Here is a 234,994-nt window from a genome sequence, read left to right on the forward strand (position 1 = left end):
AAGGGCCGTTATGAATTTGAGGAACCCATTAGATTAGATGTTTCATTTACTCCTGCATGATTGATGATTTTCAAGGTGTTTTGGATGTGTTCAATGAGTATTGTTCTGATTTGCTCAGAGAACAAAACGAGAGCAAAGAACAAAGTAAGCAACATCCCAAGAAGAATCCGTCCGTGCCTTTCAAAATTGCCCCCATTTGGTCCTTCCTGGGATCTGGTTCACGTCCCTGTTCCCAAGGTATTTCCCCGACCTCCAGGCAGAGTGGAAGGTAGATCAAAAGTTGCGTCGTGCCGAGTCAGTGTTTGGTCATCTCCGTTGTCCAGCGTTTGGCCACGTTGTCATTTCACACGTCCTTTGTGTGTGACAGCCGGCTCCCCTTCCATCTCCGGGCACCTGAAACCTCGATGTCTCCAAGCAAACACTACCTCTTTTTTCTCTCTATTACAAGCAAAGCAATATTTATAGTGATTAAGCTTACTATTTGAATGTTTAACTTGAGCAATGTTTAATATGGATAAATAAATGTATGTATTTCCTTCAGCTTCTAACATCCATGCCATTATTTTTGAAAGCTTCATCTTGTCATCCTCAGCACGATGCTTAACGTTCCGGAACCATCCGTGGCTAGCCTTGAAATCATCAATGGATGACGAACTTCCAGGTTGCCTCTTGATGAAATTGCTGTGCTTTCTCGGTAAAAATACTCTCACTTTTCATTCATCCAAATTAAGACAAGTTTTTCAACCTCTTGGAGTCCGTTGACATTAAAAAAAAAAACGTAAACATTTTTTTTTTATTTAAACAGGCGTTTGACTCACTGCTACGTTTTCTACTTGCATCATTTTCCACTTGCACTTTTTTGTGTATTGTTTTACATTTTGTGAAGCGCTTTATGAAAAGTGCTAATAAAGAAAGTTTATTTACTTACTCTTCTATTGCCTGAGACCGTTGCTTGAACAACACGGAAACACCCTTAGCAACACACGCACCTTTAATAGCTTCCTTGTTCTGAAGGATGGTAGCAATGGTAGACTTAGCATACTGGTAGCGGGACACTAAGTCACACAAACGCACACCTCATTCGTGCTTCTCGATGATCTCCTTGTTCCGCTCGACCGTAATTTTGTTTTGTGTCCTCTTTGGCTGAACACTAGCCTGTGTGACTTAGCGTGGGTCTTTTTCGGATCCATAATAGCAAATGTATCCTTGATTACAAACCATGTATGCACTCAGAGAAAGGGGGTGTGGAAAAGTAGTCCGGCACCCACAGTGGCGCTGTTCGGCCATGTGGTTTAGTGTTCGTCCGCTGAAAACTAGTCCGCCAGCCATTGTGGCGCTCCGTGTGCTTCCCGAAAACTACTTTGTATGCCAAGATTATATTATCGCCAATTTAATGTTCGTAAGGCGAAAAGTTTGTTAGCTAAAGTGTTCATAAGGCGAAAAGTTTGTTAGCTAAAGTGTTCATAAGGCGAGGTATCACTACATGAACAGAGAATGAAAAAAAATGTACCCAGCAGTGACTGAACTTGTGACCTCTGAATGGTACTTTTTTGTAAACAAAAATACAAACAGGGGGTGCTTCAACACCACTAAGAAAGGATGCCATAGATTCTAGGGCATACAACATCAAATATTATTTTAACTCTTATGTTGCTAAAGTTGATCAAAACTCAAGCAACATGAATGTTAAAACCTTGCGGAATATATTATGCACACCAATTTAACAGTCGGTGTTCATTTTTGGTGCTTTTTTTCCATTTTAAAAATATAACAGTGTTTGAAATAGTGTCTGGCCGGTGGCCCGGGGCGTACAACTTTTATGTCGGGCGTACAACTTTCAAAATGTCTCGGGCTGGATAGCCGACAACTTCAAGGAAAAAAAAGTTTTTTTTTTTTTTTTTTTTTTCAAATCAAAGGTTTGTTTTACTCAATAAAGCAAAAGCCACAAACAAAACGCTACGAGCCACCTGGACTCCACTTTGTCAGCGCGTTTCAAAACTCTGAAGTACGTACACTATTCAGTCAGGGTGTAGTCCGAAGCAGGCTTCTGATTGGCTGGCGGTGCCGAGTATGCAAATTACCAAACGAACTTCGTTTGGCAATTTGCGAGAGGATTTAACAAACATTACGTGTCATAATTTTTTGCGTCTTCGAACGTTCGTTTGGCAATTTGCATATGCGGCGCCTGCAGCCAATCAGAATCCTGCTTCGGACTACACGCTGACTGTAAAGTGTACTTGAGAGTTTTGAAAGTCGCTGAGAAAGTGGAGTCCAACGGCTACAAGCAGACAACGCAACGCAAACGTTGCATTGTACACCATGACGATAAGCGACAGCTGCAGCAAAATCTTCAGCAATGTATATTTACCATCAATTAGGCAAGGACGCATTTGTGGTTGGTACTTCGTTAATTTAAAAAAAAAAAACTTTCCGTTTTTTGGGGCGATGAGATGTCTTTATGTGTTTTAAGTTGTGAAAAATCGGGCAGGCAACTTGATGGCCGGGCCGGCAACTTTTCAGAGTCGTCTGCCCGGGTGTCCACTAACATTTTGTCATGAGTTTCAGACACTGAATATAACCACGGAAACATGACAAAATAATTTCAATGAATGTAAAACAAGTTTGCCTCTCAATTGTATGAAGCGAGTCATACAACATTATGAACAAGTTCACGATTCGAGAGGTTAGTTGTTGATGTTTGCAATTTGTAATTCAAAAGATGTTCGAATCACGTGATGAGTGTAAAACGCATTGCAAATGGAGGCGATCTGAAAATACTAAAATCTCCAAAACAAAAATAAACACGAGTCAGGGTTGGAAGCATGCTGTCATTAATCACAACAAAACTGTGATAGCACATCACAAATTAAAAATAGACTTGATCAAGTCACTAGAAAAATATATTCTCGAAAGATAGCCTATTCTGTATTTTGCAACTAATTGCCAACCTAAAAATCAGTTTAGCCCAAAAGGTACAAATCAAGTCACACAAGGTTTACACGAAACAAGATTTCACACACACTTCACTTTACAATCACATTCATGAGTTATAATATACATGGACAGAAATGATTGTTTTGTCCAAAAATAAAAAAGCAAGTACAGCACTGCTAATTGCATCACAGATGCGTGGTGACATTTGACAGATTGCACTGAGATGGTACTAAATGATGAAAATAATAATAATAATAATAATCACGGTGGTGGAGATTCATGCGCGCAGAACTGCCATGTAATTTATTCACCCAAAAGAATGTACAACCAATTAAAACCAGCTAAAGGAAAGGCAAACCAAGGAATTATACATTTTCTCAAACTTCCTCCATCCAAATGATATGACATGTCTTAAAAGGGAACCAATACCCTAAACAAAAACTAATTCATTGAAGATTCGTTGTGTACTAGCTGCCATTGATTAAGGCTTTCCTATGTCAAGGAAACGTATACATTTCTTTCACAGTTTAAAACAGTTTGCAGTGCGTCACAATCTGTGTTGACACGCTTTTGTCAAAAACGTTCTCTTTTACCAAACCCGGCTGACTTTTTTTCATCTATTTTTTTAATTGACGATCATAAATTCGGAACCCATTCTCATTTGCAATTCCAAACTAGACGCCGACAGCAGAGCATTAAAACAAAGTAAATCCTAAAATTCAATTGACAAGAATGTCCCTTGTGAGCAGGCTTGAGTGGTATTCAAACGTGAAAATGTCCTCACGACTAACAACGCGTCCAGTTTGTGAGACATTCAAATCAGATTCCTTTTTTTTTTTTTTTTTTTGTCGGATAAAATCTGGCACTGAGGTGCAAAAACATCCCAAAAATTGCATTGCAATAAGCGGTTGTTTTTGAGTCGCTGGTCATCCCCCACAATTTGTGGCACTCCTTCAACTTCTGTCTTCAAAATCAGCGAGAAATCTGCTGAACCGGCACGCTTAGCACATGCTGCTCCACAGAATCTCGGAGTTCATCAGTCACGCGAGTGAGTGGTTGTGAAAGCCGATTGTTTTCTTGTGATCGGAGGCGTCGACAATCTAAAGAGAGTGAAAAGTCAAAGCACTTAACGAGAAGGTTTCTTCAGCCGTCATCTGTACTTCTTTCAAGGTGTCGGACGTTTCGCTTCCTGCTCTCAGCTTGGGGGGAGCAGAGGACTACACCTATTACTTCTATTGTCCTGACTACGACTGGCCTTCAGCCGCTCTGCCCCCAAACTCTGGAACTCACTTCCTCTCTCTCTTCCCGCCTTCAAATCCCATCTCAAGAGCCACCTGTTCCTATTTATAATTGTATGCTATGCTTGTCTGTGACTGTAAAGTGTCCTTGAGAGCTTTGAAAGGCGCTTGAAAATAAAATGTAATAGTATTATGATTATTATTGTGACTTTTTTTGAGTTTGTTGAAAATGAATTGAAGGGCAAGGTTCGATTCCTAATGGTTAAGCATAAGATGATGAATAGAACAGACCTCGGCAATATGTTTTCGTTTTATATTAGTAGTACTTTAAAAAAGCCGTATTACTAATTTTTTGAACTGTTCAAAACAAGAATAAATGTTACATGAACAAAAATGTAACAATCATACCTTTTCACGGATGGGCACATGCATGAATTAGCAAAAAAAAAAAATATATATATATATATATATACAGTAAAGTCTCGTTATATGGCTATGGGTTATATCGATAGTACTGCTTATTCCGATACTATTTCTATGAACGCAAGGAGAAAATGTACATGCCGCAGGATCGAATAATCGATAGTCCGCTTATATGGATATTTTTTGCGACTCCCGAGAATATCGATATAACGAGACTTTACTGTATCTATATTGTGGAGTATTTGTTGTTCCTGACAGATTTCTGGCCCACACTTTCACCCATTCATTATGAAAATAATTGTGGAAATGTGAGTATGCCTGTCCATTTGGTTTGTGTGTGAGCGCACCACTAAATGTATTACCTGTACTTGTAACTCTAAAAACTCCAGTGAGGTGACAATGTGCTCATCAAAACAACAGTTACTGTGGACTGCTGCGGTAGTGCTACCTGAGGGCCTGTACTCTTGTAGGGAAGGGAAGTCGGCAATGTGTTACATACCTAAAGATGATCACCTTCCAGTGACTTTTGAATCTCCTGCAGCACTTCTGTATGGAAGGAAAAAAATCAAAACAATGATAATTGTGAAAGGTGCGCATTTCTCCCCATCCAAAACAGTAGAGACGGACGACCGCTAATTGTCTCTGAGAAGCAACCACCTGGGAATGGCTAATTGCCACTGGTTGGCGTCTGATTGGCCAGAAGCTCAGGTCAACCACCTTTCAAACCGGACTGAGGAGGAAGAAGAGGGAGAAAGGACAGCCCGGGGAGCAGTGTTACTGCGCTCTGCCGAAAAGCGACATCCGTTGCGACTTCAAAGAAAGAAAACTCCAAATATCCTTCCTGGATCTGGCTGAGTGACTAAGGGTATTTACGTGTTGTCTAAGCAATGGTCTCAAGCAATAGACGAGATTGAAAAACCTCTGTTAATTTGGATTACCGAAAAGCAGCTAGCAGAGGACAGTGTGAGTAAGGGTATTATCGCAGAGAAAGCACGGCAACTTCACTCAGATAACGTCAAGAGGCAACTGCATCAATGACCATCACAAAGGTCAATAAAAATACTTTATTATACAGTACAGTTTATGTCTTTAATTACAACACAGTAGCACATTTATCATACATAAAATGGTGTATATTTGGTGTAGTTTTAAGGCTTATTTAGTAGACAATTGTGTTTTATGGGGACCTGGGAATGGATTATTCTCATTTGAATGGTTTCTTATGGGAAATAAATGTTTGGCAGACAAACTTTTCACCTTACAACCAATTAAGTTTGTAAGCTGAGGTGTGTATATATATATATATATATATATATATATATATATATATAGACAGACCGATAGATGCACACACACTGTATGAGCAGACATTGACTCACTTTCGTCATTCAGCAATGCATGCTCCATCACACGTCTGGCAGAAATATCTGGAAACACACAAGTAGCAGTGAAGTGAACACAATGAGCAGCAAGAGTGAGACAGCAAAATTAGTCAAACAAAAGTTATTTCCTGAAAAACAACACACGCACGTGAAGCATGCTGCTGCATTGCAAGCACAAGTCTTTGTTTTACCTGAATCCTCAACTTCTTGGCTGGTTTCTCTAGAGTAATGTTGAGAGAGAGAAAACAAAAACCAAATCAACATTTGAATTCATTGGTGAACTCCTCAATGAAATGATCAAGCCAACCTGTGGGCCGACAAAAATCCACCCGGCTTTGGCGAGTTTTGAATGGAGGCATGTGAGCAAAGTGGAACGTCCACAAGACAGCACGCCTCCACGAGGAAGCGACTGGACAGCGAGAAGCGCTCAAACTCAGACGGCGAGATGAGGTAGAAACCTGGGGAGAGTTGATGGAAAATGATGAGGCTTCACACAAGTACTTTTCCTTTCATATGGTGCAAAATAGAGCCAGACAAATTCAACCGTTAATACAGACTGAAAACTAAGATTTATTGAGTCCTTGGTTGATAACTACAACTGTCTTAAAAATCTTAGCGTGTTTTATGGAGAGTAAACCTGAGAGTTAACATTCACGGCGTCAGTGCAGTCAAGTCGTTTTGATCCCATGTTGCGAGGTGACGTATGGAAGCAGTGTAGTGCTGACAACATGGATGAATACAGGTGGAGAAAAATCCTTGAGCAAAATTAGCCATATGCGAAGAGCAACTTTTGTGGAGGAGGAGGAAGACGATGACGGCTCTGAGTTACTTGCTGTTTTTGTAAGCAGCCCTATTAGTGAATGCTAACGTGCTTCTTTTGTGTCTCAGTGACTTGGTATGTTTTTGTACACTTGAGCGAGTGCTCACGTCTTGCTGCTGTTACTGCCGTGTGTCTCTGCCACTTTCCTGTTCGGGCTGTGTTGCTACCGTAATGATTGTTGTGTTGTTGCCGCGTAAGAGGCACTGTTTTGAAACTAACGTTAAGGTACACTATTCAAACTTTTCCGGTGTACCGTCTTTCTTTCTAAACATCTCATGCCTCAATTTGGGCACATGCGGTTTGTGTCTGTACAAAATGATTTTCTCCTTTGAAAATGTACTGGGTGGGGTGAGGCTAATAATCAGGTGCGCTCTCCAGTCCGGAAATACGGTACATATGTCGTGCCTTATAAAATAATTCATACTTCCGAGAACATTTTGCCACCTGAGGCTTGGTACACAAAGTAGGATTGTTCAAATCTAAAAAAAACAGCTTTTGGGCAGACCTCATACATAAAGCTTGCTTCATTTCAGTTTATTGTGGCAAATTTCCTCATTGGAGTTTGCCCAAAAACACGCATTAAAAAGTGAGGAATACGAAGTATAGCAAACGTGCTTCGGAATATTCTGTATCGTGCCAGTGACATTTTCTTTCTTCGCGATTGACAATGTAAATACTTTTACCTTGGCCGTGTCTTGTGAAGACGCATGAAGCAATGCCACTGACGTCTTCTTTGCGGATGCAGGGGAAACGCACTTGCGGCTTCAACCCTGGTAATGATATCACGTGTAGGTCGCCTTGATTTGTCAAAACCACCAGGGCACTCTCGCTATAGTCCTCTGATTGGCTGCTGCCAAACCATGCCACGGCAAGCCGTCGGACTCGAGAGCCATCCATCGCCGTTAGCTTCAGCTTCATCTTGGCACTCACTTTAGGAAGGGTGAATACCTGCACAAAAGACAGCCTAAGTTGAGCGCGATTCGTTTGTCAAGTCATTTCACTTGTCAAATGTTTCAGCTTTATTCACCAGTGGAATTGTCAGTATTGCAAGACAAAGATAATACAATTCAAGACAATACCATTGGAAGAAATGTTCATGCTGAATAATTTCATTGGCTTCGAAGGAAGGCTTATCAATCAAGAAATGCAGATTTTTTTTAACAATATGTATAATATTGATCATAAATAAAATGTCATCCGGCATTTCTATTAGTTTTATAGATAAAACAATCGCTGAAGAGTTTATACATCAGTATACAAACATAGGAAACCCTTTTTATGGCTATTTAGTCAGAAACAACAGAAATTGCATGTAAAACCGAGCAAAATAATTTGCACTCACTTGGCTGAAAAATGCCACATGTCGCTAAATATCGGAAGAATGGGGCCGACAGAAAATTTGGGAAGATACTTTATTTTCTATTTATGGCGGTACTCATTTGTAGCGACAGTATCAAAAGGGTTAATAAGCGAATTGCCTTTTGCTTCAAGAGAGAGGCCAAAAGGGTCGTGTGCAATGTGAGCTGGGCGGCAGCCAAAGGTGCTCCTTGCGGTCTGATCCTTGAGACGTGGAATGTCACCTCTCTTGCAGGGAAGGATCCCGAGCAGGTTTCCAAGGCAGAAAAGTTCAGACTAGATTGAGCGGACTTTCCTCCACATACAGCCATGGCTCTCGAGAGGGGTTGGACTCTCTTCCACTCTGGAGTTGCCCACGGTGAGAGGCGTAGAGCAGGTATAGGCATACTCATTGGCCCCCGGCGCACCGCTTTTACGCTGGGATTCACTCTGGCAGATAACAGGGTTGCTTCCCCCCGCCTTCGGATGGGGGATGTGTCCTGACTGTTGTTTGTGCTGTGTTTTCATCAAACGGCCGTTCAGTCCCTTCCTTGTTGGAATCCTTAGGTTTGCTGGAGAATACTCCTGCGGGGGACTCCCTTGTTCTGCTGGGTGATTTCAATGCGCATGTGGTAAATGACAGTGAGACTTGGAGGGGCGTGATTGGGAGGAACGGCCCCCAATCAGAACCCGAGTGGTGTTTTGTTATTGGACTTCTGTGCTCGACACCGATTGTCTATAATGAACAACTTGTTCAAACATAAGGGTGTCCATATGTGTACTTGGCACCAGGACACCCCTGGTCGCAGTTTGATGATTGACTTTGTGGTTGTATCACCGTTTTTGTGGCCGCATGTTTTGGACACTCGGAGAGTGAGAGAGAGGGACAGAGCTGTCAACTGATCACCACCTGGTGGTGAGTCGGCTATGATGGTGGGGGATGATGCCAGTGCGACCTGGCACACCCAAACGAATTGTGAGGGTTTGCTCGGAGCATCCAGCAGAATCCCTTGAGAGAATCCTATCTCCTGTCGGAGATAGGACTTTGCCCATGTCCCATGGGAGGTGGGGGACATTGAGTCCAAATGGACCATGTTCCGTACCTCTCTTGTTGAGGCGGCCAATTGGAGTTGTGGCCGTAAGGTGGTTGATGACTGTCGTAGTGGAAACCCCCATACTCCCTGGGGGACAAGAGCAGTAAGAGATGCCGTCAAGCGGTAGAAGGCGTCCTATCGGGCCCTTATGGCCTGCGGGACCCCGCAGACAGCTGACAAGTATTGATGAGCCAAGCGGAATGCGGCTTCGGTGGTCGCCGTGGAAAGAAGTCGGGCATGGGAAAAGTTCGGAGAGGCCATGGAAGCCGACTTCCGGACGGGTTCGAGGAAATTCTGGACCACCATCCGGTGTCTCAGGACGGGAACACTGTGTATAGTGAGGATGGGGCCTTGCTGACTTCGACTCAGGACGTTGTGAGCCGGTGGGCAGAGTACTTCGAAGACCTCCTCAACTCCACCAACACGCCTTCCCTGGAGGAAGCAGAGTCTGGGTACGATGAGATGGACTCTCAGATCTCTGTGGTTGAAGTCACCGATTTGGTTAAAAAGCTCCTCAATGGCAAGGCCCAAGGGGTGGATGAGATCTTCCCGGAGTTCTATAAGGTTCTGGATGTTGTGGGGCTCTCTTAGTTTCCACGGTTCTGCAACATCGCATTGTCATCGGTGTCTCTGGATTGGCAGACCGGGGTGGTGGTCCCCCTTTTTAAAAAGGAGGACTGGAGGGTATGCTCCAACTACAGAGGGATCACATTCCTCAGTTGGCCCGGTACGGTCCATTCAGGGGTTCTGGAGGGGAAGGTCCATCAGGAAGTCGAGCCCCAGATTGAGGAGTAGCATTGTGGTTTTCGTTGCGGCCGTGGAGCAGTGGACCAGCTCGACACCATGAGAAGGGTCCACTAGGATTTCTGCCCAACCACTCTACATGTGCTCTGTGGACTTGGAGAAGGCGTTTGACCGTGTCCTTCAAGGAGTTCTGTGGAGTTCTAGCATGACAGAAATTCTACCATGATAGAGGAACACAGAATCTACCGAATTTACACACTGGTGACCCAGTAAGTTACAAAGACAAAACAGACACATGGTCATGGAAAGGGACTAATCTGTGCCAGGTCCAACCAAGGTCATACAAGCTTCAGACAGAGGAAGTTGCTGTTCTAAGGAGAAACCACAGAGATCTGCTCAAAGAACCAGCCATAGCAAGTCAACAAACAGACTGTTGAATGACTTTACAAAGCTGAGAGTCCATCCACTGAGACACCTCCAATTCCAGGACACGCTATCCGAAAATCGTCGAGGAAAGTGAAACCACCTGAGAGATAATTGAAACCATTTTACGTGTTTTCCTAAATGTTTATGTGGTAAAAAGGTGATGTGAACGTTTTGCTTGTTGTTGTAAAATATGGAAAGACTTAATTCAAGTCCAATTTTTTAAATTACTGAGCAGAAAAATACTGCGCGTGTAAGTTCATTAAAACAACAGGTTGATCGATGAATGCTCTTGCTTAAAATCAGGGTGCCAAAATTAAATTCATTAAATTTGTTAAAAGTTAAGTATTAAATTAAGAAAGGGAGATTTAATGAGATGAGCAAATCGTATTTGCTTGTTCGGCTAGCGACGCCTAGCCATAGCGCCAGAACACAAACAGAGCATGCACAGCAGCCAATCAGTCCTAAGAGAGTCCACGAGATGCACACATTTGCAACGATGCGACTGCCTTCTCCCTCTGACAAAAACCGCGGTCAGAATAAAGAACCTTGATTCTGCCTAAAAGTTGTATTATTTACCGAACCTACTGGGACAAAGCAGCACATGGTGTAAGAATTGCTCTGGGAGACAAGAAGACGTTAAAAGGACTTGGAAGGGAAAATTCCACGGAGGAAGAGGAAAGCAAGGAATACGAAATTGCCCGGCAGAAAGCACAACACAATTAATTAATTGTAATTAACGCGATCATTTGACACCTCGATGTTGGATCTCACCTTAAACTGTTCTTCAGATATAACAACAAGGTGATGGGACCCCTGCATATCAGGGGAACGAGCAAGGTCATGGGCGACCTCCAGTGGCTCAGGTAGAGGAGTCCCGTGACCATCCAAGACCACGAGGCCAACGATAGGGGCACGATGCATGAGTTGGATTTCTTTTGCTACAGAAGAGGAAGAATACAGAAAATACAAATTAGACCGTACATGAATTTGTGATATTGTGATTACATCTAATTAACGACTTTAGAGGGATGAGGATTGGACCCGGCATCTGCCACAAGATATTTATTTTAATAATGAGGGGATGTCAATTTGCAGATTCCTCTGGTTCCCTCCCATGCATGGCAGGCTGATTGAACACTCTGAATCGTCCCTGGGTGTGAATGTGAGAGTGACTGGTTGTTTGTCTCTGTGTGTCGTGCGATTGTGGCTGGCAACCAATTCAGGGTGTCCCCTGGCTCGTGCCCAAAGATGGGCAAGGATAGGCTCCGGCACCCCCGCGACCCTAATGAGGATTAAGCGATCTGGAAAATGGATGGATGGATGGATGGATATATTGAAATGTCAGTCTAGCCATTTATTTTCTGATTCCCTTTCCATTGCGGCGCAGCACTTCTACGCGCCCATGCCCGCAGTGATGACTGAAGTGAAGCAGAGTAGACTTGCAACTATGAATGCATTCTTTACAATACAACACAATACATGTTGATTTATATAGCACTGAAGCTGTAACAAAGCTCTTAACATGGACAGCCATCATATACAGGAAAAAAAGCAGTCAAAAAGATACATCTGTGTAAGCTCTCAGTCGTACAGGAGTGGTCCATCGATGAAAAGGTTTCTTCAGCCGTCATCTGCACTTTTTTTGAAGGTGTCGGATGTTTCGCCTCCTATCCAAGAGGCTTCTTCAGCGAACTAAAGTCTGACTGGTCGTATCGGCCCTATTTATATATCTCTAATGTCTAGACATAGTGGCGCCGGACACTGCTATGATAGGTTCCTACTCTCAGGTTGGGGGGAGCAGAGGACCACTCCCTGCGGCCCCACCGATTCTTCCTACATTCCTGACTAACGACTGATCTATTTGCCCCACTCACTCCGGTATCACCTCATCAGCATTACGAATGTTGCCTAACCTATGTTGCCTAAGCAGGCTATTGTATGAACGATCCAAATTGAACCTCACTCCATCAGACCGGTTTAATGAAGGATTTTGTTGTTTTATAAGAATCGCTTCTTTTACCCCCCTTTCAAACCATCTATGTTCTTTCGCTAAGATTTTAACCTCATTGTCGTCAAATGAGTGGTTGCTAGCTTTTAGGTGCATATGTACTGCCGATTGAGGCCCACTTGTATTATCCCTGCGATGTTGATAAAGTCTTTTTTTTAGAATTTGTTGAGTCTCCCCAATGTACTGCACTTTACAATGTTCATTCTTACAATGTATTGAATAAACTACATGACTTTGTTTTTCATTTGGCAGCCTATCTTTTGGATGTACTATTTTTTGCCTTAAAGTGTTTATCGGTTTGAAATAAGTAGCACTTTTGTGTTGCCAAAGGACTCTTTGTAGTTTTTCAGAAACTCCTGCTATGTAAGGTACTGCTACTGCTGTTTCATAAAACAACAAAATCCTTCATTAAACCGGTTTGGTGGGGCGAGGTTCAATTTGGATCGTTCATACAATAGCCTGCTTAGGCAACACATGTTAGGCAACATTCGTAATGCTGATGAGGGGATACCGCAGGGAGTGGGGCAATCAGGCCAGTCGTTAGTCAGGAATGTAGGAACAATCAGTGGGGCCACAGGGAGTGGTCCTCTGCTCCCCCCAACCTGAGAGTAGGGACCTATCATAGCAGTGTCCGGCGCCGCCATGTCTGGACATTAGGGATATATATATATATATATATATATATATATATATATATATATATATATATATATATATATATATATATATATATATATATATAGGGCCGATACTACCAGTAAGACTTTAGTTCGCTGAAGAAGCATCTTGGATAAGAAGCGAAACAACCGACACCTTCAAAAAAAAGTACAGATGACAGCTGAAGAAACCTTTTCATCCAAGTCACAAAGATAGTAGAAAGCAGCAGGGAGTGAAAGCAAGATATATAATGCCTCACCAGGGTGTGCAGTGATGGGCTCATCTGTCCGATGCTCGACAGAAGGAAGCCGTAGTATGAATACATATACACAACCCCCATTGGTCCCCGCCCAAAGCGAAGGTGCATTGTGTGAACCTACAAGAAAAGAAGTGGGTATCAGAAGAGAACATTTTGTGTCTTCAAATCATATGTTGAATTTGGTAACTCACTGTCCGAGAGGAAGGTGTCTGCAAAGTAAAGTATCCGCACCAGACCGGTAAAAGAGTCATCTGACGAACGAGCCTCAATCTTCCTTTGAACAGGAGCTAGCTCCATCTCGGCTAGTTCCGCCTCCAAACGAGCATTTGCTTCCTGGAGCTTTTTTTTTGTGTTGATGATAACGATCCATAAAGACAAAAAGATACAGAATAGCAAAAGAGATGAGGAGTGGGAAACTTGAGTCATATGACTTGAACGAGTCAAATTATGTCAAGAATTGAATTCCTTGCAACTTGGTGGGAAAAAAGACTCGACTTTGATTTGACATTCATCAGACTCGACAAGACTTACTTAAATTCATGACTTAACACGTGCTTCTGTTTACATTGTATTTTTTGTATGTTGTCTGCTTTTTTGATTTATTTACAGTAAAGTCTCGTTATATCGATATTCAAGGGAGTCCGAAAAAATATCGATATAACCGGGACTATCGATATATCCGACCGACCCTGTTTGCATGTAATTTTATCCGTGCGTGCATAGAAATAGTATCGATATAATCGGGACTATCGATATATCCAATATCGATATAACGAGACTTTACTGTATTTTAAAAAAAATATTGCGACAATTTAGTAACTGCAGCAAGGGTGCGTCTGTGTAAGCTCTCAGTCGTACAGGAGTGGTCCATCGATTAGCAGGTTTCTTCAGTCGTCATCTGTACAAATTTGAAGGTTTTGCACGTTTCGCCTCCTATCCAATTCGTCAGCGAGCTAAAGTCTGACTGGTCAAAACAGGTTAGGCAACATTCGTAATGCTGATGAGGTGATACCGGTGGGAGTGGGGCAAATAGGCCAGTCGTTAGTCAGGAATGTAGGAACAATCAGTGGGGCCACAGGGTGTGGTCCTCTGCTCCCCCCAACCTGAGAGTAGGGACCTATCATAGCTCTGTCCGGCGCCGCCATGTCCGGACATTAGGGATATATAAATAGGGCCGATACGACCAGTCAAACTTTAGTTTGCTGACGAAGCCTCTTGGATAGGAGGCGAAACGTCCGAAACCTTCAAATGTGTACAGATGACGGCTGAAGAATGCCACCCTGCTCATCGATGCAGCAAGGGTGGCTACCATTATGTCCAAAGCCACAGACAAGGGCCAAGGCCAACTTGGTTAGCAAGGGAGACCCGGTGGATTCAAGAATGATCATTTTGATGAACTTGTGGAAACAAAGCAACATGCAAGATTTTACGCTCGATGACGTGACACATCTACAACCTTTGATCTGCAGATGCAATGCATTCAAAGTATGAAATCAAGCTAGATATGCTAGCTCAACAGTTTAGCTAACCAAAAGCCGCTCAAAATATGTACTCAACATGATATCAGCTCAACATTTAATTGAAAGGAAAATAGAGACAGATTACAGACCGTGATGAGTGTTACGCTGATGCGACAGCATTTAAAAAATGACATCTATTTATATTGGACAGTATGCAGGTGGATGGATGCATGGCTTGAGGTGCCCGCGATGAGAAGAAAAGAGCGTCAGCGCAGAGCACCGATGCATTTGTGGAACTGTTGTGGCTCGGAATTGAAGCGTATTTACGTGGGGCAGGAGATGCGAGACAATTTCTTTTCGTCAGCGGATGCTACAGCTTCGTGTTTGCTTTCAACATTTAGCTTGTAGCAGACGTGCACATTCCATCGTGACATATTTGATCCACTGGTGAAAATGAGGCTTTGATCCTCTCCTCTTTCATCGAGAACTTCTTTATGCAACAAAGAGGGTGCAGAGAGTGCTTAAGATTGAACGTTTGTCTGTGTCTTTCGTGTTTCGTCACATTATTTGTTTCGTTTTTTTTACTTCAAGATGGCACCACGAGGCTGGCTGGCTGCCGATACAACAGCTCCTGTATTTGTTTTTTTACTTTTGCCTTTCCTTTCCTCTTGCTTGGTTCTTGGTTTCACTCCTGGTGCTTTCTACTAACGTTGTGACTGACTGCTTTATTTCCTGTATATGATACCTGTCCATGTTAAGCGCTTTGTTGCAGCTCCAGCTGTTGTTCAACCACTATATCAATCAATATGTATTGTATTGAATTGTATTACTTTCATAACTCTGCTGCTGTGAAATGTAAATTTCTCCATTGCGAGACTAATAATCGTTAGCAGGGCTCCTGCAAACTATGCACATCAACTTGCTCGAACTTCATTAACTTACTGTGTTCACAAAGTTAATGCCTCTCATTCATCCTTTTACAGAAAATAATAGATATGGGAGACTGCTCCCTTCAAACCCCCGCGCAAAAAAAAAAAACAATGTTTGGATGTTTTCTATTTGATGATTGGACATGTTTACGTCAATGTAGAGCACATCTCAAAATGCAACACAAAAATCATCACGTAACAGTGGGAGACATAAAATAAAATGGACTCCTAAATAATTTAAAGGATATGTTAATTGCACGTGTTTAATTTTTTGTAGAAAATGTACATTTTTTGTGTAATATATTTTAGAGATCCAATATGTGAAATTATTATTTTGACCTTTAAAAAACCCAAATCGATCAGCACTTTGGATGGGGCTTTGTTGGAAAAAAATCATATTCAAATAAACATTCTTTTCTTTCATTATCTAACATATTTACAAATATGTAAAATGAACCATAACAAGATGCATTGTAGTATATGTCAATTACTCTTATCAACATAAGAATATTGAAGCAAAAAAAACAAAACCTTTTCAATAGGTGTACTTGTTATTTACACTACCTTGGCAGCATTGTTCATGTGATGCTTCCGTAGTGAGACTCTGCTGTGTCTGATTCGTCTGAAGGACTGGCGCAGTGATTTTTTAATACTTTTCACCCTAGACAGAGGACCTTCCATGGCCAACTGGTCACTAGGGTTGAGAGTGCATCTAGAGAAAAAGCATTTTGCCCACATTTAATAGAAACGGACAGATTAAGAGACAAATGCTATTCTGTAAAGGTAAACAATTGATACTTGGATTTTTATTCTCAGCACCCATCATTTTTATGAGATTGGCTTTATAAAGCAACATGTTTGAGTTCCCAAAGTGTCTCCTTACTTGATAAAGACATTACTTTTCTGTAGATAATCAAATAATCCAAATCCATGGCTCGTGCCGTAAGCAATCAGCTTCCAGTCTGAGTGAAGACAAAGAGCGGTGACCACAGCAGGAGGCTGACACTGCACAACAGTGAAGGGCTGGAAACCTGCCTCAAAATGGACTGGCTCCTCTCGAACATCTAAACGTGCGTGCCCCTAAAAACAACAACAACAACATTATGTGTGTGACGTCGGTTGTCCTTTAAATTCTTTCATATACACTGCCAGCACGCTGCGTTATCCAGACCGCTCCAAATCTCAGAGCATTGCTCAAACGACATAGTCTAAAAAAAGCAGTTGCTGTCAATGTAGAACTCAAGGTCATGACATGGCTGCAACAAGTGGCATCCCAATTTGCCACTTCCAGATACCTCTGGATCATTTGGATCAGGACATTTTTTGGGATCCCAAATAATTTGAAAAATAGCAGACCACAACAAGGAAAAAGTCTACTTGAAATAGACAGTAAATAGGAATCAATATTTTCGATGTCTGCCAGCTATCTTATAAAAGGGTCAAGAAGCGACGAGGAAAATAAGGGATTGGGTCTTTGTCTGCTCACTGGCCAGTTGCAGCTGCATGGAAATTGATGGATTTTATTTTGTCTTTAAAGAGAATTAAGATACAACCCTCTATTGTTATGATGTAAATTAAAAATGTCTGAGCAATTTAAGATGTCTAGCATCTGTATGTACTGGTCAAACAGGTATAGGTCCAGTTTTGCCTGTTGTTACCATATTGTTGATTACCTTCCAGCGGAAACCTTCTTGGCCTTGCAGCAAATCCACAACTTTTGCTTCTACGGTATGTTCTGCTGCCTCATCATTGAGCTCGAGCACAAGAATCTGCAAAGAGAATGACCACATATAACAACAGTTTATTGGATAGCAATGGAGATGTTTCTAAATTCAAAGAACTTGGTAGAAAGCAGCCGACATTTCACCTGATACCTATTTTGCCCCCTTCGGGTAATTGGAGCTGATTGGTTAGCTACTGAGCTAACCAACCTCATCCGGCCCTTTAGCCGAAGTTTGCCCACTATTGAGTGGACAACCTTCGGCTAAAGGGCCGGATGAGGCCCATTGGTTCCGGCCCGCTAAAGGTTGGTACGCGGTCGAGGTTCGATGTGAATAATTGCTTTCATTTGGACTTGTAATCACGGGCATTTTAACGCCAAGTGCCGCAGTTACTTCAAATTGCAGAGCACAGTGATGGATTAGATTAGATTAGCCTTTATTAGTCATATTCATCTCATGATAGGATAGAAAAAAACAAGATATTCTAAGCATGGTAAAAATGTCAGTAGACTGAGATGTACAGTGAGACCTTGGATTACGAACTTAATTGGTTCCCAGACAGAGTGGGGAAAAAATGTTCCCATAGGAAACCATTAAAATGAGAATAATCCGTTCCCATGTCTCCATAAAATATAATTTTCAACTAAATAAGCCTTAAAACTACACACAACATGCCTTATTCTATGTGTAACAAATGTGCTATTGTATTGTAAAGAAAGAAATACACTGCACAGTATAATAAAGTCACTTTATTTACATATGTGATGGTCGTTGATGGCTCTTAATTGACACCTGTTGCTTTCTGACTTGCAAAGTCTTACAAAACTGAGGCATCGCATTATCATTCATCATGTTGATGGGCCCACCACCCATGGGAGGGACCAGAGGGGTCGGGTGCATTGTGAGCTGGGCAGCAGCCAAAGGCGGGGACCCTGGCGGTCCGACCCTCGACTGCAGAAGCTAGCTCTTGGGACGTGGAATGTCAACTCTCTTACAGGGAAGGAGCCCGAGCTGGTGCACGAGGTTGAAAAGTTCCGACTAGACATAGTTGGGCTTGCCTCCACACACAGCCTGGGTTCCGGTACCAGCCCTCTCGAAAGGGGTTGGACTCTCTTCCACTCTGGAGTTGCCCACGGTGAGAGGCGTAGAGCAGGTGTCGGCATACTTATTACCCCCCGACTCGCTGGAGAGCGCTCCCCCTGGGGACTCCCTTGTTCTTCTGGGCGATTTCAATGCTCATGTGGGCAATGACAGTGTGACCTGGAGGGGCGTGATTGGGAGGAACGGCCCCCCCGATCAGAACAGGAGTGGTGTTTTGTTATCGGACTTCTGTGGTCGACACGGATTGTCATTAACAAACACTTTATTCAAACATAAGGGTGTCCATATGTGCATGTGGCACCAGGACACCCTTGGCCGCAGTTCGCTGATTGACTTTATAGTTGTGTCATCGGATTTGCGGCCTCATGTTTTGGAGACGAGAGTGAAGAGAGGGGCGGAGCTGTCAACTGATCACCACCTGGTGGTGAGTAGGCCCCGTTGGTGGGGGAAGATGCCAGTCCGACCTGGAAGACCCAAACGTGTTGTGAGGGTTTGTTGGGAACGTCTGGCAGAATCCCCTGTAAGAAGGAGTTTCGCCTCCCACCTCCGGCAGGACTATACACATGTCCCGCGGGAGGTGGGGGACATTGAGTCCGAATGGACCATGTTCCGTACCTCCCTTGCTGAGGCGGCAAATCAGAGTTGTGGCCGTAAGGTGGTTGGTGCCTGTCGTGGCGGCAACCCCCGTACTCGCTGGTGGACTCCAGTAGTAAGGGATGCCGTAAAGCTGAAGAAGGAGTCCTATCGGGCCTATATAACCTGTGGGACTCCTGAGACAGCTGACAGGTATCGATTAGCCAAGCGGAATGCAGCCTCGGTGGTCGCCGGGCAAGGGAAGAGTTCGGTGAGGCCACGGAAGCCGACTTCCGGACCGCTTCGAGGAAATTCTGGTCCACCATCCGGCGTCTCGGGAGAGGAAAGCAGTGCACCACTAACACTGTGTACAGTGAGAGTGGGGCGCTGCTCACCTCGACTCGAGACGTCGTGAACCGGTGGTCAGGGTACTTCGAAGACCTCCTCAACTCCACCAACACGCCTTCCTTGGAGGAAGCAGTGTCTGGGGACTCCGAGGTGGGCTCTCCGATCCTTGTGACTGAAGTCACCGAGGTGGTTAAAAAGCTCCTCGGTGGAAAGGCCCCGGGGGTGGATGAGATCCGACCGGAGTTCCTAAAGGCTCTGGATGTTGTGGGGCTGTCCTGGCTGACACGCCTCTGCAACATTGCGTGGTCATCGGGGAGAGTGCCTCTGGATTGGCAGACCGGGGTGGTGGTCCCCTTTTTTAAAAAGGGGGACTGGAGGGTGTGTTCCAACTACAGAGGGGTCACACTCCTCAGCCTCCCTGGAAAGGTCTATTCAGGGGTTCTAGAGGGGCGGGTCCGTCGGAAAGTCAAGCCTCAGATTGAGGAGGAACAGTGTGGTTTTCGTCCCGGCCGCGGAACAGTGGACCAGCTCTACACCCTTAGCAGGGTCCTCGAGGGTGCATGGGAATTCGCCCAACGAGTCTATATGTGCTTTGTGGATTTGGAGAAAGCGTTTGACCGTGTCCCTCGTCGAGTTCTGTGGGGGGTGCTTCGGGAAAATGGGGTACAGGAGCGCCTGATACAGGCCGTTCGGTCCCTATACGACCGATGTCAGAGTCTGGTTCGCATTGCCGACAGTAAGTCGGAATGGTTTCCAGTGAGGGTTGGGCTCCGCCAAGGTTGCCCTTTGTCACCGATTCTGTTCATAAACTTTATGGACAGAATTTCTAGGCGTAGCCGAAGCGTTGAAGGTTTCCGTTTTGGTGGCCTCAGTATAGCATCTCTGCTTTTTGCAGATGATGTTGTACTGTTGGGGCCTTCAAGTGGAGCTCTCCAACTCTCGCTGGAGCGTTTCGCAGCCGAATGTGAAGCGGCTGGGATGAGAATCAGCACCTCCAAATCTGAGACAATGGTTCTCAGTCAGAAAAGGGTGGAGTGCCCTCTCCGGGTCGGGGAGGAGATTTTGCCTCAAGTGGAGGAGTTTAAGTATCTGGGTGTCTTGTTCACGAATGAGGGTGAAAGGGAGCGAGAGGTCGACAGGCGGATCGGTGCGGCGTCTGCTGTGATGCGGACTTTGTACCGATCTGTCGTGGTGAAGAAGGAGCTGAGCCACAAAGCAAAGCTCTCAATCTACCGGTCGATCTACGTCCCAACCCTCATCTATGGTCACGAGCTATGGGTTGTGTCCAAAAGAACGAGATCCCGGATGCAAGCGGCCGAAATGAGCTTTGTCCGTCGGGTGTCCGGGCTCTCTCTTCGAGATAAGGTGAGAAGCTCGGTCATCCGGGAGGGGCTCAAAGTCGAGCCGCTTCTCCTCCACATCGAGAGGAGCCAGATGAGGTGGCTCTGGCATCTGATTAGGATGCCCCCGGGACGCCTCCCTCGTGAGGTGTTCCGAGCATGCCCCACTGGCAGGAGATCCCGGGGACGACCCAGAACACGCTGGAGAGACTATGTCAGTGGCTGGGGAGAGGGAAGTCTGGGCTTTCATACTGAAGCTGCTGCCCCCGCGACCCGACCCCGGATAAGCGGCAGAAGATGGATGGATGTTGGTGATTCTCATAGCCTTTTCTGGGTGGAACTGTTCAATAAAAGCCTGTACATCAACTCTTGAATGGCCTGCTTCTGCTTGTCTTCTTGAAGGCAAATCAAATCATCTGTGTTGAGGACCTCATTATGGTCAGCAACAAGCTCCTCGATGTCATCTGCATCCACTTCGAGTCCATTAGGTGCTGGCAGAGATTTTAGTACAACAAAAGGCGCGAGTCCGATGATTCCACGGACCCGGAATAAAACGCGTCAAAAGAAGGCGGGCGGGAGCGATCCGTCCAGCCTGTCAAGCTAGGCAAAATAAAATGGCACACTCGCGATCCCGGAAAGCAACAAACTTACGCGATCGTGGCAAACAATCACCTCGGGCAAAGCAAACTCTTGGACTTGCCAGCACAAGACACAGCGAGGCGTCGTAATCATGTCACTGTTGAGGTGACAGCGACTCGTTGAAATGTCCCAGTATTGGTGATTAGGGGATAAACACGCACACCTCGTTCGTGTTTCTCAATGATCTCCTTCTTCTCCTCTACTGTAATTTTGTTTTGTGTCTTCTTTTTGTGTCTCCCCAGCTGTTGTCAACTCGCACGTGACAATTTCAGTGTCATTAGTCACATGAAAGCATCGACTAAATAACGCCTTTGTGTCAAGCTTTTTGCGAAGGATGGTAGCAAGTGGGGACAGAAAGTTACTCTCAGGGAAGTGACACACAGCGTGGGAGATGTGTCAGGCTGAGATTCACATGACAGCCGCGGTGCGCACACGTGACGCCACAAACGCACACCTCGTTCATGTTTCTCAATGATCTCCTTCTTCTCCTCGACTGTAATTTTGTTTTGTTTCTTCTTCGGCTGAACACGAGCCTGTGGTGTGATCTTTTTCGGTCCCATAACGGCAAAAGTATCGTTGAAGATGATCGAAGTGCGCACTCATAGAAAGGGGGTGTGGAAAGGTCCGCCGGCTGGGACGCTGTTCGGTCGTGTGATTTTGTGTTCTTCCGCCGAAGATTACTCCGCCAGCCGTGGTGGGGGTGTGTATCGTGAAAAGTAGTGCTTAATCCGAGGTTTAATTTTCATAAATGTAACGTTCGTAAACCAAAAAGTTCGTAAGGCAAGGTGTTTGTTAACCGAGGCTCCACTGTATACTGTAAATGTGCAAACCCGTTTAATAAAAAAACTATACATAGTGCACGTATCAAGAAAGGTATATTGATATATGTAGCTGTCATCTTGGATTTCCAAGAAGCGGGAGACGAAAAAAGGCAGAGAGTAATGAAAACTTTTTCAAAGTCTATGAGACTTTGAAAAACTAGGAAGCAATTCTTGCTCGGTCCAATTCTGGCAAATTCCAATGCTCAGAGTGAATAGCTTACTTTGTTGCTTTTGTCGTCACACATGTATTGTTAACATACAGTGATACCTTGGCTTACGAACTTAATTGGTTCCCTGACAGAGTGGGTAAGGAGGAGCCTGATTGATGGGACATTTTAACCTTGCAGTCTACACTGCCTTTGAACTATCAAAGTTGGAACGAGTCCAAATTTTATTGTTTTCTCTCCATTTTCTCACTGTCGTCTGCCTGTCTCTTTAATGTTTAACCCCCCCAACTGCTGCGTTCTTGACCAATCACGTTGCTTTAACCGAAGACTGGGGGCGGGGAATAGAGGATTAAAAACAAGTCGGCTGCCATTTTCTTGTTCGGAGAACGGGCTCGTTCGCGAACGACATGTTACTCATTGTGGCCTTCCGTGTGTATCCCGAAAAAGAGATACATTTTCACAAATTTAACATTCGTCAACCGAAAAGTTCGTAAGCCAAGGAGCTTGTAAACCGAGGTATCACTGTACTTGTTAACATACTGTAGTTGTTTCACCGTTCTCGTTTAAAAAAAAAAGTGTGTTAATATTTTCGGGACATTGTTCTGTCGGTGTTTGGTATGGACTGTAAATATATGCAGTTTTTGTGCTTGTGCTGACTGCCTGCCAAATTTTAGAAATCAATATGCCCCCGCCCCGAGCCCACCTCTGGGTGCGCTCCTCCACATCAAAGTGCAGAAAATAAATTAATATTATATAGAACGACAGCCCACAATCAATAAAAGCCACAGACCAATGGAGCTAAAAAATAAATAAAATAAATAAATAAGCATTTTCATTTTTGTCAGTGTATCTCCAAAGATCACTGCAGCACTTGAATTCCTCTTACCATGTCGTGATTTACAGAGTTTACCAATCCAAGCTTACCTGTCCAGCTGTTCCTGCCACAGCAAGATAACCACTGTATTTACAAAGGTGGATCTTTTGGATGCCAAGCCTTGGATCATCACTGTAGGGGTCAAAGCAGCCGACCTTGACAGCAAAAATGTAACAATTTAGACATCGGTATGAACGTGACTATGCTATTGGAGATTAAGTACAGTCTGTCTGTTTTTATTTAGATTTGTTGTTTATATTGAAAGATGATGATGCTTTTATTCACATTTATATTGTATTCATTTTGAAGTATTATAATTTATTTCACTTATATTTCATTCATTTACTCACATTTAATCAAGCTTCAATTTGTGCATTCATCAGTGTCCAAGCTTTAAATCATTGGAGTCAGATAGTTTCATACTAGTCGACTGGAAATGTCCACTGTTTGTTTGACCCTCATCACACAACGGTGAGCCTTATGCTTTCTCAACAGCTGCATGAAATTAATCTTGTTGAACACAGTGAAAAATGGCAGCTGATAAAAACCCTGGAAAGAGTGAAAAACAACCACTGATAGGAAGATTATGACTTACGGAGAAACAAAACCTTGCTCTTTGCCGCGAAAGACAACTCCTGATGAGAAAATTCTCACAAACGCGGGAAAGGACGGACTTTACTTTGATGATGTGCATTGTATTCATTAATATTCATGATTGTTCGTCTTGAATACTGGGGGTTGATGTCTTCTCATGGTGCCTCGTTGAAACAATAGATTGTCGCCATAAGGACCCGAGAGACCCAAATGCATCTGTGTTAGATTTAATCTTAGGGAAATAAAACTGAGTGAATTGCAAGTACGGCATCCCGGTCATCTCATCTGAATACTGGTATATTTAATATTTGATAGAGTAGATCTTGCTACCTCTTAAAGCTGTTTTATCTCTCCTCCGTATTTCAGTCTGAACATGAAGTATTTGGGTAAGTGTGATCTTCGGGGAGAATTGAAATATAACTAATAAAAGATTTTTTATCTTTTAAAAAAATACCCAAATCACTTCAAGATTCGGGTACAATGAATGGAATGAAGTCATGCCTTTCGACACGTACCTTTCTAAAAGGGGGCCAATCTCCTTCAGCACTTTGATGCAAGTTGTCATTGGGGTCAGTGTCTGTGTGAAAGACTCCAGCCGTGCTCAATTTGTACATGGGATACAGACAGACTCCTGAGGCATTCCATAAGCGCACGGTTCCATCCTCATGCCTAAACATAAAAGGCGTTAAGAATTCAAGTGGATTTTGTTTTCAGAATTAAATATGGTTCACAAAAAAAAAAAAAAAGTAGTGAGAGGTGACCTGACCCTGTGAGCAAAAGATCTCTCTGTGGCGGATCAGGGGCAAAGTTCTTTCCTCCGGTTATTGGCCATGGCTGAATGGAAATAACGTAGTGCTTTAGAGTCACTTAATATATTTCAAATCATGTAATTGCTAATCATTATTTATGTTTAAATATCCTATTCATGCATAATCAGACAGTTTCTTTTTGTTGGTGGTACGCTTTGCCCATGTTGTCGTTTATCTTTATTTGTACAGACGCTCCGAATCATGGTACATACAAACATTTTTACAGGTACAGTATGTCAAATAATGTTCAGACAGACTAAGTTAGATTTTGGATTGCGTGCCTTTTTCCGTCCGAGCTCGTTTGCGATTGGCTGCATACTGTGCTTCGCGCACACTCACGCAATCACACACGTTGGAGGTTTACACAACGGACATCAAGGCTGACCAATCAGCTCCCGGCTATGCTGAAGCGTTGCCAACAATTTCAGGCCCCGATCCACAGAGCACACTTACGATTGGCTGCGTAAAGTATGTGGGCGGGGAGAAAATCCCTTTTCCCAGTTGACGAGCCAGGAGAATGCGATGCACAACAAACAGTAATGGCTGCTGGCATGTAATTCAGACATTCTCCACTTCATGTTCACATTTTTGACCACCCTTTATTCTCCTCTGGCCATGGTATGTATTCAATCAACCTCATTAGTCCTACTTTGTGAAGCTCCACGAAAGTGGAGCTTCGCCCGACTCATCAGATAGCAGTCCACAATCCGCAGATATTTGAGTGTACACTGTTGTTAAGCTATGGCCAAAAGTTACTGTACCCTCCTGTGGTTTTCGGGTCCCGAGATTGCCCCAAAAACACCAAAAATTATTTATTTTATGACTTTTTCTAGATTACTATCGAAAAGCGGCAATTTCGTTTTTATTCCAATTTCCAATGAAACTGTAAAAAAGGTACAAAGATGGTCTTCAGGTCAAAATGACCAGTGAGGCAAATCGAGTTGAAATTAAGGTCATAAAGTTTTTTACACACCACAGAATGTTTCAATACAATTAGTTCGTCTGTGTAAGCTCTCAGTCGTACAGGAGTGGTCCATCGATGAGAAGGTTTCTTCAGCCGTCATCTGTACAAATTTGAAGGTTTCGGACGTTTCGCGAACTGAACTGAACCGTTCGCTGACGAAGTCTCTTGGATAGGAGGTGAAACGTCCGAAACCTTCAAATTTGTACAGATGACGGCTGAAGAAACCTTCTCATCAATACAATTAGTTGTACACATGAACAAGAGTAGTAGACATAAACCAGACAAGATTGGTGTCAGAGCTCCATGTGAAAGGAGCCCTAATTCTCTGTGTGCTGATGCCGTGGTTGTATATTATGACATTGAAGAGGCGATAGAACTGATTTTTTTCTGATATCCAGCAAGTGATGACTGATTCAGGAGAGGAAGAGTACAATGTATCAGAAGAAAATGAGGAGGAATACAACCCCGAGTATAATCAATCATCTTCAGGACCCTCACTCTACCTACATTCTACTTGTTTGTCACACCAACAATAGAAACATAATCCTGAGATGACAAATCAGAAAGGTTTTCTCAAATATGGAGAAAGCTGGAAAAAGGGGGATGAGACCGACCTGCAGGCCGACTTAGGGCTATGAGTCTGAGCAGGTGATCCGGAGATAGATCAATCCGATCTGATACATGAGAAGACCAAGAGGAGGGTGTTACTGGAAAAGCTAGGAAAGACAGTTGTAACTCCACTCATTGAAAGAAGGAAGCATGCCCTCCACACAGAAGCCTGAGTAGCAGAAGAGAAAGCTATTCATCGTGTAGGAGCTCCTCAGAAAACTGAGGATCCAGTTCTGCCCTCAAAAGAAGGACTGTAAAACACATACTGCATGTGTAAGAAATATATACACAAAGGCTATGCACTTACATACATCGCTACATCTGCAATTATTTGAATGGGTGAACGTTTTTCATATTTTGGTCTTGTAATAATGTATAGTTGTGTATTGTTCTAAATTGTTCATTGGAGGGGGAAAAGTAATCATCCAAAAAACCCTTTTGCACAAATGTTTCCTTTTCTTAAGCTATACAAATACAAGTGAGGAGGGAGAAGTACAGTATATCGCATATTGTGGTGATGGACGAGTTGTTTCTTTGAGAAAAATTACAGTTTGTGTTGAAAGAAAATCAATGGAGCTGCTTATGTAGGACGTTTACTAAATACGGGTGTGTGCAGAAAATGAGGACAACAGGAGGGTTAATATGACTCCATCAGTTCAGCGTGCACTCCGCCAGATACCCTAAAACAGCTGGGATAGACTGCGAGCCACCAACTCTCAAACACATTGGAATTTGACATACCAAGTGTCTCAGAAATCGCATTCGACCTGAATGTTCAGCAGCTGCCAAGAACTGTCAAACATGTTTGACAACATACTGCTTTCTAAAAAAAAAGCTACTCGCGTCTTCTAAATATGTTATGTCAGCTTGCTGCTCTTCTCAGCAAGAAAAGTTGATCAATTGCGTTGAGAGACCTGCTAAAAACACTATCCGCCCATGGGCAAACATTTGAAAAGGTAGGGAACAGTGCATTCTCATAACAGTTGCAAACGTTCTCTAGATGTTAATCAGACATTCAGGTATTGTTTTATGTAAAAAAAAATCCTTGCAACAATAAGACAAAATAAAAGTTGGCAAATGCCAAAGCTGACATTGGTGCCAAACAGTAATGGCCTGCTGGACGGAAAGGAACAGTATCAGTGTGAAACGGACTACCTTTTTCGAGTAATTCATCTTTTGTAGTTCTCCGGCAGCGATAATTCTCTCCCACAGTTTGAGCGGGATGGCGGAGACATGATGTGAGCAGGTGATTGCTGAACTGTGTAGTGGAACCAGGTAAGGTGTCTGAATGACTGGCCACCCCTCTGACTTGAGGTCAATCACCACCAACTCCTCTTCAACCAAGACCACTAATGCGCAGGGATCCCCTGGCGAAGACAAGTGATAATGGGAAATTTATGCAATTAATTTGACTGCAAAAAAAAAATATGTTTCAATACATTACACCGTTCAAAACCCTCATTTTAAAAGTATTAAATTATTGTTTTTCAGTGATAAGTCTTCTACAGCTCGGACTCTTGTTTCAAATGCCACATTTGACCCCTCCCAAGTATTGATACATCGGACTTGGACATTATCAACATTCTCATCCACACCTTTCCGACACCTCAGCTTTGTGGACCAGAGATTATTAGAAGTACAGTAGCAAGTTCTAAGCGGAGGCTCAGAGGGGATAGAGCCTTTTTTGTTCCCGACTTTTTGGTCTCTCCTTCTGCAATGACCTCCAACTGAACATTCGGCAAGTCCCCTCGCTGCCCATATTTAAAACTCACCTTAAAACCAAGTTGTATTCTTTGGCATTTGTCTCAGCATGATTAAGACTTGATCTTAATTTTATTGTTTGGTGCTTTCTACCATTTTTGAAAACAAGTACTAGCTAAATACAGTTGAGTTGATTCAACGCTCAGGAGCAAAACAGTCTCCGTCCTGATCATGCACAGTACAGTGGGACCTTGGCTTACAAACTTAATTCGTTCCCAGACAGAGTGTGTAAGGCGAAAAGTGTGTATCCCAAAAATTCATTTCCTATACGAAACCATTAAAATGAGAATAATCCATTTCCCAGGTCCCCATAAAACATAATGTTCTACTTTATAATTTTCTAAGCCTTAAAAGTACACAAAATATACCTTATTTTATGTATAATAAATGTGCTATAGTGTTATGATGTCTGTGTAAGCTCTCAGTCGTACAGGAGTGGTCCATCGATGAGAAGGTTTCTTCAGCCTTCATCTGTACTTTTTGAAGGTGTCGGACGTTCCCTGTGGGGCCACAGGGGGTGGCCCTCTGCTCCCCCCTACCTGAGAGTAGGGACCTATCATAGCTGTGTCCGGCCGGACATTAGGGATATATAAATAGGACCGATACGACCAGTCAGACTTTAGTTCGCTGACGAAGCGCCTCTTGGATAGGAGGCCAAACGTCCGACACCTTCAAAAAGTACTGATGACGGCTGAAGAAACCTTCTCATCGATATAGTGTTATGATTAAAGAAATAAACTGTACAGTACAATAAAGTCATTTTATTTACCTTTGTGATGGCTTGATGGAATGGAGTGTTCGGTTTCCTCAGCATTAAACACTTGATGAGGAACGTAGCCTTCTTCTTTCACCATCTTGAGGAATGATCCCTTGTAGGTGCTTTCTCTGTGATAATTGCATCTAGTTCTTTATCAATTGTGATCTGTTTAGCTGGGTTGATAGCTTTTTTTCATCATGTGTACGGATGGCTTCTGCGGGTTATTTGTGGAGGCTGATTGATGCGATATTTTAACCTTCCAGTCTACACTCTGCTTTAGAGCTATCAAAGTTGAAATGGGTCCAAATTTCACTGTTTTCTATCCATTTTCTCACTATTTCACTTTTCTTTGTTTTCTGTCATCTACCTTTCGTGTGTGCGTTTTCTCACTCTCACTCTGTCTGCCTGTCTCTTTAGTGTTTAATCCCCCGCCCCACTGCTGGGTTCTTGACCAATCACGTGGCTTTAACCGAAGACACCCTTTTGTTTTTGGGAGAACGGCCTCAATCTCTCTCCGTCTGTCACCCCATCCCGCACTGCTGCTTTCTTGACCAATCAGGTGGCTTTAACCGAAGACTGGGGGCGGGGAATATAGGACAAAAACAGTGGCCACCATTTTCTTGTTAGGAGAACGGGCTCGTTTGCGAACGACACAACACTCATTGTGGCGCTCCGTGTGTATCCCGATAAATAGTTTGTATGCCAAGGCAAAATTTTCAAAAATGTCATGTTCGTAAACCGAAAAGTTTGTAAGCCAAGGGGTTCGTAAACCGAGGTTTCGCTGTATGTCAATGTTCAAAATAGTGGAAATTATGAAATTGAGTGTTTCAACACTCCTACTGACCAGTGTGAAGCGGTCCCTCTTTGATGAGAAAGAAGTCAATGATCCTTGAAGTGAAGTCCAAAGCAACGTGAGTTTTATTGTGGATGATAGTAATGCAGTGCCGGTCCCCAAAGCTTGCCCTGGGCATGCCGCCACTGAAGAAGAGGAATGGCGCCCTATAAAAACCAACAGTTGTCAAGAATAATTACACAGATTGATAAGAATAACTTTCACCGTGAACACATTTGCCTTGTCCTTGTCCTTATGATGGACCGACTGGCCAACTTTATGGGATGATGAACACATTTTAACATGCTAATTTTTTTCAAACATAAACATACAAACACACGTGTAAAATGCATGAGCAAATTAAAACCCAAAATAAAATACCCTTTCTTTGTAGGCAGCTGAATTATTTTAGAAATGGCTTTGCAAGGGAAATGTCCTAAAGAGAGAAAAGAATGGAAGTTATTCATCCCCATCCAGTTGGATGGTTTTCTCATCCATCAGTATCGGAAAAGGGGCTTGCAGAATGCTTACCATAAGGAATGTCTAACTTCTCCACCTCATTTCCATCTCCCTCACCAAACAGCCAACGACAATAGCTACCATCACTGTGGGAACTAAGAATGTATCCTCTATCTTCTGTCCAACACAGACTCTCCAGTTGCTGTGGTGCGTGGACAAAAAAACACATCACATTTATGTAGTGAACGAATAAATCATTGAGCATTCTGTCCATTTGTATGTTTACCTGAGCAGCCGGAAAGTGCTGGATTGCGCACCGTTTCTGAAGATCCCAAATGACAATAAGACCTCGTCCATAACCAAGAGCGACATGATTGGGGTCAGCTGGGTTCTCCACTAACGCTTCAACATGTCCTAAACTTCTTTGCGCTATGCAATCATCCGGCACGCTAAAAGAGATGAAGGCACGTTTCAAGTAGGGCAATAACATCACAATCTAACTTCCACCATTCTAGATAAAGGGATATTATTATTTTTGCTTCGCATTGTCCAAAATGTGTTCATTTCAGAAAGTATAGTTTATAGGGGCCAAGCACCTCACCTGACATCACTTTCAGCATGTTATTTGGTGCACATCTATCTAGTTGTTACAATATAGTGGAACCTCTACTTATGAACGTGTCAATAACACTTTTAAGTTACAAAACACCTCAACATTAAAATATTAATTTCTGTGAAAAGTATAGATCGGGCATGGACAACTTCTCGGAGTTTTGAGTTTCCCGAACGCAACATACCAACGCTGACGCGTCTGGCTGCCGCTGCTCACTCGCAGGACTAGCGGACGTGTACATTTTGAGAATGACATCTCTCATCCACTGGTGTACAGACATTTTGATACTTTCACCTAGAAGTGCTTCAAACAACAAAGTGTTTGCCACAAAAGTGGTTACGATTGCTTGCCTGTTCGAAAAGCACTTAAGTTACAGCTGGAGCTGTTGTGAATGTGCTAAAAAAAGATACATTAGTGTCCAGAACATGGACACAATGTTGACACTATTTGGCGGTTTTCGACCATTACATGCAAGGCACTATTTATTGCATATGACAGTGTTTGAAATAACGTCTGCCCGGATGCCCGAGGCGTGTAACTTTTACGCCGGGCGTACAACTTCCAGAATCTCTCTGCCCGGATGGCAGACAACTTTTTCCAGGAAAAAAATAAAAATAAAAAATAATCAAAAGTTTGCTTTGTTCCAATGTAGAAATATTGGTTCGGTTTGACATTTCAGAATTTCAGCTCGTTGGACAATTTTTAATTTCGGTTCATTTGGCAATTGGCATACTCGGCAGCCAATCAGAAGCCTGCATCGAATGACTTTGTGCTTCCGGGTGCATTTGCATATCTTTTATTTCAAAAATAGACGCACAGAGAAGACAAGAAAAATGGATAAATGGTTAGGAATCAAGCCAAAACCTCAGCACCAGAAGAGAGACTCAAAAGAAGCTAACAAAATTGATGACGCTCCAAAACGTAAACGTACATTGAGAGCATCATGGAAAGAGGAGTTTACGTGGCTTGCAGCTGACGACGCAACGCAAATATTGCACTGTGCAACCTGCCGGGAAGTGTATGGACAAACGACAACTGGAGCAAAATCAGCAGCAAAGGATATTGACGACAAATTCAGAATCAGAATCAGAATACCTTTATTCGTCCCACAATGGGGAAATTTGCAGTCCACAGCAGCAATTGAAAAGGGAGCATTTGCGGTAGGTACATCAATGACTTAATTTTAAAGTGTTGTTCTGTTATATATTGTGATTATCAATCCTTAATACTTTGCAACAATGTTTTGTTTTGTTTTTGCGATTAGTCATCTTATTGTGTTTCAAGTTGTGAAAAATGGGGCAGGCAACTTTATGGCCGGGCAGGCAACTTTTCAGAGTTGTCTGCCCTGGTGTGCGCTACCTTTTTGTCGTGAGTTTCAGACACTGCATATGAGCAAACCCTGAACTTCGAACATGATTATTTTTGTCAAGAAAGAACTTTGTAGCTCTATATTTTCTCACCTGTTGGTAACTTCTGCAAGACTGATGTTCCTCTCTTCAAGTTCTCTGAAGCCAGGCACCTGAACTATAAAGACATGCCCCCCCTCAGTTCCCAAGAGCAACAGCTCTCCAGAAGAGTGGGCCAAAACCGCGGTCACCCTGGTCACACTCGGCGGGGCGCTAAATAGGAGAGATTAAAGACAGTTCACACTAAATGATGTCACATTATGATGCAAATTGTCTCAAAGTGCACTAAATGTGTCATTCATTTCAAACAAGTAGTCTTTCTGCCTTCCACATTAATTAAACATAAAATGCCGATCATAACAACACTCAATTTAAAAAAAAACTTCATGATAATTTACCTCAACAAGTAATTGAACCGTTTTGTACAAATTACCTGAAAACATTGCAAAAGTAGAAATATAGTAAATAACTTTGTTATAAGAGAACATTACCTTGTAGGATATTATTTCAGTAAAAGCTTTAAATGTGTGGAGTTTGCATGTTCTCCCCGGGTTATTTTTGGTTCTGTAATGCCATTTGTATTTCTATGTTTCCAATCAATTTTTGTGACTAATTCCCATGGCTTGGTTACAGCTCCAGCGGTTGTGAAGACTTTATAAATATAAAGCAGTACTGTATTGCATTGTATTCCCTTCAGCAGAGCTCCATCTAGCCGATGCAGAGCGCAACCGCAGCCATCATTGTAGATATTTTATGCATCTTATAATGCTTTTTCTATGAAACGTGAACCGTTTTATATAGACTCTTCATTAAGGGTGCGCTTTATAAACCAAACCTCCTCATAGTGCAGAAAATCAAATCAGTCATCAACAAATTGTACGCTGTGGACGTGTATTTTTTATTTTACCCAGGTGGACCAGTGAGACTGAAGCGTCCTATCTCTAGAAGCTCTGAAAGTCCTGTGTGGGCTCTCAAAGACCACATGTGCAAGCTGTTGTCGTCTAGCAGAGTCACCAGTTCAATCTAAACAAAATGCAGTGCATCACATACATCCCACTATAAAATCACGATTTGACCATTTCATGTACAACAAACAATATTGCAAACAATAAACAGTTATAATCTTTTATATCCTAAAAAACGGTGATAGCGTGATAAAACTTGGAGAATGTGTTTGAGATATGTGTACCTGGTGGGGGAGAAAATGCACTTGGGTGACAGCAGCATTTTCATCATGTAGACCCATGAACTCCACACCTGGAGCTCCATACCTGATCTTAGGTTATGGAAACACGAGACCACAATCAAATCAAATAATCACGACGGCAAGTGTCAAAATGACCACAACCTATGAATACAACCACCATTTTGATCATTTTCCTTTTGTAAGACAAGGAACTGCAATGTGTTTTTGTTATACGGTACATTTATGGGATTGGGAACAGATCCTGATGCGAGAAATGTATCTCAAATGTATTTAGTCATGCTGCACATTTCCTCATTGTCAAACTAACAAAAGTTTTCAACTGACAACTTAGAAGCACGAAAGCAATCCAGAGACATTGCTGACACGATTACATTTTCAGGAGAAAGGGTATTTAAAACAAAGGATGCAATTTGATGGCTCCTGAACGGGTACCGATGGCCAGTAGCTGCAGAGAAGGACTGTAGCCCAGAGCACTGGGCTGGTGAGGGAAGCCATGCTCCACAGTCTAGAGACAAGAGAAAAGCAATTGTCAAAATCTGACAATAAAATAGCAGTTGAAGTCAGTTTTCAGAGTTCAAGGAGGTGTTGCGTCACACGCGTGTATGATTTTGAAGTGCGCCTTTCAACCCTTTCATGTCTTTCAATTCCTTGATCTCCTTGATATGCCTCTCACCCTGACGCATAGCACACGCTTGAAAATTGTATAAAAGGAGCTGTCGCGGGACAGAGAGATTGGGGCGAACCACGGGGCAGAATCATTTCAGACTCATCTCAGACTCACGCCCGGCTCTTCGTAGGTGCCACTTTGGGGTTGTTGTTTAGCACAATGCAAGTAGCTCGTACCTACTGGTCAATTTGTGGGAGCGCATTGTCACTTGCCTTGTTGAACTGGAAGAGTTCCTGTTTGAGTCTCTCTCTCTGCGACTCCTGGCCATGTCGTCTGAACCTTTTCATCCTGAATATAGTATGGAGCCCTCAGCCCCACCTATACACTGTTAAAAGGAGAAAAAGAAGAATATTCCCGTTATTTTGTCCTTCACATTCTATACATACATAGAAGCATGCAATCAGATGACAGGTACATTTCTTAAAATTGAGATTATTTTGCACAATGACATTTTCAACGCAGACAGAGGCCATGTTTGTTCATTGAGTTTGTTCATGTCGTGTTCAAGTTTTCAATAGGATGAAGGTCTGCAGATTAAGATGGCTATGGCTGGAACTTAATGATGTTTCTGGTCGATGTACACCTTGGTTCTTACATAAGCAGCGGGGTACTAGATCAGCGGATGTGGGACTCCCTGTCCCGTAGCAACATAGCACAGTGGTTGAGAAAACGCCTGGCATCCAAAACCTTCTAATTATGGGCTTAGACAATCAGCTGTCACTGCCCTGTGGCAAAAGCGCACTGACGCTCAGCCCTTTCCGGCACTATCTTGCAAGCAAACCATTTACATAGCAGCAGAGTCAAACCAGCGAAACAACTCAAATGTTCAGGAACAGGTTTTCAAACAGGATGTGGTCATAAAACTGCTTTAACCTAATAGTAATAATAATCATCACTGAAACTCAGATGGTATCAGGCAAAAAAAAAAAAAAACACATGCTCAGTTTGAAAAATTCGGGATAACTAGAGTCGACTTGATGTTTAAAGGTAAAATCACAAGTTCTGTCATTTCTATTATTTACGGATAACAAAAGTGCAACTAATCCACTGTGGAATTCACATGAGTAAAGAGCCAGTGTAAATTGGCATAATAAAAACTAAAATAATCAGTCCACTGTACAAAATAAAAGTAGTATTTTTTGGACTGTAGTCTGGGAGGTCATGGCAATCATATCTCCCAATGCAATTACCCATTTCCTGTAATCTGTCTCTGGGAGAGTTGGATGGAAAAAAAGTGAAAATAATTACGCCCGTGATTGCTAACTTTGACTTAGAGACAGACAAATAAAGGTGAATGTCTTCTAAAATTAGACATTTATTTTTCCAAGTTACAATTACTTTTACTTAATCACCTTGCAAGCGCAAAGGCCCATTTGTCATTGCTGTAACTTGTCCTTCCCAGGGTTTGCAAATGTGACCAAATAGTATATATCTCTTGTATATATCTCATAGTTAGCCGCAAGAGGTGGTGTTTGCGAGAGGTCGGGAAACTATGGCTCTCAAGCCATATATGGCTCTTTTGATGATTGCATCTGGCTCGCAGATAAAACTAAATATCCTCGCTTTTTCGCTGTTCATTTCCTGTTTGGGCTGCAGTTGGGTGAAAGGGCAATTTTGATTGGATGATACTGACCTAGGTGGCCGTTTATGTCGAAACAGGTAAACACCCGCTTTTGAATAAGCCTGACGAGTAAAAAAGATGACGAGTATTGTACACTTCTGGGTGAATGGACCTAAGGATTCGCCTTTCTGGAGGGAAGAGGTTCTGCCGTGATTCTAATTTGCAATGAAACAATATCACCAATGAAACAGTCGAACGTCAGTGACAAGCCCCATGCTACGTTCGCATCAATATACTTTGGCGAGAGACAGCAAAAAGTAAGCGTTCAAGCTAATGAACAGTGTGTGGGCTAGCTAGCAGTATCTTCCCATTCTGGACCGGGCAAGTTGACTCTCATTCCGATAGTTTGGCAGGATTATTACCAATAATGAGGAATGGAAAACCATTCATATCAATGGTGAGTATTATCACAGAATTATTTTGTTAAAATCACACACACACCCACGCTCGCATACACACATAAAAAAATATACAGGTAACATCCGACTTACGACCGGATTCAATTCCGACCAAACGGTCGTAAGTCGGAATCCATTCAAAATGTTGAATAGAGACTCGCTGCTGATGACTGCTGAAATGACTTACAAACGATCCGATTCGGACAACACGGGGGCAGGCGGACGTGAGTCTGGGTCACCGGTGTTCGACCTGTTGCCCTCTCCTCAGCCTTACCATGAGCTCCGCGCCAACCCACGGCCCAACCCTGCGGCGCTGACGCGCCTGACCCGCCACTTCGCCACGACGCAGAACGAATTGTCTCAAGGAAGTGGCGGTGCCCGGCGCGATCCCACCGCCGGCGCAATCCCACCGCCGCTGCGATCCCACCGCCGCCACAATCCCACCGCCGCCACAATCCCACAGCCACGATGTAACCGACAAGATGCCGCCGATGCCCGAACCGCCTCAGCGTTGAGGGACCCTCCCTCTGTTGTTGTCGCGGCGGTCCCGCGCGCCCGAGCGACGACACCCAACCGCCTCGGCTCTAGTCCTGACCGGTGGACATTCCCCCCCTCCGGTGCCATCACACGGCCAATTGCTGTGCGGGACTGAGATGCTGGCTGGCCAAAGTTGTCGTACGCGTTGCCAGGCTGCTCGCGCGTTGCAGTGCCAGCGGTAGAATTAAAATTTAAAAAATGGGGTCTGGCGGTCGTAAGTATGGGTGGTCGTAAGTCGCGCCGGTGGCAAGTCAGATGTTACCTGTGTGTGTGTGTGTGTGTGTGTGTGTGTGTGTGTGTGTGTGTGTGTGTGTGTGTGTGTGTGTGTGTGTGTGTGTGTGTGTGTGTGCGTGGGTGTGTGTGTGTGTATAGTAAAGTCTCGTTACAGTAAAGTCTCGTTATATCGATATTCTCGGGAGTTAGAAAAAATGTCGATATAACCGTACCGTCGATATATCCGTCCTGCGCCGAACTGCATTACCAAAAGCCGCCAAAAGAGGGCAGCCAAGCGCCATATAAGAAACGGAGCTGGCCATGACCTCGCCATTTTGTGCCTCTTTTTTTCGGGTGAGAGATGTTCCCCCAATGTTGCCTCAAAATGGCACATATAATTCTCTAATCGATTGCAAACATGCTTTCGATCGATTGTATGCTTTCCTCTTCAGTGCTTTCTTCTACAGTGTATTTGAATCATATTCATAACTAGATGTGTAACAAGAAAGCATATTATCCGAATCTGAAACCATTGTTTGGATTCACAAGCAATGCGAGACGTCTTGGCGTGAAGTCATTTTTATTTGCATTTGACTAAAAAGTGACATCGGTTGTCCTTTAATACACAGTATGGAATGTTAATAATTTTCAAAATCATCGCGCTTCAGCAGACAAAACAAGAAACATTGTTGCAAAAAACGATTGCATTCATATACAGTACAGTGGGCATGTACATAACACAGCAGGGAAACTGCAACGCTTACATCTTACTGTATTATGTATGCAATTTAAAAAAAGTCACCAATCTTCTTCTGCTTCCCATTTTTACCTTTTAACAGAAACACTTCAATCTCGTCTGCTACACACGAGCTAGCGTCTGAAAATGAAAATGGCTCTGCGACATGGGAGCTGGTCACGTAACAAGCTCACGTGACCAAGTCGACCAAGGCGCGACCGATGGCGTGTATCGATATAAACATAGCAAAATGGCCGGCGGGAGATGAAAAAGAGCACCGTCGTAACCGGATTATCGTAAAAACCACGAATCGTACTAAATGGAACTAATTATACATAAAAAGACTACAAATGTGCACGGGAAATGAAAATAGTGTCGTAATAAACAGTATTATCAATATAAACGATATTGATATAACGAGACTTTACTGTATATATATATATATATATATATATACATATAGAGAGAGAGAGAGGGAGAGGGAGAGAGAGAGAGAGAGAGAGAGAGAGAGAGAGAGAGAGAGAGAGAGAGAGAGAGAGAGAGAGAGAGAGAGAGTTAGATAGATAGATATATAGATAGATAGATAGATAGATAGATAGATAGATAGATAGATAGATAGATAGATAGATAGATAGATAGATAGATAGATAGATAGATAGATAGATAGATAGATAGATAGATATTTTTTCATGTTGTGTCGTTCACTTGATGACAAGTTGCACTTCTAATAAGACAGTGTGCTCCCTTTGCGATGCTCCATCCCCCAACATAATAGATCATTTAGTTGGAAATGTGTTTCTAGTTGCTACTGCACTGTGCACTGAAAGAATCTGTCAATTTTTTAACAGAAGAAAAGGAAGTGGAAATGTGTCCAGAACAATGGAAGTGTGTAAAAGATAGTAAGAGGGGTTCGATTGCACATGTGTCAAACTAATGTACCGAAAAATGTCATGGTAAAAATGTCAAACTGTCATATGTAATAAATGATATTGAGATTTTGCAATAATGTTGGTACTCTTAAATGCAAATACACATTTTTTGTGCTTTCATTCTCATTTCGTGCGAGGACAGAAATCATTCAAAAAATGACAAAACGAATTTGACACCTCTGTTTTATTAATACGAATTGCAGACAGGGGAATTAGGATACTTTGTGCTTTGTAAAAGGCTTGAGAAAATTATGTTTATTCAATCCATAATCATCCAATCCAATAATGGATGATTATTGAGGCCACTTTGCTTCACAAGGGTTGCTAGCATGCTGGAACTTATCCCAGCTGTCTTTGGGAAGGTTTTCACCCAATCACAGGGCACACAAAGACAATCAACAATATGCGCTTACAATAACACCTAGGGACAATATAGCGCAGGGGATGGGGATGTCCAACCTTTTTTTTGTCACGTCCGCTCGAGGAGTGGTGACAATACTCGAGAGACTACGGAAGGTAGTAAGGATCGGATCCGAAATACACGGTGGAGACAGTGATTCCAATAAAAAGTCTTTACTGAGACACATCAAACATAACAGAAAGTCAAGAACAAGGAAGGAGGGCAACAGCAAACAGACCTGCGTGCGGAAGGGCGACGGGGGACTTCCAGGAATACACCGACAACGACAGAACGGTAAGTGAGGCTTTTATAGCCAGAAGGCACAATCAAGGAAATGGGGAACAGGTGCGTGAGTCAGGTGAGCCGGGAGGGGAAGGGCACGCTCCTGGCGACGACGAGGATGTGACAGTGCCCCCCCTCAATGGACGCCTCTTGGCGGCCCACCCGGTTTGGAAGGGTGAGCCATATGGAATGCACGGGTGAGAGATGGGTCGAGGATCCAGGAACGGGGGACCCACTGACGTTCTTCGGGCCCATAGCCCTCCCAATCGACCAGGTACTGTACTCCCCTGCGCCTCGAGTCCAGTATCTCCCGCACGGTGTAGACAGGGCCATTGTCCAACATCCGGGGGTGGGGGGGCGACTCGGGACTGTGAAGGCGCACACACACCGGAGGGTCGCCTCCAGGTCCTGGTTCTTTCTCCCCGTCTGGCCGTTGGTCTGGGGATGGTAGCCAGACGACAGGCTCGCCGAAGCCCCGCAAGAAGAGGAGAGAGTGGCCTATCATTGATCATAAAACGGGGGTCCGAGAAGATAAAACGATGTGTAAGAAAATAAAACAATGTTTAAAATATGGTCGTATCGAGAATTGTCTTAAGAGTCCTTTTCACTCAAATTGCAGGATCCACAGAATATTGAGTTTTTCGGGACTACATAAACATTCAATACAGCGTTAGAAACCTTACACCAGGGGTGCTCAATACGTCGATCGCGATCGACCAATCGATCTCCAAGGTACGATTGGTAGATCGCAGGACATTTGTCATGAACTGACGCTATACAAATAAAGTTGAGTTGTTTTGGGGGGAAAAACTCGACGTTAGCCAATCAACCATCCCTTCACTTGATGGACACATGTTGATGCTGCAGGATGCATGGATTTGAAACTCTGTCCTGAGTTTCGCTAAAATCACATTGGTTTTCCCGTAACTATATGCATCATGTCATCTGTGACATCACCAGTCGCGACATCGCCTTTCCAGCATAAACCACATATCAGACTGACAGCCTGGATGGAAACACCTGACAAAACGGCGCAAAGTTCAGGTGTCATGGACGCATTATAGCAACCGTTTGCAGGAGAAAACCATGACTGGAATCCGTTGTTATCAAACACGTGGCATCGTTATGCTACACTACACTTTTGTATGCTCTTATATGCCTCATTCTGTGACACAACGACGCGTGCATTCAAAAGTATTCGGAGATAAAATGGCTAGAGCGGCATATATGTTAATATCTTTGCATAGACCTGATCAACATTTTCCGGTTCTTCGCAATGCATCGAGAGGAGAGATTGTTCCAAGTTTAGATACCATTTTGGAAACAACAATCCGCTCTCGGTCAGGTTATGACCGAGAGCGGATTGCGATTACCAGTATGCGTTGCAATGTACAGTACGGGTCAAAATTTGGGTTTTATAGATGAGGATAGATGTTTATATGTGCTACCGTTAAACACTAATGTCACTGTTTTGCCCGTATCTTCACATCTTTGGTGGTTATACGGTTGGAAAGTATATTCTTTTATTCCTCTGCGAGCCTACGGTTTGTGCGCACCTGTTACGGTAACTGACAATACTTTCATCGTTACCAGTCGTCCGGTGCACCATCATGTGAAAAGAAGAGTATCGTTTAATCCCCATGATTCGATCTGGGGAACAGATGTTCCAGAAGAATTCAAACACCATAGTACGGGTAGTAAGGTAATGTTAGCTCTTTTTCCACAAATTGGAGTGGCTAAACACTGTGCTATGGTGGGTGACACTTGTTGTACGTACATACCCGAAGAAGTGAATTCCATTAACATGACTAATGCTTTGTCTGTTATCAAGGATCTCAGAGATGCTATGGCCAGAGATCGGCGGCCTGATCACCCGTGGACCTTTGACATTCTTTTCGGGGGCCCTTGGTACACAACTTTGCTTAGACTGTTTGTGCCTATCGCGATCGTGATTGTACTTATTTTCTTCGTCATTGGTTGTATTATTCCATGCTTAAGAGCAACGCTAATGAATATGATAACTAATTCTCAGGTGAACTACGCAAATGTTTTGTATCGACAAATGCGTGAAGGGGACCCTGTGTTGTAGCTTGGAATTGTACACCATGGCCAGAGTGTGGTTGCTCCAACCAAAAAACGGAGAGCCGCGAAGGAATTTTCCTCGTCAAAATTTTGATTGAATTGGATTTACCTTTAAGACACTCGCAAATGGAGAGGTTGCATATCACAGCAGTCAAGTTATGACAGAGGTCTTTCGCCTTCTCCGTGGTAAAGAATGGTACCCCGTGCAGTGAGTTATGACGTGCATGCATGAAAACCGTTTTGGAAATGTATGTACTGATGTTTAAATGTGCAACAGGGGGGAATAATAGAGTGTTTTTATCCGTAAACATCATGGTTAGTTTATTACATACTATGTTATTTCATGTTTAGTTTAGTCTATATGGATGTATGTAGCTTATTAGTTGACTAGTTGCGTATGTAGAGTGTAACAAGTATCAAATTTCAGTCTAATCTTCTCCCAACACTTGTCCGTAGCTGATAGGCTCAGTCGAGACGATGTTATCAACTGCTGTGTGTTTAAACTAGTTTGAGGAGGCTGGCTTGGTGCTCTTGGCTTCCCGCTTCGACGAGAGATGTTCTTTCTATTGTTTTACTAGAATAAAGTAGTCTTTTCTGTTCACCATCTATCGTCCCCGCCGGTATTTCATCATAAAACTCCGTTGAACTCCGAACCAGAAGAGAAACAGGAATTAGACTCCAACATAAGGCATTTTCACAAAACAGCTGCCAATCTATTACTGTGCCAGTGTAGACCGCTCGTAATTGTGAATAAAACGCTTCACTATGATCGCCGCCCTCTCCTCCATTCAAACACTGAAAAGACGGCCTGCTTCTCCCCGTGTTCTTCAACATTGCCTACAGTTCTGAAATTCACACAAAAAATAGACCGGGACTTGATGTTCACCCTGCTCCACGTCACACTTTTCAATTTGCGAATAAATTTGTGAATGGCAGCTAATGAGTTACAAAGCTGCGGAACGACTGCCTAAGAAGAAGAATTGGTATGTACAGTGGTACCTCTACTTGGGAAATTGAATTGGTTCTGGAAGAAATTTCGTAAAGTTGAAGATGATGCGAATAAATAAGGCAGAGCCTTCAAACAACTGCAAAGCGCCTGTGAAACATGGTGTCAAAGTGTAATGTACAAAGATGGAGAGCTCAAAAAGACCAAATAAAAATGCTGACAGTCAGAGAAAAGCTTGCCGTGGTCCTCAGAGCGGTCGCTTTGAAGAACTTGTTAGACTTCACTTTGATGGTTCATGCAGTTATTGCAATTTTGTTGTTTTATCACAGTAGATTGGGTTATTTACATTTCAAAAATCAGAAGCCATTTATGTCACGTTTCGGTTTGTGGCCAACGGGTGGCCCCTTAGGGCCCACCTCAGCTCCCCGGGTGTTGGTCGTTTTAATCAGTGGCAGTTAAAACAGTGATCCCAGCCAAGGGAAATTAAAATAGAGGAAAAGGAAATATTTACACAACTATACAAATACCATGTATGATGTTTATAGAGGTTTTTCACCAACTTTGGTCATCCCCCTTCAGGTCTTATTCAAATTTGTTAGTTCAGTATTGTAAACTATAATTAAAATCATAGTATACTACACGTAAACAGTAATAAACATGCGCTAATTAGAATAATAACTTGTGAATTTGAATGACTCACCAGGTAGTTTGTAATTCTGCTTTCTCAATCTTTTTTTTCTCTACATGTTTGCTTCCCTCACAATGCTGTTTGAGTGACAGCCAACCTTTGCCACCACAGTTGATCACTTTTCCATCGCAATGACTGCAAAGGGCTTTTCCCTGATTTTTATGTTTGAATATGAAATCTGAAAGCGGGCATCCGCTGACTTGTTTTTCTAACCATGCCTAATTCCACTAATGCGCTCTCCCTCCATCCAGAGATGTCACCGTTCCACTGTCACTCTTGTGTAGGATATCTCTCTTCCACATCTTTACAATGTCTTCATCTTTACAGTCGTGTGCTGTCCCGAGCGAGCAATCATACAGAACACGTGCACCTAAGCTTTATATCAAAACAAAATCTATATATCTAACCTACACTGTCCATACTCCTAACACATTAAACATATAAGTACCAAAAATGCGATCCCGATTGTCAATGGAAGCAACTGACGTCGACCAAAACACACGAAAGCATGCCGAAGTAAAGCACTACACATTCTGATCATCTTATCACCCTTCAAAACAAATGTGTGGTTGTATACTGAAATAAAAGAACTTTTATATGAAAATAGAAAATATCACTTCAGCGGAAAAAAATAGCAGAATTCAGCTAAATAGCAGACGTCTGGGATCCCTGTTAAAAGGACTTGCGGCATGACTCTTCAGTGTCGGGTCAGATTGTTTCCCCCTGTCAGGTTTGTTTCGTCTCATCATGTTTTATTCGTGATTTTGTTTGCTACTTTGGACCTTTCTGTTCTGATGACTTTGAGATTTTGTTCCTGCCAACTTTAATACAATTTGTCAATTACACCCTGCTCCTCCATCCTGTCTACTTTTTTGGGGGTCCACCACCACCTTGCAAATCGTGATAATTCATTTATGAATGTGATTACACTTGCGTATACATACATCATGTGATTACACTCTATTCATGTTAATCAGAGATGAAGATTTGAATGAGGCAAAATAACCTGCTTTTTCTCTCAAATATATTGTTATAATCATTTGTTTCAGGTGTACAGTTATTATTGTCTGTATAAAAATGAATTTGGTGTTAAAAATGTATTTTTTCCAAACTTGAGTAACACCACATGAAGAACCACTAAAAAGAGTCTTATAATCAGGGCCGTCGGAGACTTGAGCCAATACGGTAAATGTCCTATTCCATTTTAAGTCCCCCCCAAAAGTTTTTTCTAAAGCAGAATGATGACAAGTACACGACAGGAATAAAGTACAGTCACAGTATTTCTTAAGCCATTGTTACAATACTGTTCCCATTATTGATAAAATAATGTTCTGTGTGTGGTGGAGCATGACACTGCAGTGTCAAGCGTTCCGTATTTTCTGCATTTAATGAACCATTGAAGACTTATAACATGGTTAGTTGTGTAACCCCTCATACATGGCTTCATCAAGTGGAATTCATACATGTCCAAAATCTTGCCCGACACATTTAAAGGGGAGGTGGAAACAAACCTAAAACCCCTATCTCACTGAATGGCAAACATATGCAAGTGTTGGTTCTCAAGGGTTTGTTCAAGGTCACAAAGGTATGCCGAACGCTCTGCAGATTCTGCCTTTACTTTTCTTGTCACAAGAGACTTTTGAACACGTTTGATTTTTTCTTGAGAAGAAAAAAAACATAAAAGCCGCTGGCAAACTTTTGCCTAACCTTTGCAACCTTGAACAACAACTGACGGAAATGCGCAACCCAGTAAGTGAATTAGTACAGTACCTCAGTGACTTTTTGGAAGATGTCATTTGTCACGAAACCATCAAATTAAACTACTGCAACACAATACACAAGCAAGTTTTTTCAATGACTAACATTTTTAAACAGCCATTTGGGTGACTTTTATGAAATGAGCACAAATCAGAAGCAGGAATTCTGGACAGGTGGGCTACACACACATACACACACGATCTCGCTCTCTCTCTCTCACACTCACACTCACACTCACACACACACACACACACACACACACACACACACACACACACACACACACACACACACACACACACACACACACACACACACACACACACACACACACACACACACACACACACACACACACACACACACACACACACACACACACACACACACACACACACACACACACACACACACACACACCCATCCATCCATTTCCTGATCCGCGAGGGGTTGCTGTAGCCTCTCCCAGCTGTCATCAGGCAGTAAGCAGGGGACATCCTGAACTGCTTGCCAGCCAATGGCAGGGCACACAGTGAGGAACAACCATCCGCACAAACAATCACACTAATGGACAATTTTGACTGTTCAATTAAGCCTGCCATGCATGATTTTTGGAATGTGAGAGGAAACCAGAGTACATTGTTTGGTCTGCCATTTTGTTTCACGTCTCAAGTACTAATAGCTATCTATTCGCTGGCTAGTGGCCATCTATTCGCTGGCTATAGCGATCTATTCGCTGGCGAATGGCTATCTATTTGATAGCTAGCTATTAGCTAGCTATTTTCTATCTATTTGAGGTACTTGGGGTTAAGTGAAAGCTGGCACGCAACTCACAAAATGTTTGAGATATTTAGCTCTGTAACTCATGTGCCCTTGACCAACAGATGAGCGTTGACAACGGTGTAACATGCAATGATCACAAGTCGACTTATTGTCTGCAGAGGCATGTTGTCCCACTTCTTACAGAGCAGCCCTCAGGTTTTTGAGGTTCAAGGGGGCAGGATTTGGAGCTTCAAGACAGTGACTCTGCCGATCCCACATGTTTCTAAGACGATTCAGGTCTGAAGAAAGTACAGGCCAGACACACCTGCCCACACTGTAACACCTGCACAATCACCATCTGGTGCCAACAGTGCATCGCACTCTCCTTGACGTCCCCAACATTGTTGGTGTTCATCATTTCTTCTCAACGTAAATCCATTTTCATCAACGTGGTCCTGTGAAATGTACATTTATCCACCGTGAGACTAATAAAGGTAAATCCAATCCAATCAAAGGACAACCTTGAGGCCCACTAGACCCTTATCCAGTGTAAATGCTCCCTTGCCTCTCACCTCCCTTGAATGTGCCTGCAGTCGAGTGGTATGAATCATCAAGTTTCTCATGGCATTGTTCACAATGTAGCGGTCATCAGCATGGGATATGGCCAAAGGACGTCCACTTCTTCATCATACTGTGACTCTTCTAATCGCTCAGCATCTTATTTATACAATAGCATATTTATGACACTCAGTGGCATTCCAAGCTCCACTACATCTGAGAGCATCCAGTTTGAAGCATTACAATGGCATGCTCCTGTTGGTACGTGTCTCATGATGTCAAAATGTGAACAGCATGATGAGGACGACTGTTTCACCACTTCAAATTGAACCAGTACATGTATTCGTTGGTTTAAGCATCAAACACATTTTGTGAATTTTGCCTTTAAAGTCCTCGTGAGAGAACAGTAACGTGTGAAATGCACTGTAATACCTAACAGTAGGACATGTGCATTTAAAGTAAGTTTAGAAAAGGTCACAATAAATTCATCTGTAAAGGTGTAAATGCATTTTAGACTCACCCTAAAATTTCACCTGAAAGCCAAATATCCCACTTTTTGTTGGTAATGTATATACAGTACAATACATACATACATACACACACAACACACACCGCACACAACAAAACCGTTAACAACCATATCATCCAAAATATCAGGCCGATTGTTTTGATATTTTTAAACGTTTAAGTGGGCATAGGTAAATATGTGCATCTGAATTTTGAGAACGATTGCTGCCAGTTTTCTACTTACAGGTTTTTTTTTTATTTTAGCCTGTTGCATTTTTCCTATGACCTCACAATAAATAATAATAATAATAATAATAATAATAATACATTGCATTTGTAAGCGCCTTTCAAAACTCTCAAGGTCACTTTACAATCACTGGATCAGTTTTTCTATGGGTGCGCAACGGCATTATGTCATCATAATTTGATGATAATTTGGGAATTTACAAAGGAAAAACATGTACTTTTTACACAACTGGCCTCAATTTGAATTTCCAATATTTAAATCAGAATAAACGAGTAGTATTACACAGCACAATGTTGAGGCTGAAGTTGACATTTTCTGTGCATTTCCAGCAAAACACACACACACACACACACACACACACACACACACACACACACACACACACACACACACACACACTTTACTGATTATCCAAAGATGGCGTATCTGGAGAGTCTTCGAATTGTTTGTGGAAACGCCACCACCACCACCACCACCACACACACACAATAACGCAGTAACCCGAAACTACACTGTTGTCCCAAAGGACGAAGCAGCATACCTGCTGGGGAGACACACCTTACCTGAATACGTTTCCGTCATTATGCAACATTTACCACAACTACTCAACGCCCTCTTGGAAAGTTACTACGGTCGCTGAGCAGAGTATTGTCAATCCCAACGCTTTTTATCGTGATTAAAAAAAACAAGTGTTTCAAGTCGCCGTAATGGTGCGTACAGGTTAACTGTCAGAAAGAATAACGACGATACTCAAAGCCCGTGAGTGGCAAGTACCTGACGAAGTATGCTATTCAATTTGTGGAAATAATGATAATAATTATCATTATTATTATTGTTGTGTCTAAAGAAAATCACGCCAAATGATATGACCATCGCACAGGTGAAAGTTGCTTCTGTTTCAAAGTTTTACGAGAAGGCTAGCTCGTTAGCAATGTTGGGTACCGACCGATGAACTTGCACGGGTTCCGTGTGCAAGAGAAACAGGTGGCTCTGTTGAATACTATGCAGTTTGACTAGTCGGTAAACCAACAACTGTGCGTCTCTCGAAAGAAGTCGCGCGAGCCTGAGCGGAACGACTGGTCGAAGAACGATGATAGCAATACTGTGCCCACCTGAATCCAAACGGCCGTTGCCGAGTTGATCTTTAAATCGGCAGAAGAACTTGTTTTAGGTGTCAATGTCTGGCGTTTGAGTTGGATCTCCTCGTCGTCTCGAGTGGATGGGAATGGACGTAACGTTCGCGCAGGATCCACAATAAAAGTCCGCATGGGAAGAAAACAACGACAAGGAAAGTAGTCTCGGATTGGCAAAGTATCCCCGGGTTCAAAACAGTAGCTTCTGCAAGACAAGCAGCATTCAAACTGACTCCACCTCCCACCTCTCGGGTTCAATAGAACCTCAAGAACTTCGCTACAAAGTGACGCCTACTTCCGCATCCGTATTGCCGGTTTCTTTTCGGAACAATGGGCGATATGCAGCGATATGAATTTCAGTTTTGAAACATTACAATACTACAATGCCTGGAGTTTTAAACGGAAGTCTACTAATTCATTTGACACTCACTTTTACGTTTTACTTTACTTTCGGTTTTAATTAACATGAAACTAAAAGCGTTTTATGAAGGACTTTTTTCTGTTTAACATTTGACCACAGAGGCGAACATTAGGCATTTCTGACGATTATTATTATTATTATACATCCATTTTCTGTACCGCTTATTCCTCAATGCAGGGTTGCTGGAGCCTATCCCAGCTGTCTTCGGACACAAGGCGGGGACACCCTGAATTGGTTGCCAGCCAATCGCAGGGCACAGAATTATTATTATTATTATTATTATTATTATTATTATTATTGTTGTTGGAGCCGCTCCCAGCTGTCCTCAAGCGGTAGAGGGTGGGGGACAACCCGAACCGGTTGCCATACAATCGCAGAGCATACAGAATCAAACAACCATTCGGACTCACAGTCACACCTGGGGAACATTTAGGGTGTTCAATAAGCCTGCTATTCATGTTTTGGAATGTGGGCGGAAACCAGAGGACCCGGAGAAAACCTAACATGTAAACTCCACGCAAAGAATTGAACGGGTTCACTCGACTACCAGGCCACCTCAAAATTACCGTATTATTATTATTAAGATAGTCTTATTATTATTATTTGTTATTGTTAATTAATTAGGCGGTATGGTGTTATTTTAGACGGGGGAGGGGGTTGAAGACATTGTAAAGCAGGGGTCTCAAACTCAATTTACCTGGCGGCCACTGCAGGAAGAGTCTGGGGGAGGCGGACCCGCATCAGGATTTCCACAAGAAAAGCGCTGATAGATCATTCCAATGCTCTCAAATATCTTTATTTTTAACAGAAATAAATAAATGTAATAATGAACGTCTGCTTTAACAGTTTTCTAACCTTTAACTTTATTGAGACGAATGCAACATTAAACATGAATGGTGTGATGATTCATGTTTGAATAGGCAAGAGAAACATGGTTTCTCTCGCCTACTTCTGTCACGGTTTGCAAGGTGGTGATGGCAGTTGTGGATCCCAAAAAAGCAGTCAGGAGGGAGCAGCAGGTTGTATTTGAGAAATTGTATTAAAATAAAGTCAACAAAATCTAAAACGTTAAAATCATTTGAACAGAAAAATACAAAGTATCAAAGGAAAAACAAAGAGTAAAAGTCTGCCAAGATGAAACAAACACATGCACAGCATACAATACATACACAATGCATACAATTGCATCCATGACCCGACGCCGAATGGTAGTGCCGGGAGTCCTTTTAACTGCCACTGATTGGAACGACCGGCACCTGCGAGGCTGCAGGCAGGGCTGACAGCGCTACCCGTTGGTCGTCAATCCGAACGTGGCAGTCTGCCACTGATCGGGACGACCAGCACCTGTACGGGTGCAGGCGGGGCCGACAGCGCCACCCGTTGGTCGCCAACCAGATCATGACAACTTCTTCCTGCCAGAGACCTGGTAGCGCTTCCTCTCACATAGCGGAGCCACTTTTGGCTTGAGGGAGGAAGCAGTGGAGACCCTGAGTAGGGCTGAAAGGTGCTCAAGTCTGGACGTGTACTTGGACTTATTTCGTCTGTGTAAGCTCTCAGTCATACAGGAGTGGTCCATCGATAAGAAGGTTTCTTCAGCCGTCTTCTGTACTTTTTTGAAGGTGTTGGACATTTCGCCTCCTATCCAAGAGGCTTCGTCAGCGGACTAAAGTCTTACTGGTCGTATCGGCCCTATTTATATATCCCTAGTGTCCAGACATGGCGGCGCCGGACACAGCAATGATAGGTCCCTACTCTCAGGTTGGGGGGAGCAGAGCACCACGCCCTGTGGCCCCACTGATTGTTCCTACATTCCTGACTAACGACTGGCCTGTTTGCCCCACTCCCTCCGGTATCACCTCATCAGTATTACGAATGTTGTCTAACCTGTTTTGCCTATGCAGGCTATTGTATGTATCTTGAGAATTTTTGGTTTCATTCCCTATTCTTTCTTTCTGACATTTGTTGAATGACCAATGAGGGTACCCACAGTTAGTGAGTGCTCTCCGGAGTCAAAACATATCATGAGAGCACTCACTAAGTGTGGGTACCCTCAGTGGTCATTCAACAAATGTCAGAAAGAAAGAATCGGGAATGAAACCAAAAATTCTCAAGATACAAAAAGGAGAGGAGTAGCAGTACCTTACATTGCAGGAGTTTCTGAAAAACTACAAAGAGTCCTTTGGCAACATTAAATTCCTACTTATTTCAAACAGATAAACACGTTAAGGCAAGAGATAGGCTGTTCAATACATTGTAAGAATGAAAATTGTAAAGAGCAGTACATTGCTCAACAAACTCAACAAATTCTCAAAAAAAGACTATCAACATCGCAGGGATAATACGAGTGGGCCTCAATCGGCAGTACATTTGCACTTAAAAGCTAGCAACCACTCATTTGACGACAATGATGTTAAAATCTGAGCGAAACAGGTTAGACAACATTCGTAATGCTGATGAGGTGATACCGGAAAGAGTGGGGGAAACAGGCCAGTCGTTAGTCAGGAATGTAGGAACAATCAGTGGGGCCACAGGGAGTGGTCCTCTGCTCCCCCCAACCTGAGAGTAGGGACCTATCATAGCTGTGTCCGGCGCCGCCATGTCTGGACATTAGGGATATATAAATAGGGCTGATACGACCAGTAAGACTTTAGTTCGCTGACAAAGCCTCTTGGATAGAAGGCGAAATGTCCGACACCTTCAAATAAGTACAGATGATGGCTGAGAAACCTTCTCATCTACTTGGACTTATTGAAATTCAAGGAGAAGAAGTGCTTTTCACACATGTGCTGCCCAAAAGGCACATGGTCTACCTGAACATTCTGCAAAGTTCAGGGAATCTGGGGGTCAACTCTCTCAAAAATTGCCCAAGTGTGTCTGCTTCTCCACTCACATCTCCAGCTGTCAAATTCATAAAGTTCGCAGACGACACCACGGTCATCGGTCTCATCAAAGACGGCGACGAGTCTGCGTACCGGCAACAAGTGGAGCAGCTGGAGCTCTGGTGCAGCCGTCACAACCTGGAGCTGAACACGCTCAAGACAGTTGAGATGATCGTGGACTTCAGGAAACATCCATCACCACAGCTACCCCTCACACTATCCAACTGCCTTGTGTCAACCGTTGAGACCTTCAAGTTCCTGGGAATCACAGTCTCCCAGGACATGAAGTGGGAGGGAAGTCAACACCAACTCTATCCTGAAAAAGGCCCAACAGAGAATGTACTTCCTGAGGCTGCTAAAGAAGCATGGCCTGCCACAGGAGGTGCTGCAACATTTCTACACGGCTGTCATCGAATCCATCCTGTGTTCTTCCATCAGCGTTTGGTTCGGGGCCGCCACAAAAATGGACAAAATCCGACTTCAACGGACAGTTATGACGGCGGAAAAAATCATTGGCACCGCCCTACCCACTCTCGAGGACTTGCACACTGCAACAATCCGAACAAGGGCGCGGAAAATCCTACTGGACCCTCCGCACCCTGCCCACCACCTTTTCCAGCTACTCCCCTCAGGCAGGCGCTACCGATCCATGCGCACCAAATCCACCAGACATTTAAACAGCTTCTTCCCCCAAGCCATTAACTCTTTGAACTCTTCAACAGTAGCCAAAATGGAACGGTATAGTGCCACTTAGCAGTTTTTTTGACGACGATACTAGTGCAGCGTGTTCTACCGGAAACAAATTCCTTGTGTGTTCTACATACTTGGCAATAAAGATGATTCTGATTCCTGAACTTAACTTTGAGTACAAAGTTGCGCTGCAGGTCAATGAGCTGCATTTGAAGCACAGGAGAGACATCTTGCACGTCAAAGGAGAAGGGGTCCACAAAAGAATTGAAATGTGGCTCTGTGCGTCTTGAAGTCTGCAAACATATGATCAAATTCCTCCTGTAGCTTCGAAGGAGCACCCGAAGGAGCTCAACAGCTACAGACTGGTGCCGCTGACGTCTCACCTGATGAAGACGCTGGAAAGACTCGTCCTCGCCCACCTGCGACCGCTGGCAAGCTCAACACTGGACCCGTTTCCGTTTGCTTACCAGCCCAGCATCATGTGGAGAACGCCATCATCTACCTCCTCCACTCAGCGCTGCTGCACCTGGAAAATGCTGGGAGCGCAGTGAGAATCACGTTCTTCGATTTCTCCAGTTCCTTCACCACAATCCAGCCCAATCTACTGGAAGACAAGCTGCGGCATGTTGGAGTGGACCACCACCTCACATTTTGGATTACAGATTACCTCACAAACAGGCCAAAGTATGTGAGGGTAAATAACTGTGAGTCAAACAAGCTTCTCTGCAACACTGGAGCGCTGCAGGGGAGAGTCCTGGCTCCATTCCTGTTCACCCTCTACACCTCGGACTTCGATTACAACACCCCAACCTGCCACCTTCAGAAGTTCTCTGACGACTCAGCTATTGTCGGCCTCATTGCAGAGGGAGACGATCGGGAGTACAGGGGACTGACAAAGGACTTTGTGGACTGGTGCCTGCAGAATTACCTCCAGATCAACACTGGGAAAACCAAGGAGCTGGTGGTGGATTTCTGCAGGAAACAATCCTCATGTTTTGCACATTTACAGTATATATCTCAGTCTGCTGACATTTTTTACTTCTTTTCCTTTCAAGGGGTCGCCTCAGCAAATCAGTGTCCTCCATCTTTAGAGGTTTGATCCGCATGTTTGTTTTGGCTGACATTTTTTTACAATGCTTAGTATATCTTGTTTTTCTATCCTTTCGCCCCCCACCCCATCCCCTTTCAAGTTGTTGCTGTGGACTGCAAATTTCCCCATTGTGGGACGATTAGGTTTTCTGTTTCTGATAAGTGAGGAGAGCGTGGGCGTGAGTTGTGGCTACCAACAACTCCTGTATGTATGTGCTAACTGCTACCTTTGTTTAATAACATCCTGACCAGCTATGCAAGCGACTGTGTGCATCCTTTACCACACTGAGTGGCATTACAGTCTAAAAAGAATGGCGTTGAAACTACTTCATGCATCAAGATGAGTCCAAGATGACGCCCAAGTAGGCAGCTGTCAGCAAGTGCTCTCATGAGCCTTGCTTTTGTTGTTGTTGTTGTCTTGTTTTTGTCACTTTGTGCTGTTGTGCGTCGTGTGGAACGGATACAGATTGTTTTTCAGTATTTTTGGCCACAACATTGAGTGGTTACGCCTTTTCGGCAGCAAAAATATGCCAGTACTGTTTTTGAATGGGAGGAATGTCGGTGCCATTTGACTATCGTTGCTGGACAGCTCTGGGACCATTGTGCTTTTTTGCGCCTGTAATTGGCAGCATCTTCACAGCCCCACTTTGTTCAGCGGAAAGGTCGGTGCTGTTGGACAGTCTGCGGCTGGATGGATGCATGGCTTGAGGAGCCCGCGATAAGAAGGAGCGTCAGCGCAGAGCGCCGATGTGTATGTGGAACTGTCGCGGCTTGGAATTGAAGCGGATTTATGTGAGACAATCTCTTCATCAATGGATGCTAGAGCTGCGCGTTTGCTTTCAACATTTAGCTTGTGTCACGTCCACTCGAGGCGTAGTGACAAGACTCGAGGGACAACGGAAGGAGGTAAGGGTTGGATCCAAAATACACGGTGAGACAGAGTTCCAATAAAGAGTCTTTCACTGAGACACGCAAAAATCAACAAACAAAGAGGTGACAATGAGGGCACCAAATGATCAGACCTGGTGGCGTGGTAGTAGCGGGGAACTTCCTAGAATACTCCGACAACGACCGTACGGAAGGTGTGGCTTTTATAGCCAGAAGGCACAATTAAGGGAGTGGGGAACAGGTGCTGGTTTGCACTGGCTTGAGGAGGGAGACATGGAAAACCGGATAGATCCGCATCGTGGGTGGCAGCCGAAGCCTCACCGAGACCGGGATGAGGATGGCCTCGATGGGGAAGGGACCTGCGAAGCGGGGGCCCAGTTTGGCCAAAGTCCCGGCCAGCCGGAGGTCCCTCGTGGATAGCCACACCTCCTGCCCGACCTGGTAGTTGGGTGCCTGTCGGCGACGACGGTGCGCGACTTGCTGGTTCCGGGCTGCCGTGCGCGACAGGGCAGCCCTGGTCTCCTTCCATACTCGGTGGGCCCGTCTCAGGTGGTGTTCAATGGACGGGACCTCCACCTGGCCCTCCTAGGACGGGAACAGAGGTAGCCGATAGCCACAGGTGGGGACCGACCTGTGGCTGTGGAGACCAGGGTGTTGTGGGAGTACTACACCCATGGTAAGTGGAAGGCCCACGACGCAGGACTGTGCAGGCACACGCACCGGAGGGCCGCCTCCAGGTCCTGGTTCTTCCTCTCCGTCTGGCCGTTGGTCTGGGGATGGTATCCAGACGACAGGCTCGCCGACGCCCCTAGGGACTGACAGAAGCGTTTCCGTACCTTGGACACGAACTGCGGTCCCCGGTCCGACACGATGTCCGTCGGAATCCCGTGGAGACGGACGACGTGGTTAACCAGGAGTTGAGCCGTCTCGATGGCTGACGGCAACCTGGTTAACGGGACGAAGTGGGCCGACTTGGAGAAGCGGTCCACCACGGTAAGGACGACCGTCTTGCCACGGGAGGGGGGGAGACCTGTAACAAAGTCGACGGAGATGTGGGACCAGGGTCGGGAGGGGACAGGTAGTGGCTGGCACCCACCAAACCCCTGCCGGGGGTTGGTGGGAGCCGGGGCCGGCCGGGACTCCCGGACGGCCAACACCCAGGTCTCAGCCTGGCCCGTGAGCAGACTGTTGATGAAGGCTACCTTAGCCTCATCGCTAACATAGGCGTATGGTTGTTGCTCGAACACGAGCGCGCACTGCATTAAAAACTGAGCGCAGCGTCCGGTTCCGCCTGTGTAGCGTGAGGGATGAGGTAGCTGTGGCTCGCGCCTACCCAAGGGCGGGGAGGAAGGGGCCGTGAGGGTGGCGAGGCGTGTTTCTACCTCTTTTAAACGTTGAGCCAGCGTGGATCTAATATGGCGGACTTCCGCGATAGCTTGGGCCAGCTGGCTCGAACGCTCCACCTCTTGGGCAAGGGCGGCGATGAATCTGTCTCCACCGGCGGGATCCATAGGTGGTCGGAGTATTATGTCACGTCCACTCGAGGCGTAGTGACAAGACTCGAGGGATGACGGAAGGAGGTAAGGGTTGGATCCAAAATACACGGTGAGACAGAGTTCCAATAAAGAGTCTTTACTGAGACACGCACAAAAATAACAAACATAGAGGTAACAATGAGGGCGATAACTGAACAGACCTGGTGGTGTGGTCGTAGCGGGGAACTTCCTAGAATACTCTGACAACGAAGGTACGGAAGGTGTGGCTTTTATAGCCAGAAGGCACAATTAAGGGAATGGGGAACAGGTGCGTGAGCCGGGTGAGTCAGGAAGGGAGGGGCCGTCTGAGGGGAGCAGCGGAGGAAGAGACAGGAGGGGAGGGGTGCGCTACTGACGGCGACGAAGATGTGACAGCTTGTAGTCGACGTGCACATTCCACCATGATGTCCCTGATCCACTGGTGAAGAGACGCTTTGATCCTCTCCTCTTTCATCTGGGACAGCTTCGTGTAACAAAGAGGGTACAGAAAAGTGCTTAAGATTGAATGACTCTCTGTGTCTTTGTGTTGTCTTGTTATTTGTTATTTTCTTTTGTTGTTCTTTTGACTTCAAGAAAGCACCACGAGAGTGGCTGCCTTTCCAGCAGTTCCTGTATTTTGCTTTTCTACTTTCATTTCTTTCATCACTTTGCTGCTGTGAAATGTAAATTTCTCCACTGTGAGACTAATAAAGGCAAATCCAATCCAAGATTAAAGAATTGCAAGTTAAAAGAAAATATTGACATCCAAGTCCAGTCAAGCATTTTCTTTTCACATGTGCTGTGTGCTCTGTTGCTCAAAACATGGTTTTCTTATTCATATTGTGTTCATGGAAAAATAACTAACACGTAGACCACACCCTCAAATAGTGCACTTGACTTCTTCTTTTCCTTTCGGCTTTTCCCTTCGCACAAGGGGTCGCCACAGCGAATCAGAACACTGATACACATGTTTGTTTTGGCCAAGCTTTTACGTCGGATGCCCTTACTGACACAACCCTCTGTATTTATCTGGGCTTGGGACCGGCACAATAAGACACTGGATTGTGTCCCCTTGCGCACTTGACTAAAAGGACAAAAGCATCGGAGGGTAATATTTTGCACTCCCACTTTTTATATTGCCAAAACTTTATTTCAGCAAAGTATCCAGAAAAAAATATAGAAATAATTGCCAACTTCAGCAAATGCGCTTGACACCAATGAGGAAAGAAATAATATAAAAGCCAAATGAATTAAAATAAATAAATAAATACCTAAAAAAAGTTTCAACGGACGATTTCCTGCTTACGTGACGTCAATGCCTCGCGCGAATCAGGTTGGTTGTGTTTTCAGAACACAACTAAAGCCTCGGCATCATCACTGTCCGCATTCCGGTGCCAGCTCGTTACTTTTATATTGTACAAAATGGCAACTCCGATCCCAAGCTTGTGCCAGCTTGTTTCGGAGGCTACTTCTTTGTTCAAACACATTTTTGACGACGAAGCTCCTCAGTTAGCGGCGTGCGCTCCCGGAAGGGTCAACTTGATCGGGGAGCACACAGACTACAACGAGGGATACGTCCTTCCAATGGTAAACTATTTTGTTGCTACGACCCGAGCGACCAAGACGGATATTGTTGTGTGACCAAAATTGCTTTTGTAAACCAGGCATTACCCTTGGTCACCGTGGTGGTTGGAAGTGCTTCCTCAGATCCGCAAGCGACCGTTGTCACTGCGAGCGAAGACGCCGATGAACCGAGGAGAGTAAACATTAGACTGCCAAAAGGAACATCGCCGTTCTCTCCGGGGCTGCCAAATGAGGGATTCCCACTATCTCCAGGACTCCCACATTGGGCCAACTATATTCGAGGCGTTATACATCACTACAGAGGTAAAATGCACACATATTATTTATTAAAAAGGCAAATTCACTGTCCAAGTTCTCACAACACACGTTAACATACTGGGCTATTTCAAGTCACTTAGATTCGGAAATTCACTCTGACGCCCACAAAAGTGGGAGTGTTCGGACGGTGGGGAACGTCCAGTGGAGTGTAACTCCAACCATTAATAAACCGAGGTAACATTTGCCTTTGAAATAAATGGGAATCCAACTAATTACGGTGCTGTTGGACAGTCTGCGGCTGGATGAATGCGTGGCTCGAGGAGCCCGCGATAAGAAGAAAGGAGCGTCAGCGCAGAGCGCCGATGCGTATGCGGAACTGTCGCGGCTTGGAATTGAAGTGGATTTACGTGTGGACAGGAGATGTGAGACAATCTCTTTTCGTCAATGGATGCCACAGCTGCGTGCTTGCTTTCAACATTTAGCTTGTAGTAGATGTGCACATTCCACCATGACGTCCTTGATCCACTGCTGAAAAGGATGCTTTGATCCTCTCCTCTTTCATCTAGAACAGACAGGGTACAGCAAGTGCTGAAGAATGTTTTGTCATATTTTAGTTTTTTGGTTCTTTTAACTTAAAGACGGTGCCGCGAGAATGGCTGCCTTTCCAGCAGCTCCTGTATTTTGTTTTCTATTTCTTTCTTTCATAACTTTGCTGCTGTGAAATGTAAATTTATCCACTGCAAGACAAATAAAGGTACATCCAATCCAAATCCATTCCAGCCCCAAATGTAACTTACATTTACCTTTTTTTATCCAGTGTATGGTCTTCTTCTTTTCCTTTGTTTGGGCTTTTCCCATCAAGGGGTCGCTGCAGCAAATCAGGGTCCTCCATCTTCAGAGGTTTGATCCGCATGTTTGTTTTGGCCAAGCTTTTACGTCGGATGCCCTTCCTGACACAACCCTCTGTATTTATCCGGGCTTGGGACCGGCACAAGAAGACTCATGTCCCTTTGTGGCATATGGTAAAAATTAAATATACAGTATAGAAACAAATGAAAGCACAGCATTGTCAAAAAAAACACAAGGAAATAATTACTGCTCATTAAACAGAGGGGAAAACGGGAAATGGCATGCCGTCTTCCTCCATAATAAAAACAAAATATTATTCAAGTGGTTCTTTTTATGTTGCTTTTACCACATCAATTCTATAGACCCCGATTTATATTGCTTTACAAAATAAAATACACACACGACAACCTAAAAACATGGACAGAGCTGTTCTGCAATCTTACATTCTTTGCCCTCAAACACTTGGCAGCAGTAAGATGGAAGAGGAGAAGATCAATGCATCCTTCCACCAGTGGATCAGAGACGTCATGCTCAAAATGTGCATACATCAACTACAATATTATAATACATTTCATTGATAAGCGCCTTTCAAAACTCTCAAGGACACTTTACACTCACATATTTTTTTCTGTGCGTGAGCAGCAGCAGCCACACGCGCGAACGTTCACTCACATGCAGGTAACATCAAAGTTACGACCGGGTTCAGTTCCGACGGTCGCAACTCAAATGGTCGTAAATCGAAGGCCATTCAAAGTGGCCGACGTGACATTTACACGACAGCATAGTATATGATATCAATCTGTTGTTTTTAAGCCCGGATAAATACAGAGGGTTGTGTCAGGAAGGGCATCCGATGTAAAAGCTTGGCCAAAACAATCATGCGGACCAAACCGCTAAAGATGGAGGACACTGATTTGCTGCGGCGACCCTTTGAAGGGAAAAGCCCAAAGGAAAAGTAGTTTTTAAGCAACGTTTTCTATTGAATACAACAAACTGTGTACAGTTAATTTATACATTTTACACTTACCTTTTACTGTCGTTTTTATCATTTTATATTTAATACTATTGATTTGTATAACTGTACCTGTCATGTATACAAAACTGTTTACTGTACAGTTCATTTATAAATGTTATACTTCCCCTGCTCACGGCCAATAGCACGCATGTCGTAGCTGAGGCCAACTTTTTGGCTCAGGGGCCCCATTCATTTCTAAAATTCAACAGGCCGGTAAGACAACGGTGGTACAGTCTGTGTCCTGTATGAACGTCCATGCATCTTAACAGCATTCATGTTGCAACACAAGCAACACAAGTGCTATATTGGCCAAAAGCAGTACAGGTGTCTAAATAATTTCAAAAATATCAAGTATATAAAAGAGTTCGGACTATTTGCTACGAAACGAGATGAGTAAGAGATTGAGTGGTTTTCTTTGGACGCCCAACTTTAGATCCCCACGATCACCGCACATGACAGCATTGCTCGGCTGATGTCGCGCACCAAGTTTTGAAGCCAGCCACGGAACGCTTCAAAGTTTTCAATGCTCACAGTTAGCGCCGTAGAGCTCGCCTCCTTCCTCTCTGATTAGCGCTATCGCGTTCCGCCGGCGACGGTGGCAGCTGACGAGTTGGAACGTCGTAATTGCGGTGGATCGATATGCAAGCGACAGAGGCGGTGGCGCTGGCAGATGATTTATTAACAAAAAGCGCGGGTCCGATACAACGCGGACCCGGAACAAAACGTGTTGGACAAACAGCAAAGCGAGTGGGCGAGCGGGAACAATCCGCCCAACCTCACGAGCGAGAAGGAAAATAAAAAGGCACACGAGGGTGCAAAACAGCATACGATACGGGGCGTACAAACCGACACGATCGTAGCTAATCAATACCTCGGGCGAAGCAACTCACGTACTGTATACTCATTCAAGGTACAGGCAAGGCGCAAGGCGTAGTATCTTCCGACGCTGGGTGAGAGCCAGCGTCGGGTTTCAATGTCCAACTGTCAGTGATGAGGGAATTGACAGCAGCTGGTGGAGCTCGGGAGCGGAGGCCCCGAACTACATTTTAAAGTCAACCATTAGCTGAGGGACGACGAAAGGTGGTTAAGGTCGGATCCAAAATACACGGTGGAGACAGTAATTCCAAAAGAGTCTTTACTGAGACACATTTGGCACGAACAGACACATTAAGGCAAGGTAGCGGGCAACGACAGAAACAGACCTGGGTGACGGGCAACTTCCTGGAATACACCGACAACAACTGAACGGTAAGGGTGGCTTTTATAGCCAGAAGGCACAATTAAGGAAATGCCGAACAGGTGCGTGAGTCAGGAGAGCCAGGAAGGGAGGGAGCAGCGGAGGAAGAGACGGGAGGGGAGGGGCACGCTCCTGGCCTCGACGAGGATCTGACAGTTTTGGTCCTCTATTCCCCGCCCCCAGTCGTTGGTGAAAGCCACGTGATTGGTCAAGAACGCAGCAGTGAGGGGGTGGTTTACGGACGGAGAGAGTGAAGACTTTCTCCCAAAAAGAAAAGGGCTGCAGACATTTATTTTGTGCTCTATTCCCCACCCCCAGTCTTGAGTTAAAGCCACGTGATTGGTCAAGAACGCAGCAGAGAGGGGAGGTGGTTTAAATATTGACATTTGGACGCGTTTCAACTTTGATAATTCAAAGGCAAAGTGTAGACTGCAAGGTTAAAATTCCCATCAATCAGGCTGCACAAATAACCCGCACTCGCCATCAGTTCAATTTGAAATGAAAAGACAAGCAAGGGAAGCAGCTATTAATCAGAAATCAGAAATCAGAAATCAGAATACCTTTATTCGTCCCGCAATGGGGAAATTTGCAGTCCACAGCAGCAATTGAAGAGGGATGGGGTTGGGGTGGGAGTGAAAGGATAGAAAACAAGATATTCTAAGCATAACAAAATAAAAATGTCAACTGTATACTGTGCAAATGTAGAGGTGCAAAAACCGTTCTATAAACAAGACTGTACATAGTGCAGAATCAAGAGATGCATTTAGATATATTGCAACAACCCATATTTACAAGTGTCCAGTTTTTTTTTTGTTTTTTGTTTTTTTTTTTTTTCACATGTGATCATTGGGAATTGTGAAGCCTGACAGCAGTCGGTAGGAACGAGCGGCGGTACCTCTCCTTCTTGCAGCGCGGGTGTAATAGTCTCTGGCTAAAGGAGCTACCCAGAGCTGTCAGGATGGGCAGGAGGGGGTGGGAGGGGCTGTCCGTCATAGCTTTTAGTTTAGCTAGCGTCCGTCTGTTGCCCACCTCCTCTAGAGAGTCCAGCGAGCAGCCCACGACAGAACTGGCCCGCTTGACAAAGCGCTCCAGTCTTTTTCTGTCCCGGGTGGTGATGCTGCCTGACCAGCAGACAATGCCATAGTGGATGGCTGATGCCACCACAGAGTCATAGAAAGTCTTTAGGAGTGACCCCTGAACTCCAAAAGACCTCAGTTTCCTGAGGAGGAAGAGGCGACTCTGTCCCTTTTTGATTAGGGCATCCGTGTTTGTTGTCCAGTCCAGTTTATTGTTGAGAGTAACACCCAGGTACTTGTAGGAGGTCACCCTCTCAATGTACGAACCCTGGATGTTCAATGGTGCAGGTGACGATTGTTTCCTGCAGAAATCCACCACCAGCTCCTTGGTTTTGCCGGTGTTGATCTGGAGGTGATTCTGCTGGCACCAGTCCACAAAGTCCTTTGTCAGTCCCCTGTACTCCCTATCGTCTCCCTCTGTGATGAGGCCGACAATAGCTGAGTCGTCAGAGAACTTCTGAAGGTGGCAGGTTGGGGTGTTGTAGTTGAAGTCCGAGGTGTAGAGGGTGAAGAGGAATGGAGCCAGGACTGTTCCCTGCGGTGCTCCGGTGCTGCAGAGAAGCCTGTCCGACTCACAGTTCTTTACCCTCACGTACTGTGGCCTGTTTGTGAGGTAGTCTGTAATCCAGGATGTGAGGTGATGGTCGACTCCGGCATGCTGCAGCTTTTCCCCCAGTAGACTTGGCTGGATGGTGTTGAAGGCACTGGAGAAATCGAAGAATGTGATCCTCACCGTGCTCCCAGCATTCTCCAGGTGCAGCAACGCCGTATGGAGGAGGTAGATGATGGCATCCTCCACACCGATACTGGGCTGGTAGGCAAACTGCAGCGGGTCCAGCGATGAGCTTGCCAGCGGTCGCAGGTGGGCGAGGACGAGTCTCTCCAGCGCCTTCATCAGGTGAGACGTCAGCGCCACCGGTCTGTAGCTGTTGAGCTCTTTGGGGTTGGCAATCTTGGGCACTGGGACCAGGCATGACGTTTTCCACAGCTGTGGAACTCTGCCCAGCTTCAGGCTCAGGTTGAACAAGTGCTGGACAATGTCACACAGCTGGTCGGAGCAGGTCTTGAGGAGTCGGGAACTGATGTCATCCGGACCTGCTGCCTTCCTCACCTGCATCCTCCTCAGTTGGTTCCTCACCTGCGCAGTTGTGACAGACAGGCAGGAACCAGGAGGCAGAGTGGCGGCTGAGGGTGTGGCAACGGTTGGGAGGGCAGATGTTTCGAGTGTGTCTGCTTGCATCTGTTGCAATATCACAACTTCCAAGATGTACAACCCAGAGCTCCTTGATCACAAATGTAAATAAAAAGACTTTATTATACAGTACACTTTATTGATCTAATTGTAATACCATAGCACATTTATTATACATAAAATAAGATATATTTTGTGTAGTTTTAAGGCTTAGAAAATTAGAAAGTAGAAAATTATGTTTTATGGGGACCTGGGAACGGATTATTCTCATTTTAATGGTTTCCTATGGGAAGTAATTTTTGGGGAGACACACCTTTCGCTTTACACTGTATGGGAACTAATTAAGTTTGTAAGCCAAGGTATCACTGTACAGGGAAGATTGTTTTTTTCTCTTTTTTTGTCATTTAAAAGTGGAATTTACTACAAACGTCGATCTGTAATTAGAAAGTTGAAAGTAAGTGAGCCTTGATGAAGATGAGAGATGGATGGAACCTGTGTCTATGGATTGGATTGGATTGGATATGCCTTTATTAGTCTCACAGTGGAGAAATTTACACCGAAGTCCGCCATCATGTACTTTGTCTTTGAACAAGGGTGTCAAACTCTTTTTTTTTTTTTTTTGCCACTGGCCACGTTGTAGTTACGGTTTGTTCTCGGGTGCCGTTATGAATTTGGGGAAACTATTGGAATGCTTAACCCCCTCCACAAATTACTTACAGAACACCCAACAAATTAACTCATCTCTCATCTCATCTCATTTTCCGTACCGCTTATTCCTCATTAGGGTCGCACAAATTAACTCATTTATGTTTAAAAATGTGTCCACTACAGTACCAGGGTTTTTATCATTTTCCCTCAAATTGCAGGACCCACAGAACATCGAGTTCTTGGACTACGTAAACATTCAGTTCAGCGTAAGAAACTTTAGACTCTCTTCTTTCATCAGAAAAAAAAATAGTTTCTAACTTATTTGATTCTGGAGTTATCTGAGCTTGAAATGGGGGCGGCTGTAGAAAATACAATACATACATATTGATTTATATCTCCCTGTAACAACAGCTGAAGCTTTAACAAAGCACTAACATGGACAAAAGGCAAATGCTACCCCTTCGTGGAAGGGAAAAACATTTCCTGAGGTCTGACCAGCGCTTTATCGCCCCCCCCCCCCTGCAAGAAAAAACTAAACCATAAGCCCTGCCAACTTAGCCATCTATTACCAATGTCGTTGACAAATCTAAAATGGATGCTGCCAGATATGAGATTGAGTGAGCAGTTGTACTTAATAATCACTTCCTCTGGTTAGTAAAATGTAAATTTGATTGATAGATTTTTGAAATACGTACTCCGTTTATGTGACTATCTTCTGTTTTTCAGCTCACCCGCTTCCAGGTTTCAAAGCTGTGGTGATCTCCAATGTGGCAATGGGAGCAGGTCTCTCCAGCTCGGCTTCTTTGGAAGTGGCCTTTTACACATTTCTGCAGCAACTCAAAGCAGGTCAGAGGTCAACAGTTACACTTTATTAAAAACTATGAAGAGTGCTCTTTTTGTTCACTTTTCCACCAAGTTTATTTTTAAATTAAAATCCACATTTATACTATGGATATAAATGGTTTTATTGAACAAAAATGTATGTTCCGCATTTTTTTGCTTCAAGTAGCTGTCATGATCTGGTTGGCGACCAACGGGTGGCGCTGTCGGCCCCGCCTGCACCTGCACTGGTCGTTACAATCAGTGACACTTAAAAGGACCCCCGGCACGACCATTCGGCGTCGGGTAATTGTTGAACGCATTGTATGCATTGTGTGCGGTGCACGTGTTTGTTTAACCTTGGCGGACTTTTAATCTTGGTTTTCTTTTGATACTTTTTGATACTTTGCACTTTGCATTGTTTCAGATTTTGTTCCTGCTGACTTTATTTTAATACAATGTGTCAAACACAACCTCCTGTTCCCTCCTGCCTGCTTGTTGGGATCCGCAGCCGCCATCACCACCTTGCATAACGTGACAGTAGCAGTCACAAACGCAAATATTGTCGTCACTGAAAAAAAACTCAAGCAGGTTGTCAGCGTGATTGGAGGGTAATGTCATCACGTGACACTTTAGTTTATTTGTCTTCATGTTCTCTGATGACACAGCACACCGGCCGTTCCTCGTCTCCCACCTTACTCACAGTTTCAGGATGCCCTTGCTCCATGTACACATTTTAACAGCCACCGGTGCAAGTCTATTACGTTTAGCGCATCTTGCTACATGATCTGCGCCACATATGACGTACATCTGTTACAATAGCAGAAGAAACAAATTTAGTTGAACAGCAAAATGTTGTGTTTTCCTTCAGAGGTTTTAACTTTCGTCATCTGCCATCTTGCCTTACCGATATCTGGCCATAATCACCTTGCATTTGTTTCAGTGCGTTCCAAAATCGGAGAGCCTAATCGAATATTCTTTTACTCATGGTGCACTGTGAACTGTGCACATCGAACATGGTGGATGGTTGAAATATGGAGCTTTAGAACATGAGTAAAACTCTAAAATACATTACGTCTGTGTAAGCTATCGGTCGTACAGGAGTGGTCCATCGATGAAAAGGTATCTTCAGCCGTCACATGTACTTCTTTGAAGGTGTCGGACGTTTCGCTTCTCATCCAAGAGGCTTCGTCAGCGAATTAAGATTTTGCTGGTAGCTCTGGCCCGATATAGATCTCTACTGTCCAGAGGTGGCGGAGCCAGACCTCTGCCCTGATAGGTGCCTGCTCTAAGGTTGGGGGGAGCGGATGACCTGAGGCTACACTGATTGTGGTTTACGACTGGCCTGATTGCCCCATTTGCTCTGGTATCACCTCATCAGCATAACTAAGCCTAGGTGGTAACGATCTCAGAAGTGTGTTGTAGGCACGATCCAAATTAAACCTCACACCACCATGGCGATTTAGTGAAGGGTTTTGCTGGTTTATAAAAATAGCTTCATTTACTCTTCTTTCAAAGCATCTATTTTCTTTTGCAAAGATTTTAATCTCATTGTCGTCAAATGATCGGTTGCTCGCTTTTAGGTGCAAATGTACTGCCGATTGAGACCCACTCGTATTATCCCTGCGGTGTTGATAAAGTCTTTTTTTGAGTATTTGTTGAGTCTCCCCAATGTACTGCTCTTTACAATTATTATTCTTACAATATATTGAATAAACTACATTACTTTGTTTTTCCATTTGGCAGCCTCTCTTTTGGATGTACTAATTTTTGCCTTCAAGTGTTTATCGGTTGGAAATAAGTAGGAATTTTTTGTTGCCAAAGGACTCTTTGTAGTTTTTAAGAAACTCCTGCAATGTAAGGTACTGCTACTCCTCTCCTTTTTGTATCTTGAGAATTTTTGGTTTCATTCTTTCTTTCTGACATTTGTTAAACGACCACTGAGGGTACCCACAGTTAGTGAGTGCTCTCCTGATATTAGTTTAGCCCGATGCTGGAGGGTTCTGATAACTCCTAGTTTGTGTTGTAAAGGGTGGTTAGAATCGAAAAGTAAATATTGGTCAGTGTGCGTAGCCTTCCTAAAGACTCCTGTTTTTAGTGCTCTGTCCTCTTTTATAATGACTTTACAATTCAAGAAGGCTAGTTGGTTCTCTTGAATGTCCTCGCGAGTAAATTTAATATTGATATCTACAGTTGAGGTGATCTGTGAAGGATTGAATTTCTTGTTTTTTTAATTATGACAAAAGTGTCGTCCACATATCTAAACCGGTGTCTAGGTTTTGTCCCCGGGAAGGATGTGAGGGCCTGTTTCTCCATCTCTTCCATGTACAGATTAGCCACTATGGGTGAAACTGGTGAGCCCATAGCACAACCATGAATTTGTTTGTAAAAGTGTCCCCTAATTTTTCTGTAAAATACATTAAAAACAGGCAGCAAACAAAGACATTCCCATTTTTTAAAGAAACAACCGAATAAGTCTGCGGAGGGTAGTGACAATTCGTTGCAACAAACTGCTGTTAATGATTTGAATTTAGTGACGAATGGAATGATTTCAGAGCTGTTGCAGCACATTGGAAATCTTCAAAGCAAAGACATTTAAACACAGCCTAGTTAGAAATATTGGGCGAAGTATGTTCTATTTGCCTTCCCGTTATAACGGACAATTTCAAAATAGCACAGGATTGATTGTGTGGAAACTAAAGAAAATTGAAAATGTTTGTTTATTTTATGTATGAATAAATTATTTGACTTGAATTAAAATTGTTTGGTGATGGAAAAATCGATGTTATTTTCAAATTAGAAATATTGTGCTGCAATGAATGCATTTTGGTTGATTTCAACTAGTTTTGTATACTTTAGCTATCTTGTTAAATTGGGCCCAATACATTTTTTTTTAATTTGGCCCCTTTTCAGACACGAGGGGGCCAACTGGCCCAGATGCATCCCTGAAAGCAAGCACTTCGTCATATTTCCTCGTCTTAGCTTTCGGTAGCCTTTTGTCTCTTTGCGCACTCTGCTAATGAGAGCGCCGCTCCCGCCTAACGTAGTGAAGGTGCAATTGCACTTTATTCTACAACAGTAAAAAAAATCTCAATCGTCTTCTTTTTCTTTCGGCTTATAACTGGAGGGACGCGAAGGCGGAATCAATCAATGGGAGAGGGTATTTGTTCTTGATAGTTATTCCGTTGAGGCCACGATAGTCCACGCACGGACGCAGCGATTTGTCCTTCTTGGCAATAAAAAAGAACCCTGCTCCCAAGGGTGACCGCGATGGCCGAATGCGGTGGCAAGGATAGGGCCTTGCTGTCCTTGCTGAACGCCTATCGTAGGTCGTGGTAACAGGGCGGGACCCCCTCTGAGCTAATGACTTCGGGGGCGGGGGTGGCTGCGAAGTGATGACGACCCGCCCGCGGCCGACCTGAGTCAGTGTGCGTAGCAGAGGCGGCTCCGCCCCTGAATGGTAGGTCCGTCCCACGAGATGGCCGGATTGTGGGTCCCCAGCCAGGGTAAACCGAGTACAATGGGAACCGAGCGGGATGGCATCACGAAGAACCGTCGGTATTCTATGTGGTTGCCCGAGAGTACGAGTCGCAGCGGCGCTGTTTCCTGTTTAACCTCGGCGAGTAACCGATCGTCGAGATCGAGTACGCTTCGACTCGACCACCCGACAGCCCAACGCGGAAACGACGCGCGGACCTATAAAACAGCCGGCGGCCCCCGAATCCACTAGGGCCCGAACGGGCATGGTTCTGGCGGGGCCGTGGATTACGGGGTCCAGCTCAAGACTGCGCGACGCGAACCCCCCCGTGGACCTTAACGGGACCCGTGGTTTGGGAGGACGGGGCGACTTACAGTCACTGGAGGGCTTTCCAGGAAGTCCCCAGCTAGGACAGTCAGGGGCCCGGTGTCCCGATTTACCGCAGAGCCGGTGCTGCGTCGCTCCGGCTGCCGCGGAGCGGCCCTTTCGCCCCCATCTCCATAGGCTCCGCAGCCGTGTACCCCCCGCGCAGAGAGGTCCGGGCACCGCCCCCTCGGATACCCGCCGGCGGCTCGGAATTCGTCTGGGCAGCACGCTCCCGGGTCCTCTCTCGCATCCGGTTGTCCAGCTGCAGCGTGAGGGAGATCAGCTCGCGAAGGCTGGAGCACTCGTCGCGGGTGGCCAGTTCGTCTTTCAGCGGCACATTGAGCCCGCGCCGAAACATCCCCCGTAGGGCGCGGTCGTCGTACCCGCTGGCGGCGGCCAGGACACGGAAGCCGATGGAATATTCCGCCGCCGATCGGGTGCCCTGGTGGCAGATACATAGCTGGCCCTCTGCTTCCCGCCCACTCACCGGGTGGATGAAGTCCGGGAAGGAGACTCGGAGCTCCGGCCGCGATTCCCAGACGGCCAACGCCCAAGCGGCGCCCGGCAAGCAGGCTGGTAACGTACGATACTTTTGCCAGGAGGGTTGTTGGTTGCGGCTCATAGTTTGGCAAGGGGCGGCCACCGAGGTGGAGGCGCCACTGGTCTCAAGTCTCTCTACCCGTTGAGCCAATCGGGTTATGTCGTGGCGAACCTACCAATTGACTGATCTGCTCCGCCTGCTGAGCGAGGACGGAGAGGATACGGTTACTGTCTGCGGGATCCATGGCGGTCGGAAGATTCTATCACGTTCCGACGACGACAGTGGCAGCTGACGAATGGGAACGTAGGGAGTGGTAGTGGATCGCCAAGCAGGTGACAGAGGCGTTGGTGCGGGCAGAAGATTTATTCACAAAAAGCGCGGGTCCAGGATGACACGGACCCGGTAAAAGGTTTGTAAAACAAAAGTGACAAAACAGCAAGGCTAGTGGGCGGGCGGCGGCAATCCACCCACCCACCCAACCAACCAAACTAAGTCACAAAATAAAAGGCACACGAGGGTGCGAAAACAGCATACGATGCGGCGCATACAAACAGACGCGATCGGCGAAGCAACTCACGTACTGAATTAAAGTTGAAGGTTCGGGCCAGGCGCGAGACGACGTATCTTCCGACGCTGCGTTTAAGTGTCCAACAGTCGGTGATGAGGGAATTGACAGCAGCTGGCGGACGTCAGGAGCCGAGGCCCCGCCCCGCTGTCAACTCGCTCATGACAAGTGGTGCCACGGTGTAATGTGTATTATTTGTCATACCACTCCTTTTCTGATTATTTTTACCCTTTTCTTGTCTTTCAATAGATGATGGAGACAAAGTATCCAAAGCAATTGCATGTCAGCAGGCGGAGCATACTCATGCCGGTGTGCCTTGTGGTATCATGGATCAGCTTGTGTCAGTTTTTGGAATGAAGGGGCATGCGTTGCTTATTGACTGCAGGTATGGTACATTTCAAGAAAGAGTGAACTCTGAGAACACAAATTAATGACAGAAAACACCCGAGGTTGGGTTACGGGGCTCGCAGTTGAGCAGAAACTCAGTCTCAAATTCACCATGTTGTACACCATGTGTGCCTCTGTAGTTGTTGTTTCATTTGAAATGCCTGTCCTTTTTCTTTTTGGGCTTAAATATTACAACTGCCAAAAAAAAAAAAAATCGCTGATGAGTGCTAAACCTGACTTTTTTGTCTGTGTCAAGGTGGTCAGTTCTTACTCAGTTATTGCAATCTTTGGGGTGTGTTCACAAAGTGAGCAAAGAATATCTGCTTCACAAGTAAATGATGTGGTCTTTTTAAGCCTGATAGCTCAGAGGCAAAACATCTTATAATAATAATAATACATTTCATTTCAAGTGCCTTTCAAAACTCTCAAGGTCACTTTACAGTCACAGGATCAGTTTTTCTGTGGGTGAGCAGCGGCAGCCACGTGCGCCAGCGTTCACTCAACCCGGAAGTAACCAAAATAGATAGAAAGCTAGCTAGCTAGCCAACAGATAGCTAATAGCTATATAGCTGGCCAGCCATCGATATCACTATATTGCTATATAGCTAATAGCTAGATAGCTGGCCACTATCTATTGTTCACATGTTTGGTAAGGGCAAATGGCACCTGGAACCGGCGCCAATATAAAGAAAGTCATTGGATGCCATGACAAAAAATAGAATGTATTTGCTCTTAGAATGGAATGTAATAAACCATCCCTCATTGAGCTTGTGGATGAAGGGGAACTGCCTCTGATTCCGTCAGAGGGCACGTGATGCAACCAGATAAACCTGAGGCGCAGAACCAACTGAACCTGGATCCCCTTTGCTTGAGAACATTTCTCTTTTGTGATCTTGGTTCTACCAGCCTTCAGCAGATTTGTGGTGCATTATTTCAATGTCCAAGTGCCAGATGCGTTTTTATTTTTATATTTTTTTGGCTCAGGGTGGGCGAGGATTGCAATTGGTTTATTTATTGGTGTTGTTTGTTTATGCCTCGTAACTTTTTTCCCCCTATGAACTGAATTTCTATGCCGTACTAAAAAAAGGACTGCGATCATTGCTTGCAGGGTTCTGTCTGTTATTCTGATACCACATTTGGATTCCAGCGTCTAATTGGAGCAGAATGTCCAGTTTGAATACTTACCATACAATAAAATACATTGTATTCGTATATTCAGTCTCCTGAAAAAAAGCACATTACACACTTCTCTTAGAATTGTTGGTGAAGTACTGCAGTGCCGCACTCTAAGGCCCTGCAAATTATAAGGCGCACCTTCAACGAATGGCCTATTTCAAAACAGTTTTCGTATACAGGGTGCACTGCATTCATTATAAGGCGCATACAACACAAGCTACAATAATTGCTGCGGTGGTACTATGCGTCCAATAGGTGGTGCTACAAGACGATAGATAGATATAGATTTTTTTTAATTTTAGACTCCACCACAACTGCAGCTGCAACAAAACCATGAGAACTGGTTGCAAATACAGTCATGAAACATAGGAATACAAACAGCATTGCAAAACCGATGCGTATGTGGAACTGTTGCGGCTTGGAATTGAAGCGGATTTGGGTGTGACAGGAGATGTGAGACAATCTCTTTTCGTCAATGGATGCTACAGCTTCGTCTTTGCTTTTGACGTTTAACTTGTAGCAGACATGCACATTGCGCCATGACGGCTCGGATCCACTGGTGAAAAGGATGCTTCGTACTCTCCTTTCATCCAAAACTGCTTCATAGGACAAAGAGGGTGCAGAAAGCACTGAAGATTGAATGGCTTTGTCTTTGTGTTGTCATATAGTTTAAATTTTGTTGTTTTGACTTCAAGATGGCGCCGCGAGTGTGGCTGCCTTTCCAGCCACTCATATATTTTTGTTTTTCGACTTCTTCCTTTCCTTTCCATAACGTTGCTGCTGTGAAATGTAAATGTCTCCACTGCGGGACTAATAACGGTGAATCGAATGCAATCCAAATGACAAACATGATGAAGACGATTGATTCAAGAAAAAAGAGCACAGAAACGTGGTGGCTTCACATCCACAACATGCGAAATATCTCGCTTGTCTCCTTCATTCTTTGTTTGTCAGTAGTTAACTATAAATAGATATGATTTTTGTACTCACAAAGTAGTTGTCTGTTTGAGTGTGTCAATCAGTGCTGGGCAGAAGATTCTTTTGGGTTACAACAGTTGGTTCCTGATAATAATCACCACTCGATGGCATCGGAACACTAACAGGGAAACAACAAAATGGAAGACAGAGAGTGTAAAACAACATACGTATTGTATATAAATGGGATTTGTTGATAGTGCTCACCGTTGTTTTTTTTTTTTTCGGGAAAATCGAATGAATTGTAGGTGTGCCTTCGAGTAATTATGATGTGTAACATGACTACTCGTGTTTACAGTCAGAGGAAAAGACAATTGAGTTGTTGAGGCTCTTCACTTGGTATGACCATGTTGTCATTTCTTGCAGGTCACTGCAGTCCACTCCTGTCCCGTTAATAGTTCCAGGTCTCGTCATTCTCATCACAAACTCCAATGTCAAACATTCTTTGGCAAGTAGCAACTATGCCTTGAGACGTGCACAGTGTGAGAAGGCTGCCTCAGTCTTGGGGAAACCCAGTCTAAGAGATGTCACCATGAATGACCTGGAAGGTTTCAACATTTTTATCATCTTATTCCAGACTATTCTAGGCAACATTTTATTTAGTGAACTCAACAAAATGCCAGAATGTATTATTGAAAATAACTTTGTGATAATACTCACCATTAATATGGATGGCTGTCCGTTCCTCATCATTGGTAAAAATCCAGCCAAACGATCGGAAACGAAAGTCAACTTGCCGGGTCCATATGCGAATTTACTGCTAGCTTGCCTGCACACGGCTCATTAGCTTACAGACAGAGACAGAGTGAGGCCGTTCTCCCCCCAAAAAACGGTGTCTTCGGTTAAAGTCATGTGATTGGTCAAGAATGCAGCAGTGAAGGGAGGGGGGGGGGGGGGGCTAACGTTAAAGAGACAGGCAGACGACAGAGAGAGTGAGAAAACACACACACACGAAAGGGAGGTGACAGAGCTTGAAACAAAACAAAAATCTGTGAGAGTGTGAGAATAGTGAGAAAATGGATAGAAAACAGTTAAAATATCCCATCAATCAGGCTCCACAAATAACCCGCACTAGTCTTCTGTCCACTTGATGCACAAAGCTATCAACCCAGCTAAACAGACCGCAATTGATGAAGAACTAGATACAATTATCACAGAGAAAGCACCGACAAGGGATCATTCCTCAAGATGGTGAAAGAAGCCTGTGTTCCTCATCAAGTGTTTAATGCTGAGGAAACCGGACACTCCATTCCATCAAATGAGCATCACAAAGGTAAATAAAATGATTTTATTGTACAGTACAGTTTATTTCTTTTATCATATCATAATACTATAGCGAACAGATTCTTCTCATTTTAATGGTTTCCTATGGGAAATTATTTTGGGATACACTCTTTTCACCTTACACACTCAGAGTTCGTAAAGAGTTCGTAAGCCAACGTCCCACTGTATTTGCTTTAAAAAAACTTGGCATTTTTTAAAATACCTTTCTCATAAATTCAATTACTGTAAATGTATGTTGAACATGGTTTGCAAATCATATCACAGTGGTACCTCTACTTAGGAAATTCATATGTCCTATAAGCAATTTCTTAACTAAAAAAAATGCTGGAAATAGAGATGCGTTTCCATGTAAATGCCCAAGTCTGTTCCAAGGGCCTCCAAAAATAAGACTAAGATAAGATTTTTTTTTATAAATATTAAAAAAAAATGCATCAAAGGATGTTATGATGTGATAGTTGCGCATGATGTAAAAAAACAAAGAAAAGGGTACAGAATAAAAATGGTAATTTGTATTTTAACTGCATCCTTATTGTTTTGTAACTAGAACCAATATTTTCCTGTTTTCCAGGATATATTTTTTGACATTTACTGTACAGACAGACTGTTCGGGAAATTTGGGGAAGAAAATACATCGTATCGCAAGTTCCTGAGTAACAAACAATTCCACGTTCCTTAATTCCACGTTTCAGATGCAAGGGACCGACTTGACGATGAGACCTACGGTAGAGCTGTTCATGTTATTGGGGAGATCCAACGTACTGTCAGAGGTGCAGAATACTTGAAGACTGGTGCCTATCAAGAGTTTGGCAAAGCCATGGTGGAAAGCCACAATTCCCTCAGGTACTCAAAAATAATCCTCTTTTACACGTACAGTTTTCAGGCCTTTTGATCATGTCAACAGCCTATCGCACCGTTCAAACACATTATTATCGATTGAGCGTCTTAAATTGACCAGCTATCCATGTTTGATCATCTGACTGCAAATATGCCTACGTCTGTTGTTTTCTGGCAGTTTTGTCTCTTTTGCTTGAAATCACAGCCATAGTTGTCACTTCTGGCTGGCTTTCCAAAGTTGAGGTTTGTGATGGCTTTATAACTTCTTTTCTTTTGTCAGAGATTTATATGAGGTGAGCTGTAAGGAGCTGGACCAGCTGGTGTCTGTTGCCATGGAGGTAGAGGGAGTGTTTGGCAGCAGGATGACAGGTGGAGGATTTGGCGGTTGCACAATAACTTTGCTGAAGGCCCAGGTTGTTGACAGGGCCATACACCACATACAGGTAAAGACATTCTAGAAATAAATAAATGAACAAATGAATGAATACATTAATACATGTATAAAAAAATATTTTTTTATTATTATTTAAATGTACAAAAATTTTAATATCTCCAAAATGTGGGGGAAAAAATGACACATTTAGATGAATATCAAAACTATATTCAGACATGTAATTTATGATGAAAAATTGAACACTGTTGAACACTGTAATTGTGTAGAACAAAATGTTTTGTGGGCCTTGGAAAAATACATTTCATTTCTAAGTGTCTTTCAAAACTCTCAAGGAAGGACACTTTACAGTCACAGCATACGTTTTTTTCTGCGGGAAAGTAGCAGCAGCAGCAGCCATAAATGCTCTAAAATTGTTGTGACTTGGTGAGATGTTTGCCATTGAATGAGTTAAATACAAAATAATAATAAATAATGGAACGGACTTTGGGAAAATGAACACTTGAAAGGTTGTGGTGTTAAAGGAAAGTAATCCCAGTAAGGAACCATGCATCCATGTTGTAAGACTTAACTTCTCTGTAGATTTCCGATAGTATTAGCTGCTTTTAGATGCTCATTTTATGTGTGTGTGTGTGTGTGTGTGTGTTTGTGTGTGTGTGTGTGTGTGTGTGTGTGTGTGTGTGTGTGTGTGTGTGTGTGTGTGTGTGTGTATGCGTGCATTTTCTGTTCCTCCAGGAGCGCTACAGTGGAACCCCAACTTTCTATATTGTGACTCCTTCTGAGGGTGCTCGGGTTCTACAGCTGTCCTGAATTCTGCATTTTTAAAGGCATTTTTCAATTCACTTTGAATACTTCCATATTTGTCCACACAATTGCTTCCATTGAAACATTGAAATCGAAGACATAAACTGTATTGTACAATACGTCTGTGTAAGCTTGCCAAAGGACTCTTTGTAATTTTTCAGAAACTCCTGCAATGTACGGTACTGCTACTCCTCTCCTTTTTGAATCTTGAGAATTATTGGTTTCGTTCGCTATTCTTTCTTTCTGACATTTGTTGAATGACCACTGAGGGTACCCACAGTCTGTGAGTGCTCTCCTGATATGTTTTGACTCATTTTCTCTACCTTCAGTGCTAGTTGGTATTAGTTTAGCCCTATGCTGGAGGGTTCTGATAACTCCTAGTTTATGTTGTAAAGGGTGGTTAGAGTCAAAAAGTAAGTATTGGTCAGTGTGCGTAGCCTTCCTAAAGACTTCTGTTTTTAGCGCTCTGGTGAGGTTCAATTTGGATCGTTCATACAATAGCCTGCTTAGGCAAAACAGGTTAGGCAACTTTCGCAATGCTGATGAGGGTCGTTATGCTGATGAGGTGATACCGGGGGGAGTGGGGGTAATAGGCCAGTCGCTAGTCAGGAATGTAGGAACAATCAGTGGGGCCACAGGGAGGGGTCCCCTGCCCCCCCCCCCCCCCCCAACCTGAGAGTAGGGACCTATCATAGCTGTGTCCGGCACCACCATGTCTGGACATTAGGGATATATAAATGGGGTCGATACGACCAGTCAGACTTTAGTTCGCTGACGAAGCCTCTTGGATAGGAGGCGAAACGTCCGAAACCTTCAAAAAAGTACAGATGACGGCTGAAGAAACCTTCTCATCGATGTATTGTACAATAAAATCATTTTCCTTTCTAGTGATACTGTGCTGTAAAGAGCAATGTGGTGTGAACTTTTTTGTGAGATTCTAAAAAGCACATCAAAGGAGCCTACAACAAGAGTAGTGTTCATAATAATAATACATTTCAAAAGTCGCTAGGACACTTTACTGTCACAGGATAAGAAGTCCGCGAGTGAGGAGGAGAGCATGGGTGTGAGTCGTGGCCTGTATGTATGTATGTATGTATGTGCTAACTGCTACGTTTGTTTGATAAAAGCCTGACCATCTATGCCAGCAACAGCGACCGTGTACATCCTTTAACACGCTGAGGGGCGCCCCTCGGCGTGTTAAAGGATGTACAGATTGGGGTCAGACGCTCTGGATTCACCCGGTCGCTGTCATGATCTGGTTGGCGACAAACGGATGGCGCTGTCGGCCCCGCCTGCACCTGCACAGGTGTTGGTCGTCCCGATCAGTGGCACACTGACGTTCTGATTGGCGACCAACGGGTAGCGCTGTTGGCCCTGTCTGCAGCCGTGCAGGTGCCGGTCGCTCCAATCAGTGACACTTAAAAGGACTCCCGGCACGACCATTCTGTGTCGGGTCATTGCGTTGTGCATGTGGATGCATTGTGTGCTGTGCATGTGTTTGTTTCATCTTGGCAGACTTTTACTCTTGGTTTTTCTTTGATACTTTGTATTTTTTTCTGTTCAGATGATTTTGATGTTTTAGAATTTGTTCCTGTTGACTTTATTTGAATACCATTTCTCAAATACAACCTGCTGCTCCCTCCTGCCTGCTTTTTGGGATCCACAACCGCCATCACCACCTTGCAAACCGTGACAGTCGCACGTGCAACTTTTGTGGAAAGATGTTCGGCAACTCGGCGGAAGGTAAAGGAGGAGGCCATGCCGATAGAGAGATAGATAGATATAGAATGAGACATACAGATAGAATGAGAGATAGGACAGACAGACAGACAGACAGACAGACAGACAGACAGACAGACCTGACAGACAGACAGACAGACAGATAGATAGAATTGTTCGATTTTAAAGTCCCAGTGTAGCCCATAAATCACTTGACAGTAAACATTTTTGCACTGTGTTTCGTACAATCTTGCTGGGAATTAAAATAATACTTTTTTATGACTTGTCTTGTTTGGCTTGAAACCTTTTGGAATCGTTTCCCATCAAAACTTCCAATCTTGGTCACTTATTCCACCCTCAGGATGAATAGCAGAATGCAGCATATGCCATAATTTGGAGAACGTGTTGTGTCAGCCTTAATTCACAACTTTCCAGAAGAAAAACACATGCAAGTAACGTGAATTTCTATCTATTTAACATTTTATTAAATGGTATATAAAGAAAAACACATGAAAGCAATGTGAATTTCTATCTATTTGACATTTAACAATTTTTAAGTGCTTTATAAAATTTGCTAAGATGAGGAAACATGTTTTGTGAGCATAAAATTTGAAACAAAACACATGTGCCAAAGCTTTCAACAACATTATCCATTTTTAGAACATCTTCCATACATGTTAAGCCTCACGATTTGGTCGAGAGACTCCAAATTATGACCACAATACTAACTAAGAATACTCACTTTATAAAGCAACTAATTGACACTAATTGACAGAGGCGTAGAGCAGGTGTCGGCATACTTATTGCCCCCCGACTTGCCGCCTGTACGTTGGGATTCACCCCGGTAGACGAAAGGGTTGCTTCCCTCCGCCTTCGGGTGGGGGGACGGGTTCTGACCGTTGTCTGTGCATATGCACCAAACAGCAGTTCAGTGTACCCATCCTTTTTGGAGACCTTAGGGGGTGTGTTGGAGAGCGCTCCCCCTGGGGACTCCCTTGTTGTGCTGGGCGATTTCAATGCTCATGTGGGCAATGACAGTGTGACCTGGAGGGGTGTGATTGGGAGGAACGGCCCCCCGATCAGAACAGGAGTGGTGTTTTGTTATTGGACTTCTGTGCTCGACACGGATTGTCTATAACAAACACTTTATTTAAACATAAGGGTGTCCATATGTGCACGTGGCACCAGGACACCCTTGGTCGCAGTTCGCTGATTGACTTTATAGTTGTATCATCGGATTTGCGGCCTCATGTTTTGGACACTCGAGTGAAGCGAGGGGCGGAGCTGTCAACTGATCACAACCTGGTGGTGAGTAGGCCCCGTTGGTGGGGGAAGATACCAGTCCGACCTGGAAGACCCAAACGTGTTGTGAGGGTTTGTTGGGAACGTCTGGCGGAATCCCCTGTAAGAAGGAGTTTCGCCTCCCACCTCCGGCAGAACTATACACATGTGCCGGGGGAGGTGGGGGACATTGAGTCCGAATGGACCGTGTTCCGTACCTCCCTTGCTAAGGCGGCAAATCAGAGTTGTGGCCATAAGGTGGTTGGTGCCTGTCGTGGCGGCAACCCCGTACTCGCTGGTGGACACCACTAGTAAGGGATGCCGTAAAGCTGAAGGAGTCCTAACGGGCCTATATAGCCTGTGGGACTCCTGAGACAGCTGACAGGTATCGATTAGCCAAGCGGAATGCAGCCTCGGTGGTCGACGAGGCAAAAACACGGGCATGGGAAGAGTTCGGTGAGGCCATGGAAGCCGACTTCTGGACCACTTCGAGGAAATTCTGGTCCATCATCCGGCGTCTCTGGAGGGGAAAGCAGTGCACCACTAACACTGTGTACAGTGAGAGTGGACGCTGCTGACCTCGACTCGAGACGTCGTGAACCGGTGGGCAGAGTACTTCGAAGACCTCCTCAACTCCACCAACACGCCTTCCTTGGAGGAAGCAGTGTCTGGGGACTCCGAGGTGGGCTCTCCGATCCTTGTGACTGAAGTCAGCGAGGTGGTTAAAAAGCTCCTCGGTGGAAAGGCCCCGGGGGTGGATGAGATCCGACCGGAGTTCCTAAAGGCTCTGGATGTTGTGGGGCTGTCCTGGCTGACACACCTCTGCAACACTGCGTGGTCATCGAGGAGAGTGCCTCTGGATTCGCAGACTGGGGTGGTGGTCCCCTTTTTTAAAAAGGGGGACCGGAGGGTGTGTTCCAACTACATAGGGATAACACTCCTCAGCCTCCCTGGAAAGGTCTATTCAGGGGTTCTAGAGGGGCGGGTCCGTCGGAAAGTCGAGCCTCAGATTGAGGAGGAACAGTGTGGTTTTCGTCCCGGCCGCGGAACAGTGGACCAGCTCTACACCCTTAGCAGGGTCCTCAAGGGTGCATGGGAATTCGCCCAACCAGTCTATATGTGCTTTGTGGATTTGGAGAAAGCGTTTGACCGTGACCCTCGTGGAGTTCTGTGGGGGGTGCTTCGGGAAAATGGGGTACAGGAGCGCCTGATACAGGCCGTTCGGTCCCTATACGACCGATGTCAGAGTCTGGTTCGCATTGCCGACAGTAAGTCGGAATGGTTTCCAGTGAGGGTTGGGCTCCGCCAAGGTTGCCCTTTGTCACCGATTCTGTTCATAAACTTTATGGACAGGATTTCTAGGCGTAGCCGAAGCGTTGAAGGTTTCCGTTTTGGTGGCCTCAGTATAGCATCTCTGCTTTTTGCAGATGATGTTGTACTGTTGGGGCCTTCAAGTGGAGCTCTCCAACTCTCGCTTGAGCGTTTCGCAGCCGAATGTGAAGCGGCTGGGATGAGAATCAGCACCTCCAAATCTGAGACAATGGTTCTCAGTCGGAAAAGGGTGGAGTGCCCTCTCCGGGTCGGGGAGGAGATTTTGCCTCAAGTGGAGGAGTTTAAGTATCTGGGTGTCTTGTTCACGAATGAGGGTGAAAGGGAGCGAGAGGTCGACAGGCGGATCGGTGCGGCGTCTGCTGTGATGCGGACTTTGTACCGATCTGTCGTGGTGAAGAAGGAGCTGAGCCACAAAGCAAAGCTATCAATCTACCGGTCGATCTACGTCCCAACCCTCATCTATGGTCACGAGCTATGGGTTGTGTCCCAAAGAACGAGATCCCGGATGCAAGCGGCCGAAATGAGCTTTCTCCGTCGGGTGTCCGGGCTCTCTCTTAGAGATAAGGTGAGAAGCTCGGTCATCCGGGAGGGGCTCAAAGTCGAGCCGCTTCTCCTCCACATCGAGAGGAGCCAGATGAGGTGGCTCGGGCATCTGATTAGGATGCCTCCCTCGTGAGGTGTTCCGAGCATGCCCCACTGGCAGGAGACCCCGAGGATGACCCAGAACACGCTGGAGAGACTATGTCTCCCAGCTGGCCTGGGAACGCCTCGGGATCCGCCAGGACGAGCTAGAAGAAGTGGCTGGGAGAGGGAAGTCTGGGCTTCCCTACTGAAGCTGCTGCCCCCGCGACCCGACCCCGGATAAGCGGCAGAAGATGGATGGATGGACGGATAATTGACACAATAAAGACAGTTCATTTGTAAGGTGAAACAAAAGAAAATGTAAAAACAAAATACATTTTTATACTAATTGAATGTATAAATAAACAAGGAAAGCATTTTTGTAAATTATTTACTTCTACTTAACACGGGGTCGCGTGACGACACACACGGAGTAAAGGGAGGACCCGACAATGGGGGTTGGGCAGTGTGCCTGAGGGAATGTCTGCGTGTGAGTTGTGGCGTAACAACAGCTCCTGTTTGTTTGTTAAAACTGCTAAGTTTGTTATGAAAAGACCGACTCGCTATACCAGTGACTCTGCACATCATTTGAGGGGCATTAAAATACTATATATACATGGTAGTTTTTTAAAAGGCAGTTCTTTAAAAAAGGCATACAATGGATGGTCGTTTTTTTTTTCCAAAAACGGCATACTCCCCACCTTACAAACAAGATACGTTCCAAGTGGTCGTTCGTCAGGTGTATTTGTTTGTAAGTTGCTTTCGTGCTATATTTTGTATGGAATGTACAGTATGTTTAAGTCAAACACTGAATGGGGAAGTATAAAACCAGGCGCTCTAACAGACGTAAAACAAATTCATACCGACTGTAGTACGACGACATATATCCTTGGGTCTTCATTCCTGAAGCTGCTGGCACGTAATTACTTTTTATGCATCGTGTCCACTGGAAAGAGTGATAAGCGAGCTCGGTGGTACTGGGCCTAAATTCATTGGCAACACTTCAACACTGATTGGTCAGCCTCCGTAGCGTTAACATCCAGCCCTTGAAACCTCCATTGCGTCTGTGCTTGCGTGTGAGTGAAGCACAGTACACAGCCGAATCGCAAGCGAGCTAGGCCGGAAAAAGGCGCGCAATACAAAATCTAACTTACAGCGTCTCTGTCCAAAAATGTTTTGACAGCCAGTACCTGCAAAAATGTTCGTGCCGTTCTCGTAACTCGAATGTTCGTAAGTTGGGGCGCGTCTTTACTTTATATCAGGGGTGCTCATTACGTTGATCGCGATCTACCGGTCGATCGCGGAGGTACTACTGGTCGATCGCAGCGTGACAGTAAAAAAACATTTGTCAGCCTATCAAACGTCCCGTCACTTGATTGACATACAGGGCAACCATTCAGATGACAACTGAATTTTTACTTTTAGGTCGCCGTGCATGCGTAAACAACGGCGCTAAACGCAGCAAAATTTACAAGCTAGTCAGCGAATTACCTCAGATTTTAAGCCCTTGCTAAAACATCTCATCTCATCTCATCTCATTTTCCGTAGCGCTTATTCCTCATTAGGGTCGCGGGGGTTGCTGGAGCCTATCTCAGCTGTCTTTGGGCACGAGGCGGGGGACACCCTGAATTGGTTGCCAGCCAATCGCAGGGCACACAAAGACATACAACAGCCACTCTCACACTCACACCTAGGGACAATTTGGAGTGGTCAATCTGCCTGCCATGCATGTTTTTGGAGTGTGGGAGAAAACCGGAGGACCCGGAGTAAACCCACGCGGGTCCGGGGAGAACATGCAAACTCCACACAGGGAGGCAGGACTGGGACGCGAACCAGCGACCTCTGCACTGTGAAGCCGGTGTGCTAACCACTCGATTACTTTCATACGGAATGGGAAAATGTGGAGCGGCATTTTCGGACTGTTCATGGAAAATACGACATTGACTTCCCGCCGAAAAGCCAGCTGAGAAAGAGAACGGTGGACAAACTAAAATCCCAGTTGTCCGGACAGCCGTCATTTTTCACTCAACATACTTGAAAAGCGAAAGCCGCCAACCGAAGCATCGTTCCGGGTGAGTCACGCCATCGTTAAAAACAATAAGTCCTTCCAAGATGGAGAGATGGTAAAAGAAGCATTCGTTGAAGCAGCTGACTCCTTGGTCAAGGCAGAGATATTATCTTCAATCAAAGCTCTGCCGCTGTCAAGACATACAGTTACACGGCGCTGTGAAGCCACGGCTGAGGATTTAACCCAGCAAATGTGGAAAGACATCGGACATTGTGAGTGTTCTCACTGCTGAAGTCCAGGGCTCGTGGACAGTACCCCAACATGAGGAAATGTGCTACCTCCTTGACTGCATTATTCGGCTCCACTGATTTATGTGAGTCAGCCTTTTCCTACATGAAGATCAGTCCAAATACCGTTCCACCATGAATGATAAACATTTATTTGGAAATGTGCTTGAGTCTGGTTACTGTCCGGACTATGCATCTCTGGCTGATTCAATTCAGTGCAAGTCATCAAAGTAAACTCAGGTAATTACAAAAAATGTGAATAGTTATTTATTATGTTATGTATATGTAGTTATTATGTGTGTTGTGCAATATTGGCTTATTCAGTTATGCAAGGTACATCAACATACATTGTACATACAAAGAATCTTGAAAACATTTGAAAATAATTACGATTTGCATTTTTGTCGTGGGTAGATCATTTTGACGTGGTTGCTTTTATAAGTAGCTCGTATGCTGAAAAAGTGTGAGCACCCCTGCTTTATATCTATATATCGTGAACATTTAAAACACTCACAAACAGAACTCATTCGGCATTTTATTCCATGTAAAAGGCAAATTTTACAAAAAAACGACCCCACAACATAAACATCCATGCAAAAAGTTTGCAATACCTGAAAAACATCATTTGCAACCGGTGATGTCCCTTTCACACGTTTTTTTTTTACACAACCACACAAAGACTAAATCACAACACAAATTCAGAAAAAAGAAATAACCACTATCAAAAAGACATACAAACTTTAAACTCCGATTTAATTATGTACCCCATGTTGAATATGTTGTATATGCATATTATAATTTTAACATTTGTATCCAAAATATAGTTTTTGCACCACAAACCTTTAAACTTTTACTTGTATGGATGTATTTCTTTTTACTTTGTTTTACATAGAATGATCCCATCAACTCTATATTGTATCATATATACTGTATATAGCACCACAATGTTTCAAGGAGAATACTACTTAAAAAAGACCCGTGTTAGTATTCAGGAAAAAAAAAACAACAACCGGATGATAAAATATTTTGTACATACAGTAACACGCAGTACCAAGTCAGAAGCAGGAAAAGACATGCATGACGAGTTCAATATCATTCACACCTGGAAAAGAGCCTCATCTGATCATCATCATCATTCAATTAAACAATGTGCCCTTTTCTTGATGGAAACGGACATTCACATCATCCAGATTGCAAAATAAGAGGGAAAACCAACAAAACAAAATTCCTCATTTAAATAGCTCAACGCAACAGCAATTTGTACTAGATCCATATGCATGAGTGTGGGGACCAGTGTCTCCAAAATATTTGATTATCTTGCAAGGGGAATCGAAACATAGGCTGGGTTTATTTGATCACATGCATGGCAGCAACCAATGAGAGTAGACCTTTTCCTGTTCTACTTTTGCTAAGGAGTCGACGAAGCAAAAACAAAGTAATACGTTAACAATGACTAAATGCAGTGAAACATGGAGGTGATTGGCTGCCATGATTCGGCATATTTTCAGAAGATTAAAGTTGTTTGATAAGAGAAGTGTCTCACGATGGGAACATTAAGCCCTTGAGCCAGATTTGTCTTCTAAAACAGACAACACCATATTAATTAAATGAGGACCATATTTTCTGCACTATAAGGTACTTTGTAGTGTGAGGCGCAACGACCTACAATTTCAAAACTGTTTCCAAATATAAAGTGCACATAATAGAAGCCGCAACACTGGCTGAGGTTCTGCATCCATACGCTAAAGGGAGTACAATACAATATAGCTATATATTTATATAGAGCTTTGACAACCACTGCAATTGGAACTTTACAGAACATCTTTTAAACACTACATACAAAAATTGGAATATATATATATATATATATATATATATATATATATATATATATATATATATATATGTATATATATATATATATATATATATATATATATATTCATAATAATATCACAATATCCATGTATAAGGTGCCTCCGAATACAAGGCACACCTTTGGCTTTTGATAAAAATGAATATGTTTAGGTGTGCTTTATTGTGCAGAAAATACGGTACCACCCTTGTGATGAAGTGAAAACCGGTCTTTGCTACCCGTGCATCCACTGTATGAAATCACTAAACAATGAGTGTTAAGGCAATTGCCTTAACAATGAGGTCATGTTTTGATGATGCAAATAGCACCGTGTGCAGTAGGAAATGATGCAAGTCATAATGTTGACGTTTCAAGGCAAACGGACTTTTCCTGTTGGACCCATTTTTACTACTTCACTGCTATTTTATTTTATGTTGTTCCAAATTTGTTAGACTGCTGAGTTAAAAATAAAACTGGTCATCTTTTTCATTTTGGTTTAGAAAAATATAGATGTTAATAAAATGTACATTTCGGTATGGATTCCGTAAAACGGAAAAAAAAGTGAACGAAAATAAAAATCACTTGTTATTTTATTCAACAGCGCTAATTTGTGCCATTGTTGGCATACGGTTGCCGGTCTATGAAAAGCATGTCCTTTCTTGTGAATCATAAAAGGTTGGAAACCAGTGGTGTAGTGTCCACTATTACATCTTCTACTATCCATACAGAAAGTCTAAATAGTAATGATGAATGAAGAAAGCTGCAAAAAGAAGGAAACCTAAAGATGCATACAATACTGGAAAGCAATTGGTTTATCTTGGATGGCAGGGGGTAACAATACCTAACAGTCTTTTGCCTCTCAGATTTGGTAGTAAAATACAAACACCAAGTATTGAAATCATTAACTGATGAAAATGTATTCTGAAGAGATGAATGAAAACAGATTCGACAACGTGGACAGAAACGGCTTCGGTTTCTATCCAAAATTCATGGTACCAACCAACACACAAACCATTCATCGTCAAGGTTTGCCGTATGTCGGAATTGGAACTTCTGCGCAATCATACATCAATCACCCCATCTCCTTTAAACCAGCTGCAAATGATCAAATGGCGCCTTTGCATAATCCTGCTCACAAGCCATGCTCTTTTTTTATGCATGTTTTGTAACAAAAATCATCGAAAACAGTAACTCCAAATAATTTGGTTCAATTATCACCGATGTAAAATCTTTGTTGAACAAGAATGGAAGGAATGGTGTATATTTTATTGATCACGATATCCTCTAGCAGCCTACTGATTGCATATCAGTCACATTTCCACAAACATGCTGCCTGCCATATTAAAGATCTTGTGTCTTGGCCACACCCCACTTCATTTGCATACATTTAGTGTGATTTAAACTTGTTTTACCTGAATCAAAAAGTACTATTACGGATGTAATGAAATGCAAATGTCACAATACGAGATCACGAAATGATCTGCACGATATGATAATGAGCAGGATATTGCGTCGTGGTTGGCTGTTTATCAAAAAGCTCATATTTTGGAAAAGATGCTCATGATTTTGAAACGCTCTGCCACACAGTATTGAGTTTTATGCCTAAAAGCAGTAACAAAGCAACTCGTGGTCGATGTTGTTCATGTCACGTTTCAGTTTGCGACCAACGGATGGCACTGTCGGGCCCCGCCTGCAGCTGCACATGACACACGTGTGTGTGTGTGTGTGTGTGTGTGTGTGTGTGTGTGTGTGTGTGTGTGTGTGTGTGTGTGTGTGTGTGTGTGTGTGTGTGTGTGTGTGTGTGTCATGAGTGGCAGTTAAAAGGACTCCCGGCATGACCATTCAGTGTTTGGTTCACCGTGTCAGGTTTGTTTCTTCTTGTTATATTTTACTCGTGGTTTTGTTTGCGATTTTGTATCTTTTTGTTCTAATGACGTTGTTTGAGATGTTGTTCCAGTCGACTTTAATACAATTTGTCAATTACACCCTGCTCCTTCCTGCATGCTTTTTTTGGGGGTCCGCCACCTCCAGCACATTGCAAATCGTGACACTTCAAAATTCTATGTTTAGCTGATAGGGATGGGAATTATGTTAGGGGTGAGGGTGATTGGGAACTACTGTACTTGGCATATGGCTGACACAGAACCAAGAAAAACAAGCCAGTTTCACAACACTGTGCAACCGTAACATTTTATACTTCAATGCTGTTTACATACATTAAATAACTTTTTTCAAAACTTGAAAATCGGCAATATTTGAGTTTTGAAAAGCCTTCAAGCATTAACATGCAAAAATCAGAAGATGGTCATATTCAGTTTTTTTATAGACAGATCCATCTATTTTATAATCCACTTCTCCTCACGGGGTAACTAAGGTCTATCCTAGCTGTCTTCGGGAAGTAGGTGGCGGACACCCGCACCGGTTGCCAGCGAATCACGGGACACACAGAGACAAACACATATCTATGCTCACAATCAACCCTAGACGCAATTTAAAAGTGTTCCATTAAGCTGCCACGCATTGTTTTGGAACGTGGAAACCGGAGTAGCCGGGGAAAACCTATGCAGCAGAATCACAATCATCTTTATTGCCACAAGAACACACAAGGAATTTGTTTCCGGTCGAACATGCTGATAGAACATCTTTAAAACTCGTCTCAAAACTAACTTGTACTCTTTGGTATTCGACTCAGCATGATTCCGACTTGATCTCGGTTTCAATCCCTGGTGCTTTCTACTAACTTTGTGACTGCTTTATTTCCTGTATACGATACTTGTCGATGTTAAGCGCTTTGTTGCAGCTTCAGCTGTTGTGAAATCGCTCCGTAATACTTCTTCCTGACAGAGGTAGATAGATATGAAAGGCCAGGAAGCTTGCCAGATGTTCAGTGGCAGGTCATTCCAGAGAGTGGGACCACCAACCACCTCTCTGAGGTCCGGGTAGTTTTTGGCACATCTAACACATCTGGGCAGCAGAACGGAGGTGCTGGGAAGGCGTGTAGAGGTGGATGAGTTCTGAGAGGTAAGGAGAAGTGAGGCCATTTAAAGATCTGAAGACAAATAAGATCTGGGAAAGAACTCTAAAATGTATAGGGAGCCAGTGAAGGGATGCCAGAGTAGGAGTTAAGTGCTCCCTCTTACGGGTACCGGTCAAGAGGCGAGCAGCAGCATTCTGGACCAGCTGGAGATGCTTTAAAAGGACGATTGGCTGACTCCAAGTAGAGTGCACTACAGCAATCAAGCCGAGATGTGACAAAGGTATGCATTTCTGCTTTAAGGTGTTCATGAGAAAGGAGACGTTTTATTTGAGCCAGTTGCCCAAGATGAAAGTAGCTGGATTTAACAACAGGACTAATTTGTCGGGCAAGTTTAAAGTTGCTGTCCAGTTTAAGACCCAAGTTTGAGACTGTTGACTTCAGATAAAGAAACAAATTCCTTGTGTGTTCTACATACTTGGCAATAAAGATGATTCTGATTCTGAACTCGGGGGACTAAGTGAACACAATGAGATGTACATGGGCCACTGAGACCAAACAGTATCACTTCTGTCTTCTTTTCATTGAAGTTCAAGAAGTTTTGTGGCATCCAGATTTTAATTTCCTCCAGGCAGGATAAAAGTGGCCTTAACGAGAAAGTGTATTTTTTTGCTCAGTGGGAGATAGATCTGACAGTCATCTACATAGCAGTGGAAGAAAATACCATGTTTCCTTAGGATTGAAACCAGTGGGAGCAGGTATAGTGAGAACAACATCGGTCCCAAACTTGAGCCCTGTGGAACACCACAAGACAGAGCGGCAGTACGTGACTCCGAGCACCAAGGCGAACACAAACGGTTCCGCCAGAAAGGTAAAACTAAACCAACGCTATCGGTAATGCCTACCAAGTGCTGCAAACAAGACCGTAGAATACGGTGATCTACTGTATCAATTGCTGAAGTCAGATCTAATAAAACCAGACCAGGCCAGGAGATGTCATTAGAAACCCGTAACAGGGCTGACTTTGCTATGCATTGTCTTGAAACTTGACCTCCAAGATGTTCAGCTAAGAAATATTTCAACTGCATGTGCACCACTTTTTCAAGCAATTTTAAGATGAAAGGCAGTTTGGATTTGGTCCTAAAAAATTAAAGTACATCTTGATCAAGACCAGGTTTCTTGACCTAGGGTTGGGCAACAGCATTTTTAAACTGTTGAGGGACAATGCCAGAAGAGTGGCTGCTGTTGATAACTCTAGACCGATGTGCCAATACTCCGGAAAATTTCTTTAAAGAAATGTGGAGTAAGAAAGTCACAGAGGAAGCCAGATGGCTTAGACTCGTGAGCCACATTCTTTAAAAGAGTCAAGGACACCGCTTCAAAGGAATTTAGCACAGCTGAACACGAAAACATTGACAGAAGGGTTGATTGTGGTATGTGAAGCAAGTCGTAGCAGTAGAAACCTTATCAATGAAAAACTGAAGGAATTTGTTGCACATCTCGGGTGAAAGTTCCGAGCAAGTAGGCCGAGGGCGTTTGAGTACAGAATTGGTGGTTTTAAAGGACAACCGACGTCACTTTTTTGTTTTTTAACTGACACAAGAAAAACGTTTTATAGCATCTAAAATACCCAAAACATGCAGTATGATATTTTTAGTCAAATGCAAAACACCAATAAAAATGACTTAAAGTGTCCAAATCTGCAAAAAATTGAGCTGCGAATTGGGCATTTTCAGAAAGTCCCGCCCCCAGGTCGTGACGTCACGCCAAGACGTCTTGCATTGCTTGTGAATCAAAACAATGGCTTCAGATTGGGAGAATATGCTTTCTTGTTACACATCCAGTTATGAATATGATTCAAATAGTCCTGATGAGCAAAGCATACATGTTTGCAATCAATTAAATAATTTATTTGGGCCATTTTGAGGCAAACGGGCGGGGGGGAATGTCTCACCCAAGAAGAGGCAGAAAAATGGCAACCAGCTCCGGTGAGGAATGAATCAGCTCGTTTCCACAGGCTGATACATTCTTTACATGGAGTTTGCCTCCCTCTGCTGGCGGCTTTTGGGTGTAAGACATGGTTTAAAAAAAAAAAAAAATCAGCAAAATACATTGACGTGATGGAAAGACGCTACAATACTTTTATCCTTTTTTACGGTGAGAAGGCGGTCCTTTTCTGATGTCACGTACGGACTCGTCACCAACTCAAAAACAAGACTTCCTGAATGTTCAGCGCGAGTCTTAAAACGTAAAATATAGCTATATGCGGTGGAATCTTATTAAAATACGCTCAGTAGAAGTCATTTGAAGCCATTTTACAAATTATGGATACAACTTGTCCGGAGACGTCGGTTGTCCTTTAAATAGTATACACAGGTTGTGACGGTTAGCCTGAATAACGACAAATATTCTCTATTAGCCTCTTTTACTGTACTCTATTACGATATATACACACTGACAAAACACAAACCAATTGGTAACTTTTTTGTATGATCAATAAATTGTATTTGTGAAATGCAGACTATGCATTTGGTGTACACCAAAGTGTATGTAGATGACATTAGATTAGATCATACAACAAATATGCAGCATCACAAGATTTGCAACTGTGAAAACATCTTGAGAGCAAACTGTCTGTTACAGGATTCATGCATGCCAGTTGCAACGGGTTTGTGTTCACTCACTGTTTCTGTGAAAATTGACAATTTTGTTTTGGTGTATAAAGGCTGGCTCAGTCACAGTGTTGCGCTTCAATAGCATCATTTGAGGGCCAGGATAGTAGCTGCTGCTATCGCAACGATATGGAGTGAGTCCTGATCATATAAAGTCTCGGGAGATTTCACGTTGGTTGAGGTTATGGATCATAAAACTAGTATGGCTTCATCGTTGAGACAACCAAACCGGCATAATCCACTATATTGCGTTGGGCGGGCGGGGTGTGGCTGCTCCAGGAAACGGCAGGCGGAAGGCCGGCTGGGGCTGGTTAACACCACCAAAGCCTCATTCAGAGGGCGAGAGAAATACAGTACCCACGAGAAGGTCCGCCAGATTCACGGGGCATGTTTTCTCTTGCCGCAGCAGTGCACTGGATGAGTTAGCGACCCATTGGACAGAAGATCCGTCCACCCGGAGGCCGGCGCTACACCTGTAGAATGCTTGCCCCATTGTGTTGGGAGCGCATCATGTTCTGGGAGGTGAATGACGAGGATGGTGAACACATCGCTTTCTATCTGCGCACATCAACACAAATGCGGCAGAGGTCTCATTGAGGTAATGTAATGCCAGGAGGATGATAACTAATAGCCAATGGCAGAGCTGCTATTAATATGTCATGTAGAAAATCGGAACTGTGAGGAAAAGCCCATATTGTATTTTTTTTTCTTTGTATCTTGTTGATTTTTTTTTGTAACAAGAGGCAGTATTTTCCTGTTGAGGCATTTTATAGCTTTTGAGGAGACAGATGTTCCTAAGTAGACTGTATAGTGTGACCCTTTTGATTTGTTGGCTCTTCTATTTCTTCCAATTAATGAAAACCATCGATGTGTACCCATCTGTTTTGTCAATGTTGAAAAATTAGATTTGCATCTTGGTTAAGGTTGGGAAACTGAAATGTGATGCTTAGACCAAAGCCTGGCTTGGTAATGGGAGCCCTGCATATACATATGGATATGTCAATGCATATTTGCATTGTAGTGATTGATGGATGGCCTTAAAAAAAAATACATGATTTTTATATTTTAATTATGAGGGGGTGTTTGAATTCTCAACATCGCTCATCCTTTCATAGCTTGTGTCTCTTGCTGTTCTTCCTCGACAAAAGGATTTGAGTCTCAGCATGCCCAGCGTTTCTCTCTGACGATATATGTAAGTGACATCTTTCGTAAATGTCACAAAATGTTCTGAAAGGCTGTATCTCAATGAGCGAGGAAGGTTTGCAGGTATATGAACATGCAGAGAGATTTCTTTTGTTGGTGTTTGTTCAAGGTCGCAACCAAACCATTGTTGCTCACAGATACGTGTTGATAGCTTTCGTGTGGGTGTTTTCAATTCTGTACCAATCAATACATTACAACGCATTACATTATAGCTTCCAATTAATTACTGGTCTTTTCTGACAGCCAAGCCTTTCATGAAACATGAAGGTGGAAAATACGTGATCAGTTTTCTTTGTTGTTAACGGCTAAATTGTGTGTGCGTGTGGGGAAGAAATATGTCATCAGGATTTTGAGAAATTTTACGCAGCATTTGCAGTACTTTGAGTAAAACCCCAAATACATAGTTTTCACTTTGTTGAATGTTGGTTTCCACTTATTCATCTCAATAATCATTCAAACTGACATTTCAGGATTCACCACAAAGCCATCAATAACAAATGTACAAAGTACTTTAAGACGAAAACATGTGTAACAATTCAAGTATTATTTCAACTACATCATGTGTAAATAAAGAATAAAGGCAAAGACAATACCTTGTGCTCGCTTCTATTAGGTCAGGTGATTTAGAATTTCTGCATTCAGTGGCTAAATCACGTGTAAGAAAATTGTCGAACAAACAAAACAAAACCAAAAAAAGACCCACCACACAATACATAATCACATTTTATGCAGGTCTGGGGCAGCTGAAATTGACATTAGTACGTAAGAAAGGTTATTTAATTTTTCATATATTAAAAAAATAGCTTTGTTTCATGTTTAGACAGGAGCAAGGAGTTCTTAACATCTGTAATCTATTCACACATGGAAATGATGCGGAGGACACCCATATATTTTTTTTCAAGAGCTGGAGCTGACCGTGTTCTCTTGAATACCTTACTTCTTCGTGTGGCAATATGTGCCTCACAGCAATTCTCCAGACTTCTTGCACAATTATTTCCCCCTGAGTCCTGGATTTTAGGGTTCCTGTTTAATGTAGAATGTTCCTGAGCCATTACTCTCCTGGTCCGATGTGCCCTGGGAAAAGTTTAACTCATCCGCCTCCATCATCTCATCCTTCATTAGGAGTGAGTCTGCACAACATCAAGACATAAAACCATCAAACAAACAAAACAAACAAACAAACAAATCAATCAATCTCAGTGGCTAGTTTCGCTAGCTGCAATTCAACTTTGTCGACTGGTAACTATCAATTAAACAGTGACCTACTTCAGACATTGATCGGAAATTTCGGATACAATGTATAATCACACAAAAATGTAAAATAATTGCAACACAGGTGTAAAGGGCACACTCAAAAGCCTTCATCTTCTTCAAAAGATGACCCTGTGCCTTAAATGAGAAGTAATATTCAGCCACTGTCAGCAGCCACCGACTCCAATTCCCCCTGTAGAAGAAGTAGTGCGCGGTCCATGCCGGGATATATAAAACGTAATTCCGGCCTCTAAAGTGACGTGTCTTATAAATGGAAAACATTTTAAAACATGTCATTCATTGAAGGTGCACCGAATAGTACAGTCTGCCTTACATTTGGAAAAGGTTTGAAAATACACGTTTCACGGGGGGGAAATGTGGTAAATAATGTGGTAAATAAATAACTACATTAAAAAACAGCATAAAGACGGTTACACCAGGAGTCTTGCCATGTACAATCGTACCGTACTTTACAGACTACAGGTGCTATTTTATTCCCATAGTTTGACCTGGGGTGCGACCTACAGTGAAGAAAATAAGTATTTGAACACCCTGGTATTTTGCTATTTGTCCCACTTAGAAATCATAGAGGGGTCTGAAATTTTCATCGTAGGTGCATGTCCACTGTGAGAGATAAATTGAAAAGAAAAATCCAGAAATCACAATGCATTATTTTTTAACAATGTATTGTGTGATTCAGCTGTAAATAAGTATTTGAACACCCATGTATCATCTAGAATTCTGACCCTGAAAGACCTGTCAGTCCGCCCATTAGAAGTCCACCTGCACTCCATGAATCATCCTGAATCAAATGCACTTGTTTGAGGTCGTTAGCTGCATAAAGACACATGTCCACCCCATACAATCAGTAAGACTTTAACTAGTAACATGGTGAAGACCAAAGCGATGTCCAAAGGCACCAGAGAGAACATTGTACACCTCCACAATTCGGGAACGGGCTCCCGAGCAATCGGCAAGCAGCTTGGTGAAGAAAGGTCCACTGTTTGAGCAATCATTAGAAAATGGAAGATCCAAAACATGACGGTCAATCGCAATCGGAGTGGAGCCTCATGCAAGATATCCCCTCGTAGGGTTTCAATGATTCCAAGAAAGGTGAGGAATCAGCCTGGAACTACACGACAGGAGTTGGTCAATGACCTGAAAAGAGTTGGCACCACCATTTCTAAGGTTACTGTAATGGAGTAAGAGGTCATGATTTGAAATCATGCATGGAACGAAAGGTTCCCTTTGTTAAACAAGGACACGTCTTAAGTTTGCATGTGACAATTTGGATGATACAGAGGAGTCATGGGAGAAGGTTTTGTGGTCAGATGAGACCAAAATAGAACTTTTTGGTCATAATTCCACAAAGCAAGTTTGGAGGAAGAAGAATGATGAGTACAATCCGAAGATCCATCCCTACTGTGAAGCATGGGGGTGGTAGCTTCATGCTCTGGGGGTGTTTTCCTGCACATTGGAGAGGACGCAGTTTTTTTTTCAAAGTAACACAGTGAAACTTTCTATGACTCTGCGGTCGCTTCAGCCATCCACTATTAGTGAGTGCTCGAGAGGGCGTTAGAAAAAAATGCATAAATTGGCCGCATCGTTGCATAAACCGCAGGGTTGAAAGCTTGAAACAGGCTTACAGTGCGGAAATTACGGTAGTTTTCTTTTACTTTTAACACTTTTTTTTTCTCCGGCAGATTCCACGAAAAGACCCGTACCACGTGCATGCGCAATTCATCTAAAGTAAGCTAACAGCTGGCACTGTGCCGATCGCCTGTTCTCGTGTTTTGAATGAACGTTGAGTATTTACTATTTTTACGATTTTTCACTTAGTTTTTATTGGAAACAGTTTTCTTTCTACTTTTATGTCCAAGCATCATGGCTGAATGCATCCATCCATCTATTTTCTAGAGCATATCCTGGGGGCACAGCGGCTTTAGCAGGGAAGCCCAGACTTTCCACCCACCAGCCGCGTCTTCCGGCACATTCCAGGGGATCCCAAGGAGTTCCCAGGGGAGCTTGGTGACATAGACAGATGCCTGAGCCACCCCATTTGGCTCCTCTCGATTTGGGGGAGAAATTGCTCACCTCTGAGCCCCTCCCGAATGATCAAGCTTTGCACCTTATCTCAAAGGGAGAGTTCGAACACCATCTGGAGAAAACTCACTTCAGCTGCTTGTATCTGGCATCTTTTTCTTTCGGTCATGACCCATAGCTCATGACCATAGGTAAGGGTTGGAACATAGATCGATCGATCGATCGATACCAAGTCCGTATCACAGCAAGCGATGCAACAGTCCGCCCGAAGATCTCTTGCTCCCTCGTGCCATCACTCGCGAAAAGGACACGAGATAGTTAAATTCCTTCACTTAGAGCAAGATATGCTGCCTCTCCAGGAAAAGACACTCAACCCTTTTCCGACTAGGGACCATTGTTTCTTATTTGGAGGTGCTAATCTTCTTCCCAACTGCTTCACTCTTGGCTGTGAAATGCTCCAGCGAGAGTTGGAGAGCTATGTGAAGGAGCCAACAATACCACATAATCTGCAATAAGCAGAGATGAAACACTGAGGGCAGGAAAACGAACAAGCTGAACACATTGGCTGTGCCGAAAAATTCTGTCCGTAAAGGTGAAGGTTATGAACAGATTTTGTGAGAAAATACACTTTTGGCGCAGTCCAAGCCTCACTAGATCCGATGTGAACCAAACTCTGACATTGGTGGTCGAGGGACCAAACAGCCTCTATCAGAGGGTTTGGTCCTCCGTTCCCCCCAGCACCTCTCATAGAACTCCCCGAGGGACACGATCAAATGCCTTCTCTAATCCACAAAGCACATGGAAACTGGTAGGGAGAGTTCCCATGTCTCCTGAAGACCCTGCTAATGGTGTACAGCTAGTCCACTGCTCCACGGCCAGGACCAAAACCACACTGCTCCTCCTCAATCTGAGGCCCGATTTCCCGATTGGAAGTTAATGTCCAGCACCCCTGAATAGACCTGACCAGGGAGGATGAGGAGTGTGACCTCTCTGTAGTCGGAACATTCCCTCCGTTGCCCGTTTTGGAAAAGGGGCACCACCATCCCATCCCGTTCTGCCAATCCAGAGGCACTCTCCCCAATGACCACGCAATGTTGCAGAGGTGTGTCAACCAAGACAGCCCCACAACATCCAGAGCCTTGAGGAACTCCGGGCGGATATCATCCACCCCTGGGGCCTTGCCACAGAGAAGCTTTTTAACCACATTGGTGACTTTAACCACAGAGATAGCAGTGCTCATTTCAAGAGTCCCTATAGATTGGATTGGATTGGATTTGCCTTTACTCCGCTTATTAACTCATTCACTGCCATTCCCTAATTTATTCGAGAATTGAAAAGCATGACATGGAGCGGCATTCCTGAATTTGTTTGGATTTTGTTTCTTCTTGCGGTTGAGTGCATTTCAAGCTTTGGTCAAACCTCTGGCAATGTTTTTCCCTCCCACAAAGGGCAGCATTTACCTTTTTTACAGCTGCCCCACTTTTAATGCAGGTAACTCTAGAACCAAGTAAGCTCGAAATAAACTTTTTTTTTCTGACGAATGTTTATGTAGTCCTAAAACTCAATATTCTGTGGGCCTTGCAATTTGAGTGAGGATAACAAAAACCCTGGCACTGGACTGAACACATATTTGCACATCGTCGGGCATTGAATCAGTGAATGAGTAAAACAAAAATTGTAAACCACTGTCAATAATCCATTGAGCCCACTTAATTTACTGCATGAAAAAATGTCCTTAACCCCTTCATGCACCACGTAACCTGAAAACATGAGCAATCCACAGTAGGAACCGCAGCATCGCTGGATAAAACTGTACTTTTTTTTTAAAGCGATATCAATATTGCACACCCAAATGGCATGCTCTTCCATTATTGTGCACCCTACGAGCCATTAATTATTTTATTCGCTTGAGTCGGCTCAAAACAAACTGGTCATGGCAGAGATAAACAAATTCGATTTATTCTTACCATTTAATTATTTACTACTCTACTATGACTACTCTAAGTTAAAAATTAGGGGAGCCATTCTTTAGTGTGATGTTACCTGATTTATGAGTTTGGTGGAGATGAGTTTGGAGTTGGAGCTGTGTTGGCCCCTCAACATGGTAAAAGGGTGGACTCTGCTCTTCATCGCCTGAAAAGCTTCTCCTCCTGACTGCCTGAGAGAAGGGCCGCCGACCAACAGGAATCTTCCTCTCTAAACATCAAGCAAAACTGGTCAGATACTGCAACACATGCAGATCACTTCCTTGGAAGAATGTTTGGTGAGTCCGTTTTTGTATTAACTCATTCGCTGCCATTCCCAAATTTATTCGGGAATTGAAAAGCATGACTTGGAGCGCCTTTCTTAAATTTGTTCAGGTTTTGGTTTTACTTGCAGGGGTGGGGGGCCGATAAAGCGCTGGTCACACCTCTGGTAATGTTATTCCCTCCCACGAGGGGGCAGCATTTGCCTTTCGTACAGCCGCCCCGATTTCAAGCTCATCTAACTCCAGACCCATATAACTTAGGAATTAATTTTTTTCTCGTGAAAGAAGAGACAAAGGTTTCTTACGTTGAATGTTTATGTAGTCCTAAAAGTCAACATCCCGTGGGTCCTACAATTTCAGTGAAAATGACAAAAACCCTGGCACTGGAGAGGACACGTTTTTTTACGCATTGTCTGGCAGTGAGTGAGTTGAAGTAAGCCAAGTTATGAGCATCAAAATGTACAATGAAACAACTCCTTGGCATATGGAGTCAAGTGGTTGCAACCAAGTACGGTCGGCAGATTACTCATGAGTAACTAACCTGTAGATCATGGGCTTGATCCTAAGTCATACCATGAGGGTTTTGGCAAGTGTACTGAGAGAGCCAGGGCAATATTGCGGATCGGGGTGGGGGTTAATTTTATGTTAACGTACAGGCAGGTAGTCGAGTGGTTAGAACAGTGACTTCACAGTGCAGATGTTGCGACTTCAAATCCCGTTCTGGCCTCCCTGTGTGGAGTTCGCATGTGCATCACGGGCCCATGTGGGTTTCCTACGGGTCCTCAGGTTTGCGCCCACTTCCTAAAACCATGCATGGCAGGCTGATTGAATGCTCCAAATTGTCGCCTGGTGTGAGTGTGACGCAATGTTGCAGAGGTGTGTCAACCAAGACAGCCCCACAACATCCAGAGCCTTGAGGAACTCCGGGCGGATATCATCCACCCCTGGGGCCTTGCCACAGAGAAGCTTTTTAACCACATTGGTGACTTTAACCACAGAGATAGCAGTGCTCATTTCAAGAGTCCCTATAGATTGGATTGGATTGGATTTGCCTTTACTCCGCTTATTAACTCATTCACTGCCATTCCCTAATTTATTCGAGAATTGAAAAGCATGACATGGAGCGGCATTCCTGAATTTGTTTGGATTTTGTTTCTTCTTGCGGTTGAGTGCATTTCAAGCTTTGGTCAAACCTCTGGCAATGTTTTTCCCTCCCACAAAGGGCAGCATTTACCATTTTTACAGCCACCCCACTTTTAATGCAGGTAACTCTAGAACCAAGTAAGCTCGAAATAAACTTTTTTTTTCCTGATGAAAGATTGAATGTTTATCTAGTCCTAAAACTCAATATTCTGTGGGCCTTGCAATTTGAGTGAGGATAACAAAAACCCTGGCACTGGACTGAACACATATTTGCACATCGTCGGGCATTGAATCAGTGAATGAGTAAAACAAAAATTGTAAACCACTGTCAATAATCCATTGAGCCCACTTAATTTACTGCATGAAAAAATGTCCTTAACCCCTTCATGCACCACGTAACCTGAAAACATGAGCAATCCACAGTCGGAACCGCAGCATCGCTGGATAAAACTGTACTTTTTTTTTTAAAGCGATATCAATATTGCACACCCAAATGGCATGCTCTTCCATTATTGTGCACCCTACGCGCCATTAATTATTTTATTCGCTTGAGTCGGCTCAAAACAAACTGGTCATGGCAGAGATAAACAAATTCGATTTATTCTTACTATTTAATTATTTACTACTCTACTATGACTACTCTCAGTTAAAAATTAGGGGAGCCATTATTTAGTGTGATGTTACCTGATTTATGAGTTTGGTGGAGATGAGTTTGGAGTTGGAGCTGTGTTGGCCCCTCAACATGGTAAAAGGGTGGACTCTGCTCTTCATCGCCTGAAAAGCTTCTCCTCCTGACTGCCTGAGAGAAGGGCCGCCGACCAACAGGAATCTTCCTCTCTAAACAACAAGCAAAACTGGTCAGATACTGCAACACATGCAGATCACTTCCTTGGAAGAATGTTTGGTGAGTCCGTTTTTGTATTAACTCATTCGCTGCCATTCCCAAATTTATTCGGGAATTGAAAAGCATGACTTGGAGCGCCTTTCTTAAATTTGTTCAGGTTTTGGTTTTACTTGCAGGGGTGGGGGGCCGATAAAGCGCTGGTCACACCTCTGGTAATGTTATTCCCTCCCACGAGGGGGCAGCATTTGCCTTTCGTACAGCCGCCCCGATTTCAAGCTCATCTAACTCCAGACCCATATAACTTAGGAATTAATTTTTTTCTCGTGAAAGAAGAGACAAAGGTTTCTTACGTTGAATGTTTATGTAGTCCTAAAAGTCAACATCCCGTGGGTCCTACAATTTCAGTGAAAATGACAAAAACCCTGGCACTGGAGAGGACACGTTTTTTTACGCATTGTCTGGCAGTGAGTGAGTTGAAGTAAGCCAAGTTATGAGCATCAAAATGTACAATGAAACAACTCCTTGGCATATGGAGTCAAGTGGTTGCAACCAAGTACGGTCGGCAGATTACTCATGAGTAACTAACCTGTAGATCATGGGCTTGATCCTAAGTCATACCATGAGGGTTTTGGCAAGTGTACTGAGAGAGCCAGGGCAATATTGCGGATCGGGGTGGGGGTTAATTTTATGTTAACGTACAGGCAGGTAGTCGAGTGGTTAGAACAGTGACTTCACAGTGCAGATGTTGCGACTTCAAATCCCGTTCTGGCCTCCCTGTGTGGAGTTCGCATGTGCATCACGGGCCCATGTGGGTTTCCTACGGGTCCTCAGGTTTGCGCCCACTTCCTAAAACCATGCATGGCAGGCTGATTGAATGCTCCAAATTGTCGCCTGGTGTGAGTGTGGATGGTTGTTTGTCTCGGTGTGCCCTGCGATTGGCTGGCAACCAATTCAGGGTGTCCCCCGCCTAGTGCCTGAAGACGGTTGGGATAGGCTCCAGCACCCCCCCATGACCTCAATGAGGATAAAGCGGTCTGGAAAACGGATGGATGGATGTTAACGTACATAATTCTGGACATTAGTTATCAGTCTCAGGTCCACAATATTTTTTGGAAGTAGGAACAAAAAGTATATCAACTTTAACCTATGCAGCATGTGACCTGTATGACATATAGTTGCCATTATTTATTCTTGTGATCCACATAAAAAAATGCCATAAATTCACAACATCAACCCCCTGCTCCACTTTTCCCCACCTGAAAATAAAAATACATGACGATGGCTATGTTCACACTGCAGAGCATCTTATTGAAGTAAGACACTTTAAGAAACTTTAAAGAGTCATCGAGGACTGTCAATAGAGTCTCCATTCCAAACACTTTCACCGGAAATCACCGAGATGAAAGCTACCGATGTGTCGCATGAAAGCAGATGATTTCATGTATTTGAGGATATTAGCCAACCCCCCAAATAGTTACCTTTATTATCCAATACACAGGCTCAATAACCCCAAACCTTGACACAGAGTATAATAATGCAATGTCAACTTTTGTCAAGATGAGAACTAACTCAGTAACATTTTACTCATCTGAAACAGAAGCTTCAACCTGTCTGTGTCGGCTAATTTTTGCAGTCATACATTTGTTATCTGAAAATGCCCACCCCCAGAAAATATTGAAGGTAAACCACCCCGCTTATGTGCACACACACACACACACACACACACAAGCGAACAGACAATGCTATGAAAAAGTATTTCCCCCTTTCCTGATTTCTCTGTTCTTTGCTTACACATCACGCACACTCGATTAAATCAAATTTACTTCTGACACAATGACAGCCCAAACAAACAAAACATGCAGTTTCTGAATACCAATTTAATAAATGAAGGGACAAAATAATCAAAATGTATCTGTCCTCATGAGAAAAAGTAGTTGCAACCTGAAGGAGTATAAAAGGACTACCAGCACAAAACACTCGGTGGCTGTGTCAGGTCATTGTTTGTTTTGTCCTGTCAGGTTTGTTGGTTTTCTTGTCACGTTTGATTCTCGGTCATGGTTTTTCTTTGTTACTTTGGATTATTTTTGTTTTTATATCTTTGTTGAACGAGACTTTACTGGTAAAGTCTCGTTATATCGATATTCAAGGGAGTCCTCGAGGACCGGAGTTTGACACCCCTGCTCAAGATGGTGGAAGAAAAAGGCTACGATCCTCATCAAGTGTTTAATGCTGATGAAACCAGCCAGTGGCGGTCCGTGCATTTCACACCTAGGCCTAGGGTTAAAAAAGCGAGTAGATATACTTGGTTTTTCTGTTAAAGTTTCCGGGTCTGATCTGTTGTAGCTTGGTTGATTTGCATAGCGCCGCCTCCGCTGAGGGCTGAGGTAAAGTGAGTATCCAATCACAGGACGCGTACGTCATGTTCAACGCGAGGCCCTCGAGCTGGCCTTACTGTGCCAACTCGTGATCTGCTTGGCTATCGCAACTGTATATCAACTACATGTGCCCGTTCATGTACAGCGCACAGACGCCCTCACTGTTGATTCTGAAGGCGTCGGTCAGATTTCATACAGCCTGGCGACATAAACTAGCTGAATTCTGATTGGATTAAAAACTCTGACCGAAAACTACAACACTGAAAGGAGCATAACCAAATGGATATAATATAACATCAAGAAAACAGTATGTAGAATAATTATATATATATTTAGAAAAAATACTTTTTTAATGAAATTGACTTTTATTATAATTATGATAATGATGTCTGATTATGTTAGGCCAGCAGAGAAGGCCTTGCTGGCCCTGACGGCCCACCACTGATATATATAAAAAAAAAAATCCTCGTCTCATCCCACCATGGGTGGTGTCTGTCCCTCATTTCAGCTCGGGTCCTCTACCAGAGGCCAGGAAGCTTGAGGGTTCTGCGCAGTATCCGTGCTGTTCCCAGCACTGCGCTTTTCTGGACCGAGATATTCGATGTTGTTCCCGGGATCTGTTGCAACCACTCGTCGAGTTTGGAGGTCACTGCCCCGAGTGCTCCGACCACCACAGGCACGACTGTCACCTTTACCTTCCAGGCTCTCTCCAGCTCCTCTCTGAGCCCTTGGTATTTCTCCATTTTCTCATGTTCCTTCTTTTTGATGTTTCCATCACTGAAAAAATATCGATATAACCGGGACTATCGATATATCCGAGACTTTACTGTATATATATATACAGTAATATAGTTCTTTTTCTTTGGTGCTAACTCACTAACAGTGTAAGCATGGAATATGATAAAAATACATTTTATTTATAAGTGCCTTTTAAATCTCTCAATGACAATTTACAATCACAAAACAGGCACATAAATAAAACCATAGATAAAATTATACGAACTTGCAAACTGGAAGTTCGTCATTCATTGATGATTTCAAGGCTAGCCACGGTTGGTTCGAGAGCTTGAAGCGTCAGTACAGGGATTCATAGTCATTCGCCATGGCGAGGCAGCCAGTTCGAACGATAAAGCTGCCGAAGCTTACAAGGAATCATTCCTCAAGATCAGGTGTGTCAAACTCCGGTCCTCGAGGGCCGCAGTCCTACATTTTCCAAATCTCCCTGTTGCAACATACCTGTTGGAACACAGCCTCAGGTGCATTGCAACAGGGGAACTTGGAAAACATGTAGGACTGCAGCCCTCGAGGACCGGAGTTTGACACCCCTGCTCAAGATGGTGGAAGAAAAAGGCTACGATCCTCATCAAGTGTTTAATGCTGATGAAACCAGCCAGTGGCGGTCCGTGCATTTCACACCTAGGCCTAGGGTTAAAAAAGCGAGTAGATATACTTGGTTTTTCTGTTAAAGTTTCCGGGTCTGATCTGTTGTAGCTTGGTTGATTTGCATAGCGCCGCCTCCGCTGAGGGCTGAGGTAAAGTGAGTATCCAATCACAGGACGCGTACGTCATGTTCAACGCGAGGCCCTCGAGCTGGCCTTACTGTGCCAACTCGTGATCTGCTTGGCTATCGCAACTGTATATCAACTACATGTGCCCGTTCATGTACAGCGCACAGACGCCCTCACTGTTGATTCTGAAGGCGTCGGTCAGATTTCATACAGCCTGGCGACATAAACTAGCTGAATTCTGATTGGATTAAAAACTCTGACCGAAAACTACAACACTGAAAGGAGCATAACCAAATGGATATAATATAACATCAAGAAAACAGTATGTAGAATAATTATATATATATTTAGAAAAAATACTTTTTTAATGAAATTGACTTTTATTATAATTATGATAATGATGTCTGATTATGTTAGGCCAGCAGAGAAGGCCTTGCTGGCCCTGACGGCCCACCACTGATATATATAAAAAAAAAAATCCTCGTCTCACCCACCATGGGTGGTGTCTGTCCCTCATTTCAGCTCGGGTCCTCTACCAGAGGCCAGGAAGCTTGAGGGTTCTGCGCAGTATCCGTGCTGTTCCCAGCACTGCGCTTTTCTGGACCGAGATATTCGATGTTGTTCCCGGGATCTGTTGCAACCACTCGTCGAGTTTGGAGGTCACTGCCCCGAGTGCTCCGACCACCACAGGCACGACTGTCACCTTTACCTTCCAGGCTCTCTCCAGCTCCTCTCTGAGCCCTTGGTATTTCTCCATTTTCTCATGTTCCTTCTTTTTGATGTTTCCATCACTCTGGATCGCTACCTCTATGGCTCTGGTGTTCAGGGCCTGCTCTTGAGCAGCCAGGATGAGTGCCTCTGTGCTGTCCTTTAGGCCAGCCCTCTCTAGCCACTGATAGGACTTCTTGAGATCAGCCACTCCTGTTATGGTTCGGTGGTACATCCCGTGTAGGGGCTTTTCCTCCCATGATTGTCCCTCTTCCATCACCTCATCCTCTGTTCCCCATTTTCTGAGACATTCTCTGAGTACATCATCCGTTGGAGCCTTCTCTTTGATGGATTCATGGTGCTTGGATGTTTCATCCTGGACAGTGGCTCTCACACTCACTAGTCCCCGGCCTCCTTCCTTACGGCTTGTGTGTAGTCTCAGGGTGCTGGACTTGGGATGGAGAAAATATATATATATATATATATATATATATATATATATATATATATATATATATATATATATATATATATATATATATATATATATATATATATATATATATATATATAGTTCTTTTTCTTTGGTGCTAACTCACTAACAGTGTAAGCATGGAATATGATAAAAATACATTTTATTTATAAGTGCCTTTTAAATCTCTCAATGACAATTTACAATCACAAAACAGGCACATAAATAAAACCATAGATAAAATTATACATTGAAACGGGAGATAAAACGATACAGAGAATGTGATTGACTTTAAATAAGTGGGTTTTGAGATGGGATTTGCAGGTAGGAAAAGAATCAATATTACGGATGTTGGGAGGAAGTGAGTTCCAGAGTTTGGGGGCAAAGCAGCTGAAAGCTCTGTCCCCCATCGTGCTGAGACAGGCAGGGGTCACACTGAGATGGTGGGAGGATGAGGATCTGAAGGAATGAGAGGGAACAGTAATTTGGAGAAGGTCAGATAGGTATGGGGGAAAGGTTATGGGTGGCTTTAAATTTATCGAAAAGTATTTTGTAGTCAATTCTAAATTTGACCGGGAGCCAGTCGAGCAGTTGGAGGAAGATGTTGGAATAGTAGGGGGTTATGGTGATGATCTGGGCTGAGGAATTCTGGACTACTTGTAGTTTGTGGAGAAATTTGTGAGGGACACCAAGTAAAAGTGAATTGCAATAATCAAAACAGGAGGTGACGAGACTGTGGACAAGGATAGCTGTAGTGTGAGGGTTGAGAGAGGGACGGAGATGATTAATATTGCGTAGTTGGAAATAAGCGGACTGTGTTATGTTATTCATATGGGAGTGGAAAGATAGCAAGATATCGAGGATGACACACATGCGCTTGACCTAAGGGGAGGAGGACACAGTGGAACTATCAATAGTGAGGGAGAAATTGTTGGCTTTGTGTAAGGTGGATTTGTACTGCCAAGTAGAAGTTCAGGCTTTTTTTTTTTGCTGTTAGGTTTGAGGAAGCTATGGGTAAACCATTATTTAATTTCTGAGAGGCAGTGTGAATGGGATGAAGGTGGAAGAGAGGAGTCGGGTTTGCTGGAGAGGTAGAGCTTGGTGTCATCTGCAAAGCAGTGAAAGGGTTGCCAAACTTACAGAAAAACCTGCATTGGCAAGGGGAAGATGGTAGATAATCAAGAGAGAGGGTCCAGGACAGAGCCTTGGGCCGTACCAGACGACAGTGGGGAGGACTGAAGTGAAGGAGTTGATTCGTATAAATTGAGAGTGGCCGGAGAATCAGAAAAGGAACCAATTTAGGGGTGTTTGGGTGATGAACTATGGAGGAAAGTAGGATGGGGTGAGAAATGGTGTCAAAAGCTGCGGTGAGGTCACGGAGGATGAGGATGGAGAGTAAACTGCCGTCTTCTGCCATAAAAATGTCATTTGTGATTTTCAAGAGAGCTGATTCTATACTGTGGCGGGGGCAGAAACCACACTGGAATTGCGCATAGAAGTTGTTGTGAGTGAGGTGAGAGTGAAGCTGTGAGGTAACATCGATGACGTACTGTGAGGTAACACTTTTTTCGAGGAATTTGGAAATGGAAGGAAGATGAGAAATTGTGAGTTATTGAAATCGTTGAGATCCGATCCAGCTTTTTTGAAGAATAGGCGTGACAGCTGCAGTTTTGAGGGGGACAGAGACATATGTAAACATAGCATCATTGGCTTGAAGCGATTGTGATTTATACTACAACTGATCATTTGGGGCAACGTATGACATTAGCGTTGTCAGTCGTCATCGTGACTTTTTTGGGGGGTGAGGGGGGTCCCTCAGTGCAATGTTTTCAAATTGGACAGTCACCAGTGTGATGACCTTGGGAAACAAGTGTCAAACTGTTACCGTGATAAGACCCGAAACAAAGGTTTTTAAGTAAAATTGTTACTCCCATACAAGAATTAGATGAAATCATCTTGAGGAAGAAGATATTAGGTACACTCATGCTTTGGGTTTGTGATAGTGAAATTAGGTTCTTACTCTGGGAGGCTGGGGGTTGAAGTTGATACCCCGTCAGCTGACACCAACCCACAGGATAAAGATCAGGAGATTCGCAGTCAACCCATTGGTCATACTCATCTTCCCAGCCATCAAAGTGGATCCTTAAGAGCCGATGTACAATTCTTGTCACTGTAGCAACACACACCAGACGTGGCTCCATCAGGTCAACAGCCTCCAGCTTCATGCCTCGTTGGAAACCATGATTGGGAACTTCCTATCAAGGCAGCATGAATAATTAAAAAAATAAAATACAAATTGTACCTGGATAATAATCACTTTAGACCTGAGACCTTTTCCACTTTGCAAGAAAACATGGACAATTCAAATTCTCTGTCGTGGAAAAAAATGATTCTACATACTCTTAAGCCGTGCCTATACAGTGCATACAAAATAGTAAACTTTGAAACTGGAACTGAAACTGTGACTGTGTACAAAATTAAACAATCACATTTAAAGTCATGTTAAATACGCAGTAGTCAGTGCAACATCAGACGCATCAGCAATTCCACTGCCGGGACAAAGTAAAATAAAATGCTGTTTTTTTTAAACTGTGATTTATTGATGAAAACTACATTCAAGCATAATCTGGAGTGATAGAAAAGTCTGAGCGGTGCAAGACATGTATCATGACTTTAAGACAGTTGTGAGGTGTGCTGTCGGTGTGGAGGAATTCAAGGTGGAGTGGGACTCCACCAGGCGTCAGCCCTGAGCCCCTTCTTATTTGCTATGGTGATGGAAAGGCTGACAGACGATGTTAGACAAGAATCTCCTTGGACCATGATGTTTGCAGATGACATTGTGATCTGTAGCGAGAGCAGGGAACAGGTGGGGGAGAAACTAGAAAGGTGGAGGTTTTTCCTGGAAAGGAGAGGAATGAAGATCAGTCGCAGAAAGACGGAATATAAGCGTGTGAATGAGAGGAACCCAAGTTCAAAAGTGATGCTACAGCGAGAAGAGATAAATCTATATACTGTACATATATCTAACCTACACTGTCTGTACTATTAACACATTAAACATATAAGTACCAAAAATACAACAATGTTTAGCGCAAGTTTACTGGCGAATAGCGCGGAAAGGGAGCTGCTATATTTGTTTTCTCATTTCATTGCGCAGTCTCGCGGTATTTTACTCCCGAGCGATCCCGATTGTCAACGGGAGCAACCGACATCCACCAAAACACACGAACGCATGCTGAGTCAAGTTCCACGAAATAGTGGATGCCTGGTATCCCTGTATTCACCATCCTGTGCGTTTGTGAATTGGGTATGTTACATTTCGTTTTATATACCCTTGGTTGCGTTTTTTTCGTCGACGTTGAGCTAGTGCTTTTTGGTTTTCACGTCATTTGTATTTCCTGGTCCTGATTTTGACCAGCGCTTTGAGTTTATTGTGGTCTGTCCGGACTTATGTTCCTATTAAATATTATTGTTCGGTACGCCTGTCTCCGTCTGCTAATTTTGAGATCCAGCTACTTATTTCACTCCAACGAGGCGCGACTTCTCTTCGCCTTGTTTGATTTGTGACAGCAGTGTGGAAAAGAGGTAAAGAAGCGTCTCCAGGTAGGCTGGAACGGCTGGAGAAAAATGTCAGGTGTGATGTGTGATAGAAGGGTTTCAGCTAGGATGAAAGGAAAGGTGTATAAAACGGTAGTGAGACCTGCCATGAAGTTTTGACTGGAGAGAGTGCCACTGAAGAAAAGACAGACAGCAGAGCTGGAGGTAGCAGAGCTGAAGATGTTGAGGTTTTCTTTGGGAGTGACCAGGTTGGATAGGATCAGGAATGAGTACATTAGAAGGACAACTCATATTAGAGGCTTTGGAGACAAAGTGAAAGAGGCCAGACTGAGATGGTTTGGATGTGTCCAGAGGAGAGCGAGTGACTATATCGGAAGAAGGATGCTGAGCAGTAATTTCATCTGTGCTGTATGTCATGCATATTAGCATCTCATCTCATCTCATCTCATTTTCCGTACCGCTTATTCCTCATTAGGGTCGCGGGGGTTGCTGGAGCCTATCTCAGCTGTCTTCGGGCACAAGGCGGGGGACACCCTGAATTGGTTGCCAGCCAATCGCAGGGCACACAAGGACGTACAACAGTCACTCTCACACTCACACCTAGCATATTTGTCAATAAAGCTGACTGTGAGCCTTGAACTGCCAGGCAGTAGACTGAAAGGAAAACCTAAGAGGTGGTTTATGGATGTTGTCAAAGAGGACATGAAGGTCGCTGGTGTGAGAGAAGAGGATGCACAAAACCGGGTTAGATGGAGGACATTGATTTGCTATGGCGACCCCTGAAGGGAAAAGCCAAAAGGAAAAGAAGAAGACATGGAGTAATTTGAAATTGTGGTTCAGATTTTAGCAAGCATCATGGAATTTCACAGGTTTGATTTGCTTTCCCTAGCCAAATAAAATTATGTAGCGGGCATGATTTGGCCTCCAGGCCTTGACTTTGATAACTGTGCTCTACAACCTGTGGTCTATATATCAATGACGCTTCAATAGTTACACAACAGCATTCACAGATTTTGGAAATAGAAACTGTGAATAAACAAGGTGACCCACATTATTAGGGGGCCCGTCCATTTTGGAGAGTATCTCAATGAAACATGTTGTATTCTGGAATTGATGTGATGAGAGAGAAGCAGAGCGCAAATGGGCGCACTTATTATTCCCTGGCTTGTTTTCTGCTGTTTTTGCTTCAGCCCAAAAGTGGGTGGATGAGTGTTGACTGTGGTTAGTTCTTATGTACCAAACAAGAGTTCTGAATTGCACCCTTTTTGAAGTCAGCGCTGGGGGTGTTCAATTGCAACTGACAATGAGACTTGAAAGGGTGTGATTGCAAGAAATAATAAAACAAAACTATTTTTTTAACTACCGGTAGTTTCCAAAGGCACATTCATCAGTATAGATAAACCTTTCCATTTCAAATTTGAATCAATGATCACATTAAAGGACAACCGACACCTACGGACAAGTTGCATCCATAATTTGTAAAATCACGTCAAATAACGTCTACTGACCGCATTTTACAAAGATTTCACGGCATATAGCTATATTTTACGTTTTAAGACTCGCACTGAATATTCATTAAGTCTTGTTTTCGAGTTGATGACGATGACAGAAGTGACGTTTCTGAGGGAACGCCCCTGACCAAGAAATCGAAACACAGTGCATCTTGGGTACTTTGTTTCGTCTGAAAACACAGAGGTGATCGCGAAATTAGAAGGAAAACTACATCAATAACGCGATGATGAATCGTTGTGTGGCAGTCAATTGCGGTAACACGCAGAAAGAAGGTGCAAGTTTACACAAATTCCCAGCATTTCCAATGGACCAAAGCAGTATAGCACCAGCCGAGGAGCTCCCCGGAGTGCGCGAATCCCCGCTTGGATAACCATTGTCATCCTCTGAGCCTGACGATGGGTAGAAAGTTGCTTCCAGTGGTGAAAGAGAGCAATTGTCATAATAGTGGAGCAAACCGATCAGACAAACATTCAGCTGCTGGAACGAGAAGCTAACCGGATTTAGCGATTGAGAACCGCTGTCATTCATCCGTAAGTTCGTAACTCTTCATCTTGCCACATATCACCGAAGTAGATGCTGTATTGCTTTTTCACGGAGCTTCATATAGTCTTCATATATCGTGTCCTTCAGCAGTTTCGTCGCTTTGCTTACATGGCCCGAATTGATACGGAAGGACTTCTTTCATCGATTGCAAACATTTATGCTTTCCTCTTCAGAACTATTTGAATCATATTCATAAGTGGATGAGTAACAAAAAAGATCTTTTTCCGAATCTGAACTCTCTGAAGCCATTGTTTTGATTCTGGACCAGGGCAGTTTGTGAAGGCGTATGGTGACAAGACGTCACTAACTGAGGGCGGGACTTTCTGAATCTCTCCAATTTTGAGCTCATTAGTGGCAGTTGGGCAACTTTAAGTCATTTTTATTGGTGTTTTGCGTTTGACTAAAAATATCAGCCTGTGTGTGTTTGGGTATTTTAGATGCTATAAAACGTTTTTCTGATGTCAGTTAGGAAACAGAAAAATGCAGTCGGTTGTCCTTTAAGCTCACCTTGGTATTGTCTAAATACTTGCCACAAATTAAAAATAAAAATTCTTCACCATGAAGATGTTTCCAAACATTTCTAAATCATTTTTGTCCAGGTTTATTGTTCAACTTTAAGCTTAATCCTGCCGATGCCAAAAAAGATTCTCACTCTTAGGCTACCCATCTTGCACAGAAATATGGGGTCGATGCAACATACTCATCTTCACACACCCAATCTCATCCCGACGACACCCTGGTGTAGTGGCCAACTTGGAAAGGGACATTAACTGCACAGGGGATTTACACCTCGAGATCCCCCAGTTTTTTCAGGTGCATCTACTCCCACACAATTGGCCTGATTCACCCCATTCAGATATCAACATATTTCACAGTCGCGCCATGAGGGCTTCATTTTTTTAATTCCAAACATGTGTAGTTTGAATTGTAATTCAAGATTAAGATTTTTGCCTACCTTGTTAAAGAGCTTCACAGGAGCAGCTATTGCAGCCGTTTCTCTGAGGTAGTCAAACCATTTAAATGGCAGTTTAATGTAACCTGCAGCAGAGAATTTGAAGCACAAAAATAATTTGCCAACATTTTTTTATGCCGTTAATATACATTTTCTGAAACATTGGGCCAGGGGTCGGGAACCTTTTTGACGATGAGAGCCGTAAAAGCGTGCATGTATATGTGTGTGTGTGTGTGTATATATATATATATATATATATATGTATGTATGTGTGTGATTTCAACAATATGTCAAAATGTATTATTTATTTAATAATGTATTGTTTAAAATAACTGTGCTAATCATTTAAAATAACTGTGATAATTATTAATATGAATGGTTTTCCGTTCCTCGTGGTTGGTAAAAATCCAGCCAAACTATCGGAATGAAAGTCAACTTGCCGGGTCCATATGCAAAGTTACTGCTAGCTAGCCTGCACACTGCTCATTAGCTCGCACGCTTGCTTTCTCCCGTCCTTCGCAGAAGTATATCGATGCGAACGTCGGAGGGGTACTTGTCAAAGTGCTACTGACATTCGAATGTTTCATCAATGATATTGTTTCATTGCAAATTAGAATCACGGCAGAACCTGTTCTCTCCACAAAGGCGAATCCTTTGGTCCATTCAACGTGAAGTGTGCAATACTCGTCATCTTTTTTACTCGTCCACTTATTCAAAAGGGTGCGTTGACCTGTGTCGACGGCCACCTAGGTCAGTATCATCCGATTAAAATTGCTTTTTCACCCAACTGCAGCGCAATAAAATCAATTAACAGCGAAAAGATTTCGTTTGATCTACGAGCCAGATGCAATCATCAAAAGAGCCACATATGGTTCCCGACCCTGCATTAGGCGTTAACAAATGCCAATTTAAATGATGAATGAATAAATATGGATGCACAGTACCTCGAGGGGAGGTCAGTTCAATGTTGTTGATTTCACAGAAGCCAACGGGAAAGATGGAGGGTGAGGTGCCATGGTAGCAGAACCAGTCTGATCCATCAACCGCTTCGGAACCATCAATTCCAATCATGAGATACCCATCTGCCAGCACCTTAACAGCATGTAATGTTAATATTTTAGACAACTACCCAAAATACAGAAAACGCTTACCTTTCTTACAGTAGCTACACATATTGCTGAGAGATTGAGAGGGTCAATAGCTTCCAACTTCATGCCATCCTTGAACCAATCCATACTTTGGTCCACATCTCTCACCTGAGGATGATCGATTGAAATTAGATTTGGGCTAATGGTAACACGCACTCTTACTCACTCTCTACACATGGACATGTGCGTACATAGTGATAATGTTCATTATTTTCCATCACGTTATGATAAAAATGAAATGTTTTAGTATATTTTAATTCTGTTATTGTTTTATGATTGAGGATTTTGGCTCAAAAGTAAGGCTAAAAAATTGCATATTTCGTCCGACCAATGGGGGGAAGGTTTAAAAAAAAAAGTAAACCATCAAATAATCATATTCAGTTACACACTGAACGCACACACACACACACCGCACACACACGCACGCAAGCATGCGGACACACACACACACACACACACACACACACACACACACACACACACACACACACACACACACACACACACACACACACACACACACGCACACACACACAGACACACACAAAGACAACCTCTCACTACAGGGGTACAATGATGTTGGGCACCAGTGCTTCAAATTCTACATCACTTTTCATAGGTGGTTGACATGAATCGAGGGTGGCAGTGACACAGTATAAATACAAATTGTTTGTGATGATATACTGTCATAGGTCACACAAAACATGAACAAATATGTACTTTGATCACTCAGCATTGTACAAAATTTTGTTCTTCCATTCAAACCACAAGTTAACAGTTGAAGAAGCAAAATGATAATACAAAACAAAACATATTAATGTATATAGCCAGTGTACAAAATATTGACCGCCCGGACGCCCGGGGCGTGCAACTTTTACGTCGGGGGTCCAACTTATAAAACGTCTCCGCCCGGGTGCCCGACAACTTCTTCAAGGAAAAAAACAAAACAACAAAACAAAACAATTTATTCGGTCTGGAAATTTTGGAATTTCGGTTCGTTTGGCAATTTGCATACATGGCACTGCAGCCAAACAGAAACCTGCTTCGTGCTCCCGGACTTTCCCGAGCGTTATAAGGTCGTGCATTTGCAGATCATTTTCCAAAGTAGATAAACAGAACTTCAGCTCTAGAAGAAATATTCAAAAGAAGCTAACAAAATTTATGACGCTACAAAACGTAAAGCGTCCTTGAGAATTTTGAGAGGCGCTTAGAAATTAATGTATCATTATGATTAAAAAGCATTGTGGAAAGAGGAGTTCACTTCACGTGGGTTGTAGCAGATGACGCAACGCAAACATTGCATTGTGCAACATGACGAACAGTGTATGGACAAACGACAACTGGAGCAAAATCATCAGCAAGGGATATTTACGATATATTAAGCAAGGCGGCATTTGTGGTAGGTACATCCTGGATACAAAAAATCCTTCAGGCAACTTTATGGCCGGGCAGGCTACTTTTCAGAGTTGTCTGCCCTGGTGTCCAGTAACATTTTGCCATGAGTTTCAGACACTGATATAGCGCATTAACAACAGCTGAATGTTTATTGGATTACCTTTTGGAAGAGCTGTGGGGGGGCATCAACTTGACCATCAATTTTCTTTGTTACATCTGTAAAATACATGTCATCAAGTTAGTTCTATACAGGAACCATCCGACTTACGACCGGCTCGACTTACGACCACCCGTACTTACGGCCATGACCCCCAGACCGTATTTTTTTTATGCTAATTCTACGACTGGCACTGTAACGCGCTAGCAGCCTGGCAATGCGTTCGACAATTTTGGCCAGCCAGCCAGCATCTAACTCTCGGACAGCAATCAACCGCGTGATGGCACCGGAGGGGGGCATGTCTACTGACACGGCCAGGACAAGAGCCGACGCGGGTGGGCGTCGGCGCTCGGGCGCGCAGGACCACAGTGACGAGAACGGGGGCATTGTCCCCTGACGCAGGCCACGGCCCTGCCAGCACTTCAGGTGAGGCGGGTCAGGCGTCGGCGCTCAGGGGTGCGGGATCCCCGCGATGAGAACGCCGCCTCAGATAGTCAGATAGTGACAAACGCTTTTTTGTGAATCTTTTCAATGTTATAGCGGTGGAAATGGATGGGATCGTGGTATGTGGAGGAGACTTCAACGTGGTGCTCAACCATGACTTAGATACAACAAGTACAAAGAAATCTAGATTACACATAACCAAACACATTAACACGCAAATAAAACAACTCGGGATAATAGACGTATGGAGGGACTCACACACGTTGCATAGAGATTACACACATTACTCCCATCCACACGCAATCTATGCTAGAATCGACTATTTTTTCATGAAGATTAAAGACAAATACAGAGTGGAAGAATGTAGGATTGGTGTCACAGATTTATCAGACCACAGTGCCGTTTATATGACAGTGAAATTGAACAGTAGAAGGGAAAACACAACTTGGAGATTGAACACAGGGTTATTGAATGACAAGGAACTAGTACAGGAACTAAAGGGGGATGGAAGAAAATGACACTGGAGAAGTGAATTTTTTACAACCCCGGAGATGACCGGGAAATATAAATCGGGACAGTACGAGTGCTGGCGGCTATGCGGACAGGAAAGAAATGTAGATCATGCACATATATTTTGGATATGTCAAATGTTGAAAGGTTATTGGGAAGAAGTTTGGAGGAACTGAAAAAGATAATTGGCGACGAAATACCAAAGACCGACTTGGTGATGTACCGAGCTGACCTAAATCAAGAAAACGTGCAAACAAGAGATGAGTACTTGATAAAAGTGTTGCTGATAGCTAGCAAGAAAGCCATGACAAGAAAATGGTTTACAACCGACCCACCAACAAAGAACCAATGGATCGGAATAGTGGAAGAGATATAAGAGCTGGATAGGTTCACACACATATTGAGGGTCCAAGCAGGGAAGTTTAAAACACGATGGGAAGAATGGGATGAATATAAAAAACAATCAAACAAATGAATGAACGAACGACACCACAAACCAGTCAAGATAGCTAACACATATAAATCCCCAAAAAAGGGAAACTTGACATTCTCAATCACTTTTTTTTTTCTTTGCTTTATTGTTATTGCTGTGTTTTACTTTTGTTGATTGGTTGTTTTCATTGTTGAATAGTTTGCAGTTACAAAAGGATGTGGTTATACAATTTGGCCACAAGGCATTCTGTATTCAACTGTTCAATTTCAAATGTTTTTAAATGTTATAAAAATAATAAAGATGCAAGTTACAAAAAAAAATGAGTGATATGCATCAGGGAGGGCATTCAGTGGCAAAACTCCGCCAAACAGAATTTTGGAGACATGTCAAAAATCTTTACAGGTATAAAAGTGCCTGGAGTGTCGACTTTCCGCCAAAAGAGTGTGCAAACACATTTTGGAAAAGGGTCAAGAAATGTTTCCATTTTGTGCAATAGACTCTGTGGACCAAAAATTTGTCAGTGAAAGAACCTAACAAAAGAAGTCAAATCAAAAAGTTGAGAGTTCGGAGAATCTGACACATATTCAGTTGACATATGCAAATTTAAACTTACATTACACTACTCCGAAATAACCTTTCAATGTCTAGATCTCAAATGTGGCACATTAGCCACTTGTCTTTATTGAGGTCAAATATATTTATTTACAACAGATAATTGTGTTCATCTATCTATGCCAGCGGCTGAATCCTTAAATACTCGAACACTACAGGTGTCAAACTGAAGGCCCGGGAGCCAGATCTGGCTTACCGCATCATTTTGTGTGGCCCGCAAAAGCAAATCAAAGATGTCAACTTTAATGATCCTTGCAAACATTTCTGCCAAACCTTCAAATTGTCATTTGTCATAAATAATAGTGATACTGTTTCTTTTCAGCCTCTGGAAAAACAAGCTCAAAGAATAAAATATAGTTCCTTCAGCCAGCAAGTCGTGCAACCAATATGATAAAATATACATGTAATACATATACATATAATATTAATAATAATCATAATAATAAAGTAAAATAATAAAAAATAAACCTCATGGGTGGTGTCTGTCCCCCATTTCAGCTCGGGTCCTCTACCAGAGGCCAGGAAGCTTGAGGGTTCTGCGCAGTATCCGTGCTGTTCCCAGCACTGCGCTTTTCTGGACCGAGATATCCGATGTTGTTCCCGGGATCTGTTGCAACCACCCGTGGAGTTTGGGGGTCACTGCCCCGAGTGCTCCGACCACCACAGGCACGACTGTCACCTTTACCTTCCAGGCTCTCTCCAGCTGCTCTCTGAGCCCTTGGTATTTCTCGATTTTCTCATGTTCCTTCTGATGTTTCCATCACTCGGGACCGCTACATCCACGACAACGGCTTTCCTTTCCCCTTTATCTATGACCACGATATCTGGTTGGTTGGCCATTACCATCTTGTCAGTCTGTATCTGGAAGTCCCACAGGGTCTTTGCTCGGTCATTCTCTCCCACCTTGGGAGGTGTTTCCCATTTTGACCTTGGGGTTTCCAGTCCATACTCCATAGACGCGAGCTAATATATATATATATATATATATATATATATATATATATATATATATATATATATATATATATATATATACATACATACATACATACATACATACATACATACATACATACATACATACATACATACAATAAGAACATGTATGTATTAAGAAGCCTGACAGCAGTCGGTAGGAACGAGCGGCGGTACCTCTCCTTCTTGCAGAGCGGGTGTAACAGTCTCTGGGTGAAGGAGCTACCCAGTGCTGTCAGGGTGGGCAGGTGGGGTTGAGATGGGCTGTCAATCATAGCTTTTAGTTTAGCTAGCGTCCGTCTGTTGCCCACCTCCTCCAGAGAGTCCAGCGAGCAGCCCAGGACAGAACTTTCCGTCTTGACCAGGTGGTCCAGTCTTTTTCTGTCCCGCGTGGTGATTCTGCCTGACCAGCAGACAATTCCATAGTGGATGGCTGAAGGAACCACAGAGTCATACAAAGTCTTCAGGAGTGACCCCTGAACGCCAAAAGACCTCAGTTTCCTGAGTAAGAAGAGGTGAATCTGTCCCTTATTGATCAGGGCATCCGTGTTTGTTGTCCAGTCCAGTTTATTGTTGACAGTAACACCCAGGTACTTGTACGAGGTCACCCTCTCTATGTCCGTACCCTGGATGTTCAACGGTGCAGGTGAGGATTGTTTCCTGCAGAAATCTACAACCAACTCCTTGGTTTTCCGGTGTTGATCTGGAGGTGATGCCGCTGGCAATAGTCCACGGCAATAGTCCACGAAGTCCTTGGTCAGTCCCCTGTGCTCCCTATCATCTCCCTCTTTAATGAGGCCGACATTAACCGAAATGGTGGTTGACTTTGCTAAGAGGATGGAAATGGCTCTTGTGAATACTTTCTTTCAGAAGAGACAGGAACATAGGGTGACCTATAAGAGTGGAGGCCGGAGTACACAGGTAGAATACATTTTGTAACAATGGTGCCATCTGAAGGAAATCGGTGAATGCAAAGTAGTTGTTGGTGAGAGTATAGCCAGACAGCATAGTTTGGTGGTGTGTCGGATGACGCTGATAGCGAGGAAGATGAAGAATCCAAAGGCAGAACTGAGGAAAAAATGGTGAAAGTTGAAAAAGGAAGAGTTTCATGACTTTTAGGAAGGAGTTAAGAGAAGGACTAGGTGGGCAAGAGGTCCTTCCAGATGACTGGCAAACTACAGCGAACGTAATCAGAGAGACAGGTCGGAAAGTACGTGGTGTATCAACTGGAAGAAGATAAGGAGACTTGGTGGTGAAATGGGGAGGTACAGAGAAAGTGGTTAGCAAAGAAGTAGGACACTTAGAGGCCAGAAGAGAGTAGACAGGAGTACACGGAGATACAGCGCACAGTGAAAGTAAATGTGGCAAAAGCCAAACAAGAGGCCTATAATGACTTGCATGCTAGGATGTCTCGCCGACCTTTACAGGTTGGCAAGACAGAGAGACAAAGGAGGTCGGGACCTGCAGCAGGTTAGGGTGATTAGGGATAGAGATGGCAATGTATTAACAGATGACAATAGTGTGATGGGAAGATGGAAAGAGTACTTTGAAAAATTGATGAATGAGGAAAATGAGAAGGAACAAAGAGTAGATGTGACTGTTCGCAAGGATGAAGAGCATGAAGGGTGGAACGGCACTCGGGCTTGATGGTTGACCAACGGACGTATGGAAGTGTCTAGGAGAGGTGGCAGTGGTGTTTCTGACTGGGTTGTTCAACAAGATCTTAGATGGTGAGCAGATGCCTGAGGAATGTAGACGAAGTGTACTGGTGCCCATATTTAACAACAAGGGAGATTGTAGTTGTAGAGTTGTAGTAACTGCAGAAGAATAAAGTTGATGAGCCATACAATGAAACTATGGGAAAATAGTTTAAGCTAGATTAAGAGCAGAAGTGAACATTTGTGAGCAGCAGTATGGCTTCATGACAAAAAACAGTACGGCAGATGCACTACAGTATTTGCTTTAAGAATGCTGATAGAGAAGTACAGAGAAGGTCAGAAGGAATGGCATTGTGGCCAGTAGTCAAAAGTATGTGTTCAAAAAGCAGTGTCAGCTGTTGACTGTAAAAACTCAAAACTATTACTATTAAAAAGGTAGGATTTAGCCATTCTAACATTTAGTTGCATGACCACATTTTTTTTAAACTGCTTCACATCTGTGTCGCATAGAGTCAAACAACTTGTGACACCTTTCAGTTATTTCGCTCCATGATTTCTTAAACACATTCCACAATGCATTTACATTTCTTGGTTTTGCTTCACAAACAGCATTTGGGAAGATGATGGGAAGACCACAGGTACTTCAGGTCGGCAGCAACGCCTCCAGCACCATTATGATGAACACAAGGACGCAACAAGGATGTGTGCTGAGCCCCTCCCCACCCGCTATGCTGACCCACAACTACACATCGTCATCCAGCTTGAGCCTCGTTGGTAATTTTGCGGATGAGAGAACCGTGGTGGTTCTTATCAACAATCTACACGAGTGAGGTGTACAGATTGGCCTCATAGTTTAAAGACAACAATCTCCACCCGAATTTGGAGAAGATGAAGGAGATTGGTGTGGACTTCAAATGAACGGAGACTCAGCATGCTCCACTGACCGTCAAGGATGCTGCAGTCGGGAGGGAACACTAAGTTCCTGGGAGTGTATAAATATGAAGACCTGTCCTGGAGCCACAATACCTCAACATTGACCAAAAAAGCCCACGAGCGCCTGTACTTGCTCCCCAAACTGAACAAAGCAAGAGCCCCACACCCAATCATCCAGACATTTTATATAGGCACCATTGAGAGCATCTTGTTCAGCTGCATCCCCATATGACATGAAGCCTCCACTGTGTCTTGCCAAAAGACTGCAGCGCATCATAAGAGCAGCTGAGAAGATCATATTGGTGCCCCCCCCCCACTCTGGGACACTTACAACCCTTGTCTGACCAGCCAAGCCATACCGGCAATCTCACGCATTTCACAGCCTCTTCAGCCTGCTGCTGTTGGTGAGGACATTGCGGAGTCTCTGGGCTGGTACAGGCAGGATCAGGAAGTGTTTTTTTCTCCCAGGTGGTCAGGAGACTTAACTCCCTCCGTGTTCTGGCTGCACTCTCCTCCCTCTGCCTCTGGCCTACCCCTGCCACAGACGATGAACAACCCCCCCCCCCCCCACCACCACCACCACCACCAGCTTCAGACATCTGTGTATTGCACAATGCACTACCTAACTTTATCATTTTGTCACAGGTGCCGTTGTTTATACTATTTAGGTTATATATTTGTGTTTTATAGTTGTTATGAGCTGTGTGTGTTTTAATGCACATCATGTTTGCATGGAGGGTTGAGAGGAAATAAATGTCATCTGTGCTGTATGTTAAGCATTGGGCGTAGTAGACAATAAAGAGGACCTTGGAACCTTGAAAAACATTCAAGATAGCGGTGTCATAAACCCACCAGATCTTTTAAAGCGATGTCCAATGCCCCGGGACCATCCAATATTATGAATTAGAGGACTGTACATGTGACACCAGAAGTCATCGGATCCATCCTGGCTCTCCTCATAGACCAGCCTGAGCCTTCCTCCAATCACCTGCTCCACCAAGGCCACTCGTGTCCGGCAAAGATAATTTTTATCCACCACCTCTACCCGCATCAGCTTCTTAAAAGGGAACTGTGTATTTTCATGTACCTAAGATGAAAATGAGAAAGTATACAAATGAGGCCCACATGAGACAGTTGACACATTTAATGGTACTGCGGTAATTGTTATATTGACCATACATCCACAACCCCATTTAATCATCATTATAAATACCATCAGAGCAGTGGTTCTTAACCTGGGTTCGACCGAACCCCTGAGGTACGATGAGTCAGTCTCAGGGGTTTAAAGGAGCAAATGCTTAAGACACACTCGACTCAACATGTTAATTTGTTATGACATTCCTGCTTGGCCATCACTGGCTGTAAAAGATCACGACATTGTTTGTCCAATCAGTGCAGTGGGAAATTTAAACCGCTTGTTAGTCAATGTGTGACTGTTGTGATAGTAAGTCGTACAATCTAAAAATAAAAACTCAAAAAAGCACCCTTGTCTTTTGAAATTGTATTTACTTTTTTAAAAAGTGTGTCTTATATTTTACATATTGATTGTATTTATATTTTTAAATACAGGTAAGATCCATTCGACTTACGACCGGCTCGACTTACAACCGCGACCGCCAGACCCTATTTTTTTATTTTAATTATATGCCTGGCACCGCAACATGCTGGCAGCCCGGCAATGCGTACGACAATTTTGGCCAGCCAGCCAGCCATCATCTCACTCTCGCACAGCAATTGACCGCAAGATGGAGGACTCCAGAGGGGGGAGTGTGCGCCAGGACTAAAGTCAAGGCGGGTGGGCGTCGGCGGTTGCGACAAAATGCCGTGTCGGGGCCACGGCCGGTGCCGCCACCTCTTTGAGACAGTTTGTTCTGCTTTGGGGCAAAGTGGCGGGTCGAGCGCGTCTGCGCCGCAGACGGCCGCGGGGTCGGGCCGGCGACCCAGACCCACGCCCGCCCCCGTGGCATCAGAATCAGGTCGTTTGCAAGTCATTTACCACAGAATCTCTATTCAACATTTTGAATGGATTTCAATTTACGACCATTTTGACATACGACCGGGTTCCGGTCGTAAGTCGGATGTTCCGTGTATATATTTTTCACTCATGAAGGGCTCAGTGAATGTGCATATTGTATTGATTGCTTGGGTTCGTTACCTCTAAAAGCATTAAGAACCACAGCATTAGAGTCTAACAATTAATTACCAGTTTAATTTCAAAAAGTTTGACTGAGCCGTGGGCGGCCCAGTTGACGACTGGTTAGCACATCGACTTCACAGAGCAGAGGCTATGGAGTTTGCATGTTTTCTTGGTTTGTTGGTTCCTCTCACGAAACCAAAGCATGAATGACAGGTTAATGGAACGCTCGAAATTGTCCCTCGGTGGGAATGTGAGCGCAGATGGTTGTTCATCTATGTGTGCCCTGCAACTGGCTGGCCTTCAGTGGGTTTCAGTATCGCTTTAAATTGTTCTGTGAACCAACGGTCTTCAGAAAAGGGTCGCGGGGATGGTGGAGCCTCGTCCAGCTTTCTTCTTTGTCAATAGATGCAGCATTACAGTATGTCTGACAGTAGAACAAATTGAAAAATTTGTGGTTCCACCAGTCTATTCCAGTAGACTAGTGATCATGCATTTACAGTAGTAGCGAACAAATTGAGGCTAACCATGATCAAAGTCAAGTCAAAGTCAGCTTTATTGTCAAATATGCTAATATGCATGACATACAGCACAGATGAAATTAATGTCCTCTCGGACCCAGCGTGAAAGGCATGCAAGGCACTTATAATGTGGCTAAAAGACATACAATTGACAACAGACAATACATGTAATTTCTGAATGTAAAGTGAGGTAGTGTCATATGGAATTTGAGGTAGTGACGTATGAAAAGTGAGGTAGTGACATATGTAAAGTGAGGAAGTGACGTATATAAAGTGACGTAATGTAGTAATGCAAAAACAAACAAGAAAGGGTTGAAGTGAGGTCTTGCAGAAAAAATGAGAAAGAACAAAAAAATAGAGTTCAGGATGATAGTATAGCATGTAGCGTGTACTCTGAGTTCGGTGAGTGTGGCAGTGGGAAGGGGCAGGGTGGGCAGGGCTGGGAGGGAGTTTAGTCTCCGGACAGTCTCCGAAACTGTCCTTGAGCCTGCTGGTCTTGGCTCGGAGACTCCGCAGTCTCCTACCCGATGGCTGTGGGAGGGAGGGGTGGGTGGGATCGCCAGCGATCCTGATGGCTCTGCGGGTGAGGCAGGTGTTGTAAATGTCCTGAAGGGGGGGAAGAGAGACACCGATGATCTTCTCAGCTGTCCTCACGATGCGCTGCAGAGTCTTACAGCAGGACACGGTGCAGGCTGCGTACCACACGGTGATACAGCTGGTCAGGATGCTCTCTATGGTACCGCGGTAGGTGGAGGTCGTGATGGGGGTCGGGGCTCCAACTCTTTTGAGCTTGCGGAGGAAGTATAGGCGCTGGTGGGATCTCTTGGCCAGTGATGCCGTGTTGTGGCTCCAGGACAGGTCTTCGGATACATGCACTCCCAGGAACTTGGTGCTGCTCACTCTCTCCACTGCAGCACCGTCGATGGTGAGTAGAGCATGCTGGGGGCGCACTGTCCGGAAGTCCACAACAATCTCCTTCGTCTTCTCCACATTCAGACGGAGATTGTTGTCCTTGCACCACATGTCCAGGCGGCTGACCTCGTCCCTGTAGGCTGTCTCCTCATCGTTGTTGATGAGGCCCACCACAGTTGTGTCATCCGCAAACTTTATGAAGAGGGTGGAGCTGGGTGATGATGGTGAGCAGTCATGCGTGAGCAGAGTGAAGAGGGGGGGCTCAGCACACACCCCTGGGGGGCCCCTGTGTTCAGCATGATGGTGCTGGAAGTGTTGTTTCCAACTCTGACTGCCTGTGGTCTCCCCGTCAGGAAGTCCAGCAGCCAGTTGCACAGGGAGGTGCTGATCCCCAGTTGGCTCAGTTTGTCGGTGAGCTGTTGGGGGATGATTGTGTTGAATGCTGAGCTGAAGTCGATGAACAGCATTCTGACGTTGGAGTCTCTGGTCTCCAGGTGGGTGAGCGCTGTGTGGAGAGCAGTGGAGATGGCATCATCGGTCGAGCGGTTGGGCCAATATGCAAACTGGAAAGGGTCATGGTTGGGGGGGGGGGGGCAGCCTTGATGTGGTTCATAACTAGCCGCTCGAAGCACTTCATGAGGATGGGAGTGAGTGCGACCGGGCGGTAGTCATTGTGGCAGGTGGGGGACGACTTCTTAGGGACCGGGATGATGGTGGTGGCTTTGAGGCATGGGGGCACAACAGCCTGGCTCAGAGAGGTGCTGAAGATGTCCGTGAAGACATCTGTGAGCTCCTTAGCGCAGTCTCTCAGAACATGGCCAGGAATGCCGTCGGGACATTGGGCTTTGCGTGCGTTGGTCCCTCTGAGGGATCGCCTCACGCTGTCCTGGGACAATGTCAGCACCTGTTTGCCGAGAGGTGGTGGGGTCTTCTGTGCTGGAGTGCTGTTGTCTGTCTCAAAGCGGGCGAAGATGTCATTCAGCTGGTTCAGCGGAGTGGTGGACTTCTCGCAGGTCTGTGGAGAGGGCTTGTAGTCTGTGATGGTCTGTATCCCATGCCACAGGTTCCTGGTGTCTCTGAAGTGTTGGTGATCCTCCTGGAGTGCTGTCTCTTGGAGATCCTGATACCGCGTGACAGGTTGCGCCTGGCTGTCCTCAGGCCCAGCTCATCGCCAGCTTTGTTGGCAGCGTTCCGAGCCCTAAGGAGCCTGTGGACTTCACCCGTCAGCCATGGCTTCTGGTTGGCCCGGATGGTGACAGATCTGGTGACAGTCACGTCATCCATGCACTTCCTTATGTAGGAGGTAACAGAGTCTGTACTCTTGGAAGTCTGTGGTGTTGTTGTAGGTGGCCGCTTGTCTGAACATGTTCCAGTCGGTGTTGGAGAAGCAGTCTTTGAGTGCCTCTGACGACCCATCAGGCCACACCCTTATCTGCGTCTTGACTGGTTTGACGACTTTGACCAGTGGCCTAGTGTACGCAACATGTTTAACATGATAGTGGAGTGGTCCGAAGCTCCTAGGTGGGGGAGGGGGTAGGCTTTGTAGGCTCCTTTGTGTGTGGTGAAAACATTGTCCAGAATGTTGTTACCTCGAGTCGGAAAGTTAATGTGTCCATGGAGTTGTGGAAACACGCTTTTCGGGTTGGCATGTTTGAAATCGCCAGCCAGGATAAGGAAAGCATCGCTAGCCTTAATAGATTCATATCAATGGCAAGAACCTGAGGACCTTGCAAATGTTTCAATACATGAAAATGGCACCTGCATTGCCCCAGACTGATTTGTTTTCACGGTGAGCACAGTGGCCACTAAACTGAAATCTTAGGAGTTCACTCTGCAAGACAACTTGCAAAATACCGTAATTATTCATTTGGCAATGGGCTTAAGTGTGGAGCAGTAGTTTGCCATCAATAAAAAAAAAATCAATAACAGGAATTAATTCTGACAAATCTGTAAAGTTACTGGTCACACATGCACACATAGATGGGAAATTTACTCACTTGGTCTCAAATTTTCAAGCAAAATGTATTTAGGAGCAATTTGTGGCACAAAAACGTTTAGGGACCTCTGGCTTTGCACAGTTATTAATTTAATAAGTTTATGATTGATGTAGTCTTCAAAGCATTGCCATTACATTAATTTGTGCAATTGCGATGTCTTGATTTTAATAAGGTTAGCATTGCCCCCGACAACTATTTAGTTTCGCACCCTCACTCCGCAAAAAGAAAATTCCCCCTCATTGACTGCTTTATTTCCTGTACTGTATATGATACCTGTCCATGTTAAGCGCTTCGTTGAGGCTTCAGCTATTGTTAAAGTATAAAAATAAATAAATATGTATAAAACACAGTATGTACAGACACTCGTTGCTGGTTAATTTCCGTTTCCATCTCACCTTGACATTAAAGTCGGGTGGCAGTGTTTTCACTCCAGTGAGACGCTTCACAAGAAATGCTTTCCAGTTAGAATGCTTATGCTGTATGCCTGCAAAATAAATTGCATAAACACTCACAAAGTAGCTACTTCGTACAAAAAAAGACATTTCATCAAGACAAGTAGAGCTTGATGGTATCAGTCTCACTCTTTGGCGGTACAAGAGGTTTCCCACTCGAAGCACACCAGCCGACAGGATGAACTTCAGAAATACAAAGATTACACCAGAAGTCCTTACTGCTGTCAACATCAAAACCTTCATAACGCAGGAGAGCCTTGAACCCTATGGAAAATAAGCAGATATCTATTAGAGCATGACATTGGTCAGCAGGGTGATTAATCATCACCCATAAAAATAGCATCAATATGTATGTAACTCCTGTACAGTGCAAGGAAAACATGTTGAACTAGGACAGGGGTCGGCAACCTTTACAACTCAAAGAGCCATTTGGACCCATTTCCCACAGAAAAGAAAACACTGGGAGCCACAAAATCCTTTTGACATTCAAAATGAAGACAACACTGCATCTTTTCATCATCGTTTTTTACCTTTATATATGCATAAACAAACTATAGTGTGTTGCATTTATGAATCAATGAACTGTTACAGAGAAGCGAAATTACATTTCTGCACGCAACAAAAACATTTTAAACTCCGAAAAAAAGACTTTGGGTAGACGATTACTTTCAAATATAATACTCAATGTCTATTTGGAAAAAAAGAATATTTGCGAAATGGCAAATACAATGTTTATCACCTGGTTAATGTGATTTCTGCTCCCGCACCTCAGCACATCAGGGCTGTATGACCATCCACTTCATCAAATGATTTTTGCTCTGATCAGCCTTCCGCATCAGTTCCGAAACGGCTCTTTTTCTCTCATCTCCATCCGAATATTTTTGAGCAAAGGCTGTGTTTGTTCTGGAAATGTCTTGCGACATTTGACTTTTTGTTGTTTGCTAACTTCTCATTACATATTAAGCATACCGGTAAACCCGTCTCGTCAGCAGTGAAGGCGAACGTATCATTAAACGTTCTGTTTTCTTCAGACACTTTTCTTTTCTTAGATTTATCCTAGTTGGCCTACCTGGGGGTCGAAAAATTCAAGAAATCGTGCGCAATTTGTGACCGTCCACTGTCGATGGTTGTGACGTATATTATGAGCGAGAAAAAAATTGAATACGTTTTATTTTGTATTATTTATAATCACCATATTCTTCAAATTTAGAATTACATTTTAAAAACGAACAAACTAAAATAATATACATTAAATTAAATACTCATTATTTATTTTCTAAAGCCGCAGGGAGCCGCAGCAAAAGAGCCACATGCGGCTGCGGAGCCGCGGGTTCCCGACCCCTGAACTAGGGCCTCGAGGAAAAACAGGTGTGATGCGATATGGATGTTAATTCGAGCGATATTGAGACATTTACATTAACATGTACATAAAGAAAATTGCGTTTTATTATCAAAGTACCATACTACTTAACATAAGACTGTGTTTTTTGCATTGAAATAAGACTGAAAAACTAAGGGTCGTCTTATATTTGGGGCCTAGACATTTTACACCAGGGGTGCTCAGCCTTTTTCAGCACGGGCGCTACTTTTGAAATGACCAAGTCAAAATGATGTTGTGTATATATAGTCTTCAATTCCTGCCGTTGATCTATAACCGCATATTTCTCCACTGTGAGACTAATAAAGGCATATCCAATCCAATCCAATATGGTGCGCAACACAACAATTATGTAATTTGTTTTTGGCCATTACCTGAGTTCACTCTGATAACTCGTCACGGAGACATGGCTTTCGGCAATCACTCCGGACGCCCACGCAGAGTTGGAGGGCTTCCAACTCGTACGAGCGGACAGAAATGAAGGCAGCGGTAAGCAGAAAGGAGGGGGGATTGCTGTATTTGTGAATGACAAATGGTGCAATCCTGGGCACATCACGGTGAAGGAAAAACTTTGCACTCGGGACATCGAGCTGCTAGCCGTTAGCCTTCGGCCGCATTACCTGCCACGGGAATTCTCACACGTCATAGCCGTGACGACGTACATTCCCCCTACGGCAAATGGCGGCGCTGCCTCCGATGCCCTCATATCTGTTGTAAACAAGCTGCAAACCCAGTCCCCCAACGCCTTGTTTATCATCTCAGGGGACTTCAATCACATTTCCCTGAAATTCTCCCTCCCAACATTCACACAGTATGTAACTTGTGCCACCAGAGACAATAACATATTGGACCTATTTTATTCAAACGCCAAGGATGCATACAAACCCTCCCCCCTCCCCCCTCTCGGAAGAGCAGACCACAATATGGTTTATCTCCAGCCTGTGTACAAACCCCTTGTCCAGAGGCAACCAGCTGTGACCCGCACGATCAAAAGATGGTCCACAGAAGCTGAAGAAGCTCTGCGGGACTGTTTTGATTCAACCAGGTGGGAGCTCTTTACTGAGATTCATGGGGAAGACATTGACTCACTCACCAACACCATCACAGACTACATTAACTTTTGTGAACAAAACACCGTACCCACCAGGACTGTGCGGTGTTTTGCCAACAACAAACCATGGATTAATCCCGACATAAAAGTCCTCCTGAAGGAGAAGAAAAGGGCTTTTGTGTCGGGCAACAGAGAGGAACTGAAGGCCGTGCAGATCCAACTGAGGAGGAAGATCAGAGAGGGGAAGAAGGCCTACAGGATGAAAATGGAGGAGCAGCTGCAAGCCAGCAATGTCGCTGGTGTCTGGAAGGGCCTGAAAAACATCTCAGGCCACAAAAGCCCAGTGACATTGAACGAAAAAGACAAGGACTGGGCAGATGAAATCAACCGCTTTTTCAATCGGTTTGACAAGACGCCAGCCGCCCCCGGCCCACCGTCAACTTCACCTGTAGCTGCACCTGCACCAACTCTCACTGTGGCCTTACCCTCCCTGCCCCCTCTCACGACCAGCTTTCCGCAACCAACAACTGCCCTCCCAACCGTTGCCACACCCTCAGCCGCCACTCTGCCTCCTGGTTCCTGCCTGTCTGTCACAACTGCGCAGGTGAGGAACCAACTGAGGAGGATGAAGGTGAGGAAGGCAGCAGGTCCGGATGACATCAGTTCCCGACTCCTCAAGACCTGCTCCGACCAGCTGTGTGACATTGTCCAGCACTTGTTCAACCTGAGCCTGAAGCTGGGCAGAGTTCCACAGCTGTGGAAAACGTCATGCCTGGTCCCAGTGCCCAAGATTGCCAACCCCAAAGAGCTCAACAGCTACAGACCGGTGGCGCTGACGTCTCACCTGATGAAGACGCTGGAGAGACTCGTCCTCGCCCACCTGCGACCGCTGGCAAGCTCATCGCTGGACCCGCTGCAGTTTGCCTACCAGCCCAGCATCGGTGTGGAGGATGCCATCATCTACCTCCTCCATACGGCGTTGCTGCACCTGGAGAATGCTGGGAGCACGGTGAGGATCACATTCTTCGATTTCTCCAGTGCCTTCAACACCATCCAGCCCAGTCTACTGGGGGACAAGCTGCAGCATGCCGGAGTCGACCATCACCTCACATCCTGGATTACAGACTACCTCACAAACAGGCCACAGTACGTGAGGGTAAAGAACTGTGAGTCGGACAGGCTTCTCTGCAGCACCGGAGCGCCGCAGGGAACAGTCCTGGCTCCATTCCTCTTCACCCTCTACACCTCGGACTTCAACTACAACACCCCAACCTGCCACCTTCAGAAGTTCTCTGACGACTCAGCTATTGTCGGCCTCATTACAGAGGGAGACGATAGGGAGTACAGGGGACTGACAAAGGACTTTGTGGACTGGTGCCAGCAGAATCACCTCCAGATCAACACTGGCAAAACCAAGGAGCTGGTGGTGGATTTCTGCAGGAAACAATCGTCACCTGCACCATTGAACATCCAGGGTTCGGACATTGAGAGGGTGACCTCCTACAAGTACCTGGGTGTTACTCTCAACAATAAACTGGACTGGACAACAAACACGGATGCCCTAATCAAAAAGGGACAGAGTCGCCTCTTCCTCCTCAGGAAACTGAGGTCTTTTGGAGTTCAGGGGTCACTCCTAAAGACTTTCTATGACTCTGTGGTGGCATCAGCCATCCACTATGGCATTGTCTGCTGGTCAGGCAGCATCACCACCCGGGACAGAAAAAGACTGGAGCGCTTTGTCAAGCGGGCCAGTTCTGTCGTGGGCTGCTCGCTGGACTCTCTTGAGGAGGTGGGCAACAGACGGACGCTAGCTAAACTAAAAGCTATGACGGACAGCCCCTCCCACCCCCTCCTGCCCATCCTGACAGCTCTGGGTAGCTCCTTTAGCCAGAGACTATTACACCCGCGCTGCAAGAAGGAGAGGTACCGCCGCTCGTTCCTACCGACTGCTGTCAGGCTTCACAATTCCCAATGATCACATGTGAAAAAAAAAAAAAACAAAAAACAAAAAAAAAACTGGACACTTGTAAATATGGGTTGTTGCAATATATCTAAATGCATCTCTTGATTCTGCACTATGTACAGTCTTGTTTATAGAACGGTTTTTGCACATCTACATTTGCACAGTATACAGTTGACATTTTTATTTTGTTATGCTTAGAATATCTTGTTTTCTATCCTTTCACTCCCACCCCAACCCCATCCCTCTTCAATTGCTGCTGTGGACTGCAAATTTCCCCATTGCGGGACGAATAAAGGTATTCTGATTCTGATTCTGATTCTGATAACTGGCAGATGAGACAAACGCAATTTGAAAATGTCATTGTGGAAAAAAGTCGTCCTCCCATTCCGTATGATAGTGACACCTTTTTATTCTTACTTGGTCCTGCTCCCCCAGTCTATCTTAACGTTTAAGAGGAAAAAAACAAGCAAAAACATTAGGATGTAACTAACAACTACCTTGTTAGCTTTGCAAGGCTCAGGGTCATTTTTTGAGCATGCGGTGTACATAATAATGTAAAGTCATTTAATCGGTTGTTCGGTGTATCAATCAAGAAAAGGGATGGCTGATAGGCTGACATCTAGTTTTTTTTTTTTTCAAAACGACTCAACCAATGAGAAGGTTTTTACCACTCCTGTACGACTAAGAGCTTACACAGCCGTAAAACAACTCAACATTATTTGGACAGCGTCAGTTCATGACAATGTCACATCACCTTGTCATGCGATCTACCAAGAGTACATTGGAGATGGACTGGTCATTACGATCAACGTTATACACATTCTGGAGATAATAAATAGCGCCAGATATCACTAAAGCAAATGCTGAACTTGATTCAGGCTAAAGCAAAGTAATTAGTGGTCGCATTCAGGAAAAAAATAGCTGCAAGAAAGAAAAAAAAAAGAAGAAGAGACGATATGGAGAACCGCATCATATTGTGTGAATAGCTGGATACCTGTCACTCACTGAATTACACAGCATATTGATACAGGAAAAAAGGTTTTATATCTAATTCATTCACAGTGTGTTCAGTACACTGAATAGGTTTTCATGTGCGCCAAGTGTACGACCAGTTCGCAAATGCGCAGCTCAGAGGGAACACTGGTGCTTTACATTTCCGGAAAACATAAATATCAACAAAGCATAAGGCAATTACCAAGGAGCTGCTAAAAACATGAAAACATCATCATATTGGATGGTTTCCCGCGGCACGCCTCACAATATCTCGTGAAAAATCGCATGTCTCTGCGATATTCATTTTGCATAGGTCATGATTGCAATGTCCATTTTTTTTTCTTTTCAAGATAGAAGTATCTTTACTTCCAAAATGAATGTGGAAGAAATTTAACTCAAAAATGTTCTGGGTAGAGATGTGTTTTTCACATAAATGCCCTACTCCGTTTGAAGGGCGACAAAATTCAGATATATATAATTAAGCATCAGGGATGCATCTGGGAAATTTAAAAAGGGGGCCAGTTGTGTCTGAAAAGGAGACAAATTCTAAAACAACAACAAAACAAGTGATAGAGAAAAGGACTCCGGAACACTGAGCTAATTTAAATTCTAATGATTTTAACAGGGTGGGAGTCCGCTATGAACACTAAATGTAAGTGTCTTTCCGCTCACACACAACACAGAACCAAATAAATGCATTTCAGCAACGTTTGTCTTACCTGCTAACTTAATAATTTCTGCTATCCAGTAAACCTTAGTGGAGTGATTGGTGTCAGAGTTGAGCACTTCAATTCTCACCCCTTCCTCAATACCGCCCCAGCATGTCCCCATGGGAGCCTGAAACATCAGTTTTGGAGAATGAATAACACCGGCTTCAACTCTCCCACGAGTTGCGCATACTTACATGCTTGAAACAGCTGACTGGAGCTCCAGATGTGTTATTGACACAGATATACGGGCCCCAGTCAAAGCTTTCAGATGGAACCACTGGCCAAAGAACGTACAATTGTGAGAAGAACAGAACCAGATTCATCTACTTCAGTAGGGCTGCCACAAATATGATATTCCCAATAATCAGATCATACGTAAAAAGCAGCATATCACACCAGCAAGCACTTGCTCTAAGACCATCATTACCTTGAACCGAGTACACATAAGTCGCCATCAGCATTACGCCACCGGCAACGGGAGCACCTACGGTAATGTTCACTACACACGAGGCACGTTGGCATGACTATTTCAAGTTGCGGTGATGTCGGCTCATGTGACCAAATGATCTCGAAACTGAAGACACTTTTGTTGTATGTTTTGCGAATACAGCGGTGCCTCTAATTACACACGTAAATGGTTCTGAAAGAAATTTCAGAAGTAGAATAATTTCCAAGTATGGAAGTGTATTTAAATGCACCAATTCATTCCAAACAACCCCTTCACAAAGAAAAATCTGACTGTTTTCTAAAGTATAAACATGTGTCAAAATATGGAATAAATACATGTTAGAATTATATACGCCGATGCCTGTGTGGAACTGTCGCATCTTGGAATTGAGGCAGATTTACATGGGACAGGAGAAGTGAGAAATTTCTTTTCGTCAATTGATGCTATAGTTCCGTGTTGCCTTCAACATTTAGCTTGGAGCAGATGTGCATATTTCACCATGATGTCACCGATGCACTGGTGAAAAGGATGCTTTTATCCTCTCTTCTTTCATCTAAAACTGCTTGATGCAACAAAGAGGGTGCAGAAAGTGCTTAAGATTGAAGTGTGTTGTCATATTTTATTTTATTTTTTTTGTTCTTTTGACTCCGAGAAGGCGCCGCAAGCGTGGCTGCTTTTCCAATTTATCTTGGCAGCCCTACTTGTAACAGCCATGCATACGTACCTGCTTTGGATTTGGCCTGGTTCTGTTGACTGGCTTGATATTGAGCGTAAGCTGCCAACTTTGCTACAAGGGGTTGTTTCTGTAAGACTTTTGCCTTTTTTGTTGGAGGCTTGCCCTAGTAAAATCGAAGCAGAGAGGAGGATGTGTTTGGTTTCCTGTATGTTGATACAATTTTAGGAAACAGCACAGGAGCAAACACCTTACCTGCAGTCTTGCCAATATACTTGCTTTTTTTGAGTTGGAAGAATAGCTTCTGGAACAAGAAACACTGCAAAAACGCTTGGTTTTGGAATAGAAAGCATCTCGGACTCCAATCATTCCACACATCTCACAGGTGGCTGAGAAAAATAAATAACACAGTATGGGCTTATCACACGCTGCACGGTACATTATGTATCAAGTGAATCGGCATTTCAATAACAAATGAATCAATTCCAGTGTCAAAAAATACATACAATGTCATGACATTAAAGCTGGTTCTGAGCGGCTATGCCGAGTTCTTTCAGCCTGGGCCAATTTAGCTAACTGACTTCCATGAATTATTTTTTTTTCAAAATAGCATGAAAAAAACTGTAACGTGATTCTATGTATTCATTTAACCAATTATGCATTTGTTTATTTTGGTTCGGCCAGATCTGTGTGCAAAGTTTACCAGGTTTCACCCATTATTTCACCCTCGTTTATCCGCGGCCTCTTCTCCAACAAGTTTGGATTTTTTTTCCCCTGAAACAGAACATGAGTTTTTCCTTGCCTGCTCGGACGCTTGAATGGTCACGGGATGGCGCCAATTTTTGGGACAAAACCCAGAAGACAAGTGAGTCATGATATTTGGAACCTGAGCCCTTCGATACTGAGATTTGCAAATTTCCCCATTGTGGGACGAATAAAGGTTTCTGGTTCCGATTCTGATTTCATTTGCATTAGAGAGCAATTGGCAGTGGCAGGCTAATTCATACCACACAAAACTAAGAGTGGCCGATAGATGTCGTCCTCAATATTATTGCTTCCATGATGTGCAATTTTAAATGATTGAATCTTAAGACCATCAGGAAAACACATCACTTTAGGTCCACCGATTGGCTGCAAAGTAGGAGGAAGTCCTGAAATAATCCATCCATCCATTTTCCATACGGCTTATACCTCATTAGGGTGGCGGGGGGTGCTGGAGCCTATTCTCGCCATCTGCGGGCACTAGGCGGGGGACACCCTGAATTGGTTGTTAGCCAATCGCAGGGCATAAAGACAAATCCAATCCAATCCAATCCATACAGATACAAACAACCATTCGCTCTCACACTCACAACTACGGACAATTTGGAGTGTTCAATCAGCCTGCCATGCATGTTCTTTGAATGTGGCAGGAAACCGGAGGACCCAGAGAAAACCCACGCAGGCCCAGTGAGAACATGCAAACTCCACACCGGGATACCGGATCGGGTCATGAACTCACGACCTCTGCACTGTGAAGCCGGTGCGCGAACCACTCGACAACGGGGCTACCTCCTGAAATAATCAATCTGCAAATTACTATGCATTGACGTCCAAGAAAGAGGGTGTGATAAGTAGTCGGAGTGCAGATCAGTGAGCAGCATTCGCTTACGTGAACTCAGGCGAAAGAACAAAATGTTGCTTTCAAATATGGAGGACTATATTCTCTCAATGTGTAATTTAAGAGCAAGATGAAGTCCACATCCTCGCCTGGAATCGAGTCAGGTTTTGACAAGACTAATGTCATAATGACATTATAAAATGTTCTGAAAAAAAGCAATTGAGGCAAACTTCTGTTCAACCATGAAGTTTGCAACAGCACCATGACTACCATCAGGGAAAAGGTCATTGAAGCTGAAGAACAGATGAAAGCAGAGCTGCGATTGAGCAGCATCCTGCTATCATTTGTTTTGTTTCTGTTTTTTTGGGGGGTGGGAGATGCACTGAGCAGGCAGTAAACAAACCTACAAGAGACACAATGAATCGAAAGAAAGATGAGAGAAAAGAAGGTCACCCAAAAGCAAAGACAAGGAAATATGACCAAACGGTTGGCTTCAACTACAGTGGGTGACAAGGAAACCTGATGTCTTCATCTCAAAGAGCATGAAGTCAGCATGGAGCTCACTGGAAAAGTTGCGCAATTCAAAACATGCTCCTTGGAATGATTCCACGTTACTTCCATGTATTGATTAAAAAAAATAAAAAGTGGGGGGGGGGGGGGAACGCACAACATTCTGTATTCGTTTTTGCTCTGTACACTAAAGTGTTTTAAATAAGTGTTTCTGCTCCTGAGTTAATGTTGCTGAACAGAATTTTAATTTGTTCTTTTTTGACTTTTCAAAATGGTTGGGCAATAGGTTCGTCAAAGCTGATTTTTTTTTTTTGTACTTCAGGCACACTGATGCATTTTAAATACATTCTCTTTTCAGCTTGTTGGGTTACACAGGGGGTGGCGTGAACAAAAAATCATTGAGAAGCAAAGGTTTCATGTAAACTCAACTCGTCTTCTCCTTTTCCCTTCAGGGGTGGCCACAGCGAATCAATGTCCTCCATCTATCCCGGTTTTGTGTGTGATAGGTTGAAATGTATCATCCTCTTCTCTCACACCAGCTACCTTCATGTCCTCTTTGACCACATCCATAAACCTCCTCTTCGGTCATCTCTTATTTATTGAAATGACACTAACTCCCAATCCTCCCAAAAACGTCTGAGCCAATATTGGTGTGCATCTCTCAATAATATACAAAAAAAAATGAACATAAAATATATGAGACATTGTGTACAAACCCATTCCAGCCTTTCCATCAGGATAAGTATAGACCTGGCCGTTGTTCTTGATGATGGGAAGACTGGCAGGGAGAGAGGAGACCACCTCATCCTCACTGTCCTCTGAGCTGGAGCTGCTGGTTGACTCCTCGCTACAACTGTCATAGCCATCGAACATCCCAAACGAATCTCTCCGTTTACGTTCTGAACGTGGGGTGCGCTCAGCCTTCAATCAAAAAACAAAACCAATAAAATGATCGATCAGTGAGCAAAAAAGCAAAAAGCATCTCTCAACTGTTACGCGACACAAAAAGGTTTGGGACCACTGCTGTATAAATAATGTTGAGCTGAGAGGTGAGGAAAAAAAGAAGGCATTTTGCTTTTAGGATTTTTGACAACTTTAATATACCACCTTTTTTCACCTGGCCTGATGACTGCAAAGTTGATGAGTTTTCATGCACATTTAGGTCCCCGAAAATCCAAATCGTTTTGGTGAATTTTAATCACAGCAATAATTTTGACAACAACAATAGGGGGCTTGCAGCGACCACTGGTCCAATGTTAATAATTATCCGAAGAATAATCGTAAAAATACAAATAAGAGGAAGAAGAAAACGAAAAAATAAGAAAAACAGCAACGTTGAAAGATAATTTCGACAAAACCCAGAGGCAGTATTTGTTGCTTGGAACCTTATAAAAAGTTCCAGGGTGATATGTGAACCCCTTACACGATGGAATAAAGCATCACCTTCGAGGAAAGTGAAGAGCTTCCTTCCACTGCCGTAAAAAAATGTTTCTTGTTTACTCTCGCGACGAGCGGCAAAATAACACTCCGTAGTGCTTGACGAAAATCGCCAACGTTGAAAAAGCCGTCTTCGTCGTACATTGACAATGTTTACGCAAAACACTGCTGCTTCCTGCTTTTTGCAACACTGGTAACCCTACGGATTAATTTCTTCGAGTAATTTGTTGGGACAAACTACCACACCAGTTCCGATAAGCAACTCTTATGACAACGTTCACAAGAACAAAAATAAATTAACAAACGCAAAATAAACACCAAAACAAAAACAGCTTATCGCTAAGTAGCATTAGCACAGCTTGCTAGCGGAAACCTTTTGAAACGATTGTTCCCCTCATTTGAATGAAACGAAAACATCCTCACCAAAGTTATAGGGTTGTGCCGCTAATTGTTCCATGTCTGGAAATGGTCGATAGCTTTAAGATGATATATAGAAAGAAGAGCAATTCTGCTCGCTAGGTCTAGTAAATAAGACAAAAACAAAGGCTCATTGAAAGTAACCCAACGTATACGTCAGTAGGCTCACGCACGGCCCGAAAGGTTGATTGCACTTACCAAATCCCGTGTGTCTTCCATTAGTCCCTCATACAGATGACCTTGTCTTGACTAGCGCATCCACTCTCAAAACGAATCAATCAATTGTCCTTTGCAATGTTGGATTCGAAAGAGCAAAGCCTCTGCCAAGACTACAAACCAAACAGGATATCAACACATTACGCAGGCTTCTGCGCATGCTTAACCGTAACCTACTTTCGTGTGATTGGTCAAGCGAAAATGCTGGCAAATGATGAAAAATGTGTCTGTGAAACGAACTCTGATTCAACGGAAAAGCGACACCAATCCTTTGATACCAAAACAATATTATCTCTCTCTCTCTCTCTGCAAAGATGAAGTACAGGTACTGTACACGCTAGTTTGTCAATAATGAGGCCCCATTTTTCAAATAAATTACATAATAATAATAAAAGTAATTATTATTATTATTATTAATAGTAGCAGTAGTAGTAGTAGTGTTCTTCATAGTATTAGTAGTAGTACAGTATTAGTATAATGAATCACTGAGCAGGCAGTAAACAAACCTACAAGAGACACAATGAATCGAAAGAAAGATGAGAGAAAAGAAGGTCACCCAAAAGCAAAGACAAGGAAATATGACCAAACGGTTGGCTTCAACTACAGTGGGTGACAAGGAAACCTGATGTCTTCATCTCAAAGAGCATGAAGTCAGCATGGAGCTCACTGGAAAAGTTGCGCAATTCAAAACATGCTCCTTGGAATGATTCCACGTTACTTCCATGTATTGATTAAAAAAAAAAAAAGTGGGGGGGGGGGGGAACGCACAACATTCTGTATTCGTTTTTGCGCTGTACACTAAAGTGTTTTAAATGAGTGTTTCTGCTCCTGAGTTAATGTTGCTGAACAGAATTTTAATTTGTTCTTTTTTGACTTTTCAAAATGGTTGGTCAATAGGTTCGTCAAAGCTGATTTATTTATTTTTTTGTACTTCAGGCACACTGACGCATTTTAAATACATTCTCTTTTCAGCTTGTTGGGTTACACAGGGGGTGGCGTGAACAAAAAAATCATTGAGAAGCAAAGGTTTCATGTAAACTCAACTCGTCTTCTCCTTTTCCCTTCAGGGGTGGCCACAGCGAATCAATGTCCTCCATCTATCCCGGTTTTGTGTGTGATAGGTTGAAATGTATCATCCTCTTCTCTCACACCAGCTACCTTCATGTCCTCTTTGACCACATCCATAAACCTCCTCTTCGGTCATCTCTTATTTATTGAAATGACACTAACTCCCAATCCTCCCAAAAACGTCTGAGCCAATATTGGTGTGCATCTCTCAATAATATACAAAAAAAAATGAACATAAAATATATGAGACATTGTGTACAAACCCATTCCAGCCTTTCCATCAGGATAAGTATAGACCTGGCCGTTGTTCTTGATGATGGGAAGACTGGCAGGGAGAGAGGAGACCACCTCATCCTCACTGTCCTCTGAGCTGGAGCTGCTGGTTGACTCCTCGCTACAACTGTCATAGCCATCGAACATCCCAAACGAATCTCTCCGTTTACGTTCTGAACGTGGGGTGCGCTCAGCCTTCAATCAAAAAACAAAACCAATAAAATGATCGATCAGTGAGCAAAAAAGCAAAAAGCATCTCTCAACTGTTACGCGACACAAAAAGGTTTGGGACCACTGCTGTATAAATAATGTTGAGCTGAGAGGTGAGGAAAAAAAGAAGGCATTTTGCTTTTAGGATTTTTGACAACTTTAATATACCACCTTTTTTCACCTGGCCTGATGACTGCAAAGTTGATGAGTTTTCATGCACATTTAGGTCCCCGAAAATCCAAATCGTTTTGGTGAATTTTAATCACAGCAATAATTTTGACAACAACAATAGGGGGCTTGCAGCGACCACTGGTCCAATGTTAATAATTATCCGAAGAATAATCGTAAAAATACAAATAAGAGGAAGAAGAAAACGAAAAAATAAGAAAAACAGCAACGTTGAAAGATAATTTCGACAAAACCCAGAGGCAGTATTTGTTGCTTGGAACCTTATAAAAAGTTCCAGGGTGATATGTGAACCCCTTACACGATGGAATAAAGCATCACCTTCGAGGAAAGTGAAGAGCTTCCTTCCACTGCCGTAAAAAAATGTTTCTTGTTTACTCTCGCGACGAGCGGCAAAATAACACTCCGTAGTGCTTGACGAAAATCGCCAACGTTGAAAAAGCCGTCTTCGTCGTACATTGACAATGTTTACGCAAAACACTGCTGCTTCCTGCTTTTTGCAACACTGGTAACCCTACGGATTAATTTCTTCGAGTAATTTGTTGGGACAAACTACCACACCAGTTCCGATAAGCAACTCTTATGACAACGTTCACAAGAACAAAAATAAATTAACAAACGCAAAATAAACACCAAAACAAAAACAGCTTATCGCTAAGTAGCATTAGCATAGCTTGCTAGCGGAAACCTTTTGAAACGATTGTTCCCCTCATTTGAATGAAACGAAAACATCCTCACCAAAGTTATAGGGTTGTGCCGCTAATTGTTCCATGTCTGGAAATGGTCGATAGCTTTAAGATGATATATAGAAAGAAGAGCAATTCTGCTCGCTAGGTCTAGTAAATAAGACAAAAACAAAGGCTCATTGAAAGTAACCCAACGTATACGTCAGTAGGCTCACGCACGGCCCGAAAGGTTGATTGCACTTACCAAATCCCGTGTGTCTTCCATTAGTCCCTCATACAGATGACCTTGTCTTGACTAGCGCATCCGCTCTCAAAACGAATCAATCAATTGTCCTTTGCAATGTTGGATTCGAAAGAGCAAAGCCTCTGCCAAGACTACAAACCAAACAGGATATCAACACATTACGCAGGCTTCTGCGCATGCTTAACCGTAACCTACTTTCGTGTGATTGGTCAAGCGAAAATGCTGGCAAATGATGAAAAATGTGTCTGTGAAACGAACTCTGATTCAACGGAAAAGCGACACCAATCCTTTGATACCAAAACAATATCATCTCTCTCTCTCTCTCTCTGCAAAGATGAAGTACAGGTACTGTACACGCTAGTTTGTCAATAATGAGGCCCCATTTTTCAAATAAATTAAATAATAATAATAATAATAATAATAATAATAAAAGTAATTATTATTATTATTAATAGTAGCAGTAGTAGTAGTAGTAGTGTTCTTCATAGTATTAGTAGTAGTACAGTATTAGTATAATGAATATTATTGTTATATACACCTCCATGAGGCGTCACCTTACCGTGGTGGAGGGGTTTGTGTGTCCCGATGATTGGAGCTAAGTTGTCTGGGGCTTTGTGCCCCTGGCAGGGTCAACCATTCTGGTTGGAGACCGACGGGTGGCGCTGTCGACCCCGCCTGCGGCTCGACAAGCGTTGGTCTTTCCAATCAGTGGCAGTTAAAATGATTCCTGGCGCGATCATTCGTGTCGGGTCATTGGATGTTGGCTTCACCCTGTCAGGTTTGTTTCATCTTGGCAGTTTTACTCATGGTTTTCTTTGCGCAATTCAAAACATGCTCCTTGGAATGATTCCACGTTACTTCCATGTATTGATTAAAAAAAAAAAAAGTGGGGGGGGGGGGGAACGCACAACATTCTGTATTCGTTTTTGCGCTGTACACTAAAGTGTTTTAAATGAGTGTTTCTGCTCCTGAGTTAATGTTGCTGAACAGAATTTTAATTTGTTCTTTTTTGACTTTTCAAAATGGTTGGTCAATAGGTTCGTCAAAGCTGATTTATTTATTTTTTTGTACTTCAGGCACACTGACGCATTTTAAATACATTCTCTTTTCAGCTTGTTGGGTTACACAGGGGGTGGCGTGAACAAAAAAATCATTGAGAAGCAAAGGTTTCATGTAAACTCAACTCGTCTTCTCCTTTTCCCTTCAGGGGTGGCCACAGCGAATCAATGTCCTCCATCTATCCCGGTTTTGTGTGTGATAGGTTGAAATGTATCATCCTCTTCTCTCACACCAGCTACCTTCATGTCCTCTTTGACCACATCCATAAACCTCCTCTTCGGTCATCTCTTATTTATTGAAATGACACTAACTCCCAATCCTCCCAAAAACGTCTGAGCCAATATTGGTGTGCATCTCTCAATAATATACAAAAAAAAATGAACATAAAATATATGAGACATTGTGTACAAACCCATTCCAGCCTTTCCATCAGGATAAGTATAGACCTGGCCGTTGTTCTTGATGATGGGAAGACTGGCAGGGAGAGAGGAGACCACCTCATCCTCACTGTCCTCTGAGCTGGAGCTGCTGGTTGACTCCTCGCTACAACTGTCATAGCCATCGAACATCCCAAACGAATCTCTCCGTTTACGTTCTGAACGTGGGGTGCGCTCAGCCTTCAATCAAAAAACAAAACCAATAAAATGATCGATCAGTGAGCAAAAAAGCAAAAAGCATCTCTCAACTGTTACGCGACACAAAAAGGTTTGGGACCACTGCTGTATAAATAATGTTGAGCTGAGAGGTGAGGAAAAAAAGAAGGCATTTTGCTTTTAGGATTTTTGACAACTTTAATATACCACCTTTTTTCACCTGGCCTGATGACTGCAAAGTTGATGAGTTTTCATGCACATTTAGGTCCCCGAAAATCCAAATCGTTTTGGTGAATTTTAATCACAGCAATAATTTTGACAACAACAATAGGGGGCTTGCAGCGACCACTGGTCCAATGTTAATAATTATCCGAAGAATAATCGTAAAAATACAAATAAGAGGAAGAAGAAAACGAAAAAATAAGAAAAACAGCAACGTTGAAAGATAATTTCGACAAAACCCAGAGGCAGTATTTGTTGCTTGGAACCTTATAAAAAGTTCCAGGGTGATATGTGAACCCCTTACACGATGGAATAAAGCATCACCTTCGAGGAAAGTGAAGAGCTTCCTTCCACTGCCGTAAAAAAATGTTTCTTGTTTACTCTCGCGACGAGCGGCAAAATAACACTCCGTAGTGCTTGACGAAAATCGCCAACGTTGAAAAAGCCGTCTTCGTCGTACATTGACAATGTTTACGCAAAACACTGCTGCTTCCTGCTTTTTGCAACACTGGTAACCCTACGGATTAATTTCTTCGAGTAATTTGTTGGGACAAACTACCACACCAGTTCCGATAAGCAACTCTTATGACAACGTTCACAAGAACAAAAATAAATTAACAAACGCAAAATAAACACCAAAACAAAAACAGCTTATCGCTAAGTAGCATTAGCATAGCTTGCTAGCGGAAACCTTTTGAAACGATTGTTCCCCTCATTTGAATGAAACGAAAACATCCTCACCAAAGTTATAGGGTTGTGCCGCTAATTGTTCCATGTCTGGAAATGGTCGATAGCTTTAAGATGATATATAGAAAGAAGAGCAATTCTGCTCGCTAGGTCTAGTAAATAAGACAAAAACAAAGGCTCATTGAAAGTAACCCAACGTATACGTCAGTAGGCTCACGCACGGCCCGAAAGGTTGATTGCACTTACCAAATCCCGTGTGTCTTCCATTAGTCCCTCATACAGATGACCTTGTCTTGACTAGCGCATCCGCTCTCAAAACGAATCAATCAATTGTCCTTTGCAATGTTGGATTCGAAAGAGCAAAGCCTCTGCCAAGACTACAAACCAAACAGGATATCAACACATTACGCAGGCTTCTGCGCATGCTTAACCGTAACCTACTTTCGTGTGATTGGTCAAGCGAAAATGCTGGCAAATGATGAAAAATGTGTCTGTGAAACGAACTCTGATTCAACGGAAAAGCGACACCAATCCTTTGATACCAAAACAATATTATCTCTCTCTCTCTCTCTGCAAAGATGAAGTACAGGTACTGTACACGCTAGTTTGTCAATAATGAGGCCCCATTTTTCAAATAAATTACATAATAATAATAAAAGTAATTATTATTATTATTATTAGTAGCAGTAGTAGTAGTAGTAGTGTTCTTCATAGTATTAGTAGTAGTACAGTATTAGTATAATTATTATTGTTGTTATATACACCTCCATGAGCCGTCACCTTACCGTGGTGGAGGAGGTTTGTGTGTCCCGATGATTGGAGCTAAGTTGTCTGGGGCTTTGTGCCCCTGGCAGGGTCAACCATGGCAAACACTCAAAGTGTCACATTCTGGTTGGAGACCGACGGGTGGCGCTGTCGACCCCGCCTGCGGCTCGACAGGCGTTGGTCTTTCCAATCAGTGGCAGTTAAAATGATTCCTGGCGCGATCATTCGTGTCGGGTCATTGGATGTTGGCTTCACCCTGTCAGGTTTGTTTCATCTTGGCAGTTTTACTCATGGTTTTCTTTGATACTTTGTACTTTTCTGTTCTGATGACTTTGATGTTTGAGATTGTGTTCCTGCTGACTTTATTTTAATACACTTTGTCAAATATACCCTGCTGTTCCCTCCTGCCTGTTTTTTTGGGATCCACCACCACCCACCACCACCTCGCAAACCGTGACACAAGCGGCCCTTATGACGAGTAACATTGATAGATCTGGTTTTCACTTGCCCGGACGCGGGTCACCGGGGCCTCCACCTTTGGGCGGTGGCAACGGGACCTGACAGTTGTTTGTACATATGCACCCAACAGCAGTTCAGTGTACCCATCCTTTTTGGAGTACTTAAGAGGGCGTGCTGGAGAGCACTCTGCTGGGCACCCCCGATCAGAACCCGAGTGGTGTTTTGTTATTGGACTTCTGTACTCGACACGGATTGTCTATAAGCAACACATTGTTCAAACATCAGGGTGTCCATGTGTGCACGTGGCACCAGGACACCCTTGGCCGCAGTTCGATGATTGACTTTGTAGTTGTATCATCGGATTTGCGGCCTCATGTTTTGGAGACGAGAGTGAAGAGAGGGGCGGAGCTGTCAACTGATCACCACCTGGTGGTAAATAGACACTAATTTCATCATAAAACTTAAATCCGTGAAGAAACTATTCCGTTCAGAAAACGTGTTTAACTGAAGCTGAAAATGCCTTTGGACAATTAAAAAAATGAAATGATTCTCACAGCTCAACAAAAGGTTGAATATTCATGTTTTTGCTTCGTATGTGTCAGGTTTGCACTCTGCTGCCTAAATAGACATTAATTTCATCATAAAACTTGAGTAAAACATTTAGTGAAGAAAAGGTGTTTCACTTGCGCTGAAAATGCGTTTGAAGCAAAAAAAGTTGATATGAACCTCACAGCTGAACAATAGGCTGAATTTTCATGTTTTCACGTTTGTAACCTGAAGCCTAAATAGACACTCATTTGTTCATAAAACTTTAATTTTGTGAGAAAAAAACATTTAGTTCAGACTAAATAAAAAATAAATAATAAAATGTGAGACTAATAAAGGCAAATCCAATCCAAAATGTATTGAAGGCTAAAATGTGTTTGTAGAAATGAAACAAATGAACTGATTCTCACAGCTAAACAAAAGTCGGAATCATCACGTTTTCACTGATATATGTGCCAAGTTTGCATTCTGCAGCCTAAATAGACACTAATTTTATCATAAAACTTAAAGGACAACCGACAGCATTTTTTTGTTTCCTAACTGACATCAGAAAAACGTTTTATAGCATCTAAAATACCCAAAACACGCAGGCTGATATTTTTAGTCAAATCGATGAGAAGGTTTCTTCAGCCGTCATCTGTACAAAAGTGAAGGTTTCGGACGTTTCGCCTCCTATCCAAGAGGCTTCGTCAGCGAACTAAAGTCTGACTGGTCGTATCGGTCCTATTTATATATCCCTAATGTCCAGACACGGCGGCACCGGACACAGCTATGATAGGTCCCTACTCTCAGGTTGGGGGGAGCAGAGGACCACTCCCTGTGGCCCCACTGATTGTTCCTACATTCCTAACGACTGGCCTATTTGCCCCACTCCCACCGGTATCACCTCATCAACATTACGAATGTTGCCTAACCTGTTTTGCCTGAGCAGGCTATTGTATGAACGATCCAAATTGAACCTCACCCCATCAGACCGGTTTAATGAAGGATTTTGTTGTTTTATGAAAATGGCTTCTTTTACTCCCCTTTCAAACCATCTATGTTCTTTCGCTAAGATTTTAACCTCATTGTCGTCAAATGAGTGGTTGCTATCTTTTAGGTGCAAATGTACTGCCGATTGAGACCCACTCGTATTATCCCTGCGATGTTGATAAAGTCTTTTTTTGAGAATTTGTTGAGTCTCCCCAATGTACTGCTCTTTACAATTTTCATTCTTACAATGTATGGAATAAACTACATTACTTTGTTTTTCATTTGGTAGCCTAACTTTTGGATGCACTAATTTTTGCCTTAACGTGTTTATCGGTTTGAAATAAGTAGGAATTTTGTGTTGCCAAAGGACTCTGTAATTTTTCAGAAACTCCTGCAATGTACGGTACTGCTACTCCTCTCCTTTTTGTATCTTGAGAATTTTTGGTTTCATGCCCTATTCTTTCTTTCTGACATTTGTTGAATGAGCACAGTTTGTGAGTGCTCTCCTGAGATCTTTTGACTCCTTTTAACATTTTAAAGCAAAGCATGCAGAATGGCCATATAACTTGTCACAATAAGCAGAGGCGGTTGAAGGAGAGCAATTTTCTGGATCAAGTCAATACGTTACACACGTTTGAAAAAAGACCTTTAGAACACCAAATGAATTTTAATTCAGAAAAAAATGACAGTACATCTGAAAACAAAACACTATAACAATATACATTTTTGGAGAGAACAAGCATATTGATATGCCCCATTAAATCTTAATGGCTGAACATTTAAATACGAAAATGTCTGAAATCATAAATGAATGGCTTCTCTTTTTTGAAATGTAAATAAACGAATTAATCGATGTTGATCAAACAACAAACTTGCAACAACTGCATTAACGGTCAAAGTGAATTCTAACAAGTTCTTCGAGGACTACGGAAAGCTTTTCTCACACTGTGAGCATTTTAGGTGATCTTTTTGAGCTCTTTATCACCGTACATTACAATCTGTGACACTATATTTCACAGGCACTTTGCAAATGTTTGAAGAATGCCTCATCTATCGCCATTATTTTGAAATTGACCTCATAACTTCTCTTCCGGTGAACCTGGCCAGGTTGGAACCACTTCTCTCCAGATTGTTGCTATGTTTCTCCATTTTCTGTTATCTTTTCTATTATTTTCCTCATTTTTTTTGGTAGTTATTTTCTTATGTAAGTTCTTTTTGTTACCACCATTTTTATTTTTATTCGTTATGAGGGGTTCGCTTTGACTTGGAGAGTCAAGTTCAGTATTCGCTTCAATAATATCCGCCGCAATCTCCTGTCGTGAACGGGTATGTCTAAATCCCGATTATGAGACAACCCCAATTTTTTCAGTCTTATTTAGGGGAAAAAAAACACCATCTTACATTGAGCCAATACTGTAATGTATCTTAAACGTGTGTTAAGAAGACTGTGGTTATTGGATTGGATATTGGATATGCCTTTATTAGTCTCACAGTGGAGAAATTTACATTTCACAGCAGCAAAGTGATGAAAGTAGAAAAACAAAATACATGAGCTGCTGGAAAGGCAGCCACTCTCGCGGCGCCGTCTTGAAGTCAAAAGAACAAAAAAAACTAAATAACAAATAATATGACTGAAAGCATGTTTGGAAGTCCATTGATAAATTGCTCTGTATGATGAAATATATATAGATTATATAAAACACAGACAACTCATTCAGCCATGATGTTTTCTTTCAATGAAGATGGGTGGAGGACTCTGCTGCTGTCCACTACAAAAAAAAAAATCACACTGCCATCTACTGGTGGCTGTGCATCACACACGGCCAAAAGTAAATGACGGTGATCCACCAATTTAGAAATTAGCATTGTCCACTGGGAGAATTGGCTGCATATTGTGCAACCTGCTCTTTTTTCTGCCGCTAATTATAAAAGAATGAAAAAGACTGAATCAAACGGCGAAAAGGAGAGTGCTGAAATAATTATCATCCATCCATTTTCTGATCAGCTTATACTCTCAAGGGTCGCAAAGGCTTTGTCTTTGGACAGTAGACAGTGGACACCTGAGGAGTGTGCCCAATCAAACGCTGGGCATACACAGGAAGAAAAAAAAAAACATTCGCACTCACACTCACATCAAGGGACAAACTTTCATACATGTTTTTGGAATGTGGAAATTAGGAAGCCCGGAGCCAGAATATAACCTGGTACTATTGCATTGTGAGGTCAAAGTGCGAACCAGTCGATCACCGGATCAGTCGATCGGGCCATCCTTTCTACAATTAGTATCCTATTGGTCTTGAAGATGTCAAAATGTTCTAAAACAGCTACCTGGAAGTGAATGAGGGAGAAAATATGGCCATTAGTGAGTCAATGTTTCAGAGTAACATTTCAGGTTACAATGAAAATAATAGAGTTGGTGATTACAGCCTAGAACGATGGCTTTGATAACTTATTACTCGTCTCTTCTTTCTCAGATAAAAAAAAAAAAGGTGAATGGGGGTATCACTCACCCCCTCCAAAAATATTAACAGCATTGTTTTGCATAGTGTCTGTGGTATGGTCTTGCTGGTGTCAGAAGCAAGATCAAGCATGCATTTTTTAAAGCAGGATAGTCGGGACAGAAGGATGCTGAGTTACATCTACGTAGGCGGTGGCCCCGAATAGCGCAGCATAACACTGAAAGATCTTGCAAAGTTGTTGGAGATGGAGCAGCTGTTGCTTTCATCCACGAGGGGCAGGAGTAAGGCCAACAGCAGCAAAGTCAGCAAGAGGAGCCAGAGAGGAAGAGCCACTCGACACACTCTGTGCAGCAAACCTGGTTTCTGGCGAGAAAAAAAACAAAAAAAAAACAGCAGCAAAGTGCAATGAACATTGATAAATGTGTCTGTATGGTTTTATGTGTACTCATCAATGTTGCAGATAAAAAAAAACTCTGGATGTTTTGTAGCTGCCTGCCTGAGGAGAGAGGATGGATACTGATGCAAATGATGGAGAGGAGCTTTCTGAATCTGCTGGTCAAGAAGTCTGACGTAGTTGGAATGCTGTTTCCAAACTACAGTATCTTCTTAAAGGACACCATTTTTTTGTTTCCTAACTGACATCGGAAAAACGTTTTATAGCATCTTAAAATACCCAAAACACACAGGCTGATATTTTTAGTCAAATGCAAAACACAAATAAAAATAAGTGTCCCAAAACTGCCACAAATGAGCTTGAAACTGGGGAGATTCAGAAAGTCCCCCCCCCAACACCACAGGCTCGTATTCAGCCGAAGAAGACACAAAACAAAATTACAGTCGAGGAGAAGAAGGAGATCATCGAAAAACACGAACGAGGTGTGCGTTTGTCTGACTTCAGGGCCCAGTAGCAATATGCTAAGTCCACCATTGCTACCATCCTTCGCAACATAAAAGCCATTAAAGGTGCCCGGCCAAACATTATGGCCGGGCAGGCAACTTTTCAGAGTTGTCTGCCCGGGTGGCCGCGAACGTTTTGTCATGAGTTTCAGACACTGGTAAAATATAGCTATAATGCGGTGGAATCTTTGTAAAATGCGCTCAGTAGAAGTCATCTGAAGTGATTTTACAAATTATGGACGCAACTTGTCTGGGGGTGTCTGTTGTCCTTTACCCATCCATGGGAAAAGAAAAGCCCTTTTCGCAGCTGGCCACAGTATGGCAGATCACATTTTCCAGAGGAATTGGAGACTTGGGTGAGCTTTCTTCAGCAGACAGATTGCATTTTTGCTCTGAAATTATTTGAGTGCCGAGCCAAAGGTACTCGGAGGTGAAGACCACTTCCACTGCTATTATGGCATCCAAGGTGCAGAGGTATGGGGGAGGGGGTCAGGTCCAGGGTCAGTTGACCTTCAAGTTTACCAGCAACTACAGTGATACCTTGGTTTACGAACTTAATTGCTTCCCAGACACAGTGTGTAAGGCGAAAAGTGTGTATCCCAAAAAACGTTTTCCCATAGGAAACAATTAAAATGAGAATAATCCGTTCCAAAGTCCCCATAAAACATGATTTTTTTTATTTTTCATTAGTGCTCTATGCTGTATATTGTAATGTGCTCTATGGTGCAGATAGAGCACATTAGACAATAAAGTTCTTCACTTCACACGGGTGCTGATGATGATGGGAAGAGCTCGTTTAACGCTTGTTTTAAAATCATTGCATTGGCTCCCTCTGTCTTTGTAAGCTCTCAGTCGTACAGGAGTGGTCCATCGATGAAAAGGTTTCTTCACCTGTCATCTGTACTTCTTTTGGACGTTTCGCTTCTTATCCAAGATGCTTCTTCAGCACTAAAGTCTTACTGGTAGTATAGGCCCTATATATATATATATATCCCTACTGTCTGGACATGGCGGTGTCGGACACTGCTATGATAGGTCCCTGTTCTCAGGTTGGGGGGAGCAGAGGACTAATCCCTGCAGCTCCACTGATAGCTTCTATTGTCCTGACTGACGACTGGCCTGATGGCCCTTTGGCCCTGGTATCACCTCATCAGCATGACTAATCCTATGTTGCCTAAACAGTCTATTATACGAACGATCCAAATTGAACCTCACCTCACCATTACGGCTAAGGGAAGGATTTTGCCGTTTTATGAAAATAGCTTATTTTCTCCCCTTTCAAACCATCTATGTTCTTTCGCAAAGATTTTAACCTCATTGTCGTCAAATGAGTGGTTGCTAGCTTTTAGGTGCAAATGTACTGCCAATTGAGGCCACTAGTATTATCCCTGCGATGTTGATAAAGTATTTTTTTGAGAATTTGTTTCATCTCCCCTATGTATTGCTCTTTACAATTTTCATTTTTACAATGTATTGAACTACATAACTTTATTTTTCATTTGGCAGCCTATCTTTTGGATGCACAAATTTTAGCCTTAACGTGTTTATCGGTTTGAAATAAGTAGGAATTTTGTGTTGCTAAAGGACTCTTTGTAGTTTTTAAGAAACTCCTGCAATCGAAGGTACTGCTACTCCTCTCCTTTTTGTATCTTCAGAATTGTTGGTTTCATTCCCTATTCTTTCTTTCTGACATTTGTTGAATGACTACTGAGGGTACCCACATTTTGTGAGTGCTCTCCTGAGATGTTTTTCTCGACCTTCGACGCTTGTTGGTATTAGTTTAGCCCTATGCTGGAGGGTTCTGATAACTCCGAGTTTGTGTTGTAGAGGGTGGTTTGAATCGAAAAGTAAGTATTGGTCAGTGTGCGTAGCCTTACTTCCCTTCTGTTTTATAATTACTTTACAATCCAAAAAGGCTAGTTGGTTCTCTTTAAAGAGAACCAACTCGCCTTTTTGGATTGTCTCTTTAAAGAGAATGTGTGTGCGTGCGTGCGTGTGTGCCAGTGCATGTGTATTTTGGATGTTTTTATTGAACAGCACTTTGAGCTGAAAAGGGTTATATAGATAACATTTTATTTTCTTAAACGTGGGATTGATGGATCATGTAAAAAGAGGTTTGGGGACAGGTGCTACAAAACCTGACCATTTTCATGTTTTACATCTAGACATTTAATTTTTTTGGTCAATTTTAGAAAGAATAGTGGTTATGCAAAAGATTGCAGGATGGATTTGGCGCCCTTAGCATGACTAAGATGTCTTCAGTTAATTATCACACATCCTCATTTAATGACTTATCTTATTCAGTGCCATCGAGCCAATATTAATGATCATTAATTATGTTGTTTTTTTTTTCATTGAATATGCAAGACGTCATCACCAATTATCAACCTCATTGTCGTCAAATGAGTGGTTGCTAGCTTTTAGGTGCAAATGTACTGCCAATTGAGGCTATTATTGACATTATTGACATTTTATGTCAGATTTTGGACTTCAGGAAAGTTATGTGGTCCTCATTGTGCTATTGACCACTCTGTAATGCCAATGAGAAATGTGAATTCCAGATGCTTGTCATTCATTGTTCTCGCAGGTGACGTACGCATTTGTTGTATGGTACCTTATAAACTGTCTCTCCAGTCGCAGGCATCCTTTGTTTGTCAGTGACTTTCTGCAAAAGAGATATACAAGAAACATTTTTATTATGTATTTTATTTCCTCCCAAAATTAAGATCTACCAATGCAAATAAGAGTGTGCATAGACACACAGAAAGCATAGATGCAATACAAAATAAAATACAATTACAACTAGAATACCATCCATCCATCCATTTTCCATACCGCTTATTCCTCATTAAGGTCGCTGGTGGTGCTGGAGGCTATCTCAGCTGTCTTCGGGCACGAGGCGGGGGACACCCTGAATTGGTTGCCAGCCAATCGCAGGGCACACAAAGACGAACAACAGTCACTCTCACACTCACACATAGGGACAATTTGGAGTGGTCAAGCTGCCTGCCATGCATGTTTTTGGAGTGTGGGAGGAAACCGGAGGACCCGGAGAAAACCCACGCGGGTCCGGGGAGAACATGCAAACTCCACACAGGGCCGCCCGGTAAATAGAATAGAATAAAATAAATAACATAGAATTATGAATAGAAACACGATATAGAGCTACACAGAAAAGGCAATTTTAAATAGGTGCCTTATGAGATGGGATTTGAAGATGGGAAGAGAATCGATGTTACGAATGTTGGGAGGAAGTGAGTTACAGGGTTTGAAAATAAAGAAATGAAATAGTAGAGCGGAAAAGGACTTTAAAAAGCGTAGGGGCTGCTGGAGAGGCAGCAGCACAGGGGGCGCTATGACGTAAAATGGTTATGTAAAAGATGACGTACTAGCAGACGAATAGCTCAGTAAATCTTGGAGCCACTAATAGCGTGGTAGTGGCTGTCATGCATATTTTGAGTGGGCTCAAGCAATTTTTTTATTGCTTGTTTCATTACTAAAAGTTTTAGTTGAATGATAAAATATCATCTTAAACCACATTTAAATTTAAGAAATACAGGTAACATCCGACTTACGACCCGGTTCCGTTCCGACCAAATGGTCATATGTCAAAATGGCCGTAATTCGAAATCCATTCAAAATATTGAATAGAAAGCCGGTGCTAAATGATTGGCAAACAATCTGATTCGGACGCCACGGGGGTGGGCGGGCGTGGGTCTGGGTCGCCGCCGTTCTACCGGTTGTCCTCTCCCCGGTCTCCGTGCCAACGCGCGGCCCGACCCTGCGGCTGTCTGGGGTGCCGACACGCTTGCCCCGAAGAAGAACGTACTGTCTCAAGGAGGCCAACTGTCATTGCGGCGGCGGCATCGCGTCGCATGCCAGTTCGCCGCCATGACAGTTTGTCGCCATGGTTCTCGTCATGGCAGTCCACGCGCCCGAGCACCGACGGCCACTCGCCTCGGCTCTCGTCCTGGCCGATTGCTGTGCTAGAGTGAGATGCTGGCCGGCTGGCCAAAATTGTACGTATTCCCGGGCTGTTTTCGCGCTGCGTAGAATTAAAATATAGAAAAATAAGGTCTAGTGGTTGCGGTGGTCGTAAGTCACGCCGGTCGAAAATCGGATGTTACCTGCATTACCCAAGATTGGAAAGAAGTCAACTCACCTTAGACTTGAGCCTGGTCTGGAGATTACCGACAGCCTTTAGCTTGGATTTGTAGAGCGTCCAGCGGTAACGAAGTTCTTCTAGACTTGTGTCCGCTGCTCGACCTGATCCACTCAGTCTAATGCCACTTCCCTGAAGCAAAAGTAGGAACTGCTCCTGACCCCATGTCACCCCTGACCGCAGGGCCTGCATTAAAAAAGTGAAAGCTGTTCAGGAATGTTGGAATAAAAACAAAGAGAAGTCTGCTTTTCTATTCAGCTGAAGATATCAGTGTCCCAGGTTATATCTCCTCTATCTTCCTGTTGCCATGCGTGACATCCAGAGGTGTTGAGACACTGGGCCTTACAAGCTAACTAACGATTCATGAACATAAGTGAAGCACAATGTATTAAAGAAATTGAGCCAACGAAGTATGCATATATCACAAGAGCTAGTTTTTGAATAAGCGTCTGCCCAGTGGCCCGGGGCGTACAACTTTTACGTAAAACTTTCAATACGTCTCCGCCCGAGTGGCCGACAACATCTTCAAGGAAAAAAGGATTTTCTTCAAATCAAACGTTTGTTTGATTCAATCAAGCAAAAGCTACAAGCAAACGGCTACAAGCCACGTGGACTCCTCTTTCTTAGCGGCTTTCAAAACTCTCAAGTACACTTTTCAGTCAAGGTGTAGTCCGAAGCACGAAACAGGCTCCTGATTGGCTGCCGTTGCCGACTATGCAAATTATCATTTGGGTCGTGAAACATGGGGCAGGCTACTTTATGGCCGGGAAGGCAACTTTTCAGAGTTGTCTGCCCGGGTGTCCGCTAACTTTTTGTCATGAGTTTCAGACACTGCAAGAGCATGCAATAAGTTTCATAAGAAACTGTATGCTTTTATCTGACCAATCAGAGGCAAACTTAAATGTGCATTGTCAACCTAACAGTAAACAGCACGTAGGGGCATTCCCCGATAACTAATAAAAATATTATTTAAAAAAAAGGATCTGAGAATTATTATACATATGCCCATATGCTATCGCATGATATGGCCATGTCATCTGCCTGCCACAGGGACAACCAACCCACACCATCTTGGATTTTTAACCCCCAGCAAGCTGGCTCGAAATGACCCAAAGGTGCCACCCACACTTACTGGCAAAGTTAAATTGCAATTGCGGGTCTGAGTTATATAGTTTACCTGAAATATTACATTAGATTTCCTTGTTCTCTGTTGCCTTATTCAAAGAAGCCCATTTTATTTTTTTTTATTGAATGCAGTGTCTGAAATAATGTCTGCCCGGATGCCCGGGGCGTGCAACTTTTACGTCGGGCCGACAACTTACAAAACGTCTCCGCCCGGGTGCCCGACAACCTTTTCAAGAAGAAAAAAAAACAACAACAACAAAACAAACAAACAAAACCAAAAGATTTTTTTCAAATCACACATTTGCTTTATTCCGATTTCGAAATCTTCATTCGGTTTGGAAATGTTGGAATTTCGGTTCGTTTGGCAATTGGCATACTCGGCAGCCAATCAGAAGCCTGCATCGAATAACTTTGCGTCTATTTTTCCAAAATAGACGCAACAAAATTGATGACGCTACAAAACGGAAAAGTACATTAAAAGCATCACGGAAAGACGAGTTCACGTGGCTTGTAGCAGACGACGCAACGATAACATGGACAAACGACAACTGGTGCAAAATCATCAGCAAGGGATATTTACCATAAAATAAGCATTTGTGGTACGTACATCAAATGTAACGTGTTGTTCTGTTATATATTCTGATTCTCAATCCTTAAAACTTGGCAACAATGTTGTTTTTTTTGCGATTAGTCATCTTATTGTGTTTCAAGTTGTGAAAATTGGGGCAGGCAACTTTATGGCTAAGCAGGCAACTTTTCAGAGTTGTCTGCCCTGGTGTCCAGTAACATTTTGTCATGAATTTCAGACTCTGCTGAATGTTATGAGGTGTATGACGTATATAATAAAGGCTATTTCACCGCGCTTTCAACACTATAAGGTGCACCCAAAACAATAAAGTTTTCTCAGAAGCCGACAGTACTCCTTATAAACCCTCCATCCATCCATCCACTTTCCAACGCAACGACAGCCACTATTGTAACTTATGTCCCATTTGCCTAACAATGCGATGCACATCAGTGACGTGCAGTCAGGGGAGGCAGGTGAGGCACGGCCTCACCTGAAATCATGGAAATAACAAATGACAAAATAAATAAAACAGTTATATTTATTTTTGTGATTTGTACTTTAAAGTTCTTTTCCATTTAACTTCATCATTTTTGGATTTTTTTTCAAAATGGCTGAATTTTCACATTTACCGTTCAAATACTAAGTAGAGACGAGCGGTGAGGCAGCAGCCGGCTGCGCCTCACCATGGATTGCGCAATCACTATGCTAACTGTGCTGGCTTGCTCTGCAGTGAGAGCGCATTGCTGTCCCTCTGCATATCGCTATGAAAGTGTTCAACGCTTTTCTTTAGCTAGTGTATATAATGTAGATCACTTTACATTATAAACACTGTACGACAGTGTTTATTTTATTTTATTTTGATCAAAACTGTGTGCATAGGTGAGGCACACAGTTCTCCTGCCTCATGACAGGGGGCGCTGGTGATTACAGATTCTTCTTGCGCCTCCTCGGCTGCAGAATAATAGAATTAGTGAGAGCAAGCTACAGTAAACAGTTAGCAAGTTAAGTGCAAACATCCAGTCATTTTTTTCGTGTTGCTCGGCCGACATATCTAAGATAAGGAAGGCTTCTACAAAGAAGTTATCGATGCCTTTCTTCAGAAGGCGCGGCGCACGGACTTCATTTATAAGTAAAGGTAACACGATAATCACGTTTTTTAAAAATTCTTGCTGAGATGACATTTTAAACAAAACACGTTAACTGTTGCCAATCAAATGGTGAATAAGCTACTCTGTAAACGGCTTTAAAATCGGCTATTGATTAAAGGTATATTTTTGAAGTTAAAATGAAGAGAATGCATAACAAAAAAAATGTTCTAATTAAAAAAAAATCCAAATAACATGCTTATCTATTTAGCACACTGTATACTACAATGTTGAATGAAATGGATTTGCAAACTCTCCTAATGAAGAATACCTAAATGCTTGGACAGAGATGTGTGTTGCGTAGGCATATGCTGACACTACTCACTTGAAGTGTGTCCTGTTGCATCATGAATTCTTTGCATTTGGGCTTTGCTGCTTTGGAGTTAAGGATCCCTGAAAGCAGTTCATTCTCTTTGGAGAGCCAGGCCTCAAACGCTCTTTTCTTGGACTCATATTGTTCTTCATCCATCTTCATACAAAACAAAATAATCGCGGAAAAAAAACTATCCGTTAGTAGAGTCACCTAACAAATCCAATAGCAATCGTACATCATGACAAAAAGTATTTTTGATCACATTTGAGAAAACTACACAGTGCTACTTTAATGTATGAAATTAATTGGTTCTGAAACAAAATGTATAAGTGAAGATGCGTTTTGCAAATGTAAATGCCCTAATCTGGTCCACCCCACCCCAAAATTCAGACAAAAATATTCTCTAATGCAGGGGCCCCCAACCCCCGGGCCGTGGACCGGTACCGCTCCGTGGGTCATTTCACACAGTATGATATTTTTATTCAATTGCAAAACACCAATAAAAATGACTTCAAGTGTCCAAAATCTGCAAAAAATTGAGCTTGAAAGCATACGTGTTTGCAATCGATTAAAGAATTTATTCCGTTTCATTTTGAGGGGGGAAATGTAGCACCGAAAAGAGGCAGAAGATGGCGACAAAGCTCCGTGGAAACGGGCCGATTAATTCCTTACAATTTTTGTCAGCGAATTGGCGCAAAAAAAGGTTGGGGACCCCTGCTCTAATGCATCAAAATGCATCCAAATATGTGACTAATACATGTTGCAACTAGATTAATGCACAACAGGTGAAGGTTGCGATGAGATGAGAGAGAGTTTTGCATCATGTAAAAAAACAAAAAACAGAATAAAAAGGGTGGTGATGTAATTTTGAACTGCCTGCTCATCGCTTTTTGCTCTTTTGAGTTGATGTTCTCTCTCAGAGGTGGATTTTTTTCCTGTTTTTTGTTTTCCAGATCTGATTCAAGGACTTTGCTTTTGTCCGCTTCCAACAATCCCTTCAAAAAGCAACACAGTGAGCGATCGCCCAACCGATCCTTTTTTTTTTTCTGGTTGATTCATATTTACATATCACTATGGGAACATCTCGTGGCGCTTGGGGCAAATGATAAGGACACTGTCTAAACACTATCTATCAATCTACGCACAGAGACACACATGACAGAGGTCCTTCTTCGCCAATGGGATGCCAGGAAGATCCTAACATTTTCCTGTTGAGGTGTTTCATAACTTGAAAATTACGTATGAAGAGAGTGACGCAAAAGATAAATCAAGATACCAAGCGTACCATTGTGTCTTGTGTTGATGTGCTTGCTTGCTCCTTGGCTGGATCAGGTCTGAAAAGGTTCTCCTTCATCATTTTCATACCTTTTTCTTCTGGTCTCTTTGTGACCTGCTTATGACTGAGAATTACAGCTGCTCCTCCACGCGCTGTGTTCAAGGTATGACTCTCACTCCCTCTTAATATATCAGTGTTAGGATTTGTCTCCACCGGAGGAGAGTCCTCGGCAAGACGCTGCTGACCAGCTTGACTTAGGACAGTCCGAAGAGACAAATCATCTAAATCTCCAATATAAGAACTGCCCGTGCCTTTTCCTGATAGTTTGAGATGTTCATCCTGAGTGATTTCCATTTCAGGATGGTCGGTGCATCCATTGTCCACCTCCTCAAAAGTGATCTCTGACTGGCTCGACAGAGTCTCCTTTCTGGAGCCATTTAGTAGCCTAAGAGAAAAAACAAACTTTGATGGTACCATTTCTGTAAACCCAAGGCTTTAGATAATCTTCCAAAAATGTATGTTTGCACAAACAAACTGGAAAATGATTCATATCAATTCACATCAACAAAATTAAATGTTTCTTTCAAGGCGATTACAGCTATTTTATTATCGAATTATAACCAGAGAAATCAAAGCACATCATGAAAAAGAAGTTGATTTTTTTGTCAAAACGTACAAATACATATACACACACACATACATATATATATATATATATATATATATATATATATATATATATATATATATATATATATATATATATATATATATATACACACACGCACACACACACACACACACACACGCACATATACATACACACATATATACATACACATACACACACACACACACACACACATATATATATACACATATATATACACACACACACATATACATACAGTAAAGTGTCGTTATATCGATATTCAAGGGAGTCCGAAAAAATATCGATATAACCGGGACTATCGATATATCCGACCCTGTTTGCATGTAATTTTCTCCGTGCGTGCATAGAAATAGTATCGATATAACCGGGACTATCGATATAACGAGACTTTACTGTATATACATTACACATGGTGGCAGCCAGAAATAGGTAAGAGAAGCCATGTTCAGAACGATTCCTTCCTGTTTAATATTTCATTCATGTTCATAAAGTTATGGGTTAGAGAACTGTTAAAGCAGATATAATTCTTTTTGATGTATTTATTTCATTCTTTGTGTTAAAAAATAAAGATATTTGATATCATTGGAACATTGAGAGATGATCGTGGATTTCAGGAAACATCCATCACCACAGCTACCCCTCACACTATCCAACTGCCTGGTGTCAACCGTTGAGACCTTCAAGTTCCTGGGAATCACAGTCTCCCAGGACATGAAGTGGGAGGGAAGTCAACACCAACTCTATCCTGAAAAAGGCCCAACAGAGAATGTACTTCCTGAGGCTGCTAAAGAAGCATGGCCTGCCACAGGAGGTGCTGCAACATTTCTACACGGCTGTCATCGAATCCATCCTGTGTTCTTCCATCACCGTTTGGTTCGGTGCCGCCACAAAAATGGACAAAATCCGACTTCTACGGACAGTTAGGACGGCGGAAAAAATCATTGGCACCGCCCTACCCACTCTCGAGGACTTGCACACTGCAAGAATCCAAACTAGGGCGCGGAAAATCCTACTGGACCCTCCGCACCCTGCCCACCACCTTTTCCAGCTACTCCCCTCAGGCAGGTGCTACCGATCCATGCGCACCAAATCCAGGAGACATTTAAACAGCTTCTTCCCCCAAGCCATTAACTCTGAACTCTTTCAACAGTAGCCCAAATGGAACTGTATAGTGCCACTTTTTTGATGATGATACTTGTGCAGCGTGTTCTACCGGAAACAAATTCCTTGTGTGTTCTACATACTTGGCAATAAAGATGATTCGGATTCTGATTCGAATGATTTATCAGCGCTTTTCTTGTGTAAATCCTGATGCGGCCCAGCCTCACCCAGACTCTGTCTCCAGCGATCCCCATATAAATTGAGTTTGAGACCCCTGATCTAACACATTCCATTAATAACACACAGAATTATAGTTAGAAATGCCAGATTGGAGAAAAAAAAATCAGTACAAAGAAACAACCAGATCAAAATTGAGAATTTTATGTCTGAATATCGCTCCCTTAATCTCTTTTCTTTTATGTTTGTCTTGCTTTACCTGTGAATATTGAGACTCACGGTGCACAATGCCAACCATAAACCTTGAAGGCGCTTCATATCTCCCACAATGTGGACTCTTCCTTGCTCCGAAGTCCTTTTTAAAACAGTCTGAGCCATCATCTCCATCTGTTGGAGGTGCATCTTTTTGTCTGGAAACTCTTCAAGTGCCCTCTAAGGGTAGACAACGACCAATTAAAAGAATAAGAAGAAAGCAAAACACACAAATCAAATAATATCCAACACAAGAATTCTATCAAATATTGTCTTATGACGGACATTTTAACAATATACAGTAAAGTCTCGTTATATCGATATTTTCGGGAGTTGGAAAAAATATCGATATAACCGGACTATCGATTATCCGATCCTGCGGCATGTACATTTTCTCCTTGCGTTCATAGAAATAGTATCATAATAAGCAGTACTATCGATATAACCGATATCGATATAACGAGACTTTACTGTATGTCACACTTATGATCCATATTTTGTGCCAATTAAATCAACTGCAAAAATAAACAAACATCACTAAAATACCCAACCAGAAGGATTAGGACAAGATCAAGAAAAGCAGTATAAAGATACAGACCTGCGCCTCATTCTCGCGACTTTCTATGCTCCACTCTCCAGTTGGGCTCTTGAAGGAGTCCAGCTTTTGCTTCATGACTTTACACCATTTTTCGATGTTCAAGAACTTCTCATGGAAATGTGCGTGAGCTAAGGTATCCTCCTCGCTCTCGTGTAGACTGACCTGTAAACAACAGCAGCAAAAAAAAAAACAACAGTCCTGAATTTCCAGGGTTTTCACGCATATTAAATGCCAGCTGTTATTTTCTGACAAGCATTGCACTGACTACATCGTTCATTTTATTTTTAACTGCAATGGATGATATGCACATCAGTTCATGACAGATTCAAGTGAAAAAAATAGCAGTGGAGCAGGTAAAATCTGACACATGCATGGTCTGTGATATGAATGTTCCTTCAATATCACTTTTTTTCAGAAAACAAGTAGGAGACACACAAAATGACTGAGACAAAAACATCAATGTGGCGGACGTTTTTCAAGATGAATTTCATGTTATGGCAATTTTCTCAGAAACAATGTTGAGAATTGAAGGCCATTGCTTGCCCCCCTTTCGTGACGTCACGCCAAGACGTCTTGCATTGCTTGTGAATCAAAACAATGGCTTCAGATTGGGAGAATATGCTTTCTTGTTACACATCCAGTTATGAATATGATTCAAATAGTCCTGATGAGCAAAGCATACGTGTTTGCAATCGATTAAAGAATTGATTTGGGCCATTTTGAGGCAACATTGGGGGACAATCTCTCACAAAAAAAGAGGCGCAAAATGGCGACCAGCTCCGGTGAAGAATGAATCAGCCTGTTTCCACAGGCTGATATATTCCTTCCATGGAGTTTGCGTCCCTCTTCTGGCAGCTTTTGGGTGCAACACGGTTCTCAGACCAAACATGTACAGCAAAATACATTGACGTGATGGAAAGACGCTACAATGCGTCTTTTTTACGGTGTGGAGGCGGTCCTTTTCTGACGTCACGTACAGACTCGTCACCAACTCAAAAACAAGACTTCCTGAATGTTCAGCGTGAGACTTAAAACGTAAAATCTAGCGATATGCTGTGGAATCTTATTAAAATACGCCCAGTAGAAGTCATTGGAAGCCATTTTACAAATTATGGACACAACTTGTCCGGAGACGTCGGTTGTCCTTTAAGAGTGCATGAAAAACAATGTTTGGACTACAAATGATAAAACTCACCTCATATATTCCCCCCTGCCCCATCATCTGCTCTTCACTGCAAACAGCACCACAGGACATCTCATGATCCTTATCGACTTCCTGGTTTAGCCTGTGGAGTCGTAAACTGGGGCAACAAAAATCATCATCCAGTTGCTGGTATCTTGGCATGTACTCTCCGTGTGAGGACATGGTGTTGCGCAGACTCTCCTCAACCTCACATAAGCCTTGCCTTAATCGTTGCCAACAGAGTCTGAGCTCTTCAGCCTCTTCTTCTACCACCTTTGCTCCAGCAGGTGAAGTTTTCGCTCTGACAGCTTCTGCAACACCCTCTATATATTGCAGAGTTTCTCCCTCTCTGGCAACAGTGTCATCAAGGGCCTAAAAAGAGGAAATTACTTTTATTATTGTGTTTATCTTTGTTTACCATGAGAAAACAATTCAGTCCTGGACATTTTCATTATTAAAGGTGGGTGACTGGAGATGATTTGACAATGCTCAGACGTGCGTTGTCAATCATAGACTTGCCAAAACCGATGAAAGAGTCAACTTGACTTTTACGTGGTATTCCCGTGATGAACTACATGACCCGACATGTCATTCACCTATGTGAATGAGCTGGTTTGACCCAGCCTCACATGAAGGGGGCAGAAGAAACTCGAAACAACAGGATCCTGGAGGAGAGGAGATCCGGAATGATATTATTGACCAGGTGGATATCCACAGTTTTTAATTGATTATCCGAACAACTTTATTCTGAATAGGAGCCTATCTTCGAGTCTTCGGGCAGGAAGAGGGTACACCTTGAATCGGTTGCCAGCCAATCGCAGGGCACACACAGAAAAAAAAAAATCTGCACTCCCACTCACATTGAGGGACAACTGGGAGTGTTCCATACGCCTGCCATGCATGTTTTTGGAATGTGGGATGAAACCGGAATGACCCGGAGAAAACCCATGCAGGCCCGGGGAGAACATGCAAACTCCACACAGGAAGGCCGGAGCTAGAATTGAACCTGATACATCTGCACTGTGGACCGCCCAAGCATTGATCCGTGTGCCGCTAAATCATACCAGGATGAAGTGCAGCCAAATGCTGACTGCATCATCCACCAAGGTGTGTGTGAAAAATCCCACCATACGAGAGGTGTCAAATTATTTCGACTCTCTGTGGCAATAGACCCCGCTCAGATAGGCCCGAGCGGGGTCTGAACTCACGATCTCTGCACTGCCAAATTCATAGATTGCCTGACAAAGTAATGGAGTCTTTCGGACACAATTTGGAACCAATTGAGTACATCATTGGGTTAATAAATGGTTCGTGTTTTCGACTTACTTTTAAAGCTTGTAGGTTGTTCTCCATTGTATTCTCTATCTCTATAAGATCTTTCAGCTCCTTGGTTTTTGACAGGAGCCATAACTGAAATTGGTGAACACTGCCTTGGTAAGTCTGGTGCTCCTCAGCAATCGCTTGAAGCAGTGCCAGACGATCCTAGAACAGCAACAGTCACATGTTCACTCCCATATGCTGAGATTTGGCATATCATGTTCATATCATATGAATTTGTAAACTTACTACAACATTGGTACTCAAATATAAATCTTAAAGTGCCACAGATACATTTCTCAATGTGTTGAAGGACCATGAATCAAGTATGGACAGGTTACAGAAATCACAATACAAATAAACAAAACAACGAACGGACGTGTTAAGTTTATTGTTTTTTATTGTCATACATTTGCATAATGATACATTGATCTTTCTTGCAATGAGGAATGCATATGCCTGCAAATATATTTTGATTAAGCTGGCAATGAAGAATGCTTATACAGTGGTACCTCGGTTCTCGAACGCCTCACAGTTCGAACAAATCGGTGTTCGAACAAAATATTCGAGATATTCTTGCTTTGGCGTTCGAACACCAATCGGTGTTCGAACGCCAATACGACGCGTGAGTGCGTACGCGAGGGTGGGGAGCTGAGCGGCGTGACCAACTGTTGTCGCTAGCGGACGTGCTGCGTTTTGCTCTAGCGTTTAATATAGGGGTACGAAGAGTTTTAGCCCCTAATCATGCCTCCAAAGAAAGTAAGTGATGTTACTTGTCCCTTAAAAATTCAAGGCATATAAATAAACTGTGTGATGAGATTAACCTACCTTGGATTTTTCCCTGATATCATTGTAGGCCTGCAGCAGTTTCTTTTGTACTTGAGGCTCCACACTTGGGTCTTGGGTTCTGTTGTGCAGCACATCAGCTTCGTCCAGCAGCCTCTCCAGGAGAGCTACCTGGCCTTGAACATCACTCACCACCACTCTCTGTTGGTCCACTTGCCACAGCTTTTCCTTCAATCCCAGTTGCAATTCCACACCAATGTCCAAGTCACGTTGTTGCCTCATTAGCCACAACTCAAACTCCTGGTGGGCCTTCAAATACTCACTCCAGTGGAGCCACACCCACTCAATCCGACTGAGAAAAAAAGGTAAACAACATAAACAAGATTCAACTTAGACAATGCCAATACTTAAACATTGCAAAAAGTCAAATCTTTTTAAAATAAAATGTCTTAAATCACTGCAAGAAATACTTTTTTTTTGTTTGACAAGACAATATTTCTTATTAGGTATTACCAGTGTCTAAAATAGTGCCTGCCCGGACGCCTGGGGCGTGCAACTTTTCCATCGGGTGTACAACTTACAAAACGTCTCTGACCAGGTGGCCGACACATTCTTCAAGAAAAAAAAAAGTGGGGCCACAGGGAGTGGTCCTCTGCTCCCCCCAACCTGAGAGTAGGGACCTATCATAGCTGTGTCCGGCGCCGCCATGGCTGGACATTAGGGATATATAAATAGGGCCGATACGACCAGTCAGACTTTAGTTTGCTGACGAAGCCTCTTGGATAGGAGGCGAAACGTCCGAAACCTTCAAATTTGTACAGATGACGGCTGAAGAAACCTTCTCATCGATGGACAACTCCTGTACGACTGAGAGCTTACACAGACGTTTAGTACATATTATGATTATTGCATGTTTAATTTAGTTTACATGGCATTATCAAGCTTATTAGTTGAATAGTTGTTGCAAGAGGCAACAACTCCAAATTTCAGTCTAAGGTCCTCCCAACATACTTGTCCGTAGCCGATTGGACGGAAGATGGACTTGTCCGCAACTGATTGGTCAACAGACTGTCGCGGTATTCTTTAAACTAAGCCTGAGGAGGCAGGAGGTTGTTCTTCTTTTGTCCAGCTCCAACTAGAGATGTTTCTCTCGATTGTTACTGAATAAAGTAGTTTTTGCTGTGTACCAACTATCGACTCAACTGGCATTTCATCAACAAACTCGACCAACTCCGAACCAGACGAAGATAAATGAATTTTACCCAACACAACTAGTTTTTCTTCAACTTTGTATGCCATGAACTCTTTGTCAAAGCATGCAGTTCCAATTGTTTGATATTCAAAACAATACACCATAGAATTGACAAGATACATGCTCTTAATCGGTCCAAATTCTGGAAAATCACCATTTAATACATTAGTAATGATCATGGATTCCTCACTTATGTACTTATCACCATTTAGCACAAACCATTTGATTCCGACAGCATGGTTTTCAGTCAAATTTTGATTTTTTGCTTTCGTCATGTCTGAGTTCTGCATTTAGTTATATTCTTTGTTTAAAATACAATTCCTCAAGTACACCCTGATCTTCCCTCCGGCCTGCTTTTTTATTGTCCACCTTACACGCCTGAGAAACTCTTTTCTTTACAACTTGCTCGACCCATATACAGTAAACTCTTTTCGATAGTTACATACTTGCTCGACGATAGTCCATATATCGATTTTTTTCTGAATGATATATTTACTGTATTTGAATGTTATGATTTTCTGATTTTTTTTATGTCGAAAGAGTTCTGTTCTTTTATTACTTTTTGGGGAGAAGGTGGGATTTGTATTAACTTTGTAACATGCCTTTGAATGTATTTTAAAGAGCTATCACCTGTGGCAGTGAATGATGTAGGTACAGGTTTCCTCCCAACAGCTTTTCATGTCTTTGAGCTTCGCCTGGATTTGGCTCTTCAATTGTTCATCTCCTATCTTCAGGAGATGCTCCGATGCGACCAGTGCCATGTCCATCTTCACACGACCTTCGTGCTCCGATTGGTGAATTTTCTTAACATTGAAAATACAGTACAATCCATTTGGGGGTTTTCAACACAGTTACAACAGCTGTCGCTATAACAAAGTGCCTTCCAAAACTTTGAAAATAAAATCACAATCATACAACATCCATCCATTTTCGGGACCGCTTATTTCTCATTAGGGTAGCGGGGGCTGCTGGAGCCTATCCCAGCTATCTTCGGGCACGAGGCGGGGGACACCCTGAATTGGTTGCCAGCCAATCACAGGGTACACAAAGACAAATAACAGTCACTCTCACACTCACATCTAGGCAAAATTTGGAGTGTCCAATCAGCCTGCCATGCATGTTTTTGCAATGTGGTAGGAAACCAGAGTACCTGGAGCAAACACACGCAAGCACGCGGAGAATACATGCAAACTCCACACAGGGTGGCCTGAGTGAGGATTGAAGCCAAAGACCTCTTCACTGCGAGGTCGACGCGCTTGCCCAGAAAAATAATATTAGATAGAAAAAGAGCAAGTCAAAACAATTGAATCTCGAGTGGCAAGCAGCTATGAAGTGCTGTCACACCTCAGGCCACTTTGGGGTTCTGGCGATCCTTATAAAATAACTGACTGGAGAAGCTTCTGAATCAAGTTTAGTTTCGGTTGATGACAGATACATAACCATGGAATATAATCATTCAGACACAATATCTGTAGCTTCGAAAATGCAAGTATATAAGCATAGCTTGAAACATAATGATACCACGACTCAAAACTGACATCTTGTGCTGGTCGCCCATCTCTTAAGTTCCAGGTGTATCGACTTAAGACCCAGAAGTAGATTCAAACAATGTACAGAGATCTCACCTCAGTCTCTCTGAGTCTGGCTTCAAGGGCATTCAAGGGCCCTTGGGTGTCATCATTTGCCCTCACCCTCTCCTGCACAGCCTTCATCCAAGAGAGTGCCACTTCCAATCTTTCCGTAAACGTCTGCCGCTCCTGCTCAGTCATGACCAGTCAAGTTGCAGGCCTGAAATCCACAAGAGTAGCCTGACTCTGTGTTTACATACACTTCATGTTAATGGGAATAGCAACTAATTTTACAGCAAAGGCTTATGGATTGGATTGGATATGCCTTTATTAGTCTCAGAGTGGAGAAATTTACATTTCACAGCAGCAAAGTGATGAAAGGAATGAAAGTAGAAAAACGAAATACATGAGCTGCTGGAAGGGCAGCCACTCTCGCGGCGCCGTCTTTGTAGTCAAAAGAACAAATGCCTTTGCCTTATGCCGCAAAAAGGTAGTGTGTGGACGGTCAACTTTTCTATCCATCCATTTTCCACCGCATATGCATAGTTTCAATGATCAAAGTCAAAGTCAGCTTTACTGTCAAATATGCTAATATGCATGACACACAGCACAGATGAAATTAATGTCCTCTCGGAGCCAGCATGCAAGACACTAATAGTTGGCTAACGTGGCTAAAAAGACAACAGACTATACATGTAATTTCTGAATGTAAAGTGAAGTAGTGTCGTATGTAAAGTGACGTAATGTAGTAATGCAAAAACAAACAAGTAGAAAGGGTTGAAGTGGTTGAAGTGAGGTCTTGCAGAAAAAAAAATGAGAAAGAACAAAAAATAGAGTTCAGGATGATAGTACAGCGTGTAGCATGTCCTCAGAGTTCGGTGAGTGTGGCAGTGGGCAGAGTGGGCAGGGCTGTGAGGGAGTTGAATCTCCGGACTGCCTGGTGGCAGAAACTGTCCTTCAGCCTGCTGGTCTTGGCTCGGAGACGCCGCAGTCTCCTATCCGATGGCAGCAGGCTGAAGAGGCTGTGGGAGGGAGGGATGGGTGGGATCGCCAGCGATCCTGATGGCTCTGCGGGTGAGGCGGGTGTTGTAAATGTCCTGAAGGGGGGGAAGAGAGACACCGATGATCTTCTCAGCTGTCCGCACGATGCGCTGCAGAGTCTTACGGCAGGACACGGTGCAGGCGCCGTACCACACGGTGATATAGCTGGTCAGGATGCTCTCGATAAAAATGCTGCAGACACCGGGTCGTGGGGGCAGCAGCTTTATGAGGGAAGCCCAGACTTCCTGCTGCCTGGTCTTCCCCAGTCACTTCTTCCAGCTCTTCTCCCATGCCAGCTGTGAGACATTGTTTCTCAAGGGTGCCCTGGGTCTTCCTTGGGGCCTCTTGGCGGTGGGACATGTCCAAAACACCTCACCAGGGAGACATTCAGTTGGCATCCTAATCAGATGCCCAAGCCACCTCATCTCATCACCATAATCTGTTCCCGAAAACAGTTTTGTTCGAAAACCGAAACGGTACTTCCCATGATAATCTATGTCATTTTTTAAATCCATTCCAAATCTAGAACACCACTTTTGCTAAGCACCTTTAAACTTTTTTTACAGCATAAACTGTATACATATGTTAAAATAGAGCGGGTCATTTGTAAAATAATATAAAACCAAACTATCACATGCTTTATTATCACCAATTTTAACATCAACATTAACATTGGAACATAAAAATCAGAATCAGAATCATCTTTATTGCCAAGTATGTAGAACACACAAGGAATTTGTTTCCGGGAGAACACGCTGCACTAGTATCGTCGTCAAAAAAACTGCTAAGTGGCACTATACAGTTCCATTTTGGCTACTGTTGAAAGAGTTCAAAGAGTTAATGGCTTGGGGGAAGAAGCTGTTTAAATGTCTGCTGGATTTGGTGCGCATGGATCGGTAGCGCCTGCCTGAGGGGAGTAGCTGGAAAAGGTGGTGGGCAGGGTGCGGAGGGTCCAGTAGGATTTTCCGCGCCCTAGTTTGGATTCTTGCAGTGTGCAAGTCCTCGAGAGTGGGTAGGGCGGTGCCAATGATTTTTTCCGCCGTCATAACTGTCCGTTGAAGTCGGATTTTGTCCATTTTTGTGGCGGCCCCGAACCAAACGCTGATGGAAGAACACAGGATGGATTGGATGACAGCCGTGTAGAAATGTTGCAGCACCTCCTGTGGCAGGCCATGCTTCTTTAGCAGCCTCAGGAAGTACATTCTCTGTTGGGCCTTTTTCAGGATAGAGTTGGTGTTGACCTCCCACTTCATGTCCTGGGAGACTGTGATTCCCAGGAACTTGAAGGTCTCAACGGTTGACACCAGGCAGTTGGATAGTGTGAGGGGTAGCTGTGGTGATGGATGTTTCCTGAAGTCCACCATCATCTCAACTGTCTTGAGCGTGTTCAGCTCCAGGTTGTGACGGCTGCACCAGAGCTCCAGCTGCTCCACTTGTTGTCGCTACGCAGACTCGTCGCCGTCTTTGATGACACCGATGACCGTGGTGTCGTCTGCGAACTTTATGAATTTGACAGCTGGGTGCGTTGAGGTGCAGTCGTTCGTGTAGTGAGAGAAGAGCAATGGAGAGAGGACGCATCCTTGCGGGGCTCCAGTGCTCGCGGTTCGTGTTGAGGATGATATTTTCCCCAGTCTGACATCTCTATCCCTCTACGCCTGTCACGGGGCGTGTCGGCACATATCTCAGCTGTCTTTGGCCAGTAGGCAGGGGAAAATCCAGAACTAGTTGCTCGCCAATGACATGGCACACTAACTTTTCAAACCATCCCCGTGCTTGCTTTAAAATCATACTCTTCAGGACAAATGCTCGGATCTCTTTTCCCTAAATCTTTCTACATTTGATTTGGATCTTGGCTCAGAAAATTAGCAAACATTTATCCACTTCTTTTAATATTTGTGGCCTTTCTTTGCTGAATACACAAAATCCTATAGCCATGTCAGTGACTTTCTATTCTTTCTTTTTTAGGATGCTGCTGATGGTCAATTTCAGCATCCAAAACTCCTTAACAAACAAAGACGCACGCACACCTGATTTATATTTCATGATCAAATCTTTCTTAGTTCTATAGTTTTGCACATTATTTTCCTTTTTTCTTCGCCACGTTTACCACTTGTTTTCTTTGTTGCTGTGATTAGGGGCTGATGCACGATGCAAAAATAACAGTCCAATATTATTAAGTTCTTACCCAACATGTCTGCCATTTTTGCGCCTTTCAGGTGCGTCAGCCTGACGCATTCCCACGCATGCAAATGTGTACGTAAGTAGCCTTCACGGCGACAGAGAGATCGGACTCACAGAGACTCATACATTCTCAAAGAGACTTGCAAAGACCCGCATAGGCACGCCCGGCTCACGCCGGCCGTCGGACGGACATCCCAGCACGACCAAGCGACTAGTTCGACTCCACGCCACGATCAAGCGCTAAGACACATTACATCTGCGAGTCACTTGCCTGGGAGATCTGACAACTCACCAACTTACGAATAAAGATAAACATTAAGCTGTTTTTTTTTATCGTTATTGAACAATTTCTAAAACGTCTGCTCACAATGTAATGATACATGAGTATTGGAGTCCGATTTGCGTAGATCTGAACCAGACACGTCTGCTTTTTTTTATCGTGATTGAACAATACAAACAACGTCGACTTACAATCGGACTCTACACGAGAAAAATGTCCAATTTGCGGAGATCTCAACAGACCCGTCCGCTTTTTTTTTATCTCGATTGGACAACACAAACAAGCCTGAATATTAACCTTTATTTTACCGCATGAAATTGTGAAAATGTTGATCATAACGAATGTGGCTAGACAGACAAGAGAAAAACATGGTTATCTGGCTGTCGTTTAGGCTGATTAAAATGTAGCTCAGGATTGCTGGATAATTGTAGAAAATAGATATCACGATAAATAACAAAAGTACTCACAACGTTCTGTTTATTAGTTGACAGCAAAGCTTGGAATAGACGCAGGCGTGGCGGAGATTTTGTAGTTTCTGAAGTTGGAGCAGAGAAACAGGAAGTGATGCGTTTGCTGCAAAGCTGCAAAAGGAAAGAGGGTCACGCTGCATTCAATGACTCTTTGTAAAACATACACAGTATTTATACAGTACACACACACACACACACACACACACACACACACACATATATATATATATATATATATATATATATATATATATATATATATATATATATATATATAAACTATATATATATATATATATATATATATATATATATAATATATATATAGCCACAAGGGGGCACAAGCCGGTGTCTTATTGTGCCGGTCCCAAGCCCGGATAAATACAGAGGGTCAGGAAGGGCATCCAATGTAAAAAAAAAACAAATATGCTAATCAAACCTATGAATCCCATACCGGATCGGTCGAGACAACGGCCGCCATTGGTACTGTTGACCTTCAGGGTGCCAGTGGAAAATGGACTACTGTTGGTCGAAGAAGGAGAGGAGGGAGGTGTGCTCGGAGGAAAAGAGAGAAAGAGTACTTTGCAGAATTGATGAATGAGGAAAATGAGAAGGAACAAAGAGTAGAAGACGTGACTGTTGTGGACCAAGACATAGCAAGCATTAGCGAGGATGAAGTGAGGAAGGCGCTGAAGAGGATGAAGGGGGGGAAAGGCACTCTGGCCTGATGATTTGCCAATCGAGGTATGGAAGTGTCTTGGAGAGGTGGCGGTGGTGTTCCTGACCGGGTTATTCAACAAGATCTTAGATGGTGAACAGATGCCTGAAGAATGGAGACGAAGTGTACTCGTGCCCATTTTTAAGAACAAAGGAGATGTGCAGAGTTGTACTAACTACAGAGGAATAAAGTTGATGAGCCATACAATGAAACTCTGGGAAAGAGTAGTTGAAGCGAGACTAAGAGCAGAAGTGAACATTTGTGAGCAGCAGTATGGCTTCATTCCAAAAAAGAGTACGACAGATGCAGTGTTTGCTTTAAGAATGCTGATAGAGAAGTACAGAGAAGGTCAGAAGGAATTGCATTGTGTCTTTGTAGATCTGGAGAAAGCGTATGACAGGGTGCCCAGAGAAGAGCTGTGGCATTGCAGGAGGAAGTCTGGAGTGACGGAAAAGTATGTCAGAGGGGTGCAAGACATGTATCATGACTGAAAGACAGTTGTGAGGTGTGCTGTTGGTGTGACTGAGGAATTCAAGGTGGAGGTGGGACTCCACCAGGGGTCAGCTCTGAGCCCCTTCTTGTTTGCTATGGTGATGGACAGTATGACAGACGATATTAGACAAGAATCTCCTTGGACCATGATGTTTGCAGATGACATCGTGATCTGTAGCGAGAACAGGGAACAGGTGGCGGAGAAACTAGAGGTGTGGAGATATGCCCTGGAAAGGAGAGGAATGAAGATCAGTCGCAGCAAGACGGAATATGTGTGTGTGAATGTGAGGGATCCAAGTGCAAGAGTGATGCTACAGGGAGAAGAGATAAAGAAGGTGGAGGATTTTAAGTACTTGGGGTCAACTGTCCAGAGCAATGGAGAGTGTGGAAAAGAGGTGAAGAAGCGTGTCCAGGCAGGCTGGAGCGGCTGGAGAAAAATGTCAGGTGTGATGTGTGATAGAAGGCTTTCAGCTAGGATGAAAGTGTATAAAACAGTGGTGAGAGCAGCCATGATGTTTGTACTGGAGACAGCGCCACTGAAGAAAAGACAGGAAGCAGAGCTGAAGATGTTGAGGTTTTCTTTGGGAGTGACCAGGTTGGATAGGATCAGGAATGAGTACATTAGAGGGACAACTCATATTCGAGGCTTTGCAGACAAAGTCAGACTGAGATGGTTTGGACATGTCCAGAGGAGAGAGAGTGACGATATCGGGAGAAGGATGTTGAGCCTTGAACTGCCAGGCAGGAGACCGAGAGGAAGACCGAAGAGGAGGTTTATGGATGTGGTCAAAGAGAACATGAAGGTAGCTGGTGTGAGAGAAGAGGATGCACAAAACCGGGATAGATGGAGGACATTGATTCGCTGTGGCGACCCCTGAGGAGGAAAGCCGAAAGGAAAAGAAGAAGATTATTATGACTGTGGGCCTTTGTTACTTGATGTCGTAATTGATGTGACGTTGGGTACCCGGAAAAGTGATATAAACATGGAACGAGAACAGTGCGAATCCTGGAATCTCCAACACGAGCATTGCGAGAGTTTCGGCGTCAAGACATCCCGTCGACGTCTGCGTTTCTTTAGTTACAGATATTTTGGCATCATGTGTTTGCCGTAGTTGCTGAGCCAAAATAGCCCAACTTTTACGCATGCGCTTCCATCATCTTTCAGGCGCCACCGATCGTGCTTCCAAACAAATAGAGAAACTTAAATTTCGTGTTAAGATTGCATTGTATGTTTCTTCAACAAGTTTTAGCAACGGTTTTAAATATCGGGTTTCCAATTCGTTGGTTGTTGCAGCAAGAAGATGGACGCCACATTGTCTCAAAATATAGTGTGGGTCGATCTTGAGGCAAGTCAGAACAGTGTCTTCAGTCAACTCCTCGTAGACCAGTGAAGTAGAAAACCGCTGCTGATTCTGCAAGTGGCATTATGCTATTTAACAGGATATGCATTGTTAGCATTTCATGTGTCTGTGGACGTTAATGCCAGAGATTCCGAATCATACCGTCTGTACTTGGACGTATCAGGGGAACATTTGCACACGTTACTTAGCATCATTTGTTATTATTGTGTATAGTCTCGCAGGGTAGTGGGACGTGAGCTGCATCAAGTAAACATTTCCAGGGCGAAAGAAAGACCGAACTGTCGTCAAATGACCTTTTCCAAACAGTTACACGAAGATCATTAATGTGATGCTTTAATACACAGATGTCAAACTGTAGTCTTTCAAGGCCCCATCTTGCATGTTTTCAAAGTCTCCCTGTTACAACCCACCTGATTAAAATGAACAGGTTGAATGTCAGGCTTCCGCAGAGCTCGCTGATGATCTGATCATTTGATTCAGATGTGTTGGAACAAGGAGCCTTGGAAAACATACAGGAAGATGGCCCTCCGGCACCGGAGTTTGACATCAGGCAAAGAGCACCAAGTGGATTAAACAGTCTTCAAAATTTGAATTACATACCTTCATTTGAAGATAAAGTGTGTTCTTTTTATCATAAATGTTGAAGAAAAAAATCTGCCATACATTAACATTTATTCGAAGTAATGGTACTTATCAAAGCCAGGTGCAAACCAGTTGGCTGGAAAGCCTCACAAATTCATGAAATTTACATTTGCCATATTGTACTCCTACCTCAAATCATGAAAGAAATGAAAAATCTCAATGATGAGAAAAATAGTACTTCATAGTACTGTCTTCTTCTTTTCCTTTTGGCTTTTCCCTTCAGGGGTCGCCGCGGCGAATTGGTGTCCTCCATCTAACCCGATTTTGTGCATCCTCTTCTCTCACACCAGCTACCTTCACGTCCTCTTTGACCACATCCATAAACCTCCTCTTTGGTCTTCCTCTCTGTCTCCTGCCTGGCAGTTCAAGCGTCAGAGTCCTTCTCTCGATATAGTCACTCATAGTACTTCATAGTACTGTATGAAAACACACCTTAATGTTAATGACAGCAACCCCCCCCCGCCCCAAACACACACACACACACTTTTTATCAGTTGTGTCGCCATTGTGGTGCCACCGGTGCCCATCTGGAGAAAGACATGTGCTCGACCTGGAAGATGGATTATGCATATCATCTGATATTTGGATGTAATCACGCATGTTGCACATATGCTGTCTTTTTACTTTACAGATGACAGGCTTGGACATTGAAAGTGACAAGATAATGGAAATGGCATGCATAATTACAGACTCCAACTTGAACATTTTGGCTGAAGTACTTTATTTTTTTTTACCCTATTAATATTTTCACTTCTATAATTATCTTCCAATTGATACTCAGATACTGTATCTTCTCTTGGCAGGGGCCCAATTTGATCATAGCCCAGTCCAATGAAATACTGGAATCCATGTCAGAGTGGTGCACAGAGCATCACGGCAAGGTATTGTATAACCCTATTGACTCAAATATAAGACTGTGTTTTTTGCATTGAAATAAGACGGAAAAATGTTCTCTTCCCACCTTCAAATCCCATCTCAAACTTCACCTATTTAAAATTGCATTTTCTGTGTAGCTCCTTCTCGTGTTTCTATTTATAATTGTATTTTATTTAATATAGTACCTATACTTGTCTGTGACTGTAAAATGTCCTTGAGAGCTTTGAAAGACACTTAAAATAAAATGTATTATGATTATTAAAAAGTGGGGGGCCTCTTATATTCGAGGCCTAGACATTATACCCAATCAGGCCCCTAGATGGCGCCAGATATTGAAACATGCTGAACTTGACTCAGGCCAAAGTGAATCCTGTCACCAAGGGTAAAAATAAAAAGTGATGGCACAAAGAAGGAAAAAAATAGAAGAGATAACAGAAATTGGGGAAACGTAGCAACAATCTGGAGAGAAGTGGTTCAAAGATCAGCCAGGTTAACGAGCAACTGAGGAGAAGTTATGAGTTAACCTCAAGAGGGTAGTGATACATGAGGCAGTCTTCAAACAATTGCAAAACGGTTGTGAACTATGGTGTCACAGAATGTTATGTTCGGAGATGGAGAGCTCAAAAAGATCAGCTAAAAATGCTGACAGTCAAGAGACAAGCCTTTCTGTGGGTCTCAGAGCGGCCGCTTCAAAGAACTTGTTCGACTTCACTTTGACGGTGAATCCAGTTTTTGCAGTTTTGCACTTTGTTTATCCTAATAGATTGGTTTGTTTGCATTTCAAAAACCACAAGCTATTCATTTACGAATGACATTGCACTTGAGTTTACATATTTAAATGTTTAGGACATTAAGATTTGAATGAGTAAAAATAACATTCTTTTTCTCAGAAATATATTGTTATAATCATTTGTTTCAGGTGTACTGTAATTATTTTCTTCAAAAATTAATTTGGTCTTTTTTCAACCTTGAGGGTGTCGTCCTATAATCAAGGTCGTCTTATACAATACGGTATGTTTTGCTTTGTGGTGTTGTCTCAGCAGTAAACATCTACAAAGTTGTACTACTTTATATGTATGACTGACCATAGACGAGCACCGAATAATTTGAGGAAAAGATTGAATTGCAATTTCTCCACCAAGAAGACAAGACTTTGTTTCTACATTCATCCCTCATTTTTTTTGCGGTTAATGAGGACCAGGACCACCCACGAGAGACAAAAATCCACAGTCGGGTGCCAAGGACCCTGCGGATATCCAAACAGTAGTGAAGCCAAAACTGGTTCAAATCAAGTTTGCTGCTAAAAAAAAAAAAAGTTTGTTAGTTTGTGTCTCGGGCAAACTAGAAGCTCAAGTTTCCTGAAGCTGCTAAAGTTCAATTCTTTGTGACAGCTCCTATTTACAGGAAATACAGATGAGTTGAGATTAATATTAGTACTGTCTCTATTTTAGTCTCATTTAAAATTCCAAAGAACTCCCCATTTTTATTTTAAATGTATCACCGTATTTTCCGATAGATAAGGCGCACGCACCAGAGTTTAAGGCACACCTCCAATGAATGAATGGTGCTTTTTCAACCCTTTTCCATATACAGTGCTACCTCGGTTCTCCACCATAATTCGTTCCAGGACCTTTTTTTTTTCAAACACCGAAACCATCTCTTTGCTCCTGTCACTTGCGAGTTGACAGCGGGGAGGGGGGTGACAACATTTGCTCACGGAGAGAGCAATACACCCGTACGCCGCTCAGCACCCCACCCTCGCGTACGCACTCACGCGTCGTATTGGCGGTGTTCGAACGCCGAAGCAAGAATATCTCGAATATTTTGTTCGAACTGTGAGGCGTTCGAGAACCGAGGTACCACTGTACGTATAAGGCACACCAGACTACAAGGTGCAGCTTCAATGAATGAACAAAAAGTTTTCCAAATATATAAATATATAAAACTTTTGGACACCCAGCCATTGACTTTCTGCTATTACTATTTTATTTATTATTTAGTGACCTGCGTTTGGCTGGCAAATGATTCACGTGTCCCCCATCTTCTGCCCGAAGACAGCTGGGATGGCATGTTTTTGAAAATCTCCAAAAAAAATGACAAAATCAAAATAAAATGGAACATCAGATCTTTCGAAAGTGCTATTGTTAATTTATCAAAAACAGTAAAAACTATTTTCAGAGTGTTGGGGTAATTCGCGAATTACCCCAGCACACAGCAATATAAATATTCAACACTGAATTTGCTTCAGATAATAAACAACACATAAAACAGACACTTAAAGGACAACAAGTTGTGTCCATAATTTGTAAAATGGCTTCAAATGACTCCTACTGAGCGTATTTTAATAAGATTCCACCGCATATAGTGATATTTTACGTTTTAAGACTCACTGTGAATATTCAGGAAGTCTTGTTTTTGAGTTGGTGATGAGTCCGTACGTGACGACACTGAGCGTCAGAAGAGGACTTTCTGAAAATGCCCAATTCGCAGCTCATTTTTTTGCAGATTTTGGACACTTTAAGTCATTTTTATGACTGTGTTCAAAAATATGCATTTGAATAGAAATATCATGTGTGACGTCACCGGTGTGATGTCCCCCCCGGTGACATCACACCGTCAATTGCTGTGCGACAGTGAGATACTGGCTGGCCAAAATTGGGCTGCGAGGGCGTTGCGGTGCCTGGCCTCTGGAAAAAAAGGGTCTGGCGGTCGTGGTCGTAAGTACGGGTGGTCGTATGTCGCACCGTCGTAACTCGGAAGTTACCTGTATTGCATTATTTTTCATTGTTAAAAAAACAATAAGAGGAAAAATATTACAATTAATAAAATCAGCTTTTGTTGAAATGTTCAGGTCGTGGTGTGAATGATAGAAATGTGCCGTGGCTCGAAAAACATTGACAAACAACTAATTCATACACCGCAAACTTAAGATATTTAATGTTCAAATTGCATAAGTCGTATTTTTTTCAGTCAGGATTGACCGAGGCAGTACGGCAAAGTAAAACCACCCTGGAACAAGCAGAGTATGAATTTCTTTCCTTTGTCAGACAACACACTCCACCTGGAAAATGTCCCCTAGCAGGTGAGTTTGCTCCTTTTTTGTTTGTTTGTTTTGATTCTGTTTATTTGTAGCTGTGGGGTTCTGTCATCTATTGACCTCTGACAATAATGCTCCAGTGTCCCTTTTCTGTGCAGGAAATTCTGTGCATGCAGACAAAAGATTTCTGGACAAATATATGCCGCAGTTCATGAATCACCTCCACTACAGAATAATTGATGTCAGTACCATTAAGGAGCTTTGCAGGTCAGATGTTTTTGCTTTGATAATGAGCATGCTTTATTAAATTGTTTTCGAATAGCGACATGCAATCTCTCCCAAAGTTTACGTTTTCAAATGACCACTTCCAGAAAATTCCTGGGGAAGGGTCCCATCAATCATGAGTGAAGGGAGTCCTACTCAAAGCAGGGGTGTCCAACGTGCAGCTCGTGAGCCGCAAACACAGGCGCAAAGTGCAAAACTAGTCAGAGAATTACCTCTGATTTTGAGGCAGGGGTGCCCCATACATCAACCTCAATTGACCGGGGGCCAGCGGTCTGTTCCTAAATCAGCACACAGGGTCTTGTAGGACCGTGATTGCCTTATTCTCATTGCCAACAGATTTTAGGCTATTATTGACGTAAAAAAATCTCTATATGGTGTTGGTGTCCGTTGAACTGAAATATGCTTGATTGTCTTCTGCACACCTTCTCAATGCATAACATGCACAACTTGGTAATGAAGTTGCACCGAAGATATAGACCAGGGATGTCCTTCGGACTACACCCTGACTCAAAAGTGTACTTCAGAGTTTTGAAAGCCGCTGAGAAAGTGGAGTCCTCGTAGTGTTAAGCAGGCAACACGACGCAAACGTTACACGCCCGCAAGCGACAACAGTTGGTCACGGAGAGAGCGATGCACCCGTGCGCCGCTCAACACCCCACCCTCGCATACGCACTCACGCGTCGTATTGGCGTTCGAACACCGATTGATGTTCAAACGCCGAAGCAAGAATATCTCAAATATTTTGTTCGAACACCGATTTGTTCGAACTGTGAGGCGTTCGAGAACCGAGGTACCACTGTGTGTGTGTGTGTATATATATATATATATATATATATATATATATATATATATATATAGAGAGATATACAAGAATGAAAATTGGGCAACCAAGAAACCGATTACAACGGTTATGTGAAGTACCACCTGAAAGTCATAGAAACTATGAATGCAGAACTGAGGGCGATCCCAACCGGAACGATCACGGAAACCAATGAGCTGATATACGCTTCAGCATCAGTGATCCTAGACATGCTTGCCTATAAAAGCTACCGTGAGAGCAATGAGATTTGTTACCCACCATGGAAAAGACGGTTGGAGGCCAAGATCAAGGCGGCTCGGAAATATAATAATAGTAATACATTTTATCACAAGCGCCTTTCAAAGCTCTCAAGGACACTTTACAGTCACAGACAAGCATAGATACAGTAATAAATAAAATACAATCATAAATACAATACAATAGAATACAGTTATAAATAGAAACAAGAGCTACACAGAAAATGTGCTTTTAAATCGGTGGGTTTTGAGATGGGATTTGAAGGTGGGAAGAGAATTGATGTTACGAATGTTGGGAGGAAGTGAGTTCCAGAGTTTGAGGGCAGAGCGGCTGAAAGCACATAACAGCACATAACAATGGCTGGTGACTCTGAAAGAGGAGCAGAGCAACCTCCCTGGACAGAATCCAGTTACCATAACATTGGCAAACCTACAAGAAAGAGTCTCAGATTTGAAAAACTGGACGGCACCAGCCCGGATGCAATCATCAAAAGAGCCATATATGGCTCACGAGCCGTAGTTTCTCGAGCCATAGTTACCCTAATCATTGTAACTTTTTGCCAGGTCTTGGCCTTATAGTGGTTAACCTTGTTAGAGATACCGAACCCAATCAGTCCATGTGCCCATTTACCAAAGCCTTCATTACAACATTTTTACAAAACCAAGACATAAAACACATCAACAAAACAAGCACATACTATTCCACACTCAAGATAATTTTTTTTTTTGCTTGGCAAAATCTGCAATAAACATGTCAATTTTTTTTAGCCCACCCCACAGAACAGTTTATCTCTATATTAGTGTTATTTGTTAGGAAACAAGTCTTTTGCATGGCTTGATGTGCAACAAGACTGTTTGTTTTTTTATGTGTTACACATTCAGGAGGTGGTTTCCAGTGGAATATGAGATGGTGCCATGCAAGAAAGCAAGTCACAGGTAAAGATTTATTAATGTAAGGTCATTCAAATCTTACAGTTGTCATCCAATCCTTGTGCGGTGCCATAAATTTGTAAATAAATTAGCTATTTTATGCACGATAATTATAAGGCGTGTCTTCAATTGAATAGGCTATTTTAAAGCTGATTTCATGTACAGGTAACATCCGACTCATGACCGGGTTCCGTTCCAACCAAACGGTCCGAAATCAAAATCGTCGTAAGTTGAAATCCATTCAAAATGTTGACTAGAGACTCGGGGCTAAATGACTTGCAAATGATCTCATTCGGACACCCCGGGGTCGGGTGGCCGGTGTTCTCCCGGTTGCCCTCTTACTCCGCTCTCCGCGCCAACGCGCGGCCGTCTGCGGTGCTGACGTGCCCGACCTGCCACATCGCCCGATTCGCCACCTCGCCCCGAAGCAGAACGAACTGTCTGTAGGCCCGACCCGGCATTTTTGTCGCGGTGATCCCGAGCATCACTGGTCCGCGGCCGGCGTCGGGGCACCCTCCCCCTGTTCTCGTCGCGGCTCTAGTCTGGCCACACTGCTGCCGGCGTCTGTGGACACTCCCGCCTCCGGTGCCATCATACGGTCGATTGCTGTGCTAGAGTAAGATCCTGACTGGATGGCCAAAATTGTCGTACCCGTTGCCGGCTGCTAGCGCATTGTGGTGCCAGGCGTAAAATTAAAATAAAAAAATAGGGTCTGACGGTCGTGCTAGTGAATACGGGTGGTCGTAAGTCGCGCTGGTCGTAAGTCAGATGTCATCTGTATAGGGCGCACTGCATTATAAGGAGCATTTAATAGTGGTTGCAGTTACACTATACATCCACTTGCTGTAACAAATCCATTATAATAATATTAATCTTCTTCTTTTCCTTTCGGCTTTACCCTTCAGGGGTCGCCACAGCGAATCAATGTCCTCCATCTATCCCAGTTTTGTGCATCCTCTTCTCTCACCTGGTGTGAGAAGAGTCCTATTTGACAACATCCATAAACCTCCTCTTCGGTCTTCCTCTCGGGCTCCTGCTTGGGATCCTCATCCCGATACAGTCACTCTCTTTCCTTTAGTGCAGCGTGTTCTACCAGAGACCACTTCCCTGGTGGAGTCCCACCTCCACCTTGAATTCGTCCGTCACACCGACAGCACACCTCACAACTGTCTTTCAGTCATGATACATGTCTTGAACCGCTCTTGCATACTTTTCTGTCACTCTTCCTCATGCAATGCCACAGCTCTTCTCTGGGCACCCTGTCATACGCTTTCTCCAGATCTACAAAGACACAATGCAATTCCTTCTGACCTTCTCTGTACTTCTCTATCAGCATTCTTATAGCAAACACTGCATCTGTCATAAACATACAATGTTCACTTCTGCTCTTAGTCTAGCTTCAACTACTCTTTCCCATCGTTTCATTGTGTGGCTCATCAACTTTATAGCTCTGTAGTTAGTACAACTCTGCACATCTCCTTTGTTCTTAAAAATGGGCACGAGTACACTTCGTCTCCATTCTTCAGGCATCTGTTCACCATCTAAGATCTTGTTGAATAACCCGGTCAGGAACACCACCGCCACCTCTCCAAGACACTTCCATACCTCGATTGGCAAATCATCAGGCCAGGTGCCTTTCCCGCCGTCATCCTCTTCAGCGCCCTCCTCACTTAATGCTTGCTACGTCTTGGTCCACAACAGTCACGTCTTCTACTCTTTTTTCCTTCTCATTTTCCTCATTCATCAATTCTTCAAAGTACTCTTTCCATCTTGCCATCATACTACTGGCACCTGTTAATACATTGCCATCTCTATCCTTAATCACCCGAACCTGCTGCAGGTCCTTCTCATCTTTGTCTCTCTGTCTCGCCAGCCTGTAAAGATCAGTCTCACCTTCCTTGCTGTCCAGCCGACCATACAAGTCATCATAGGCCTCTTGTTTGGCCTTTCCCACCTTTACTTTAACTGTGCGCTGCATCTCCTTGTACTGCTGTCTACTCTCGTCCGTCCTCTCAGTGTCCCACGTCTTCTTTGCTAACCTCTTTCTCTGTATACACTCCTGCACCTCCCCATTCCACCACCAAGTCTCCTTATCTACCTTTCTTCCACTCGATACATTAAGTACTTTCCGCCCCGTGTCTCTGATTATGTTCGCTGTAGTTTGCCAGTCATCTGGAAAGACCTCTTGCCCACCCAGTGCTTGTCTTACCTCCTTCCTAAATATCATGCAACACTCTTCCTTTTTCAACTTCCATCATTTTGTCCTCACTTCCGCCTTTGGTTTCTTCATCTTCCTCACTGCCAGCGTCATCCTACACACCACCAACCTATGCTGTCTGGCTACACTCTCACCAACTACTACTTTGCAGTCACTGATTTCCTTTAGATGGCGCCGTTGACACAAAATGTAGTCTACCTGTGTACTGCGGCCTCCACTCTTATAGGTCACCCTATGTTCCTGTCTCTTCTGAAAGAAAGTATTCACAATAGCCATTTCCATTCTCTTAGCAAAGTCAACCACCGTCTGTCCTTCAGCGTTCCTCATCTGGAGTCCAAACCTGCCCATCACCTCCTCATCTTCTTTGTTTACTCCAACATGTCCATTGAAGTCTCCACCAATTACAACCCTCTCACTTCTCGGGATGTTCTGTATGATTTCATCAAAGTCCAACCAAAATGTCTCCTTCTCCGGCAGCTCACATCCTACTTGTGGGGCATACCCACAAACAACATTGAACATCCCGCCTTCAATTTCTAGCTTCAGGCTCTTCATTCTATCTGATACTCTTTACTTCTAATACATTCCTAACAAACTCCTCTTTTAAGATAAGCCCAACTCCATTTCTCTTTCTGTCTTCACCATGATAGAACAACTTAAACCCTGACCCTAAGCTTCTAGCCTTGCCTACATTCAAAGTTCCAACTCTTAGTTCTATACTCTTGGCGTTCCATTTCTCTCTTTTCCTCCAGGCACACCTCCCTCCTCTGCTTCTTCGACCAACAGTAGTCCATTTTCCACCGGCACCCTGAAGTTTTCATATATATATATATATATATACAGTAAAGTCTCGTTATATCGATAGTCCCGGTTATATCGATACTATTTCTATGCACGCACGGAGAAAATTACATGCAAACAGGGTCGGATATATCGATAGTCCCGGTTATATCGATATTTTTTCGGACTCCCTTGAATATCGATATAACGAGACTTTACTGTGTATATATATATATATATATATATATATATATATATATATATATATATATATATATATATATATGTATATATATGTGTGTGTGTGTGTGTGTGTGTGTGTGTGTATATATATGTATATGTGTGTGTGTGTGTGTGTATATATATATATATATATGTGTGTGTGTGTGTATATATATATATATATATGACGCTTTTATCCTCTCCTCTTTCATCTAGACTGCTTCTTGTAAAAAAGAGAGGGTACAGCAAGTGCTTCAGAATGAAGGACTCTGTGTCTTTGTGTTGTCATTTTATTTGTTATTTAGTTTTTTGTTCTGTTGACTTCAAGATGGTGCCGCGAGTTTCTGCCTTTCCTGCAGCTCATGTATTTTGTTTTTCTACTTTCTTTCTTTTCCTCTTCCTTTCATAACTTTGCTGCTGTGAAATGTAAATTTCTCCACTGCAACACAAATAAAAACCAAATCCAATCCAAATGTAAATGTATTTCCAAAGCACCACCATTGCAACAGGGCTGCAAAAATGCACAGCCAATCAGATTTGGTTTTCTCTTTCAGAGCTTTGGAGGACATCCGGGAGAGCATCAAAGAGCTGCAGTACTATCGAGCCAGCATCTTCAAAGCAACTTGAGAAATAGCACTATTGTTTATATATATATATATATATATATATATATATATATGCATGCCTACTCGGGCGCCATCTTGGACTCCTTTTTTGGTTCATCAAAAAGTAGTTCTACAGTCAAAAAAGTTTGGGTACCCATGATTTTGAGTGTTGTATTAACCCGCCATGTAACATGGGTGGAAACAGAATGACCCGCTGAAAACCCACGCAGGCACTGGGAGAACATGGAAACCGGAGTACCTGGAAAAAAGAGTCGCACCATGAAAAAAATTGCTTTGGGGGTTTTTAAATAAATATAGGATTTTTTAAATGAAGTATATCCCCTAAATTGTGTTTAACCCTTTCATGCATGCACCCTGTAACCTGATAATTTGATGATCTGATAGACTGAAGTAACCCATGTCCCTGAAACTTTTAATTTATATTTTTACAGACCCTGTTTGCAAAGTACGGAACAATAAACCTATTAGGAGTGTTGCATGAGCAGAAATAAAAATTAGCTTTTGAAAGGCTAACGTATGAATAACATTAAAGCATGTGTTCTTGTGAAGAAAGTATTTTTTTTTCAATGTGATTTATTGTCCTTAATGTGTCACCTTGCAATTTAATGTTTCTGCTGTTTGATCATGAAAATCATAATGCCACCGTAATATTGAGTTTTCCCACCTGCGGTTCTGAGGATGATATTGACTTTCCTGTTGCCTCCCAAGTCGTTGAGTGAGCATGTGTACTTGTCCGCGTCACTGCCGCACCTTCTTGAACAGAAGTGAGGCGTTTCCTTTCGCCACAACGTCCCTGAAGATCTTGTTGAGGAGGCGAGCTGACCATTTCCTTATGGCCCTCCTTAGACACAGGATCTTTTATTTCTCTATAAAGTCGGAGAAAGATCCAACAACATGTCTTTTCTGCAATTTATCACAAAGCAACATGAATCGATTGGAGCTCCTGAAAGTTTAAGACTTCGTCAGGAAGCCCATAAAAAATAAAGCCATGAGGATAATAGAGACAATAAGATAACGAGAGGTGGTTTAGTTACGCCTCCTCGTAAATCCCGTAAACAAGAAGAAATTAACATATCATCTGATCCAGTGTGACTGGACAAATGTTGGGAGTGATGAGGTGAGCCCAGACCACCACAATCCGCAGAAAAACTTAGCATGTGACTGCAAAGTGTCCTTGAGAGTTTTGAAAGTTGCTTAAAAATGAAATGCATTTCTAATATTATTGCCTGCGGTCTGAGCCTTGATGTGATGGCAGCAACAAAGATACTTGAGATAACAGTTTCTCTTTCATGACATCATGGTGCCCCATGTATGGCTGCCTCTACAATAGCTCCTAACCCTATTTTTAATGCCTTTCTGTTCTACTATTTTACTATATTATTTTATTTTTCCTGTCGTGTTTTGTGTATTTTCATTTTCAAAACCTACGGGGAGGAGATGAGCATCGTCACGTTTGCTCATAGCTGCTATATTTTATTTTTTTGCCTCGACTGAATGGAGAAACCACTCGCACACTGAATCCCAATGTTTACAATCGAAACCAGCTGCTAGCATGGCGAGCTAATAGCGGGCTAGAGGCCACCGCATCAGACATACCCGACGAACTGCAGAGAAGAAAACGGGGATGTCGGGCCAGGAAAGACTGCAGCAAGAGGAGAAAATACTGACATGTCCTCCCGTCTGTCATTATGGGGAATGTGAGATCACTCCCGAACAAGATGGACGAGCTAGTGGAGCTAACGCAACATCAGACGGTGTACCGGGAGACCAGTTTGCTGCTGGTCATGGAAATCGCTGTTGCCGATCACTCCGGACACACAGGCTGAGTTGGAGGGATTCCAACTCGTACATGCGGACATGAATGCGGGCAATCTTGGTGCAATCCTGGACACGTCACGATCAAAGAGAAACTCTGAAGTTGTGACATTGAGCTGCTGGCCATTAGCCTCTGGCCTCATTATCTTCCATGGGAATTCTCACACGCCATAGCTGTGATGGCGTACATTCCCTCAACAGCAAATGGTGGTGCGGCCGCTGATGCCCTGATGACGGTCGTAAACAGGCTGCAAACCCGGTCCCTCAACGCCCTGCTCATCATCTCTGGGGACTTCAACCATGTCTCCCTGCAGTCCTCCCTCCCAACCTTCACACAGTATGTAACCTGTGCTACCAGAGACTATAAGATCGTGGACTTGTTTTATGCTAATGCTAAGGATGACGACTCTACCCCTTGACCCCTCTTGGAAGAGCAGACCGCAATATGGTGTATCTCTAGCCTGTGTACAAACCCCTGGTGCACAGGCAACCAGCTGTGACCCGCACGGTCAGAAGATGGTCAGAGATGTGTGTTCGGACCATGTGAACAAAGTCTCAAACACAAGAAGAGTGTCTTTTTTCCGGACACCCACGCTGAGCTGGAGGGCTTCCAACTCGTACGAGCGGACAGAAATGAAGGCAGCGGTAACCAGAAAGGAGGGGGATTGCTGTGTTTGTGAATGACAAATGGTGCAACCCTGGGCACATTACGGTCAAGGAAAAACTCTGCACTCGCGACATCAAGCTGCTAGCCGTTAGCCTCCGGCCACATTACCTGCCGCGGGAATTCTCATACGTCATAGCCGTGACGACGTACATTCCCCCTACGGCAAATGGCGGCGCTGCCTCTGATGCCCACATGACTGTTGTAAACCAGCTGCAAACCCAGTCCCCCAACGCCTTGTTCATCGTCTCAGGGGACTTCAATCACGTTTCCATCAAATCCTCCCTCCCAACATTCACACTGTACGTAACTTGTGCCACCAGAGACAATAACATATTGGACTTATTCTATTCAAATGCAAAGGATGCCCCTTCTCGGAAGAGCAGACCACAATATGGTTTATCTCCAGCCTGTGTACAAACCCCTTGTCCAGAGGCAACCAGCTGTGACCCGCACGGTCAGAAGATGGTCCACAGCAGCTGAAGAAGCACTGCGGGAATGTTATGACTCAACCATGACTGTGCGGTGTTTTACAAAACATGGATTAATCCCGACATAAAAGTCCTCCTGAAGGAAAAGAAAAGGGCTTTTGTGTCGGGCAACAGAGAGGGACTGAAGGTTGTGCAGATCCAACTGAGGAGGAAGATCAGAGAGGGGAAGAAGGCCTACAGGATGAAAATGGAGGAGCAGCTGCAAGCCAGCAATGTCGCTGGTCTCTAGAAGGGCCTGAAAAACATCTCAGGCCACAAAAGCCCAGTGACATTGAACGAAAAAGACAAGGATTGGGCAGATGAACTCAACCGCTTTTTCAATCGGTTTGACAAGACGCCAGCCGCCCCCGGCCCACCGTCAACTTCACCTGTAGCTGCACCTGCACCAACTCTCACTGTGGCCTTATCCTCCCTGCCCCCTTTCACCACCAGCTTCCCGGAACCAACAACTGCCCTCCTAACCGTCGCCACACCCTCAGCCGCCACTCTACCTCCTGGTTCCTGCCTGTCTGTCACAACTGCGCAGGTGAGGAACCAACTGAGGAGGATGGAAATGAGGAAGGCAGCAGGTCCGGACCAAGACCTGCTCCGACCAGCTGTGTGTCATTGTCCAGCACTTGTTCAACCTGAGCCTGAAGCTGGGCAGAGTTCCACAGCTGTGAAAAACGTCATGCCTGGTCCCAGTGCCCAAGATTGCCAACCCAAAGGAGCTCAACAGCTACAGACCGGTGGCGCCGACGTCTCACCTGATGAAGACGCTGGAGAGACTCGTCCTCGCCCACCTGCGACCACTGGCAAGCTCATCGCTGGACCCGCTACAGTTTGCCTACCAGCCCAGCATCGGTGTGGAGGATGCCATCATCTACCTCCTCCACTCGGCATTGCTGCACCTGGAGAATGCTGGGAGCACGGTGAGGATCACATTCTTTGATTTCTCCAGTGCCTTCAACACCATCCAGCCAAATCTACTGGGGGACAAGCTGCGGCATGCCGGAGTCGACCATCACCTCACATCCTGGATTACAGATTACCTCACAAACAGACCACAGTACGTGAGGGTAAAGAACTCTAAATCGGACATGCTTCTCTGCAGCACCGGAGCGCCGCAGGTGAGAGTCCTGGCTCCATTCCTGTTCACCCTCTACACCTCGGACTTCAACTACAACACCCCAACTTGCCACCTTCAGAAGTTCTCTGACGACTCAGCTATTGTCGGCCTCATTACAGAGGGAGACGAGTACAGGGGAATGACAAAGGACTTTGTGGACTGGAGCCAGCAGAATCACCTCCAGATCAACACCGGGAAAACCAAGGAGCTGGTGGTGGACTTCTGCAGGAAACAATCCTCACCTGCACCGTTGAACATCCAGGGTTCGGACATTGAGAGGGTGACCTCCTACAAGTACCTGGGTGTTACTCTCAACAATAAACTGGACTGGACTACAAACACGGATGCCCTAATCAAAAAGGGACAGAGTCGCCTCTTCCTACACAGGAAACTGAGGTCTTTTGGAGTTCAGGGGTCACTCCTAAAGACTTTCTATGACTCTGTGGTGGCTTCAGCCATCCACTATGGAATTGTCTGCTGGTCAGGCAGCATCACCACCCGGGACAGGAAAAGACTGGAGCGCTTTGTCAAGAGGGCCAGTTCTGTCCTGGGCTGCTCGCTGGACTCCCTGGAGGAAGTGGGCAACAGACGGACGCTAGCTAAACTAAAAGCTATGATGGACAGCCCCTCCTACCCACCCTGACAGCACTGGGGAGCTCCTTCAGCCAGAGACTATTACACCCGCGCTGCAAGAAGGAGAGGTACCGCTGCTCGTTCCTACCGACTGCTGTCAGGCTTTGCAATTCTTTGCAATTCTCAATGATCACATGTGGAAAAAAAAACTGGACACTTGTAAATCTGGGTTGATGCAATATATCAATATGCCTTTCTTGATACTTGCACTATGTGCAGTTTTTTTATGAAACTGTTTTGCACATTTACATTTGCACAGCATACAGTTGACATTTTTATTTTGTTAAGCTTAGAATATCTTGTTTTCTATCCTTTCACCCCCCACCCCATCCCCTTTCAATTGCTGCTGTGGACTGCAAATTTCCCCATTGTGGGACGAATAAAGGTTTTCTGATTCTGATTTTCTGATTTTACTGCCGGCATGGGGCACAGGTTTCATAAAGCCACTTTGTGTGCTCCTCTTTTACCGACAGCCAACCTCTGCAGCGAGTAAGTGATACATGAGTAAAACACAGTCTTCTTGAATTGAATAGTTGAATTGAACAGGACATCCCCTGGATGCCCGATGGTACAGGCACCAACATCCGTAAACCAACAGAACATAGACATTTGAGATTCAAGGGGACGACATTAATTCAGTCACCGACACCATCACGGGTTATATAAACATTTGCGAAAGAAACATCGTACCCACCAAGACTGTGCGGTGTTTTTCCAACAACAAACCGTAGATTAACCCTGAGATGAAGGCCCTCCTGAAGGAAAAGAAAAGGGCTTTAATGTCAGGGAGAGCAGAGAGGATCTGAAGGTCGTGCAGTTCCAACTGAGAAGAATGGTCAGAGGGGAAAACAGCCCACAGGATGAAAATGGAGGAGCAGCTGCAAGCCAACGCGGGTGTCTGTAGGGGCCTGAAAAACATTTCAGGCGACAAAAGCCCAGTGACAATGAATGAGAATGACAAGGACTGGGCAGATGAAATAAACCACTTTTTCAACCGGTTTGACCAGACGTCTGTCGCCCAATCCCCACCGTCAACTCTACCTGTACCTGCACCCAGTCTCACTGTGGACTTTCCCTCCCTGCCTCTCACAATCAGTTTCCAGCAACAAACAACTGCCCTCTCAACTGATGCCACACCCTCATCCACCACTCTGGTGGTTCCTGCCCTTCTGTCACAACCACGCAGGTGAGGAACCAACTGAGGTCAGTTCCCGACTCTTCAGGACTTGCTCCGACCAACTGTGTGTCATTGACCAGCACATGTTCAACCCGAGCCTGAAGCTGGGCATAGTTCCACAGTTGTGGAAAACGTCATGCCTGGTCCTAGAGCCCAAGATCGCCCACCTGAAAGAGCTTAACAGCTACTGACCCGTGGCGCCGACGTCTCAACTGTGGAGACACTAGAGAGACTCGTCCTCGCCCACCTTTTAAACGGATTTTGCACTATTCTCATCCACCTCTCCTCTCTCTCACCAATATAATTATTCTGGGAGACTTCAACATGCACATGGACAATCCAACCATTCCGCTAACAATTGACTTCACCTCTTCACTCGATTGCCTTGGCGTCAACCAATTTGTAAACTTCCCTCCGCACACAAAAGGACACATCCTAGACCTGCTTTGCTGCATTCTGGGCCAGCCGTTGATGCTTAATTGAGTATTGGCTGAGAACAACATGGATTACAGCAATCCAGCCGGGATGAGACGAAAGCATGAATTACTGTCTCAAAGCAAGGAGAAGTTTTACAGCTGCCTGAAATGAAAGAAGCCATACTTAACCAGGACACCGATTTGCGGCTATCCACATTCTTTTTATTCGGCGTTAACCTTGGTGAATTGTACATTAAATGCATTTAATTTTAAAAAACATTTTTTAACAATAGCAACCTGACCAACATTCCACCTTGCTAAGAGAAATGTATGATGCAAGCTGCGGCGCAAATTCTCATTGACAGAACTGATGAAAAGCAAAATTCATTCTACAAATATTTATAACATTGGAAAAGATTTACAATGTTTGTTTCATGGTTGTCCTCTTAGATAAACTATATTAAAACAAAAAATGTATTTACCTCAACCATCATTTTCAAATTTCAAACATTTTTTAAGGTGGCGTAAAGAGCCGCAGAGGCTCTCAAGCAGGGGTCGGGAACCTATGGCTCGCGAGCCATACATGGCTCTTTTGATGATTGCATCTGGTTTGCCGATAAAACTAAATACAGTGAGACCTCAACTTACAAACTTAATTGGTTCCCAGACAGAGTGTGTAAGGCGAAAAGTGTGTATCTCAAAAGAAATTCCCATAGAAAATCATTAAAATGGGAATAATCTGTTCCCGGGTTTCCATAAAATATAGTTTTTAACTAAATAAGCCTTAAAACTACACACAACATACCTTATTATATGTATAATAAATGTGCTATTGTATTGTAATACACAGACGTATTGTATTGTAATGAAAGAAATGCACTGCATTGTATCATAAAGTCACAAAGAGGCACATTACATGAGGACTGTAAGGACTTAAAGAAATAAACTGTGCTGTAAAATAAAGTTTTATTTTCTGTTTTGATGGTCGTTGATGGCTTATGGAAGGAGAGTCACCTTCCATAAGGACTGTTGGTAACTTAACCTCTGGTGTGGCTTCTCTTCTTTTTTCTTTGGAGACTCCTCATCATTTTTGCTGATTAAAAACCTCTTAATTGACACCTGTTGCTTTCTGACTTGTAAGGTCTAACGAAGCTGAGGCATCACATTATCGTTCATCATGTTGATGATTGTCATAGCCAGTCTTTTCTGGATGGAACTGTTCGGTAAAAGCCTGCACATCATTCCTCTTTGCCAACATTGCCTTTTCCTCCTTGCCCTCAGATGTTCTCGAACCATCCGTTACTGGCTTTAAAATCCTCAATAAGAGCAGAAATTTCAGATTGGCGCATGGCGATATCGTCGTGAATGAGCCGTGCTTTCTCGCATAAAATAGCTTTACTTACGCTGTCGCTGGATAGCTGCTTTTCGTGAATCCAAATTAACAGAAGTTTTTCAACTTCTTCGATTGCCCGAGACTGTCGCTTTGAGAGCACGGAAACACCTTTTGCAACAGACGCACCTTTGATGGCTTCTCTGTTCCGGAGAATGGGAGCAATGGTTGACTTAGCATAGCCGTGCTCGGCCACTAAATCACACAAACGCACACCTCGTTCGTGTTTTTCAATTATCTCCTTCTTCTCAGCGACAGTGATTTTATTTTGTGTCTTCTTGGGCTGAACACGAGCCTGTGGTGGTTTTTTTTCGGTCCCATCATAGTAAAATTATCAGCAAAAAGCTCCAAGTAGGCAATCGACGTGTGCATTCAATGAGAGGGGGTGTGCAAAGTAGCGCCGGCTGGAGCGCTGTTCGGTCGTGTGCCTTCGCCGAACATCACTCCGCTAGCCGTGGTGGGTGTGTATTATGAAAATAGTGCTTATTATAAGGTTTAATGTTCATATATTTGACGTTCTTAAGACAAAAAGTTGGTAAGATAAGGTGTTGGTAAGTTGAGGTCTCACTGTAGATATTCTCGCTTTTTTGTTGTTCATTTCCTGTCTGGGCGGCAGTTGGCGGTAAGCGCAATTTTGATTGGATGATACTGACCTAGGTTGGCTGAAAGCGCAATTTTGATTGTATGATTGTATGATATTGACTGGTGGCTGTCGATGTTCAAAGAGCAATTTTGATTGGATGATCCTGACCTTGGTGGCCGTTAATGTCAAAACAGGTATACGCCCCCTTTTAAATAAGCCTGACAAGTATCGTACACTTCAGGTTGAATGGGTCGAAGGATTTGAAATTAAACAATACCATGAATGAAACAGTTGAATATAAGTGGCACTTTGACAAGCCCCAATGCTAACGTTAGCATCAATATACTTCTGTGAGAGACAGCAGAAAGCAAACGTGCAAGCTAATAAGCAATCTGCAGGCTAGCTTAGCAGTAACTTTGCCTATGACCTGGCAAATTGACTTTCATTCCGATCGTTTGCTGCATTTTTTTAACACTCACGAGGAACTGAACACTATTCATATATTCAATGGTTAGTATTATCACGTGTGTGTGTGTGTGTGTGTGTGTGTGTGTGTGTGTGTGTGTGTGTGTGTGTGTGTGTGTGTGTGTGTTATGTCTCACTGAAAAGCATTTCAAAATATTTAACTTATATGGCTCTCTTAGTCAAAAAGGTTCCCAACCCCTACTCTGGAGCCACGTATTGGTGAGGAAGCGTAAGAATTACTTACTTGAGAATGTCAAGGACAAGATGAGGATGATGAGAGCTGAGAAGACAACAATAAGTGTGATCATGCTGTGCGCACACACACGCACACACACACACACACACACACAGACACATTTAATACGATTTTTACAACACAAAGATAACATGCAAAATTTTGATTAAGCCAAATTTATAATCCAAGTTTTTCAGCAGCCATTCACAACTGGAAAGCAACTTCGTTTGGATTTTGCATATTAATTATGCTGTGACTTTGCTATAGTTAAATTATTTTTTTTGCTCACATGTAGAAGATAATCTGTCCCAGCGAAGCCATCTTTTCTCATGCCGAAATCTCTTTGGGGGGGGAAAGTGTGTTGTTCAAGTCAAATTTACCCCACTCTCCCAAAAATAACTAAATGATGATAATAAGTCTCATAAAGTAACTTTAAAAAAAATGGGATCTTGACTTGTGTCGACTGGTTCACCCACTCATGCAGTCACACACACAAAAACACCGAGATATGCCGTCTGGTAAACAGGTACATGAGTCAATATTACCTTAAAGGACAACCGACGTCACTTTTGTTTTTTTCACATTTGATTTTGCCATCTAGAATGTTCATTTTGATTGGTAGTTTGGACAGCTGCAATTTTTTTTTTCCAAACACTGGATGGCGTTCTACTCATTCAATTCAAAAAGAATTCTAGATGGCCCCTTTTAACATCGAATGTCAACGGCAGAGAAGCCAACGGCAACTTCCAATGCGATTGGGCTTGATCAAACAAAGAAGATTCAACATGTTAGACTTACGGTAGTGTTAGACGACTGTTTGCAGAAGTCACCGCACATTGAAATATCTTCTGGCTGTCTTTTGCGAACAGTGGTGACATTTGTCGGTTCAAAAGTTGTTTATTGTTACAATTAAAGGGTGTGTAACGAATTGTGAATGATTTTTGTTATTATTTATTATTAGTAAAATGCATAGCACATATGGGGAATATCTCGGTGTTTGAATCGGAAATTGTGAAATTGGCAAAAAAGTTGCACAGGCATCTGTTTCAGTCAGATTCAAGCGGAATCGGAGATTGGGTTGTATAGAGTTTCTGCGCAAACTAGCTTCTTTCAGAATCGAGAGGGGGACAACGCCGCATTGCGCATGGATGACAAAAGGCAAGCATGACTATTTTCAGATTGCCAAATGTTTTCTCCACACTCCACTCAATTGAGGGAACTACCCGTGAATGGCTGGCACATTGTCTTGATATCCCATGGAGAATGAGGGGACATCGGCTGACAGAGAATTCAAAGATATGAATATCTACACAGACATGGTGATGGAGAACCTACCAGCGACCACTGAATACCTAGAAAAGCTGAAAGCAACTACAGTGGGATAGTATGTCTGTGTAAGCTCTCAGTCGTACAGGAGTGGTCCATCGATGAGAAGGTTTCTTCAGCCGTCATCTGTACAAAAGTGAAGGTTTCGGACGTTTCGCCTCCTATCCAAGAGGCTTCGTCAGCGAACTAAAGCCGATACGACCAGTCAGACTTTAGTTCGCTGACGAAGCCTCTTGGATAGGAGGCGAAACGTCCGAAACCTTCACTTTTGTACAGATGACGGCTGAAGAAACCTTCTCATCAGTGGGATAGTATGCGTGCAAGCGTAATCAGCTTTGAAAAGAAGGGTGGCCTTAACATGCCCCCCGGCAGTCAGGCTGTACAGAGCAGAGTCCATGACAGAATCCTACTGAAGGGACAGACTCATCATACCTTCAACCATGAGAAACAATGTTCTCTTCAAACTGCATGGAGGTCACCAAGGCATGGTAAAGCCAGCAGACAAGGCAGTCGGTAAGATGAACAAATTGGTCCTCAACCGCCGAACATGCTGTGAAGAGACAAGGAACTGGTGAGTCATTGATTCCAAAACCGTACCTAAGATGGCCATAGGAGTTTGGAGTACATTTCTTCGTGCTCTGAAGTATAGCCCACTTGTTGATTGTCAGCCACATGTCAAGGTATGTGGAGATAGCGCCGTTGGTCTTCACAAAATCGAATGAGGTAATCTGCCACTTTAAATCGATAAACGCAGTCCATGAGAACCTTTTGTTTCAGATGAAGCGCTAGTTTTCCAGAACGGCATTTTGAGGGTTCGCAGAATCCAATGAGTTACATCACATTGCAAGTGCACTACACTCAAGGCACTCTGGAGGAAGAACCTGCAGTTCAGACGGTGAAAGGCCACTTGAAAAAAATGATGACCACTATCTGGCCTTACCAGGGCTACCCCTTTTGTTGTGTCTAGTCCAACTCATCTTTTCATCAGAGGGAGACTGCACAATTGTGCCTATCATTTCTGTCCACCTTAGTAAGCCATCCCTGACCAAGAAGCCGTTATACAGAGGAAGGTGTTATACATGGAAGGACATAAGATCCATGCGACAGAATGCATAGAATAAGGACCAAAGAGCTGAAGGAACCATCATCAAACGATAATATCTGGTGGTGGGACCCCGTGAGACCATTTGACAGAGATGACAATGGTTTCATTGTGATCTCATCCCGCCTGAGCAGTGTAGCCATGGTGCAGCGGAGTTCTTTGTAGCCGTTCCAGAAAAAAACATAAGCAGAATCACCAACAAAGTATTCCAGACCAACTATCTACTCATATTGCGTACCAGGTTAGGGAGTCAGAGCCTCTACTCATAAATTAAGAGAAAGCTGATAATATGTTGAGATGTGATTGTGCATGTTGGTTCACTGTACAATGCTCAGTGGAGTTAAGATGTTCGGGTTATTGGTTTATAGAGTAGCAGGCCTATCAACCATGTGAAACAATAATCCCTAAAGTAAATTATAAATTGTCCACCTGATTTTACATTGGGGCGATGTGGTGTCATCATGTATTACAAAAACTCAAGTTGCTGTGTGATTGCAATTTGTATGTTGGGGCCAGGAACTGAGAGTAGGGACAAGTGGTCCAGACATGAATTGCGGAAGCAAAAATAAAATAAAATAAAATAAAATATCCACATTACCTCAATAGCTGGTATTTGTGTGCCAGGTAGCACCAGGGAAAAACCTAAGAATGTCAGCGCATTAGACTGTCATCGCTGGACAGCTCTGGGGCCATTGTGCTTTTTTGCACCTGTAACCCGCGGCTTGGAATTCAAGAGGATTTATGTGGGACAAGAGATGTTAGACAATGTCTTTTCGTCAATGGATGCTACAGCTTCGTGTTTGCTTTCAACATTTAGCTTGTAGTAGACGCGCAAATTCCACCATGACGTCCATGAGCCACTGCTGTAATGGATTCTTTGATCCTCTCCTCTTTCATCTAGAACTGCTTCATGTCACAAAGAGGGTACAGCAAGTCCTGAAGAATGAATGACTCTGTGTCTTTCTTCTTCTTTTACTGAATGAGTTGCTTGTTCTGTAGCCACAAAGGGACATAAGTCTTCTTGTGCCGGTCCCAAGCCCGGATAAATACAGAGGGTTGTGTCAGGAAGGGCATCCGACGTAAAAGCTAGGCCAAAACAAACATGCGGATCAAACCTCTAAAGATGGAGGACACGGATTTGCTGTGGCGACCCGTCTTTGTGTTGTCATATTATTTGTTATTTTTGTTTTTCCCAAGATGGCGGCGCGTGAACACGCAGCGGCTCCCCTCTCCCGGAAAATTGGTGTTTTCATGTTTATTATGTTTAAGTCATTAAGTCATTATAAGTGCCTTGCATGCTGGGTCCGAGAGGACAGTCATTTCATCTGTGCTGTATGTCATGCATATTAGCATATTTGACCATAAAGCTGACTTTTTGACTTTGACTTTTGACTAAAGACCATTTTACAGAAATGGAAGAAGCATGTATGCAGGTGGAGGAAAGTTTTATCTTCCTTTTTGTCTGCTTGTGCCAAAATCTGATTGAGAAAATGAAAAACTAGAATGAAAATGTTATCTTCACATTTGAGGAAACGAAAGCTGATCATCATTTAATTTTAAAGATTCTTATCTTACAGTGTATTGTCGGTGTTCAAATACCTGACATGTTTAAATTCACTGTCTGTAAGATAAGAATCTGTTTTAAATTAGATATCAAGTAGACAGGATGAACCTAATACAACTAGAAAGCTAATCATGTTCTTTTGCTTGAGTGCTAAAAAAAACAAATATGGACTGAGCTGACATGTTTGTTATTTGCTACTCAATAAAAGTATTGTTGTCAATGCTCATAGTAGACCTGACCATCCAACATCCTAAGGGTGACAATGAACTCAGCAAAAAAAAAAAAACATTTATCCCCGCCAAATCTTTTTCCAAAGTCTCTTGAAAAAAGAGATTTTAGTGTTTTTTTCCTGCACTTTTGGCAAAGGGTTCACATTTTCTTTAAAAATTGCGCTCTCCTCTGGACAAACTTTGTGTGTCTTCATCTTGGCAAAGAAGTTTCTCACCTTTTTGAAACATCTTCTGTCCAGGAGACGGGTTTCTGGGACTGGAAGTTGAACAACACTTTTTTCATTTAATTTTGGTGTCACTTTTAAGTCTTTTGAAGCTAACAGTTTGTGCTTTGTGTCCGTGTTGATTTCGGCAGTGAAAGGTTTTGAGGATGAGTTTGTGTTGTTTTCTTTGGTAGGTGACTCTGTCTTTGTGGCTTCAATTCTCTTTTCATCCGCAGGAACCTCAAAAAGATGGTGGGGACAAAGGTGTTCACTATCCTCCTGTGATTCTGGGGCAATTGGGTGAACTTTGCCCAATTGGCGTCTTGATAAGCGGTCTGTGAAGTCGGCCTGGTTCTCTGCACTGTGTGGAGCTGTCATGGGATTTTCAGGATGTTCTTCTGCAACATATGACATTTTCACACTCTCCTCTCTTGCTGGTTTGTGAAATTTGATGCCTCATCCCCTCTTCTGGTATTAGCTAACACAATGAACCAAAGCTTTAAATACAGCAGAGAGAAGTACTCACCAAGAATGTCTGTGGTTGGTGGTCTGTGGCAACTGTTTTCTGCTAAAGGTGATGTATCCCCTTCTTGCCCTAATGGAGTTCTGACATCTGTTTTAGATTGTGCAAGGTCTTCTCCATGTGTTGACGTCCTGCCTTCTTTCATGGCATCTGAGTAGTCCACTACTTGATTCATCAGAGCCTGAAATATGGTTTTGGAGCACGCTTTCATCGCATCACTGAAGTACTTTTCTAGAATTTGTGGCACTGATGATGGATCCTCTGGCAGTACATGTTTTAATGGCTTTGATGGCTCTTTCATTTGCTGTTTGACAATGTTATCATCATCCACATGCATCTCTTGATAAGTGGATTTGTTGGTAGCCTCAGCGATGGAACTGGATGATGCTGACCTTGAGTTTTGTGACGGTTCTTGCAGTGAAAGCATCTCATCATGTGGACTGGTTTTGGTGTTTACTACCCAAAACTCCTCACTTATGGTGGTTGGACCTGGTATAACTCCTGCATATTTCTCTTTTGAAGAAGATGGGATCAATTTGGATGTCATGTCTTCATCTAGTGTGATGTTCATTTGATGAACAGAGGCATCACAGATGTAAGTGGGGGTAGCCTGGATGTTGATATCTAAGGATCCTAAAGTGGGGGATGAGGCTTGAGAGCCACTCTTAGGCTTTACGTTTTCCGGTGATGAATTATTGTGCTGGTCTTCTAGGAGGTCTTCTCGGAGTGTGCACAAGTCTTTTTTCTGCTCCACATGTGAAGATGATCTCTCGGAGGATTTTGATGATAATCCTAATATGACCCCACCATCATCATTATCATTCACTGTTTGAAATTCTGGATGAGGGGAACTTGAGTCCGGTTTATTAACGTACTGGATTCCATCATTGGAACATACAAAAGAGTGGCTTTGGTTTTCCTTGGATTCATGTGTTGAATCTTTGTAGAAAATCAGATCTCTTTCAGGAGAGCCTGCGCAGTATTTCTTCTCTTGTGGTGATGACTGCAACAACTTTGGCACCATAATCACAAGTTCCTCTTCAGCATCGACCTTCGGGAATTTTAACTGCGGTGGGGTTTCACCCTTTCTCTGATCCTCTCGTCGTGAAGGGCTCAATGATGTGGATATTTTTTTCTCCTCTGAATCACGATCAACCTCCACAACAGCTATCCTTTGAGTGGCACTACACGATGGAGTTCCATCCCCATTCTGCTCCCTTAATAGTGGACTCAGTGACCTTGACAGTTTCTCTTCATACAAGTCATCATCAACATCTCGATGTCCATGACCTGTAGATAGACTTGGTGATAGACTAAAGGATAGCGATGGTTTCTCTCTATCCACAACACTGACAACTTTCAGAGGTTCCAACTGCTGACCAGCAAAGGTCGAGGGTGTTACATCACAATTTTGTTCAAGTTTAGGTGACAGACTAAACGATTTAGATGCTTTCTCTTCATCCATATTACTGAAACCACTCAATGGATAAGATCCCCGACTAGAAGATCTTGAGGGTGGTTTTGCATCCCTGCTGTGCTCATATCTTGGTGATGGACTCAAGGATTTTGATCGATTATCTTCATCCACATAACTGTAAGCACTCAGAGGATCAGATCCCCGGCAAGATGTACTCGATGGTGGTGTTGCATCTCGATACTGATCATCTTTTGGTGATGGACTAATTGGTTTTGGCTGTTTCTCTTCATCCACATTGAGATAATCAGATAGTCGACAAGAAACTCTTGAGGGTGGTTTTGCATCCCTACAGTGCTCATTGTTTGGTGATAAACTCAGTGATTTTGATCGTCTCTCTTCATCCACGTCACTGAAAACATTCTGAGGAGCGGATGCCTGATTATATCTTGAAGGTAACGTTACATCCCTGTATTGTTCATCGTGTGGTGAGAGACTCAAGGATTTTGATCGTCTCTCGTCGTCTCCCACATCACTATAACAATTCAGAGGATCAGATCCCTGACAAGAATATTTTGAGGGCGGTGTTGCAATCTTAAACTGTTCATCGCTTGGCGATAGACTCAAAGACATTGATCTTTTCTTTTCATCTTCATCACTGGAAATGTTCAGAGGGTCAGATCCCTGACGAGAAGATCTCAAAGGTGGTGTTGCATCCCCACAGTTGTCATTCTCATCAAGAGGATCGGACCTCTGACTATAGCTTGAGGGTTGTTTTGCATCCCTACAGTGCTCATCGTTTGGTGAGAGACTGAAGGATTTTGATTGTCTCTCTTCATCCACATCACTGTGACTATTCAGAGGATCGGATCCCTGACGAGAAGATCTTGAGGGTGGTGTTGCGTCCCTATATTGCTCACCTCTTGGTGAAAGACTCAATGATTTTGATCGCCTCTCTTCATCCACATCACTGAAAACATCAGGAGTATCGGAAATCTGACAAGATCTTGAAAGTGCATCCAGATACTCATCTTTTGGGGATACACCAAAAGGTTTTGGTTGTTTCTCTTCATCTACATTGAGATCAGTCCGCTGACAAGAAACTTGTGAGGGTAGTTTTGCATCCCAACAGTGCTCATTGTTTGGTGATAAACTCATGGATGCTGATCGTCTCTCTTCATCCACATCACTGAAAACATTCTTCGGGTCGGATTCCTGACAAGAACATCTTAAAAGTGACGTTGCATCCCTATATTGTTCATCATTTGGGGAGAGACTCAAGGATTGTGATCTTTTCTTTTCTACATCACTGGATACATTCAGAGGATCAGATGCTCGGCGAGAAGATCTCAAAGGTGGTGTTGCATCCCTATACTGCTCATCTCTTGGTGATAGACTCAAGGATTTTGATCGTCTGTCTTCATCCACATCACTGAAATCATTAAGAGGATCGGCGCACGGACAAGATCTTGAAGGTTGTTTTGCATCCCGATATTGATCATCTTTTGGTGATAGACTAAAAGGCTTTGGTTGTTTCTCTTCATCCAGATTAAGAGGATCAGATCCCCAACAAGATCTTGAATTCCTACAGTGGTCATCGTTTAGTGATAAAGTCAATGATTCTGATCCTTTGTCTTCTTCCACATTACTGAAACAATTCGGAGGATCAAATACCTGACACGATCTTGAGGGTGGTGTTGCAGTCCTATACTGTTCATCTCCTGGTGATAGACTCAAAGAGTTGGATCTTTTCTCTTCATCTACATCATTGGAAACATTCAGAGGATCAGACCGCTGACGAGAAGATCTTGAATGTGGTGTTGCATCCCTATCCTGCTCATCTCTTGGTGATAGACTTGAGAATTTTGATTGTCTCTCTTCATCCACATTACTGAAAACATTCATAGGATCGGATCTTTCACAAGATCTTGAGGAAGGTGTTGCATCCTGATAGTGCTGATATTTTGGCGAAAGGCACGAGGATTCTGGTCGTTTCTTTTCATCCACCAATATGTCAACATCTAGAGAATCAGATCCCTGACAAGGTGGTGGTGTTGCATCCTTATCCTGTGGATCGTTTGGTGATAGACTCAAGGATTTTGATAGTTTTTCTTCATTCAGGTCACTGTAACCATTCAGAGGTGCAAATACCCGGCAAGAGGATCTTGAGGGAGGTGTTGAGTTTCCATACTGTTCATCTCTTGGTGATAGACTCAAAGATTTTGATCGTCTCACTTCCTCCACATCACTGAAAACATTCAGAGAATCAGATCCTCGACCAGAAGATCTTGAGGGTGATTTTGCATCATGACAGTGCTCATCATTTGGTGATAAACTCAATGATTTTGATCGTCTCTGTTCATCCATGTCACTGAAAACATTCAGAGAATTGGATCTCTGACAATATCTTGAAGGTGGTGTTCCGTCCCGATACTGTTCATCTATTGGTGAAAAACCCAGGGATTTTGATAGTATGTCTTCATTCACATCACTGTAACCATTCAGATGATCAGATCCCCGACCAGAAGATCTTGAGGGTGGCTTTACAACCCTATAGTGCTCATCACTTGGTGATAAACTCAACGAATTTGATCGCTTCTCTTCATTCACATTGCTGTAACCATTCAGAGGATCAGATATCTGGCAAGAAGGAGGTGTTGCATCTCCATACTGCTCATCATTTGGTGATAGACTCAACGATTTTGACCATTTTACTTTATCCACATAATTGTCAACATCCAGAGTATCAGACCCCTGACCAGTGGAGATATAGGGTGGTGTTGTATCTCCATGCCTCTCTGCTGGTGACAGACGTACGGATTTTGGTCGTTTTTCTTCATCCACATCACAATCAGCTGCTGCAGTATCTGACTGTTGATGAGCAAAATTTTGCAGTGGAGTTCTCTGCCCATTTTGGTCCTCTTTTGTGGATATGTTCCAAGATTCAGATTGTTTTTCTTCATTCACACTGTAGTCAACATCCAGAGAATCAAACTCATTACCATTAGAGTGAGATGTTACTTCATCCCCATGCCGCTTCTCTCTTAGTGACAGAATCGATGACTTTAAGAGTTTCTCTTCATTCACATCACTATCAATTTCCACAAAATTCAACTGTTGACAATCAGAAATTGCGGGTGGTGTTGTCTCCTGATAATGCTCCTCCTCTGGTGATGGGCTCAAGGTTTTTGATGGCTTATTTTCATCTGAAGCATTGTTAACCTCCAGAGGATCGGAACCCTGATTCAGAAAGTTAAGGAAACGTGACGTTTCGTCCCCTGGTGCCTCCGCCACATTTTCATCTGGTGTGACAACCTTATTGTGATCAGATTCTTGACCAGGGGGGCTCCAGGGTGGTTTAACATTACGTGAACTGTCACTGGAACATACAAAGGTAGGCTTGCTTCCATTTCCTGGGGTTTGTGGCAACAAAACAAGGTCATTGGAGACAGAAGGCTGTCCACCACGGTGTACTTCTTGGGATGAGTTTGACGATACACCGGCTGGTCGTTCTAAATCACTATCCTCAGGATATAATTCCTGACAAGGGATGGCTGGTGACACATCTCTGTTCTGCTCATCTTGGGGTGATCGACTTAAGGATTTAGATGCCATATTTACATCGTGTGAAGGATCAACATAATGAACAAAGCCCTCATGGATTGTTTTGGAGGCAATCTTTATTGCAGCCTGGACATCATCATCCAAGCATATTGAGGCAGGGGATGACGCTGTAGGGCTGTTCTGATGTTCTGAGTTTTTAGGGGTTGATTCTCTTTGGATACCCTGATCTTGATCACCGGTGCACATTTGCCCCTCAAGAGGAGAAGCAAGCACGAGATACTCCATTTTTGCATCTGATGTGACACCATCATCCTCTACATAACCTGACCCCGGTCTTTTGATTAAACCATGCATGTCCTCACGAGAATCCACGAATATTGGAGTGCCTGCTTCATGATGACTTCCATACTTTGCTAATTCCTGTGAGTGATCATTACGCAAGTTATCGTTCACTTCTGGAGACTCATTTTTAAATTGGCACTCACTGTCATGATTGTTCAGGCCATCTACCAACCCAGATAAAGGTGAATATGAATTTTCATTAGTTTCGGTTGAGTTGTGTGAGTCCATCTCCTTGTCTTAAAGTACGTGAAAAAATATTTTGTCCTGCCTTATTAAGGTCATTATTTCTGAACTGTCATGGCGACAAACCTGACAATTTTGTCTGTAGGTGACAAATTTGTGCGTGGATGGTGGTATGTAAACATAAGCCTTCATGATTGTGTATGAGCTTTTAAAACCCAAAACATAGCCTTCAATAAATAAACACGCTGCCTTCATTGAATAAACATCAGCCTTTATGACGCGAATTATTCAACCTTTGATAACCTCATCGAGATGACATCATACTATGGTCAGGCTGGCTGTCTCATGACTGAGAGCTTGTTAACGTCCAACTCATCAACCAACAAATATGACAAAATTAATGCTGTACATGTATCGAGACAGATTTATTGAGGTAAGCAATTAGATACAGAGGCGCCCCACCAAGCGGTCGTTCGTTATGTGAATTCGTTCATAAGTTGCTTCAGTGCTATATTTTGTGTGGAATGTATGTTTAAGTCAAACACTGAACAGGAAAGTATGAAACAGACGTTCAAACAGTTGTAAAATAAATTCACACCTACAATAGTACGACAAAATTTATCCTTGGGGCTTCAGTAAGCCATTATTGAAGCTGCTGGCATGTAATTACTGAATTTTGTGCCAGCAGCCATAACTCAGGCCAGATGGTTTACCAATGTAGGCGTGGAAGTGTCTAGGAGAGGTGGCAGTGGGGTTTCTGATTGGGTTGTTCAACGAGCTCTTAGAGAAAATAATACATTTCATTTATAAGCGCCTTTCAAAACTCTCAAGGATACTTTACAGTTACGTGATATTTTTTCTGCGGGTAAGCAGCGGCAGCCACACGCGCGAGCGTTCACTTAACCCGGAAGTAGTAGTAGTACATAAAATTATAATAATTATATTATGTTAGGTTATATTACAATCAAACGACTCCGAATCCTGTGGCTCGCTCCCAGCATGAACAGGAGATGGTGAGCAGATGCCCGAAGAATGGATATGAAGTGTACTGGGCTCGTTTTTAAGAACAAGGGAGACGTCTGTGTAAGCTCTCAGTCATACAGGAGTGGTCCATCGATGAGAAGGTTTCTTCAGCCGTCATCTGTACTTCCTTGAAGGTGTGGGACGTTTTGCTTCCTATCCAAGAGCTTCGTCAGCGAACTTTTTAGTTCTCTTGGACAAGAAGCGAAACGTCTGACACCTTCAAAGACGTACAGATGACGGCTGAAGAAATCTTCTTACAGAGGAATAGACTACATGAGCCATACAATGAAACTATGGGAAAGAGTAGTGAAAGCTAGACCAAGAGCAAAAGTTAACATTTGTGAGCAGCAATAGGGCTTCATGCAAAAAAAGAGTGACAGAGGCAGTGTTTGCTTTAAGAATGCCGATAGAGAAATACAAAGAAGGTCAGAAGGATCTGGAAAAAGCATATGAGAGGGTACCCAGAGAAGAGCTGTAATATTGCATGACATGCAAGAAATGTATCATGACTGTAAGACAGTTTGAGGTGTGCACACATTGAGATAATAAACAAAGAGTCAGAAATAGAAACTTATTAGCAGCGATTACAAACCAACCTTACCCACAAAAACCATCAGGAAGTGTGTGAATCCACTAAATCACGATACACGAGGCACCACAGAATCAGAATCAGAATACCTTTATTCGTCCCACAATGGGGAAATTTGCAGTCCACAGCAGCAACTGAAAAGGGATGGGGTAGGGGTGGGGGTGAAAGGATAGAAAACAAGATATTCTAAGCATAACAAAATAAAGTGTCAACTGTATACTGTGCAGATGTAAATGACCAAAACAAAACTAAAGAGAGACAATAGGGTACATTTCAATAATTACTTAAAAAAAAACAATCACCGCTACAGTGGTACCTCGGCTTACGAACGCTTTATGTAACTGGCGGGTATATTGTCATTGGTTTCCATGACAACAAAAAATAATGTATTTGGTCGTGTTGTCATGGCAACCAATGACAATACCTGCCAATTACACTAGCTAACAAACTTCACCTTACGGACGGATGGAATTAACTATGTCGGGAGGTGTCTGTTGTCCTTTAATCCTACATATTTTCAATTTAGGGAAAATTTTTACAAACACATTCATGGTTGTGTTATGGGCTCACCAGTTTCACCCATAGTCTTCTTCTTCTTTTCCTTTTGGCTTTTCCCATCACGGGGTCGCCACAGCAAATCAGTGTCCTCCATCTTTAGAGGTTTGAGCCGCATGTTTGTTTTGGCCAAGCTTTTGTGTCGGATGCCCTTCCTGACACAACCCTCTGTATTTATCCGGGCTTGCGACCGGCATAAGAACACTTATGTCCCTTTGTGGCTACAGAACAAGCAACTCACTCAGTCAAAGGCTCCCAAACACAAAATGGTCATCGGCACAGCAACATTCAAAAATGCAAAAACTGCTGCTCACAAATGCTCACTTCTGCTCTTAGTCTCGCTTCAACTACTCTTTCCCATGGTTTCGGTGTATGGCTCATCAACTTTATTCCTCTGTAGTTACAACTCTGCACATCTCCCTTGTTCTTAAAAATGGGCACCAGTACACTTTGTCTCCATTCTTCAGGCATCTGCTCACCATCTTAGATCTTGTTGAACAAGCCAGTCAGGAACACCACTGCCACCTCTCCTAGACACTTCCATACCTTTATTGGTAAACCATCAGGCCCGAGTGCCTTTCCACCCTTCATCCTCTTCAGTGGCCTCCTCACTTCATCCTTACTCACTGTTTGCTACGTCTTGGTCCACAACAATTGGCAGTGGGTAGGTCCTATAGACCTACACGGGTGTAAAGACGACCCCGCCATCCACGAGTCTCCGGAGCCTCTAAGGCGGTCTGGTGGCGAGATCCGCCACCTTTCCGGCAGCTCCTACGGGAGTAAACCCGAAATCAATCCGGTGGCAAACTCCGCTACCTTTCCGGCAGCTCCTGCGACCATACTGACCCCAAAATTGTATCAGCTCAGCTGTTCCTTTGGTCCAGTCAGCGTGGTGGAGAGGGGGAGCAAGCTGCATAGGCGACAACCTGCTCTCCATAATACACCGCCCAGGCACACTGTCCACCGGGACAGTCATCCATGGTCAGCCATGACCGATTGAGTCCGACGACGGTCCACAACAGTCACATCTTCTACTCTTTGTTCCTTCTCATTTTCTCACTTTGCTAACCTCTTGAACATGAAAACCCTGTTTAGAACGCAACATTTTGTAGCTGAGTTGTCGGTGTAAAACTTTCATTTGTGAACCAGTGTTTGTTTAGTTGGCAAAGCAAACACTCAAAATTTCTTGCGACACTGAAACTTTGTACTTTCAACGGCACACTCTGAAAAATAAGCTATTCAATCGAATTAGCTTGCTTGTTGGCAAGCCGCTGGCAGCTCTTCTGCCTGTGCTATTCTACTGTCCGCTTCCCTCAATATTTCAAGCACTGCTTTCAATGCTAAAATTGCTATGGTGAAATGAATAATAAAACATTATTAATCTTACTTTGGCTTTAATTATTGATTTGTTTACAACTTATTCTGGGGGCAAATATGGGCAGTCAAAGTACATATCCATCTTGTGAGTGACTTGAGAGTCGGCATAATGACGTCACTGCGAAACATTCACTGCAAAACTTCACTTCCACGTCTATTTTTTTTTTTCATTTTGTGCAGTGGATTCAATCTCCAGCAATGTGTGGAATCTCTTGCAGATGGACTTTCATATTGTGCACTCCACATGATAAATAAAACAGGAATGTTGTATGTCTCTGTAGACTGAAGAGTGGTTAGTGGCAAATATTTTTCAAATGTGCTTTTTGAAGCTTTTTTTTCATCAGATAAACAACTAATGCACACGCACACAAATATAAAGATCACCAGTTTGGAGTTGAAAATAAAACTGCTCATATTCTAATCCTGTTCTTATTCATCGAAAAATCTGCTTTAACATGAACCGCTTGAAATTAAAGTACACTGCTGTGTTGTAGAATATCGGTTGTGAATTGAATTCATTAGTTATTTCTTTTTTGGGCTTTTATAGAATCAATACGGTAATATATAATCAATACCATTCGTTCTTACGCGGGTCACGGGTGTGAAGAAGCCCTGCTATCAGCAAAAAGTGTTTGTATTCACAGTGGTTATAAATAGTCTACAAATCCGTAGGTCTGTGTAAGTTCTCAGTCGTAAAGGAGTAATCCATCAAGGAAAATGTTTTTTCAGCCTTCATCTGTACTTCTTTAATGGTATCAAACATTCCCCTTCTCATCCGAAGAGTTTCGTCAACGAACTAAAGTTGTGCTGGTAACTCTGGCCCTATAGAGTATATTCCCAATGGACAGTGGCAGCGGTGCCAGTGACTCCGAATGTGATATCTCCAACACACAACATCACAGCTACGGAATCAGCTAAATAAAAAAACTTTCTTATGCAGAGTGTCATGATGCCAAAAGAAATGTTAAATAATTTTGTGTTTTCTGGATTTTGGATGGGAGAAAGGTGCGCATTTCTCCCCATCCAAAACAGTAGAGTTGGGCGACCACTAATTAACTCTGAGAAGGTGATTGCAACCACCTGGGAATGGCCAATTGCCGCTGGGACCCGATTGGCCAGAAGCTCAGGTGAAGCACCTTTAAAGCCAGACTGAGCGAGTCACTTCGAGGAGGAAGAAGAGGGACAAAGGACAACCTGGAGAGCGGTGTTACCTGGGGTCTGCCGAAAACTGATGTCAACTTCAAATAAAGAAAACTCACATCTGGCTGAGTGAACTTTTATCAACTTTCCACCTGCTTGCTGTAGCGCCGCACGACACAGAGGCAGAGGATGTATGTATAAAAATATCAACTCTTCTCAGTAATGCCAAATCACCACCTTCCAACATCACATTACAATAGGGAAAGGCGTTAACTATATAAAAATATATAAGTATGACAGCAGACAAGTGCAGGTGTACAGTGCTTCTCCAGACATTGAAGTATGAAGACAAAATAGCTGGCTTAATCAGTGATTCTAGCACTCACGAGCAACTAAAAAGGGTCCCTTCCAACTGATACGAGAAAGAAATTGTAGACTGTCTCCAAAAGTTAGAGAAAGGAAAAACTAAAATACAAACAGGTGTATTTTAGATTATACCTGGGAGAGGCCACACCAGGTATCTATGGACTACCAAAAATATGTAAAGAAGGGTTCCCCCTCAAACCCATTGTTTGTAGCATTAACTCCTCAACATAAAATGTAGCCAAATATTTCACAACTATCTTAGCTCCGTTGGTTGGTAACACAGAACATCACGTAAAGAACACAACAGGGTTTGTAGAGAGTATCAAAGACCTCAACTGGAGCCTGAGGAAACATTGGCAGTTGTGATGTGACTTCTCTCTTGACATCTGTCCCAACCTCAGCAGCAGTCTCAGTGGTGAGGACGAGACTGCTGGCGGACGTTTCTCTGCATGAAAGAACCAAACTTAAACTGGATCATATCTACCAATTATTGGAAAATTGCCTTAATACTACATATTTTCAATTTACTTTCAATTCTTTATTAAAAGAGGCACTATACAGTTCCATTTGAGTTACTGTTTATAGAGTTAATGGCTTGGGGGAAGAAGCTGTTTAAATATCTGCTGGATTTGGTGTGCATGGATCGTAGCGCCTGCCTGAAGGGAGTCGCTGAAACAGGTGGTGGGCAGGGTGCGGAGGGTGCATTAGTATTTTCCGTGCCCTTGTTTAGTGTGCAAGTCCTCGAGAGTGGGTAGGGCGGTGCCAATGTTTTTTTTCCGCCGTCCTAACTGTCCGTTGAAGTCGGATTTTGTCCATTTTTGTGCGAAATCCCCGTTTTATTAGTAATCGTTTTACTTAAGGGACTTAATTATGGTAACTGAACTAAATGAGCAAAAACACAGGATGATTAATTTAGTGCAATTTAAAATGAATGGATGTAATGTAACAAGCAAGAAGGCCCAGCATGTCAAAAGAAACGTGGTTGAATAATTCACATACAAAGGGGAACAGTGTGGCTGATAATGAGCTGACTCGCGCATAGGAGGCCACAACGCAAACTGAGTGCCGCCATTAATGTGGGCTGCGCTTTCCCATGTGTCGCACATCAGATCCAATAGCATCCTGAGGGACGCAAACAGCAAATTTTTCCACTTATGAAATGGCATGCGACGTGCGCCTCACATGTTGAACGCACTCAGCAACCTTGCTGGCGTTCAATTTTTTTCCTTTCTTGAAGCTTTAAAAAGATGCCCATGTATGGCAAAAGTATACAAAAATATCTGTCGTTTTTGTCTTAAAAACAGCGAGTTATGAACATGCAGAGTGCTCCTTTAGGAGCTGCAGTTTCAACAAAGCGACACGTCGCCTCTCCCGAGAGTCCTGTTGTGAAACTTTAATTCATAACTTATCAATTATTTAATGTGAACCTGTTCCTTCACCGAGCCTGTCGTCACCCACATTTTGTGCTCCTCTGCTCCTTCAGCGTCCCAGATGTTCATTTAGTTCAGCGTACCTCGCATCATTTAGTTCAGTATACCTTGCAAAATAAATAAATAAAAAGAATCAGTGATTTAAAATATCTTTGATTATTAACTGCAATAACAAAAAATTTTGATACGATCACACATATGCATGTGAATCTTCACTGAGAAGCAAATACGTAAATTATACAAATCTACTGAAATTTGTCAAAACAACACAGAATAAAAGAAAATATAGAAAGATAATGGTACGTCAATTAGTGTGGTATTTTTTTTTTTTTTTAGATATAGGGCTTTGGCAAATTTAATTATGTCTGACAAAAGCCAACGAATACAACAATCCATGGATATTTTGGGCGGGCTCCAGACTAACATTTTTTTTCCTTGCTGAAGTCTACATAAATTGCCCCTAAATGATTTAGTTTATATATTTTTTTTACTCTTTCAAGGAGTCTCTTACCTGACACAGTAATAAAGTGATAAACTGTCCCCTGCCGTCACCACTGTCCATGAAAGGTTTAATATTCAGTTTTGACAAGAAGCACCTATATTAATATTCACTTTAATATGATCCTGAATCGACAGTCGCATTTGTAATTACTGTTCTGTGAGTTGAAAGAGTTTGTCAAATATCTTTATGTGTGAGTGTCAGGCTGAGATTCCCATCAAAGCCGCGGTGCGCACCTGTGCCGCCACAACTTCTCTCATGCATGTCTTGTGTCACAACCGGGAATTCTGTCGGTTCCCCTTTTCATCAGGACATGGCTTGTCAAATCTCACTTTTCAATCTATTTTGATTAAAAATATTGACTGAGTCCATATTATTAATCACTGTTCCACTCTTTTATCACCTGCTTTTGGTGGTACGGTCCGATATGAGCGTCTGGGTAGCACAAAGAGCCGACTAATACCGTCAATACAGTTGTGCTGGCGGTGGTGGACTGTTTTTCCAAGTTGGCCCACTTCATCCCGCTGGTCAAGTTGTCGTCTGCCCTCGAGACGGCTAATCTACTGGTCAACCACGTCGTTCTTCTTCATGGAATCCCGGTGGACATTGTGTCCGACTGGGTCGCCCAGTTTCTGCGGGGCCTCGGCAAGCCTGACTTCGGGGTACCACCCGCAGTCGAACGGGCCGACGCAACACTCTGTATTTATCCGGGCTTGGGACCGGCACAATATGACACTGGCTTATGGCAACAGAACAAGCAACTCTGATCTTAATAAAGATGAAAAGGCTCCCAAACACAAATTGGTCATCGGCACAGCAGCATTCAAACAAAGCAAAACTATACAATCAAATTAATCAATGTTTATTTCAGTCTATTATCGTATAACAGGGTCTTTGCAACATTCGCCATCGCATCACCCAGAACATATCTGACCTAACTAATTCCAGTAGGAAGTGATACGTCAGGTGTATGTTACTTCCGGGTTGAGTGAACGCTGGCGCATGTGGTTGCCGCTGCTCACCCGCAGAAAAAATATCCTGTGACTGTAAAGTGTCCTTGAGAGTCTTGAAAGGCACTTATAAATGAAATGTATTATTATTATACTCACCATTTGATGACAATGCTCTGATCTTGTGTTCATCCTTGTTTCCCCAAATAATTAGCTGTTTAATCACCGCCACATCAATAAGAATATCTTTTCTCCCACTTTACTGAGGCATTAGAGCGCTGTCGAGGCTATCGCTATCCCACTGCTTGTAAATTGCGCATCTGCCTTATTGCCCACGAGAGAGAGATGACTGCATATTTATAAGAACATGGAGCCTCCAGATGAAAGCTGCTGCTGTGGGCTCCATTTCAAATCGCTCCATTGGGATGCCATTACTGTAAACAAGTGTGTTGAGAGAGATGAGGAGGGGGTATTTGGCATTGGTCGCTAGGTGGGGGTCAGGTTCATGAAATATTTTGTTGAGATAGAGTGTGTTGCATATGCAGATCACCTGAGTCTTAATTATTCTATCAATAATTAAGTCATGTTGAGCTCGTTTTATCTTGCTTTCATTCCCCTGAACCATTTTCCCTTTACTGTTACCTACTTTTGTCTTATTTGTTTGTTTTCTTTTAGTTTAATTAGCCTACAACACAGCCCTCTTTTCTCATTTATTGCCTCTGGAAGACTCATATTTTTGCCAACGGGTTAATTAGCAGGAGCCTATCTCAGAATCAGTGACGTGCGGTGAGGTTCATGGCTGGTGAGGCACTGACGTCATCATAGTCAGATTTACAAACATGAACTCTACAGAGTAGTTTATTCACCATTTGATTGGCAACAGTTAACGTATTTTGTTTCAAATTTCATGTCAGCATTCTTTATATATACAAACTAGCATAGAAAAAAAATAATTAAAAAAAAACGTTTTTATCGTGTTACCTTTACTTGTAAATGAAGTCCATGCGCCGCTCCTTCTGAAGAAAGGCATTGATAACTTCTTTGTAGAAGCCTTCCTTATTTTTCTTCAGTTTTAAAAGTCTCTGTCTCATCGGAGATCACTGCCAGTGAAGAAAGTCGTCCTTGATCAGTCCTGTTATGTTTTCAGTGCTGAGAATGAGAATCTCGTCTACTTCTCCAGCAACAAATGGGGCTGCACCGATCTCCTTTTTAATGTCATTTCTAATGACATCACCAACTGCTTCAATTAAATCGTTCTGTATTCTGTTTCACAGGCTAGAAACTACAGTGGATGTCCCAAAATGACTCGCTAGCCTGTCATCTTTCTCAGCGAAAGCACGTAATAGTTCAACATAGTAGCCACGATTAGCGAAGCCTTTACTTTCATCATTTCCACGAAATGCCAGCTGTTGTTTGGCAAGGAAGCAGGTGGCATTGATGAGATCTTTTAAAAGCTCCCGCTTCTCCTTTACCTTAGCATTGTGGATGCTGATGTTGAGTCTTCGCTCATTTTTGATGAGGCTCCGTTGTAAAATTTTCAGGTCGCAATATCCCATTTGAGTCCAGACATTGTCACAAGTTGAGAAGAGAAGGCAGGAAAAGCAGAAAAGGCGCTTTCTTGCTGGACATCCACACAGCCAGCCTTTTCGTTTCGCGTGTACCAGTCTGCCTGAAAAGAGCGAGCGAGTATTGTGTCCCGTTGTCTGAAGCAAACCTTTTAGCTCCGGTGCTGGTCTTCCTTTAATTATTACCTCCTGCTTCGATTGAAAGTCCAGTTTAGAAAATTCTTTCAATTTAGATATGTAATTCTCCATTCTGAAAGTGAGGCCAAGCAACACGAAAAAAATGACTGCAGGGTTGCACTTTACTCGCTAACTGTTTACTGTAGCTTTCTGTCTCTAATTCTATTATTCTGCAGACGTGGAGTCGCAAGTATCTCTGGAATCACAAGCGCCCCCTGTCATGAGGCGGGAGAACTGTTTGCCTCACCTACGCACAGCGTTTTGATAAAAATAAAACAAAATAAACACTGTGTTTATAATGTACAATGACTCTACATTATATACACCAACTAACAGCAATGCGGTCTCACTGCAGAGCAAGCCAGCACAGTAAGCATAGTGGTGCGGTTAAAAAGTGGTGCGTTTACCTGAAGGAACAGTGGCCTTTTCCACCTAAACCAACAATCAATCTCCTTTTCTCTCAATCTATCCATCCCATTCATGTCTACCTGTCGATCTTGAATGCAGGCTCTGTTTACCTCAACACATCAGATCAGAATCAGAATCATCTTTATTGCCAAGTATGTAGAACACACAAGGAATTTGTTTCCGGTAGAACATGCTGCACTAGTATCGTCGTCAAAAAACTGCTAAGTGGCACTATACAGTTCCATTTTGGCTATTGTTGAAATGATGATACAAAAATGCAAATTTCACTGCATTTTGCAAATTTCACTGCATTTTGTTTTGCCCCTTTTGTCACAATTTATACAAATCTGTCCCTTTTTGAAAAAGATCAATTTCCTTTTTTTATTGTTTGTGTTAATGTGTTTGAACTGTTCAACGAAAGCCACTGATGCTAAACTGATAAGCCACAAAGAAAGCAAAAGCCATTTTTAATCAACAGTTTTCCTTCAGCTTCATTGCTGCGCTAGGATATAATTGACATCCATTTGCTCTGTTAAGCATTTTCCCAAGCAAATTCCCCCAGTGAGACAGATAACGGCGGAGGCAGGTGAGCACGCCGCAGTCATTCAATCTGGTAATATATGGAAAGAATGCTCTCATCATGAGGGACATTTGTTGTCATAGCGATGCAGGCTGCAGGTTTGGTCGCAAAGAAGATTCGCCTCGTCCCCTCCCATAGGGTGACCCTGTCAAACACAGAGGAAACCCCTCTTTGTCAAACTTGAAAATTTCACATTACACACAAAGGAAGGAAGACCAGGACCTTCTCAAAGCAAACAGCCACTCACTGCATACAGAGCAATCATGACACACATACAAACACGTGCACACACACACAAACGCACGCACGCACACTCTCACGCGTACACACACACACGCACACACGCACGCACGCGCACACAAATTACAATAATGACAAAATATCGTGTACATTAGCCCTAAAATGGTATCATTCCCCACAATGATTATATTGCATTTTTAATCGAAAACAATGCTTCATGACATGATGTTAAACATTTCCCGGATGTCTTAAAACAAAAATGAAAGTGGACTTTCCTGAAAATTCTGGAAAATGTACATAGAAAAATGATTTAAACTGACTTACCAGATTTGTCAACTTTCCTAATGTAGTCGGACAAGCCATGACCATTTGAACGTGTTGCTTCACAGAATCAGAATCTCTTTCTTGCCAAGTACGGAGAACACACAAGGATTATTTTTCCCGGTAGACACTCACGTCTATTGCGTGTATGTCTGGTTGCCTGTCTTCCTTTTTGAACATTGCGCTGGACCCATGCATAGCAAACTTGCGTAAATTAGTTTACAGAAAAAGCTCTTCAAATACTCAACATTCAATGATTGATCTGTCGTTTGTGGCTTCTCTTACTGCCAAATTTTGAATTCTCAGAGATATGCCAAGGGCATGGGAATGGGAATTTTACTCATGTTAGCTTCTCAACATGGCTTGGCTCGTGAAAGCAAAATTTGGACAAAAAGGGAAACACACAGATTAGCAGAAAAAAACGTGTATGTCCGACCCTGAGCGTCATGTTGTCTACGCTAAAAAAAGGTCTCTTGTGTTGTTAATAGGTATTTGAACACCGACAATACACTGTCTGTAAGATAAGAATCTGTTTAAAATTAGATATCAAGTAGACAGGACGAACTTCATACAACTAACAGCCACCTTATGTTGACTAAATACAGTTTCATATAACACTTGTGCATTTTTATACTTGCACTATGTACATTTCTTGATGTTATACATTTTTGCAGTTATACATTTCAGTCCTCTGACATTTCTATTAATGCTAGAATACTTTGTTTTTATCTTTGAAATTGCTGCTGTGGATTGCAAATTAAAGGCTTTCTGATTTTATTGCATTTTTAATCGAAAACAATGCTTCATGACATGATGTTAAACATTTCCCGGATGTCTTAAAACAAAAATGAAAGTGGACTTTCCTGAAAATTCTGGAAAATGTACATAGAAAAAGGATTTTAACTGACTTACCAGATTTGTCAACTTTCCTAATGTATAATGTTAAGCAGATTCCTTACTTACAGACAGTGTATTGTAGGTGTTCAAATACCTGACATGTTTCGGCGACTACTTCCGCCTTCGTCAGAGTGTCACGGATGTTGCTGTGACGCGCCATTTTCAGCTGGTGTTGCTATGAGGGCGTGACCTACCTGTCAGAACTGACAGGCAAGCCACGCCCCCCGCTGTCCGCTCGTCCCTCCAGGATGCTGCTCCAGGTAGTAGAGAGCATGTAAGCTCCCTCATCCCTGTTGATGGTCCTTGGTCCTCGCTTTCGGATTTCAATGGCCACCAGTTCATGATGTGGACTGGGAGAAGGCCAGAGTCATCCGCACCGAAGACAACAAACATCAGCGCTGGATCAGGGAGGCCATTGACTGATTATTATCTAAAGCAAGTTTAGTGTTGAATATTTGTATTGCTCAGATTTTTGTTTTTTTAATATCTTAACATATGCACTATTTACGGATCCGATGTTGTAATGTATTTTTAGCTTTTAAATACTGTATTTGGAGATTTACAAAAACAAACAAAACAATGATAGTCCCCCCTCATGCTCAAAAGTAAAGGTTGCCTTTACTACTCTTAAATACAGCACAAAGTAAACGGCTAGGACGGCCTCAGTCCAAGTCTACTAAAAGGCAGTTAAATACTTTATTTTGCCACATTTTCTTTAATTTTTTTGTCTGCCCCAATAATGTAATGAATATTACATTGTTACATATTGAATTTTCGTCAATGGATGCTACAGCTTCGTGTTTGCTTTCAACATTTAGCTTGTAGTAGACGTGCACATTCCACCATGACGTCTCTTATCCATTGGTGAAAATGATGCTTTAATCGTCTCCTCTTTCATCTAGAACTGCTTCATATAACAAAGACGGTACAGCAAGTGTGTCATGATCCGGTTGGCGATCAACGGGGGGCGCTGTCGGCCCCGCCTGCACCTGCACAGGTGCTGGTCGTTTCCAATCAGTGGCACTCAAAAGGACCCCCGGCACGACCATTCGGTGTCGGGTAATTTTTGAATGTCATTGTTGTTTGATGCACTGTTGTATGCTGTTGAACGCATTGTATGCAATTGTATGCATTGTGTGCGGTGCATGTGTTTGTTTAACCTTGGCGGACTTTTAATCTTGGTTTTCTTTTGATACTTTGTATTTTTTCCGTTCGATGATTTTGATGTTTTAGATTTTGTTCCTGCTGACTTTATGTTAATACAATTTGTCAAACACAACCTCCTGCTCCCTCCTGCCTGCCTTTTGGGATCCGCACCCGCCATCGCTACCCTGCAAATACGTGACAAAGTGCTGAAGAATGAATGGCTCTGCGTCTTTGTGTTGTCACATGATTTTTTTTCCCAAGATGGCGGCGTGTGAACATGCTGCGCCTCCTCTCTCTCCTGGCAAATTGGCGTTTTCATGTAGATTATGTTTATCAAAGTCATAAGTGCCTTGCACGCTGGGTCCGAGAGGACAGTAATTTCATCTGTGCTCTGTCATGCATATTAGCATATTTGACAATGAAGCGGACTTTGACTTTGAATATAAAATGAAAATAGTGGTTTTCTATGTACTTTTGGAAGAGATTAAAAATAGATTAATTGGATCAATTAATTCGTCACACATGTTTTAATCACCTGACAGCACTAGCAATGATAATCTTCAAATTTCCACTTCGACCAAAACGACTTGCCCATCTTCAATTGATACTAATTATGCAATCTGTATGAAGCCATGGGGTATCACCACCACACGAAATGCACAGCCACCTTCATTCACACAATCATTCATGTGAGTAATCTCTGCAGCCTTGGCAGACATGTACATTAATTCTGTCTACCAAGATCCATATTTACACGGTGCCCTTTAAAGTTCACATTGTATTTATATTCCATGTCCTGTCAACAAATATGTCCCCTCTTCCTTTATTGTTTTGTTGAACATTTTTGTCTTTAATACTTGGCTTGTACCTGCACTGCCTTACTTTATGAAATATGCCATCGTACTGTATATTTGGTTGGTGTGGCTTCAATGTAAAGAGAACACTATTCAGAATCAGAATCATCTTTATTGCCAAGTATGTAGAACACACAAGGAATTTGTCTCCGGTAGAACACGCTGCACTAGTATCATCAAAAAATGGAAAACATAATTTCCCACTAAATAAGCCTTAAAACTACATAAAATCAAAGTCAGCTTTATTGTCAAATATGCTAATATGCATGACATTCGGCGCAGATTAAATTACTGTCCTCTGTAAAATATACCTTATTTTATGTATAATAAATGTGTGATTGCATTGTAATTAAAGAAATAAACTGTACTGTATGATAAAGTCGTTTTATTGACCTTTGTGAAGGTCGTTGATGTAGTTGCCAAGTGAAGTTGCCGTCCTTTCTGGGCTATAATACCCTCACACATTGTCCCCTCGCTAGCTGCTTTTCCTGAATCCAAATCAACAGAAGTTTTTCAACCTCTTCTATTGCCTGAGACTGTTGCTTAGACAACACAGAAACACCCTTAGCCACACGTAGCAATGGTCGACTTAGCACACTGGTACTGGGACGCTAAAGTCACACAAACTCACACCTCGTTTGTGTTTCTTGATGATCTCCCTCTTCTGCTCGACTGTAATTTTGTTTTGTGTCCTCTTCGGCTTAACACGAGCCTGTGGTGGGGTCTTTTTCCGCCCCAAAAAAGCAAAAGTATCCGCTCGATAACAAACCACAGCTGCACTGAGTGCAGTAAAAAAAAGTGGGTGTGGAAAACTAGTCCGCCAGCCACAGTGGCGCTGTTCAAGCGTGTGGTTTGGTGTTCATCCGCCGAAAACTAGTCCGCCAGCCATTGTGGCGCTCCGTGTGTTTCCTGAAAACTAGTTCGTATGCCAAGATTATATTCTCGCAAATTTAATGTTTGTAAGGCGAAACGTTTGTTAGCTATAAAGTGTTCGTGAGCCGAGGTATCACTGTATTATATTATGAGATGTACTTCAGCATCAAAAGCAAACATATTCAATATTGTTTTAATATTACTCGAGTCTTGCACATTAAGCCGTTGAGCCATGAACCTAGTATCAATACTTTTTAGCTTTAGTTTTGACAAAGCAACAGATTTTTTTCATTCCATGGTATTTAATCTATCTGTATGAAACGTGGTCTCTAACAAGCAACATAGGTACAACATACCTTTACTTTTCTGTTTTTATACCGCATTTGTAACATGTTCAATGTGAGGGTACATCGTATGACTGCTATCTACAGTTGCATTCTCTATTCAAATTTGTGTCTACGATCAAAAAAGTATTTCTGTAGTTCTACAGGCTGGCGTTGCCCCCCTTGTCCTGATGGGTGGATGCTTTTTGATAGTGGGAGGAAGCAAGAGGAGGACAGAAAGGAGTGCAATGCAGGGATGCTGCTGACCGACTGACTGAGTGAGTGAGTAAGAGCGGATGTTGGCTGTCGTCGTTGTGGAGGACGTGGTGGAGGAGGGTGCAGCCTGTCGTCGTCGTCGTCGTCGTCGCGGAGCGGCTGGCTCTCCCACGTCACATTCCTTTTCTCGGTGGACAAAGGAAGATGAAGAGCCTCTCCACTGCTCCTCGCAGAGGATAAAATCATAATTCAAAATAGGGGAGCAAAGACAACAAGGTGAAGAAGGAACGATGACCAGGCAGGCGCACATGCTTGCCTTCTGCATGACTTTCTGCGCCTTCCACGGAGCTTCTGCTGCCAACAACTGTGAGTAATTGACTGCCTTTAAGAAGTGAGTGAGGGAGTTCACCTGTCAGTTGCAGCTCATTGCCGAGTTAAAAAAAAAGGGATGGGGGGGCATTTGATGCGGGGAAATTGTGCCATCGGGTTGAGAGCGTCATCCAGCAGCAGATCAATTTAGGAAGCTCCAATCGGAGCACATGAATAAATTCATTTCATTCCGAGCTCAGCGCTCATGATGATGATGAGGAGGAGGAGGATGAGAATGAGGATGTGGAGGAAGAGGAGGAGAAGGGGGAAACAGGTGGAATTAAAAATAACAGGCAGTCCAATGTAGGCATGTGGCTGTGAAATGCAACTGTTTAGGTGGCTTAGTAGAGTTTCAATGTTTGTGTGTGTGTGTGTGTGTGTGCATGTGTGTGTTCACCCGGCTCTGTGAGATTCATTATCTTTGTCTGTGTTGAATGTGTGTGAGTGTGTGTATTAGTGTGTGCCTATTTGTGTGTGTGTGTTCACCTGGCTCTGAGAGATTCATTGTGTGCGTGCGTGTGTGTGCGTGTGTGTGTGTGCGCCTGTGGTCATTATGGCAGTGTGTGTGTTAATGTGTGCAGGCTCATGTTGAGAAACTGCTGAGTGGCCACAAACGCTCCAGAAGGTTACTGTTATCGGTCAGCCTAATGATGCTCCCACGGCAATCCGCCATTGTTTGCCACATCTATTTATCCTGCCTGCATGACTATGCCCGTTTTTGTTTGCTTGTTGTTATTCTTTAAACCAAACAGTTTCATTTTTAGTCACTTTTTCCACATTCCAGCCATGAGTTAGAGACCCAGGTGAAGATAACGAATCTCCCGAGCCAGGTGAACACTTTCTTGCCATGAATACTGTCATGATCTGGTTGGTGACCAACGGGTGGCGCTGCCAGCCCCGCCTGCACCCGCGCAGGTGCTGGTCGTCCCGATCGGTGGCAGCGTGCCACGTTCGGATTGGCGACCAATGGGTAGCACTGTCAGCCCTGCCTGCAGCCTCGCAGGTGCTGGTCGTTCCAATCAGTGGCAGTCAAAAGGACTCCCGGCACGACCATTCGGCGCCGGGTCATTGTATGCAATTGTATGCATTGTGTATGCATCGTATGCTGTGCTTGTGTTTGTTTCACCTTGGCGGTCTTTTACTCTTGGTTTTCTTTTGATACTTTGTATTTTTTCTTTTCAGAATATTTTGATGTTTTAGATTTTGTTCCTGCTGACTTTATTTTAATACAATTTCTCAAACACAACCTCCTGCTCCCTGCTGCCTGCTTTTTGGGATCCACAACTGCCATCGCCACCTTGCAAACCGTGACAAAAACAGTGCTCAGGTCTGTGGTCCGGCCGTGTATCGGCGCGGAGAGCGGGGTAAGCCCAGGGAGAGGGCAATGAGTAGAACACCGGCGACCCAGACCCGCGCCTGCCCACCCCCGTGGCGTCTGAATCAGATTATTTGCAAGTCATTTAGCTCTGAGTCAACATTTTGAATGGACTTCGACCATTTTGACTTCCGGCTGTTTGGTCGGAACGGAACCAGGTCGTAAGTCGGTTGTTAGCTGTATATATTGTCTGAATAATTAAAAATTATTTGGTGTTAGACTTTACATGTCTGTACTGTACCATTTGGGACCAAACTTCAAGTGAAGTAGCCTGGCACGGAAAAAAAATAATTAAAATGGGGTAAACGGATGCAATCTTCACATTTTTTTCCTGAAAAAAAAAAGAATGAAGTTTGAATTAATTTGAAATATGCGGAACCAGAAATTCAGCACTTTGTTTTCAATTCTCACATTACTGAGATTAATTCATTGGCCATATTTTAGGTGACATTTTTTTTACATATTTCTTCTGCCGTCATCTGTACTTCTTTGAAGGTGTCGGACATTTCGCTTCATATCCAAGAGGCTTTGTTGGCGAGCTAAAATTTGCTGGTAGTTTTGGCCTTAGATGTATATCCCTACTGTCCGGACGTGGCGGTTGCCAGACTCTGCTATGATAGGTCCCTGCTCTCAGGTTGGGGGCAGCAGAGGTGTATTCCCTGAGGCTACAATCATTACTTCTATTGTCCTGACGGATTATGGGGACTACGACTGGCCTGATTGCGACATTTGCTCTGGTATCACCTCATCAGCATAACTAAGCCTATGTTACCTCAGTAGTCTGTTGTATGAACCATCCAAATTAAACCTCAACCCTCCATGGCGATTTAGTGGAGGGTTTTGTTGTTTTATGAAAATCGCTGCTTTTACTCCCCTTTCAAACCATCTATGTTCTTTCGCTAAGATTTTAACCTCATTGTCGTCAAATGGGTGGTTGCTAGCTTTTAGGTGCATATGTACTGCAGATCGAGGCCCACTGGTATTATCCCTGCGATGTTGATAAAGTCTTTTTTTGAGAATGTGTTGAGTCTCCCCAATGTACTGCTCTTTACAATTTTCATGTTTACAATGTATAGAATAGACTACATTACTTTGTTTTTCATTTGGCAGGTGATGGGCAGGTTTGGACTCCAGATGAGGAACGTTGAAGGACAGACGGTGGTTGACTTTGCTAAGAGAATGCAAATGGCTATTGTGAATATTTTCTTTCAGAAGAGACAGGAACATAGGGTGACCTATAAGAGTGGAGGCAGAAGTACACAGGTAGAATACATTTTGTATCAACGGCGCCATCTAAAGGAAATCAGTGACTGCAAAGTAGTGGTTGGTGAGAGTGTAGCCAGACAGCATAGGTTGGTCGCGTGTAGGATGACGCTGGCAGTGAGGAAGATGAAGAAACCAAAGGCGGAAGTGAGGACAAAATGGTGGAATTTGAATAAGGAAGAGTTTTGCATGACGTTAGGACGGAGTTAAGAGAAGCACTGGGTGGGCAAGAGGTCATTCAAGATAACTGGCAAAATACAGCAAACATAATCAGAGAGACCGATCGGAACATGGTACATGGTGTATCAACTGGAACAACAGTAGATAAGGAGACTTGGTGGTGGAAGGGGGAGGCGCATGAGTGTACATAGAGAAAGAAGTCAGCAAAGAAGAAGTGGGACACCGAGAGGATGGAAGACAGTAGACATCAAGTCATCAAAGGCAAAAGAAGAGGCCTACGATGACAATGTATTAACAGGTGCCAGTAGTGTGATGGCAAGATGGAAAGAGTACTTTGAAGAATTGATGAATGAGGAAAATGAGAAGGAACAAAGAGTAGAAGACGTGACTGTTGTGGACCAAGACGTAGCAAGCATTAGCAAGGATGAAGTGAGGAGGTCGCTGAAGAGGATGAAGGGAGGAAAGGCACTCGGGCCTGATGATTTACCAATCGAGGTATGAAAGTGTCTCGGAGAGGTGGCGGTGGTGTTCCTGACTGGGTTATTCAACAAGATCTTAGATGGTGAACAGATGCCTGAAGAATGGAGACAAAGTGTACTCGTGCCCATTTTTAACAACAAAGGTGAAAGAAGGTGGAGGATTTTACATACTTGGTGTCAACTGTCCAGAGCAATGGAGAGTGTGGAAAAGAGGTGAAGAAGCGTGTCCAGGCAGGCTGGAGCGGCTGGAGAAAAATGTCAGGTGTGATATGCGATAAAAGGCTTTCAGCTAGGATGAAAGGAAAAGTGTATAAAACCGTAGTCAGACCAGCCATGATGTTTGGACTGGAGACTGTGCCACTGAAGAAAAAACAGAACTGAAGATGTTGAGGTTTTCTTTGCGAGTGACCAGGTTGGATAGGATCAGGAATTAGTACATTAGAGGGACAACTCATATTAGAGGCTTTGGAGACAAAGTCAAACTGAGATGGTTTGGACATGTCCAGAGGAGAGAGAGTGACTATATCGGGAGAAGGATGCTGGGCCTTGAACTGCCAGTCAGGAGCCCGAGAGGAAGACCGAAGAGGAGGTTTATGGATGTGGTCAAAGAGGACATGAAGGTAGCTGGTGTGAGAGAAGAGGATGCACAAAACCGGGATAGATGGAGGACATTGATTCGCTGTGGCGACCCCTGAGGGGAAAAGCCGAAAGGAAAAGAAGAAGAAGAAGCTACAGTAAACAGTTAGCAAGTAAAGTGTAACCCTGCAGTCATTTTTCAGTGTTGCTTGGCCTCATTTTCAAAATGGAGGATTACATCTCTAAATTGAAAGAGTTTTCTAAACTGGACTTTCAATCGAAGCAAGAGATAATAATTAAAGGAAGACCAACACCGGAGCTAAAAGGTTTGCTTCAGACAACGGGACACAAAACTCGCTCGCTCTTTTCAGGCGGACTGGTACACACGAAACGAAAAGGCTGGCTGTGTGGATGTCCAGCAAGAAAGCGCCTTTTCTGCTTTTCCTGCCTTCCGTTCTCAACTTGTGACAATGTCTGGACTCAAATGGGATATTGCGACCTAAAAAATTTACAACGGAGTCTCATCAAACATGAGTGGTCGACCGCGCACATCCAAAGTCAAATCGTAATAATAATACATTTTATTTCAAGCACCTTTCAAAACACCCAAGGCCACTTTACAATAAAAACAATAAAACAAAGCACATAACAATAAAACCATAAGTAAAATGATACATAATAAAATAGCAGATAGAACTATACATTGAAAGCAATTTTAAACAAGTGGGTTTTGAGTTTTTAAACAAAACACGTTAACTGTTGCCAATCAAATGGTGAATAAGCTACTCTGTAGAGTTCAGATGTTTGTAAATCTGACTATGATGACGTCAGTGCCTCACCAGCCATGAACCTCACCGCACGTCACTGCAGGTACCATATACAGGAAATAAAGCAGTGACAAAGATAGTAGTAAGCACCAGGGAGTGAAACCAAGATCAAGTCGAATGCCAAAGAGTACAAGTGAGTTTTGATATGGGTTTTCAAGATGGGCGGCTTGCCGAATGTTCAGTGGCAGTCCATGTTTTTAGAATGTGGGAGGAAACTGGTGGAACCAGAGAAAACCCACGTGGGCCCGGGGAGAACGCAACCAAATTCACACAGGGTGGACGGAGTGGGATTTGAACTCACAACCTCTGCACTGTGAAGTCGACATGCTAACCATCTTCAACTATTTTGCCTCAAAATTTACTTACTTACTCATATAGTACACTAATTTGTAATTTGATTGTGTGCCCTTTTATACTCACGATTCAATATTCCACGACTCACAACCTCTGCACGACGAATGGGTGATCGGGCCGGCTCTCACCAAAGCATGTCACTGATATTTTATAAAGCCAAATAGGAACTGTTTTCACTTCTTGACACACTATGTCCCCCTTGATCTGTAAGCCATAGTAGCAGAAGAATGAATCTTAGCCAAGTCTTATTTGGTCAAGATCTCGAAAAGAGATGCAATATGAGAAAAAAACACTCATCCAGTGGAGGCCTCAAAAGTGGGATACTTTTAGCAGCAGAGATTAGTCCGTTGCTTGCAGAATAACCCTGGCTATGCAAAGGAACATCTGCAAACGCGGATGCTGCCACGCCAACAATTTGAGCCTTGGCATAAAATGGCCTAATCCGGTTTAGTCACACTTCAGGATTAGCGTAGAATTCTCTTGACGAGCACGTGCAATCTGTCACGTTCTGGTTGGCGACCAATGGGTGGCGCTGCTGTCCCTGTCTGCAGCTGCACAGGTGTTGGTCGTTTCAATCAGTGAAAAGGACGCCCAGCACGCCCATTCCGTGTCGGGTCACTGTGTTTGTTGCACCCTGTCCGGTTTGTTTCATCTTGGCAGATTTTTCTGTCACGGTTTGCAAGGCGGGGATGGTGGTGGACCCCAAAAAAGCAGGCAGGGGGGAGTAGCTGGGTGTATTTGACAAATTGTATTAAACACCGTCAGCAGGAACACAATCTGAAACATCAAAGTCATCAGAACAGAAGAGTACAAAGTATCAAAGAAAACCACGAGTAAAAATCTGCCAAGATGAAACAAACCTGACAGGGTGAAGCAAGCACAATGAGCCGAAAACAAATGGCCATGCCGTGAGTCCTTTTAACTGCCACTGATTGGAACGAGCAACGTCTTGCAGCTGCAGGCCGGGCCGACCCCGCCACCCGTTGGTCGCCAACCAGAACGTGACACAATCAAACCAGGTCAGTTGGAATGCAGCGGGATGCTCCAAAATGCAAGAGAGCACACCCTGTCAACAATGTTTATCCGATGGATGGCCTGTTGCTGGGAGGGAAATAACAAAATAAATGGACTTGACCGAGACCAACATGGCTTTTAGTGGCCTGGAGGCAAAGGCCTCTCAGTCGCACGTTGATGGAGAGATGAGGCCTGAATGCTACAACTCAACTATTCCATGCTTGGGAAGTGGCTGCTATTGTTCGACTGTCTGCTCTTATTGTGGCGGGGTGTTGGAAGCATCGGGGGGGGGGTGGAAAGGAAAGTGGTAGTAGTAACAGGCTTGGATGGTGAGACTCAACTACTTCCCTTCTGTTGCTTTGCAACATGGGACCCTGATGTGCTCACACACACACACACACACACACACACACACACACACACACACACACACACACACACACACACACACACACACACACACACACACACACACACATTCTCATGGGGAGCATTTTGTGCCTCATTTGATGGTTCACTGCATGGATTAATAGACTGTTTGAAGCATCTGAGAGCTGGAAAAGTGAGGCGGCCTTGTTATTTTCTGTAATCCTCGCTTTCAAAGCTGCAACACCGCTAAATTGCTCTGACAACGTGTTCTACCACACACGACTTCCTACATTTTCCATCCTAAATCTGCAAAGTGGTTCAATCTCTGAAGTCAGGAAAGAAAGTGAGGGCAAACAATTCTGGAAACATGGAAGACTGATGCAGGGATTGAAAAATTTGAAGACAGTGTATTTTGGAATGCTGGTTGTACATGGCAAGAATGTATTTTTCATAAGAAATTTATGGAAAGTCATTTCATTCAAAAATGTTGAACTATGCAGGAGATATTTTAAAATAACATTTTAGGATTCTTGTTATCCAACTCAAGGTATGACTGTTGACCAAAACAAAAATGGTTACCTCCAGTAATGAGGGCAACATTGACATGCCAGATTAAAATGTCTGTGCAGTGCAGGATATGTATGTAAATATGCCAGACAAAAATACATCAAAGGCTTATTCATATACAGCTGAATTAGGATGTTTTTTTTTTGTATCTCATTAATTCTGTCCCAGCTTATTTGCATTGTTTGCATGTGACTAAAAATAAAAGTCACTGTTGTCACTTTCTTGTTGTTTTTCCCCGGCAGATAATTGCAACGGCCCTTTGGTGTCCGCACTACCGCACTCGTCTTTTCAGAGCTCGTCGCAGTACTCTGTCAGCTATGCAGCCCACCATGCAAAGTTATCCAGGACAGACGGTGAGTGGCTGTCCTGCAATGAATGATCTGTTACTTCAGAAGTTGATGACCGCAACATTAAATAGTATCAGTTCTTTAAACAAAGTGTCCCTTTACGTCTCCCTTCCCCTCCTTCTCCTATGGAGAAATGTTTTATTTGAAATTGTGCACAGAATCCAACCCTGCTCTGTCTACACTCTACAAGGTCATGCCATCATTCACTAATATTTCATGGAGGATTGATTTTCAATGTTTTAACCAATCTGTCATTTATTTGGGATGTACGTACTTTGTTGTCTTTAATATGTTGCTCCTTGGTGGCATCAAGGTGGAGGAGTGGTTTGGACATCTTGGCATGTTTGTGACTCGACTCTCGGCTCCAGTGCAATGGTTTCCTGTTAGCATGTTTTCAAACCATGTTGGATACACATTGGAATATATTATGAGCGGTTCTGTGTCTGAATATCAATGTACTCTATATGCTTGATGGAGCCTACATCAATATTTTTGCTCCCCTCTCTGGGACATTTGCTTTTAGGCACACCTCAGGTTCTTTGGTTTACCTGATAATAGTATTTATAGACTATGTGGAAAGCATCTAAAATATAGGCCTAACCCTAACCCTACTGTTTGGACAGTTTCCTGATCAATCTCAGGCGGTTTTATTTGAAGGGAACAAACATCGGGCCTTTCAAGGATCGTGCGCGGTGGCTAATCAACGCTAATTTGTGATGTCATATTATTTGTCATTTAGTTTTTTTTTTTACTTCGTTACATTCGGTTTGAGTGAACGCTGGCGCATGTGGCTGCCGCTGTTCACCCGCACAAAAAAATGTCCTGTGACTGGAAAGTGTCCTTGAGTTTTGAAAGGTGCTTATAAATGAAATGTATTATTATTATTATTATTAATGCAGAGACTGAACTCAATCACTCAGTGGATGTGGTGCGGGAAGTCGATTTCTTAAAAGAAGTTGGCTAGAAAAAAAATGGATTGCCTAATGGAGGATTTTGCTAATTGACGCCATTCATACTGTAAGTCACAAGCTAAATAACTTTAAAGGACAACAGGCACCATTTTTTTAGTTCCTAACTGACAGCAGAAAAACGTTTGATAGCATCGAAAATAGCGAAAACACGCAGGCGGATATTTTTCGTCAAATGCAAAACACCAAGAAAAATGACTTCAAGTGTCCCAAAACTGCCACAAACTGTTTATTATGTTTGTCTAAGTGCCTCGCATGCTGGGTCCGACAGGACATTAATTTCATCTGTGCGGTATGTCATGCATATCAGCATATTTGACAAGAAAGCTGACTTTGAACTGTCAGAAAGTCCCGCCCCCTTGTTCGTGACGTCATGTTAGGTCACAAACTGCCTTGCTCCAGAATCAAAACAATGGCTTCAGAGAGTTCAGATTCGGAGAAGATGCTTTCTTGTGACTTATGAATATGATTTAAATAGTTGTGAATAGTTGTAATGTTTGCAATTGATTGAATCAGTCCTTCCGTATCAATCAATAGCTGCGTTTTTGCTTTCAACATTTAGCTTGTAGTCGACGTGCACATTCCACCATGATGTCCCTGATCCACTGGTGAAAAAGACGCTTTGATCCTCTTCTCTTTCATCTCGAACTGCTTCATGTAACAAAGAGGGTACAGAAAGCGCTTAAGACTGAACGCCTCTGTGTCTTTGTGTTGTCATATCATTTGTAATTTAGTTTTCTTTTGTTCTTTTGACTTCAAGGCGGCGCCGCGACAGTGGCTCCTGTATTTTGTCATTGTACTTTCATTCCTTTCATTTCTGCTGGGAAATGTAAATTGCTTCACTGCGACACGAATAAAGGCAAATCCAATAGAAAATAATGTGAACGTTCCATCCGATTTATCACATGCGAGTTTCAAGCCACAAGAGTTGAGCAACCAAATGTCAATGTTGACGTTGATATTTACTATTTATTAGGAGCCGGCTGTTGGTCTCCAATGGCAAGCGACAAAGAGCCTTGGCTCCAGCTGGACCTCAGCGACCAGATGGAGGTGACAGCGGTGGCCACACAAGGATGCTACGACAGTTGGGACTGGGTCAGCACGTACTCGCTCCTCTACAGCGATGCAGGCCGAGCGTGGAAACGCTATCGCGATGACAATGGCGCAGAGGTCAGTGACAGGAACATGATCGAGCAAATACTTTTCTATTCTCATAAAGTAGCGATAACCCAATACCATCTTCATTTTGTTTATGATCATAATAAGCGCCTTTTAAAACTCTCAAGGACATTTACAGTCAGGGGATATTTTTTCTGCGGGTGAGCAGCGACGTAGGTCAAAAGAGAGGGTTTTCAAGCAAGAGGGGAGAAACTGTGACCAGAACTAAGTCTTGTGACATCAGCAAGGCTCAAATGCTGCTGGTCCCCTAATAGTAGATGCTGTCACCAATTCAACTCAACAAAACTGTATTTATAAAGCATTTTCAAACAGTGTACAAAATGCTTTAGATGGAGCGACTATCATACAGACACAAATAATCAGCATGATCAGCACAAAAACAAAATCAACTTTACTGGCATATGGTGGTTTTTTGTTGTTTTGTTTAAATCTTATTTTTGGTAGTTTTATGATGGAGTTTAAAGGACAACCGACGCCTCCGGACAAGTTGTTTCCATCATTTGTAAAATCATTTCAAATGACTTCTACGGAGCAAATTTTACAAGATTCCACCGCAGAAAGCTATATTTTACGTTTTAAGACTCGCACCTATTCAGGAAGTCTTGTTTATGAGTTGCTGACGATTCCTGACGTCACGGAGGGAACGCCCCTGACCGAGGAAGCGACACACAATGGATTTTGCTTGGTCTGAAAACTTCGGGTTGATCTGTGTTGATGGCGAAATTAGAAAGAAAACACATAAATAACGCCATGGTGAATCGTTGTGTGTTGCACCAAGACAACTATTTGATATTCGCTGACACAAATCAGCCCATTTCCAAGGGAGCTCGGGCGCCATCTTCTGCAATTTCTGGGTGCTACATTGCTGTCATTGACGGCTCGAATTGATATGGGAGGACTCCTTTAATCAATTGCAAACATTTATTTATGCTCAGACTGTAAAGATGCTGCCCAATACAGGCGCAAAAATGGCCCCTGTGGTGTCCAGCGATGACATTCGTATGGCAGCGACATTCCTCCCATTCAAAAACAGTCGTGGCATATTCATGCTGTCGAAAAGGTGCAACCGCTCACATGAATGTTCAACGCGTCTCCCGGGCTTTTACATGACATGTCAAAAACACGGTATGTATTTTTTAATGATTTTTGTTTTCCTATATTTTAATCTCTACTTTTGGTTTCTGGGTTGCCTTTTTTTCTAATATCCCCTCTGATGTGTTGGGGGTGGTGGGGAAATGACTGTCTGAATGAACTGTGATTTCATGAAGGGGTGATATATGTCGATCACGCTCTAACAGAAACATGCGGACCAGTCCCAAATCGACCGCGAGGCTCGGGAGGAGGAAATGACGGGGGCACTTTGTGAAATACATAGATGCTCTTCTGTCATTTGGAAAACAGTTGTCAGTGTTACTTTGGACATTGTGTTAGCCTTACATGTTTTGTTTCTGATTTCCCACAGACATTTGTTGGGAATAGCAATTCAGAGGGTGTCATCCAGAACAAGCTCACCCACACTGTCAGAGCCCGCTTCCTTCGATTCGTGCCTCTGGACTGGAATCCAAGTGGGTGGATGGGGCTCAGGGTGGAAGTTTACGGCTGTTCCTATAGTAAGTGCAATATAGTTCGTGTACGTGTTACCTACCCTTCTTCTATTTTTGACATTCATCGACAGATGCTTTTAGAATGTTAATTCTCAAAGTTTGGCACAATAGACAATTGATATATCGTAACGAGGCAAGGGTGGTAGGCCCGATTCAAATCAGGATTGGAGGATTCAAATTAGCGGGTTAATCACAATTAATTAATTACAGCCCTGTTTGCTCTTGTATTTTTTAACATTGTTAATCTATATTTTAATCTCTTTCTGTTTTTTATAATACCCATTTTATGTGTTGGCTTCCCATCTTCTTGTTAATAATATTATTGATAATAATAATAAGAATAATAATTTATAAGCGCCTTTCAAAGCTCTAAAGGACACTTAACAATCACAATGGAGGCACATAAATAAAACAACAGATACAATTATAAATAAATAAAAACAATACCTAAAACTATACAGAGAAAGTAGTTTTAAATAAGAGGAATGAAAAATGACATAGGAAGAGAATTAATATTATGAATGTTGGGAGGAATTGAGTTCCAGAGTTTGAGGGCAGAGCGGCTGAAAGCTCTGTGCCCCATCGTGCTGAAACGGGCACGGGGGCACATAGAGGTGGAGGGAGGATGAAGATCTGCGGGAACAAGGAGCAGAAATTTGAAAAAGGTTAGATCGGTATGTGAGGGCAAGGTTGTGGATGGATTTTAATGTACAGTATATAGAAGTAATGGCTTGTTGTTGAGAGTGGGGAAAAACTGTCAATCACAGCCTGACGCGGACATTAATTGGCTGTCATTATTTTTGGGCTTGCTTGGCATCAGATCACTGGCTCCAATGAATTTTCGGCATTCCAAGAATGCGATGAAGGCACTACATAAAAGTAGAGTGTTGTGCCAAATGTGTAAGAAATTTGCTTTACACCAAATCAGCTCAAATTTCACCTACCACGACAATGCAAAGCACCCACTCACAAGTGCAGCCGTAGCTAATGTTAGCACGAAAAGCCTGAGCAATTTGGTGACCCATAGCAAAGATCTATGGCAAAATAAAGTCAAGGAAAACACCCTGCGTACGAGGCATGAGATTACACATAAAATGAGATAACCTTGATTTGTCTCACGTTGGAGAAATTCCTAATTCACAGCAGCAAAATTATGAAAGGAAGAGACAAGAAAAAGAATATGTAGAAAAACAAAATCTATGAGCTGCTGTCAAGGCAGCCACTCTTGCGACGTCATCTTGAAGGAAAAACAACATAGCCAAAAAATAATAACACAACACAAACGAAACAGTCAAAGTCAGCATAGCTATTGTGCCCTTTGTAGCCTCCTGGAAGTGATTAATGTTGATGATAGATCCAATGTTGTGATTTTGCTATTCTTGATTATTCCCCCGGTCCTCTTTTTGGGACCAGCGCTTTGTCTTGTCTCTTAATAAATCATCCTGCGGCAGAGACAGAGTTCCGTCTGTCTCTGTCGCTTGCTTGGGGATCCAAACATTCAATTTCGCTCCGACGTGTCAGCTGCTCTCTGCCTCGTTCGGAACGTGCCAGATCTAAACAAGAAGGACCATCTCCAGTCTTTATTCTCCCAATTGCATAATGTTGAGTCCACTGACATTTTTTTGTACATGCAGTACTTTGTTTTTGTTTTTGTCTTTTCTGTCTACACCATGGTAGAACAACTTGAACCCTAACCCTAAGCTTCTAGCCTTGCTCCCTTTCCACGTAGCTGGTCTCCTGGACATACAGTGTGTCGACCTTCCTCTTCTGCATCATGTCAACAAACTCTACATTTTCCTGTCATTGTTCCTCATTCAAAGTCCCTTATACTCTTGGTGTTCCATTTCTCTCTTTTCTTACCGGCGCATCTCCCTCCTCTCCTTCCTACCAACACAACGCGTCTGTGTAAGCTCTCAGTCATACAGGAGTGGTCCATTGATGAAAAGGTTTCTTCAGCCGTCATCTGTACTTTTTTGAAGGTGTCGGACGGTTGGGGGGAGCAGAGGACCACTCCCTGCGGCCCCACCGATTGTTTCTACATTCCTGACTAACGACTGGCCTGATTGCCCCACTCCGTCCGGTATCACCTCATCAGCATTACGAATGTTGCCTAACCTATGTTGCCTAAGCAGGCTATTGTACGAACGATCCAAATTGAACCTCACCCCACCATATCGGTTTAATAAAGGATTTATGAAAATTGCTTTGCTCTGCTAACCGAAAAGACAGCAGTAATCAGAAGATGGACAGAGTACTGCCAGGAACTCTACAACCTCAAAATAAAACCCAACCAGAACGTAACCACTGACGCCGCAAAGGTCATCAGCGAAGATGACGACGTGCCGATACTACAGGCAGAAGTGGAGGAGGCAGTAAGGAACCTGAAGATCGGCAAGTCGCCTGGCATCGACAACATCCCGACTGAACTGTGGAAACATGGAGGACACGAGACAATTAAAGCACTCACACACATCTGTCAGAATATTTGGAGAACCAAGCAATGGCCCCAAAAATGGACACAATCTCTGGTTATCCCTATCCCTAAGAAGGGGAACTCAAGGCAGTGTCAGAACTACAGGACCATCAGCCTGATCTGCCACGCAAGCAAAGTGCTGCTAAGGATCATCCTGAACAGACTAAAGAGTAGGGCAGAGGAAATTATCGCAGATGAGCAAGCAGGATTCCGACCAAAAAGGAGCACCACAGAGCAGATTTTTAACATCAGATTACTTATCGAGACCTCCAGCATCAACATGACTTGTTCCACAACTTCATCCACTTTGAGAAAGCCTTTGACAGGGTGTGCCATGAGGGGATGTGGCAGGTGCTCCGAAACTACAACTTGAACAAGAATCTCATCCAGGTCATTCAGTCACTCTACATCAACTCAAGCAGTGCAGTGCTCATGAACAACACCATGGGGGAACTTTTCAAAACATCTATCGGTGTCCGACAAGGCTGTCTTCTGTCCCCCGTCCTATTCAACATCTTTCTGGAAAACATCATGGATGAGGCCCTGGAAGAGTTTCACAGCTCCATATCCATCGGAGGAAGACCCATCTGTAACCTACGGTTCGCTGATGAGATAGATCTGATGGGAAAAAGAAGCCGAACTCCAGGAGTTTACCACCAGACTGGAAAAGGTAGCGAGGGGTTACGGTATGCAAATAAGCGCAGAGAAAAGCAAGATACTGGTCAATAGCTACAATAAAACAACACCACCAAAAATCACAATGAACGGGCAAACCTTACAAGTGGTGAAGGATTTCAAATACCTCGGGTCCTTTGTGAGTGAGGATGGCAGCTCCACAAAGGAGATTAAATCACGAATTGCAATAGCAACATCAGCCATGACAAGACTGGCCAGAATTTGGAGGAGTAATACCATCGGCTTTGCAGTGAAGGTCAGGCTGTACAAGTTTCTAGTCCTCTCCACCTTGTTATACGGCTGTGAGAGCTGGACACTTACAGCAGACACGGAGCGCAGGATCAAGGCGTTTGAGCATAAGAGCTACAGAAGGATGCTCAATATATCTTACAGGGAACACCAGACAAATGACTACGTCAGACAGCTAGTCACCACCCTTCCTGGAGAACAAGAGCCTGTACTCTCAATGGTGAAACGTCGTAAAATGGCCTGGTTTGGCCACGTTATAAGGCATACCTCACTATCGATGAGAAGGTTTCTTCAGCCGTCATCTGTACAAAAGTGAACATATACCTCACATACCTCACTATCCAAAACCATCCTGGAGGGGACAGTGGAAGGGAAGCGGAGAAGAGGAAGACAGAGGAAGTGCTGGATGGACAACATTAAGGAATGGACAGGCTGCAGCTTCCACAGCCTGCTACGAACTGCTGAAGACCGAGAGCGCTGGAGATCTCTGACTGCCCAGACGTCCATCATGGCACCCCTACGGCCTTCTAGGCCATGGGATGAGTGAGTGAGTGAACACAACGGTACCAATGTTGGTCTTTGTTAACGGGCCTCAGCAGATCTGGTATAAAAATCCAAATTGTTTTGACCAAAATTTTACGTCGGATGCCCTTCCTGACACAACTCTCTGTATTTATCCGGGCTTGTGACCGGCACAATAAGACACTGGTTTGTGCCCCCTTGTGGCTACATTGAGATCAAGTATTGTTATTAGGATTGAACATACAACAACGGCAGTCAACACTACTGCTTAAGCCGTTCCCAAATGAAACCCAAGAGCAAACAACTACACACCAGGAAGTTGTGACATGCGTTTGCCTATGAAGGAGACCAAGAAGTACTTTATTTAGTATTTTGAGGGCCGGAAACACATCAAGTGTGATATGAAACAACCAAATACTGTATTTTAGTTGTTATTGATCTAATTGCTTCCACAAACAAAAAACCCATCTTAAAAACAGACTCAGCATGATTCCAACTTGATCGTGGTTTTACTCCCTGCTGTCCATGTTAAGAGCTTTGTTACAGCTTCACCTAATGCAGTATATACAATAAATCAATATGTATTGTATTGTATTCTTCTTCTGCGTGTGTCATTTTAGATTACGCATCACTGAGGCCCTTTAGGAAATAAGTGGCAGCCTGCAGGCCTCCCCAAACCCTCCGGCCCCCGTCTCAAGGGAGACATGAACATTAACACGTGTAATGACCGATTCTTTTGCCCGGATATTGGAAAACATTTTCACCCGCCACATTGTAATAGATCATGAGGGCATGCTGACACCAAAAATGAAATTACTATTATTTTATATATAGCTGCATCAGATATCTCGGTCCAGAAAAGCGCAGTGCTAGGAACAGCACGGATACTGCGCAGAACCCTCAAGCTTGGTAGAGGACCTGAGCTAAAATGGGGGACAGACACCACCCAAGTGAGACGAGGATATATATATATATATATAGTGATGTCATGTCACGAGAGGCTGGGTTCTGGAGGGCAAATACATCCCCCTAAGATGGCTTCACCCAGAGAGAGTCTTGGCCCCATCTGGTGGAAGGCAGCAATTCAAACCCCACACCTGCAAGGCTTTTAAGGCGGAAAGCCTCTGAGTGTGAGTCCGGGGGGAGACAAGCTCTGTTGCTGTGCTCTGTGGAGAAACTGATGGGACCATACGACAGGACACTGGATTCGGACCTTGCTAAAGGTGGTTAGGCTACATGAGGAGGACATCAAGAGGGGTGAGGCCTAGAAACTCATGGAAAAAAACTCCGTCTTCAGTTTCACCTCAGAAGAGACTTTATTATGATTTAAATATTGGAAGAGACACTATTCTTCCCTTTGTTACTTGTGAATTCTCCCTGAAACCCTTTATTAAAACCTTTGTTTGCATTCAAACCTGTCACCCATTGCGCTCCTTGTCCTGTCCCGCTGAGAGCTAGCCTCTCATGACATTACAATATATACAGTAAAGTCTCGTTATATCGATATCGGATATATCGATAGTCCCGGTTATATTGATACTATTTCTATGCACGCACGGAGAAAATTACATGCAAACAGGGTCGGATATATCGATAGTCCCGGTTATATCGATATTTTTTCGGACTCCCTTGAATATCGATATAACGAGACTTTACTGTATATATATATATATATATATATATATATATATATATATATATATATATATATATATATATATATATATATATATATATATAAACCAATGAGCTGATATACACCTCAGCATCAGTGATCCTAGACATGCTTGGCTACAAGAGCAACCATGAGAGCCACGAGATTCATTACCCACCATGGAAAAGACGGTTGGAGGCCAAGATCAAGGCGGCTCGGAAAGATGTGAGTCAATTGACGGAGACCCAGAGAGGTGTGAATAAAAGGCCAATACCCAAGAGGTACATGCAGATAACCATACCTGAAGCACTCGAAACTGCCAAACAAAGGCTCCAGGCCTTGGCCAGTCGCCTAAAGAGGTACACGAAAGAGAATGAGGCCAGAAGAATAAACAGGCTGTTCGCAACACAACCTGCGAAAGTGTACGCTCAGTGGCAGGGTTCTAACAGCAGAGCAGACCCTCCAAGGCTGGAAACTGAAAGATACTGGAAAGGCATATGGGAGAAGGAGGTTGCACATAACAGCAGTGCGCAATGGCTGGTGACTCTGAAAGAGGAGCACAGCAACCTCCCTGAACAGAACCCAGTTACCATCACAGCGGCAGATATACAAGGAAGAGTCTCAGGTATGAAAAACTGGACGGCACCAGGCCCGGATATGGTCCACACCTACTGGCTAAAGAAACTCACAGCTCTCCACGAGCGCCTAGCAGCACAAATGAACCAGCTGCTGATGGATGGGACTCACCCAGGATGGCTAACCGAAGGGCGAACAATCCTGATCATGAAGGATTCCTCAAAGGGTGCAGTTCCTTCCAACTATCGGCCAATAACCTGTCTGTCCACAACATGGAAGCTCATGTCAGGCATCATTGCGGCTAAGATAAGTGGACACATGGATCAATACATGAGCAAAGCACAGAAAGGCATTAGTAGAGATACTAGAGGTGCCAAACATCAGCTGCTGGTTGACAGAACAGTCGCTCAAGACTGCAGGTCCCGACATACCAACCTGTGCACAGCCTGGATTGATTACAAGAAAGCATATGACTCGATGCCACACACATGGATCAATGAATGCTTGGAGTTGTATAAGGTCAACAGGACCCTGAGAGCCTTCGTTGCAAACTCGATGAGGATGTGGAAAACCACACTTGAAGCCAATGGCAAGCCACTAACGCAAGTGTCCATCAAATGTGGCATATACCAAGGTGATGCACTCTCCCCACTGCTGTTCTGCATAGGACTGAACCCCCTCAGCCAGATAATCGCCAAGACAGGCTATGGATACCGCCTCAGAAATGGAGCTACGATCAGTCACCTCCTCTACATGGATGACATCAAGCTGTATGCTAAGAGCGAAAGGGACATAGATTCCCTGATCCACACAACCAGGATCTACAGCAGTGATATCAGAATGTCATTCGGGCTGGAGAAATGTAG

The 234,994-nt window shown here is 43.3% G+C and overlaps 7 protein-coding genes, 2 long non-coding RNA genes and 1 pseudogene across 10 annotated transcripts in view; 3 read left to right on the forward strand and 7 right to left on the reverse strand.

Moving 5' to 3' along the window:
* Positions 1–2,814: 2,814 nt before the first annotated feature.
* On the reverse strand, positions 2,815–48,012 carry llgl2 (LLGL scribble cell polarity complex component 2). Its single transcript, XM_089015429.1, has 26 exons — positions 47,748–48,012; positions 34,184–34,296; positions 33,712–33,809; positions 33,287–33,368; positions 33,005–33,120; positions 32,152–32,310; positions 30,365–30,527; positions 30,151–30,280; positions 30,001–30,055; positions 29,632–29,786; positions 27,425–27,636; positions 24,654–24,721; positions 24,403–24,556; positions 23,344–23,448; positions 17,383–17,478; positions 16,593–16,789; positions 16,274–16,421; positions 13,512–13,659; positions 13,321–13,437; positions 11,168–11,334; positions 7,481–7,745; positions 6,285–6,435; positions 6,169–6,197; positions 5,975–6,022; positions 5,095–5,141; positions 2,815–4,034 (listed from the first exon to the last, which is right to left on the reverse strand). Exons 2-25 carry the CDS (start codon positions 34,256–34,258, stop codon positions 5,095–5,097), a joined length of 2,985 nt encoding a protein of 994 aa, XP_088871555.1. The 5' UTR covers positions 34,259–34,296; positions 47,748–48,012; the 3' UTR covers positions 2,815–4,034.
* An 8,533-nt stretch (positions 48,013–56,545) lies between these two features.
* galk1 (galactokinase 1) lies at positions 56,546–75,410 on the forward strand. Its single transcript, XM_089016202.1, has 8 exons — positions 56,546–56,836; positions 56,914–57,136; positions 63,835–63,954; positions 69,127–69,262; positions 71,782–71,963; positions 73,389–73,539; positions 73,814–73,976; positions 74,660–75,410. The coding sequence occupies exons 1-8, from the start codon at positions 56,672–56,674 to the stop codon at positions 74,732–74,734; spliced, it is 1,215 nt and encodes a 404-aa protein (XP_088872328.1). The 5' UTR covers positions 56,546–56,671; the 3' UTR covers positions 74,735–75,410.
* LOC148887017 (uncharacterized) lies at positions 69,279–73,382 on the reverse strand. Its single transcript, XR_016117717.1, has 3 exons — positions 72,076–73,382; positions 71,431–71,956; positions 69,279–70,487 (listed from the first exon to the last, which is right to left on the reverse strand). It is a non-coding gene; the product is annotated as an uncharacterized LOC148887017 (long non-coding RNA).
* An 8,463-nt stretch (positions 75,411–83,873) lies between the features above and the next one.
* Positions 83,874–135,652, reverse strand: mbtd1 (mbt domain containing 1). The gene is made up of 17 exons (XM_089016206.1): positions 135,497–135,652; positions 134,161–134,365; positions 131,590–131,723; positions 131,386–131,500; positions 130,408–130,490; positions 130,223–130,340; positions 124,248–124,382; positions 124,062–124,150; positions 118,955–119,189; positions 112,541–112,596; positions 110,989–111,093; positions 110,782–110,929; positions 109,841–109,923; positions 105,105–105,527; positions 96,999–97,023; positions 96,018–96,170; positions 83,874–91,810 (listed from the first exon to the last, which is right to left on the reverse strand). Exons 1-17 carry the CDS (start codon positions 135,515–135,517, stop codon positions 91,695–91,697), a joined length of 2,244 nt encoding a protein of 747 aa, XP_088872332.1. The 5' UTR covers positions 135,518–135,652; the 3' UTR covers positions 83,874–91,694.
* On the reverse strand, positions 116,266–117,643 carry LOC148887019 (uncharacterized; annotated as a pseudogene).
* A 9,297-nt stretch (positions 135,653–144,949) lies between the features above and the next one.
* Positions 144,950–168,433, reverse strand: syne3 (spectrin repeat containing, nuclear envelope family member 3). 2 transcript variants are annotated; one of them, XM_089015711.1, is made up of 14 exons: positions 168,306–168,433; positions 164,394–164,556; positions 163,399–163,571; positions 161,559–161,868; positions 160,740–160,895; positions 159,637–159,785; positions 159,426–159,531; positions 158,231–158,392; positions 157,640–157,812; positions 155,439–155,874; positions 154,166–154,309; positions 151,003–151,188; positions 149,455–149,505; positions 144,950–146,306 (listed from the first exon to the last, which is right to left on the reverse strand). In XM_089015711.1, the coding sequence occupies exons 2-14, from the start codon at positions 164,535–164,537 to the stop codon at positions 146,124–146,126; spliced, it is 2,373 nt and encodes a 790-aa protein (XP_088871837.1). In that variant the 5' UTR covers positions 164,538–164,556; positions 168,306–168,433; the 3' UTR covers positions 144,950–146,123. The 2 variants fall into 2 exon arrangements, with proteins under 2 accessions (XP_088871837.1, XP_088871836.1); XM_089015710.1 differs by having other exon boundaries at positions 159,426–159,785.
* A 2,355-nt stretch (positions 168,434–170,788) lies between these two features.
* rexo2 (RNA exonuclease 2) lies at positions 170,789–181,604 on the forward strand. Its single transcript, XM_089015839.1, has 7 exons — positions 170,789–170,864; positions 172,153–172,236; positions 172,325–172,402; positions 175,368–175,479; positions 175,593–175,701; positions 177,658–177,711; positions 181,480–181,604. The coding sequence occupies exons 1-7, from the start codon at positions 170,820–170,822 to the stop codon at positions 181,550–181,552; spliced, it is 555 nt and encodes a 184-aa protein (XP_088871965.1). The 5' UTR covers positions 170,789–170,819; the 3' UTR covers positions 181,553–181,604.
* A 46-nt stretch (positions 181,605–181,650) lies between these two features.
* Positions 181,651–191,022, reverse strand: LOC148887022 (uncharacterized). The gene is made up of 4 exons (XR_016117612.1): positions 190,818–191,022; positions 190,538–190,602; positions 182,216–182,417; positions 181,651–181,789 (listed from the first exon to the last, which is right to left on the reverse strand). It is a non-coding gene; the product is annotated as an uncharacterized LOC148887022 (long non-coding RNA).
* A 4,347-nt stretch (positions 191,023–195,369) lies between these two features.
* LOC148887023 (uncharacterized) lies at positions 195,370–196,941 on the reverse strand. The gene is made up of 2 exons (XM_089015416.1): positions 196,269–196,941; positions 195,370–196,187 (listed from the first exon to the last, which is right to left on the reverse strand). Exons 1-2 carry the CDS (start codon positions 196,939–196,941, stop codon positions 195,370–195,372), a joined length of 1,491 nt encoding a protein of 496 aa, XP_088871542.1.
* An 18,772-nt stretch (positions 196,942–215,713) lies between these two features.
* LOC148887024 (contactin-associated protein-like 5) overlaps positions 215,714–234,994 on the forward strand; it is a 58,500-nt gene continuing 39,219 nt past the window's right edge. Inside the window, exons 1-4 of the mRNA XM_089016207.1 lie at positions 215,714–216,874; positions 224,124–224,234; positions 226,173–226,366; positions 227,838–227,985. Of these exons, the coding sequence (XP_088872333.1) occupies positions 216,799–216,874; positions 224,124–224,234; positions 226,173–226,366; positions 227,838–227,985 (529 nt within the window). The 5' untranslated portion in view covers positions 215,714–216,798. The remainder of the gene's footprint in view (positions 216,875–224,123; positions 224,235–226,172; positions 226,367–227,837; positions 227,986–234,994) is intronic.

This window comes from Hippocampus bargibanti, linkage group LG15, assembly GCF_051943395.1.
Source record: "Hippocampus bargibanti isolate YZ-2025 linkage group LG15, ASM5194339v1, whole genome shotgun sequence".
NCBI lineage: Eukaryota > Metazoa > Chordata > Actinopteri > Syngnathiformes > Syngnathidae > Hippocampus > Hippocampus bargibanti.

What these genes read in the sequence shown, in the direction of transcription:
- LOC148887023 (XM_089015416.1), bottom strand. Translation starts at nt 196,941, where the DNA reads ATGGATGAAGAGAAAGCATCTAAATCGTTTAGTCTGTCACCTAAACTT. An exon ending in TGATGGTGGGGTCATATTAG is followed by an intron (nt 196,188 to 196,268) that starts GATTATCATCAA and finishes GAGAAGACCTCC; the next exon opens with TAGAAGACCAGCACAATAAT.
- rexo2 (XM_089015839.1), top strand. Translation starts at nt 170,820, where the DNA reads ATGGACGCCACATTGTCTCAAAATATAGTGTGGGTCGATCTTGAG. An exon ending in TAGTGTGGGTCGATCTTGAG is followed by an intron (nt 170,865 to 172,152) that starts GCAAGTCAGAAC and finishes TTTACTTTACAG; the next exon opens with ATGACAGGCTTGGACATTGA. An exon ending in TGGAAAATGTCCCCTAGCAG is followed by an intron (nt 175,480 to 175,592) that starts GTGAGTTTGCTC and finishes TTTTCTGTGCAG; the next exon opens with GAAATTCTGTGCATGCAGAC.
- syne3 (XM_089015710.1), bottom strand. Translation starts at nt 164,537, where the DNA reads ATGACTGAGCAGGAGCGGCAGACGTTTACGGAAAGATTGGAAGTGGCA. An exon ending in TACATCATTCACTGCCACAG is followed by an intron (nt 161,869 to 163,398) that starts GTGATAGCTCTT and finishes TTTTTTTCTCAG; the next exon opens with TCGGATTGAGTGGGTGTGGC. An exon ending in AGACCAGGCTCAAGTCTAAG is followed by an intron (nt 149,506 to 151,002) that starts GTGAGTTGACTT and finishes TCTCTTTTGCAG; the next exon opens with AAAGTCACTGACAAACAAAG.
- mbtd1 (XM_089016206.1), bottom strand. Translation starts at nt 135,517, where the DNA reads ATGGAAGACACACGGGATTTG. An exon ending in CAGTCAGCTGTTTCAAGCAT is followed by an intron (nt 130,341 to 130,407) that starts GTAAGTATGCGC and finishes CTGATGTTTCAG; the next exon opens with GCTCCCATGGGGACATGCTG. An exon ending in ACACTGGTGACTGTCCAATT is followed by an intron (nt 97,024 to 105,104) that starts TGAAAACATTGC and finishes GCATGGTTTTAG; the next exon opens with GAAGTGGGCGCAAACCTGAG.
- llgl2 (XM_089015429.1), bottom strand. Translation starts at nt 34,258, where the DNA reads ATGAAAAGGTTCAGACGACATGGCCAGGAGTCGCAGAGAGAGAGACTC. An exon ending in AAAAGTAATGTCTTTATCAA is followed by an intron (nt 16,422 to 16,592) that starts GTAAGGAGACAC and finishes CTTTTTCTCTAG; the next exon opens with ATGCACTCTCAACCCTAGTG. An exon ending in ACATGAACAATGCTGCCAAG is followed by an intron (nt 13,660 to 16,273) that starts GTAGTGTAAATA and finishes ACAAAAAAAAAG; the next exon opens with CTCCAGGAAGCAAATGCTCG.
- galk1 (XM_089016202.1), top strand. Translation starts at nt 56,672, where the DNA reads ATGGCAACTCCGATCCCAAGCTTGTGCCAGCTTGTTTCGGAGGCTACT. An exon ending in TCTGCAGCAACTCAAAGCAG is followed by an intron (nt 63,955 to 69,126) that starts GTCAGAGGTCAA and finishes GTCTTTCAATAG; the next exon opens with ATGATGGAGACAAAGTATCC. An exon ending in GAAAGCCACAATTCCCTCAG is followed by an intron (nt 73,540 to 73,813) that starts GTACTCAAAAAT and finishes TTCTTTTGTCAG; the next exon opens with AGATTTATATGAGGTGAGCT.